Here is a 238,579-nt window from a genome sequence, read left to right as displayed (position 1 = left end):
TATAGTTTATCATATCTTTTAATAGTTAATTAAACATAAATTAGTGTTTCCCTGAGTTCTGTGAGCCGCTCTAGCAAATAATTGAACCAAGGGAGAGGAGGTCATGGGAATCTCTGATTAATTGCCAAGTCGAACAGAAGTTGTGGGTAACCTGAAAACCTATTATCTGTGATTGGCACCTGCAGTGGGGGAGCAGCCTGTGGGACTGAGTCTTTACCCTGTGGGATCTGACAGTCTCCAAGAAGACAGTGTCAGAATTGAGTTAAATTGTAGGACACATGGCTGTTGTTGTAGAGCTCCCTGATGTAGGAACCCCCCCATCCCCACCAACATTTGGTGACCAGAGAGTCCAAAGTACTGTGGGCTTAGTAGTGATGTGAGAGTAAAGGAAGACACAAGAGGAGAACTGGGTTGTATGTGTGTGTGTTTTGTTTTGTTTGTTTTATACAATGGCAGAGCCTATACTTCATTTAACTCTTGAACTCTCATTTCCCATTGCCTGGTATATCATTAAAATTTAAATATGCCCATAGCTTTGAACTGAAAGAAAATAGGTAATATCAAAATAGATCAGGCTGAGAACAGAAGACAACTTAAATCAGAAAGAAAACCATCTGAATACTGGGGATATTTGCCACCAACAGCATAATGATGTTGGTATAATTTATTGATACATTTAGGTAAATATCTATCTATTAGGACTTACTTTTATATAGTGGTTATAGTTAAATAACCGTGGCAACCACAGACCAGTTATTTAACTATAACCACTATATAGAACCAAACATGCTAATCAACCACTGGAATCAGAATGGCTGTCTTTTCCTGCCCTTGGTGTCCTGTAATAACATAATTCTCCAGGGACAATGGAAAAGTCAGACCCAAACTAGATAAGCCCCAAAGTAATTTATCCAAGATCCTCTAAGCTAACTCAATAGCTAATTGAGTCTGTGAGTATGCGTGCGTGTGTGTGCTGTTTAGAGTCCTGTACTAAGCACTTTGGGAGAGAAGGAAATTAAAAGAATTCAAGTGTTTATATTCCAGTTATTCAATATTCATCATTTATTGTGCTTGGCAAAATCATTTATAAGAAGACATTATCTTGGTACATAGAGTGAAAGAAACCTTATGTTCATTCAACATTCATATATCAAGTTCCTATCATATGTCTGGAACCAGGAGAGTTGTCTTTTAAATGTTTTAAATTAACCAGAAAAAAAGCGAAATTCTTGCTGAAATGAAGGAACAGAGTCAGATTTAGGAAGTAGCAGTGACTAAGACACCGGAAAGGTGTTTCTTTTTCCCTGCTTCATTCAGAGCTGTGTTAATGAGTCACATTTAATCAATTTGTAATGGACTAGAGAGAAAATTTCCTTAAGTGGCAACTGGAAAAATATTCATCCTCCCCAAATTGTCTACTGACTTTTAAATAGGTTGGGAAGAAAGGATGCCTATTCACATGTAGCCCAGAGTGGCATCTGATGGCCAGATTCTCATCACTTGCTGAGCAATGTTGAGTATAGGTGGACCCTGTTTTATGTGGCTGCCAAGTCTCTGAAAAGTGATGCATAGATCCACTTTTTGGTGACAGGGTGAATGTTTTTGTTAAATTCACCACCTCATTAATCTTTGTGAAGACAGATTTTTCTTTATTTATTTGGTTTAGAGGAATGTACCCTATAGACGGATTTCTACCAGTTTTGTGATCCTCCTTTCATAAAATATCACATGACAGTGATATGTTGTTCTGATGATACTTTCATCTAGGAATCCTGAAGTTTTGGAATATGCTTGCCTTGCATTCCTAAGAGACAATAAGAAGTTCACTGAGAAGGTGAGAGAAAATAATTTTATATTTACTGAGATAATTCCAGTACCTACAGTCAGCAGTTCAGCTCTTTTGGAGGATAGTAAATCCAATCCATTGCTTTTTTTTTTTTTTAATGAATTCCTACATGTTAAAATAAAAATGATACAATAATTATTTGTTGCAGTTTGCTACTATATTTCTAAGACTAGAAGACCATATTTCTGCCTAGCTTTCTCTTTAGTTGCATTTTCTTCTGGATAATAAAACTTCCTTGTAAACAATTATGACAACAGCATATGTTACAGTTTATGGAGCAGTTTGGCTTTTGGAAGGATGCAGCTAAGATACAGTGTACCAACTCCTGCCCTTCACATGTGGGCTTACATTCTCCATCTGCTTTTCCTGTCTATAATGGTTCTTGAATTGTTCCCAAACTGTATTCTTTGCTGCTTTTATTATAATAATAAAGCATGTGGTTTCTTGCTTCCATTTCTAAATTCAGATCTATTCATTCATTTATCCACTCAGAACCCATAAGTACTTATTGAATGAGTAAACAAGTATCTGTTGAGTGTCTACCCTGAGCAAGGCATTGGGTATATAGGCAGAATTGAGGATGAGATGTAAAACATGCTTTTAAGGAATTTACAATGCAAAAAAAAAAAAGATATATAGATATCCAACTGTGGGCCTCAGCTAATGTTTCATGAAAGAGTTGTCATTTGAGCTGTACTTAAATGGACGGGTGATATTATGAAGCTGAGGATGGAGCTGAAATTTTGAGCACAGAGTCCAACATGAGAGGCACAGACACAGGAAAGAGTAAGGCTTGGGTGGAGGATGGTAAAACATACCATGAAAAAAGAATAGATAAGGAGAGGTTGGAAAGGTGTGCCAGCTGGATCATGGGGAATATGAACTGTCAGCCTGAGGAATGTCTATGTTGTTTCATGAGTGAGAGAGATTTATGGGAAGTCAAGGAATGAAATGATGGAAACTGAGTGGAACAAAGATTTATATGGTGACAACGCAGAGTGGACCAAAAGAGACAAGACAGTAAAACCAATAAGGACACCAGAGCAGTAGTTGAGGTGAAAGATAAAGGCTGAAGGTTAGTAAGGCAAAGATTAAAAAAAAAAAAAAAAAAAAAGGAAAGGAACAAGGGGGCCAATATCAGGGAGTCTGAGAAAACACAAGACATTTAGTGATTGCTGCTTGGATGAGAAAGAGGATAGAGCTTGGGATGACACCAAGATTTTTCTTTTCTTTTCTTTTCTTTTTTTTTTTTTTTTTTAACACCAAGATTTTTCCAAGCCAGCCACTGACCACAGCAACTTCCCTCCTTTTCTCTTAACTCAAAAGGACTTCTACCTTCTTCAAAAGGCCACCTGTTAGAACTTACAGGAGGATATGGAAAAAAAAAAAGATCATTCCCTTGGTTTGGACTTTTCCCTGCCTCTGTTTTGTCCTATGTTCATTACCTAACATACCATCTTTAAAAAAATGGTTTCATTTTCTGTCTTGAAGAATTTAGATAGTAAGATAATATTAAAATATTAGCACATTTGGTAATACATTTAATTAGTTTAAAACCACCATGTGTTATTTTTAACACATGCCCTACTAAATGACTTGTGACTTGTTTCTTTTCTTTTTAAAAATAGTTACTTATTTTTTTTAAAGATTTATTTGAGAGAGAGAAAAGGGGAGTAGGTGCAGAGGGAAAAAAAGTCTCAAGCAGAGTCGAAGCTAAGTGTGGAGCCCTAATGAGGATCAATTTCATGATCCTGAGATCATGACCTAAGTTGAAACTAGGAGTTGGACACTCAATAGACTGCATCACTCAGGTGCCCCTTAATATTTATTTAAGTAATCTCTTCACCCAACGTGGGGCTCTAACTCACAGCCCTGAGATCAAGAGTTCCATGCTCCTCCAACTGAGCCAGCCAGGCACCCTTGTAACTTGTTTCTAATAATTAAATATTTATAAATTACTTTTTATTAAAGACAGCAATGAACCAAAGAACAATATTTGAAGTGTTAGTCTTAACAGTCGCTATCCTGTCATGATCAGAGAAAATATACCCCTTAGATTCCAAAAGATTCCCCATTTATGGAAGAAATGAAAATCCTCCTGTCTGGGCTGGAATTCATTCTTAGTCTTTTGTTTGGAATAGTTTACCTGCCCACCCTGGCAGTGTTAAACCTCTCTAAGAACTGGGGTAAGCCAAGTTATTTGTACTTTATGTGCTCAGAAATTACATGGAAGGAATGTCAGGAAGCATCAAGGAGATGAAAAGTTCAATTGTGCTCAGAGAAAAAAAGATGAGCTCTCAGAAATGAACTACTGAATATAAATATACCAGTTGTTTAAAATGTGTATTAGGTTTGATCCCTATTGAGGAGCAAGGAAAAGCAATTCAACAAAATAGCATGAAGCCACCTGACAGATGGATTTGTGATTGGATTTTAATGGCTTTTATCCCAAAGGTCTGAAATGTCTGCATCAGGTGATGAGCACTCTCTTGTACTATAGGTCATGATTCAGAAGACAGGCTTGGTTCTCATGAAACATGTTCACGCAAGAATTATGTTCATTAAGATGAAGACCACACCCTATTATCTGGTTTGTGGTTACCACTATTTTCCTTACGGGTATATCTCTAGTACACAGACTCACACTGAAAATCATGTCTTATTTTCTGACATGATCATCGACTCAACATTCTAGTGATTATAACAGTCATCTAAAAATTTCCAGACTATTCTTACATTAGTGGTTCCCAACTTGTGTTCTGGGGCCCCTGGTGTTTTAGCCATTTGCCAGAATCAGATGTAAATCATATAATTTAAATTCAGTAAAATTCACCCTTTTTAGTGTCCCATGAGTTTTGATAAATGCATATAGTTGTCTAACTACCACATTCAAGATCTAGAACAATTCTATCACATCCCGAATTCCACTGTGCTCCATTGTAATGCACCCTTATCTCCAGCCCCTGTCAACTACTAATCTGTTTTCTAGTCCTATGGTTTCCCTTTTCCAGGATATCATGTAATGGAATCATACAATACATAGCCTTTTGAACCTGGCTTTTTTGACTCACACCGAAGATTAATCTGTGTTGTGGACATCATTAGTTTGCCTCTTTTTATTACTAAGTAATATTCCATTGTTTGGGTAAAACAATTTTTATACATTCATATTTTGATGGCCATTTGGCTTGTGTCTCATTTTTGTCAATTATTAATAAAGTTGCTTTGGACATTATGTATAGATTTTAAAAAATATTTTATTTATTTATTTGACAGAAAGAGAGAGAGCACAGGGAGGGAGGCAGGCAGTGGGAGAGGGAGGAGCAGACTCCCAGCTGAGCAGGGAGCCAGATGTAGAGCTCCATCCCAGGACCCTGGGATCATGACCCCAGCCAACGGCAGATGCTTAACCAACTGAGCCACCCAGGTGCCCCCATTATGTACAGATTTTGTATGAACGTAAGTTTTTATTTTCTTTGGCAAATACCTATGAGTGGAATGTTGACCTAGATAAATGTAGAATTTGACTTAAGAAACTGACAAATTGTTTTTGAAAATATTTGTACCATTTTGCATTTCCACCAGTCATATATGAGAGTTCTTATTGTTCCACATCTTTGTCAGCTCTTAATATTGTTCATTTATTTGGTTTTAGTCATTTTGATAAATGTGGAGTGATATTGCATCATGCCTTTCTCTGTTGACTAAGATGTGGACCATCATTTCATGTGTTTATTTACCATTCATGTATTTTCTTCGGTGAAGTGTCTGTTCACATTTTTGCCCATTTTCAAATTGGGTTGGTTTCTTGTTACTGAATTTTGAAAATTCTCTACATATTCTTGGCATAAATTCTTTTTGAGATAGGTGTTTTTGCAAATATTTATTTCATCCCAATCTGTGGTTAGGCTTGCCATTTTCTCTTTTCTTTTCTTTTCTTTTCTTTTCTTTTCTTTTCTTTTCTTTTCTTTTCTTTTCTTTTCTTTCTTTCTTTCTTTCTTTCTTTCTTTCTTTCTTTCTTTCTTTCTTTTTTTAAGATTTTATTTATTTATTTGAGAGAGAGAGAGCATGAGTGGGAGGTGGGGGCAGAGTGAGAGACACAAACTCAAGCAGACTCGATGCTGAGCATGGAGCCCAAAGTGGAGCTCAGTCTCACCATCCTGACATTATGACCTGAGCCAAAATCAAGAGTTGGCCACTTAACCAATCGAGACACCCAGGCACCCCTGCTGTCTTTAATTTTACTTATATACAAGCGTACACTATATATATAAAGCATAACCATACATAATTGAATATGTTGTTGGTGTTAATATTTTGAACAAACTGTTGTCTGTTAGATCAATAGGTAATAAGAAAAATAGAGGTTTTAATTTCACGTTCATTTATTCCTTTTTGAATATTCTTCCTTACTTTATGTAGACCTTAATTTCTGACCTATATAATTTTCTTCTTCTGTACAAAACTTCTTTTAACATTTCTTGAAAGGGAAGTCTAGTGGTAATTCATTCTTTCAATTTTTGTTTGTCTGGGAAAGTCCATATTTCTCACTGACCCCTTTTGTTATCATGCTTATAGAAGAGTAGATTGCAGTAATGATATCCAGTCATAATTTCTGTGATCTCATTTGAGACTGGTTCATTGTGCAGATCTGTTTTTTCAGTAGTAACATTAAGTATTTTTTTTTTTTTTTAGCAACATTAAGTATTAAGCATGACATGTGTTCTTTGTTGCAGTATTTAAGCTTTATCTTCTAGGAAAGATGCACACACAGGGTGATTTGTTTTAGAACTATTAATTTCATCTTTCTAATCTACAAAAGAATGCAAATCATTAATAGGGTGGTGAGTGTTAACAGACTTTGGAACTACGAAGAGGATTTGATCAAGGATTTCCAGAGTATTTGGAAGGAGGAGTGGGCAGTACACGTCGACTTATTACCACGACTCTATGCACAGTGTTCTGTATATATAGACTGAGAATGTATTACCTGTTATGGTGGTCATGGTGGTAGCCTCCCAATTCTATTACCAAACTCTTCATCTTAACCCACTGCCCTTGTTAATGATGGATTTAGGAAGGAAATGTGACTCATTTGTGGTTGATTGTACATGAAGAAAGTCTATCTAGGGATTTTTGGGAAAGGCTTATTTCTTATAAGGAGACAAGTGATAACCTTTTCCTTTTTCAGGATGTTGTTATGTCTGGATATGATGTGGAACTGCTAAAACACTATAGCCACAAGAGCACCACAGTGAGGAGATGAGAAATGAAAACATCCTTGTTCCTCATGACAACACCGAGTGTCAGATTAAATAGTCATGGAGCCACCCTATCTCTGGACTCCTTGTATGTTGAGATTATAAACTTCCTTATCATTTAAGGCAATTCGAGTTGGTATTTTCAGCTATTGGAGTTGAAAGCATCCTCACTGATACATAATTGTAAATAATGGTATTCTCCAAACTTAGATGCATAATAAGTAATGATATTGTCTAAATATACACAGATGCTGTTGTGAATAATAAAATGTAAATTCATTTTAAGTGTTAATGAAGTCAAAGTATTCCTCTGGCATTGCCTAATTTTTTTTAAAATATTTTATTTATTTATTCATGAGAGAGAGAGAGAGAGAGAGAGGCAGAGACACAGGCAGAGGGAGAAGCAGGCTCCATGCACGGAGCCTGATCCTGATGTGGGACTCAATCCCAGATTCCGGGATCACGCTGTGGACTGAAAGCAGGCGGTAAACTGCTGAGCCACCCAGGGATCCCCCACATTACCTAATTTTTTAATCAATTGGTTCCAAAGGTACAAATATTATCATGTGGAACTCTGTGAAGTGCTTTGACCTTAAGAAGAGATATTCACATTTCAAAGGTTGAGAGTGAGTCACTCAAATGTAAAGATTCAACTATAGCTCTCTCCTTGTCAAGACCATAAGTACACAAGATTTACAAGTACCAATTCTCTAAAGATGCTAGAATATTTGAGATTAATTTTAGTAAAAATTGGCATACTTTTAATGTTAATACCATAAAATTTTGGAACTCAAGAGGTCTTAGAGATCACCTACAGATAATGAAAAAGAGAAAACTGAGACCCAAAGAAATGAAATATATTATTGAATGTCATTAATGGTAGAGTCAGGATTAAGATGTAGGTTTTTGTTTGCTTGTTTTGCTATGGCTTTTGGGGAAATGTTCAAGAGAGCTGTTTGGGGCTCTTAACCATCCTCACTACTGAGGAGCTTGAAGGATTACCAAACATTGTGGACTAGGCATGTGCCTCTAATATTCTGTGCAGGTTTTAGCAATTCTCAGTGATGAACCTAAGCAGAAAAACCCTGCTCTTCATGATTTTACCATCCATTCATTTGTCTTGGGGGAAAGAAGTAACCTCAGACATTCTACATTCTAACAAGATACTTGAAAGGGCAGGATAGTTAGTGTGGCATAAAATCAAATGTATTTTATAAGGTAATTTTTTGCTATGTACTTTATATTTATCAGACTATGGTTACTTCATCTATATTAAATAAAGCAGCCATAGCTGAAAGAATATGTGAAATGGGGTACTAACACGTAAAAGAAAATGTTATCATTTCTGATTTTCTCAAATCCTCCACCTCTTTGGCCTATAGAGGACTTAAAGTTTTATTTTTTTTAAGATTTTATTTATTCATGAGAAAGAGAGAGAGAGAAAAAGAGAGAGAGAGGCAGAGACATAGGCAGAGGTAGAAGCAGGTTCCATGGAGGGAGCCTGATGTGGGACTTGATCCTGGGACTCCAGGATCACACCCTGTGCTGAAGGCGGCGCTAAATCGCTGAGCCACCCAGGCTGCCCAGACTTGTTTTAAATGGCCAAAAAATGATAAAGATCCAACAACCCAATGCTAAGTATCACTGTTCATCGGGAAAATGAAATATCTATAATGATATATGACCTCACACAAAATAGCTAAAATCAGCAACAGAAAGATTCATTCAACAAAATGAATCTCACACAAAATAGCTAAAATCAGCAACAGAAAGATTCATTCAACAAGTGTTGGTGAGGATGTAGAGAAAGAGGAAACCTCTTGCACTGCTGGTGGGAATGCAAATTGGGGCAGCCAGTAGAAAACAGTGTGCGGGTTCCTCAAAAAGTTAAAAATAGAGCTACATAAGGTCCAGCAATTGCACTACCAGGTATTACCCAATGAATAAAAAAATTCTAGTTCAAAGGGACACATGCACCCCAATGTTTATAGCAGCATTATCTACAATAGCCAAATTATGGAAACAGCCCAAGTGTCTATTGCCTGATGAATGAATGAATAAAGATCTCTCTCTCTCTCTCTCTCTCTCTCTCTCACTCACACACACACACACACACACACACACAGGAATATTACTGAGCCATAAAAAAAGAATGAAAGATTGCCATTTGCAATTACATGGATGGAGCTAAAGAGTATAGTGCTAAGTGAAATAAGTCAGTCAAAGAAAGACAAATGTCATATGATTTCACTGACATATGGAATTTAAGAAACAAATGAGCCAAGGGGAAAAAGAGAGAGAGGGGGGAAGGCAAACCAAGAAACAGACTCTTAACTATATAGAACAAACTGATGGTGACCAGAGGGGAGGTGAGTGGGAGGATGAGAGAAACAGGAGATTGGGATTAAGTAGGGCACTTGATGTGATGAGCACCAGGTATTATATGGAATTGTTGAATCACTATATTATATATGTGAAACTAATACGACATTGCATACTAATTAACTGGAATTTAAATTTAAAAAAGAGAGAGAGGAAGAAAAGAAACATTGTTAAAAAAAATCCAATAGTCCTCTTTTCCCAGAACTGATAAGAAGCAACTTTAATTTCACTATAGTTATTTTATAATAATCTCATGTAACTTGGAAGAGTATCATAAATAAGGTTCAGGTCATCAATAATAATACATTACCATAATTGAAACAACATTTTAATAGGCAATTTTGGAGGGAAGTAGACAATCTAAACACAAAATCTGGAAAAACAATCCTAGACTGAGTAGAGAGATCTGAGTTGATTGCAGCCGTATTGACTTAACTATATATAGAACCTTATACCAACATTCAAGGCTTCCTGTGTTCTTAGCAGTAATCTGTGGCTAGAGAGCCGTGTTCTTGGCAAAGGAAAAACACAAAAGGGGACTTTTCCTTTAAAGGGATAAAAATGCCGCAGGTGTGTGATCTTTGGGTTTCCATTTTTGGTTTGTCTGAGTTAACTCAGACATCTGAGAAAGAGCTGGGAAAGTTAGGTTGTTTATGTAAACCTTAATTTACCTATCAGACTCAGGATTTTTTAGGTTAGAAGAGAGATACAAATGGGTGACTGATGAAAGACAGGAGAGTTTCCTCTGATTCTCAAACAAATGGGGTTGGGAGTTAGGGTAGTGTGGGAGGGAATTTCCATTAGTTCAAGATCTGATAAGTCAAAGGGGATTTTACCACAAAAGCTAGGGAGAGATTTTGAAATATAAAGTTAATTTTGTCAGATCTCACACGGCCAAGAATCCTCACAGCAATTATCTCCTTGTGCTCTCAGAAAAGCCCATCAGACTGCCAGCTTTATTAAAGTCTGCACACTATCCCAGAATACCATCAGGCTTGTTCTAGGAAATATAGGGGAAGAAATGCAGCAATCATTGGCTATTTAGCAAAATCAGCGTAGTGTTAAGCCTGACAATAAAGCTAAAAAGTTTAGGCTTCTTGTGACAACTTGGGCAGGAGGCCTTGCAGGTAGTCCCAGATTTTCTGTCCCCATGTAGAGATGGAGACTGTTTTGCTCCTGGACATCAGTGTCCAGTTAGAGAAAGAAGAATACAAGTCAGAAAAGCTAATCTTACCCTATGGGCAAGACTGGCTGGAACAATTTGGTATCAACAGATCTTCAAGGTCCAATTACAAATTGAATGCCTGTGGACACCATCCTGGTTAGTCTGTTTAATGAAACTGAGGAGCCAATCTTACCTCATTTCCCACATAGGACACTTGACTTGTCCTTTGGAACTCCTCAGCCCCTGCTCATACTCTTTCTGCATCACTAACACTTGAATGCACCTGTTTGTTTTCTTAAAGTCCTTGGAGAAATGGGCTGGGTTTTATCTTTTTTACTCCATTCCCAACACCAAACACAGTACCTATCATATAACAGGCATTCAAAAATCTTCCTGTTTTCCTAAACTCCTGATTTGTATTCCCAACTGGTACCATCTACCTCCATGCACATCCTGTGGGCACTTCAACCTCCACATGCTAAAACCCAGACCTGTCCTGCTACCCTCACCCTCCACCGCATCCCCTTCTCTCGGCCATGTCCCTGATGCTGTATTCATGTTTGTGTCTACAGCCCCTGGTCTGTATCAGGCTCACTGTAGTAGTGAGAAAAGATTCATTCCAAGTGGAATGAGAAATAAGGAAAAAGAGAACACAAGAAGTATGAGGAAGAAAAGTAAAATGCAGAAGGGAGTCATGAAGTAACACAGAAAACAAGAGGAGAAGCAGAGGGAAGAGGAGGATGATACGCAGGAAGGTGAGAAGGATAATTTAGATTGGTTTTCCCTAAATTGGGAGGGATAGGATGCATCTAGAGCCCTCAACAGAAGAGCTAGAACATTCTTCCAATTTCTTCCACTCCCTTCCAGTATTTTCTTAACTGCTTCCAATTTGGGTTAGACTCTCAATGTTTCATGAGCGATACGAGAGAAAGGACTTGTGGGCATGTTTCCACCTCCTCAGCCATTCCTGGATGCACAGATAATATCAGCAGCTGGGCTCTTTTCCACTGTGGAGCCTGATAACAGGTGAAAATAAAGTGTGATTAGACTCTTCATTCTTAACGTAGGAGTTCTTGAGATCAGGCTCTGAAATGAAGATTTGAAACAAAGTTAGGTTTCATTTGCTTTTCCCATGGGGGATGACTCTCTATTTTGCCTTAGGTGGGTTGAAAGGACAAGATCTTGCTTGCTTTTCTGGTCCTAGAGTTTTTACAGTCTTGTAAATTTTTGTATGTTTTCTTTTTGGGTTCTATTGCCAGCTTATTCTAAGTCTGATGCTCTAATCTCTTTGAGTGATGACATGTCATAACTGTAACCCCAAGACATTTTCAGGTAAAGGCAAGATGCAGGCACTCCTTAATTTTATTTGTGGGAGGTACATTCTAGCCCACAGGGAAATGCATAAGAAATATTCAGTCATTGTAAGGAGCTTGGTCAAATCGTGCTGACATTTGGTAGTTGCAAAGTGTGTTTAGATCGGTGAAAAAGAGCATTTTCCAGAGAAATTAAAAATTATCTTTTTTTTCAATGCTTGTTCCCAAAAGAGGTTTAAAGGATTCCTTTGATTTTTTTTTTTAAACCAGTGAAAGCACCTGGTATTCCTAAGGCAGCCATCCTTACATGCTGAGTATCAATCTATACACCCCAGATTCCTGGCATCCCTGGGAGAGGTTTTTCTATTGGAATGGAGAATTTTACTGAAATATAAATGGGAAAGAGTTTGTAAACTAACTCCCTCAGCACATGAGGCATGACGTGAAAACCAGCTACAGGAGGTCCCTTCCTGCTAAAAGTCCTGGCCCAGAGACTTAAAGGATATTCTTTCTTGCAATCTTTTAAACAAAACAGTACAAGTCCTCATAATAATAAATTATTTACATGACAGAAACTCTATTAAAATATTTTGGTATATTTCTGATATAAATGAATATTAAAAAAAAGAACCATTCAGCTTGTTGCCTTCAGGCATGGTGCTCGCAAAGAAATTAGGCAACAGTATAGTTAAGGCTCAGTGGAGTCCCATACAATGCACAGGATTGTCCAAAAAAATTGGAGTTCAGGGGTAAAAATCCTTTTCATGTAAGAAGAACAACACATTCTTTTTTTTTTTTTTTTTTTTTTTTCTTTTAAGTAGGCTCCATACACAGCATGGAGCCCAGTGTGAGGCTCAAACTCACAACCCCAAAATCAAGACCTGAGATGAAATCAACAGCCAGATGCTTAGCCAACTGAGCCACCCAGGTGCCCCAACACATTCATTTTTCTTTTTTTAAGATTGTATTTATTTAATCATGACAGATCCACAGAGAGAGAGGGAGAGAGGCACAGGCACAGGCAGAGGGAGAAGCAGGCTCCATGCAGGGAACCTGATGCGGGACTCGATTCCAGGTCTCCAGGATCTGGCCCTGGGCTAAAGGCGGCGCTAAACCGCTGAGCCACCAGGCTGCCCCATATTCATTTTTAATAAAACAAATGACATCCCCCATACAACAGAAAAAGTGAGTGCACAGTTCAATCTTACATAAGTTGGATATTCCACAAATCATTAACTGCGTGGATGGACACTGCATTCCGTTAACATTGTTTATAGTTGTGCAGCTCTGTTTACCTGAACACACCTGAGAACTTTGTACGTTAAAAGGCAGCTAACAGCATTTGACAGAAAACAGATGCAGCCTCAGGGGCAGAAGCCCTTTGGTATCTCACAGACCTTCTCAGCTACATCTGAACTCCAAGATCACAGTTTATCACTGGGTAAGAATATTTTCAGAAAAGGATAAGTCTATATATTTGCTATTTTATTTTTAAAGATTTTATTTATTTATTTATTTATTTATTTATTTATTTATTTATTTTTTACTAACTGGAATTTAAATAAAAATTTGAAACAACATCAAGAAGAAAGAAAAAGTGGTTTTCTTTTCTTACAGTTCTAAATAATTCCTCATGATCTTGTTGTTTTAATATTCTCCATGGAGAAAAAGCTCATTAAGCCTAGGATCATTAGATGTCAATCTAATCCTTTCCAATGTTTTGGTTTAGTAAAATTCGTATTATAATGAGACCACACGAGTGGTAATTTCTATATAATTTCACTTAAAATGTTGGTAAACTCATCCTGCCTCATGACAACTTTGAATTGCCTTTGATGTTTTTCTTGACTTTGGATTTCATTAGTTCTATTTACAGATTGTGTTTATATGACATGGTTTTTTTGGTTGTTTCTGAACACATTTGGTGTTTCTGCTTTCTCTTCTTCTAATATATAATCAACACTCCTGGTATGTTGTTCTTTTCAATGACTGAAAAGTGGGTTTATCTCTAATCTGGTGCTCATAATCACACATCCAACAAAGTTCACTCTAAGACCAAATTGCAGTCATTAGATTTTCCACATTAGTCCTGAATACTTACTAGCAGCCACCACTATTTGCTTCTTTATGAACGAAGGCAGTTGAGAACAGTTATCTTCCTTTCTAAGTCATTTCTAAGGTGCTACCCTGAGGAAAGCAGGGGGAGGAGCAGAGGGAAAATCTGCCATCCAGACCTCCAGGTTGAATACGGTTGATATTCACATATTAATACATATTAAGGTATATCAAGCCTTTTGAGATGACTGTACCAGGAGTAAGAACTTGCACATCCTGTCTTGAGTCTTGTGTTGATTCAGAGCATGACTCAGTGATCCTCAGTGTGGGGGCTGAGGGTTGATGGTTCATGGCAGGTCCTCCCTGAAACATAATAATAGAATATTGCGCTGGAATATTGACACATCTTCTAACTGGCATAGACAAATGCAAGGTAGGCTATCTCTGAAATTTCAGACCTAGGAAGCAATGTTTTTTGCCCAGTACTTGGCACTAAATCCTTAACTTGATGTTACTTAAACCACTGGCTGATAACATAAAAAGAAATTTATATCCTCTCTGGAAAATAGCTATAGTTATAAAAAAGACAAAATCAACCAGCAATGGGAAAAAATAATCATTATAGAAACTGTATGAAGCTAATAAACTAAATACCAATTTAAATTAAAAATAACATGTAAAATCCATTCTATTATAAAGGTAGATACATGTCATTATGCATTTGTCAAAACCCATAGAATGCACATCACAAAGAATGAACTGCAATGTAAACTATGCACTTCACTTAAGAATAAGTATCATTACTGGCTTACAATTATAACAAATGTATCACACTAATGATGCAAGATGCCAGTCATTGAGGAAACTGGTTGGTAGGGAGAGAAAACGGGGGATATATGGGAACTCTGTACTTCCTGCTCAATTTTTCTATAAACTTAGAAGCGTTCTAAATAATAAAGACTATTAATAAACAATTTTTCATATTCAATGAGTACATATAATATAGCTATGTAGAAATGCTTGTTGCTACCTCAAAACTTTGGAACTTGAAAAACGAATAAATCTTGAAGCATGAAGAGAAAGTTATTGATTCATGGGCTGCTTGTCTTTTGTTTTCATTGCTTTAAAAAAATACACACATACAGAAAGTTACACAAATTATAATAATACAGCTTAATGAATAATCACAAAGCGAACATACCTTCCTAACCACTATCTGGGGCAACAAATAGAACTTCACCAGCCCATAGCAATTCCACTTTTCAGGAACTTTTAGTACCATAAATTAATTCTGTGTGTTTTTGAAATGATTAAGATGGAATTACATGATAATAATCTTTTGTGTATGACTTCTTTGGCTCAACATAAGATCCATATTGTCATGTGTAATGCTGTGCAGCTTCCATTGTATTACATGTTATTTATATATTGACATTTGAATTGTTTCAGTATATGTGCCTCAGAAAGCCAGCACATTTGAATTGTTGCAGACTTTGACTATTATGAAAAATGCTACCACTTTGTTATACATATCTTTTGTTGCACATGTGCACAAAATTCCTCCTGGACCTATACCTTGAAGTGCACTTGCTAGGTTATAGGGTATGTACACATTTAATTTTAGTAACTAATGCTAGGTATTTCACAAGAGTTTACATTCCCACTAGCAGTGTGTAAGAGCTTCAGTTGGTCTGTATTTGATTCAGACTTCCTCTCCCTCTGCTCCCCTACTACACTGACTTCTCTCAAATAAATAAGTAAATCTTTAAAAATAAATAAATAAAAGATCCTTCTTTCTTAGCATATCTCCTTAGTGTTATCTTTATCATAAATCAAGTCTCTACTTCTACATGAGTATATTTTGGACTATGCTTCACTATTATCCATCTCTTTGCTTCGATTCCACAGCGCCTAGATATCAAGATATCTTTTTTTTTTAAAGATTTTATTTATTTATTTGACAGAGAGAAAGAGAAACTGCACGAGTAGGGGAAGCAGCAGGCAGAGGGAGAGGGAGAAGCAGACCTCCTGCTGAGCAGGGAGCACAACACAGGACTTGATTCCTGGGATCGTGACCTGAGCTGAAGGCAAATTCTTAACTAACTGAACTACCCAGGTGCTCTTCAAGATATCTTGATATCAATGAGGTTAATACCTTGTTCTCTTTCTTTAGTTCCTCTTTTTTTTTTTTTTTTTTCCCCAATGCCTCTTGGCCATTTTTGGGTCTTTGCATTTCCACTTAAACTTTACAATGAGCCTGCCATACACATACACAACATCTACTATGAATTTTTAAAAATGGAAATTGCACAAAATCCATATACCAATTTGAGGGAACTCAACATCTTTAAAATGTAGTCTTTCAATTCAGGAGCCTTTGTCTATGTCTCTACTTATTAAGCTCTATGAGTTCTTAGGATGATGTTATACAGCTGTATGTATTTTATAGTTTATATGCTTTACAAACATACTGTTAATATGTTTTAATGGTTATTGTTTATATGCTTATATGTTTTATAAATACAGACTTGATATGTTCCACAATTTTATTTAACATGAATTAGTATTTAACTTTCTCAAATGCTTTTTATTAACCATCTATTTAGATGGTCATATGAATTTTTTTTTCGATCAATACGGTGAACTATGTTGATTATCAAGTGCTAAAATAGCATTATACTCCTGTAATAAACCCATTTTGGTTGTTCTTATACATTTCATGATTTGATTTGTTTAGGAATAAAAAATATTAAGATTCTAATTCCTTAAGTTCAATGTTGATAGAGCATAGAAAAAGATTTTGTGGACTGAAGGATTTATTTCTGGTATGTTTAGCAATATCAGGGCTTATATATCTACAATAAGAAAAAGTTTTCCAGGAAATTCTTCAAAGGGGATTGTAAATTTACTTTGTTTAAAGCTAAGGCTAACCATCGAGCTTTTCTTATAAATCCAACTGTAGTCTGGGTACAGAAGCCTTAGGAAGAAAGATTGTTACTCCTAATTTTTGTTAGGGTGTCCGATTCACTTCATAACAATGAAGCCAGCACTTGAGATAAGAAATTAATAAAAATACAAACAATGAAACTGTTGTGCATGATCCTTCAATGTGAAGCATTACTTGCAAAAATGAAACTGAGTTAAACAGAAGTGTTCATCCAGGCCTTCAGCAGTATGAAGTATCTGGAGAAGCCTAGACTTGGGTCTCAGAATTCATGTCATGTTCTTTGAGCCATTTTATTTGTGTCTGGAGAATGAGATTTCCAAATCCTTTTCTTCCATGTCTCCAAATTAACATGGAAGACTTATTGAGTGGGTAAACATGGAAGAAGTAATACTGGGCCCTATTGTAGAGATGAGGACTGCCCAAGGCTATTCAACGGATGGGCTTTGTGCTGTACTCAGAAATCAGTCATACCAGCCAACACCTAGAAATGTGCTAGACTCACCTACTTATCAAGAACAAGCGTCGATAAGTTACTCTGAGCCTCAGAGAATTTATGAGAGGAAAATGAGTCAAGATTTAGTCATTCATTTTCCAAAGCTTGAGCAGCTACCTTGAACAGCACTGTTCTCTCTTCTTGGGGATGACTAGTACAGAGCATAGGCTAAAGCAGGATGTGTTTCCTCTATGTTCCCAATTCTTCTTACTCTCACTCTTTAGGACATCATCATATATAATGACTCTCAGAGATACAGATGTACTTATCCATTCACAGAGTGTAGCATAAGTGAAGAAGTGTCTAGCAACTTAGATTTCAGTTTTAAAAAAACAATTCTGTATTTTTTAATAAATTTATTTTTTATTGGTGTTCAATTTGCCAACATATAGAATAACACCCGGTGCTCATCCCATCAAGTGCCCCCCTCAGTACCTGTCACCCAGTCACCTCCACCCCTGCCCACCTCCCCTTCCCCCACCCCTAGTTCGTTTCCCAGAGTTAGGAGTCTCTCATGTTCTGTCTCCCTCCCTGATATTTCCCACTCATTTTTTCTTCTTTCCCCTTTATTCCCTTTCACTACCCTTTATATTCCCCAAATGAATGAGACCATACAATGTCCTTCTCCGATTGACTTATTTCACTCAGCATAATATCCTCCAGTTCCATCCACATCGAAGCAATGGTGGGTATTTGTCGTTTCTAATGGCTGAGAAATATTCCGTTGTATACATAAACCACATCTTTTGTATTTTTAAGGCAATATTCCTTCTAATATAATAGGGGATTAGGAGAGGAACACTGGGATTCTCCATGGATAGTTTAGTAAAGTCTAAAGGGTGCCCTAAAATCCAAGACACTAAAGCTTTAGACTATGGGATGCTGGTAATAGCAGACCATGTGCTTCTACTAGTGGTCAAGTATGGTGATGATATGGTGCTCTTGGCAGAACAGAAAAAATAAAGCCATTTTGTCATATGAAATAAGAGCAATAATACTAGCAAGAAAACTGACCAAAGTCTTTAACAAAACAAACAAAAAAAAGCCCCCAAAACTTTTAAAGTTGAATGTTGAATATTTGTTGAATGTTAAAATATTTGTTGAATGTTAAAAAAAAAACACTTAAATCAGTTTACTGATGTTTCTTTTTTTTAAAAAAATATGTTATTTATTTATTCATGAGAGACAGAGAGAGAGAGAGACAGAGACATAGACAGAGAGAAAAGCAGGTTCCATGCAGGGAGCCCGATGTGGGACTTGATCCCGGGACTGTGGGATCACGCCCTGAGCCAAAGGCAGATGCTCAACCACTGAGCCACCCATGAGTCCCACTGATGTTTCTTAATGTTCATTTGCTATGTAGTCCACTAGCAGACACAGAAGTGTTAAGAAGAGTATGTAGAAAAAATTGTAATTGGAACTATCCTATTTCTTTTCTTTTTTTTTTTTTTTTAAAGATTTAACTTATTTATTTGAAAGAGAGAGCATGAGAGTGAGAGAGAGAATGAGAGCACAGTGAGAGAGGGAGAAGCAGACTCCCCACAGAGAAAAGAACCTGATACAGGTCTTGATCTCAGGACCCTGGGATCATGCTCTGAGCTGAGGGCAGATGCTTAATCAACTGAGCCACCCAAGGGCCCTGGAAGCATACTATTTCTTATTTTAATTTTTTTCTGTAAATTTAGAAAAGATCACCTACTTTCAATTTTACTTGTAAAACACCTTGAACCAGCTCACAGAACACCATTGTTCTATTGGAGCACAATTGAGAAAATCTGGCTAAATGAAAGAGACTGAGAAAAGTTCTCTAATCAAGCAGCTCTATTATACTGCCCCTGCCACTTGTCTCCATCTTTAGTTTTAACATAATCACCACCCAGCACTACCATCTTCACCATTATGTGGAGAGTTACTATCCGGCAAGTTCCATATTAAACACCTTATCTGCATCATCATATTTAAGAGAGTAGATATTACCGCATTTGATAAATGAAGAAACACTTTTAGTGAGATTATCATTACTATCCCTCTAAAAGGCAGAGTTGAGATTTAGATCCAGGTATATCTGACTCCTCTGTCTATTCTTTTAACTGCTTCCCTATACTTCCTTCTTTATAACCTGGCATACAGCAACAGGAGTAGAATATAACAACCCATTATATTTTGTAAGCCTGTCAATGAGCTTACAATAAGAAATGTCCTCAGACTCTCTGGATCCCTGTAGACATAGCCATACAGCTAGCATCTGATGATTAAGCTTTTCCCCACATACAGATATTCCAGAATAACTGGATCAGATCAACTGGATCAGATCTAAGCAAGCCTACAAAGAGAACAGATGTTAACTAAACAATTCTATTTTCTAAAATATTTGTGTGATTTGATTCCTGACTCTTTCCAGCAGCTGGTAAATTCTCAAGACAGAAGTAACCTTCAGGTAGTTCATGCTTTTATCTTAGAGTAGTTGTCCCTCAAATATTTCTTGAATTAACAGTTCAGCTTCTCATATTAATTCTTGCCCTTCAAGCAGCTTGGCATGATAAATGAGCAAAGCATCTGGGAATAAATTAAAAGGTTTGGTTGAAGAAACAGGGTTTGGGAACCTAACCTGGGCAAATTGGTTACTCGGTAAATGCTAGAGTGTCTAGAACTACTTCTAAACACGAGTTATCCTCCATATTCTTGGCTTCAAGAATACCCAAGGCATATCTGTGTCCTATAATCAGGGTCATATACTTGTAGAATATATGACAGAATTAGTTGTAAAACAAAACAAAAAAAATGTTGTGGCAGCTGGGTGTCTCATTCAATTAAGTGTCTGATTTATAACTGAGAAATGCTAAACCTGATTAAAGTGTCCGACTCTTGATTTCAGCTCAGGTCATGATCGCAGAGTTCTGGGATTGAGCCCCAAGTCAGGCTTTGCATTCAGCAAGGAGTCTGCTTCTCCTTCTCCCTCTGCTAATGCTCCCTCTCTCAAATAAATAAATTAATTAATTAATAGATAAATAAATAAATAAATAAATAAATAAATAAATAAATAAAAAGATGTTGACTGAAAAGCAAAAAGAAAGATTCTGTCAAGATTGTTGTGAAAACAATGAAATACAGCTCAAATACCATCTTTTTCCCCATGAAACCTTCTTTGACTCAACCTTCTCAGAATTTCCTGAGGACTTTTCCTGTGCCCTTAGCACTTTATCTCCCAATTAAACCCCAAAAACCTGCTAAGCTTTTTGTGCAGATGCTGGGGATACAGAAATCAAAGATGTAGTTCCTATTCTCGAATAACTCATGGTAAAATATGTATTATTTCACAGCTACAGGGGACAGTGAAAGAAGAAGGGCATTTAACTAGCTAGCAGACTAGAGTGAGGAGGAGAATAAAAGGAGAATGTGGGCCACTGGGAAGGAGGTGAGAGCAGGTGGGGATTTTGACCCTTGATCCTAGTCTTGAGGTGGAAATAGGAATTAGGCCTCTGAAGGTGTATTTGTGTGTCTGCACATACACATATGTGCCTATGTCTTCCAGGCAGAAAAACCAAGCAAGATGATCAGGAGAGGAGTCTGGCCTGTTTTGGTAACCACAAGTACATAATTAGAGAAGGCTTGTGTGCAGGGTGTGTGCTGAAAAGTGGCACAGATGAAGCTGGAAAGGTGTGAGTGATTTGTGCCTGGCTTATTTCACTTAGCATAATATTTTAAGGTTGGATAATATTCCATTGTATCCATATACCACATTTTGTTAATCCATTCATCTGCTGATAGTTATTTGGGTCATTTCCACCTTTTGGTTATTATGAATAACATTGCTGTGAATATTGGTATATAAATATCTGTTTGAGTCCCTCCTTCCAATTCTTTGGGGTATATACCATGAAGCGGAATTGCTAGATAATATGTATGTTAGGAAAAAAACCGAACTTGTCTCCTGTGTGTCTCCTTTAGGCAAGTAGTCGGTCCCCAGGTTATCCACAACTTCTGTCCAACTTGGCTACAAATCAGAGGTACCTGTGACCTCCTCCCCCTTGGATTCAACTATCTGCTAGAGCAGCTCACAGAACTCAGGGAAACACTTGTGTTTACCAGTCCATTTATTATTATATATATTTTTAAGATTTTATTTATTTGAAAGAGACAGCATGAGCAGGGGGAGGGGCAAAAGGACAGAATCTCAAGCAGACTCTGAGCTGAGTGAAGAGCTCAACACAGGGCTCAATCTCATGACCCTGAGATCATGACCTGAGCTGACATCATGAGTCAGATGCTCAACCACTTGAGCCAGCCAACTGGTGATGCCCCACTTTACCAGTTTATTAAAGGATATGATATAGGATACAAATGAGATGAATATCCAGATGAAAAGATGCATAGGGCAAGGTCTGGGAGAGTCCTAAGCACAGGAGTTTCTGTTCCTGTGGAGTTGGGATGTGTCATCCTCCTGGTAACATGGTTGTGCTCACCAACCTGGAAACTCTTTGGGATTTTACCCAAACCATTGGGATTTTTACCCATACCATTGGGATTTTAGGGAGGCTTCCTCACATCGACATGATCAATTATTAACTCTGCTTCTAACCCCTCTCCCCTCTCTAGAGAAGTGGTTGGGGAGGAGGTGTCTGAACATTCCAAGCTTCTAGTCACGGCTTGGTCTTTCTGGTAACCACCCCAGTAGTAATTTAAAGGGCACAGTGAAAATTCTGCCTACTGTTAATATTTCCCCATCCCTTGCTCTATTAGGCTGCTACATTATAACTTTCTCTCCTCACTTTGGGATTTTCATTAAATCTTGAACTTTCATAACCTTTTGCATTATGGATTAAATAATCATTTATCCTTAAATTTAACCTTAATCACTTATCCTTATTTATCCTTAAATAATTAATCATTTATCCTTAAATCATTTATCCTTAAACATTCTTAAAATTAATCATTTGTCTTTAAATTTGAATTCATTCAAAACACACTTATTGAGCACCTATGGTAAGCAAGAAACATTAATAAAAGCAAGGGCATGGGTCCCAGAAGATGATAGTACAAGTAGGCAGACTAACCAGGAGTATGTTCTGCAATGGCAGTGGCAGGTAGTGGGAGTTAGCCTGAGGCCCAGGGCTTGGGAGATTGGGACTCTGATGATATGGGAAGGCTGCTGAGAGGAAGGAAAGGTCATTGAAGAAAAAAAATCCTCCACATAGCAAATTTTCTCAGGGCTCATACTGATTGAATCTATGTGATAAATGCTGATGTGCCTAATTTGTCTTTGTAAACTCCTAAAAAAATATATTTACTTTTCCATCTTTAGCACCTCGCACATCTTCCATAGTGTCAGTTTTAATGATTGTTTCTATTGGGAATTTTATCTGTAATTTTAATTTTCTGTGAACTGAGAAGTAGTGGGAACTGGTAATGTCAGGTGTACCAAAATGCACCCAAACTTGAATTAGAAAAACTCAGAGCTTGGAAAGATCACTCGTCTCTCCACAATTCATAGATGAGAAAACTGAGACCATAGAATTTAGTTGAATCTGCCAAAGTCACAAAGCACTTTAGTTGTTAGTAGTAGGGTCAGTAAAGAACTCAGCTGCTCTGATTCAGTCCTATCCCTTGCTACAGCCATACTTCCAGCAGAATGAATGAATCAGAGAAAAACAGTTGTAAACATCAATGTGTATCATTTGTATTCACCTAAATTTGTATTCAAACAAAAATCCTAAATGACTTTCCCATTTTCCCCAATTTAAACTGATAACCCATGATTATGTCATGTTTAAGCAACCTCACCTTCACAATTTGTGACCACAGCCCATTTAATCCCCAATTCACTGCACACAACAAAGAAACTCAACAAAGAAAAGGTTTGGAATGCTAAAGAAAACTGAAGTAAGGTCTGTGGCTTTACGGCCTTACTCATTTAAAATTTTACCTACTGTAAAATTGGGTTATCTAATTTACAAGATATAATCAGTTTTAACCCAATTATTATAATATTGCATCAGTCCTAAGAAAATATAGGCATATCTACAATGCATGTTTACATGTTTATTAATCATTAAATATTGAACTTTCATAACTCTTTTTATTCGATTGTATCAAAGATCTTAAAGAACATGAGGTATGCATTTCTCATTAAGGAAGAAATCAGGACTTTCTCAGAAGATAGCCCCAATCAATGTACCCAGGTTTCTTGGTATTTGATCTGCTATTTGAACCTCAAAACCCAGGTTAAATCATAAAATAACTTGTATTATGGCATAGGCAAGCCTAGTAATCAATAATCTGTTATAAAAAATAGTGTTTTGGGACACCTGGGTGGCTCAGCAGTTGAGCGTCTGCCTTCGGCTCAGGGCATGATCCCAGGATTCAGAATCGAGTCCCACATCGGGCTCCTTGCAGGAAGCCTGCTTTTCCCTCTGCCTGTGTCTCTGCCCGCCCCCCTCTCTGCTTCTCATGAATAAATAAATAAAATCTTTAAAAAAATAGTGTTTTAAATACAAGACTTTTATTCTTTCTTAGGGCAAGAAACATATAGTAAAGATGTCTTCCTCCTTCCTTTTCCTTCTCATTCTTTCCTCTCCTACAGAATTCTTGGCACTGAATTTTGAACTCTTGAGGATGGGTTCAGTTATGAAGGTAGTGATCCAGGAAAGCTTCCTATAATCTTAGCTTGAGCAGTTATTGATGGGTTTATAAAGCTTGCCTTCAGAGCTGCTAAATAGTATGCAAATACTCAATTTTAGCTTTTTAGTACAGACTTATGATGGTCCAACTTATGAATTCTCAACTTTACGATGGTGCAAAAGTGATACGCATTCAGTAGAAACCATGTCAAATTTTGAATTTTGATCTCTACTTTCTTGTGATGCTAAGCAGTGGTGGGGAGCCACAGCTCCTAGTCAGCCATGTAGTCACGAGGGTAAATAACCTATACACTTAAAACTGTTCTGTACTCATACAACCATTCTGTTTTTCCCTTTCAGTACACTATTCAATAAATTAGATGAGATATCCAACACTTTATAATGAAGTAAATGATTTTGGCCAACTGTAGGCTAATGTAAGTGTTCTGAGCACATTTAAGGTAGGCTAGGCTAAGGGAGATTTTTGGTAGGTTAGATGTATTAAATGTATTTTTGACTTAATGATATTTTCACATTACAATGGATTTATCAGGATGTAACTCCACCATAAGTAGAGAGAGATTTGTACTCTCATTAGTCCATATAACTCTAAGCTGTAGTCTTTCAAATCTGTAATAATATGCTATTTTCACTCCTTAAAATCAAGTCACTTCAGGTACTGGCTCACCACATCTACTGTTTGATATCTGTGAATTTCTTTTTCTGAAATGAATTCTCTTCCTGGGAGTTTATTTTGGGAACTTAATCCCATTCTCAGCACAGAAGAATTCTATTTAGGTTGAGGGGATCAGCAAGTCTGATTCTTTCAAATTATAAAAATGGAAATAGTCATGGCAGATTATATTGGTCGGTAAAATTGGTTTGGTTAGGATTGATTCATCCTGAAAATTTGTGACTGAAAATAAATTGCTATCCCTATAGACAGTTATTGGAATGAAACAAAGTCAGCTTCGCATACCTGCAAAACCTAAGGGAAACAGCTCTGGGTGAAGATAATATATACTGGCGAAGCTGCTTTTTTTTAAAAAAGAGGAAATCTTGCCAAAGATTCAAACTCATTCCTTTCAGGGCAACTTAATTGCACAAGCTTTATGTTAATTATTGTTATATTAAAGATTTGGCAGCTTTACAAAAATCTTAAACTTGTATATGCAGGTTTAAAATACCCTATTTCAATGGCTCAGAGTTAGGCTAGGAAAGCATTTCAGATAATGGCAACCTGTAGTAATGCTTTTTTTTTTAAACCTATGGGCAGCTTATAATCTATAGTTCATTGGAATTTGCTTAACAAATGTGGACGTGATTAGTTGCCTGCCTTCCAAAACCCAAACCTGTGTTCTTTGGTTTCATGGCATGCTATCTGCTCAGTGAGAGGCTTTCAAACATCTGAGAAGATCATGTTTGCTGGTGAGTATTATCCCTGCATTTGATCTGAATTCCACTCACAGTAGATCTTTGGTAACATAGAGGTTGAGTTTTCAATATCCAGCATTCATAGAAAGACATAGATTCACAAGTTATAACACAGGGTAAGGAAGAAAGTAAGCAGTGCAATGGAGGTAGATTAAGCCATTATTCCCAGGCATTGTGGAGTACCGGAAAACAACTGAGTGACCTACTCTTGGTTAAAAAAAAAAAAAAAAAAAAAAGATAAAAGGAAAGTTTGTAAATGACCCTAAGAAAAGGATAATTTTTTAAAAGATTTTATTTATTTATTCATGAGAGGCACAGAGAGAGAGAGAGGCAGAGACACAGGCAGAGGGAGAAGCAGGCCCCATGCAGGAGCCTGATGTGGAAATCGATCCTGGAACCCCAGAATTATGCCCTAGGCTGAAGGCAGGTGCTAAACTGCTGAGCCACCCAGGGATCCCCAGAAAAGGATAATTTGACTTAGACCCAGTCACTTACATGGAAAAGTGAAAAATAACTGAGATAACGTAGGTTCTTGATAGCTGCTATAATAATAACCAATGTGGCACATAAGGGGAAATTTGGGAGGTGGGAGGTTTGGGAAGAGTTTGAGTTAAAGGTGTACATTGTTGAAGGAAAAGTATCTGTCTTAATTTTATGTTAATGACATTTAAATAGCTGGGTGAAGTCTTGGAGGACTGGGTCAGGGTGAATGTAGCTATATTCTATGTTTCTTTTCCAGAATCCTATGCATGGGAAACACATATTTTCACTATAAAAAAATAGTGATATAATTTGTCAGTTGAGGGTCACTAGCATCATCACTAAGTTTCACACTTATTTTTTCGGTGGCCACACAGGTGTGATGGAGTGGAGAGCTGGGTAACATCGATGTCACTGACAAGTTAGGCACAGTGTGGGGAACATGGGCATGAGATGGTCTTGGAGCTGCAGGAGAGAGGATCAAGGAAGAGATGCCTTTGCTCAAGCCGTCTCCCCCATCTTTGATTATGCCTCTCCAATGGATCCTCCCTAGAGATTCAGATCTCTTGGTCAGGGGCTCTGCATTCAAGGGGGTTTGGTACTGCTCATGAGGCCCATGATGAAAACCTAAGACATTTCATGTTGCCTTTGAGAGTGGTGGGCAAGGGATGAAGTTTCAATTTAGCAGTCAGATCCTGAGCTAGACCAGAAAATTCCTGGTTATAGGCGGATTCACAGATATTCTCTACTACTATACTTATCATCAAAGTTTGCCAAAGGGTTAGAAGAACAGAAGAAAAAAATCAATAGTGTCCCAGAATATAGTAGAAAGTTACTTTAACTCCTTATTTTCCTGGTACCATTAGACATTCTTGCTTTTCTTTCTAAAAAAACATCACCAGGAAGAAAGCTTTTTGTACTCTCAAGACTGAAACAGTAATGAGAGGTAAGGGTAGAAAATTGCATTGACTTTTTTTTGCCAGCACTTCAAACAGATTTCAATACTGTGGAATTATCTTGGGAGTTGTTATCTCTCAAACTTCAGGTAGTTAAAGATGATTATAAGACATGTTCTGTTGCTTAAGGATTTGCTGACATCTAATGCTTTTTTCTCCAAATGAATGCAGCAGTGACATTTGAGTTAATAAAGGATCTGAGAAAGACGTGGCCTTCAGCTATACTTTTACCATTACCATTCCACAGTCTAACTCCTCTGCCACGACCCTCCCTCCCACATACACCCAGCCTCGTTCCTCACCATTATTAATCTAACCTGAATCACTCTATTCTTCTCCAAGGGAACACACCCCAGTAGCAGCAGTGAATCATAGACGCTCTTGCTTCTCTAGTCTCTAATGGACTTGTCAAAATGCCAGATCTAATATAATAAAAGGACAGGAACTTCATGTAAAAGGAACTTGTTAGGTTCTTGTTTAATATATTACCCTCAATATTAGTTATCATATAAGTTTTCTAGTTGTTTGGTGGTGGACAAGTTTTTATCACACTAATGCTATTGACCCTCCCCATATCTTCACACTCTAAGTAGCCATCCTACTCAGTAAGGCAACCTCTCAGGCATGCCTAGTAGCTAAGTCAAGGGCTCTTTCCTCTTGAGGTAGAAAATAAAAACTGTTCTTGCTTAATGTCACTAAAGAATACTAAGCAGTTTACCCACAAAGGTCATACCTTGATTTAAAAAAAAAGTCTTCAACAGTCTCTACAAGTCAATCAATTATACATTATAAAATTCCATGTGAGATCTTTAAGCAATAGAGAAAAGAAATAGAAATAGTTTGTCAGTTACTCAAAGGGAAATTTATAATATGACAGAGCACTAAAATATATCTTCTTTACCATGGATAGGTCTATGATAATTGAATTCATGGCAGAAGAAATATAGAGGAGACGATTTTCAACTTACATACAAATGTCAGAAGATATTGAAAGCCACTTAAGAGAATTTAGTAGATTTTTCTTGAATGTTATAAATTTGTATTAAGTTTTGTTCAACTTGCCCTAATGGACATTATAAATCAACTTATTCATATGGATTTTATACAATACCTCACCCAATGGGATTTTATTCCTGGTTTTTAAAATGTGTATTTAGGAGCTTACGGGTGGCTAGGTCAGTTAAGTGTCTGCCTTTGGCTCGGATCAAGATCCCAGAGTCCTGGGATTGAGCCCCACATAGGGCTCCCTGCTCCACAGAGAACCTGCTTCTCCCTCTCCCTTGCCTGCCACTCCCCTTGCCTGTCAAATAAATAAAATAGTTTTTAAAAAGTTAAATTTTAAAAAGTCTGTTTATATTTTTAATTGTTAAGCAATAATCTATGGATGCTAGCTCTATTTATATGATATAAAAAAATTGTGTTAATACAGAAAAGTTAATGGAATGGGAGTTAGGTCACCCTGAGATTACAGTTAAGATTTTTAAAATAATGCTACAGCCAAGAATTTTAAAAATAAGTAAATCCAGTGAGATGAACTTTTAAATTGTGGCTTAAACATGTGTGTGTGTTTGCATGGAGAAAGGAAGAGACAATTTTCTTCTTGCTATTAAAAAAATAATAAAAAAGCCTCATAAAGATTATTAGGCCTATGTCATCATTCCACTGACAATAATCACAGACAAGAAGGGAAGAAACATTTTACCACTCCCTAATGAATAACAAAGTAGCTAACAGTAGCCTTGGGTATTGGAGAAATTAAAAAACACACAGGGAAAGCCTGCCTTAGGTTAATATTAATTACTATTATCATTGACTTCTATTGTTCCAATTGTTCTGTATGGTAGAGTAAGGAGTCCTTGCCTTCTGGTTTTCTAGGGCAGTATTTTTCCCAGCCTGAAGTTTCAAGTACCATACAACGTCCAGTGTCACAAACAACAAACTCCTGATAAGCCAAGAGATTTCAGGTGCCTAATGTCATGGAAATAGTTGCTAGGCTTTATCTAAAGGTATAATGAAAACTGTTCTGGGGCTATATTCCAGATCCCTTACACTAAGTTGTGGGTGTAAGGTATGTTTCCACTTGGGTTTGTCTCTGGAGTAAGTGAAATACAAACTTAAATGTGGGAAGGTCATTCAGTTCTAACAACATTGGAGGTTAGAGATGTAGGTCAACAAACGCACATTTCTGGAACACAAATTTTTCTGAATACATATTCTGAAGTTCTTTGAAAATCAGGCCAACACGATCGCATTTAATATACCAGTTCACATAATAAGCAAGTCAGAACATTTCCAAGACAAGATGTTGTTTTCCTTTATGCAGCCAGCAAAAACACAGCTCTAAGCCTGGGCTATCATGATAAAAGGACTGTGGAGCAGCTGATTTTAGAGAATCATAAAAACAACCCAACCTTATGCCCCGAGGTATAGCGAATATGCAGAGTCTGCATTGTGCTTCTAGTGTCAGGACAAATCATTCTGCTCTCTTCAGTGTGAGTAACTGGTGCCAATGGATGAGGAAGGGGAGGAATAAACGTACAGACTGAGACCTGGGGCTTGGTGAGGTGAATAACGCTTGTATCAGAAAATCATGAGTTCTCTTTCATTTTGCAAATACCTTGAGACTGATCTATGTAATTTTTGAAAAACTTAGGAGAAGTGGACTATATATTATTAATTATATATGGAGGCACCAAGTTTTCTGCTGGTTACGGTTTAAATCATGTGGGGTTTTATGGAGTACAGCATCTTTTTTTAAAATCTGGGGAGATAAGTGCAAGGATGAAATAACTGTAGGATGCGTACCTTCCTATCAATTAGGGAATGGTGAATATCATGGTGTATATAAAATAACAACTATCGAGGGCTTCCTACATATCTTGTTTTCGGTGTCTGTGGCGAATGCTCATTTAACCCTCCAATTGCCAGGAGGTCAACGTACTATCACCCCCTATTTTACAGATGAGGAAGCCCAGGCATAGACACTACTTTACAAAGCATATAAAATAATGTCAGGATTTGGACCCAGGCAATTTGCCACCAAGCTTTACGTCCTTCCTCACTGCACTCGGTTGTCTTCAGGTTCCCGATTTCCGACTGCTCAGTCAATCCCTCAGGGCCCTGGCACTTCTGTGCTATGAGGGGTTTGTAGAGAGACCGTATCAACGTTTCCAAAGGCCATTTATGAGGGTTGAAAACACCAGCTCCTTAAAAATCCCCGACTTCCATGTGACTCAGAAATTACGAACCGTCTTTCCCCAAACCCAGGGCTCCGCCCAATTGACTTAACTTTGTTGTTGCACAGCAACAGACCATCGCCACCAGGAAGTGAGGATTATTTCTTTTTTTTCAAACCTTTTATTTATTTATTTTTAAAAGTAATCTCGGGCAGCCCCGGTGGCTCGGCGGTTAGCGCCGCCTTCGGCCCAGGGCGTGACCCTGGGGACGGACCCGGGATCGAGTCCCAAGTCGGGCTCCCTGCGTGGAGCCTGCTTCTCCCTCTGCCTGTGTCTCTGCGTCTCTCATGAATAAGTAAGTAAAATCTTAAAAAAAAAAAAAAAAAGTGTTCGCGGCAGCAAAGGCTGGAGAGGTGCGCAGCCGCACGGGCCTCCTGGAAAGGTCTGACACGTCGGAGTCTCCCCCCGCCTCAGCTGAGCGGACCGTGAACGCCAGCCACGGGCGGCTCCGCGGCTTCGGCCCCGCCGCGTGACACTGCGACGTTAGCTGCGGCGAGCGAGGCCCGAGGGGCCGCGGGGCACGCCCGGGCCTCCTCCCTCACACACAAACACAAAGAAGCCGGGAGGGGAAGGCGAGGCCTGGAACGTCGGCGAGGGAACCCGCCCCCCGCCCCCCCGCATTCCCTCAGAAGCCGCCGCCCCTCCGCCCCATTCCCTCAGCCGTTCCCTCAGAATCCGTCCGTCAGTCATTCAGAAACTCAGCCCGGCCCGCCCCCAACCCTGCGGAGGCTGGCGGCCGCGCGCGCCCTGTGCCGCCGCGCTCCGGCGTTGGGCGGGGCAGAGCGCCGAGCGACTGCCGACCGGGCCAATCACACGTCTCTGCGGGCCCCGCGTGACCCCGCCCGCTTCCGCCTCCTCGCCGCGCTGGAGACCGCGCACGCGCAGTCCGGCCGCTCCCGGGGCGCTGAGGCACGCGGCGCTGCGCGTCGGTCAATCGGACCAATCGCGCGTCTCTTCCGCCTCCCCTGCGGCCCCGCCCCCCGGGGCAGCGCGCGTTTTCCGCGCTCTGGGAGGTGGAGGAGGGAGGTGGAGCGCGGGCGGGCGAGAGGATGGGAGTGTGAGGGGTGGGCTGCTCCGGGGTCTGCGGGCGCGGCGAGCGGAGCTCCCTTTGTGCGGGCAGGGCGCCTCCCAACCCTTCCTCTGACCTGGGGGCTCCCGAGGGCTAGTGTGGGTTTTCTGCTGTGGTGGAAGGAGGAGGAAAATGCCCCCCTCCCCCCCCCCCAAAGTTGATGCCTTTGTTTGAGGAAACAAACTTGTGCCAACTCTCCTTTCCAGGGTCAGTTCGCTGCTCAAACGACACAGACGGGCGTACACTTACCTGCGCTCCTGTTCCTTGTTCCTCAGGCCCCGTGGTCATTGGTTCTAGTCACACAGCTTTATAGGGCTCAAGGTACTGTGACAGTTGTGATGATTTTTTCGGGTCAGGATTTGAGTTTGTATTTCCTTATAAATTAGAGTTCCTTAAGAATCCCAGAGTTAGGGGATCCCTGGGTGGCCCAGTGGTTTAGCATCGCCCTCAGCCCAGGGCGTGATCCTGGGGTCTTGGGATTGAGTCCCGCGTCGGGCTCCCTGCACGGGGCCTGCTTCTCCCTCTGCCTGTGTCTCTCATGAATAAATAAAATCTTAAAAAAAAAATGCCACAGTTAATTCTCCCACCCCGTACACGACAGATCTGAGGATATTCTAATGTAGATAAAACAAGTGGAGAGCGTTTCTATAGGGAGATGCCAGCTCGTTTGTCCTGGTAGTCACCACGTGGACCCACACGGTCGTAGGTAGGAAGGTAAATGGAAAACTGCAAAACGAGCAAGAATGGACCCCAACTAAGTGAAGTTGTGGCTGGCTTATTCGTGGAGGTGATATGTACAGCAGTAAAAAGTTCTTTTACAGAAACAGTATGTATTTACATTCTGATTGGTTATTTTTTGTTGTTGTTACTTTTCAATTTTGTAGAGGTAAGCCAAGATTGCGTTTTCAAGATGGAAAGCCCATCCGACCCAGCCGTGGTTTCACCTAGCACTCCGCAGGCCTGTGCCAGTCCACCATCTCCCCGCCCAAGTAGTTCAAGAAAACAAGTATGCATATCCGAGCTCTTGCATGGGAGCTATTCTTTATTTCTAGGTATTGTGCCAGCAGTGGGTTTAATTCTACTGAAGACTGTTAATCAACGTAATGTGTAGATCAATAAGTAGAGATTTTATTGACTATTAAGTAATTTTAGGCCTTTCTCCTATGATAATGAGTTTGAACTACCCCCACCATTTTCATCTGGTATCAATTATGTTCATTTAGTTTCAGATCAGGTTACTACAAAATTCCAAATTGAGCAAGTTTGAATCTGCAGTATTCTGAAGGTTTTTGGTGGCAGGGAGCTAGGTCTTCTCCTTAATTTGTAACTCTGAGGCACTCAGAAGTGTCAGGAGTGTGACAGTTGCTGAACAGATGTTTGGGATGACTGGGGTAAGTGTCTCAACACTGTTTTGGAAGGGTGCTGACTTTGCTAAAATAAAAAGAATAAAATTAATGGGGCTTGCAGGAATTGAAAGACATTTTGTGATGGTTACTTTAGATCCGTGGAAAGAGAAAGCCATCTAGTGGTGTCAACTATAGAAATGTTAAGGTCTTTACTTCACTATAGAAATGTTAAGGCCTTTATTTCTAGCAGATTTATTTACACAAGAATGTTTTTCTTGATTACTATTTTGTGCTCCTTTTCAGCCGATGAGTGCAACACTTAGAGAACGACTAAGGAAAACTAGATTTTCATTTAATTCCTGTTACAGTGCGGTAAAACGTCTTAAAGTAGAGAATGAAGAAAACGATCAGACTTTTCCTGAGGAACCTTCAATAGAGGAAAACTGTTTGGATTTTCAAGAAAATTTTAAACACATAGACAGTCCATTCAAAGAAAGTACATGTTTGAAAAATACCTTCAAGAGTATCAGTGCTTGTGAATCTAAGTCTCTTGATACTGAGTCACGCAGTGATCTCCAGAGTGACTTTGTGAATGAGGATCTTTCCAAACAAGGATTAAGTGAAGAAAGAGCAAAATTGGTGAAGCAGATTGAGGAGAAAGAAGATCTTCTTCGGAGGCTAAAACTGGTCAAAATGTATAGATCAAAGGTGAGAATAATTTCAGAACCACTTCTTATTTTTTAAAAAATAAATGATAGGAAAGTAATTTCAAAGAGAAAATAAGTTTATTTAAGCATAATAAACAATAAGCCAAATATTGAGAAAACTGTCTTCCACCAACTGTAACTCAAATGTAAGTCATAGATTTAGAGAAGAGGCCCCTAAACACCAGATTCAACTTTTAAAAAGTCCCAGCTATCATTTAATATGCAGTTGAAGTTTTTCTAATTTCCAGCCTGTAGCAATATTAGTTTCAAATGAGAGGCAAGCACAGTGAGACCGAAAGTGTGACAGCTGTCAGTGAATGATTTAAAAAGCTACAAACAGGCCACAAAGTATAATAATAAATATTTTTAGTAATAATCTTGTATTCTTCTAACTTATTAAAATGTTCCAGTATTTTGTTTGATAAGACAAAGAAGTTAAATTTTAGATTTCAACACAGATAGGTTGAATTAAATAGAGGTTGGGCACTTGGAAGAAGGTAACCTTTACTGACGTGGATCATTTATGTATATCTAGTGGCTCCTTCTTCCCCACCAATGTGGAATAGATGGTGGAATAGTTCATCTTTATTTGCTGTCTTGAATTTTTAGGATTTTTCTAAATATAACGATTTGGGTTTTATGAGAGAATGAAATGAATATTGAATATTGAATGAAAATGAATATTGAAAAATATTAAGTTGAATATTTTTATATTACATTGAATATATTCATTTTTTAAAAGTACAGCTGTAATAGAAAAAGCATGTTTTAACCCATATTGTTGCTTCTGAACATAGTTTTGCCCTATTTTATGATTTGATTTGTCCCTGAGGGTAAGAATGGTCCAAAGCTTGGACCAAATAAAATAGCCATAGAACTCAATTTCTGGGTCATTGTAACCATTCCACTTAAAACCATCCTACTTTTTCCTGGGTAGAAGTCCCAATCCTGACCGTGTGTTACCCTTTAAACCTACTCATTGATTAACAACTTTCATTAAGTATGTTAAAATAGGATGCCTCGCTAGTTATTGACTGATTTTTTTTTTTATTTATTTCAGAATGACCTGTCTCAGTTACAGTTGTTAATACAGAAGTGGAGAAGCTGTAGCCAGCTGTTGCTTTATGAGTTGCAGTCAGCTATGTCTGAGGAAAACAAGAAACTCAGCCTTACTCAGTTGATAGACCACTGTGGGTTAGATGATAAACTGCTACACTACAACAGAAATGAAGAAGAATTTATGGGTGTTTAATTCATAATTTTTTTCTCTGGAATATTTTTGAGAATGACAAATTTACTTAACACATCTTAAAAGGAAGGTAGAAACCATTAGGGCTTAGAGAAAGGTGTCTTGATGAATGTCAATTTAGGGCACTCTGCAATGTAAAGTAAGTTCTAAAATGAAAATTTAGTATTTTGAATAAATTTGCCAGAGAAAACTTGACATTTAAAGAAATGTGAAAAAAAATTAAATCATGTTTACAAAGTAATTGGGTCATTTCTGGAGGTCAATTTTAATACGTTTTGTTTATTGTGGTAAAAAAAGTTTGAGAGTTTTATTTTAAATGTTAAAAATTAGTTCAGTCTGGTGAATGTCTAAACCTAAAGTTGTCTAAAAATGCTGGCCTGTCTCCTCTAAGTTTATGACCCTTGTTTCTATCCATTTACCCCACATTTCCATCTGAATGGTGTAGCAGGTAATTAAACTTATTTATATGTCCAAAATTTCTATTCTTCCCTGTCTCTTCAAATTTATTGCATTCATTTCATTTAGTGAAATGGCCATCTCTCTCTTAAAAACAACATATCCTCATCCCCCACATTAAGGCTTACAAGGTCCTTCACATTCGTCTACCTTTCTAGCTTCATCTGTTCATTTCATAGTGACTCCTCAGCCAGAGACCCACCTTCATAGGGCTGCTTCTGCCTGCTGTATTATACACTGTTACCTGTCATTGTGGCTGCATACAGAAATATGACCCAAGCTGGCCCAGTGTGAGAATTGGAATTGTGCTTAGGAAAAGAAAGCCCATCTCTTTTTGTGGCTGAAGCTGTTGTAGGTAAATTTGGAAACAGAAAAGCTGGTGTGTTAAGAAGGACAGTATGTGCCCTTACCAAGAAAAGCAGAGGTGATAGATGGAAAGAACTTTGTGGATCAGTGTCTTCCTGGTTCTACCTGCCAGTCCTTCTGGAGGGCCTCCTCGGTTTCTGCTTTTGGACTCTTTTAAAGGGTAAACATCTTCACTTAGATTAAAAAAAAAAAAAAAATCCTGAAAGAAAGTATTTCCCTACTAGTAGGAAAATAGTCATTACCCTGAGGGCCCTCCCCCTCCAAGTGTTCCCTGTTTTTGGCCCAGTCCTGCCCCATATCTAACAAACCATTAATATTTGGCCTAGCAGGAGACCTTAGGACCCTGTTCTTATATCTATTCTCATTGTTAGTGTCCATGCTGGTATTACCCTTCCCCTCTTGCCACACACACAAATTCTTACCTTCTAGACACTGCCATTGTCTTTGTGATGAACCCAAGAGGACTGGCCCAGGCCTCAGATGGGCCTCTCCTGGCCCTGAGAGTCCCACACGGGTATCTCTAGGGAGCTGTCCTGTTGTGAGCTTATCAGCCTCCATTGCTGCTTACTGCACAGCTAGAAGGCCTAAATGTGGGAGAGTTGAGAGCAGATGGGGACATAGTAATCAGCATTTTCAAGGCACTGGCTGGGTGCCAGGGGCTCTAGCAGATATTCCTGCAACAGGAGGTGGGTCATGGAACATGGATTAGACTTCTGGGAGAGTTTGAAATAAAATGAGGGACTCTATTTTATAATTTGTTGAATTTCACCTCTATTTAATGGGATACATTTATTTTAAAAAATCACTGAGTACTATATTTTTATTCATAAAAATGAAAAATAATACTGTATTTTTATTCATAAAAACTTTATTCACTTAGCAATTGCTTTGTGCCAGTTTAAAAAGTATGTTAACTCATTTGAGTTTTAAAATTATAGGCATCCCAATTTTAAAGGCATCCCAAATTTAAGCTAAAGTAGTTATTTAAAAATTAAGTAGTTATTTAAAGCTGAAGTGGTAAACCCAGGATTTAAAACCAGCAACCCAGCAGGAGAGCCCTACTAAGTCCTATACTTAGAACTGTGCTATATTTGTCCCAATTAATTACCTTACTACTTGACAGCATAGGTAATTTAAAGAACTATAAAAATATAATTGCTGTTAGTTCACCAGAAGCTGAGAGGAATCAGTACCATAGACAATATCAAGAGTTGGGATGGATGACCCTGGTGCCCTTCCAATGCCAACCCCCAAAACCAGAAAATGTCTCTTGAATAGTGCTGCTAGTAGAATTTAGCTTGCAGGCAAGAGATTTCGGCTAACCTCCACTCTATCCATGCCTCAAAGCAAAAAGCTTGAATTGTCAGAATCACCCAGAGTAGCCACTAAGAAATAGAAATCACATAGGCTGTTAAGATCTAGGAATCTACAGTGAAATTTGTGGTATTGACAATGAGCAAATGGAGCCAAATTAGGCAACAGATTAATCTGGGTCACTGGAATTTGTATCACCATAAAAAAATGGAGAGAAAAAAAGCCTAGTAGAATGATGTTTGAATCAGGACAGAGACCAACAGGACAGAGAACTTTGGTGATCTCATAATAAGTACAAAGTATTTGTACCTTTCACACACTTTTCCACGGTTGGGTCCAGCCTCCCACCCCCACAATCACTTAGAGATAATTCTGAAGGATCCAAGATGTAGGAAATGTTACCAGTGGGCACTCCTCTGCTGAATCAGCCAAATTTAGTACTTGAGTCATTCTGGTACTAAGGAAGGCTATCATTAAAAATGATGTTGCGGGAAAAAAAAATGATGTTGGGCCTATTATTTCTCTTATGATTCCTACCCAGTATTGATTATATAGGTAATCAGATATGGTATAACTGGTCCTCTAAATAGGAGCTTTTAAATCTCTTAAAGAGTTTTTTAAAAGATTTTAAATTTATTTATTCATGATAGAGAGAGAGAAAGGCAGAGACACAGGCAGAGGGAGAAGCAGGCTGCATGCTGGGAGCCCAATGCGGGACTCCATCCCGGGTCTCCAGGATCATGCCCTGGGCCAAAGGCAGGCGCTGAACCACTGAGCCACCCAGGGATCCCCTCTTAAAGATTTTTTTTTATAAATGAGCTCTCTTGCTTTACCTACACCTGTGCACATTGGATATAGTGTTGCAGATTAAATTTAACATTTAATTGACAAATTTCAGAAGAATGAGACCATGACATTACTTGGAGATTATGGTAAATAATCCTAATGGTACCATCTTGGAATGCAGCAGTGGACAGGCTGTTGAAGGGTGAAGCAGATTTCTGACCACTTAATCTCATTATTATCTATTACATCATCTATTACAATGAATATGTAATGTAGAAGACTGTGCAGAAAAAAATGTACTTTTCAAATGATTTAAGGCTTGGTAAAAGGAAATAGTTCACTTAGTTCTCATTGCTAGAATTGGGAATAAACCTAAGTGTTCTGAGAAATTTTTTCTGATTATAGAAGAAATGTTTTCTGAAGAAAACTCTTAAGTTTTCTGGTAATTTTATAAAACTAGAAATGCCAGGAGTGGCTAAGAATCTTTTGTTTTTATGAATAACATCAAGACTAATGAGAAAATGAGTAAAATACATTTTGAATATTTTCAGTTCACTTGTGAATGAAAACAATTCATGATATTTTACACATTCATGTAAGACAAACATTTTTATAATGATTAAAGTTAAATAATTTGCTATTAAAAATGCAACTAAGAAGCTCTACTTAAATTTCCTGATATGAGAAAAATATCATTTTAATGAAATGAAATTATTTTTTAAATCATTGGTTGTCTTGTGTGTTCCACCAGCGTTTTTACATTTGAACAAGAGCAGGAAATGTTTTCATCCTTAATCGTTCAAGTTCAGTCTGCAGTATTAAAATTTGTTCAGCTTGTTGTTTTGCAATATTTGTTAACTTTTGTTGTTCCATCATGTTTTCATATCGTTCTTTGGCAATCTTTTCACAAGTCAGTTTAGATCCTACCCCAAAAATGAAGAAGAGAATTAGTTGGATTACTATCTAAGGCATTCAAATATAGAAACAGCACTCGGAATCAGTTAAACATGTGGAAGAAATGCTGGTAGCTTTGTAACTACTGACCAGATTTCAGGAATGGTAGTAACTTTTAAAGAAACCTACAGTTGAGTGAAGAAAAAAAATTCTTACCCACTGCATTACAGATCTCTTTCCTTTCGGAGACAGCAACCAGCTCTTCTCGTAAATTGCAGCTTAGAGTATAATTTGCTATATCTTTTTGATTGCTGTACCTTCCCAGTTTTTTTAGTAGTTTTTTGCAGTTTTCCACATTCTTTTTGTGGGTCTGAAATTTTTGTTTCCATGACACCCCAAAAAATAATTTTGAAAGAAAAGTATTTTATAAAGACACTATTTTTAAAATTTAAATTCATTATCATCAAGATATCATTTTATCACCATATCCCCACTGCCTAACATAATGCCTGCACACAGTAACTAAATTATTTAAAAGTAGCATGATATTTTAATACCTGAATTTTAAAAAAATTTAGAATTTTTTAGATTATTAAAAAAACACATAAAGCCTTGAGATTACTTCTTTTCCATCTTATATATGCTATACAACCTACACTGAGCATTTGTTAAGCAGTTATGAGAAAACAAAGGCATTACAACTCCAAGGAAAGACCATCAACATTCTGTTACATAAATCACAACTTAATGTGAAACTGGGAATTCACATACACTTAGATATCTCCCAAGGGGTTAATTCTAGTATTAAAATAAATGCTTCAGGGATCCCTGGGTGGCGCAGCGGTTTGGTGCCTGCCTTTGGCCCAGGGCGCGATCCTGGAGACCCGGGATCGAGTCCCACGTCGGGCTCCCGGTGCATGGAGCCTCCTTCTCCCTCTGCCTGTGTCTCTGCCTCTCTCTCTCTCTCTCTCTTTCTGATGACTATCATAAATTAAAAAAAAAAAGAAAGTGCTTCAGTCTACCACACTTTTTATGGTTGCAAAGACACCATTCAGGGGCCTCTAATTAGATCATGAATGTCAAAAAAGGACCATGATTTTATTAAGCTGTGTTTGAATTCATTATTTGGAACACTATTACTTTGTTTAAATAATTCACAACTGTTGGGATTATAAGGATCAATAACTTTGAGACCTACCTTCTCTAAAACAGCAATGGTTTGCTCCATTATTCCAATCTGAATGGCAATCAGAGTCTCATAGTTTGGTTCATTTAGGTACTTGGAGAAGAAAAAAACCCCAAAATATGTAAGAATATTTTTCTCTATTCTTTCAATAGGTAACTTTATAAAGCAGTCTTAGTTTTGAAAGTTACCAATTTCATAAAAGTTATCTAAGATTGATATGACTTTTGTGCCATAATATTTATTTATATTTGGCTATTGATAATTTACCTGTATATTAATAATTACAAATGCCTAGAGTTTATTTTCTCCTTTATTCAACTCACCAAATACTTACTGTCTATCTAATTTGAGTCATTAATTAAGAATGTTCGAGTTAAAGGTACTAAGGAAGATACAGAGATAGATAATATGACTATAGCTTTCAAAAAAAAAAAAAGTAGACATGATTAGTTGCCAGAAAATGTGTATAGTGACATGTAAACTCAAAGGTGGTTTGAGAAAGAATGTACTGGAGAAACCCAGAAGCTTTTTAGAGCAGGTAGCATTTAACTAGACTTTGAAAAATAGATTTGGGATGTGAAAAAAAAATAAGGAAAGATATTTCAAGTTAAAAAACTAATGAGCAAAGGCACAGAGTAAAATCCTAGAAAATATTAATGTTTGGTTTGATAATACTGATGTATATGAGGAACAGTGGGAATGAATTTGAAAAGTTAGGTTGAAGGGTGCAGAGCACCCACCTAAAAATTTCATAATTTGTTTGCCAGGAAGAAGTTGCAGTTTAAAATGTTTTAGGAGAGTAGTAATGTTATTAGAACTGAACAGCAATATTAATCTGACAGTAACATATAGTATCGATTGGATAAGAGAAAGCCCAAAGGTCAAGAGACCAGCTAGGAATTTTTTTTTAAGTTTATTTTTTTAAGTAATCTCTACACCCAACATGGGGCTTGAAATCCCTGCGGATCAAGAGTTGCATGCTATTCCAACTGAGCCAGCCAGGTGTCCCCCAGTTAGATCATTATACAATAGTCTAAATCATGGAAAAGAAAAACTGAGCCAGGCTAATGGCAGTGGAGATAAAGAATAAATAGGTAAACTAGGCAAGGCTTGAAAGACAGGGGAGAGGGAAATCAAAGATGACTGCAACTATAAGCCTGAGTAAGTGGTTGAAAAGAACAAAAATGAGCACATTAAGAAGGGTTGCTGTTGAGAGGTGGGAATGTCAAAATAGAGCTTGAGGGAGATCAGGAATAGAGAACTTGGATCAGTCTTTTAGAAGTGGTCACTGAAGTTAGAAAAATCGAGATTATCAAAGGAGAGGGCATAGAAGGAAGCAGAGCTAAAGGCAGGATTGTAAAGAATAGTCATATTTAAAATTTAGAGGGCGCCTGGGGAGCACAGCTGGTTGAGTGTCTGTTTCTGCTCAGGTTGTGATCTCTGGGTTATGAGATGGAACCCTGCAAGGGGCTTCCCGCTCAGCTCCGAGTCTGCTTGAGATTCTCTCTCACTCTGACCCTCCCACTTGTGCTCTCTGTCTCTAAAATAAATCAATCTTTAACAAAAAAAAAAAAAAAAGAGTTAGAAGCAAAAGAGAATTCAGTAAAAGAGGCAGAGTGGCCTGACATGCAAGAAAAATAGAAGAAAATAGAGTTGAAAACAGCCAGAGGAATGAGCAGTTAAGATGGTCAAATTGCTACTGACAGTTGAGGGATAGTGATAACTGGAGAACAGACCCCTGGATCTGACAATTAGGAAATCCTTGGAAGACAGAAGAATTCATAGACATATCCATGAAAAACAACTGGCTTAGAATGTGCTTAATATTACAGAGGCATCTTAGTAGATACTGTTTGAATGAATGAATACATTAGTGAATGAAATTAAAATTATACGGTGGGGCAGGGAGAACTTACCTTTTGACGATCTCTTGAAAAAAATAGCATCTGAATATCCCAAGCCTTCTGATTTAGATCTTCCATTTCCATCTCCATTTTCTTATGTTCCCACTCAATCTGAAATATTCCTTTGTGGACATCTTTACTTTCCATCATGCTAGCAACTTTCTTCTGTCCTTGAGTCTTGAAAAAAAGTACATTTTGATATTCATAGGACTCTGCATACAGAATATCTGAAGCTGAATGCTATTCTTAGAAAACACTTGGATCACAGAGGTAATTGCATCATCTTTTTAAGAAATTATTTTTATTTAGATTTTTGAGAGTAAAAGCACATGTGTGAGTTGGGGGAGCAGAGGGAGAGGGAGAGAGAGAGAATCTTAAGCATGCTTCATTGCCAGCATGGAGCCCCATGAAAGGCTTGATTTCACAACCTGAGCCGAAATTAAGAGTCAGATGTTTAACTGACTGGCCACCCAGGCACTCTTCTATCTTCTTTTAAAAAAATGTAGCAGATATTAAAAAAAAAATGACTGATCACTAAAAAGCTGATAGGTACTAAACAGAAAGGATTATCAAATACATTTGAATGGCATAGCTAATTTACTTTAATATGTCAATTATAAGGCAGGAACTCCTTTTGCCATCATCAATCTACCAGTCTGTATGCATTTGTACCCTGACTCTGCTCTACTTCCTGACACTATCAACAAAGGATTGATTGTAGGGATGCCTGGGTGGCTCAGTGGTTGAGCATCTGCCTTCAACTCAGGGTGTGGTCCTGGGGTCCTGGGATGGAGTCCTGCATCAGGATCCCTGCGGGGAGGGAGATTGCTTCTCCCTTTGCCTGTGTCTTTACCCCCCTCTTTCTGTGTCTCTCATGAATAATAAAATCTTAAAAAAAGAAAAAAACCCACAAAGGATTGTAGTTTAATGCTGCTAGGCACAATGATATCAGGTTTGTAGCTAGTGGAAAAGCAAAAAAATAAAAAAATAAATAAAATTGAGTGAGTTAAATACATTTAAACACCTAGATATTTTGCACTTACTTCAAATTGCCTACATGAAGTTGAGGAATATTCTTTTTTTAATTTTTATTTATTTATGATAGTCAGAGAGAGAGAGAGAGAGAGAGGCAGAGACATAGGCAGAGGGAGAAGCAGGCTTCATGCACCGGGAGCCCGATGTGGGATTCGATCCCGGGTCTGCAGGATCGCGCCCTGGGCCAAAGGCAGGCGCCAAACTGCTGCGCCACCCAGGGATCCCGAGGAATATTTTCATGAAGTTCTCCCAGACTGCTAATACTGAAACTCTAATGTCTCTAAAATAAATTTGTGTAAGAGTTCCATCGGTTAACATTTTACCTTTCCTCTCTTCCTCAAAATCTTAGCTTTTTGTAGTTCATGCCACTATATTATACCACACCACCTACTATTCTTTTTAAAAATTATTTTTATCTTATGATCACAGCTTTGCCTCTCAATTCCTTGAATTTCTCACTTTCAATGATCCCTTCTCCATCTAAAGACACCCAACTCCCACAATCATACCCTTGACCTTGTATATACCAGCTTCAAAATTTTCAGTTCAAGCATTTCTCTAGGGTAGCATTCCTCAAATATTAGAGATATTGCCCTACCATAGGAAATTAAGATTTTGTTTGCAGAAATTTTTGGCTGATACAACTGGAGGGAAGTATTGCTACTGGCATCTAGAGGATAGATGCCAGGGATGCTACTAAACTTTGTGATACACAGAATATCTCTCACAACAAATAATCATCTGGCCCAAAATGTCAATAGTGCCAAGGTTAAAAAACACTGTTGTAGAGCTACCACATCTCCTTTCTGCTCTCCTTTGGTCAACTTTTTGACCTCTTGCCCAAACTTTCCACTGTTCTTATCAAGTAACTGACATAGTGCACTAGTTCCTTATCGTTGGAGCCATTTCTCTCATGATTTTCAAGTTTCCTCTCTCACTGGCAACTCTTTCTCAGTTTTGCTACTGACTCCTTCTCTGTTATATCTATCAGAATTGGACTTTGGGCATCGGCCAACGTCCCATTCCTAGGTGGTCTCAAGCATTCTCATGGCTTAATCAATCTACCAGTCTGTATGCATTACCAGTCTGCATGTATGCAGATGTACTGCAATCTACCAGTCTTATGCATATGTAAATATCTATATGTGATAATTCATATGTATTTATTTGTATGTGATCTATATATAGAATACTTCTAAGTTTATATCTCAGTTCTAAATTCTGTCCAGTTGATATTTCCATTGGAATGGGTCTTTAAAAAATTTGTTGATTTGAGAGAGAGAGAGAGAGTATGTGCATGCTGGGGTGGGGGGGCGGGGTGGCAGAGGAAGAGAGTAAGAGAGAATCTCCAGCTGACTCCCTTCTGAGTGAGGAGCCAGATGCAGAGCTTGATCCCATGACCCTGAGATCATGACTTGAGCTGAAATCAAGAGTCAAATGCTCAAGCCACCCAGATGACCCTCCACTGGAATGTTTTATGTGTATTTCAAATTAACAAAGGCCCAAACTCTTTGTTTTATGTCCCAGCCCAAAACTACATGTTCCGTCTTTCTCATATCAGTTAATGACACTATCATCTACTCAGTTGCTCAAAAGCTAACATTTTTGGAATTTTTTTTTTAAGATTTTATTTATTTATTCATAGAGACAGAGAGAGAAAGAGAGAGGCAGAGAGAGAAGCAGGCTCCATGCAGGGAGCCCGATGCGGGACTCAACCCGGGTCTCCAGGATCACACCCCAGGCAGCAGGCGGCGCCAAACCGTGGCGCCACCGGGCCTGCCCAACATTTCAGGACTAATTCTTGATCTTTCTCTTTACCATTCACATTGTATCCATCAGCAGTTTTGATAATGATTTTTGCACCTACACTAACAACAAAATATGAAGGAGAATTTAAGATATTCTGAGGAAAAAAAAGATATTCTGAGAAAATAAAGCTGATGGAGTTCTTCATTAGTAGACCTCCTGTACCAGAAATCTAAAGGGAGTCCTTCAACCTGAAATTAGAAGGCACTAGACAGTAACTCAAAGTCATAAGAAGAAATTTTAAAAAATTAAATTAAAAATGCAACTACATAGGTAGATATAAAGTCAGTACTATTGTATTTTTGGTTTGTAAGTACTTTTTTTTCCTGTATGATATAAAGGAAAAAATGCACAAAACATTAGTTATAAATCTATGTTAATGGACACATAATGCATAAAGATGTTATCTGTGACAATAACAGAAAAGGTGAGGGACAGAATTGTATTGGAGTAGAGTTTTATATACTAGTGAAACTAAGTTGGTGCTAATTTGAATTAGTTTGCTATAAAACTAAACTGTCGGGCAGCCCCGGTGGCGCAGCGGTTTGCGCCGCCTGCAGCCTGGGGTGTGATCCTGGGGACCCGGGATCGAGTCCCGCATCAGCCTGCTTCTCCCTCTGCCTGTGTCTCTGCCTCTCTCTTCGCTCTCTCTGAATGAATGAATAAATAAATCTTAACAAAAACAAAAAAACCTAAACTGTCAGTTGTAATCCCCATGGTAACCACTAAGAAAATAACTAAAATGTATATAGCAAAGTAAAAGACAAGGGGATCAAAATGGTACTCTGCAAAAATATCAACCATATGCAAAAGAAGGCAATAATGGAGGGATTGAGGAACCAGAAAATATGATAGAAAACAAATAACAAAATAGTAAAGTCCTTTTTGTTTTTACTAGCAATTACTTTAAATATAAGTGGATTAAACTCTATAATTAAAAGGTAGAGAGAGGCACAATCAATTTAAAAAATGATCCAATAATACTCTGTCCAGAAGAGAACTTGAGATTCAGTGACACAAATAGGTTGAAAATGAAAGGATGGAAAGATATCATCTGGGCAAATTGTAATCAAAAGACAGCTGGGGTGCCTATACTAATATCAGACAAGCACATTATTTGCTGATAAGAGGCTAATGCTCTAGGAAGATATAGCAATTATAAACACATATATTTTAAGAAGAGAGCCCCAAAATATATGAAACAAAAGCCAATAGAATTGAAGAACTAGTTCCATAATAGAAAAAAAATTAGAGATTTCACCATCCCACTTTCAATAATGGATAGAACAAGTATATAGAAGATCAATAAGGGAATAGAGGATTTGAACACTATAAACTAATTAGACCTAAGAGACATACACAGAACACCACACTCAATAACAACAGAATACACATTCTTTGAAAGTGCAAATGGAACATTCTCAAATATAGACCATATGTTAGGTGATAAAATGAATCCTAATAGATTTTAGAAGAAATCTAGAAAATTTTGAAATAAGACAAAACATCTGTTCTGACCACAAGGGAATGGAACTAGAAATCAATAATAGAAGGAAAAGTGGAATATTCACAAATACATAGAAATTAAATAACACATTTTAAAATATAATAGGTCAAAGAAGAAATAACAGGGGATATTAGAAAATACTTCAACATGAATGAAAGTGAAAACATAACATGCCAAAACTTATGAGATGGATCAAAAGCAGTATTGAGAGGGAAATTTATAGCTGTAAGCATATATGTTAAAAAAGGAGAATGATCTCAAATCAATAATCTAACTTTATACCTTATAAGATTATTAAAAGAAGACCAAATTTAACTCAAAGCCATTAGAAGGAAATAGGAAGATTAGAAGAGATAAATGAAATAGAAAGTAGGAGATCAGAGAGAATAAATGAAACCAAAATCTTTTAAATCAAAATTGACGAATCTTTAGCTAGAATAAGGAAAAGGAGAAAAGACTCAATTTGCTAAAATCAGAAATGAAATTAAGGACATTGCTACTAACCTTACAAAATTCAATAAGAATATAAGAAAATACTGTGAACAATTGTATGCCAACAAATTAGATAAACCTAAATGAAATTGAAAAAGTCTAGAAACACGCAAACTATAAAATCTGACTCAAAGAGTAACAGAAAAATCTGAATAAACTATACTAACTAAAGACTGAAGCAGAATTTAAGAACCTCCCAACAAAATAAAAAGCCCAAGACCAGAAGACTCCATTGGTGAATTCTACCAAATATTCCAAGAAGAATTAATACCAATTCTTCTCAAACTCCTTGTAAAAATAGAAGAGGAGGGAAATACTTCCAAACTCATTTTACAAGACCAGCATTACTCCACAAGAAAAGAAAATTACAGGCCCATATCCCTGATGAACATAGATGCAGAAGTCCTCAATAAAATATTAGCAAACCAAAGCCAGCAGTATGTTAAAAGGACTGCATACAGATACACACACTCCTAGATATATGCTCAAATTGCTGAAAACTAAGACAAAGAGAAAATCTCAAAGGCAGACATATTACATTAAAAGGAACAAAGAGGGCAGCCCCGGTGGTGCAGCGCTTTAGCGCCGCCTGCAGGCCGGGGTGTGATCCTGGAGACCCAGGATCCAGTCCCATGTAGTCCCATGTCGGGCTTCCTGCATGGAGCCTGCTTCTCCCTCTGCCTGTGTCTCTGCCTCTCTCTTCGCTCTCTCTGAATGAATAAATAAATAAATCTTAAAAAAAAAAAGGAATAAAGATTTAAAAGTAGACAGTAGTCTGCTTGTTAGAAACTCTTAAGTCAGAAGAAAATGAACACCTTTAAAATGAAAGGGATGAAAGAAGAAGAAAAACCCTGCCAATCCAGGGAACCTGGCAAACAATCAACAATGAAGGTGAATCAAAGACAATTTCAGATAAAGATAAACTTAAGAGAATTCATTACAGGCAGACTTGCAATTCAGTTAAAGGTTCTTTAAGCAGAAGATTACAGTACAAGACACACCATTTAATCCACACAAAGAAAGATCTCTTGACATAGTGAAAATGGAAGGAAATAGAAAACGCTTTTTTCTTATTTTTCATCACTCTAAATGATAATTATTCTAAAGCAAAATGATGGCAATGTTTTGTGGGCGTAGAGCGTTTGCATAAAGTAAAATATATGACAACATTAGTATGTAATTCCCACATAGTAAAAAATCTCCAAATATTTGGAAATTAAATAACACACTTCTAAATAGCCCATGAATCAAAAAAGAAGTTACATGGGAAATTAGAAAATATTTTAAATGGAAAGAAAATGAAAACACAAAATGTCAAAATTTGCATAATACAGCTAAAATGGTGCTTAGAGAGAAATTTATAACATTAAATACTTATATTAGAAAATAAGCAAGGTCTGAAATCAATTATATAATCTTATCTAAAATTAGGTAAGTAGACTGAGCTTAACAAAATGATGGCATATTAGATTGAACATTTAACTTTGTAGTTCTGAACTTTTTATACCTTAGAATCATCTGGGAGCTTTAAAAAATACTATGCCTAGGGGTGGGGCCTGGACACATTCATAAAGTTCTTTAGGTGATTCTAATATACAGCCAGGGTTAGGAATCACTGGTTTAACTGAATGAAAATTATTTATCACAGAAATGGGAGAATAATGAACAAATTTGGTACAGCAGGTGGTATGTTGGCTTTCTTCTCCATTAAAAATGATAATTACCCGAATCACAGAATTCAAGTCTTCAATTATGCTCTTGTTGATGAGAATAGCATCAGGATACTCTAGTAATAACTGAAAATTTTCCAGCTCCACTTGTCCTTGTTTAAGGAGAATTTGGATTGTCAAATTCAACTGGAATCTCACTTTCTCCTCCTGCAATCTACATTGAAAAGACTTCAAAGTAAGTAGTTGTAATATATTTCAAATTTGACCTATTATCTGAGAACATAAAATTCAAACTTAATTTTCAGCTTAAATTTCAAACTTAAGCTGAAGGAAAACCTGCTGGAGATTAATGCAGAACATCTTTTCCTGATGATGAGCTTTCTTGGAGGTCTTTATGATACCTCCTCTTGTTGCTATGAATAACACTTGGGCTGCTCAAAGAATGGTATGGGCAAAAATACATTAGTAAAGTTTTTGCTTTATGATTAAGAAAAGATTCATATAATTTTGGTTGCAAGTGGAAAAAATTGAGATGCTACCAAATATCATATTTATTAAAGTTCTGACTTTATGTATTGACTTCTGATATTTTATTAACAATGTTTAACCTGCATGCTACTTCTATGTATTTCTTGCTAAGTCCCATTCCTCCTTATAGTCTAGATCTGAGGATGATGTATAATGATGAATTTGGGAGCATCAGAGAAGCATTTATCAAAGTGGTTGCAAATATGGAAGAAGTGAAGCAAGGACTTACAGCAGTATCCCAATCACTCAGCAAAATACAACAAAGCTCTCTTAAAAAAATATTAGCTGGTTCGTTGTCTACATGGGAACTTATTGGATGTCTGCTTAGTCTTCCACAGCATTTTCTTGTGTGCCTTGAGCCCCAAAGTGCTGACTAGCAGGAACAAGGTCTTTGTATTTTTATGGGGAAGGAGCAGGTTAAAAATAGTAAGATTTTCCCAACACTTGCCTGTTTCTAATAAGAGCAATGGAACCCGTAGGTAAGTTCCATTCTGAAGTAAGGTCTTCTGTAACAAAATGCACTTTTTCAAATAGAATTTATAAAGCTCAGCAAGAGAGACCAGCCCATACCAGCTGTAAACCAGCAAGTAGGCTTTCTGCCCCATGACAACACAATCTAACTTAGTCCTAGACTTAGTCCTTAGACTCTGTGTGAATGTACATGAATGAAAGTTTCGAATTACACCGTGAGTTCATGGAGCACTTTTTCAATTTCCTGTTGCAACTTCTCATCATCTTCTGTTCTCCTCTGGAGGAAAGCCATCATTTCCATTAAGCCAGCCGCTTTCTGTTTTACCTAAAGGAACCAAACCACAAACATCTCAGAGCATATGGGGCTTTAGAAATAAAAGCAAACTAATTTTAAAGAACTTTAGAAAGCATACATGTTTTAACTTAGATACAAAGCTTTAGAAAGCCCATTTTTCTAGGAGATTAATACGAATTTAAATCCCTGCCATTATGTAATATAAGATACCTAAAACTTACATGGCACATTCCATGAATAATTTGAAAAATATTATATTTGCTTCTCACTAAAAAACAAATATGCAAGAAACTGTAATTTTCCTTATATCTTATCTTAAAATTTGTTCTTGTCATCTTAGATAAAATGATAAAATCATAGATTCCTCAGCAAAAATATGCCATGCTGATGCTTGTGGCACTGAATTTAGGGAATTTTGCGGAGAGGAGGCAAAGGGAGGTCAAGAAATAGCAAGAAGAAGGAATCTTTTCCCAATTAATACATTCTCAAATTATTACCTTTGCCACATTAAAAAAAGTATTCTAGCAAATGTAAAGTAGGTTCTAGTGAAATATAATTCTAATCTATGCTAAAAGGGATGAGGACAACTCAAGACCAGGGCAGAGAGAAGGGAAGTTGTATCTACAACAGTGCTGCCCAAGAGAAACACAAGAGCCATAAATGCGAGCCATGTATTTAATTTTCAATTTTGCTGAAGCCACATTATAAAAAGTGAAAGGAAATGGTGAAATTAATTTCACTAATATATTTTATTTGATACAATATATCCCAAACATTATGACTTCAACTGTAATGAATATAAAAAATATTGAGACATTTTCCATTCCTTTTTCATACTAAGACTGCTAAATCCATATATATTTTCTACTTATAACGTGTCTTAATCTGGCCACATTATTTCAAATAAACAGAAACCACATGTGCCCAGGGGCCACCATTTTGGACAGCATGGACCTATAAGTATAGACCTATACTTAGCCCTCAATACCTCTAAGGTTAATAGTTTATCTCATCATTTTACTAACATTACTAACTACTATCCTAGCAGGAAAACCTAAATAATTAGAATTTCTGGAAGCATTGATCAACATAAACTATATATTTGATATTAGTACACTGAAATGAAATGAAATTGAATATAATAAAATGTTATTATATACCTTCTGTTCATTTTCCACTTTCGCTCGTCTGGTCATGCAGAAATGTTCCCAGACCGAAGGGTCCAAGCCTTCTGGCATGTTATTAATATTGTCCAAGTCATCCATGGCTTTCATCAACTGGGCAAATGTATCCTTACTCAATTTCCCAGATTCTGGTCTCTCTCCAAAAGGCACAATACTGGCTGTGTCTAAGTGAATTTTCTGTTTGTGAATCCTGGTATTAGCAATAAAAACCCATCAACCTTTCATATTCTCACACACAAGAAATCAATGTTAAATGATACAACTCTTAGCATCAGTACGACATTGCATGACACTTTCTTTTGGCAAGTGGAGGCTGGTAGGTGGATTATTCCAAAGAGAAAAGCATCCACTTTGACCTTCTTCCATACTTCTGGATGCTCAGAATGTGACCTTGGCTGGAGTATCGATGTCCTTAACTGTTGTCAGCACTGGCAGCTTTACCTGCACTAAAGAAGTCTCCCTTCCGTGTATTTTAAGAAGGCAAGTACATGCCCAAGAGGAGTGTGGATATTCCGTGGTTATGTCCCACATATCCTCTGCTAGTATCCTTGTTGCAGATGAGATTAGCCTGGAGTATTTCAGATATAAACTGAACTAGAGAAGCACCTTTAAAAATCTACATTAATAGAATAGTTTTGTTTCCCTGGGCTCTCGTTGGGAAGGAAAGAAATGTACAAAGATTTGTACTGGGCACTCACTATCAAGATGCTTTACAATATGCTGTGAGTTACTATTGTATCCTCTTTCTCTAGATGAGGGAAGTCTGGGAAGTCTGTTGATCCAAGACCCCAGGTCTGATAGATGATAGAGTTAGAAGCTAATTATGTTTGACAATGAAGCTTATAATTTTTCCACTGCTGCCTCCCAATATGTGGGAAGTGTTCCTTCTTTCTTCATTAAGACTTATTATGATTCACTCCTTTAAAAATAGGGAAACCAAGATATGAGGCATGTTCTAGATTGAATTTCCTGGATTGCATATAACCTGTTAAAGGTGAGAGAACGAGTTTGTATCTTAGACACAAATAAGCCTACACTTTTGTGACCAGTTCCATGATTTCTAGCTTACCTTTGATTGAGAATTATGGAAATCTGAGTTTGTAAAAATTTGGAAATATGTGAAATAAATTCTAATGCTACTCTCAGTATAAAATCCAGATATTTTAGGGGCAGCCCCAGTGGCTCAGTGATTTAGCACTGCCTTCAGCCCAGGGCCTGATCCTGGAGACCTGGGATTGAGTCCCGTGTCAGGCTTCCTGCATGGAGCCTGCTTCTCTCTCTGCCTCTCTGTATGTGTCTCTCATGAATAGATAAATAAAATCTTAAAAAAAAAAAAAAAAGCCCAGATATTTTAGAACCCTTTTTGATAATGATTATTTTCAGTCATTTATACTGGCATTTTCCAAACTTTGTCATGAACACAATCACTTGAGATGTCTAAGTGGTCAAATATGTTTGGAAAATACTGCTTACTCTATTTTTTTTTTTTTTTTAAGAGAGAGAGAGCATACACGTGCACAGGAGTGGGGCAGGGGAGGGGCAGCAGGAGAGAGAGAGGAAGAATTTAAGCAGGCTCCATGCTCAGCACTGAGCCTGACTAGGGGCTAGATCTTGTGACCCTGAGATCATGACCTGGGCAGAGATCAAGAGTCAGATGCTTAACTGATTGAGCCTCCTCTCTATTTTTTATACATGGAGATCCAAAGGCCAAAAACAAAGAGAAATTCTTCAGTAAACTGCTTAACTTTTTCTTTTAACCTAGTATTTCCCCAAACTTATTTGTTCTGGAAGCCTTTTACATGTAATTCTAATTTATACTACAAGAGCGTCATATTTGCTAGTACAAATCTTGGGAAAAATTATAGATCTGTATGCCATCTATGTCTTAAGAGGAACTACTTTCATAGCACTATGATAGTACAGTGCTTACCTAGATACTTAGTTTTCAGAAAAATGAAATTATTTTTCTTCATTGCTTACTTTAAGATGTAAGAATAATCTAAAAAAACCCCTGAGTCATGATAAAGACACTTGAACATTTTCACATAAAAGATGTTATACTGAATATTTCCATCTAGTTGGGACTGAAAAAGCCAAAATCTAATAACACTCCTCTTCATTTATGAACTTTTTTTCTCAAAAAATGATAGCAAAGAAGAAACAAACCTTGGTCGGCGTTTAAAAAGTTTGTAGAGTATATCCACCTGATGACTGGGAATTTCAGAAAATTCTTTTTTAAAGCTGCGATCCAGAACCTAAGAACAGACATATCATTGCTTGGATTGCAACTTTGTTCAGAAGCCCTTTCTTTAGAGATGTGTGGGAAATATCAGAAAGGGAGACAGAACATAAAGACTCCTAACTCGGGATCCCTGGGTGGCGCAGCGGTTTGGCGCCTGCCTTTGGCCCAGGGCGCGATCCTGGAGACCCGGGATCGAATCCTACGTGGGGCTTCCGGTGCATGGAGCCTGCTTCTCCCTCTGCCTATGCCTCTGCCTCTCTCACTTTCTCTCTCTGTGACTATCATAAATAAATAAAAATTAAAAAAAAAAAAAGACTCCTAACTCTGGGAAACGAACTAGGGGTGGTGGAAGGGGAGGAGGGCGGGGGGTGGGGGGCAATGGGTGACGGCACTGAGGGGGGCACTTGACGGGATGAGCACTGGGTGTTATTCTGTATGTTGGTAAATTGAACACCAATAAAAAATAAATTTATTAAAAAAAAAGAAGCCCTTTCTTTGTTGACAATACTCTTCAAAATATAGGGTTGAATGACTTTGTTTTAAAAAATCCATGAAAATTTGATTTATAAAGTAGACTTGTTTAAGGGTGATCACTCACTATACAAGGATTTATCAAAGATTCATTTTGAATAGGAAGTACCTCTGTGAATTATAAATATTATTTCATATAAGGTTCTAGAAATCATTCAGAACTAAAATTTATCAAAATAATACCCGTATGCAAAATATGCAAGGTATTCTATTCTATTCTATTCTATTCTATTCTATTATGTTTTTCTATCTTATTCTTTTACATTATAAAACTACTCATCATACATGTGATCCAGTAATTCAATTACTGGGTATTTACCTGAAGAATATGAAAACACTAATTCAAAAAGATACATGCACCCCTATGTTTACCACAGCATTATTTACAATAGCCAAATTTTGGAAGCAACACAAGTGCCCGTCGATAGATAGAAGGATAAAGACGATGTAATATGTGTATATTACATCATATATACGTGTGTGTGTGTGTATATATATATATATATGTAAATATATATGTTGGAATATTTACTCAGCCATAAAAAGAATGAAATCTTGCCATCTGCAAAAAACACAGATGACCCACAGAGTATAATGCTTAAGTGAAGTAAGTCAGTCAGAGAAAGGCAAATACCCCATGAATTTAAGAAACAAATGAACAAAGAAAAAAAGAGATACACAAAAAACCATACTCTTAAATATAGAGAATAAACTGATGGTTACCACAGGGGAAGTGAGAAGGGAGATTAGGTGAAATAGGTGATGGGGATTAAGAGTACACTTTATCATGTGTAATATATAGAACTAAGTAATACATAGAATTGTTGAATCATTACATTATACATCTGAAACTAATATAAGACTATACACTAATTATACTGGAATTAAATAAAAAAAATTCTGGTCATTGTCTACTAACTTGATTTCTTGACCAACTAGTGAGGACTGCAACTTAAAGTCTGAGAAGCCCTAAGGTCTTGGTGACTTCTCTCTCTCTTTTGTACAAGAGAAAATTTAAACCAGAGAAATTTATAAAAATTTATTTTCCACAGTGATTATCAGAAATAGCAATGGCTCAAAATGAAATTCACTGATAACTGAGAATTATAAGCGGGGGGCGGGGGGAATCTATGAGGAAATTAAATTATATCCCTGTGAATCTTCCCCAAATCTAAGCAGCATCTCTACTGCATTGGTAAGTGGGTAACATAATAGCTCTCACTTTATCTTCTGCCAATAAGTTGTCATAGTTTTCCTTGTACACTTCAAGGTCTTCTCTGGATTTCTGGATGGCCTCTGAAGACTGGTTCTATAATAACATCAAGAATAGGTCATTGGAACTGAGTTTTTCAGGATAAACAAAAATATTGGGGATGCTAAAAATTAGAAATTTCCTAGTACAAGATAAATATGTCAGTGTAATATCCATTATAGATAACATAGCAGAAAGTTAATCAATTGGAGACTTTGAAAGAACAAACATCTAATCACCTGTTTCTAAGTACAGCCCGCTATGTGAGTGTGTGACTATGGAGCAGGGAAGTATGATGATAAAACTGCAGTCTTGGGATTCATATGGGCCTGGCTTCTGACAGACTGAATATATAAACAGGCAATGGCCAGACCATATATACAAATAGAACTCTGACCCACAACCCATGTAGCAACTAGCCAGGAAACCAAACCATATCCTCAGCAGCAATCAGTCCCAGACTGTCAGGATTTGATTAATAACTTTCAACTTTCCTAATTTTTGCCACCATTTCCGGCTTAGGACCAAACAGAGAAAGCTGAATATGCTCCGCAAATTAATCACATAGGTTGCCTGTCTTCTAATTAACTTGCCCCTGACTTCCTTGTGCCAACAACTTATTATTTTTTTAAGACTTTATTTCACAGAGAGAGAGAGAGAGAGCAAGTGAACACCTGTCCGGGGCGGGGGGGGGGGGGTGTGCGGGGAAGGGGGCAGGGCAGTAGCAGAGGGACAGAGAGAAGCAGACTCCCTATTGAGCAGGGAGCCCCATGGAGCTTGATCGCAGGACCCCAGAATCACGACCTGAGTCGAGTGCCCTTTCATGCCAAGGATTTCTAATCAGGGTGCATCTGAAGCTCTCTCCTCATTCCATTATAAAGCTTTCCCAACCCCCTGCCTACCTTTGAGAGTCTGCCAAATACAAGTGATGGTGGCCGATTCCTTATTATATGTATCAAGCTCTGAATAAGCATTTCCAAGTCTTGCTGTTTCAGATTCTAATGGGTGACTTAGACATGTTAGTAGCCTCTCTAAGATGGTCTCCTCACTTCTGGAAGAACTCCAGTACCTTGCAAGGTTGCTATGAATAGGGCTGCATTCAGAAGGTGCTTTGCATATGCTATTTAATGGGCTTTTAGCAAAAACTAAGTTCATATGCCATATATATGATACTTTAAATCATTCATTTGTAAATATTCTTTATTAATACTACTAATAAAAAATGACATCTTTAAAAATTATGTGACAAGCATTTTGCATTCATTGTGTCTTTAATGAAACATATCTATTCGTGCTATTTACTAGAGTTTTCCAGAATATGACAGCTTTTCATTCTATAAGCTAACATGTTACTTACATGTTCAGCAAACCTTAGGGTTCCAAGTGATCCAGGGAGAACGATATCCCCAGAGAGGAGCTTACAAAGAGCTTAAAAGGTTATATGTTCTGTCCAAGGTCCCACAGTCCCACAGCCAGCCAGTGGTTAAAAGTACGTCCTTTCAACCATGAAGCTATATTGTCTCATTTTATAAAATCATATGTTATATGAAAGTCTCATGATTCTTTTGAGTAAATTATTACAGATGCAGAATCATATAACTTCCTGCATGAACAGATAAGAGAGGGTGCTTTCACCTGACCCTGGAGCCAAGTCCCTGACAGGGAGCCAAGGAACACATGCAGCTGAGAGGTATGTGAAAGGAAGGAAGGGTCTAGGTGTGTGAGCTCTTGTTTTTTAAAAAAATATTTACTTGAGAGAGCAAGTGAGCATGAGCAGGGGGAGGAGCAAAGGGAGAGGAACAAGATGACTCTGTGCTGAGTGCAGAGTCTGATTCAGGATCGATTCCAGGACCCCAAGATCATGACCCCAGCTGAAGGCAGGTGCTTTACCCATTGAGCCACCCAGGTGCCTCTGAGAGCTTGTTAAACAAGGAGCATGTCTATTAGAAAATACTTGTACTCAAGCTATCAAATACTATTCTTACTTTCTCCTCCTGCTTCCTTGCAAGGTAGTTGTTCAGAAATGCTTCTCTGGAGTTTATTTCTTCATCCAACAGTAAAGAATATACAAGATTATTTATTTTCAATTCCTCCTGTAGAAACATTTTAACAGGTGGAGAAAATGATCACTATGTCTATTTGAGAAGGGATTTTTTTAAAAAAGATTTTTATTTATTGTTTGACGAGGGAGAAGAAGCAGGAGGAGTGGCAGGCAGAAGGAGAAGGAGAAGCAGGCTCCTCCTGAGCAGGGAGCCTGATGCGGTGCTTGATCTCAGGACCCCGGGATCATGATCTGAGCCGAAGGCACATGTTCAACTGACTGAGCTACCCAGGTGCACTGAGAATGGATTTTCTACTGAGGGTCAGACTGGACTCTCATCAAACAGGTTTACAAATAAGAGAAATCCTTTTTTTTTTTTTTTTTTTTTTAAGAGAAATCCTTTTTAAGAAAAAGGAAATACAGACTGAGGCACCAACTACTCAGTTATTTTACCTTTTTCCTTATAAGATAAAACATATATACTGAAAGATACGTAAGACAATGTATAGTTTAATGAGTTATTGCAAAGGGAAACACCCTTGCATTTACTACACTGTTCGGGAAATAGAACCTTCCCATCCCAGAAGCCCCCTTATGTGTGTCCCCTTCACAATCTTAAGCCCAGTGATAACCACATTCCTGACATTCACAGTAATCACTCCCTTGTGTTTCTTTAAGGTTTTATCACCCAGGTATAGCTCTCTAGGCACAATAGCATAACCTGCCCATTAAAAAAATTGTCACATTTTGGGATCCCTGGGTGGCGCAGCGGTTTGGCGCCTGCCTTTGGCCCAGGGCGCGATCCTGGAGACCCGGGATCGAATCCCACGTCAGGCTCCTGGTGCATGGAGCCTGCTTCTCCCTCTGCCTGTGTCTCTGCCTCTCTCTCTCTCTGTGTGTGTGACTGTCATAAATAAATAAAAAAAAATAAAAAAAAATTGTCACATTTTAAAAATCTCTTATAATCCATTGGTTCCCTTCCACCTCTTTCCTCTCTTCACATTTATTTGTAGTTTTACCTTGTCTGGGTTTTGCTATCTGCATACATAATGGTGAGTTCCTCAGTATCCTTCATCTCATGTGCTTTCTGAAAACTGGCAGCTGATCAGAGGCTTGATCAGACCCATGTTTGATTCTTTTGGCAATACTGTAGGTGATACTATGTTCTTTGATCAGGACACAATAATATTAGGGTGTCTGCCTTTTTTGTTAGTAACTGTAGACACTCCATATCTAGGTCCATTATCTATGAAGAGTTGCAAAATGGTGGTATTCTATTTTTATTGTTCCCTTTTCACTTACTAAAATTCTTTTATAAATAAACAGATGCCTCTCCTTGTCTGCAGTATAGTTACCTAGTGGTACAGTTTATATAGGAAGGCAGAATCAATACATGATGCTTTCCCTTTATCAGTTTTTACATAATAAATTGGCTTTTATCCTCTGAAGGTGAACGATAGGCATTTTTCTTTTTAAAATATCACCAATTCACAAATTTAAACAACTTTGGTAGATTTTAGTTAGTTGCAATGATTATCATTTGTTGAATCTATTTTTTTTTTTTTTAATTCATAAGAGACACAGAAAGAGAGAGAGGCAGAGACCCAGGCAGAGGGAGAAGCAGGCTCCATGCAGGGAGCCCGATGTGAGACTCGATCCTGGGACCTCAGGCATTAAACCACTGAGCCACTCAGGGATCCTTCCCTCAGAATTTAAAGGCTTCCCTCTTTGGTTTTCTTGCTTCTAGTTACTGTACATTTCATTTATATTCCTACTGCTGAATCAGATTAAACCAGATTTTTCATTGGATTTTTTGGGGCAGGTAGATTATTCATGTATTTAAGACATAGTATGAGCCTAGCCCTTTGCTAGTTGCTGAAGATACAGGGATGAAAAAGACAGACTTCAAGGAACTTACAGTTTTGGGAGCATTAAAAAGTTATCTAATGTAAATTGAAATTCAGTTGCAGTAAGTAACAGAAAGTTAAAGAGTTGAGCATATACTGGGAAGCTCTAACCTAGTCTGAGGAACTGGCCTGTGAGCTGGGACTTGACAGATGAGTAGATGCAGGCCAGGAGGCAGAGCTGGGAGGAAGGGGCATACTGGTGTGGTCAGGGTACCAGAGGAAGAAGTGTGGCAGGTGAGGCTGAAGCAGGACCACGGTGCCAGAAAGGGTGTTGGTCTTTTTCCTAAGAACAAAGAGAAGCCCTGGAGGCTCCTTAAAAGAAAAGGTCGTGTAACTAAAGCTTTTATTTACCTGGTTAACAACCATTTCTGCCTTCACTCTTCTTTCAAAGAGTCTTTTCAAATGTTCATCAAAATTCTGTGTGCTTTCTTGAATGGAGTTTTGAAGTTTCTTCATTTCTGCTTCTAACGACTGAAAGGAAGCCAATCGCAAAGTTAACATTTAGGAAAATCAAATGGTCCAAGGAAGGGGTGTTCACATTTTGCTGCAAGGGAGGGGCTGGGGAAGAACAGGCCTTGTGAAGTGTCCTGGGCCCTCCACCCTCTTCAACCAGAGATGTTCCACTTGGATCTGTTTAATGTATTGTGAGTCTGAGATTTTTGCTTTAAAAAGATTATACTAGGAAAAAAAAAAAGGAAATAACTGGTCATGGCTAATGGTGCAGGCAGAGATAAGCCTAGTAAAACAAATCACAGCAGGGATCCCTGGGTGGCGCAGCGGTTTGGCGCCTGCCTTTGGCCCAGGGCGCGATCCTGGAGACCCGGGATCGAATCCCACATCAGGCTCCGGGTGCATAGAGCCTGCTTCTCCCTCTGCCTGTGTCTCTGCCTCTCTCTCTCTCTCTGTGACTATCATAAATAAATTAAAAAAAAAAAAAAACAAATCACAGCAAATCTTTCTAGAAAATTCTGACTTCCTCCTTAAGACAGAAATTTCCAGGTACACAATCTGGCTCTAAAAAATAATCTTGATTTTTTTTTTTTTAAGCCATGACCTATCTTAATGGAAGTTTTTAGATTTTAAGGAAAAAAAGACTGAGTATGTAGATATATAGGTAGAGACAGAGATAGAAACATACATTAGATATAGGCGGATACAGACATAACACATATACTTGTTCTTGTTTTCAGTATATGTTGTCTCCAAAATAACTGTATCAGGGGAAAAAAGTCCCACCCACTCTGTCTACCTGCCCCCCCTTTTCTGAGATTCCACCAAGATGCAGAGCTAAGCACACAGTAGGTAAGTAGAAAGCTATAAATTTATATTTATTTTTAAAAATATTTATTTATTTATTTAAGAGAGAGAGAGAGAGAGAGCCCCTATCCAAGTGGGGGGAGGGAACTAGAGTTTGCGCTGAGAAGGACCCAATAAAGACTAAGGTCATTAGAGGGAAAGCAGTCAGTGTATTTTCTCTCCCCACTGCATGGTGCAGGTGCAGAAAACGCTGACTAGGGCTTTAGTCAAGGCGGGCTTTTACCCACTGAGGACGACCAAGGAGCAGGGAGGTGAGAGTGTAGGCAGCAGACTATTTCACAACACAAGACCAAGGAACAAATGCCACCACCTAGACTCCCTAACTGCTTGAAATTTTTACTGCATTCAAGACTGATCATTTTGGCTTTTCTGCAAATACTATCTTTGGATGAAATGTTAGAGCACTGTTAGAGGTTTGCAGTGAATAAAAATGGGAACAGGGTAACAATAGGTTCAAAGAAGTTGCTCATGAGATATAGCTACTATAAAGCTGACGAAGTGTCCTGCCTCCAACGATGGCATGATTTTACCTTCTTCACAGAGTAATAGATATTTTTATCTGTACACCATCAGCTTTTATATCTCTATTATAATTGTAAGCAATTTTAATGTGGGAATGTTTCTTTGTGATGCAAAGAGATAACGGTAGGAGAACTACCTTGCAAATATCTCAAGTGAGAACTGTAAAGTATTTGCTATTGATTGTCCTTCTTCTGTCAAGTCCTCTCCTTGGGATTGAGAAGACATCAAGCAGGAGTTATTACTGAACTCAAACAGATATAGAAGACACAGAGTAGTGCCTAGAACATACTCTAAGGGATGTTCTTAAACATTTGAACAATGAATGGAGGACCAAATGAATTGTAACAATGTGGGAAATGTTGAAATCAACAAGAACTTAAAAAGAAAACAAAGTGACTGTTGCAATATATTCTTTTTGTTTCTTTTTTTCTTTTTGTTTCAAATTGTGCTAACTCTTCAAATTTATTTCTACCCACTTCCCCAAGTTCTCTTGAAAATTTAGGCTGAAACAGTATTCTTAAACTACTAATGACACTGAGGGAATCTTTTCACTTAATTTGAAAAGATATTGAAACAAAACCTTGGTAGGGTTTATTAATTCTTTGCTCCTCTGACCTTTCTATACTTATCTCTTTCTTCATTTAACTCTTTGACTTTCTTCTCATAGTCTTTGAATTGTTTCCTCTCCTCTTCAGACCACAGAGTATCAGCTTTTGCCATGAAAGGAGGTTGAGGAATCACCTGAAGATGAAATGGAAAGCATACTCTGTGGCTCAAACATAAATACAGCAGTATGGTAAAAGTTCAGAGTTATCATTACAGTTAAAAAAAGGAACCCTTTAAAAATAGTATATAGTTCTTTATAGATACAGTTTTTCACATTGGCAAGACAATAGCCTGACACTTTGATTAAAGGATATGAAAAAGTTACAACTATTTTTCTGTGACATAAGTGAGGATGGGTAATTTGGGATGTACAGAGACTCTTAGGTGACAGGTTCAGAGATGTGTGTTGAGATTTTCAAAACTAGAACTACACCTGAGCTCCAGAAACACTTATGACAGAAATCAAAGGGAATGTTTCTTGTTCAGAGAATTACAGATGCAACGTTATCACTGCTTTTTATAGAGACCAAAACCACTATGGTTGCTTGTTTTTGTTCTTTTATCTGCTTTATGTAAGATGGGGAAGCAAGCCTGGGGTTTCAAATTTCTTATTTGTCCAATGTGGTATGTTTATGAGGTCCTGGGAGGTTGTATATTTGTTGCTGTAGAATTTCTAAAACTTGGGTTAATATAGACAAAAACAATCAAATTTGAGTAGCTCTCTCTACCCTGTTCCACCTTCCATAAGAATGTCCAGAAATCTTACCATTTTCAAAATATCTTCCTTCTTGACTTCCAGGACTCCGCCCATCATGTCCATCAGGGCTCGGCGCCTTGTGTTGGGACCCTGGAAAAGAGCCAGGGTCAGGGAGGGCAGCTGAGACAGAGATCTGGCCCTCTGGTGGCACCAGAGGCAGACTCCTATCCAATGTTAGAATGACTGCATTTAGATTTGGGGAGGGTGGTGAGTGGTATGTAGAGAAGAGGAGAAGGAAGCCACTGAGATTCCAGGGACCTCTGACCATGACAAATGTCTTGATGTGTTTCTATAGTGGAGTAAAGTACAAGACTATTCTACCAAATTAGCAACAAGTATCCCTAAAGAAAGAGGGTCTTAGGTACATTTGAGCAAAACTGCATACCTGTGTCAGAAGCTGTTGCTCCATCTCATGGGTCATGGTCAATTCTGCTCTGCCTTTTAGCCACGGATTAAGAGTTTTCTGAGCTGCAATCTGAAAAAGAAAATGTAGTTTTCTGCTGTTATTTTTACAAAATTTAAACCAAACCTTCCTTCCACACAAACCAAGGAAGAGGTTAGAAAGTATGAAGAGAATAAAGGAACCATCCAGGTTTCCTATCTTGAAATAAAGATGAGATCTAAAGAGGATTGAAAAAAATCAATCATAACTTCTATATTAACTCTCACAGCTCTTCTCCATTACTAAAGAGATTATAGCAGGGATCTGATTTAGACTAGGGTGGCAAGAGAGGGGTTCAAAGGAGTGTCTTCTAAGCTAAATTCTGTTGGATGAGGGCCCTGAAAGGTCAATAGCTTGGAACATTCAAGCAATTATGGGAATGCAAATGTGGCCAGCCCAGAGCAAGTAGTGAGAGCAGCTGAAGAGGAAGGGGGCTGTGGTAGGCAGTCACAAAGGGACTTGCTATCTGAAGAGAAATGAGCAGCCGCTGCAGGGGTTTAAGCAGGGGAAAGATATCATAAGTTTAGCTTGTAACAAGATCACCCTCCTGATGTAGAGGAGATTACAGAAGAAGCAAGTGTAGTGAAGTTAAATTATGCACATACAAGAACTGTCCACAGCAGGATTATCAGTGAGAGCTGCAGAGTGAGGTCCTTGTTATTACTGTGCTCCAGAGTTTTAGGTTGGCAAGAGTCTGGTTCTGGAAGAAATTATTTCCTTAAGCAAGTACAGTAGACTGTAGAGATAAGGATGTACTCTGAAGGATAAAGGTTTGGGTTCAGATTCCAACTCTGTCACTTACTAACATTGTAACTGTGGTCAAGCTACTTAATCTCTCTGTGCCTCAGTTTCCTTATCTGTAAAATAGAGGTAATAGTAGTACCTATCTTATAAGGTCTTATAATGATAAATTAGTCTCCATCTACCTAGGGCACTTAGAACTGTATCTGGCTTTTAATAGGGACTGAATAAGTGTTTGCTATTATTTCTAAGCAATACTATTACCTTTTTTGTCCCAAAGCAGTCACACTTGTTTCATATGAGCAAGGACTTTTAAAAAATATTTTCTAGTATTTCTTATGTTTTAGAAGTAAAATATGGTTATATTTAAATTGTTTTATTTAAGCATTTACTTGTAACCACCTCTAGCCAAACACCTTTTAAGAAGGCTGACCAGTGGGGTACCTGGGTGGGGGCTGTTGGTTAAATGTCTCACTCTTGATTTCTGCTCCAGTCATGATGTCAGGTTGGTGAAACTGAGCTCCATGTTGGCCTTTGAGCTAGTCGTGAAGCCTGCTTTAGATTTTCTCTCTCCCTCTGCCCCTCCCCACCCCTCTTAAGAAAAAGAAAGGCTGACCATTGAACCCCCTTTCTCTGGGATCCATACTGCCTTAATGACCCAGATAATTACTGGAGTTTTGTTAGCCTCTCTCCCACAGTGTGACCCAAACTTTTTTGGCTCTGGACCTAACCGGGTCAGATGAGATATTGGGACCAAGAGATTCTAGCTTAGACCAGTTGTCCACTTGGGTGAGGAGAAGTAAAGTAGAAACTGCTAGAGGAAGGTAAAATGCAGAAATAAGTAAGCTAAGAGAAAAAGAAAGTGGACTTCTTGATTCCCCACAAGGTTCCAGTCTTTGGTCCCTGCTTCTTTCTAGGCTTGACATCCAAATCTTCCTTAGATTCCATAGGATTCCGAAAGAAATTCTCATTATTGCTGAAGCAATATCAACATTTTTGTTTCTTGTGACCGAGAATACCACCTGATACAGTCGCTTCCAGTAGTGCCCATGAGGAGATGAATATGAAAGAACTCGGGAGAATGTCCTGAGGGAAGAGGCAAGGGATGATGCAGCTAGCCAGTACCTCTTTGTTTTCCACAACGAGGGTTCTCTCTGGCTTCTCACAATCATCAAATTCTGGTTGCCAGACCACTTCTTCCAAGTCCAGATCTAAAATAATTTCTTGAATCCTTACATTTTTTTCCTTCACACGTGCAACTTCAAACTCTTTTTGTTTATATGCAGCATCAAACTCATGGTTGAAAGCTGTTTTTACTTTGTAAATGACATCCTAGAATATCAATGTGACACTGAGAACACATTGCATGTTATAGATCTTTACTGGTAACATGGTCTTACAGTTTTAATTTTCCTTCAAAATCACCTTATAAATCATCAAGAAGTTAATATTTCTAAAATACAGTTTATAGTAAGTCATTTATTGGATCAATAATCCACAGCCACATCCTATCATGGGTAAGATTAAGGCAATAGCCTTAATTGCAATCTACTTTCTGAAATGTAAACTATAACTCAATTTGCAGGTATGTTGATAAATGCTGAAGCAGGTGACGGATACCTGGAGATCTTTGGGCTATTCTCCCAACTTTTGTATATGTTCTAAAAAATCCATCATAGAATATTTAAAAAGCAATATGTGGTATTTAAATTGGGAAATGACTTTTCTTTGAAACTGTGTTTGGGGGAGATGTGGTAAGGAAAGGATGGCCTATAGAGATTGGACAATTTCCCAGAAAAGCACAACAACACAATATTTTTCCTCTATATAGTCAGGTCATTCTCAGGTAGGAAGGGGACCTAAGTGGGCTAGCCAGATCAACCAATTGCCCAGGTGGCAGTGGGTTCAATTGGATTGCTCCCACCTGTGCTACTGAGTGGACTGATGGTCAACTCAAAGTAGCCTTTATTTTACCATCAGTGTTCAGTCTATATATCTATCCTACTGAAGATGAAGCCATAAAAGTAGGTAGAAAAATGAACTTAACAGCTGACACCAGAATTTCTCTTAGGCTGAAATTTACCTTCTTGTAGGGAAATGCCTTAATTGAACAGCAGAAAGGTGAGACACCGAGGGCATGGGTCAGCAAAAGCTGAGCAACAAAAGTGATATAAATGCACAGGAATTTCAGGGCTTAGAGGAGGGGAAGAAAAGAGAAGAGAAGAGAAAAATAGGAAGAGAAAGCAGAGTATCAGGATAGGAGGTTGGAACTCAAATTGCAGATTTGGTTGGAGGACTTTTAGGAATAGGAACTGACAACATTAAATTTTGAACCATCCACATTGGTGCAATCTCAGTCACTGGATTTTTAAAAACTTTTGGTAGGTATATGTATTCTGAGACTGACTTGTTCAGTGGAGAGTAAGGAATAGTATCTTAGAGCTTGTAGGATGCTGTACCTTATTCCTGAGACCCACAAGAGAAGTTATGGAAATCTTAGAAAATGGTATTTCCTTGGATTAAGGGGATAGATAAGCAATTATATCTTGATCTTACAAGAGGTCCTAATGGACATCTGAGTTACCTAGAAGACGGCTTTCAAGGATCACATTTATCTTTAAGCTTACGGAAGATATAAGTAGATGAATGGTTTGTTTGTGGCAGAAAATGTTATCATAGAACCCAGGCCAAATAGATGAAAGCAACTCTTGTACACAAGTTCTGTTTGAATAACATGGACACTAGCCATCTGGATGTACCTTAACGACATCATTTGACTGGCATTAGATTTCAATTTGAACTTTTACAGGAAGCCTCATGGGGCATTTTAGAGATTTTAGAGGATAAAGAAGAAATTCACTTACTTTCAGTAATATAATTTGGTTGATTTTCTCCTCTCTGGAATGAAGTTCCAATTGGCTTGACAACAAAGAGGCATGTACCCCAAAATCAGTACTCAGACTGCCAAGCAGGTAATTGGGCAAGTTGGCATTTTTTACTGCTGTATCTTCTTCTTCCTCTTCTTCATCCTCTTCTTCATGATGCTTTTTAGCCAAGGTGATTGTAGACTGAACCTCTACAATTTCCTTCCGTAACTAAATATAGAAAAAGGTGAGACAAAAGTTATGCAATAACAAGAATTCTCTAAAGGGCGATTTTGCAATGACTTAATTATTTCAGTCATTTTAGATGTTAAATTATCTTGCCAACAACTGAATTCAAAGTGATGGATGGAACATGAAACTCATGCAGAAGAGTTAAGCTCTGGAAACTGAGAAACTGGATAAGTCAGAAGAGTGAAAATTGCCCTTGATACTATGTAATATTTATATTTCTGTCAGGATGACAGCTACTTGTAAATATTTTGAATCTTTCTTGGTACCTAAACATTTAAAAATATATCTTCTTTTCATGTTTACAAAGAAACTTATTCACATAGGACTGGTGAGTATCTGTTAAGAATTAAGTATCTTCACTTATGTTTCAGGAAAAGAATGGATGCAAGATTCTGGCGAAACTACATTGATGGGGCAGTGTTTCTCTAGCAGTCTGAAAGAGATTGTTGCTGCTTTGAAACAAACAAAAAGCTGGAATTGCTCCAGGAAAACCATAATTCTACCAAAACAGATACTTGTTCATCTTTGGTCAATTATTTAAAAATATAATTCCTCATGATAAAAGAAGATAAAAAGGTAGGGTAGATAAAGACAACTTCTGACCAGAACAAGAACAAAATCTCAAATCTCATTTTTTAAAAGTATGTCCTCCTACTTGAGGGCTAGTCAGTATTGTATAAGATTATAGGCTTCTTGATTTACCATGCAGATTTATCTCCTATATTTATTAAAATATATTCTACAAATGAACAAGGAATGAAAATATAAACAGTTTCTAAACTTAAATTGTATCCTAACTCAAATCTGTATGGAGATCCTAAAATAAAACACATTTCTTATATAAACACATATATATTTAAAAGTGTACTTTAAGACACTCTGTTTCAATCTTCTTTTGCCACAAAACTCTCTTTAATTCTTTCAATTCTTCATCTGTGCGTTCTTTCATCGGAAAGTTCTCAACCACGTAGGGCATGTGAAAGCACTTGGAAAAACAAAAGCAAGATGAGATAAATTCATTTGTAGTACAATTGTGTGTATCAGAGGTGGAGTGAGGGATATTATTGCCGATCAAAATTAATTCACAGGTCATCATGCATGAGTGAAATTGACAGTGGGAACTTTCTTTAAAATAAAATAATGTACATCATTAGCACCGGTGTAAACTTTAGGTAGAAATACTGTACTTTTGTAAGGGATTTATTTCTAGAGCAGTGGTTCTCAACTAGGAATGATTTTACTTGCCCTGTTCCCATCTTCCCCAGCCCTGCAGGGGCATTTGGCAATGTCTGGACATATGTCTGATTTTCACTAATGAGAGTTTTGGATGCTACTGAGGCCTAATAGATAGAGGCCAAATCCATAAGACAATCCATAAGACAGCCCCCACAGCAAAGAATTGACCAGCCCAAAATGTGCCTCTCTTATGAATAATACTTAATCACAAATACGTAGGGTGGCCATATATTTCATTATCCAAATGAGAGGGGCAGCATATTTAAAAGTGAGAAGAGTGCTCTTAATTATTATTCTAGGACCACAGGCATAGGCTGGGCCTTCTGGTCACCCTACACAAAGAGGGAAATTCTTTCACTGGGAGGAATCTCAGTGAAAAAGGATTAAAAAACAGACATATAGAGGATGCAGGTAGAACTGTAACCAGTATTGTGTCTAGTTTTTGATCTGTGTGGAATGCGAGTGAAATGGCCTTTTGGAAGAGATAGATTGGAAGAATGAATGCAGGTAGTTCATAGGGAAAGAGAAAATCTCAAGAGACTGCTGGTGTGGAAGCTTACAGGAACTGAGCAGAGAGGAAAAAAGGATAACAAGAGAAAGTTGTGCAACTAGTGGAATTCGGTACAAGGAGGGCAAAGCATGCTCTGTTTTTCCATGTATGCACTTTCTTAAAATTATTTAAAAAATTTTTTCTGCCATGAGACTTTCAATGAAAATTCTCATCAGCTAAGGTGCTAGGCCTGGAAATATGTCTGTTACCTTAAGAGCTCGACCTTTCACAGCCATCGAGTTCCAGCATTCTTCTTTAATAAGTTCAGCCAAATAGGCCTTGGCGAGGTTATGCATCTCTGCATCTTTTCTTATCTTGTAGAATGTCGATGAAGGGGAATAATAAACATGAATATGTGGCTTATGGCTGCACATTTTTTTTCAAAGATTGATTATTTATTTATTTATTTATTTATTTATTTATTTATTTATTTATGAGAGACACAGAGAGAAAGGCAGAGACATAGGCAGAGGGAGAACCAGGCTCTCCATGGGGAGCCTAATGCGGAACTCGATCCCAGGACTCTGGGATCACGACCTGAGCCAAAGGTAAGCGCTCAACCACGGAGCCACCCAGACGCCTTATGGCTGCACATTTAATGGCTATCTTCTTTCCCTAACACACGGAGCTGCCCTATGCTGAGATGCATTTTGGGGGAAATACTGTCTTATCTCAAGGACCTTTCCTAAAGTTTAGTCTGGTGGCTTGGGACTCCATTCCTTGGGCACTGGGGTGTCAATTCAAACACCTCTAATGGCAGGCAGGTCCTAAACATGAGCCAGGGTGGTGTGAGGACAGTTGCATGGCCATAGTGGGATGGATAGTTAAAATGCTCACTATCACAGATCTGGCAGGTTGGTGCAGGACTGGGGAATAAACCGCTGTGCCGGGTCTTCCTGATTTATTAGAGAAGTTCAGAAATGTGTATTTTTTTTTTTATAAATTTTTTTAAAATTTTTATTTATTTATGATAGTCACAGAGAGAGAGAGAGAGAGGCAGAGACATAGGCAGAGGGAGAAGCAGGCTCCATGCACCGGGAGCCCGATGTGGGATTCGATCCTGGGTCTCCAGAATCGCGCCCTGGGCCAAAGGCAGGCGCCAAACCGCTGCGCCACCCAGGGATCCCTGTGTATTTTTTTTTTAATGCAACTATCAGATATCTAAATGTTGGCTTAATTCTTGTCAATGCATACTTGAAGTGTCAGTTTGTGATCTCTGTCTTGGGGTCACTTAATTCATCTATTATTTATGTCCACTATAAATAATGCTCCATTACTCTTGGGGATCATATGCTTGACCTTTTAGAAACATATGTTACCTCAATTAGTTTTATCTGATTAAGTAAGCCAATTGTTTGACCTTTAAGTGATTAAGAATTGTTTTTTAAAAAATATTATTTATTTATTTGACACACAGAGAGACAGTGGGTGCACAAGCAGGCAAAAAGAGAGGGAGAAGCAAGCTCCCCACTGAGCAAGGAGCCCAACGTGGGGCTTAATCCCAGGACCCTCATATTAAGACCTGAGCCAAAGGCAAACACTTAACTGACCGAGCCACCCAAGCACCCGAAGAATTCTTGTTTTAATGGAGTTTGCTAAAGACCTAATATGAAAGTGAGGACCAACAATTTTTAGTCCTTAGGGTCCCCTTTAGAACCTCTTTAGCATTTCTCTTTGTTAGCAGAATTATCTACAAACTAGCTAAGAATAATATCCCCCGGATTAGAAAATGTCATAGTTGTTCATTCAATCATTCATGTTTGTTTTATTCATTGTCTGATCAAAGGCTTTGTCTAATTTGCATTTAATTTCTTTTTTAGCCATTGGGTTAATGGCTAATAAAGTTTTAAATTATTTTTTCTTAAATAAACAGCTGTTTTGGCTTGTCAGCTATCAGAACCTGCTTGATTCCCAGCCCACCAGCTTTTTCCTCTCTTCTGCTGAGGCTGTTTGATCAACCCCTCCGGTCCCTAATTCCATGTTGAGATTGTCATTACTGGGCTTTGGTCTTTTTGCTCTGGTTGAGATCCTGAACTAGGGCTAGCTAATAGCCTGGTCCCTTTAGGACTGGGCTCCCTGACTGGTGGGTACCACTAACTCTTCCCAGGGACTAGTGTCCTCTTCCCAAATGTGCCTGGGTTTGTGGTGTCCTCTGCTAACACTGTTCTATCCTGGACTGTCTGGTTCCACTATCACATCCAATCTGGGGCTAATATTTTTTCAAAGCCCAGAGCTCAAAAAAGGTAATAATATTGGGGAAACAAGCATGTCACGAGCCTTTCTCTGTACCAAAACCTGCTCAGAAGATTAAGAAGGCTTCTGGAAGAATATGCAGGAATCTGAAAAGCAGCGAAGAGTATCTGGAACAGAGGCATGGGGTGGGGGTAATCAGGGTGGCTTTATCAGTGGTCTGTAGGTCAGCAGGCCAGAGGAGCAGGTTTGTGAGGATGAGTGGTCACACATGAGCTTGGAGGCAGAAACAACACAAGTGAGGATGAGGTTAGGCACCCAACCCAAAGTTGGTACGGAGTGGTCAAGCTGAGCAGGCTAGGAAAGCCTCATGCCAGAATGGGAGGAGGCATTCCAGGCTTGGGTGAAGCCAAGGTCAAAGGGGAAAAGCACTGAGAGTGCTTCCTGGATCTTATCCAGTTTGTGAGACCTTAGCCAAGTGATTCTAGGTCCAAATCCTCAGTTTCCTCAAGTCAGGACAACAACCACCTACCTTTTTGGATGGTTGCAACTATCACGATAAATAATTCAAAATGGTCCTAAATTGATGCCTATTTGTTATAAGAAAATGGGATCATTTCTAATAGCTTTCTGTTGAGTGTAACAAAAGCCAAATTCTTCACCATGATTTCAAGGTCTTCAGAGCTGGCCTCTGCTCCTACCTCATTCCATGAAACTCTCTCCTGTCTACTGTGCTTCTGCCCTCCTGGCCTTTCTGTCCTGGAATTCTCTAAGCCATTTCTGCCTCAGGGCCTTCATTCATGCTGCTCCCTTCATCTGCCATTCTCTTCCCCTAACTTTGCATAGCCAACTCCCTTTCTCCTTTTCAATCTCAGCTGAAATGCTTTTAAAGTGGTCTTCTTTGACCACAGAAGTAGATGCCCCACATCTATCACAGAATTCAGTTTACTTTCATTATACTATATAGAGAGATTTGTTTAGGGTCTGTCTTCTCCGCCAGATCAGCCCCATGTGGGAAGGTTTCAGTTTAGGCTTTTCTCTAAACTGGACAGATAATAATTGGAGTTCTTGGATGCTATACCCAAATATAATGAAATCAGATGGAAAACGCATGATGATGAACCTATCAAAACTACATTATATGATGGCCATTGGAGCTGGGATCGCTAGCATAGATGAGAGAAGATACATAGGGAACATAGTAATTGCTAATCTTCTATATTTTCAGAGTGGCCATAGAGTAGATGATGCTCAAAGGGTGAGCAGTGAATAAAGGGAGAAAGATTTCAATTGTAATTAAGACAGGGCTATTGGCACCTGGGTGGCTCAGACAGTTAAGGGTCAGACTCTTGATCCTAGCTCAGGTTTTGATCTCAGGGTTGTGAGTTCAAACCCTGCATTGGGCTCCTTGTGGGTGTGGAGCTTACGAAAGAAGAAGAAAGAGAAGAAAGAGAAGAAAGAAAAGAAAGGAAAGAGAAAGAAAGAAAGAAAGAAAGAAAGAAAGAAAGAAAGAAAGAAAGGAAGGAAGGAAGGAAGGAAGGAAGGAAGAAAGAAAGAAAGAAAGAAAGAAAGAAAGAAAGAAAGAAAAGAAAGAAAGAAAGAAGCTCTTAAACCAGAAGGTCCAAAGTTGGCATAAGGTGACTGAGAGGATTTCTAAAAACTTTCAAACATATGGTGGAAAATGGTTGGAACAAATGTCATGAGGAAAGACAAACATCAGATGTGTGGCTGGCCTAGACACTCTTCTTTCTCCTAACTCCCAAATTTAATAATTTTTTAATTTATTCCATTTATATACACTAAGTTTGCTTTATTCATATTGTACTGGAGAAGTTTTTGTTTTATTCACATTATCCTAGAAAAATTCTTCCCATTTTCTTTTTTTTTTTATTTTTTTTATTTTTATTTATTTATTTTTATTTATTTATTTATTTTTCTTCCCATTTTCTTTTTACTTCTTTCAGTATATTTCTTTATGGTGCTTAAATTAGATTTTTCTATACCTTTGCCACTTCTTCCTCATTTTCATCATGAAGCCTTTCCAGTTCTTCAAGATCCAGGCCAAATTCTTTTTGGTCTAATTTTGCAATATTGTCTACTGTTTCATTTTCTTCCATCATAGTCAGAACCTGAATTTTCAAATAAGAAAGAATGACATCAAGTACAAAGAATTAATCTTTATTATAGACATGCTTTTCTGAGTCTCTTTAGACAGCAGTCAATAAAAAAAAAGAGATTTTATCTAAATGAAACTATCAAGTAAAAATTAGATTATGGGCTTATTGTGGTTGTTTAAGTTTTCAGATTTAACCCTTAAAACCTCATTCATCTAAAAACAACAACAAAAGTGTGTAAGTTCATTGCTTCATTGAAATAAATTAAGGAATTATTGATATTTGGGTGTGCTGATGGTATTGTGGTTATATGTTTTAAGAGTTCTTATTTTGGGGTGCTTGGGTGGCTCAGATCCAACCCTTGATCTCAGCCCAGGTCTTGATCTCAGTGTTGTGAGCTCAAGCCCCATGTTGAGCTCCATGCTACGTGTGGAACCTACTTAAAAAAAAAGAGAGAGAGAGTTCGAGAGAGTTCTTGTCTTTTAGAGGTACTTACTTAAATAGTTAAAGATGAAATGATCAGGAGAGGGGATAGTGAGTAAATGTATAGGATGAAACAATATTGGCCATTGGGTTTATTATCATTTTATTATTCTCTCTCCTTTTATATATATTTGAACATTTTAAAAATAAAAATTATCTTTAAAAGTTTATAACTTCAGAAAATTCAGGGCCAAAGGATACACATTGTAACATATATGACAAAGTATTAATATCTTTAGTATATAAAGAGCACTTATAAATCAACAAAAAATCAGAAAATATAATAGAAAAATTGAGCACTTCACTTTCAAAATGACTGACTGAGAATGGGCTTTAATATTATTCTTTCCTGCCTCAATCCATAAAATTAAGAGAAAAGAAGTGTATAATAAGTAGATAAATCTATTACTATAATTAAGAGGGAAAAAAGGATCCTTTAATACCATGGACACTGTAACATCTGAAAGATGAAAATCAGATGGATCTGAATGATACATGATGGTCCCAAGAACCCACGAGAAAATATTTAACAAAATGTAGAAGCTATACCAGATATGGGGTAACCTAGAAGTAGCTGGTAAAGTGATTAGTTGGAGGTCCTACATCAGAAACAGGCAGTTGACAGAACCTGCATGTATATGTACCACCACTTGATAAAACTCTTGGGGTCCCAGTAGTAATAACAGGGGTGTTTGCTGCCAGGTGAAGGGAAATGGAATAAATATTTGGGTGGGAGGTCAGCCTGGTGGCTCAGTGGTTTAGCGCCGCCTTTGGCCCCAGGTCGTGATCTTGGGGACCTGGAATCAAGTCCCGGTCGGGCTCCCTGCGTGGAGCCTGCTTCTCCCTCTGCCTGTGTCTCTGCCTCCCTCTCTCTCTCTGTCTCTCATAAATAAATAAATAAATAAAATCTAAAAAAAAAAATATCTGGGTGGGAGAGATAGGGCAATAACAAGAAGTGTGTCAGTGGCTAGAAGGAATTAGAGAACATCTCCCTCTGCCATAAGATAAGTGGCCAAGCCACTTCCCAACACTATCTACCCCTTCTCATTTTACTGAAAAACAGATCAGAATACCTGCTGACTTCAGAACTCCTACAAATCTTCCCAAGCAGGTTCAACTGGTGTAGTGGAATTATAATGGGGCATGTCAATTTTAAAGTTAAGTAGGCAATAATAAAAATAATAACAGACTACCAATATTTTGGGGAAAACAAAGCCACTGAAGAGAGACAACAAATTCAATAAACAGAAGGCTTGTTACACAGAGTTAATTAAACAAGAGTAGAATTTTACAGTAACTAGAGATGCAAAATACTGTATCTCATAAAAAGAATCACAAGATTATAGAACTTAAAAGTTTGATCTTTGAAACAAAGAAATTCTGTAGATGGGCTGAATAGCAAGATGGACAAAACTGAAGATAATTAGTGATCTGCAAGAATCAATTAAGAATTCTGCTGGGTATAACCAAAAAAATAGAGATCGAAAATGTGAAAGAAGAGTGAAGGCACTTATATGACACACCTAGAAGGACCTATAAATAATACACATCAGAAAAGAGAATAAAGAGAAAGGGGGGCCACAGGGTTGAAAGAAATAACATGGAAGAATTTCTAAAAACATAATACAGCATGAATACTCAAGACTGAAAAAGCATAACTAGTATGGTCCAGGCCCAGGTCTAGACACAGAAATGTCGTAAAATTTGGGGCCTGGCTGGCTCAGTTCGTTAAATGTCTGCCTTTGGCTCAGGTTATGATTCCAGGGTCCTGGGATCGAGTCTGCATCAAGCTTCCCACTTACTGGGAGTCTGCTCCTCTCTCTGCCCCTCTCCCAGCTCATGCTCTCTCTTGCTCTCTCTTTCTCCCTCTTTCTCTCAAATAAATAAGCTATTTTAAAAAAAAAGAAATGTAAAACTTCGGAACCAAATCTGAAACATTTTTAAAGAGGAAAAGAATATTGCAAAGTAGAAGAATCTAATAGAAGACCTACTTTAGCAACACTAGATGCAAGAATACAATGGGTCAATAACTTTGGATCAAATTTTGGAGTGAAAGAAAAACCTTGAATCTGTAATTCTATAGTCACCAAACCATTATTCAAGTGCAAGGTTAAACTAGAGTCATTTATAGATAGTCAGAGATTCAGAAAATTCACCAGTACCCATACCTCTGAAAGGATTATTAAGGATATACTAATGTCAGAGGAAGTTGGATAGAAAGACTTAAGTCTAAATAAGAGTTACATGTATTTAAGAGTCTTAAAAACTGGCGATTTAGAGCTATAATTCCAAATAATATCCACTGAGAGAAGGTGAAGGAAACAGAGAAAGCTGAAAAAGTAAAAACTAACAATAACACAATGATCTTGTCTTATTTGGAGGGTGGATATGGTATGATACACACTAAACCAGAGCTTCTCTAACTTTAATGTGCCAATGAATCACCAGGAGGTCTTGTTAAAGAACAGATTCTGACCAAGAGATTTAGGATGGGGTTAAGCTTCCACGTGATGTCAATGCTGCTGTGTTCTTCCATTGACTAGGAAGGTACCAGGTGATGTAGAAAAATAGAAAGTTAAGCATGTAGGTTGGAATTTTTATTTTATTTTTATTTTTTAAAGGTTGTATTTATTTATGCATGAGATACACACAGAGAGGGAGCAGAGACACAGGCAAAGGGAGAAGAAGACTCCGCAGGGAGCCCAATGTGGGACTTGTTCCAGGGACTCCAGGATCACACACTGAGCTGAAGGCAGATGCTCAACTGCCGAGCTACCCAGGCATCCCGGGTTAGAATTTTTAAAATAGAAATAGAATTATGAGTCCCAAAATAGTTTAAAAAAAAAGAACAATAATTTATAAATGTATGAGCAATCCAAGAAGACAGAAAGAGGGAAAAGAAAGGAGTTGAAAACATGTTAGATAGAACACCAAAAATAAAATGCAGGAATAATATTAAACATATCAATAATCACAATAAACATGGCTAAACTCACCTGTTAAAAAGTTTTGACAGGATTTACAAAGAAATAATCCAGCTGTATAATGATTAGCAGACAAAAGAAAGTTGTAAATAAAGGAATGGAGAAAGATATATAAGTACGTGAAATATATAACAAAAAGAAACAGCAAAAAACTTAATATAAAAACCAAAATGTAGATTAAGAACATTGAAAGTGATAAAGATAGATATTTCATAAGGATAAAGGAATAATTTATTGAGGAGATCTGTTGTGTACATTTTGGCATCTAACATAAATACTGATAGAAAGACAAGGATAAATTGACAAATTGCTAATCATATCCTAGAAGACAACAGTTCAAATAGCAAACACATAAATATGGATATAAAGTACCTGACACAATTAGATTGATCTAGTAGGAAATTAAAGAACATGGTACCTTCCCCTACTCATCCACTCCCCCCACCCCCCACCAAAACAACAACAACAAACCAACCCCAGAGAATAAAATATTATTTACAAACATACATGAGATAGTCGCAAAAAGTGACTGGATACAAGGCTACAAAGAATCTCAACAAGCTTTATTACTGACCGCAGTGAAATAAATTTCAAAGTTAGCAAAAGAAAGATATACAAAACAATCTATAATAATATACAAGGAAATTTGAAAACAGAAAAATGCATACACTTTCTTTTTTCTTTTTAAGATTTATTTATGATAGAGAGAGAGGCAGAGACACAGGAGGAGAGAGAAGCAGGCTTCATACCGGGAGCCCGACGTGGGACTTGATCCCGGGACTCCAGAATCGTGCCCTGGGCTGAAGGCAGGCGCCAAACCGCTGAGCCACCCAGGGATCCCTGCATACACTTTTCTAAGAAACCCTTTGGTTGTTGTGTTCAAAATGGAATTACAAATGTTTACAACTAAGGAAAGATGAGAAAATTACTTGTCAAAATCAATGCAATATAGTGAAAGTGGTACTCAGAGGTATATTTACAACCTTTCATACACTGGAAAACAATATGAAAGAAACCACTTTTCAATTCAAAAAACTAACAAAATGAGGACAAATAAACCTGAAGGAAGTAGGGAAGAACAAATAAAATTCTAAACTGATAAAACCCTAAAGTGGTCAAATGTATAGGTATAAAATTATATGTTCTTATCATAATAGAGTCATCAATAAAAACTGTACTATATTAATAAAATAGAAATACTGTTATAAAGTATATCAAGATAGGGATCCCTGGGTGGTGCAGCGGTTTGGCGCCTGCATTTGGCCCAGGGCGCGATCCTGGAGACCCAGGATCAAGTCCCACGTCGGGCTCCCGGTGCATGGAGCCTGCTTCTCCCTCTGCCTATGTCTCTGCCTCTCTCTCTCTCTCTCTGAGTGACTATCATAAATAAATAAAAATTAAAAAAAATAAAGTATGTCAAGATAAAAGATAAAAGGTATAAATATACAATTAGGAATAAAGAGAGAGCTATAACTAAAAAATCAGAAAGGACTTGAAATTAGAATATTATATAAATTTATATACTTTAAAACCTAGATGAGATAGAAAATTTTCTAAGAAACTGTAATTTATCAAATTTTTATTTGAAAAGAAACAAAACTTGACAAGACTGTAGATAAACTTGAAACAAAGAAAAGAATCAACTCCTGTAACAGAAATTAGGCACAGATGGTTTCATATGTGTGTGTGAATATTTTGGTTTGTTTTTTAACCAAATTAAAAGAAGAATTAGCACTTTATACATACTGATCCAAAGCATGGGGAAGAAAAGTAGAAAACTACTCAAATCATATGTTAAGGCTGGTATAACCCTGATACCATAATTAAACAAAGAAACCACAAGAAAACAATCTTACTTCTGGATAAAGATACATAAATCCTAAATAAAATATTAGCAAATGGAATCTGTTGTAAAATGACCAATGTCTATTGGAGGAACACAGGATATTTGAAAACTTCACAATAAAAACTCTTAGGTAACAAGAGATGGAAAGGAATCCAACTTGTGAAAGAATATCAAACAGATGCTGAGGCAAATATCACACTTAAAAGTTAGAAACTTTCCTGTTAAGGTCAGGAAGAAGACAAGCATGTCCACTCTTATGACTACTAGTATATTAGAAGCCCTTAGCATAAGACAAGAAAAAGAAAGTATAAAAATTGATAAGACACATGATTTTTCAGAAGATATGATACTTTACCTAGACAATCAAAAAGAACCAACTGACAAAATAGCAGAACTAAAAAGAGAATTCAGCAAGGTGATCAGATATAAAAGATAAAATCAGGGATCCCTGGGTGATGCAGCGGTTTAGCGCCTGCCTTTGGCCCAGGGCGCGATCCTGGAGACCCAGGATCGAATCCCATGTCAGGCTCCCGGTGCATGGAGCCTGCCTCTCTCTCTCTCTCTCTCTCTGTGTGTGACTATCATAAAAAAAAGATAAAATCAGTAACATTCATATATACTATTAATAACCAATTAGAAAATATAATAGAAAAATATTCCATTCACAAAAGCAAAAAACCCTATCAAATATCTAAAATAAACCTAATAAGAAAATTACACAAAGTCATTTTTAGACTATAAAACTTCACTGAAGAATTTTAATTGAATAAAGATATATATTTATTTACATATAAATATATTTATACAATATATATTATATATAAGATTCATATTATAGGGGGAGTGGTAAAATAGTGAAATAATAGGGCAACTCTAATCCTGCTTCCTCACTGGAACATAGGTAGATAAAGATAGGATCATTCTAAACTTCCATGAAATTGATTAAGAAGTCTTGCAGAAGAAAAAAAAAAAAAAAGAAGTCTTGCAGAAGGAAGCTGCACATCTGCAAGTCAGAAAAACGACTCATGGAAGATGGAGGAATTCACTCTAAATGAAAGAACAGGATGAAATGATGGCCAGAGATTTAATCAATGCAGATATAAGTAAAATGTCTGAACTAGAATTTAAAACAACAATATAAGGATACTAGCTGGGTTTGAAAAAAGCATAAAAGACACCAGAGAATCCCTTACTGCAGAGATAAAAGACTAAAATCTAGTCAGGCTGAAATTAAAAATGCTATGAACAAGATGCAGTCCCAAGTTGAGGTCATAAAAATGATGAATGAGAAGAGTGAATCAGTGACAGAAGATAAAATTATGGAAAATAATAAAGCTGAAAAGAAGAGGGAAAGAAAACCATTAGATCACAAAGGTAGACTTAGGGAACTCAGCGATTCCAAAAAATGAAATAATATCCATATTATAGGAGTCCCAGAAGATGAGGAGCAGGAAAAGGGAGCAGAAGGTTTATTTGAACAAATTATAGCTGAGAATTTCTCTAATCTGAAGGAGGAAACAGGCATTAAATCCAAGAAACACGGAGAACTCCCCTCAAAGTCAACAAAAATAGGCCAACACCTTAATATATTATAGTGAAGATTGCAATTTACAAAGATAAAGAGAAAATACTGAAAACAGCTCAGAACAAAGGGTCCTTAACCTATAAGGGTAGACATAGAAGGCTGACAGAAGACCTGTCCACACAGACCTGGAGGCCAAAAAGGACTGGCATGATATATTCAAGATGCTAAATGAGAAAACTATGCAGCCAAGAATACTTTATCCACCAAGGCTTTCATTTAGAATAGAAGGAGAGATAGTTTACAGGACAAACAAAGACTAAAGGAATTTTCAACACTAAAACAGTTCTGCAAGAAATATTAAAAGGGACCCTTTGAGCGGAGAGAGACCAAAGTCAAAAGAAAGCTAGAGTAGCCATCCTTATATAAGACAAACTAGATTTTAAACCAAAGACTGTATTAAGAGATGAAGAAGGATACTATATCATAATAAAGGGGTCTACCCAACAAGATCTAATAATTGTAAATTTTTATTTCCCTAAATTGGGAACAGCCAAATATATAAACCAATTAATAACAAAATTAAAGAAACTCATTGATGATAATACAATAATAGTAGGGAACTTTAATACCTCACTCACAGCAATGGACAGATCATTTATGCAGAAGGTCAACAAGGAAACAGGGGCTTTGAATGACACACTGGACCAGATGGGCTTAACAGATTTCTTCAGAGCATTTGATTCTAACCAGCAGAATACATTCTTCTTGAGTATACATGGAACATTCTCCAGAATAGATCACATAAATCAAGTCTCAACTGGTACAAAAAGACTAATTTCATACTATATGCATGTTTTTAGACCATACTGCTATGAAATTTGAAGTCAGCCACAAGAAGAAATTTGGAAGGACCACAAATACGTGGAAGTTAAAGAGTGTCCTATAAAGAATAAATGGGTCAACCAGGAAATTAAAGAAGAATTTAAAAAATATATGGAAGCAAATGAAAATGAAAACATGACAGTTCAAAACCTGCAGATACGGCAAAGGTGGACCTAAGAGGGTAGCATATAGCAATATGAGCCTTTTTCAAGAAGCAAGAAAAGTCTCAAATACACAATCTAAACTTACACCTAAGGGAGCTGGAAAAAGAATAGCAAATAATGCCTAAATCCAGCAGGAGAAGAGAAATAATAAATAATAGAGCAGAAATAAATGATGTAGAAATAAAAAAAAAAAAACAAGTAGAACAGATCAATGAAACTAGGAGCTGGTTCTTGTAAAGAATTAAGTAATAAGATTGATAAACCCCTAGCCAAACTTATCAAAAAGAAAAGAGAAAGGACCCAAATAAATAAAATCATAAATGAAAGAGGAGAGGTCACAACCAACAGTGAAGAAATATGAACAATTATAAGAGAATATTATGAGAAATTATACGCCAACAAATTAGGTAATCTAGAAGAAATGGATACATTCCTAGAAACGTAAACTACCAAAACTGAAACAGGAAGAAATAGAAAACCTGAACAGACCCATTATCAGCAAAGAAATTGAATCAGCAATCAAAAATCTCCCAACAAACAAAGAGTCCAGGGCTGGATGGCTTCTCAGGGGAATTATAACAAACATTTAAAGAAGAATTAATACCTATTCTTCTGAAACTGTTCCAAAAAATAGAAATGGAAGAAAATTTTCCAAACTCATTCTATGAAGCCAACATTACCTTGATCCCCAAAGACCCCGCTAAAAAAGATAATTACAGAACAATATCCTTGATGAACATGATTACAAAAATTCTCACCAAGATACTAGCTAATAGGGTCCAACAGTACATTAAGAGGATTATTTACTAAAACCAAGTGGGATTTATTCCTGCAGGAGTGGTTCAACATCTGAAAATAAACCAATGTGATATACCACGTTAATTTTAAAAATGGTAAGAATTGATAGATGCAGAAACATCATTTGACAAAATACAGCATCTTTTCTTTTCTTTTTTTTTTAAGATTTTATTTATTTATTCATGATAGACATAGAGAGAGAGAGGTAGAGACACAGGCAGAGGGAGAAGCAGGCTCCATGCCAGGAGCCTGACGCGGGACTCGATCCCGGGACTCCAGGATCGCTCCCTGGGCCAAAGGCAGGCACTAAACCACTGAGCCACCCAGGGACCCCCTAAAGCATCTTTTCCTGATAAAAACCCTCCACCATGAAGGAATAGAGAGATTATAGCTCAACATCATAAAAGCCATATACAAAAGACTCACAGTGAACATCATCCTTGATAAGGAAAAACTGAGAGCTTTTCCCCAAAGGTCAGGAACACAACAGGGATGTCCACTCTCACCATTGCTGTTCAACATAGTACTGGAAATCCTAGCCTCAGCAATCAGACAATAAATAAATAAATAAATAAATAAATAAATAAATAAATAGCATTGAAATCAGCAAAGAAGTCAAATTTTCACTCCTCACAGACAACATGATACTCTGCAGTAAACCCAAAATACTCCACCAAAAACTTGCTAGAACTGATACAGGAATTCAGCAAAGTTGCAGTCTATAAAATCAATGCACAGAAGCCAACTGTATTTCCATACACTAAAAATGAAGCAGCAGAAAGAGAAATCAAGGAGTCGATCCCATTTACAATTGCACCCAAACCTATAAGATATCTAGGAACAAACCTGACCAAAGAGGTAAAGGATCTGTACTCTGAAAACTATAGAGCACTTATGAAAGAAATTGAGGAAGATAAAAAGAAATGGAAAGATATTCCATGTTCATGGATTGGAAGAACAAATAGTGTTAAAATGTCTATGCTACCCAAAGCAATCTACACATTCGATGCAATTCCTATCAAAATTTTTCACAGAGCTGGAACAAACTATCCTAAAATTTGTATGGAACCATAAAAGACCTTGAATAGCCAAAGTAATGTTGAAAAAGAAAACCAAAGCTGGAGGCATCACAATTCTGGATTTTAAGCTGTATTACAAAGCTGTAATCATCAGGACAATATGTTACTGGCACAAAAACAGACACATAACTCAATGGAACAGAATAGAAAACCCAGAAATGGACGCTCAACTCTGTGGTCAACTAATCTTTGACAAACCAGGAAAGGCTATCCAATTGAAAAAAGATAGTCTCTTCAATGAATGGTGTTGGGAAAATTGAACAGCCACATGTAGAAGAATAAAACTGGACTATTTTCTTATACCATATACGAAAATAAACTCAAAATGGATGAAAGACCTAAATGTGAGACAGGAATCCATCAAAATCCTAGAGGAGAGCATGGGCAGTAACCTCTTTGACCTCAGGCATGGCAACTTCTTGCTAGACACATCTCCAAAGGCAAGGGAGCAAAATGAACTATTGGGACTTCATCAGGATAAAAGCTTTTGCACAGTAAAGGAAACAATCAATAAAACTAAAAGGCAACCTACAGAATGGGAGAAAATATTTGCAAACATCTCATCAGATAAAGGGCTAGTATCCAAAATCTATAAAGAACTTTTCAAATTCAACACCCAAAAAACAAATGTCAAAAAATGAGCAGAAGACATGAATAGACATTTCTCCAAAGATGACATACTAATGGTTAACAGACACATGAAAAAATGCTCAATATCACTCAGTGTCAGGGAAATACAAATCAAAACCACAATGAGATATTACCTCATACCAGTCAGAATGGCTAAAATTAACTCAGGAAAAACAGATGTTGGCAAGGATGTAGAGAAAAGGGGAACCCTCTTACACTGTTGGTAGGAATCCAAACTAGTGTAGCCACTCTGGAGAACAGTATGGAGGTTCCTCAAAAAGTTAAAAACAGAGCTACCCTATGACTCAGTAATTTCACTTCTAGATATTTATCTAAAGGATACAATAATCATGATCTGAAGGGGCACATGCACCTCAATGTTTGTAGCAGCAACATTAGCCAAAATATGGAAAGAGCCCAGATGTCCATCAACAGATGGTGGATAAAGAAGATGTGGAGATATCTCCAAAAATAGCAAATAAATTCTTACCCAAATCCAAGATAAGCAATGTATTCTCAATCAAAGTCAAAGCAGAGTTTTACATGGAACTTGACAAGCCAATTTTAAAATTCAAATAGAAAAATATGTGTGCATAAAAAGGTCAACAATTTTTTTTTTTTCAAAAGAAGAGTGGGGCACCTGGGTGGCTCAGTGGTTGAGCATCTGCCTTTGGCTCAGATTGTGCTCCCAGGGTCCTGAGATCAAGTCCCATATCAGACTCCCCACAGGGAGCCTATTTCTTTATGTCTCTGCCTCTCTCTGTGTCTCTCATGAATAAATAAATAAAATATTTTTTAAAAAGGAAAAGAAGAGTAAAAGGAGAATTACTTTCAAGGTGTAAAAATGTTTTATAAAGCTATAGCTATCAAAATAGTTTGGAATTAACTTGGGATCAATACTCAATTTCAGAATAGAGGGTCCAGGAATACTGTCTACATGAGAATCCAGGAACTGACAGAGGAAGCACTGCAAATCAGTAGAGAAAGGATGGTATATTCAATAAAAAGGACTGGCGAAATGGGCTATTTATTTGAAAAAATAAATTTAGATACATATCTCATACCATTCATGAAAATAAATTACAGGGATCCCTGGGTGGCGCAGCGGTTTGGCGCCTGCCTTTGGCCCAGGGCGTGATCCTGGAGACCCGGGATCGAATCCCACATCAGGCTCCCAGTGCATGGAGCCTGCTTCTCCCTCTGCCTGTGTCTCTGCCTCTCTCTCTCTCTCTGTGACTATCATAAATAAATAAATAAAAATTAAAAAAAAATAAACTATTTTATATGTGTAAGACTTGCCTCTACATTTAGTTATTAAACTCCTTTAAAAAAAAAAAAGAAAATAAATTACAGGTGAAATAAGGGAGTATTAGAAAAAAAAATATGTTGAGACTTTGGAAGTCCTTTTAAAGCCACACATACAAAACAAAAGTTCTAAAAAAAAACTATCAGTACATTTGGATCATAACTAGATCATAGCTCCAGATTTTCCCCTTGCATACTCTGTGCTCTTTCCCCCTCCCAGCTGATTGTGGTGAGCTCAAGCAAGGCAACTTACTTCAGAAGCTGGGAGCTGAAGACCCTCTGCCACCTGCATCTCTGAATGACTGTATGGAATAGAGCACCTAATGACCTGAAATAAACTTCCAATCCCTATGCCACTATATTTTTGGAGTTTAGTTATTATCACAGCTTAACTAGCCCTAATTATCATAAATATAAATTAAAATAAAAATAAAAAACTCTACTATCAAAAAGAAAAAGACCAACAACCCGATAGAAAAATAGGCAAAGGATATGAACAGAAGAGGGAATACAAGGTATTTTAGAGTTATAAAGAGATATTCAACCTAATTAGTAATACAGAAAATAAAACAAAGAGGAGGAAATTCCCGAAGAAAAATCTGAGGACATTTCCCAGAACTGAAAGACAAAGGTTTTTTTTATTGAAAGAGCTTACCAATGTCTGGCACATGAGGATGACAAAACAAGCAAACAAAGTAGGATCCTGGTACAAAATAGATGACACACAAATGGGATAACTATGGAGAGGGACTTTTACAAAAGTATTGTCAGGGTAACAGAAACCAGCAAGGCATGATAAAGCATCTGAGGCTAGCATCCACAGAAAATGATCACCACTCCTATGTGTGATGGACAAGGGTGGGGAGTGATTACTGGAACCTGAAGAGATCAGTAGCTGTAGGAAAGGGCTGACTGTTACTGCCAACTCATGATACCACAAAGAAGCCACTGGAGGAATAAAGACCCGGCTCTCTGATCTGCTAATACCACTCACTGGCTAAGTGCAACCAGAAACTAGAGGCAAGATAGCATGGTGACAATATCCACAGAGGGTAGCCTCTTGAGAACAAGGTGGAAAAGTGTGGGGAGTATATCTGCACCAGCAAACCAAGAACATCCATCAAACCTATCAAGGTGTATAATTATGAAGTCTCCTAAGAGCTGGGATAAAAAAAAAAAAAGGATCCTGTAAGTTTATAAAGACAAGAATCTGGTTACTTACAAAGAATTGGGAATCAGAAAGGTATTGGATTCTCTGAAGCAAACATTGAGAACTAGAAGATGATGGATCCAGCCTTCAAAATTCTGAGGGGATATCGAGGAACACCTAGGCAAGTTATCAAATGAGTGTGACAGTAGGATAAAGACATTTTAAGAAAAATAAAGTTTCAAAAATGTCTCTCCCACATGCCCTTTCCCAAGAACAGAGCCAAAGCATTGTACAACTTTAAGGGCCAGGCACCATTCACACTGTATTATATTTAAATGGCATGCCAGAAGCACAGCTAAATGATGTCCTCAAACATGGGACGACACAACAGTCCTGCTTAGAAGCCAGCAGAAGATGTCCATCAAAAAAACAAAGAAAAACTCATGGGGCCCTGGAAAGAGGGGCTCTAACTCAGAGGCAGGTGAGAGGATTTCCTAAGAAGATAGACAAGAGGAGTTCCTAGGACCAGGTACATCACCTAGGGAGCAGGGTGCTTAGACTGGACCTGGAAGATGGAAAAGGTCATAAAACCAACCAACCAACCAACCAACCAACCAACCAACCAACCAATTTGCCAAACAAACAAAACACTGACAGCTTGATTTCCTCAGGTATTTGTATAAAGAAGAGTTATTAGCATTTTGAGAGTCTGAATAGGTAATAGGTACATAAAAAGGCTTAATCTGAAACAAAGGCAATTATTAATTCCAGGAAAAATATGATTATAAAAATGGAAATGTAATATACCATGTGGCTCAGCTTTGAAGAACATTTATGTAACTATAATAGTGTGCATACTGAGTATGGATATATGTGTATGTTGTAGTGATGGGGGTGTAAAAGAACCTTATACCATCTTCTATACCAGAAAGCCCACAGTTAGTGTCAAAATAGAAATAACAGTATTAAAAATATGATTTAGAATGATAGAGGTAGATATCCAAACAAAAAAGCTGAAAGAGGGATCCCTGGGTGGCGCAGCGGTTTAGCGCCTGCCTTTGGCCCAGGGTGCGATCCTGGGGACCCGGGATCGAATCCCACGTCGGGCTCCCGGTGCATGGAGCCTGCTTCTCCCTCTGCCTGTGTCTCTGCCTCTCTCTCTCTGTGTGTGACTATCATTAAAAAAAAAAAAAAAAATGAAAGAACTGGAAACATTTACCTTGGGAGTACAGGAATCCTAGTGAAGAGAAGCAGGGCAGGTGCTGCTTTTAAAACATTATTCTTAATTATATAACTCATTATTTAATTTGTAAAAGTGTAAACATATAACTTTGATAAAAATAAGTACTAAAAAAACAAATAAGACCCAGTGTTTCAGGAAGACAGAGAAGAAAACCATTGTTTATATATAGTGTGGTATGGTTCAAATTCCACCATGGTACAGCACTGGTAAAAAAAACTGAACTTACTGGCAGAGGGGAAAAATGAGTACAGCTCCTCATGCTGTGTTGGAGAAAATAAAGCTTAGAAAGGAATTTTAGACTGAGGGCTAGCATGTAAGTTTATGAAATCATAATACTTAACAGTTTTAGCAAGTGCTTTGATTCTCGTTTTTATCTCTTTCCTTTTCTTGGAAAACAGTTTAACTTCATTTTTGATGGCCTGAAATGGAACAAGTATATCACTTAAACATGCAAGAGAAATGACAGTTATATGATAAATACGTTGATATATACAGAGGCACATAGATACATAGATAGCACTTCTCTAGAAACACAATTTTTTAAAAGACTAATGATACAATACAAATATTTATTACAATTACAAATAATAATACAAAGTGTACATGGAGTAACACCACTCCAATCCCTTGCTTAAAGTTCACTGCAACTATGTAAGTGACCGTCAAAGCAATTTGCAACTGATATCATTTTTAAGGTCAACGGAGAGAAGAAAACAAACAAACAAATAAATAGATGACAAAGGAAACCAGTCTGCTATTTTATTGGGGTCTTGAGTAAGATTAACAAGCTAAATCCAGACACGAGCTGCTGGCTTTGTCACCTTCCTGTACATCTGAAGCCACCATGTCCTTTTTCCTGTTCCTGGCTCACACCTTTTCTTTAAATCAACTTTGTGGCATCCCCCAACATTTGCCTCAAATGAGGTATCTGATTATTCCTCACTTTGGCTTCCCCTAGACACTTTTGTTCTGTCTCATATTAGCTTAAGTACTGTTCTTAAAGCTAATAACTTCATCTAAAGGTTGGCCTGGATGAGGGTGTTTGCTTTCAGCAAAGTTATACTCATATGATGTAATGCGCTGCCAAGTAGATCTTTTTTTTTTTTTTTTTAATTTTTATTTATTTATGATAGTCACAGAGAGAGAGGCGCAGAGACACAGGCAGAGGGAGAAGCAGGCTCCATGCACCGGGAGCCCGATGTGGGATTCGATCCCGGGTCTCCAGGATCACGCCCTGGGCCAAAGGCAGGCGCCAAACCGCTGCGCCACCCAGGGATCCCTGCCAAGTAGATCTTGTTCTATCTTCTAACTTTCCAGTGGGTTTTCAAAGGAAACTAATCTATTACTAACTTACAAAGCATTATTTCAAACCTCTTCCATGTTTTATAAATACCTCTTGGCTTTTTTGTTGTATCCAGGGAATCTCCTTTATACCATCAACTTGGACTAAGTCCTCTTGTGATGATGAATCAATGCTTGACTTCATATTCTCACTCATCTTAGAAGAAGACAGACATTTCTTAAAATTAAAATTCTTTGCCTCCCACCCTACTTCATATCATTGCTTTGGATCTTTTTGTACTTGTTGCATTTTTAAAATAATACCAAAAATTTCGCCTGCCTAAGATGTAATAACTTATTAATTTAATTCCTACCAGTCTGTCCTTATATCAGCCACACTTTTCTCTGAGAAGGCAGAAATGATCAGACAAGTTACACATTTACCAAATTACTCTTGGCCTCCTTCCTGTCATTACAGACTACATGCTCCTGCCTATCAAGCCCAGTCTTGCTATAGTACTTAGGAATTCAATCTTTTCCTCCTTTTTGAGGAAAAAAAAAGAAAAATCCCATTGCCTTTCTGCACCATCCATTTCTCCTTTCTACTGAATGTTTCCCAACAAATCTTTTCCAAACATGTTCTAGTATATGCTGTCCTAGGAAAGCTATTGACTGCCCCCTCTCTATGCTCCCCTTTACAGGAGAATGTCTAGAAAGTTTGGGATGTCACACTCTTCTGAGCCTTCTAGAACGTCACCAGCTGCCCCCTTCTCAGACTCCTTTGCTTCCCTGAACTCTTCTCATGGATCTCTAGAAGTTACTCTGTCTTGATCTCCTCTGTTTCTTGCCATCCCCTCCTCCACAATAACTGTACCTGGTTTTATGGCTTTAAATTCCTTGCATGTGCCCTTGACGCTCAAATCAACATCTTCAATCCTGACCTCTCCTCAGAACTCAAGTTCATCTGTCCAACAGTCTACCTGGTATCTCTCCTGGATGTCTAACAGGTTTCTCAAGCTCAGCATGGGTAATTGATTTCAGAATACCTTCTTCCTCCCCATAACAGCTCCCTTCTCCATAGTCTTCCTCCTCAACCTGCATGGTACCATCTTCTACAAAGTTATTTAAGTAAAAAAATCTAGGAGTCATCCTAGAGTCTTTTCTTTCCCTGTCCTATATCCAATCTATCAGTGATAAACTGTCAATTTTATTTATTTTTTAAAAGATTTTATTTATTTATTCATGAGAGACACACACACACACAGAGGCAAAGACACAGGCTCCATGCACGGAGCCTGATGTGGGACTCAATTCTGGGACCGTGGGATCATGCGCTGAGCCAAACGCAGACACCCAACTGCTGAGCCACCCAGGCATCCCAAACTGTCAACTTTAACTCTGAAATCTACCTGGAATCTATTACTTCTTCTCCATAATATTTCTCCTCCATTGTCGTAACCCAGACCTCTGCCATATCCTCTTAATTAATCTCCCTGCTTCCATTATTGTTCCCTACAAGAACCATTCTCTAGGCAGTGGCAAGTAACTATATATATATATATATATATATATATACATATATATATATATATATTTATATATAATGATCTTGTATATATATAATATATGTAAATGATTTTGTAAATCCTCTGCTCACAACACTTTAATAGGTTCTCATTACATGTAACATAAAATCCAAACTCCACCTGTGGGCAGCTCTGGTGGCTCAGCGGTTTAGCGCTGCCTTCAGCCTAGGGCCTGATCCTGGAGACCCAGGATTGAGTCCCACCTCAGGCTCCCTGCATGGAGCCTGCTTCTCCCTCTGCCTGTGTCTCTGCCCCTCTCTCTCTTTGTGTCTCTCATGAATAAATAAAATCTTCAAAACAAAACAAAACAAAAAACAAACTCCACCTGGTTTACAAAGCCTTTATCTACCTCTACAATCTCATCTCCTATTGTTTCCCTTGCTCACTTCAACTGCACAAACTTCTCGGGGCCTCAAGCATGCTGTTCTTTCCCCTTTTGCCCTATTCTTGCCTCTCTGCCCCCACCATTGCACCCTCTTTTAGTTCAGATCTCAGTTTACATGTCTGTTCATTGGAGAGATTATTCCAGCCAAACATTAGCATTTTTATTCACTAAATGGATCTTGTCACTATCTAATATTTTCTTGTTTGAGTACTTATCTATCTCTCCCTGCTCACTCACAACTCCTAATTAGAATGTAAGCTCCTTGAAAGCAGAAAATATTTCTGTCTTGTTCATGACTATCTCCCCTACAGCCTGGCACTTTGTAGGTACTTGATAAATATTTGTTAAATAATTGAATGAATGAATAAATGTTCTCTGGCTAGACACTTCCTAAATAAAGTATATGATGTAAAGGGAGAGAGAGACTGGTTTGATCAAGCACCAGAATTAGGAGTAAGATTTGTTTTTCAGGCAAGCCCAGATCTTATATTATGGTTTAAATAAGATCTAGGATATAATATTAGCTTTGAGAATATTGCTTTGAGAAAGGCTGAGTATTTTCTCACAGAGGTAGCTCATGCTCTTTTCAAAAACCACGGTATACCTGGATTAAGTATCTGCTAAAAGAAAACCACAAACTGAAAACTGATATCTGATTTAGTAAAGGAGAGGTGGTAGGTGGGGGGAAGAGGAGAAGGAAGGAAGGAAGGGAGGACAGAAGGACAAATGCTATGTTGGAACTCAACTGAGCATTCAGATTTTGATTCCAGATTCAAGGACTCTCCTTGTTGTATACTTAAATAATCATTTTCCTCATCCATGGTGTTGTGCAGAGAAATTAAAAGTTTCTCGTAATATTCGATAACTTCACTGGCTAAGTTTCCTCCAAACCGCCTATATTAATAAAAAAGAAATAAACAGGCTACAAAACCACAATTTTAAAAAGTCACATTAAGTAGCATTATTTCCAGATACCTAACTATTTCTACACAAAGAAATATGGTGTCAATTCTCCACAGTGCCCTGTAGTTATCAAGACTCTGCTTCTTAGAAGAGAGCCCTTTCATGGGCTCCTAGACATAATAATCCTCTTGACCTCTCTGAGGGGACCTCTCCTCACATTGTCCCTGTACTCCTCCAACAGGTGTTATGAAAGGGAGGACTGATCATCTCGTATGTACTAACTCTGTCTTGTTATTTTTTGTATTTTGATGCTCTAACAACTGGAGCCTTGCTGACCCTTGAGGCACCGCTCCTTCCAAGACCAGCCAATTGCTACAGGTAGGAAACCACTCACCATGGAGCCTCCTTTCAAATACAAACCAACCGATCCAGAGCCCACACCTCCAATTCAGGGCTACTATTTCTTTACCCTAATCACCCCAGGGCCAAGTATCAGACAATGGGGGCCATTATCCAAATTAGCCAATGCTAAACCTACCTGCTTCTTCCCATGGAAACCAAAATAAAGCTTTTGCCCACATTTCCTTTCTTCCCTCTGCCTCCTTACCCACCTAGGTGATTTCCCACACGGCCCTATCACATAGTTTGGCAAACGTCCTTCTCTCGGGATCTGTGAGTGTAATAATCTTCAATGGCAGTTGTCTCCTGTCATGGTGGCCTTGCTACATATAAATAATAACAAAATCTTTATTTTAAAACACTATAGACATGAAGTTGCTTTGTGTATACTGTACATACCTCCATCTCAGGTGAACAAGGGTGCCATCATCTTTCCCATTCACCAGAATGTTTTGTCCATCCATTGAAATCCTCACGGATTGAATCCCATGCCCCTGGTGAGAATGACTCCGACTTCGAGCAAATGTTTCCTCAATAGTTTTAAGAACAGAATGCAAGAATTACAAATGCAATTCTAGCAGACAGTTTTCCTAAGAGGGTCACATGCACTTTTGCTTGTGGATAAATCTTTTTCTGTTTGTTAACAGCATTTTATTTGGCATGGAAGTAGCCTCTCAGTAATACAGAGCATTGGAAATTGCTAGTACAAAACATGTTCACCAATACTGATTTATTTTCTCATTTGTGTAGGATAGGAGGAAAGGGATTATAATCACCAATTTGTAATAGGAAAACCAGACACAGAAGCAACTTGCTGAAGGCTACGCAGTTATGGGAGGGACCTCAAGCAAGCGGAGATGGCAAATACAGATGCTTTCAAGGGTCAGGTAGGTTTCATTTGTGTGTGATGAGTGGTTGAGAGAGGGGAAGAGGAACTCTGAAGAATGGAAGGTAACATGCCCCACATGGAGGATGCCAAACCAGTTCAAGTAGAACCCAAACAAAACACATCACTGATTTGTTACACAGGGCGACAATTTAACTAAAAACTGGGATTTCTGTGTCACACTGGTTCTCAACCATGATGTTTTTTAGTTTAACTTTTTAAATAGGCAATACATTCACATGGTTCAAGATTTAAAAACTATTAGAGTATGCAGGGAAATCTCCTTTCTGTTTCTATTCCCCAACTACCTCCCAAAGCCAATCAGTGTAATTAATACCTTTAATATCCTTTCAGAGGTTTTTAAAAAATGCATATGAACAAATTTTTATGCAGACATAATTTTTGACATAAATTATAGCATAATACACTGTATTATGCATCTTGCTTTTCCTCCCTAAAAATAGATTTTGAGGTTCTTTCCATATTGTGACATAAATATTTTCTCATCCTGGATAATATTCCATATACATTATTTATGCATTATTTATATACTGTTATTTATTTATTCAGTCCTCTGTTGATAGTCATTAGGTTGCTTTGACAAACAGTGCTGCCATAGAATCACCCAGGAGAACTTTGATGTCTTCCCACATCATGCCACCATCAGCTCGGCATACAGTATAAATCATTTGAATAAGACAATGTAGCAAAGTTTGCAAATTATGAACTTCAAAATAATCTCTAAAAGATTCAAGATTTCCCCCATATAATAATAGTATCACTTTTGCCCAGCTGTAGTTCAAATATGTTTTCTTATACAGATGAATAAGGACAGCCAGATGTGCCCACCAGGGCCCAGTTTATCTGTGAACCTGCAGAAGTATGTCATGTAGGTAGCTGCAAGGCTTCAGGTGTGTGGATAGAACCCTGGGTAAGAACCACTGACCTCATTAAAGTACACTGATAACCAGTACAACTTGTCTCAAAGCCTAGAAAAGGCTCCTCCACATTCTGGGGAGTCTATTTTCACTTTCTCAATGGAAATCAGAAATAGTAAGAGTATTGGAGCTGTTGAGGTCTGCAATTGAGGAGGAAGGACTTGGTAAGGGCCGCATCCTCTCCTTTATGCTCTTCCAGCATCTCTTGAAGAAATAAAGGGGAGTGGGAGGGTGGCAGTAGCAACCAGCCCAAAGTCGCTCCAGGACAGGGAGACAGGAGTAATAATCTCTAGATTTGCACAGTAATTCACTAATTCCAAAGCAGTTTTGCATATCCCCTCTCCCTGGCTCTCATCAGAATCCCACAGGCTGAGAGCACAGAAGATTCCCCCTAATATTCCAGATGAGTGTCTGTAGCGCAGTGAAGCTCAGTAAATCTCCGAGCCTCACAACTAAGTGGTGATGGAGCTGGGCTGCAATTTTCCTACAGTATCCCTGTCCCATGCTCTTACTGGTAGATCTCAGTCTACTGGTTGGTGTTTCCTTCCTTGGAAACTCAAACCTCAGTACATAAAAACACTTGTAAAATGTTAAAGTCATTACTACCATCAGTGGTAAGTTATGAATTAATTTACCTAAGAAAGAAGCCCAATTCCTTCCCTGAGGGCTTTTGTTCCTTATATGAGATTAAGATATACATCCCAATATTAAAAAAGCAGGAGGGAGAGGTGGTGGTAGCTTACCAAAGTCCGAACATCTCGGATACACAGAATTCCACCTTTAGCTATTGTTATGAGCCACAATCCATGTGGAGACAGAGAGAGCATCCCAGGTCCATAGTGTTTGCTTTGTACTTTTTGGTGTGGCTTAAGAATGCAAATACCACTGTGTTCCTGCCAATCAAAGAACATGGCCCCATTATAGAAAAGATCAGGGGAGCAATACCTTAGGGTTTGCACTTGTGCTGTACGATCAAATTCAAATCTACAAATATGCTGATGGAAATAAACCTATACACCATTTTTTAACCACATTTGCACCATATTTTCATCTCTGTTTGAAAACTAAAGTTTGTTCTAACCAACTAAGAGAAGTCTTTATACATTAGCTACTATTAAAGATCCCAGCCTACACTAACAATCTTTGTTTTGTTTTGTTTTTTTTTAATATTTTATCTATTTATTTGAGAGAGTGAGTACAGGAGCAGGGGGAAGGGGCAGAGGGAGAAGGAGACTCCCCACTGAGCAGGGGACCTGCCATGGGGCCCCATCCCAGGACCCCAAGATCATGACTTAAGCTGATGACAGACACTTAACCAACTGAATCACCCAGATAGATGCCTCTGACAATCTTTATCTATTACTACTTCTTTTCACATACCCCTATGCTTAAGTCAATTAAATGAGTCAGTATTCCCTCATGCACTCCCACCTCCAGTCCCTACACATGCCATAACTTTTGTTTGGAATGCCTTCTCCCCTTTTATTTCCACCAATCCTGTCCCTTCTCTACCTCAGCAAACTGCCCCTACCCCCACTAAGATTGTACACATATTTCTCCACATCTAAATCTGACCTATTTTTCAAAGGCCAGTTCAAGTATTACTTCCTTCATGAAGCTTTCCTTGAATTCTCTTTGCCACAAATATTTCTTCTTTCTTGGAATTTCTGTCTCATACCTTGCTGACATTGGCTACCCTGGGAGAGGAGGGTTTAGAAGGAAGGGTGGTAGATAATCTGGGCCTGTGTGTGTAGCAGGAGTGGTATGATACTGAGAGATTTTTGAAAAGAGTATGATACAAGGATGGCAGAGATGTAGTTTATCTATTTTGTGCAATTTTGCTTATGACTCAGATGCAAAGTTCCACCAAATCCATCCACCCTGTAGCGCCTGACACCTATGGAATAGATGTTCTAAGGCTACTTTGTTGTTAAAGGCACTAAAATAATTGTGTTACTTGCATTTTTGTTTATCTAACAAGTATGACATATGTAGCACAAGTATGGTACTCAAATGTGTTTAGTATTTATCATGGATTAACAAATAATGCTAATAATGTATCTAATTCAAGAGAATTATGTTACTATAATAAAGCCATTTGTTAACTGGACTATAATGTTAAAGCTTGGATCTTGTCTAATTAATACAGTGTGTGAATCTTGATTTCTAAGATATATAATAGCACACTTAAGTTTTGGCATACTTGTTGAGGAATAAGGTAGCTGCAGATGTATGGCACTTGGTTACAGAAGCCATATATTTGGTGACTTTGAAAGTCCAACACGGCAGAGGACAGGGTGTGTTCTATCTCATACCGGAACTTGTGAATGAGTTCATCTTTCAGCCTCCCTCTTTCATCTGTAAAGCTTGCAGAAACTATAAGATTTGGAGGAGAGGAAAGATCATTTGCACTGTATATTGATTTTATTTTTTAATCATTATGCATAACTATGAAAAATGAAGTAAAAATTTAAATGCTTGATTAATAATGCAGAAGCCATTTAGAGGATAAAAATGATCCAAAAACAACATAGCTCCATTAGAACTACTTAAGTATTAAATCACTGACAGCACATAAAATATCCTTTATAAGGCCTTGGTTAAATTAATCAATTAAGTAGAGACATATTAAAAGATACTCATGCTGGTCTAGAGATTCTTAATTAAGACACAAGAGTACTTGGAGATTTTCAGCTCTCTTATACTCTAATTATGTATTTGTAAACTAGCTCCTCAAATATATTTGTTATTTAAAACAAAGTGTCTATTTTATCAGATTGCTTTATCCAAAAAGCTTTCTTTACAATTTTATCAGTGAAAGTAACTGCACAGTAACCTGTCTGAAGTTAACTATGTATATTTGAAGCTACAAAACAAGAGATATCATGAAATGACAAATCAGTCTGACAAAAGTGCCAGTTGATCCTATTTCTCTTGTCTGGTAATAAAATAAGATGAATGACAAGGCCTAGAGGTAATAAGATAGGTTCATATGAATGACAAGACCTAGAGGTCCACATTGCATATTGGTTAGCAGCTACATCAGTTTCACTTTGTATATGTGCTGCTGAAGCGAGTACATATCAGTTTTACTTTGTAAGCACAAAAGATGGCCCTTTTACCTCTTCACATATTGAGGGGGAAAAAAATGCAATCACTAGGGGATAAAAAAGAAAGCAAGCTAAGTAACTACTCATCTGGGCCCAGCACAGAATTGGCTGCTTGATTTTTCTTTACCTTGTGGTAGTATTTTAGGCAGAGTAAATATGTCCAATCTGCTTCTTCCTGTTTCTGTAAGTGGGGAAAGCACCATCACTTCTACTATGTCTGTTTCCAAAAGAGACACTGTGGATATTTGTAAAATGTCTTTGCCCACCTCTGAAAGCAAATGGAAATCATTATAAATGGTCATTCACAAGTTTAAGGAATCTTTTATCTTCCCAAATAAGATACCACCTTATAGAATTGCCTTCACTAAATCTTTCAATTTCAATTTATTTATTGCATATTGAAAGTGACCTTTAAATATGAGTGATGGGGACATTTTTGATAAATGATGAGGGACTATTGTGATTAGGTATCTGGGTTGGCAGATGCAAGCCAGCTCATTTGGGCTCAGCTTCTTTCCCTGTTAGGGAAGCCTCTGGAATCTGCCATGTTCACCCCACTCAGGAGCACCTGCATGCTCCAGCCCCTTGATGCTCTGCTCTGGCTTGTTCATCCACTCCTGTTACTGGATAAACTCAGAAATCAGTGTTCTTTGAATCTGTAGTCAAGGTATTGCAGGGATGGTGGAAATGCCCATGACTTGATGAGTTTGCTCCTCTGGAAATCAGGCCTCTGAAACGTGCCATACCTTCACACACCTTTGGTTCTTTCCAGAGTCACTACTCCCCCTTTCCACAGGGGCTGCTCTGTATGTGTCCACTTTATCAGTCCCTCCCCTTAGGTGTTCAGCTGATCATTTATCCTCTGACATAACAAAGAAGACCAAAGACATCTGATACAAAGTGGACTCAATGTTCTTTTTCAGAAAACATTTTTGTATGAACAAAATGCAATCCTTTGTATCTCTGATTTTGAGTCCATACCACCAATCTCCTATTAGACCAGATGCTCTCAAGGACCTCATTTTATCTTCTTGTGTCTTTTATGGTTTCTTCTTTTCAGCACTCAAGACTCCCCAGTCTTCAAATTGAGACCTTGCTGCAACCCTGCTTCCCCAACACGGTTGCTATCGATGCCAATTCTCTTTTCTCTGCTGCAAACTTCTTAAAACAGGAATTGCTACTTATTGACTTCACTTCCTAACCGCCACCCCCTCCCTATCTCTTTGTCATTCTGCTCCAAGGAAGCAGCTCTCCCAAAAGTCACCTGCTAATGGGCACACGCATGAGGGCCTCATTCCAGCCCTCACTGTACTCACACTCAAGTTTGTGCCAGTCCACACACTTATCTTTCTGGAGTGGGTGACTCCACTCCAGTGCTCTCATTACCATGGCTTGTCCTGTTTGCTTTACTGCATCATCTTCCTCTGTCCATAACTTCAGTGGAAGTTGCTTTTCCCATCCCACACTATGACTGACCAGATATATTAAAAAATGGAATATTCAGGCAGGATGTGCATCCACTCTGAGATAAGCCATAGGTCCTACTATGCTCTATGCCTTCAAATTTCTATATTTAGCTTGCTTGTTTGGCCTCATTAAGCAATTAGATTTGCTTTTGCTCTGTATTCTTAAGCCATTTCATCAGCTTCCATAATTTCAAGATCAGAATTCTATCATTGACTTGAACTATAAATCTTCAAATATTACTTAGTATCCCCCAACTAAAGAGCATATTAGCTTCAATTCTACAGAGCTTATCAGCTCACACTATCCCTCAACTTCTTTAATTTCCTTTTGTCTTGAGTGTATCCTTCACTTGATGAAATTGTGAACTTTCACCATCTGGACTAGAAAATTTGGAGTCACTGCTGATCCTCACCTCTCACATCTAATGTAATACCAAGTCCTATCAATTCCATCATGCAGAGCTGTCCCCTCCTTCCTCTTTCTGGGGCTGCTGTATGGTGTGTACATTGTGGATAAGAGTATAAGCCTGAGGATAGACTTCCTGAGTTTGAGTCTTGGCTCCATCACTACCTAGCTACATGACTGGGAACCAGTATTTAATCTCACTGAGCCTCAACTACCTCATCTATAAATTGGGATAGTAATAGTCTCTACCTCATAAAATTTGTCTATGAGGGTTAAATGAATTAACACACACCAAATTCTTAGGACACTATCACATGGCAAGGAATCCCTCAATAAATATTGGCTGTTGCTATGATTAATATCATCTCTTGCCTGGGCTACTATAATTATTCCCTTACTCATCGTTTTTATTCCATACTCTTGCCTTTCAGCTCCATCCTTCACACTAATAGCAGAGTCGCCCTCTAAAATCCAAGTCAAGTCATACCTGTCTCATCTTGAAAACTTCTGATGGTGTCCCATTACCCACAGGAAAAAAGTCCAGACTCCTTGGAATTACATTCAAGACCCTCATCTTCTTTCAGACTTCATTGCCATTATCATCATCTAGTAAACTCTTCTGTTTACCTATTATACTGGACTTCCTGCCATTCTAAGTGCCTTTGCTCAGTCTTTTATCTTTTTTTTTATTTATAAATGTATTTTTTATTGGTGTTCAATTTGCCAACATATAGAATAACACTCAGTGCTCATTCCGTCAAGTGCCCACCTCAGTGCCCGTCACCCAGTCACCCCCACCCCCTGCCCACCTCCCCTTCCACCACCCCTAGTTCATTTCCCAGAGTTAGAAGTCTCTCATGTTCTGTCTCCCTTTCTGATATTTCCCACTCATTTTTTCTCCTTTCCCCTTTATTCCCTTTCACTATTTTTTATATTCCCCAAATGAATGAGACCACATAATGTTTGTCCTTCTCCGATTGTCAGTCTTTTATCTTGAGCTAGAATACTAATATGTCCCATCCTCCACTATTTACATCCTCAGAGAACTCTCTCACAATCCTCTGTACCTCCTTACCTGTGCCCTCTCTACCTCCGCTCCTTTCCTTGCATCTGGGAGAATTGCTTCTTCCTCTGAGACCACACAGCACTCTACTTATTCCTCCACCACTAAACTGTCTTTTTGAACTTTCTATTCAGCACTCACTGGCCTAGGTTCAGCATTTTACACCTAGTAGTCACTCACTAATTTTAAAAAGTCAATGAATAAATTTAAAAATATGTTTTGGGGAAAAATTTACATATATATTTGGTCCTTAAGCCAGTATTTAGTTCTTACTATTTATCACATAAGTGTTACTTCACCTTCCAGTTCTGTGGTTTACCTGGGCATGGGTATCGCATTACTGAAAAACCTGGATATCATTTTGTTTAAAAAGGAAATATTAAAGATACATGTAATAAAACTTTCTTTAGATATCTTTATTAAATAGAGATAAAATGTTTTTTAAAGATTTTTATTTATATATTCATGAGAGACACAGAGACAGGCAGAGACATAGGCAGAGGGGGAAGCAGGCTCCCTGTAGGGAGCCCGATGCAGGAATCAATCCCAAGACCCCAGGATCACGACCTGACCCGAAGGTAGATACTCAACCACTGAGCCACCCAAGTGCCCCAAGATAAAATATTTTAAAATATGTTTAAAGGATAAAACAACTGAATTTTTAGAAATATATAGCATTATATATAATATATACAATATGCACATAAATTATATAGTATATAATGTATATAATATGCATATATACACTATATACAATGTCTAACATTAGAAATATCTAAATTCATTAATTGAGTTAAGAAAGTTTATTTAACATCAACTATATACCAAGAAGGTGTACCAAAAACCCTTTAAATATGATGTAGGAATTCTCCTATGCAACTTACCGCAGTTATTTAAATGTCTCTCTTTTAGAAAGTAAACCACAAATTAGCCCCATTTCCACAACCTTAAATTCTTTAGGATGAAGTGACCAATATTTCATATTAATAAGCTTTCCATGTAGTACCTGTGAATCCAAGGACCTGAAACAAACTTGATGGACTGGCATTGATAATAAAGATGTAGCCTCCTGATGTTCCAACTAATAGATATATTCCTTGCTGGTCATAGCTAGAGAAGAAGAAATCTGAGAATCAGATTTTGCTTGTTTCACTAAGATGGTAAACAAATTTAATAAATTAATAAATGACAGTGTGGAGATGTACTCAAAACCAGTCATTCTTCTAGTTTGTAACATTTTTAAAAAAAGATTTTAGTTATTTTTTCATGAGAGATACAGAGAGAGAGGCAGAGACACAGGCAGAGGGAGAAGCACACTCCCTGTGGGCAGCCTGATGCAGTACTTGATCCCAGGACCTTGGAATCATGACCTGAGCCAAAGGCAGACACTCAACCACTGAGCCACCCAGGTGCCCCTAGTTGGTGACTTTTAATATTATCCTATCTTATAAAAAAGCCAAGTGATGACATAGCAATGCAATCATGACATTCTAGGTTAATGCTATTTTCAAATTGCAGCTTCTAAGTGCATAGTCAAGAAGATGCAGTAGCACTGGGTAAGTTCATCAGAAGTGAATGAACTATGACAGCAGAGCCTTCTTGGTATTTCCGGGGGAAGTAAATAATTCTCACACTAGTGATCAGTGCCACATCAAAGCACTCTTCAGTACTAGTGCCCCCCAGGACGAGGACGAATGCAGTGAAATTTTTCCGCACCTTCATCAAAGTAGGAAAATAGGAAGAAACAAATTAAAATAAGAGAAGAGGATCTGAGAAAGAGGAGGCAGTAAACATGTAGATGGAGGGAAGTGAGGGATCCTCTCCTCTTGTGCGGGGGCCACTTGCAGGAACAACACGATGGTGGAAACCTGGCTCCTCCAGGCATGAGCTGGGCAATCCTCCAAAGGCTTCTCTTAACTTCTCTGAACCTGAATTCTCTCATTTGTTGAACAGGGACAAGCATAATAACTTTCTGACCGGATAGTGAGGATCACATTCAATAAGCTACAATGTATGACAGCACCTCAAACTGGAAAGCAGGGCACAAATGTCAGTTCTGATAATGCTTACTATTATGATCAATTAACAAAAGAGAAAAATAATTGCAATATACAAGTATAAATCCAATGTCTTTATGCTGTCTTCTAAAAAGTATTATTTCAAAAGATTTGAAATCAGGAGAGGGGCAAGATGGCGGAAGAGGAGGGGTCCTCAACTCATCTGGTCCCACAAACTTACTTATATAATTTTCGAAACATCCTGAACACCTATGAATTTGACCTGAGATTTAAAGAAAGAACAGCTAGAATGCTACAGAGAGAAAAATTTTCACTTCTAACAAAGTAGGAAGGTGGAAAAAAAAAAAAAAAGAAGGTGGGGGAGGGGAACTGCCACTAGCAGGGCTAGAGCAGAGCCCCGAAAGCCTCCAGGGCACAAAAACCCAGCCACGGAGAAGCGGAGAAGCGGGAACTTTAAAAATCCGCTCCGGAGTTTTCTCTGATGGAAAAGTGCTTATCAGGGAAATTGGGCAGAATTGCAGGAGGGGCAGTGAAGCCTAAAGATTCCTAGAGTCACTATAAGAGGGGCCCCTGGGGGGGAAAAGTTCACTGCAAACCCTGATTTAATATCGGTAAAGGGCTGGAGTGCTGCAACCCTCTGGGGCATTTGCGAGAAGCCAGTGGGTTATGCGGCCCAGCTCTGAAGAGGCCTTTATACTAGAGGCCAGCAACAGATGGAGGTGGCTGTACTCCATTCCCTTCAGGAGAGGCGGCCCCTGGGAGCGCAGGTCCAGTGGCCCAGGGCCCGGGATCCCAGGGCACCCAAGGGGACAAAGCCAGTGATCCTCCATGCCCCCTGGGACAGGCAGAAGTGGGGAGGGCACAGGAAAGTGAGGATTCTCCTGCTGCTGGGCACCCCACAACCTGTGAAGATCAGTGCACCCATGCAAGCCTCAGGAGCATCTAGGTCAGTGCAGACTGGGAGACTGCAGTTAGTTACCACAGGGAGCTTGACTCCAGAGCTGGAAATCTGGCCATTGCCATTATTGTTTTTCTTCTTTGTTTCACTGTGTGCCTGGGAGAGGTGGGGCCTCTGTGGAACCGAGGCCTCATGGAGTAAACAGCTCCCACTGAGCCCAGCACCTGGTGAAGGAACAGGGCATCTCTGCCCAGGCACAGACACATGAGAATCAGCACAGCAGACTCCTCCCCAATAAGAACTGCTGGAAGTACAAGGGAAAAGCAAGTTTACTGAACAAGCAGCACTGGAAAGCACCAGGACTGAGGGAAAATAGTATATAGAACAAGAGGGTCCTTTTTTTTTCTTTTTCCATTACAACTCATTTTTATATCAGACTAAAAATTTCCAATATTTTTTTCTCTTTTCCCACCTTAACTACAATATTTTACCAACTCTTCAATTTTAAGTTTTTTCCTTTTTGACCTTCATATTTCTACAATTACATGTCTTAGATATATTATTCACTTCTATATTCCCTTCAACGTATTCAATTTAATTTTGGTAGATATACGAGATATGGGTTTGTTTGTTTGTTTGTTTTTTGCCTCGTTTTGTTTTACAATGGTGGAAGTTAGTACCTTCTAACACGCGACCAAAATATACACAGAACCAAATTGAATACCATGTTGGTTCATTCTGTGAGATTAAATTCTCTCTTCCTTCCCATTCTGCCCCCTTCTTTTATCTTGTTTATGTTTTTGTGGTTAGTGTTGGGGCTTTATATAAGTATTTGGTTTATATAAATTTGGGATTGAGCATCTTCTAACATACAGTACAAAATACACTCAGAACCAAGAGGATCACCCTCTAGGTCCCCTCAGGTAGACTACATTCTCTCTCCACTACCATTTCCTCACCACCACCATCCTCCCTCCCCCGTTTTTCTTTTTTCTCTTTTCTTTTTTTTTTATTCTTTGTTTTTGGCTTTTTATTTTTTACTCCTTTGTTTTGAAATTTGTTTTTCACTTTAGTGGTCCTTTTATTTTGTTCTGTTCTTTTTCTTTTATTTTCTGGTCTCTGACCTCTTCAGAATCATGTAGGGTGTATTTTACTTAGGTTGTGGTTGATTTTGTGTATGTGTGTGGTTGATATTTTTGACTCAGCCTGCTCATACGGCCAATCTGCACTGGACAAAATGACTAGAAGGAAGAATTTAGCACAAAAGAAAGAACTGGAAACAATACTCTCTGCCACAGAGTTACAGAATTTGGGTTTAAATACAATGTCAGAAATTCAATTCATAAATACAATTATAAAGCTACTGGGGGCTCTGGAAAAAAGTGTAAAGGAATCTAGAGACTTCGTTACTACAGAATTGAGATCTAATCAGGCTGAAATTAAAAATAGATTAAACGAAACACTATCCAAACTGTATGCTCTAACTGCTAGGGTTAATGAGGTGGAAGAGATACTGAGTAACATAGAAGACAAGTTGATGGTAAGGAAGGAAGCTGAGGAAAAAAGAGAAAAAACAATGAAGAGCCCATGAGGAAAGGCTTAAGGAAATAAATGATAGCTTGAAAAGGAAGAATATATGTCTAATTGGGATTCCAGAAGAGACAGAGAGAGGACCACAGTATATTTGAACAAATCATAGCTGATAACTTCCCAAATCTAGGGAAGGAAATAGGCATTCGTATCCAAGAGATAGAGAGGACCCCGCCCCCCCAAAAAATCAATAAAAGCCACTTAATTCCTCGACATTTAATAGTGAAACTTGCAAATTTCAAAGATAAAATGAAAATTCTTAAAGTAGCTCGAGACAAGAGATTCTTAACTTACATGGGGAGAAGTATCAGATTAACAGCAGATCTCTCCACAGAGACCTGGCAGGCCAGAAACGGCTGTCATGATATATTCTACATATATATAATATATACTAAATGAGAGGAACATGCAGCCAAGAATACTTTATCCTGCAAGGCTGTCATTCAGAATAGAAGGAGAGATAAAGAGCTTCCAGGATGGGCAGAAAATGAAGACTATGTGACCACCAAACTGGCTCTGCAAGAAATATTAAGGGAGACCCTGTAAAAGAAAGAGGGAGCCCAAAGAAACAATCCACAAAAACAGGGACTGAATAGGTAATACAATGAATGACACTAAATTCATATCTTTCAATGGTAACTCTGAATGTGAATGGGTTAAATGATCCCATCAAAAGATGCAGGGTATTGTACTGAATAAAAAAAGCAAGACTCATCTATATGCTGTCTACAAGAGATTCATTATAGACCTAAGGACACCTCCAGCCTGAAAATGAAGGGATGGAGAACCATTTACCATTTAAATGGTCCTCAAAAGAAAGCTGGGGTAGCAATCCTCATATCAGACAAATTAATTTATACCAAATACTGTAGTAAACCAAATACTGTAGTAAGAGATGAAGAGGGACACTATATCATGCTTAAAGGGTCTATCCAACAAGAAGACCTAACAATCATGAATATTTATATCCCTAATGTGGGAGCTTCCAAGTATATCAATCAATTAATGACCAAAGTAAAAAGATACTTAGATAATAATACACTAATAGTAGGAAAGTTCAACACAGCCCTTTCAGCAAATGACAGATACTCTAAGCAGAACATCACCAAAGAAACAAGGGCCCTAAATGATACACTGCACCAAATAGATTTCACAGATATGTACAGAACATTCCATCCGAATGCAACTGAATACACATTCTTCTCAAATGCACATGGAACTTTCTCCACAATAGACCACATACTGGGTCACAAATCAGGTCTCAACCGATACCAAAAGATTGGGATTGTCCCCTGAATATTTTCAGACCACAATACTTTGAAACTAGAAGTCAATCACAAGAAGAAATTTGGAAGAAACTCAAACAGATAGAGGTTAAAGAGCATCCTACTAGAGGATGAATGGGTCAACCAGGAAATTAGAGAAGAATTAAAATGATTCATGGAAACTAATGAAAATGAAGATAAAACTTCAAAATCTTTGGGATACAGCAAAAGTTGTCCTAAGAGGGAAATACATTGCAATACAAGCTTCCCTCAAAAAATCAGAAAAAAACTCAAACACACAAGCTAACCTTGCACTTAAAGGAATTGGAGAAAGAACAGCAAGTAAATCTTACACCAAGCATAAGAAGAGAGATAATAAAGATTTGAGCAGAACTCAATGAAATAGAGACCAGAGGAGCCGTAGATCAACAAAACCAGGAGTTGGTTCTTTAAAAGAATTAATAAGATAGAGAAACCCCTAGCCAACCTTATTAAAAAGAAAAAACCAATTTAATAAAATCACAAATGAAAGAGAGATCACAATCAATACCAAGGAAATACAACGATTTTAGAAACATATTATGAGCAGCTATATGCCAACAGATTAGACAATTTAGAAGAAATGGATGTATTTCTAGAAAACCACAAATTACCAAAACTGGAACAGGAAGAAATAGAAAACCTGAACAGGCCAGTAACCAGCGAGGAAATTGAAGCAGTCATCAAAAACCTCCCAATACACAAAAGTCCAGGGCAAGATGGCTTCTCAGGGGAGTTCTATCAAATGTTTAAAGAAGAAATAATACCTATTCTACTAAAGCTGTTTCAAAGGATAGAAAGGGAGGGAATACTTCCAAACTCGTTTTATGAGGCCAGCATTACCTTGATCCCAAAACCAGACAAAGACCCCACCAAAAAGGAGAATTATAGACCAATATCCCTGATGAACATGTATGCAAAATTTCTCACCAAGATACTAACTAATAGGATCCAACAGTACATTAAGAGAATTATTCACCATGACCAAGTGGGATTTATCCCTGGAATGCAAGGATGGTTCATCACTTGTAAAACGATCAACGTGATGGATCACATCAAGAAGAGAAAAAACAAGAACCATATGATCCTCTCAATAGATGCAGAGAAAGCATTTGACAAAATACACTATCCATTCCTGATTAAAAGTCTTCAAAGTGTAGGGATACAGGGAACATTCCTTAATATTTTAAAAGCCATTTATGAAAAGCCCACAGTGAATATCATTCTCAATGGGGAAAAACTGAGAGCCTTTCTCCTAAGATCAGGAACATGACAGGGATGTCCACTCTCATGGTTGTTATTCAACAAAGTACTAGAAGTCCTAGCCTCAGCAATCAGACAACAAAAAGAAATAGAAGGCATTCAAATTGGCAAAGAAGAAGTCAAATTCTCCCTCTTTGCAGATGACATGATACTCTACATAGAAAACCCAAAAGACTCCACCCCAAGATTGTTAGAACTCATACAGCAATTCAGCAATGTGGGAAAATACAAAACCAATGCACAGAAATCAGTAGCGTTTATATACACTAACAATGAGACTGAGGAAAGAGAAATTAAGGAATCAATCCCATTTACAATCACACCCAAAGGCATAAGATACCTAGAATTAACTTAACCAAAGAGGTAAAGGATCTATACCCTGAAAACTACAGAACACTTCTGAAAGAAGTTGAGGAAGATGCAAAGAGATGGGAAAACGTTCCATTCTCATGGATTGGAAGAATAAATATTGTGAAAATGTCTACGCTATCCAGGGCAATTTACACATTCAATGCAATCCCTATCAAAATACCATGGACTTTCTTCACAGACTTGGAACAAATAATCTTAAGATTTGTATGGAATCAGAAAAAACGCTGAATAGCCAGAGGAATATTGAAAAAGAAAGCCAAAGCTGGGGGCATCACAATGCTGTATTTCAAGCTGTATTACAAAGCAGTGATCATCAAGACAGTGTGGCACTGACACAAAAACAGACACGTAGATCAACGGAACAGAATAGAGAACCCAGAAATGGGCCCTCAACTCCATGGTCAACTAATATTCAACAAAGCAAGAAAGACTATCCATTGGGAAAAGGACAGTCTCAGGGGATCCCTGGGTGACTCAGCATTTTAGAGCCTGCCTTGGGCCCAGGGCGTGGTCCTGGAGTCCCGGGATCGAGTCCCACATTGGGCTCCCTGCATGGAGCCTGCTTCTCCCTCTACCTGTGTCTCTGCCTCTCTCTCTCTCTCTCTCTCTCATGAATAAATAAAGAAAATTTTAAAAAAGGACAGTCTCTTCAATAAATGGTGCTGGGAAAATTGGACAGCCACATGCAGAAGAATGAAACTAGACCATTCTCTTACACCATACACAAAAATAAACTCAAAATGGTTGAAAGATCTAAATGTGAGATAGGAATCCATCAAAATCCTAGAGGAGAACACAGCCAACACCCTTTTTGAACTTGGCCACAGCAACCTCTTGCAAGATACATCTCTGAAGGCAAGGGAAACAAAAGAAAAAATGAATTATTGAGACTTAATCAAGATAAAAAGCTTCTGCACAGCAAAAGAAACAGTCAACAAAAGACAAATACAGAATAGGGGAGAAGATATTTGCAAATGACGTATCAGATAAAGGACTAGTATCCAAGATCTATAAAGTACTTGTTAAACTCAACACCCAAGAAACAAAAAATCCAATTATGAAATGGGCATGAGACATGGGCAGAGATTTCTCCAAAGAAGACATAGACATGGCCAACAAGCACATGAGAAAATGCTCCGTATCACTGGCCATCAGGGAAATACAAATCAAAACCACAATGAGATACCACCTCACACAAGTGAGAATGGTGAAAATTAACAAGACAGGAAATAACAAATGTTGGAGAGGAAGAGGAGAAGGGGGAACCCTCTTGCACTGTTGGTGGGGATTCAAACTGGTACAGCCACTCTGAAAAACTGTGTGGAGTTTCCTCAAGAAGTTAAAAATAGAGCTGCCCTATGACCCAGCAATTGCACTACTGGGGATTTACCCCCAAAGATACAGATGAAGTGAAATGTCGAACACCTGCACCCCAATGTTCATAGCAGCAATGTCCACAATCGCCAAACTGTGGAAGGAACCATGATGTCCTTCAACAGGTGAATGGATAAAGAAGATTGGTATATATATACAATGGAATAGTATTCAGCCATCAGAAAGGACGAATACCCACCATTCACTTTGATGTTGGTGGAACTGGAGGGTATTATGCTGAGTGAAGTAAGTCAACCGGAGAAGGACAATCATCATATGGTTCCACTCATATGTGGAATATAGGAAATAGTGAAACGTATTATAAGGGAAAGGAGGGGGAATGAGTGAGAAAAAATGAGTGGAAGACAAACCATGAGAGACTCCTAACTCTGGGAAACAAACAAAGGGTTGCAGAAGGGTACGTGGGCGGGGAATAGGGTAACTCGGTGACGGGTACTGAGGAGGGCACTTGATGGGATGCACTGGGTGTTATACTATATGTTGGCAAATCGAACTTAAAAACAAACGTAAAAAAAAAAGAAATCGTCTAAATGCCCATCAATACAATCTTTTAAAAATGATGGTATATTGGGTATTTATCCCCAAAATACAAAAACACAAATTTAAAGGGATACAGGTATCCCTATGTTTATCGCAGGATTATCTACAATAAGTAAATTATGGAAGCAGCCCAAGTACCATCAACAGATGAGTGGATAAAGAAGATGTGGTATTTTTACATGCAATGGAATATCACTCAGTCATAAAAAAATGAAATCTTGCCATTTGCAAAAACATGGATGGAGCTGGGGGGTATAATACTAAGCAAAAGAAGACAATTATTGTATGATTCCACTTATATGTGGAATTTAAGAAACAAAGCAAATGAGCAAAGGAAAAAGAGAGACAGACAAATCAAGAAACACTCTTAACAATAGAGAATGAACTGATGGTGACCAGATGGGATGGGGATGGGGAATCAGGTGATGGGGATTAAAGAGCACAATTATCATGGTGAGCACCGACTAATGTATAATAGAATTATTGATCACTATATTGTACACCTGCAACTAATATAACACTATGTTAACAATATTGTAATTAAAATTTAAAAATTAAAAATGGTAGTATATTCATATAATGGAATACTATGTAGCCATAAAACAGAGTAAAAAAGGTCTTTATGTGTGAATAGAGAACAATGTCCAAGATATACCATTAGGTGAGAAAAAAATGAAACGTAGAACATTGTATGTGGTTTTCTATTTAAAAGCAAAGGGACGCCTGGGTGGCTCAGCAGCTGAGCATCTGCCTTTGGTGCAGGGTGTGATCCTGGGTCTAGGGATTGAGTCCCACATCAGGCTCCCTGCAAGGATCCTGCTTCTCCCTCTGCCTATGTCTCTGCCTCTCTCCCTCTCATGAATAAATAAATAAATCTTTAAAAATAAATAAAAGCAAAAGCATTTAAACAAAAACTTGAAAGAATAAAATAAAAGCAAAAGCAGTGACTCTGGACCAACTGCTTGGGTTCAGCTCCTGATATTGCCATTTACTACCATGTACTAACATGAGGAAAATTATTTAAATATTTTGTGCTTCATCTCCCTGTTCTGTAACAGAGACTATAAGAGCCTCCATCTCGAAGGTTAATACAACAAAGTAAAAAGCACATTCCAAGTGCTTGATAGTTATTTGTGAAGGTAAAAGAAAGGATTTACATCTTTGCTTATTTATGGATAGAATATCTCTGGAAAGAAGACATGACGAATCAATCGGGAACAGGCTGCCTCCAGAGAGGAGAACTGGGTGTTTGAGGACAAAAGTGGGAGACTTGTCACTATGCACCCCTTGACTCTGAACTGAGTCAACGTGTTGATTTTCAAAACAAAACATGTAAAATTTGAATTGAAAAAAAATTATGGCTAGGGGCATCTGGGTGGCACTATCGGTTGAGCATCTGACTCTTGAGTTTCAGCGCAGGTTGTGATCTTGGGGTTGTAGGATCGAGCCCCACGTTGGGCTCCATGCTCAGCACAGAATCTGCTTAAGACTTTCTCCCTCTCTCCCTCTGCCCCTCCACCCTCCTCTTTCTCCCTCTCTCTCAAGTGACTAAATAAATCTTTAAAAAAAAAAAAAAAGAAATTATGGCTTCACTGGAATTTTCAACAGACAGGCCTGACAATGTGGCTGCCAGAAGCAGAGAATACTTACAGGAGGTGCTGCACAGACCATTCAGATGGGAGGGCCTTGTAAATTGCTTTAGGGGCCTCAGCATCTCTGACATCAAGGAAGTGGATGGAGCCCCCCATGGTGCCCACAGCCGCAGAGAGGGAGGAAGGAGAGCAAGCCAGAACTGTTGCCTGTTTAAAACAACCCCAGATGCTTCACTGCACTGTGCCAGAACACAAAGCCTGCCCTACTATGTGTAAGAATCTACATTTTAGTTGAATAGCCCTCTGAATGTGGAGAGTGGCATGTGTTATGTAGTATTACAAATTAGACATGTGGCATTCCTGAGTTAATCGATTGCATGAGTCACAGGAATCAGTACTTGTTATTCTTTTATTCTAATGTTAGAATCATAAAAATATAAAGAGATTTCTTGAGCTTTAAACCATGGCTTCATTTTTGTCCCCAAATTATTATGAAATGATCATATACCAACAATAATTAAAAAATAAAATAAATTTAAAATACATCCCTAGCATCTTTTGGACATCTTTACAGAATGTTAGTGATTTTTAAAAATCAGCATTCATCTGTTGGATTATGGTAGATCCTGGGATGCTGGTACAATGGAGGAAGACAAGAAAATAATCATATTACCACACTGTGTATTCTGTAACCAAAGACATGCATCACAGATCCCTGCTTATCCCACAATCATTTATAGAATATGATATCTAGGAGAATAAATTTGCTTTCATGACACTTAAGTAATCAGATTCATTCTTCTATAATTGATTATTCTTTGTAGTTGTTTTGAATAAAATCATAGAACATTAGAAATAGAAAAGACCTTAGGAAATCATCATTTTGAGGAAAGAATAATGGAGGCCAAGAAAAAAATAGCAATTTGCCTCAGAATCCCATAGCCGGTGACGAAGCTGAGAGCTCAGGTGTCCTTCTTCATTAGAATGCATAGTTGCCCAACTGAGCAGGTTTTTACTTAATTTTTAAAGGTGAATTTTATTTATTTTATTTTTATTTTTGAGAGAGGGGAAGGGCAGAGGGAGAGAGAGAATCTCAAGCAGACTCCATGCTGAGCACAGAGCCAGACATGGGGCTTGATCTCATAACCCTGAGATCATGACCTGAGCTGAAATCATGAGTTAGATGCTTGACTGACTGAGCCACCCAGGTGCCCCTAAAGGTGAATTTTAAAGGTTGAGTCTTCAGTGTATCTCAGTGTGAAACTGGAAATGAAATGGCGAGGGTTTTTCTTTTTCTTTCTTTTATTTTTTTTGGCAGGAGTCTCTCTCAGTGTGTGTGTGTGTGTGTGTGTGTGTGTGTGTGTGTTCTCAAAATAATCTGTTGGAATCATTCTCTATTCCAGGATAATAGTAGCCTAGGCTAAACATAGATAGCAATATCTAGAGGGGTCTTATGTGCCTTAGCAAGTACCACCAAAGGAAGTTGTTAGTGTCCAGATCTGAGAGTTCTCTGAGGACCACTGCCTAAAATGTTTGTGGGGAACACAGTCCCATGCACAGGCAGGGAGATCTGGCCTCAGCATTGCTGGGTCAGTGCACTTATCAGTTCCCCACAAGGCTGCAGTGTTCTCCAGTGAGGAAAAATCACCAACCGCCCCCAACTCAGGTCGAACCACGAGTATACCATGCCTGGTTTGGAGCTCAGTGAAGGTTTGTCATTAACTGTGAAAGCTGTCTGAATCTCTCCCCTCTGTTCAGATGAGGGGAAGATCTCTCTGGCACAGAAAGTAGACCTTCTCACAGTGCCTATGTCTCTCCTTAGCCAAGAAGAGCAAGGTTAAATCCTGATTACAGAGACTCTTGGGTGGGTTGTTAATCCTTTGTATGTCTCCTGTCTGCAAAAGGAGATGGGATCAGATGAGCTTTAAGATCACTTCTAGCTCTAGTAGTTTTAATAGAAATGAACACATTGAGCTCTTGTCACCAGAGCATGTAGTCTACTCATATTTCAATTTTTCAGGTAAGAATGTTTATGTTTACTAGTTGGCTGAGTTTTATATAACCTACTGAGTTGTGTATCTTTTGTGTCTTGTAATTTTCTTCTATGAGTTATGACACTTCTTCCTATTTTATAATTGAGATTTTAATTTTATAAAGAGGAAGGATTGCAACTTCTATCTCTACTACCAAGATCCTTATCTCATCTAGAACTGTATAATACATCAAATGATGATAATGTAAGGGGGAAATAGAATTGCCATTGTTTCTTGGTCCTTTTTTAAAAATACTATTTAAAAAAATACGATTTTATGTAAAATGTACTATGAACATAGCAGAAATAATGGTATCACCTTGTGGTGAGTGTTGTGAACAGTTGTGGTTTGCCACCCAGCATCCATACAACTTTCTTCTGGAAAATCCCTTGAATATCCACTAAGAAACCATCTCTTTTATTTTGGGAGTTCAGTGAAACAGATCTGACTCCCATTTTCAAGGCTGAGCTGAAGCCAATTAGCATTTCTCATTTCCCTATCCACCGTGATTAGTTCAGGGATGTTATTAAGACATTTGGCTCTGTGGAAAGGAGAAACTTCTTTTCTCTTCCTCTTCCCACCAGAGGAAGAAAACCTTCCCTGATGGTCTGACATCTGTGAGGTTGACACCTGTGGCATTTGGGGACCACTAAAATAAGCCTAAGATGAAACTATAAACATAGAGATAAAAACAAGATCCTTGGTGATATCATTTGAGTTGCTGGACTGAACCACAGCTGAGGCCAGACAAGTCCTATACGTTAGAGTTGATTAAGCCAATAACCTCCACTTCTTAATTTTTGGCTCAAGCTGGTTAGAGTGACAGTTTTCTTTCATTTCTAACTAACCTCCTTGAGGTTAGAAGGGACCATTTAACTAATTATGGCCAAGGGGGTGATTCATTTCTGAGTAAAAGCACCTAGTTCAAGACTCTCTAGTAGTCCCATCCTGTACTGTGGCATTGAGGAACAATTCATTGGTGGAGACTCCTTCAGCCTGGCCCTGAGAAAGGGACTCTGTGGAGCAGAGACCCTGCCAATCCACAACAAACTTATAACATGAGTGAGACACAAACCACAAGAACTTCAGAAACAACTGCCATCACAGAAAAACTTTCCTATACACCGATTTAGTATGTTAGGTTCCACCCTCTGGGCTGTGAAATGTTTTATATACAAGGTAAAGATGCAATAGGCATCTGTAACAAGTATTTTCATAGACTATTGACATATAATTATGAAAACATGGATTGGATTAGAATTCAATATTTTAATCCATTTATAAGGCACACTTACTGGGGTATTCAGATAGATCTTGCCGGCACAAGTACCATCTTCTATACACCAAACGCAAACTTCCCCTGAATGTGTGAGTGTCTACAAAAAAAAAAAAAAGATAAAACTCTCAATAGAAAGTAGGACTCTGTTATGGAAGCACGTTCTAAATCTCCTTATAGTATATCAATAACTCTGATGATTTAATATAAATTTTCATTTTATCCATATGGGTTATAATGACAATGACAACTTCAGTACTTCTGATTTGAAAAAAAATTAACTATTACCTTTTATACAATTTAAATAACACATAATAAGTAATTAGGATTAGAAAAATTAAATAAAATTTTTTTCATGTAACATAACTGAGTTACTTGGAAATTCAACAGGATTATTGCTTAATGAATAAAGCTCAAAATAGGAAATTATATATATTTTTTTAACTAACAGACTTTACTTTTTCAAAAAAAGAAAAGCATGAGGCTTGAACTCAAGACCCTGAGATCAATACCCGAGCTGAGATCAAGAGTTGGACACTTAACTGACTGAGCCACCCAAGCATCCCTGACAGACTTTGCTTTTAAGAGCAGTTTTAGTATTACAGGAAGTTTGAGCAGAAAGTACAGAATTGCCCTTACCCTTCTCCCCTACACGTATTATTTCCTCTATTATTATCTTGCATTAGTGTGGTACATTTATTAGAATTGATGAGCCAATATTGATACATTATTATTGACTAAAGCCCATAGTTTACATTAGGGCTCATTTTTTGTGTTATACATTCTATAGGTTTTGACAAATGTATGATATGTATTCATCATCACAGTATCATAGCAAATAGTTTCACTGCCCTAAAAATTCTCTGTGCTCCATCCTTCCCCACTGAACCCCTGGCAACCCCTGATCTTTTTACTGTTAACATAGCTTTTCTTTTTCCAGAATGTTATATGGAGAAAATCATACAGATTTCTCAAATTGGCTTCTTTCATTTAAGGTTATTCATTTAAGGCTATTCTATGTCTTTTCATAGTTTAATAGATAGTTTATGCTTAGTGCTGAATAATATTCCATTGTATTGATATATCACGGTTTGTTTATCCATTTACCTATTGAAGGACATCGTGGTTACTTCCAACTTTTGGCAATTTTGAGTAAAGCTGCTATAAAAATTCATGTGCAGGTTTCTGTGTGAGGCATAGATTTTCAACTAATTTAAGTAAATACCAAGAAGCTCAATTGCTGAATCATAAGGTAAGAGTATATTTAGTTTGTGAGAAACTGCCAAACTTCCATAGTAGGCTGTACCACTTTGATTCTTATAGGCGCTGACTAAAGGTTTTGGTTGCTCCATATCAATGCTAGCACTTGATATTGCTAGTGTTTTAGATTTTAGGCATTCTAATATGTGTGTGGTGTCATATCATTGTTTTCATTTGCAATTCGCTAATGATGAATAATGTTGAACATTTTTTCATATATTTATTTGCCATCTGTATATTTTCTGTGGCAACATATTTGATCTTTCGCCCATTTTTATTTTTATTTATTTATTTATTTTACTGGGATTGGTTATTTTCTTATTGTTGAATTTTAAGGGTTGTTTTTCCATTTTGGAAACCAGTCCTTTATCAGATATATGTTTTGCAAAGATTTTTCTCCCAATCTGTGGCTTGTATTTTCTGTCTCTTAGTGGTGTCTTTCCCAGAGTACAAGTTTTTTATTTTAATGATGTCCTACTTACCAATTTTTCCTCTTGTAGATTATGTTTTTGTGTTGTCTCGAGAAAGTCATTGCCAAACCTGAGGCACTTAGATTTTTCTCCTGTGCCATTTTCTAGGAATTTTCTAGTTTTTCATTTTACATTTAGGTCTGTAATTCAATGTGAGCTAATTTTTTTATAAAGGTGTAAGGTCTGTGACTAAATGGTGATGATGGTGATGATGGTGATGCTGCTGCTGATGATGATTCTGCAGGTGGATGTCTAGTTGCTCCTGCAACCATTTGTTGAAAAGACTATCTCTTCTCAATTGAATTGCTTTTGCCTCTTTGACAAAGGTCAGTTAACTATATTTGTGTGGATCTACTTCTAGGTTCTCTATTCTGTTCCATTGTTCTATTTGTCCAGTCTTTTACCAATACCATGCTGTCTTCATTACTGTAGCTTTGTAATAAATTTTGAAATTGGGTAGTATTAGTCCTATACTTTGTTCTTCAATATTATATTTGCAATTCTGAGTGTTTTGCCACTCTGTATACACTTTAGAATCAGTTTATTGATACACACAAAATAACTTGCTAGGATTTTGACTGGAATTGCATTGAATCTATAGGTAAGGTTGGAAAGAACTAACACTTTTACATTATTGAGTCCTGTTTCCAATGTGCATGCAATACTTATTTATTTAGATCTTGTATTTCTTTCATTAGTTTTGTAAATTTCTCATATAGATCTTGTACATATTTTGCTAGGACTCCCAAAATCTTAATGGATTAGTTGATCAATCATATAAAAAAAATGAAATGTTTCTTGAGATCAATAAAGGTAAGCAATTAAACACCAGGAAAAAGTTTATTTTCTGAATATAGTAGGTGGGTTATTTTTCATAAGTAGATTGAATTTATGTTTTGAGTATGGCCAGTATTTCATTTTTATCCTCAGAGAGTCTGTACCACTCAGAAAGAGGGCAAGCACTAATTGTTTAATGAGTTTTGGTAACTCTTTAGCAATGAATGTTGAAAGATCTGGCTTGGAAAACTTGGATGGTGAATATAAACAGGATGGCTCCTAAGATTTCAGTTGCTTTGACTGTTTTCAAATGCTTACTACTATGAAGTTACAATACAATTATGTCATTCTAACTGGGGAGTAGATTTGATGATGGAAGGGATTGGCATTTCTCCCACATCCTCAAGAATACCCTCTGCCTCCTATTTGTGTAAGGTTGCACATGATCTTCCAAAATCTTTTCTTTAAATCCTACTGTGAGATAATAAGATATTCCTTACCATGCAGTATTCATTTCCGGGTGGGATAAAGTCAATTGCCTGAAATTTCCCATCACAAGCCTCTAGGACTTTATCAAAGGTTGGCTCCTCACCAAAAGTGTAAATATAAATAGATCCCTGTTAAATATACAAAAAGAAAGAAAGAAAGAAAGAAAGAAAGAAAGAAAGAAAAAAGAAATATAATGCAATTATTGTATATGCAGTTCAACAAATATTTATTAAACACCCACTGTGAGCAAGGCACTGTGTGGGAAGAGGTGATGGGAAATTAGAGATTAATTTACCTAAGGCCCTGACTTTGAGGAGCCTAAAATCTGGATGCTTAGTTTTTTTTGTTTATTAATTCATTCATTCATTCATAATTTAAAATAATAAATAGGACTTTCTTCTTCTCTCCAACTCCAATCCTTTGTTTTTTAAGTTATAAAACAGAACAAATATTTTTTCTGACCCCCAAAATAATGTCTATTTATACAAAAAATTAGGAAAATGTGGAAAATTGAAAATTGGTGAAGGTAAATTAAGGCTTACTACATACTAGACCATGGTGGGCACTGGTACAAACTTTTAAATAAGCCTTTGTGGAAATTGTGGAGATGTGGCTGCAGCTGTTACTTTATGACTTCTTTATCATTCTCAGCTGCCAATTCACCTCTCAAAAAAATGTATCCTTTTAGTTGTGACTCTGCCAAGTAACCATAATATGGTGTGGGCACTTAACTAGCAAAGAAGTCAGCTTTCAACTAACACAAGTTTTTCAGGTTTACTCAAGTTAAAAGTGAATATTTCTGTTCTTGTTTATCTGAAAAAAAAAAAAAAACAACTCTGTAGAGTCTAAATTTGATAGATATTTACTAATTTTACCTTTCATTCATTCCTTCAACAAATATTGAGTGGCTACACTGTGCCAGGCACTGCTCTGGATGCTGAACCTACATCGGAGGACAAAACAGACAACAATTCTCTGCCTTCATGGAGTTTACATTTTGCTGGGGGATTCAGACAATGGACAAGGTGTCTAAATAAGATATACTGTAAGTTAAACAGCAGTGCTTGTAAGAATTAAAAAATAAAGCAGGGAAAGAGGATATGACACGACAAAATAAGAATGTGAACTGAGTATCCAAAAAGGCTTTATGGAAGTGACCTGAAAGACTTGAAGGATGTGGAAGTAGCCCAGTGTCCATCGAAAGATGAATAGATAAAGAATTGTGGTCTATATATACAATGGAATATTCCTCAGCCATTAGAAACAACGAATACTCACCATTTGCTTCAACATGGATGGAACTGGAGGGTATTATGCTGAGTGAAGTAAGTCAATTGGAGAAGGACAAACATTATATAGTTTCATTCATTTGGGGAATATAAATAATAGTGAAAGGGATTAAAGGGGAAAGGAGAGAAAATGAGTGGGAAATATCAGAGAGGGTGATGAAACATGAGAGACACCTAACTCTGGGAAACGAACAAGGGGAAGTGGAAGGGGAGGTGGGTGGGGGGATGGGATGACTGGATGACGGGCACTGAGGGGGGCACTTGACAGGATGAACACTGGGTGTTATACTGTATGTTGGCAAATGAACTCCAATAAAAAAATATACCAAAAAAAGAATGATAAAAAAAATAAAAAAAGACTTAAAGGAAATGAGGAAAGAAAGGATTCCTGAAATTCTGTGGGAAGAACATTCCAGACAGAGAGAGCACCTAGTGCAAACACTGTGAGGGAGGAACATGCTCGGTGAGTTAAAGAATATGCCTGATGGCCAGTATGACTGGAGCAGCGCAAACAAGAAGCAGGGTAGGGGGAGATCAGGCCAAATGGTGAGGAGAATCCACATCATGAAGGGATAGTAAAGCATAGTGAGGATTTTGGCTCTTAGTCAGAATAACATGGGGAATCACTGGAAGGTTCTGAAGAGAAAATGGAAAAGTGTTTCTCACTTTGGCTGCTGTGTTGGGGATACAGTTTATTCTATCATGTACTGAGAAAAGTATATTAAAGGCTTCCATTGAGATAATGACTTTGTTTCTCCTTGTCATTTTGTCACATTTTGCTTTATATATTTTAGGACTGTTATTTAATACCTATATATTTTTAATTTTCATATATTACTAGTGAATTTAACCTTTTATTATTCTTGAAATAAAGTCATTTATCTTTAGTTGTGATTTTTGCCAGAACATTTATTTTGTCTAATATTAATATAGCACCACTGGCTTTCTTTTTTTTAAGGTTCATGTTAGAACTTTTTCTGTCTTTTTATTTACTTTTAATTTTTTAAAAATTTATTTATTAGAGAGAGAGAGGCAGAGACACAGGCAGAGGGAGAAGCAGGCTCCATGCAGGGAGCCCAACATGGGAATCGATACTGGTTCTCCAGGATCAGACCCTGGGCTGAAGGCGGCACTAAACTGCTGAGCCACCTGGGCTACCCTTTCTTTCAATTTTCAATTTACCTTCAGTGTTTCTGTATTTTGTATTTTTATTTGCTTTCAATCTTATTGTATACTTATACTTCAGCTGTGTCAGTTGTAAATAGTATATAATTGGGTTTTGCTTTTTTAAAAAAATCCAGTATTGCAACCTTTGCCTTTTAACTATATTTATTATTCTGTTTTACTTTTATTGTAATTACTAATATATTTGAGTTTAAATATTACATTTTAATTTATTCTTCTACTTTCTTGTTTTGTTTTTTTCTCTCTTTTCTAACTTTGTCTTGGATTGCTTTTTTTTAAACATTTCACTCTCCTCATCTACAGTGTAGAAATTTCATCTACTGTTTCAGTTCTTTTAGTGGTTACCTTAGAACTTATAATAGGCATACTTAATTTATAAACACTACAAGGTTACTTAAAACCTTTACTTTCTGTTTGGGAAAGTAAATAATGAACTTGAAACACTTTCTTCCATTTATTCCGTCCCTTCTAGTTCACATTATTGTTGTCTGGAATTTTAATTCAATGCTATTTTTAAACCCAACCTCACATTATTTTTACTGTTTTATATAGGCAGTGTTTATTTACACTTCTCCACACAGTTACTATTACTATTATTCATTCTTGCAACATAATCCTTCCATCTGGGATCATTTTCCTTCTGTCTGAAATACATTCTTTAGAATTTTCCTAGTAATGGTCTGGGAGCATCTAAAAATGCCTTTTTTCACTCTTATACTGAAAAGTGCTTTCATTGGGTACAGAATTCTATTAGGTGATAGTTACCTTATTTCACTACATCAAGGGTCAGCATACTTCTTCAACAAATGGACAAATAGTAAATATGTTAGGCTTTGGATGTGATCTCTTACAACTACTTAGTGTGAAAGCAGCCATAGATAATACATAAACAATGAGTATGATTGTGTTCCAGTAAAACTTGATTTATAAAAACTAGCAGCAGGCTGGTTGGGGCCTACGCAGCCATAGTTTGCTGATCCCTGCTCTACACAGAAGATAACACTTCACTATTTCTTACTTGCATTATTGCCACAGACAAGTCAGCTGTTAGTCTAATTGAAATTCTTTTGAAATAAACTGTTTTTCTTTCTGATTGCTTTTAAGATTTTCTGTTTTCAGTTTTCAACAGTTTCACTTTGTTAAGTCCAGGTATGGTCACGTTTTTAGTATTCTGCTTGAGAGTGAATAGACCTCTTGAATCTGTAAATTCATATCTTTAATCAGTTCTGGAAAATATCTCTTTAAATACTGTCTGTGCCCTACTCGCTCTCCTCTCTGGGATTCCAATCAAACATACACTGTATTATTCATGTCTCTTATTTTCCCTTCCATATACCCTCTGCTTTTGAATATCTGGGCTACATTCTATATAACTTCTTTTGAATTATCTCCATTCATTAACTTTCTCCTTGGCTTTGTCCAACCCCATGTCAGACATATTCATTTAATTTTTACTTTTTTAGTATAGTTTCTCTTATAGAAGTTCTATTTCAGTCTTTCTCCCTCCTGTTATGTTACATTTTTTTATTGTTTCCTGTCCTCCATAGATATTTTAGGATTGTCATTTATTTGTTATTTATTAAAACATAGTTAGAACAGTGGTTTTTGTTTTTATTTTTTAAGATTTTATTTACTCATTTATTTGACAGAGAGAGCAAAACTAGGCAGAGTGGCAGGCAGAAGGAGAAGGAGAAGGAGAAGGAGACTCTGAGCAGAGAGCCTGATATGGGGCTCAATCCCAGGACCCTAAGATCATGACCTGAACCAAAGGCAAATGCTTAACTGACTGAGTCATCCAGGTGCTCCAGCACAGTTAACTTTGGGTATTTACTTACCAGCAACTGAAATCTTTCTATATTTAAACTTAAGTTTCCTTTAGGCAAAAAATCATTGATCTTTCTTTATAATCCACCTAAAGTCATTGTCTCACAATATAAACTATTGCTAATACTGACTTTTGAGAATCATTCCATTAATTAGGAGTCTTTCTAACAGTATAATAATTGAGGTGGATATTTCATTTTACCTTGTATTTATTCCCCTGCCCTTCTTCTTTTACAGAACCCATATTTTCCTTAGAGAATCATCCATAACTCTAATATCAGTCCATGTTTGGTTGGGTTGACTCTACACAGGGTCCAAGGGTAGGCATGTGACTTAGGTCTTGCCAATGACAGCTTAGAATCCTCCTGGACATAGTAATTGCCACAGAGGTAGAGAGGTGACCCAAGTAAATACAATGAGTCTAAATTCAAGGACATTTTTTTGTGATGTCTTTCCACAATTGTCACCATGAGGGAAGAAATAAAAACTGGAGTTGCAGAAGGCTCTCTTGACACTTCTCAGATGGAGAATCTGCATGGGAAGAGTGATAGCAGAGAGGAAACAGAACCAAAATATGGTCACAAAACAAGGCCAGCAGCATCAGAGGAGCCCCTGGATTCAGATTAACTCCTTGCTCTTTTAGTTACATGCACAAAAACAAATAAATGAACAAACAAAACCCTCTTTGTTATTTAGGTCTATTAAATTAGGTATTTTTTTCATTTGTAACCTAAGGAGTTCTGACTTGTAGAGGATCACTTTGCAGCACTATGCCCTTCATTCCTGTAGTGCAATGATAATAATAATAATATTTGAAAATTGTCTATCAGGAAATTGTCATCTAGCATACCTTGTCTGTTTGAATCAGCAACATTTGGCAATTTGGAGAAAACCTCATATGTTCCACGGGCTCTTCAACATCAAGGAAAGTCTCTATTTTGTAAGTTGAATCTTTAATAATAAAAGAATACACAAAGCCATCCTAGAGACCAAAAACAATGATATAAACACAGAAAATCAGTCTCAATCAGTACAGAATATCCATGTCAAATGACTAAGACTTATTGACTATCAACCACAGTTTATTTTTGGAATCATCATCAATGTTTACATTATCTAGAATGCCCTGTCTTATCTTTATTTAAGCAACTTTTAACCACCCTTCCTGGTCAAGTTTCAATTTTATCTCTTTTGTGACACAAAATTTTGTGACCTAAAATTTTACTGATATCTCCTTTCTTTGAACTTCTCTAGCATCTATCTTTTTTTTTCAAGTAAGATCGTCTTTAATAAGGTTGGAATTTTGTTTTATTAGCTTCAAAGGTAGAATTTAGTGATTCATCAGTTGCATATAACACCCAGTGCTCAGCCCATCAAGTACCCTCCTTAATGCCCATCACCCAGTTATCCCTCCCCCCTACCCATCTCCCCTCCAGCAAGGGGACTTCATTTCCTAGACTTCAGGGTCTCTTACAATTTGCCTTCCTCTCAACTTTCATCCAATTTTATTTTTCCTTCCCTTCCCCTATGTTCACCTGTTTCATTTCTTAAATTCCACCAATGAATGAAATCATATGGTATTTGTCTTTCTCTGACTAATTTTGCTTAGCATAATACCCTCTAGTTCCATCCATCTAGCATCTATCTTTTTACCACTTTCTTCATTATTAGGAGATAGGGCAAATGAAGCAGTTCATTATGTGGTTTGCATATAGCAGTCTCCTTACTTCAAGGAACACTAGCCTTAATGTGTTAATCATTACTATGTGCGTTTCTTTAACCATTATTATGTGCATTTATTTTCTCCCTAAATACCCAAAGGTAGGAAGTGTGCTGTTTATTTCCTTTAATCTTCCTATCGCATTTCTCACCCTGCTAGAAACAGTAAAAATCAGTTGGTTGGTTGGTTGGCTGTAAACAGACTTAGGTTCATTTATTCTCAAGAGGAATTTGAGTTATATTCACAGTAGTGAGGAGGCTTTGGGCAAATTAATCCATCATTTCTAGATTAGATCCCACTATCAAGTATATACATTAGTGAGATGGCTGAGTTCACATATTTGGGAACTGAGGGACAAAACATGCAAGGTGCTTTCTCCAAACTCATCATCATTCTCCATCTCTCATGGAGTAGATGCTCCAACTATTCCTATAAACTATTTGTTTAGTTTTTTAAATTTTATTTTTAAAGTAATCTCCACACCCAATGTGGGGCTTGAACTCACAACACCAATAGCAAGAGTCACGTGCTTTACCAATTGAGTCAGCCAAGAGTCTCTAAACTGGGCTTTAAAAAATGCTAAAAAAAAAAAATGCCAAGGGTGAGGGGCGCCTATGGGGTCAATTGGTGAGGCATCGGACTTTTTATTTCAGCTCAGATCATGGTCTTGGAGTTATGGGATCAAGACCTGCATTGGGTTCTGCGCAGAGGATAGGGCCAGCTTAAGATTCTCTCTCCTCCCTCTGCCCCTCCCTGCTTGTGCTTTCTCTGAAAAAAATAAAAATAAAAGTAAAAAATGCCTAGGGTGGTTTTGAGAAGTACAAGAGTCATAAGAGGTCATTAATGCAGACTAAATGTAGGAAGTGGAGCACTGGGAGGGGGTGCAAGGATAATAGTCTGTTGCAAGTCTGCAGGGGAGGGGAATGGATCACCAGCTGAGTGTAGGTTTATGAGCTCAAGATTGCTTCTCATTGATGGAGCTACATCTCTTGTCATCACGGCCTAACTGCTCTCAGGGTCCTGGAAATGCGATCTGTGGCAATGGAAGAGACAAAGCTAATAGCGGTCTTGGGCCATCTACCAGTAGATCTCAGATTTTAGTGTAAGTCAGCTCTGAACTTTAGCACTGATTCCAACACTGTGAAAAGCACTGCAGTCTGACCCCTTTTCATACTTAACTGAGGCTGTATACTCTAATAAATGAGAGCAAAGTCTTTGGAGTTTGACACACCTAGGTTCAAGTCTCAGCAACTCCATTTACTGGCTACCAACGCTGTAAGGCTTGGCTCCTTCCTTTGTATAAGGAGGTTATTAATAGTTCCTACTTGATAGCATCATTATGAGAACCAATAGGATAATATAAGCAAAGGACGTAGCATGGTGCCTGGCACAAAGTAAGTGCCAAGTAAATGAAGGCCATTAATGCTAATTCTAATATGAACAATAATAGTATAATACATGTAAGCTAAATGACATGTACAAGAAGCTAGGCTGAAGCTTAGACAAAAGGTTCCATTTGTGTCTGACAACCTAATGTATTTAGTATACAAAAAGGCATGAAGTTGGGTGACAGATATTAGGTGTTCTAGGGGGCTTGTAGTTTTTATTTTTGTAATGATTTAATTTATTTATTTGAGAGAGAGAGAGAGAGCACAGAGGGAGAGGGAGAGGGAGAGGGAGAGGGAGAAGCAGATTCCTCACTGAGCAGAAAGCCTGATGTGAGACTCAATCCCAAGATCCTGAGATCATTACCTAAACTGAAGGCAGATGCTTAACTGACAGCCACCCGGGCACCCTAGGCCTGGAGTTTTTAATTCTATTTTTGATTATTTGCAATAGTCTAGATATATGGCAGCCCATTACACTGTTGTCTCTACTTTCATATACATTTGAAAAATTTTCATATAAAAAGTTTCTTAATAGCATCCAAAAAGGAAACAATTTTATTTTTTATTATTTATTTATTTTTTAAAAAGGAAACAATTTTAGTTAATAATCTGATAGAACCTGACATCCCAAATTATGACTCATAATAATAAGTAGCAGCAAGTGGAAATTGTATATATTCTTTTTTTTGAAATTGTATATATTCTTGACAACAATTAATTTTGAAGAAAAAAATAATTACAATTCCAGAAATCAGCACGCCTCCCTTCTGATATGCCATGGTGACTGGACTGATAAGGTTTCTTCTCTCTTTTGGAAAAGAAAAACAAGATAAAACAGGTGGCACATAACTAAAAGTGCAATATAAAGTAATTAATCTCATTTGCTTTCCTAGGACTATTCATTTTTTTGTAATCCTTTCTAAAAATCAACTTCCTATCAGAATATGTGGTATGATGCCTTCCAAACAATGAATAATAAAAGCTGCTCAGCATTGACTACTAATGTAAATCACATGAGTTTCTTTTTAAAGTTCTGTATCATCAGATCTGTGGAACTAACATTGTAGAATTATATAGCAAATATATTTTCTTATTTTAGAAAAGCATTGTCAGAGATTTTAAGATGACAGGAAAAAATAAATAAACCCAAACCTAATTTCTTATCCAGCTGCATACTTAAGATTTGTACATTTTATGGTATGTAAATTCAAACTTCAGTAAATAAAGTAGATTAAAAAAGTGAAAAGAAAAAATATTCTATAAGAATAATTGTTATGAATAAAACATTGTCCATGGGGGAAAAGAACAAAAGTAAATTACCTTTTATGTAGACAAACCATGAGAACTATACGATCAAAAACTAAGAGAGGATTCATCAAATTATTTGTTTACTATATACTACGTGCTTGGCATTTTGCCACATGATAAGAAGCATACTGTCCTTTCCTTCAAAGACTATTCACCTCCCAACAGTTCCTTCTTTTCCAATACAAATACCACTAGAGTCCAGGTTCTTATCACTCAAGGCCTAGTCTAGGTGCCTGATGCTTTTGGTACCTGCTTCTAGTATCATCCTTTTTTGGATGATGACTAAATTAATATCCCCATGCACAATTCCAGTTGGGGTACATCCCCATTCAGGAGTTTTTGATGTCTGTCCACTGTCAGCTGAATTAAGTAGAAGTACCTTAGCTGGACATTCAAGGTCAGACATGATATATATGTCCCTTTGTTCTCCACTAGCCCCATGTAACACTCAATGCTCCAGACAGACTGGTCCATTTCTTGTATCTCAATCCTCCCCAGTTTTTCTTGTCCACAGATATCATTGCCCAAAACTCCATCTACGCTTATCTATCTGTGAACCCATCCTGCAATGCCCATTTCAAATGCAACCTTCAAAATGACTTAACTTGGCCTGTTTCCCTCATTTGAATTCCCATAGCACTTTGTTAAGTTTCTCTTTAATGAAATTATCTAATCCACCTGGCTATAATTATCTACTTGTTTAATTCTCTTTAATAAAATATAAATCCCTCAAGGGTGGAAATTATAAGATCATATATTTGCCATTTATGTCACCTCTGAGGCACCTTGCTTAGTGTCTTCCACATTGTAGACATTAGACAAATATTTATATGAAAGTATATATACTATACTATGAAAATTATTAGGAATAGTATACAGGAAGGAAATAGTAAACAATATAAGATTATACATGATTAAGTCCTAAATTGTGTATAACATTACAGATGTGACAGAAGTTTGGACATGAGAAACATTGCTTTAGAATTCATTTTACAAAGACATACAGGTGTTAAACTTTGGAGCCAAATGATGAGTAAAACACAGTTCCTGACTTCAGAAAATTGATACCTGATGGGAAAGACAGACATGCACACAGGACATTGTAAAAGCACAGGATGAGTCTCTAACAAGGGAGTGAGTCTGATAGAATCCCTAAGGTTGTGGTGGAGACAGGGAAGGCTCCACAGAGGATGATCTCACTAGGTAAACAAGGAAGAGAAGGACAGCCTAGACAAAGATAACTACAAATGCCAGCAGGTAGAATTTGGAGACAGCACAGGAACAATGAGAACTTCTCTAAGGCTTGTGCGGGAGGAGCAGGAACTGGGAAGGCAGGCCACAAAAGAGGTTTACCTTTTAGAGAGCTTTGGGATGGTACTATGGATACTAGATTAGAGAAAACTTAACCTGGAGGGTAGAGGGACAGTAAAAGGAAGGCAGGGCTGGAGCAGGAAAAGTCAAACTTAATGGCCTCAATGATGTCTGAACCAGAGAAATAGGAGCAGGAATAGATGAGAGGCACTGCCCTGGGGGAAACTTGTAGGAGGTGGTATTTAGCTGGAAACTTAAGGATTCAGAGAGTATATTGGCAAAGGAGTGAGCTAGGAGACAGGTTTGTGAAATGACGAGAAGAAATGACTGGCTAGATCAGAAAACTCATCCTGGTGGGTAGAAGGAAATAATGTCAGTGGAGCAGGTAGGATCAGATCAGAAAGGGCTTGGAACCAAGGCAGAACAGTCCTTGAATTGCATGTTGAAGTGGTCTTTAAGAAGGACGGTTTGACAGGGATGAGACACCTGGTTTGGGTTAGCTGTTGGTTAAGGTCAATGAAGTGAGTGCTAAGGTTGCTGCAGAAATCAAGATGTGAAATACTAAGACAAACTGGAATGCAGAGTACATTGGACAGATTGGGGAGCTGGTGCTGGTGAGGCTCTCTTCTCAAAAGGTCTACACCTAGCCCCTAATGAGTGGACATTAGCTTCTGTGACTAAAGCCCAACCCTGGCCACAGTTGATGGGACCAGGAATGGACAGAAGATCTAAGAACAGATCACATTCTCTTAGAAATTCTATACAAGGAACACAAACGTAATTTTCAAGATGGCAGTTAAACTTAAAAGAGGTCAATGTGAAAGAAGGCCTTGAGAGAGTAGAGGGCAGGAAAGGGCATAATTTGCTTAAATTAAACAGAACAGGCATATATATAGGAAAGGATACAGCTAAGAACTTGGATCTGAAGTCCTATTGCCTGAGTTCAGGTGTCAACTCCACAATTTATTAGTTATGTGAGCTTGGGAATCAATGCTTCCATTTTTTCATCTGTCTCATGGCAATGAAAATGTATCTCTTTATAAAGTGTTTGAAGGGTTACAGGAAATATATCATGTGGAATATAGCAGAATGCCTAAAGCATAGACTAGTCAATAAACACTAGCTATGAGGAACACCCACGGGACCTGGGAACTATGGGATAAAAGAAAAGAATCAAAGATGTTCCCCAAAATAGGGAACAAACATCTATCTTCAAGTGTGAAACCATCACCAATGGCTATACTTCTGGGAATAATGAAATAAAGCAGTTTCTCACCCTTTGCTACTGTGTCTTCTATCTTAAGTACAGTCACTTTCAAGGTTTCTCCATTAATCATTAAAAGATGACCTTCTTCACAGCCAACATATAGGTCACTTGTTGGAGTCCAGCAATGTATAGATGGGTGAAGCGAAGGATATAGATCATCTTTAGGCTTTAGGGAAAGATGAAAAACTTTGTGTTAAGAGAGCATTAATGGCTTAAGAGCCAGAGAAATACCCAATAAATAACTTCCAGAAAGAGGGCGGCCCAGATGGCTCAGAGGTTTAGCACCGCTTTCTGCCCAGGGCGTGATCCTGGAGACCCGGGATCAAGTCCCACGTCGGGCTCCCTGCGTGGAGCCTGCTTCTCCCTCTGCCTGTGTCTCTGCCTATCTGTGTGTGTGTCTCTCATGAATAAATAAAATCTTTTAAAAAAAAACTTCCAGAAAGAAACATGAATATAGGCTTATTACATTCATTGGTCCTGCCATTTGCCAAGAGCTAAGTGAACTTATCCTTCCTTGCTCCATTTGTCTATATTTTAATTCAGTAAGAATATATAAGATGGTCTTGCCAACACATTTGGAGTTCTAGTGTTACAGGTTTTCATGAAAATTTTGAGTAGTAACTTCTACACTGTTCCTTGGTAGACTTCTTTGATATCTTGAATCTAAGAAAGTCATTATCTAGCTAAAAATCACTCTTTTTGAGGAAATCTTTCATCAACGTTCATCCTCCTGATTCTGCAGTGGAGGACGGGTATGATTTTCCTGGAGTGGCTAAGGAGAGGTTGGCCTAGATCTTTTGCTTAGTTAGCTTTTGTGGGAAATGAGAAGAGGACACTTGACTGGTTCTGGAGGCCTCTCTAATTTGGTTCATGAAATATCCTATGTGATTTTGATACCATGGAAAACTCAAAGAGAATTTACAAAATCTATGGAATGTACCTAAAGGAAAAGTTGGCTTTGGGGAGTAAAAATAACATGGACAAGGATATAAGGCAAACTTTTCTTGTAAAGGAAGAGACAGTGAATATTTAGGCTTTATGGACTCATAGGTCTCTGTCTCATATCCCTATTATTTTTTTAAACATCCCTTTAAAAAGTGTAAGAGAACATTTTTAGCTTGGAGCCAAACAAAACTTGTCATGGCTTGTTGATCTCTGCCTTAGATGGTAATACCTCAGTGGTATGGCCCTTGCAGCCTTAAATACTCATGTCTGGCAGGGGAGAGCTATCTTTATCAGCATGGGGCAGTTCTCCTTATAAGTATAGGCCTACCTGCTCTCCTTCCTGGGGGTCAAGGCAGCTGTGGCAGCTTTTTAGGGCATATGCTTCCCCTCAGCATTGATTAAAATGTGGCATTCAGGATACTGTCATAACAGTACTCCTTTTTTTCTATTTAAACAAATCAAACATACTAGTTTACACACTTATTTATTTGAGGACGTAACATTTAGTACTACCTGTGCTTTGTGTTATGCTATAGCATTAATTAGAATTGCATTAGTTATAACACAATACTTTTGTTTTCTTTAGGATTGTTACACCTATTGGAACAGAAAACATTTTTTTAATAAGCTATTGGCCAAATTAATAGGATTTTTAAATTCCTTGAGGACTCCATGTTTATTTCATTCTTTCATTCACCTTTTCATTCATCTAACAAATATTTATTGGATGCTTATTAAGACATTCCAGGTACCGTTCTAGGTATAGGGATGTAGCAGTGAACAAAATAGACAAAACAATCCCTGGCCTCACAGGGTTAACGTCCTGGTGAGGGGAAACAGAATAAAAATAAGTTAAGAAGTTAAATATCTAGAATATTATATGTTGAAAAGCACTGTGGAGAAAAAGAAAGCAGAATCTGGAAGAGGTTCCACAGTTGGGGAATACCATAAACCTATATAGTTATTTTTCCATTAAAACAGTAAATAGGGACTCCTGAGTGGCTCAATCAGTTGGGGATCTGCCTTTAGCTCAGGTCATGATCTCAGGGTCCTGAGAGAGAGGCCCACATTTGACTCCCTGTTCAGCTTGGAGCTTCCTTCTCCCTCTCCTCCTTTCTCACTATCTCTGTCTTTGTCTCTCAAATAAATAAAAATCTAAAAAACAAACAACAACAACAAAAAAACCTCCTCAATATATGTAAGCCACCCTTCTGATAATTACTCAATTATTTGAATAATGTATTATGTACTGTCCTTTTAATTAGGACTGGTTTGTTCAAGGTAAAGCAGGTGTGGTACTATCAAAGTAACTATTTCTACTAGATTCTCAACAGATCTAACTTTGTTATGTAATTGATGTTTAAACAAATATTTATCAGATGCTGGTTATATACCAGGTATTGTACCAGGTCCCAAGGGATCCCTCTTCTCAATAGGATGGTCATTTGTTGAGGGAAGAAGACTTATCAACCAATATCAGAATCAGAAAACATGGGAAGTTATAGCAGAGGGGTGTTTAAATATTATGGGAGCACTGATGATAAGAAAGCACTTGGTTCCTCTTGGTGGAATGAAGGAAGTGTGAAGAGAGAATTATCATTTAGAATGGACCAGGAAATATGATTAAGGCAAAAATCATACATAGCAAAAGTCACCATGATGATTCTTTAAAAGGACATATTGACTTTGGTCAATGATTGATCTATTTCAGGCCCTGGTAGCCTTGGATTGTTAGAAAATAAATACTTGATTAATAATCTGGCCACCCTATGGGCCAAAAGGTGGGGGCAAAACCACCTGAAAGGATTAAACTGCTGCTGATTGATGACATTTTTGTGCTATCTAATTGAGATTTGACTCACAGGGAAGAGTTTATTCACTGAATGCCATTATTTAATCACCATTATTTAAAAGTTTCTTGGGTTGTATTGATGACATCTAACCTTAGGCTATCTATCACAAAGGGACAGATTCTTATCTGTTATGGCAATGGGCTCAAAAATCTTAAAAAAAACACATACATCTGGTTCTCACACCAGCGGATCTATGTGTATGCAACAGATGGTGAAGATTTAAAACTTTAAATTTTCTGGCTTTATTATGTTAAACTAGTACTGTGTGTGACTTTTGTTACTTTAAGATAAACCTGGGCTTATTTTTCTATTACTCTCTTTCATCAATAAATATGTTTTGTGCCATTTAAAAATGAATTTAAGGGGACACCTAGGTGGCTCGGCAGTTTGGCGCCTGCCTTTGGCCCAGGGCCTGATCCTGGAGGCCCAGGATAGAGTCCCTCGTTGGGCTCCTTCCGTGGAGCCTGCTTCTCTCTCTCTCTGCTTCTCTCTCTGTCTGTGTCTCTGCCTCCCTCTTGGTATCTCTCATGAATAAATAAATAAAATCTTTGTAAAAAATTAAAAATAATAAAAATGAATGTAATACTATATGGATTATGTGAGCAGAAACCGTAATTTTTAATTCTAAAAATTCTAAAAATTTTAAATGAAAAACGTGCCAGTAGTGTTTAAAAACATTTGTTAGCACCACCTCATTGTTCATCTCTCTGGAGTCATAAATCAAACATTTTGATCACTTGAAGACTGAACATGAAAAACTGAACTTAATATTGCTTTAGAAAATGTAAGCATCTAAATATGTTTCAGCATAGTTCAGTTTACAAGCTGAATTCCTATTTAGTGACTTCTGTTTAAAAAAAAGGGGGGGTAGATGGAAAAAGAACATTGGACACTTGAGATAAAATTCATTATCTTGGATCCAATTTCTGCCCAGATAACATCTGCCTTTGATTGCTCCCCTTTGACTGCTGGATACTGTTTCTCAGGCCTAAAATAAGTTGTGTAATGTGATGCTGGCCTATTTAGAGGCCTATAATGTGTTTATAGTGTTAGCTATAAGAGACATAATGGGAGTATTTATTGTTTGTAATTTTATAAAAGTCCATAGCTTGTCAATTTATAAGACTCATATAGATCAGTTCATTACTAATTTCTTTGCCATTGGTTGGTACCCAGGTCACAAGAAATGTCATTCAAATGAAGGAATAGAATCAAGACCTTTGAGATCTATTTTTGGTTATGCTTTCACCCATTGTACAGACATAATTACTGTTTTAGTCATTTTTCTCACCTTACTTATCTATCAGATGAAAAATAAATATTGGAAAAATTAATTTCTAGTATAAATGTGAAGCATATGGCTTTATGAACATTCCCTATGTGACTTTTAAAATGTAGAACTTTAGTGTTAAATTTGTTTTCAGAAAAAGGTTAAAATGCACTGAGTACACAAGTCCTAAGAAGCAAAGATTTCTGTTTATTATGAGCATTTTAAAAAATGGTGACTCCACATTCAAGTAAAGAAGGCATTTCACAGCATTTTTGAATGACAAAGAGAGATGCCTGAATTTTATGTATTTTATGTAGGGTTCATCCTGTTGATGCAAAATGTGAAAGATGAGTGCTCCTACAGAAATTTGCTACAGAAGAAGATTCCAGATAGTTGAAAATACGGGTTCCTAGGCATCAAATACTAAACACAGAAACTTCTTTTCAAGCTGTAAAGCCTGATGGCTGATCTATTTGTATTTACTTTGCTGCCCCATTGTGGCTAAGTGTGGTTGTATTTCTCAGGTTAGGATTTGTGCTATTAAAAGGAATTGGTCATCTTCTGTATTTAAAAAATGAATAATCATCCTTTAGAGGAGATACTAAGAGCATACACATCCTTTTCTCTTGCTTCCCAGAGACTTTTAATAAACCAATTACCATATTAAATTATTTTTAACATCTATAGCTTAATTCTCTGGTCAAAAACATTTGGGAGCTACTACTTCCTTTATCCTTGGCCTAGAGCTTTAACACAAACATTAGCATAATATAAATTCCAGAGGCTTAGCAGAATCAAGCTCCTCATCTTCACTCATGTGCTGTCTCTGCTCCCTGCCTATCCCTTGACCTGCACCTGCACCCCAGTCTCCTCATTTACTGTGTTGCAGCCACCACAGATTTTCTTTCTTCAAAAACACTGATTTATCTTCTTTCCCCCAGGGCCTTTGCACATACAGCACCCTTGCCTGAACACTCCTGACCCTGTTTGTACCACTTGAGCCTCCTTGTCCTTCAAATCTCAGGATGAGTGTTGTCTTCCCAGTGGCCTTCCTTGACCAGCATATGTTAATCTCTTCCTCACTTCCATCCCCCTCCTATTTATCCCATTATAATAATTATTGCATTTTTCAATGATTTAATGTATTTCCCTACTTTTGTTGTTGTTGCTGTCTCCCTGATAGAATGTAAGCTCTAAGGGTAGGGATTATGCCTGGTTGGTGATCATATGATCCCACCACCTAAAACAGTGCCTGTTACATAGAAGGAGCTTGATAAATATGTGAATGAATGAGTGTGTAGCTGTTAACAAACTCCCTTTTGAAGTTTTCTTCCACTATTTTCCAGGGCCTTGATCTTCTCGCTTGGATTTGTTCCTACTTCTGTGTCCCTTGTCAGAGTCTTTTTCTAATTCCTGATTCTTGACAAATCAGTTTCCTCTCTGGCTCTCTTCCCTGATACCCTCTCTCCTCTATCATCCTTCCCCCACTCCAGTGCTCCACTAACCTCCCTGTGGTAATGACTCTGACATCAGTGTCTCCTGCTCTACCTTCTCTATCCTAGTAATAGTTCCGCTTGCCCAGCTTCCACCTGGTGTCTATTGCTGGATGTCTTCCCAGCACCCCAAATCCAATATGTCCAAAACTGAAATCAGGTCTGGGCTCCTTGTTCCTCTTATCAGTACCATCTTCCCAGTCAACCAAACTGGAAACTCCAGAGCCTTCATTTCTTGTAGTCTCCAAGGCCAATCTGTATTGAAAACAGGATGATCCTCTCTGTCCTGCATGTCTCATGGGATGACTATGAGAATCAAATAAGCAAACAGGAAGAGGTGCCAGGTAATTACCCTGAAAGTTTCTGCCTCCTCTCCTACTAGCCCAGCAATGGCTGACAGCGGGAGTATAGGTCCATAGATAAGATCCTTGGCCAATGAGGTGGGGAAAATGACATCTGTTTCATTAAAAAATGAGCCATCTTCCATAGGTAGTTTTACTGACCTTCAGAAAAAAAGAGAAGTCAGAATAATGAGATTAACAAAGACTGGTCACTGATATAACCACTATACATTGGTGATAAACAAGGTGAGGAGGTATTGTAACGTGTAAAAAACAAACAAGCAAACCAGATAAACACCAAGTAGTAGATTTAAGAATATATATCACAAAAGAAAAATAATGTAGTTATAAATTAATATACAGGAGTTTTCAAAAACTTTTCAAAGTTAATATCTAAAGTGGGAATTATATACATTTGAACATTGGTGGGACTGGGCAAATGAGCAGCAGCTGGGCAAATGAGCTGCAGCTGAGTCGCAGGGGACTGTGGCAAATGGGAAAGTGTGTTCCCTCCTAAAGGGAGTAGGTGTCATTCAATTCCAGCCAAGAGGGTTTGTTGAGAATTCTGGTTTCAAAATTTCAAGAGATTATCATAATCTGGATATTTATGAGAAATCTCTCAACGTATTAAATGTTGGCAATTAATTCAAATAAAAATCAATGTGATTCAAAATAAACATATAGATCTTCCTCAATTTATGATGGAGCTATGTTCCAATAAACCCATCATAAGTTGAAAATACCCTAAGTCAAAATGCATTTAATACTCCTAACCTACTGAACATCATAGCTTAGCCTCACCTACTGTAAGTATGCTCAGAACACTTACATTAGTTGGGCAAACTACATTAGTTGCCAACTTACAGTTGGCCCCAATCATCTAACACAAAGCCAATACATTTTAAAATAAAGTGGTGAATATCTCAAGTAGTTTATTGAATACTATAATGAAGGTAAAAAACAAGACTGGTTGTAAGGGTACAGAATGGTTGTCAGAGGATAGGCTGTTTATCCTCATGATCATGTGGCTGACTGGAAACTGCAGCTGCCACTGCTTAGCATCACAGGAGAGTATAGGACCACATATCTTTAGCCTGGGCAAAGGCCAAAACCCAAAGTTTGAAATACAGTTTCTACTAAATGTGTATCACTTTGGCATCATCCTAAAGTCGAAAAATCTCAAGTGGAACCAATCTAAGTCAAGGACCATCTGTATATGTAGCTACCTTTGCAATCTCTAATATCAAGAATTCATTTTCAAATCTACCCTATGTCTTTTTAACCCATAATATGGTTTATAAGGGGTGTGTGAAGAATTCATGGCTTTATGCATTAAATTCAAAATTTCCTTGGTTATGTTTTATGCATGATAAATAATTTTGAAAAATTATCATGTAAAAACAGTATCTACTAGTCAAATATAAGACTTGAGTGTTTTCTAATCCTGCTTGCTTTCTGAACCAGGACAATCCACTCACCTTGTCTCTCACTTTATTTGCTTATAGAAAAATCACAACTCAACATTCAGAACTAGAGGAGAATATTCAAAGCAAGCAAAAGGAGAATGCTGGGATAAATTACTGCCTACCTGGTAAGAATTTGATAGAGACATTACTCATTTATGAACATCTCTGCCTAGAGACAGATTTGACTATTCGGTTCTTATAAAAATGAAATCGAGACACAAGGAGTACTGAACAGAAAGAGGTATCTTTCTTTAGGGTTCTGCATTTAGACATTTTTCTTAAGAAGGCAACTTTTCAAAAATTTCAATTTCAAGGATACACATGTCCAATATCAACTTAGTCTTTGGCTTTGGGGAATATACTGAGAATAGTCCATTCAGATGCACCTTGAGCATTTGAACTCTCCTTAACAAAGGTACCATTATTATTAATCACCAGGACATTGGTCATAAAATTTCTTTTTGACCTAGTTCTATTTAAACAGGTAACTCATGACCTCACTATATGGACTGCCCTTCTGTTTGTAGATTATGTGTCTGAAGGCAAAATCTATGTTTTACATATCTAAAAGTTTCTTATTTTTTATGTTCTAGTTAGGCATCAAAGTAATAGGAGCAAAAATTCATAACCATCCTTTTTATAAATAAGCATGTTTTGGAATACTAAGAGCAAATCAAATTCGGTAAATTAGACCATGTTGGGAAAAGCTCAAGGAAGACTTGATATTTAAAAGAAACTCATTGAGAAATCAAGTCATAAAGAATCCTTTCAAAATGCAAGCAATCACTCCAAGGTAATTAGATATGTAGAAAGATGTTATAATTTAAGATGTTTAATATGTACATATAAAGCCAGTTAATTCATCAAATTGATGCAATCACATTACATGAATGCAAACTAAGACCACTACTTGGCTGTGTAGTCACTAAGTCTCTTACTTTGCTTTGAGATAATGCTCCTGGTTACTTCTTTCAATGGTCCATACAGTCACTGCACTTGGACTTGATAAGCACAGCTGGTGCCAGTTCATAGGGTTAAAGGTCATCTGGCTTACATCCGTACCAGGTTGTGACTTCTTGCACAAAATGACACTTGATTCCCAGTTCCTTAGAGGGTAGAGGGTAATTGTGTTTTGTAAAAAAATAATTCATTTGAATTTCACATCTTGAGAACATTTATCTAATTATTTGAAAACAATTCACATAAATTTGAGCCTTAATTCATGATACAATTTATTTAATCCATGATATTAATATCAAATTAATAACTATGCTTATCATTATACTGTACCCTTCTAAGCAAAATAACTATGTGTTTTGAAGAATTACTCTCTCATTTGCTATCGAGGCTATTTTGTCCTCCTTGTTAAATTTGAGTTTAACTCATCCAAACCTAGAAAGTGGAATATATCATCACACTTGCTGAAAAACAATTGTCTAAGTTTCAATATGCTAAATATGAATAATCCATATTAATCTGTATGTACTATACACATTGATACCAATTAATCATTTACTGAGTTCTAAAAATCATAGTACTAGTACTTTTTAATTTTATTTATTTATTTATTTATTTATTTATTTATTTATTTATTTATTTATTTATTTTTAGAGACAGGATGTGTGAACAAGGGCAGAGGAAGAGGGAGAATCACAGCAGACTCCATACTCTGTGCAGAGCCTGACATGGGGTTGAATCTCATGACCTGAGCTGAAACCAAGAGTCAGACTCCTAACCCAAGAGTCACCCAGGTGCCCTTAAAATCTAAGTACCAGTACTTTAAAATATTTCATTCATTTACCCATTTGAGAGAATATCCCGAATCCTTACCATGGGTAAAGTCTTTTGCTAGATGAAATGGGAGGAAAAAATAAATGAGCTAACTCCTCCAGGAGCCAGCATTCCATTCAGACTTGAGACTGGGAAACTGGAATTAGTATCTACCAAGCTCGCTCTGCCTTTTGGCACCCTTGTGCTCTCACTTCCTTCCACCTCTATCACAAATGTCCAGTCCTTCATGTCAGCCATTCTATTACTGGTATCATGGGTTCCCTGGATCTTTGGACTTTCTGCTTCAGATGCCTGGTCAAACCATCAACCCTGGATGGATACAACTGAAAGCCCAGGCTGCTACAGACATAGGGATAAAGATCATAGGACTATGTGTGTCCATGACATAATTTTGTGGTTACTACCCCACTGGACCCTCAATACAACCTCTAATCCTGCTGTGTTTCTCTGGTCTGTTCTCTCTCCATTCTCTAAAGCAGCCATTTTTAATATTTTCCCCTCTCCTGAAGCCTCTAACCACTCCAGCTCCTTCTTCCTCTCAGTGAAAAGACTTCCATGAAAAGATACCTGGGAATCCGCCCCCCACCCCCACTTCCCTCAATTTTCTGCTATCAAGCATAGCAACCTGTCTGGATCTGCATCATTCTTTTCTTCTCTCCTATTGCAGGGGAAGGCATGTCTTTCCTCTGACCTAAGGCTAATTTCACCATCTGTGCATTAGGTCATTAGTCTTGTCTCCTTAGAAACATTAGTTTAAAAAAAAAAAAAGAAACATTAGTTTATCCATTATTCCTTCTCTTCTATATCTTCAGACTCTTTGTTTCTCATGACTCCTTCCTTAAGTGTTCATCTCGGCCATCTTTAAAAAAGCCTTTCCTCAATCTCACTCTTCCATGTCTCTCCTCCTATCCCCTACTCTTTGAGGCAAACTCCTTGATTGAGTTGTTCTAAACTCACTGCCTCCTCTTTCTCACTCCCAATCTCATGCCTGGATACCTGCACCGTCAAAACCATTCCACTGACTCAGCTCTCTCCAAGACCCACGAATATCCACCTTCATCCTGTATCAAATAGGAAGTTCTCAGTTTTTGTATAACTTAACCTCTGCAGGATTTGACACTGCTAAATACCTACCTTCTGAAGTGACTCTTGGTATCTCTGTCACATGCCTCTTAGGGGACATCTCAGGCTTCCCAGCTTCCCCCTGTCTGGAGCTTGATCACCTGTTCTGACTAGCAGACTCAGTGGCTGTCCAACTGTGCAGGCTTTGACCAAACTTATGTAGGCACAACGCCCCCTGTGCCTCAGCTCACGCCTGCTCCACAGGCCCAGAGGCTCCCCTGGGCCCCTGGAGATGACATGCAGGAGGTCTAAATAAATCTGAAAATGTGGCAGTTAACACTTTGTGCAGTGAACCCTGATTGACGGGATAACAGGAATCAGTGGTTAAACTTTCATCTCTTCCTCTCCTCTTCTCAGCCCAGGGTCTGTCACTGCCCAAGGACTGTCCATGTTCAAAGTAGTTCATTCAGCCTCTCAAAAGACTACCTGTGAGACTGAGCAATCAGTCAATTGCAATTGGGACCAAGTGCTGGCTCATAAAGTAATGAGCCCTCATCCTGGCTCTCCTCTTTCTTTGTTCCTTCCCCTTTCCCACCTCCACCCACTTCCTTCCTGGGGTTGCACTCCCTTCCAAAGAAGTGGCTCAGGAGCTGTTACCTCAGGCTCTGGTTTCTAAGGAATCCCGGATGAAGTATATTCTGGAACCCTCCATGCCCAGTGTCCTTCCTCCTTCCATAACTGATCCTTCTGTGTTTCCTATGAGGTTTCTCTTTCTCTTTCAGATCCTTTTACTGGTGCTCCTCTAGGTTCTGCCCTAGGTTCCTCTTTAAGCATTCTTATCCACTTGCAGCATTTTGTTTGTTTGGATTTTTAAATTCTAGTATTTTGAATACCACTTTGATTTAGCAACTCCCAAATGTTTGTCTTCAGCTCTCTCCTGAGCTCCAGTCCTGTATATCTGTGGCAGAGGCATTGTGTCCTCCAACATCTCTTCTCCATTTCTTTCTCTGAGTAACAGAACTCCTGGTTTTTAGCCAGCCACATGGTCACCCACAATGATCACCGCATTTCCCAGCCTCCCTTGTAGCTCCACATGGCTTGTGACTAAATTGGTCCGTGGGATCTAAGTGGCAGTGATGTGTGCAACTTCTAAGAAAGGTTTGTGACCTTCCCTTCCCACTGGTTCCTCAAAATACATGGGCAGTAGTACTGCACTTTAGACTAGAGATGAGGGCAATGCTCCAAGAGCAACAAGATAGAGGCAGACTGGCCCACGACACCAGGGAACCACGATTCCAACCATTGGTGGCTCATAGCCAGACTCCTCTACATGAAAGAAACTTGTCTTCTCAGCTCCCTCAACTAGTTATCTCATTTACCTCAGGCACCTTCACCTCAGCTTATCCCAACTTGTCTTCCCCCATTGCCTCTTTTAATTTCCCTCCACCTATGCCCTCCACACCTTTCTGAGTTGTGCAATAATGACCACAAGTTGTTCAAGTCACAACTCTGGGTATAACCCTTGACTGTCTGTCTCCCTCAGCACCACACCCAATATTGTCAGTCACCCAGTGCCATGGTGCTGCCTCCTAAATACCTCCCCAATCTCTCCTTCCCTCTGTCCTTATTTCCACCATGTCACAGTCACCTCTCCTCTGGATCACTGAAGCCTGATTCATGTTCATGCCTATTTCCCTCCAATATACTTTCCATGATATGGATAGAAGGAGGCTTCTTGCATGCAGATCTGCTCATGTCGTCGCATCCCTGCTTATAACCCTTTAATAGCCTCCCATCACCTTTAGGATAAAGGATGTGCCTAATAGCATGGCTTAGGCATAAGGTGAGTATCTGTCTGAATTAATTATTAACAATATCCCCTCTCACTCTCAAAAGTGTCCTGACTTGGATGATAAACTACATGGTCACTTAGTCATAAGGCTGCTCATGAGCTGGCCTCAGACTGACCCCCTAGACTTGCCTCTCATGGCTAATCTCTGGTTGCCATTGTTATGATCTCTCCAACCCTCAAGCCTGCCATATTTTCTCTGATCTCATGGCCTTTGCACATGCCTTTCCTCTGCTTAGAATCCTCTTCCTTACCCTCTTCACAGATTGGTTTCTATTCATCCTTAGGTATTGTGTAGGTTGAACTTGTCTCCCTCAACTTCATATGTTGATGTCCTAACCCTCAGTACTTCAGAATGTGACTGTATTTGGAAATAGGGTCTTTACTAAGTTAAATGAGGTCATTTAGTGTGGTTCTACTCCTGTAGGATGAGTATCCTTATAAAAAGGAAAGGGGAAATTTGGAGACTGATCCATATACAAGGAGAATACCATGTGAACATGAATATAGTTATTCACAAGACAAGAAAGGCCTATAATAGATTCTCCCTCACAGCCCTTGGAAGAAACCAAGACTGCTTACACCTTGATCTTAGACTTCTAGCCTCCAGAATTGTGAGACAATAAATTTCTGTTGGTTTAGCCATTCAGTTTGTGGTACTTTGTTAACAGCAGCCCCAGCAAACTAATCTATCCAACAATAGGTGAGTGGATAAACAAACTGTGGTATATTCATTTCATGGAATAGAAAGGAATAACTATCGAAACATACAGCAGCAAAAGAGAATTTCAAAATAATTATGCTGCATGTAAAAAATAATTGTGCTGCATGAAAGACAGACCAAAAAATCCATAATGGATGACTCTCTGTACATAAAATTCTAGAAAATGCAAACAAATCCACAGTTATAGAAAACACATCAGTGGCTGCTTGGAGGCAGGGGCCAAGGGTTTGGACAGGGATGGTTTAAGGGTGGGTGTGGAAGGGCAATAAGGAAGGATCAGAAACGGGCACAAGGAAACTTTTGGAGTGACATCTATTTATTATCTTGATTATGGTTATGGTTTCATGGGTGTGTATACAAGTCAAAACTTATCAAACAATATTCTTTATATATGAGCAGTTCTTAATATGTCAATTATACTGCAATAAAGTTGTTTTCTGAAAAAGAAACTGCATAAACTATTTAAAAGAAAATAAGCTGCATGAACAGTTTGTACTTCCCCTTACAAGAAAAACTACCCCCTGAAGGAGTTTATATTATGCATGGAGGAGTCAGTACAGCTTTGAAGTTGGCCCCATGAAGTGACCTAGCAAAGACCACAATTGTTTCTTAGGAATATTTCTAAGGGAGTACCTTAGCCACAGGTATTTCCTATACAGCTGGCAAACGTGGTGCAATGTTCCACTCTCTGAACATGTAACTATTTTAATGTCTCCAAAAACAATTACTTCAAACTGAGCCCTAATATGCAGAACATCATAATTTATTCATTAATTAATGAATAATTAATTATTTATTCATTTATTGGAAATTTATTCATTACTGGAAAAGAAGCAAACAACTCAAAGCTACCATTTATTTGAAAAAAAGATGAAACTTTATCAAAGGAAATATTATAACACATTAACCAAAAGATGATAGTTTTGCTCTCATATAGCTTTTGCCCTGCCAAATTTTATGCCTAAAAATAGCAACTATATTAAACCTTATAATCAGGACTTCTATTCCTTCCATTTTTTTACCTTGTTTCAGATTTTTCACATTCATATCTTTTTTACAATCCAAAAGGACAAGATTAAAATGTAATCCGATGAAAGGAATTCTGCAGCATGCTGTAACTTACCAAATGGCCAGTTCAAATTCTGGGAGAGAGGAATAACTAGCCAGGTAGGTGCCACAGTAACTGAATGAAAGTAAAGTATAGTCCAGAAGAACATTGCCTAAAATATAAAATCCATTACAAGGATTTAATGATCATGTTCAGATTAACTAGTCTTAGAGTTTATTTCCCTTATCTAATGATTTTCACATAATTCAAAAGCATTTAGCTCTTGGTATAACAGATCTCCTAATTCTAAAACTGTGAACAGGGGATCCCTGGGTGGCACAGCGGTTTGGCGCCTGCCTTTGGCCCAGGGCGCGATCCTGGAGACCCGGGATCGAATCCCACATCGGGATCCCGGTGCATGGAACCTGCTTCTCCCTCTGCCTGTGTCTCTGCCTCTCTCTCTCTCTGTGACTATCATAAATAAATAAAAATTAAAAAAAAAAAAGAATCCTAAAACTGTGAACAGAAAGTTAGGAGCAAAGTTAAGATTCTTTTTTTAAAGACATTAGGGTTGGGGCCCTTCACTGGCTCAATCAGTAGAGCATGTGATTTTTTTTTTTTTTTAAAGATTTTATTTATTTATTCATGAGAGACACACAGGAAGAGGCAGAGACATCGCAGCGGGAGAAGTAGTTTCCCTGCAAGAAACCTAATGTGGGACTCAATCCCAGGATCCCGGGATTACAACCAGAGCCAAAGGCAGATGCTCAACCACTGAGCCACCCAGGCGCCCCCAGAGCATGTGATTCTTGACCTCTGGATTGTGGGTTTAAGTCCCATATTGGGCATAGAGATTACTTTAAAAAAAAAAAGAAAGTAAAGATATTAAGGTGAATTAAGAGCATTAGGTCACTGCCTCTAGACTTCAATCAAAACTAGGTGTACTGACTGGGTGCTTGGGTGGCTCAGTGGCTGAGCATCTGCCTTTGGCTCAAGTCATGATCTTGGAGTCCTGGGATCAAGTCTTGCATCGGGCTCTCAGTAGGGAGCCTGTTTTTCCCTCTGCCTGTATCTCTATCTCTCACGAATAAATAAGTAAAATCTTTAATACAAGCAACAACAACAACAAAAAAAAACTAAGTGTACTGGACCATGTATCTCCCAGTGCGATTTGAAATCACCTAAAAACTAACATATTCCATAAGTAGGTGAAATATTTTAATTAGAAAAGTTATTCAAACAACTTTAAATACTTTGGGGTGTTGTAATCATTTCAACTTATTCCAGATCTCTGTACCTTGGGCCACAGCTGGCCCTTTGTTTAATCTCTTCCAGTTCTTGGAACGACTATAAAATGTTCTATCTCATTTGTCCCTGTAGTTGAAGACATGAAATATGACTTTAAAAGTCTTAGTGGCAACGTGTTTAAGATGTGTGACATGAGGATGCTTTTGCCCTCCTACATATCAAGATCTGATTTTCCCCCCTCTATCTGCTGATCTTCAGTGTGGTTCCATAGGTACCAGCTCTGCCTTCTTCCCTGTTTGTCTTTTGACATCCATGTCTCTATTGCTAGTTCTCTGTCCTTTTAATGGTTGTTTCCTGCTTTTATTGCTCTTCTCACTGTAACTGACCATAATATAATGCTAACTTCTCCATTTGTTGAATTCATTTAGCACAGTCTGATCAACAAAGAAAACTTGTATTCTTTGAGCATTCAATGCAAAAATAATTTTTTTTCCTATGGGATAGAGGCCTCAATACAATAATTTTCTATCCTTCCTAGATATTTCCTCTCATAGCTGTAGATTATTGATTTTATATTTTACTACTATAAGTTTTAAAAATTACATGGTATTTGAATACAAAAAAAAAAAAAAGAAAGAAAAGAAAAGAAACCTTTACAAGAAAATATATCTGGGGTTCCTGGATGGCTCAGTTGGTTGGGCACCTGCCTTTGGCTTAGGTCATGGTCTTGGGGTCCTGGAATTGAACCCCTGAGTCAGGATCCCTGCTCAGCAGGAAGTCTGCTTCTCCTTCTCCCTCTTTCCCTCTCCCTGCTCATGCTCTCTCTTGCTCGCTCTCTCAAGTAAAATCTTTTAAAAAAGAGAGAATATATCCTCTGTAATCTCACTACCAAATTTGGTCAATTTCTGGTATTTTCTTTTGTGCTTACTTGTAAACATACATTTTAAAAATATAACTGAAAAAAATAAAAATATAAATATAACTGAGAAAATATGTTGCTTTTTATAGCTGTAACAGTCATGGTCATACAGTGTTACTCCTATTGTTTATATTATATTGAGCATTTTATCATTTATAATTCTTCAAAATGTGATTTTTAATGTTTATATAATACTCCTTTATGGGATGTTTTAACTTATTTAACCATATTCATATTACTGGAGATGTAGGCAGTTTCAGTCTTTTGCTATTATGATAGTGCTTTTAACTCCTGCACATACAAATCTTTGACTATATTTCTGATTCACTTAAAATTGAATTCTGGTCCCTCAACTGAGTTTAACTGGGTCAAATATGGTAATATTTACTTCCCAGAAGTTTGTATCAATTACTCCCACCTTGGAGGGATGGGCTAAATGGGTGATGGGCATTAAAGAGCACTGGGTGTTATATGTAAGTGATGAATCACTGAATTCTACTCCTGAAACCACTACTACACTGTATACAAGTTAAATTAAAGTTTATTAACTTGACTTTAAATAAGAACTTGGAAGAAAAAGAATTTACACTTTTAGCAAGAAAGTGTGCTCCAATTTCATTTCACTCTGCCTGGCAGTTATCAGCTTTAAAAAATTGTGACCTTGATAAGCAGAAAAACCTCATCTTGGTTCAAACATCGTTTTTTTTTTTTTAAAGATTTTATTTGTTTACACATGAGAAACAGAGAGAGAGAGAGGTAGAGAGATAGGCCAGAGAGAGAAGCAGCTTCCATGGAGGGAGTCTGATGTGGGACTCGATCCCAGGACCCCAGGATCACGCCCTGGGCCAAAGGCACACACTCAACGGCTGAGCTACCCAGGCATCCCTTGAGCATTCTTTTATTAGTCCTAGTAGACTGTTGCATTACCCATAATCTCCTTTTCCATAGCTATACGTTTTGTGTTTCATATTTTATTGCATTGGCTAGAAATTTCAGGTTTATATTAAATAATTGTGGTAACAAGTATCCTTGATGACTTATCAAGGATATCATTTTATTGTGAATGCCTTTAGAGTTTCATTATTTAATATAAATATTGGTTACCAGTTTAAATTAATTTTTAATTGCTTGGACAGGGCTTTAGTCAAATAAACAGGCTGGGGAAATTTTAAAGATGAAGAGTAATTATAGCCCATATGGACAGTAACAAGTGTATGAATGGGTAATGCTTTAAAAGTTGTTTTAATTTGTTGAGAACACAAATTTCCCCACAAATAAATGTTATAAATCATAGTCAAACTCCCTGGCTTAACCCAAAGACGTATTTGACCCACAAGGCTAAGACCAGTCTCAAGCTCTTCTGAGCTTTCTATCCATGATGTGTTAAATGAAGGAATCCTTAGATGGAAACTCCAAATGTACAGTAGCCCATTGTTGGTCAGCTGTATCTATGAGTAAGTCAATAATAATAAATGGTGGGTAACACTGATTGACATATTATGTATGTGTATGTGTGTGTGTCATATTGATATATCAATTATATATGTCCTGCTGCTACATATATAATTGATATAATATGTACATATAATTTCATTTATTATCACTACAGCCTTAACAGTACCTACTATCATCTCCCCACACCTAAGGAAATTGAGGCTCAGAGACTTTAGAACTTGTATGACATCAATTTACTTGAATTTTCAATAAATCATCAGAAAAGAAAAAAAAATGTTTTGAAAAAGGTTTCAAACTGCATTTAGTGCTACAATAGTGTTCTAGCCTAGTGCTTCCCAAATTTAATGTACTTATGAATCACCTGGGGAATCTTGTTAAAATGCAGATTCTGATCAGTAGGTCTGGGATGGGAGGCACTTCTGCATATATAACAGACATCCTAGGTGAGGCCAATGTTGAAGGTAAACAGACCACACACTTGGAGTAGCAAGGCTGTACCCACTTAATTAAATTCTCTTTGATCAGACTAATTCCTTCTTTTAAAATGTGTATTATGAAAAGCAAACAAAAAAATCCTTCATTTATAAGAACTAGATTTGGTCACATAAAAAAACCTTCAGTTACGGCAAAGAATCTTGCAGGTTACCTTTTAATTTGGTCCTTCTGATCAATCCAGGAAAGTTGTAAATGTAGATGAGAGGTCTTAGCCTCCGATCAGAGAAAGCCACAACTTCACAAGGAATGTTAGTTGCCACGACGCCCACAACTCCATTCATACACTGGAGTACAGTCTTTTTCTTGGTTTCAATATTAATAAATATTACAAAATTCCCACAAGGGTAGCAAATGGTGCTGTCGTTGATAAAATGAACATTCTGCTTAGGGTATCCTTGGACCCATCTTGGGGAAAAAATATGTCATCATCAATATAACACATTTCAATTTTTTTAAAAAAACAAAGCAAATAAAAAGGCATCAAAAGGCAAACAAAAAATATATTTGAAACATATCAATTCTATTTTCACCCCCTTTCTGCCCAAAACAATCTCTAAGATAAAATAACTCCTATGCTGGCTACAAGACTACTTTTTGTCTTAGGTCTTTTTTTTTTTTTTTTAAGATTTTATTTGTTTATTCATGAGAGACACAGCGAGAGAGGTAGACATGGGCAGAGGGAGAAGCAGGCTCCATGCAGGAAGCCTGATGTGGGACTCAATCCCGGGACTCCAGGATCACACCAGGAGCCGAAGGCAGCGCTAAACCGCTGAGCCACCCAGGCGTCCCTAGTCTCAGGTCTTAAAAGCCTATTTCAGAGAACTTTTTCAGTGAAGCAAATCCTCTGATCAAACCTGAGAATGTCTCAGAAGGATTTCTGGGGTCTTGAATACTTGGGAAAGTAAAAACAACAGAGGGAGAAAAGAGCTTGACCTAACAGAAAACAGGGTGTATCCTGGGCCGTTCTATTATCTTTAGTTTTGATTTTAAAAATAAGCTTTAACTTCTTCTTTGCCAATTTGAATGCCTTTAATGTCTTTTTGTTGTCTGATTGCTGAGGCTAGGACTTCCAGTACTATGTTGAACAGCAGTGGTGAGAGTGGACATCCCTGTCTTGTTCCTGATCTTAGGGGAAAGGCTCCCAGTCCTTCCCCATTGAGAATGATATTTGCTGTGGGCTTTTCATAGATGGCTTTTAAGATGTCGAGGAATGTTCCCTCTATCCCTACACTCTGAAGAGTTTTGATCAGGAATGGATGCTGTATTTTGTCAAATGCTTTCTCTGCATCTAATGAGAGGATCATATGGTTCTTGGTTTTTCTCTTGCTGATATGATGAATCACATTGATTGTTTTACGGGTGTTGAACCAGCCTTGTGTCCCAGGGATAAATCCTACTTGGTCATGGTGAATAATTTTCTTAATGTATTGTTGGATCCTATTGGCCAGTACCTTGTTGAGAATTTTTGCATCCATGTTCATCAGGGATATTGGTCTGTAATTCTCCTTTTTGGTGGGGTCTTTGTCTGGTTTTGGAATTAAGGTGATGCTGGCCTCATAGAATGAATTTGGAAGTACTCCATCTCTTTCTATCTTTCCAAACAGCTTTAGGAGAATAGAAGTCAAACTCTCCCTCTTCGCCGATGACATGATACTCTACATAGAAAGCCCAAAAGTCTCCACCCCAAGATTGCTAGAACTCATACAGCAATTTGGTAGCGTGGCAGGATACAAAATCAATGCCCAGAAATCAGTGGCATTTCTATACACTAACAATGAGACTGAAGAAAGAGAAATTAAGGAGTCAATCCCATTTACAATTACACCCAAAAGCATAAGATACCTAGGAATAAACCTAACCAAAGATGTAAAGGATCTATACCCTCAAAACTATAGAACACTTCTGAAAGAAATTGAGGAAGACACAAAGAGATGGAAAAATACTCCATGCTCATGGATTGGCAGAATTAATATTGTGAAAATGTCAATGTTACCCAGGGCAATATACACGTTTAATGCAATCCCTATCAAAATACCATGGACTTTCTTCAGAGAGTTAGAACAAATTATTTTAAGATTTGTGTGGAATCAGAAAAGACCCCGAATAGCCAGGGGAATTTTAAAAAAGAAAACCATATCTGGGGGCATCACAATGCCAGATTTCAGGCTGTACTACAAAGCTGTGGTCATCAAGACAGTGTGGTACTGGCACAAAAACAGACACATAGATCAGTGGAACAGAATAGAGAATCCAGAAGTGGACCCTGAACTCTATGGTCAACTAATATTCGATAAAGGAGGAAAGACTATCCATTGGAAGAAAGACAGTCTCTTCAACAAATGGTGCTGGGAAAATTGGACATCCACATGCAGAAGAATGAAACTAGACCACTCTCTTTCACTATACACAAAGATAAACTCAAAATGGATGAAACATCTAAATGTGAGAAAAGATTCCATCAAAATCCTAGAGAAGAACACAGGCAACACCCTTTTTGAACTCGGCCATAGTAACTTCTTGCAAGATACATCCACGAAGGCAAAAGAAACAAAAGCAAAAATGAACTATTGGGACTTCATCAAGATAAGAAGCTTTTGCACAGCAAAGGATACAGTCAACAAAACTAAAAGACAACCTACAGAATGGGAGAAGATATTTGCAAATGACATGTCAGATAAAGGGCTAGTTTCCAAGATCTATAAAGAACTTATTAAACTCAACACCAAAGAAAAAAACAATCCAATCATGAAATGGGCAAAAGACATGAACAGAAATCTCACAGAGGAAGACATAGACATGGCCAACATGCATATGAGAAAATGCTCTGCATCACTTGCCATCAGGGAAATACAAATCAAAACCACAATGAGATACCACCTCACACCAGTGAGAATGGGGCAAATTAACAAGGCAGGAAACAACAAATGTTGGAGAGGATGCGGAGAAAAGGGAACCCTCTTACACTGTTGGTGGGAATGTGAACTGGTGCAGCCACTCTGGAAAACTGTGTGGAGGTTCCTCAAACAGTTAAAAATATACCTGCCCTACAACCCAGCAATTGCACTGTTGGGGATTTACCCCAAAGATACAAATGCAATGAAACGCCGGGACACCTGCACCCCGATGTTTATAGCAGCAATGTCCACAATAGCCACACTGTGGAAGGAGCCTCGGGGTCCATCGAAAGATGGATAAAGAAGATGTGGTTTATGTATACAATGGAATATTACTCAGCTATTAGAAATGACAAATACCCACCATTTGCTTCAACGTGGATGGAACTGGAGGGTATTATGCTGAGTGAAGTAAGTCAGTCGGAGAAGGACAAACGTTATATGTTCTCATTCATTTGGGGAATATAATAGTGAAAGGGAATATAAGGGAAGGGAGAAGAAATGTGTGGGAAATATCAGAAAGGGAGACAGAACGTAAAGACTGCTAACTCTGGGAAACGAACCAGGGGTGGTAGAAGGGGAGGAGGGTGAGGGGTGGGAGTGAATGGGTGACGGGCACTGGGGGTTATTCTGTATGTTAGTAAATTGAACACCAATAAAAAAATAAATTAAAAAAAATAAATAAAAATAAGCTTTAAAAACAACTTCAAATTGGGCAGCCTGCTTTGTGGTTGTGAGCCAAGTAGGAAAACTGTTTATCAAGATGAAGTGTGTATAGCTGTACTTTAGATCTAAAAATACAGATAAACGCAGAAAATAAATGGAATTGAGGCACCTGCGTGGCTCAGTGGTTGAGCATCTGCCTTTGGCTCAGGTTGTGATCCCTGGGTCCTGGCATGGAGCTCCCTGCAGGGAGCCAGCTTCTCCCTCTGCCTATGTCTCTACCTCTCTCTGTGTGTCTCTCATGAATAAATAAATAAAAATCTTTAAAAAATAAAAAATAATAAAAGAATAAATGGAATTAAATTGACATGAATGAAAAGGTTAGAACACAAAAGAAACATTTTTTTAAGAAAAGAATGTGAGGTGGGTATATGCTTCGGAAGGAGAGTCTGATTCTACTTTAAATATTAAATATGGGGGATCCCTGGGTGGCGCAGTGGTTTGGCGCCTGCCTTTGGCCCAGGGCGCGATCCTGGAAACCCCGGATCGAATCCCACGTCAGGCTCCCGGTGCATGGAGCCTGCTTCTCCCTCTGCCTATGTCTTTGCCTCTCTCTCTCTCTCTCTCTATGTGACTATCATAAATAAATAAAATTAAAAAAAAAAATTAAAAAAAAAAATTAAATATGGGATCCCTGGGTGGCACAGCGGTTTGGCGCCTGCCTTTGGCCCAGGGCGCAATCCTGGAGACCCGGGATCGAATCCCACATCAGTCTCCCGGTGCATGGAGCCTGCTTCTCCCTCTGCCTATGTCTCTGCCTCTCTCTCTCTCTCTCTCGCTCTGTGACTATCATAAATAAATAAAAATTAAAAAAATATTAAATATATGCTTAAAGATGGTGAGGAAGGCAAGAGAAGGACATTAGTTTGGTGAAAGAATTTTAAGAGACTGGAGAGCACAGCTGGGGCGAGTGGAAGATACTGTATGAAACTCTAAAATGTGGAAGCAAAGAAATACCACCTTGTGTCTGTGCAGCTCTTTATGCTCATCAAAGACTAGTAAAAATGCAAAGAACTCCAAAGTTGGTGGGTAGTAGTTAGAAGGAAGAGACTGACGGCCCTAACTTAGAGGGGAAAAAAAATCACCAAAGATGACAAGGCCAGGATGGCAGGGTGGGGGTGGGGTATGTACGAAAGGGCAGGGGAGAACGGAATACTGAGCCAGAAAGAGAAGGCAGAAATGAAGAGAGGAGGGCAGCCCAGGTGGCTCAGCGGCTTAGCGCCTGCCTGCAGCCCAGGATCCTGGAGACCTGGGATCCAGTCCCACGTCAGGCTCCCTGCAGGGAGCCTACTTCTTTCTCTCCCTCTCACTCTGTGTCTCTGGTGAATAAATAAATAAAAATCTTTTAAAAAGAGAGAGAGAGAGGGCAGCCCAGGTGGCTCAGCGGTTTAGCGCCGCCTTCAGCCCAGGGCGTGATCCTGGAGTCCTGAGATCGAGTCCCACGTCAGGCTCCCTGCATGGAGCCTGCTTCTCTGTGTCTCTGCCTTTCTCTGTGTGTGTGTCTCTCATAAATAAATAAATAAATAAATAAATAAATAAATAAATAAATAAAAAATTTTAAAAATTAAAAAAATAAAGAGAGAGAGAGAGAGAGAGAGAGAGAGGAGGCGAGCAACCCTTGATGAGCGAGAGTGGGTGGGGCCCCAGAAATGGGGGGGAGGAGGTAGGGGGAGGAGGGGTGTGGAGGGGGAGGGGTGGGATGGGGCGGAAACAGCTGGAGATGTGGTCCCTGAATAAGGGGACGGGGAACGGAGACCGGTCACACAGAGAGGGGGTTTGCGGGACCGCTGGTTGGGGTAGAGGAGAAGAGGTTCACGTTTCCGGGAGAGCGGGGCTAAAGAATAGGAGGAGATGCGGTCAGAAGGAACTTTCTGGGAGATTCAAGTGAGTGGCCGGGCGCTAGCCGCCGCACCTCACGGACAGGGAAGCGCCGACGGTGGCGTAGATGTTCTCCTCTCGCTCCGGGCCCTGCGCCATGGGCTGTGCTTCTCCCCGCCGCGCCCCGCGTCCGCAGCAGTTAGCGCCGGGTCCCGGGCCGCGGGCCCCGCAAAGCGTCCGTGGTTACCACCGTATCCAGGAGACTGTAACCCCCGCTCCCATTGGCTCCGTCCTGTCGGCCTGCTCATCTGGAACCTGATTGGCGGAAGCGCTGCCGAGTCTCAGCCAATGGGAGAGCGGAGAGCGAAGTGAGCGGCGGGCCCCTCGGAGCGGGGGCTGGACAGGCCTAGCCTGGAGCAAATAATTGTAATATTAATAAGTGTCAATAGCAGAGGTTAATATTGTGTGCTGACCACCGCCAGACGTTCCAAAGGCCACGCAGCCATTATTTCATTTAAGCTTCGAATAACCCATCAGCCCCATTTTGCAGATAGGCAAAGTGAAGTGGAGAGAAGTAACTTGCCTCAGGCTGCAAAGTTGAGTGGTTCTCAAAGCCAGGTGTCAGGGGCTCCTGGGTGGCTCAGTCGTTAAGCATTTGCCTTCCGCTCAGGTGACGACCCCAGGGTCCTGGGATGGGCCGCATCCGGCTCACTGCTCATGGGGAGACTGCTTCTCCCTCTGCTTCTGCTGTTCCTCTGCTAGTGCTTGATCTGTCAAATAAATAAATAAAATCTAAAAAAAAAAGTCAAGTGTCATCTAAATCTAGAGCTCCAAATCTTTAATTACGATATTACTCTCAAATATAGCTACTTCAAGGAGGTGGACAGCTTCAGGAAGTAACCTGAGACAAGGCCAACATCTTGTACTGTTTCTTCCCTTCCCTCATACCCTCTCTCCCTTTCCTTCTTTCCTCCTTTCAATTCCTCCCCTCTTCCCTGCCCTACCCTTCTCCACCGTAGGTCTCTCTCCTCTGTCTTACCACTTTCTCTCTTTCCCTTCCTTCACAAATGTTTACTATCTCCTGGGCATTGAGCTAGTCACTTGAAAGTCACTTGAAACAAACAAATAGTCACTATTATCAAATCAAATATGTCTCCCTTCTTGGAACTTGGAGAGTGGCAGGGTCCAGGAAGGGGACAATTGACATCCACTTCATTATATAGATACAGAATTATAGATTGAATTAAGAAGAGGAACATGATACTGTGAGTGCTTATGTTGAGGGCCTTGATGTGGGAAACTAAGGCAAAATCTTAGCACAACCTCCAGGATCCTGTAAGTCTACTTTAACATATAAAAATTCCTTTGGAAACTTCCTTTATCTCTACCCCCTCAGATACAAGTTGGCAATCATCCCCCAAGCATATGACCCACCAATATACATCTGCAGGGTCTCATGACTAAGGTTTTATTGGACAGGAATAAATTACCATTTCCTAACAATAGCTAGCTCCCTCAAGGTCCTAGAAAACTTCCTTCCAAAATTCCTTAGAGACTTTCACTATCCCTAACCCTTTCCCAATTTGAAAGTATATAATCAGTCATTCCTTATGACCCCAGTGCAGCTCTTTCTGCCCACAGGTTCAGTCCATGTGTTTTAATAAAACCACCTTTTGCACCAAAGATGTCTTAAGAATTCTTTCTTGGCTATCAGCTCTGAACTCCCAACATCTTTCTATCAGTCCTCACCTAGTTGATGATTTCTGTGTGCATGTGCCATTTTTGCTGAGAGCAGAAGGATGAAGAGCAGTTGCTTGGGCTGGCAGGGGGGATGAAGGACTGGGAGGATGGGCAGTAGAATGGGCAGAGGAGAGTTTTTGTAAAGGTGTTAAGACAGTACAACAGATTGGATGAATTGGGAAGGAGTGTGATTGGAACAGAAAGAGATTAAGACAAAAATACTGAAGATGAGGCTAGAGATGGAGCCAAGGGTGAGGTAAAGGCCAATCTGAGAATTCTGGTTTTCTCCTAAGGGCCAATGCAAACACATTAAATAACTAAGCAGGAAAGTGACATGATCAAATTTATGTCTACAAAAGATTTTGGCTGCAGAATAATTATAAACTGGCTAGGAGAGTAGGGAAAATACAAGTAGGAAGATCTGTTAGGAGCCCATTTCATGGTCCTAACAAGGGAAGCAAAACAGGGTTTTCAAACTCACCACTACTGGCATTTGGATCTGGATTGGAGGGTTGGTGGGGAGTCCCATTCAGGATATTTTAGCAGCATCCCTGCCAGTAGCACCTTCACAGTTGGGACAATAAAAAATGTCTATGGACATCGTCAAATGTCCATAGGGGGCAAAATCACCCCTAGTGGAAAACCACTGATCAGTCAATGTATTAGAAATTATTTTACCTTTTTTTTTTTTTTTACCTTTTGGCTCCCAGAGCAGCACCATGGCAGTTAGCAAGAACAAGCACCTTACGAAAGGTGGCAAAAAGGGAGCCAAGAAGAAAGTGGTTGATCTATTTTCTAAGAAAGTTTGGTATGATGTGAAAGCACCAGCTATTTTCGATATAAGAAAAATTGGAAAAACACTAGTCACAAGAACTCAAGGAACCAAAATTGCATCTGATGGTCTCAAGGATTACGTTTTTGAAGTTAGCCTTGCTGATCTGCACAATGATGAAGTTGCATTTAGAAAATTCAAGCTAATTACTGAGGATGTGCTGGGCAAAAACTGCCTGACAAATTTCCATGACCCATGACAAAATGTGCTCCATGGTCAAAAAATGGCAGACCATGATTAAAGCTCATGTTGATGTAAAGACTACCAATGGTTATTTGCTTCATCTATTTTGTGTTGGTTTTACTAAAAAATGCAATAATCAGATTTGGAAGACCTCTTATGCTCAGCACCAACAGGTCTACCAAATCCGGAAAATGATGATGGAAATCATGACCTGAGAGGGCAGACAAATGACTTGAAAGAAGTGGTCAATAAATTGATTCCAGACAGCATCAGAAAGGATATAGAGAAAGCTTGGCAGTCTATTTATCCACTCCATGATGTCTTCATTAGAAAAGTAAAAATGCTGAAGAAGCCCAAGCTTGAATTGGGAAGACTCATGGAGCTTCATGGCGAAGGTAGTAGTTCTGGAAAAGCTACTGGGGATGAGACCAGTGCTAAAGTTGAATGAGCTGATGGATATGAACCACCGCTCCAAGAATCTGTTTAAAATTCAGACATTTAATGGTGACAAATAAAAACATATTTGTGATGTTTTTTTAAAAAATAAATTATTTTAGAAGGTAAAAATCAAAAGGATTTGGTGGTGGGTTAATAAAGAGAGGTAAAAGAGAAGGAAGAATCAAGGATGTTCCTGAATTTCTTACTATAGTTAGAGATAGTGGTGCCCTTCACTGACATGAGTGAAGAAAGAATGGAAACGTGTTTCTGCTCTAATGATTTTTTTCCCTGAAATGTAAATGCCCAACACACACAGTGCTTAGTGCTAAAAAAAACTGCACAGAATTGTCTGACAAAATCCCATACTTCTGAGTCACGGGGAGAAGTGGCATGAAGAAAAGTCAAGCTCTCCTCTCTGGTACTTCCTAAACCCTGGGCAATTTCTATTGCCACTCCGTCACTAATTAGCTCATTTGTGTTTTGAACAAGCCCTCCCTCTAAACATACATTTAACCACAACCTGAGCATTTTAAAACTAACACCAGAGAAGAATGTGATGAGGCAAATCCTGCCACTGCTCCCAGGGTAAATGATAGATAGAAGGTATAAGGTAGACAGGAAGTGTATACTCTGGAAAAGAGATACTGGCCAGGCTGCACCAGCCATGATCCAAAAAACCTGAACTTGCCCAGTGCTAGAGCAAAAGAGGAACTGAATGGAATCAAATTGAAAAAAAAGCCATCTTACTTCATGAAACCCTGACTGAGGTTTAGATGAAAAGATCTCCAGCTGGGTTTCTGGGATATCTGTTGTTGATATTCAGGAGGAGATGCCCTGTTCTCTGGAGATGCCAGTTACAGGAAAATGAACAGCCTATCTTAGTCTAGAGGTGGAAATATAGATCATCCCAGAAAATGGACTGGTAGGGGCAAATCAGGAAAATCTGTTCTAGTGCTCACTCCGAAAGATTTACAGATGGTAGAAACAAAAGCTTCCTCTAGAAACTAGTTTTCTCTAATCAGTGACCTGAAGGAGCAGCCCTAAGCATTCTGTGATGATAACCAGTATGTTCCACCATTTTTGAGAAGCACCCAAACCCCCTAAACACAACCTATCCCTCTCAACTCCCTTTCTCCTTGCAAATCTCCACCCTACCACCTTAGACCAGTCCTGGACAGAATAAGCATAAACCTAAGCATTAGGTTTTATAGCTTTGTAGGAGAATTCAGCTTAATGCTCCCCCCCAAAAAAAAGTAATGGTCAATTTAAGTCTACTGAACCCTAAGACCAAAATCTGTCCACAACCAGCCACAGAATAAAAAATTGCTTATTTCCCACTAAGAGATTATTTCACTCCTGGCTTCTCTTGAGTCCCAGCCTAACTCCATGATATCTGAAAGATGAATTTTCACTAAATTTTTCATCAAGCCCGGGGCCAAAGGCAGGAGCTAAACCACTGAGCCACCCAGGGATCCCCTAATGAATAGTTTTAAAGTAAAGGAAAACGATTTGCAATAGGCATTACCTCCTTATTCTTTGGAAACTGGACCATTTTACAGTAGTGTTGATAATAAACCACAATTTATTGAGCTCCTACTATGTATTGAGAATTTAATATGATCTGAATCCTCCCAACAACCACAGTACAGAAGAAACTGGTGCTTAGAGAGTTGAAGTATGTAACTTAAGTTTGCACATTAATTCTGCACAGATTTCCTCTCTGCTCAGTTATAATAGCAGCTGACTCATGCTGCTACTCTGTCTGCTACACATTTATTAAATGTGTATGATTTTATCCCTACTGAATAGACAGGGAAATGGAATCTCAGAAAAGTTAAGAATTTTGTACTGGATATCACAACCTCAAATGGATTTGAACCCAGATAGTTTTAATTGTCTTAAAGGGCCCTTCTTTCCAGAGATGTGCAGACTTGAAATTTTAGAACAAACTGAGCATTTAATTTGAATCGACCACTTTTTTTCTGGAAGAGGAAAAATGGGGAATCCTTCATAATTCCCACAAGTTTTAGAATACAAAATATGGGACCAGGTTACATTTTTATGGAAATTCTGGGCTAATTAGTAAAAATGGCTGAATGTTATTTCCTGCATTTAATCTAACATTTTCAGGCTTAACTTTCACATTTCAAATATTTTATAGTGTATGTAGAACAGACTTTTATGATCACATTTCTTGTCCCAGTTGCTTCCTTGATCATGATACTGAAATAACTACACTTGGTTGAAACATGGAAAGGATTTGCAAACAATATCCAAGTAAATAATACACTGGATCTACAGTGTTAGGGAATGCTTTAAAGGAGATGACTGAGAAATTTAGTTATATTAAGGGGAGAGGGGAGATTATCACATCAGGCCCACCCTGAATTCCAAGGCAAGAATATAAATATATACCTTTAAGCCATTTATCCAAGTATTTTAAATGATTTATTTAAATTTAAAAGTCAAAATATAAATTACAAAAATGAAAATTAAAAATTCAAATAATAATTTTTAAATAAAGCCAAAATTGTTTCCTTTTTTATTTTAATTAAATCTTTCATAATATTTTATATCAAAAATTAGGGGCAACCCGGGTGGCTTAGCAGTTTAGCACCACCTCCCAGCCCAGGGTGTGATCCTGGAGACCCAGGATCGAGTCCCACATAGGGTTCCCTGCATGAAGCCTGCTTCTCTTTCTGCCTCTCTCTCTCTCTCTCTCTCTCTCTCTCTGTGCCTCTCATGAATAAATAAATAAAGTCTTAAAATAATAATAATAATAATAATATTTTATATCAAAAATTGTAATTCTAATCTTCAATATCCACCTAGTCAAAGGAAAGATTGGTGTCAGGCTCCAACATGTTTCATCTTGACCTACATACATAAATAAATGTAGACATAATAAGATTTGTATCATATTGTAAAACACTCGTCAGTCTCGTGTTAAAATTGCCAATGCCACACTAATTCACGAGAACTCCTGGAACCACAAATTGGAGCCCAAAGAGAAGTAAGAAAATAGTTACTTGATTCTTGATTCTACTGGGGAAGTGTACTATGAGAGCAGTGATGCATTCATACTCTCAGAAACAAAGGGCTAGACAAATTAATACATTAATACACCATGCTGTTGGGGAGGAAAATTTTTCTCTAGACAAATATATTAATTTGTCTTTTCTCTTATCCAAGCATTTCTGCTAATCAGTATTTCCCTACACTCCCTAAGTAGTTTCCACCTCTGATGTCAGTAGAAGAAGTTCATTATACAAACCTTGAAGTGGTCAAACACAGTAAGTAGTCTGGTTTTGAGGAAACCAGCCACAGCGGGGGAATCCGGGGCAAGAAGAGGGTTAGTTACTGCGGTAGATCATTAGGGTCACCAGGTCCTTGGGGAATGTTGAGCACTATATCCTACACCACAGAAGTGTGGGCCCTTTAAAGCATGGGGTCCCTGGTATGGGCACTCCATGTGGCAACTGTGGATGGTACTGTCACATATGTTTGACAAACTATTTAGTGAAAGATAAAATAACGTGGGAGAAAAACTTTGTAGGAGATAATGAAAGAGGAAAACAGTGAAATTTATAAGAAATATGATTTAAAAAAATTACAGTGTAACAAAAAGTCAGAAGTTAACTCCTGCTGAAGGTACCTGGTAGTAGAGTGCATTGAGATGGGCCGGGCGAGGCTTCTGAAGTTGCCCGGGGTCTTGGATCCCCTGCAATTTCACAGAATACTGGTATCTATGAATTCTAATATGGACTTTATTTAAAGAAACCCAAGGACCATTAATAGACCAAAACAACTCAATTTGCATTGTACCATAAATATCACTTAAAATAGCGCTTTAGGAGAGCATTAAGTATCAAGTTTTTGAAGACTGTGGTTTACTATCATTACATATTCAAAATTTGAGTTTGAATGTCCTCTTAAGAAGCTTCAAGATTGGGGATCCCTGGTTGGTGCAGCGGTTTGGCGCCTGCCTTTGGCCCAGGGTGCAATCCTGGAGACCCGGGATCAAGTCCCATGTCGGGCTCCCAGTGCATGGAGCTTGCTTCTCTCTCTGCCTCCCCCGCCCCCCGTGACTATCATAAATAAATAAAAACTAAAAAAAAAGAAGCTTCAAGGTTCATCTGCATTAAATTCTTCACTGAAACTTCTTACAAAAGTAAAAGCTAAAAGCACTAAAATCCAATAATACATGCTGTTTTATATACTTTTATCTGACTTCCCTTCCATTTCCTTTGCCCATAGGGTCTTTCATACTTGTGTTCCCTTAAACTGGAAGCAAGGCAACAGTGCTTTGCAAAAAATACATGTTCTGCAGCCATATGTTTTTACAGGTAGAAACCTGGCGTGACAAATTTAGGATCAGATGCTTCATTGTATTCTATGACAAATCTTGAGTCTACAATAAGAAAGTGAGGATGAAGTGGTGAAAATACACATTTGAGTTCAGATTATACTGTAGAGGCTATGTGATTTAGAGAAAAGAGCCTCCAGGTTAAAAGTTCATGTTCTTATTCTTACTTATTACTGGATATGTGATAGCTGGAAGAGCTGAAACTTTCTGAAATACACTTTTGAAAATTGGGCTATATCTTAAAATCACTATAGGGTGGGTCTAGTCCTGACATGAATGTTATTGTTTGTGCTTGAACTTGCAAGATGGATTGTCAATGGCTTGAAAGAAAATCCCAGAGACAATAAGAGAGCATCCTTGTTCCATTATCAAATGAAATGCTCCTGTTGGCACAGAGGACAATGCAGGGGGAGAGGGTTGGCAAGTGAGGTAGGTGTAAATGAACACCTATGACTCTGACTTGAGAAATTATTCAAAAGAGCTGGATTGTAAAAGTGAACAGGTTGTAAAAAAAAAACTTAATTCAATCACTTACTTTTTGTTTTTGTTTTTTATACTTCCACAAGAGTAATATAGGATAAAATATATATTGATGAAATACGGTAGTAGTTAAGAGATCAGACTCTGATCTCAGTTCATAATTGAAAAACCAGCTCCACCATTCAGAAATATGTTGCTTTTGGAAAGTCATTTAATTTCTGTCTCTGAGTTTCCTCATCCATGAGATGGTAATATTAAATATTAATTTAATTTAATTTTATGTAATTCTTCGGATTGTGAGAATTAGAATTTTTTCATGTAGAACACTTAGCAGACACCTAGCAGGCAGTGTGCATTCACCAGATTGAAATGATCTCTACATCCTGTTTAACAATATTTTCATTTAATAGTATATCTTGAACACATTCCTGCATCAGTATATATAGACCTACATCATGCTGTTGGGGAGGAAAATTTTTCTCTACCCTTCCAGATTCTTTTCACTGGTCTAAGAATTAAGTTGACATGGGAAGGATTAATAGGAGAAAATCAAATTTCATTGCATATGTTTGGGAATCCACATAAACATGAGAGATTCCAAAGATAGGCAAAATGAAGTATATATTGTTGTGCCCAAGATCGCGATTCCGAGAAACCACCAAGGAGCCGACACCGATGCAAGCACACTAGGGTTTATTTACAAGCTCGAGCTTAGATCCAAGTATACTCCACACAGCGGAGCAGGGATTTGGACCCTGAAGTGGGTTACAGCTGGGTTTTTTATGGGCTGGCCTAGGGGATTTTCAGAAGGTGTGGAGGAATTTTTTCCATTCCAATATGGGGGAAAGGGTGGGGGAGTTTCTTAAGATCTGATATGGGATTCTCTGCCGAGGGCATTCTGAGCTTTATTGTCTTTCCGATATGGGATTCCCTACCTAGGACATTCTTAGCTTTATTGTCTTTCCTATATGAGAGTCCCTGCCTAGGACATTCTGCAGTTTTTCCTGTAAAGTTCAGCTCTTATTCCCAGGGGCTTAAGATAACTGTACTTGTGCTAATGCTAAACTTGAGGTGGAATGGCCTTAATTTTTCTCGGCCTCCACATATATGTCATCCTAAACTTGAGGAGAAGGGTATAGGAATCTGGGGCTTCAAAGAGGAGGACAATTTACAGAAAGGTGAAAAAGAGCAAGTGCTTGGTAAACAAATGTTTGCCGGGCCATATAGAAAGAGTGTGACATAGGGGGGAATCTTAACAAACAGATTTTTCCAAGTTTCCTCCTGTCTACTACACCTAGTTTATATTCTATTGTCATTTATGGTGATAGCTCCTTCCTCGGACAGGTCCTTGATCTAAATTCTTTTAGGTAGTTAGGGGGAAAGTCAAAGGTTCTTCTTGAGGCTTCTGTTTCTTTAAAATAATCAGCCTAAAATCCACATGCCAAAGAAACACATTTTGGAGTGGCGAATTTTTCTTCTCTACAATCCCTTTTAATACTAGTTACATTGTGTTTTTGTTTTTTATGTTTTTTTCAAAATCAATTTCTTAAACTAAAATTTTTTTTAAACTAAAATTTTTTGAGATATAGCATATTGTAATAACTCAGACTATATAGAAAAGTTTTCAAATGAAGACAGTCTATTTCATTTCTTCTCATCTTATCCTTCCCTACCTCAATTCCATTGTCCAGAAGCCACCTTCCAGCATAAGAAATGGAACATAACCAATACTCTGGAAGGGTCCCACCATGCCATTTCTTCCTTGCCCTGGAGGTATTCACTCTCCTAAATTCTGTTTATTGCTCCTTGTTTTTCAATTCTACCCCATATACATGGGCCATAACTGACATGGTTTCATTTTGCATGGTTTTTTTTTCTGTTTTTCTAGTTTGTTTGTTTTTTTTCCAATGCAGGGCTTGAACTCACAACCTTGAGATCAACACTTGAGCTGAGATCAAGAGTTGGACACTTAACTGACTGAGCCATCCAGGCACCTCTCATTTTGCATGTTTTCAAAGTTAATATACATAGTCATATATATACCATTTTGTGACTCACTTTTATGATTCAATTGTGTGTTTTTGAGATACATTTATGTTAATAGCTGCAGCTATAGTGTATTAGTTTTCATTGCTGGATAGTTTGTCATTATATAAATATACCACAGATTATTTACCCATTGTACTCTCCATGAACTTTTACCACCCTGTTTTCCTTTTTCTTTTTTGTTTTGTTTTGTTTTGTTTGCTTTTCAAGCTCCTTTCTTTATGGACTGTTTATTCCTGTATGGCATCTTATTTATGAGGATTATAATGATTTTTTTTTCCTACTTGACCTCATTCTGGGCCCTACTAAATTTTTCAGTCATTCAGCCTGTATTCGTCTATGGAATCTTTTTGATGAAGGCAGCTATGGACTGTCATAGAATGTTAATTCTTTAAGAAGGCAAGGGCTCCTAATTTTCAAAGAAATTTTAAATATGGTTAGTTAAAACAATAACAAGTGAAGCATTTCATGTAACTTTTAATATTCCTAACTCACTCTGTAAAAATAGCTTATTAATTTTAATTGATCACATACTAAAAAGTATAAAATTATTCAAATTACATTTCTGATGTTTATATCAGCATTATGAACAATTGACAAATTATAGAAAGAGCCCAAATGTCCATCAACTGATGAATGAATAAAGAAGATGTGGTATATGTATATACAATGGAATATTACTCAGCCATCAAAAAGAATAAAATCTTGCCATTTGCAATGTGAATGGAGCTAGAGTGTATGATGCTAAGTGAAATAAGTCAGAGAATGACAAATACCATATGATTTCACTCATATGTGGAATTTAATAAACAAAACAGTTGAACATAGGGGAGAGGGGAAAAGACAAAAGAGGGAAGCAAACCATAAGAGATTCTTAACTATAGTGAACAAACTGAGGGTTGACAGAGGGAGGTGGATGGGGGATGGACTAAATGAGGGATGGGTATTACAGAGTGCACTTGCTGTGATGAACACTGGGTATTATATGTAAGTGATGAATCACTTAATTCCACTCCGGAAACCAATATTACATTATATGTTAACTACCTATAATTTAAATAAAAACTTGAAACAAAACAAAAAGAAAACTCAAGCAAAAAACACCAAGTTACATTCCTGAAAAGTCCTAAAAGAATTTTGTATCAGGTGGTTGTATATGGTCAGAAAAGACAGGTGGTACTTGTAAGGTTGAAAACTGTTTCTTGGGCAGCCGTGGTGGCGCAGCCGTTTAGCGCCGCCTGCAGCCCAGGGCGTGATCCTGGGTACCCTGGATCGAGTCCCACGTCAGGCTCTCTGTATGGAGCCTGCTTCTCCCTCTGCCTCTTTCTCTGCATCTCTATGAATAAATAAAATCTTAAAAAAAAAGAAAATTGTTTCTTATCACCAGGACCTCCAAGTCTTGATTTTCAACCAGTAGAAGTAATTCAAGTTAGCCCCCTCAAGTTAATTATTGACAATTACAGCTGTAAAAAGTGAAATACTGTGCCCTTTCACCTGTGACTAACAGCTGTGTGAATCTAGATGGTTACATTATGTACACAAACACAAAAGGCTTGGAGATGATCCACTATAAATCACAGCAGTACTTCAGGACAGTAGTTTCCTGGGACAATATAGTTTCTTTTCAATTTCTTCCTTTGAGCAATTAACATTTTAATTGGATTTTTCAAATCATTACAGCAAAATGTTACTCTGTTCAGGCTAATTAGGGGACAAGCCATTAAAGAAAAAAGTGTTCAAATAATGTCCTGACCTGCAATTATTAGGTTGGCCAATCAGAGATTTAAATTTAGAGTTAATTTGCATGACATCATAAATGTGCTAAAAGACATCAAAAGTTAGTGTTCTAAAAAAGAGTTAAATAGGACACATGGTTTAGCAAAAAAATGGGCTTTAATTTTTTTCATTTATTATCTGTAACAATAAGCATCTATTTAACATTTCTTTTGTGCCAAGAACTGTTCTAAGTGCTTTCTATATATTTATTAATTTAATGCTTCTTCAAATTCTATAAAGGAGGCAAAAAGTTTTTAGCACTGCATTTACAGATGAGGGAATTAAATCACAAAGGAAGGGGCACCTGGGTGGCTCAGTCAGTTAAGCATCTGCCTTTGGCTCAGGTCATGATCCCAGTGTCCTGGGATCAAGCCTCCTGCCGGGCTCCCTGCTCAGCAAGGAGTCTGCTTCTTGTTCTTCCTTTCCCCCTACTCATGTTCTCTCTCTCTCTCTCTCTCTGTCTCAAATAAATACAATAAAAAAAAAAAACACACACACAAAGGGAATTTGCCCACATTCACACAGTTAATAAGGGGTTATTCTAATTCATATGGTTTCATAATAAATTCATATGTTGAATTATTAATTCATAAATCCATATGCTGAAACCCCAACCACCAGTACCTCAGAATGTGACTTTATTTGGAAATAGGTTCATTACAGCCGTAATCAGTTAAAATAAGATGAGGTCATACTAGAGCAGGGTGGGCCTCTGATCCAATATGACTAGTATCCTTCTAAAGAGGGGCAATTTGGGCATAGACACGCACACAGGGAGGATGCCATGTGAAGGTGAAGCAGAAATGGGGTGATGCTTCCATAAGCCAAGGATGCCAAAGATTGCCAGGGAAGCCACCAGAAGCGAAGGGAGAGGCATGAAACAGTTTCTCCCTCACGGTCTTCAAAAGGAAGCAACAACACTGCTGACACTTTGATCTCAGACTTCTGGCCTCCAGAACTGCAAAAATAAATGTCTGTTGCTTAAGCCACTGAGTTTGTGGTACTTTGTTAACCTAAGCCTTGCAAAGTAATACAGGGGTGGAGTCAGGATCATACCCAAGCAGGAAGGCTGCAAGATTGGTGTGCTTATCACCTCACTCTCTGCCTCTCTCATAACAGAACAAATCAAAATAAAAACAGACACCAACACGGAGCAAATAAATGGCACAGGAGTTACCAGCTTTCAAATCTAGGCAGAGGAGCAAAACACTGACTACTCTTTTCCTGTGTCCCTACCATGTACTCTGGACCTCTTCTTCTCTACCCTTTAAGTTAAGGGGTTGTTTTAGCAGTGGCTCCAGCCAGATATTTTTCCCAGATCTACAAGTCTAAATCTACTCAGCCCACCTGTGGGACTTTGAGCCCGTGTCCCCCTACTTGGCTTCAAAATCCAAAGTTTTAATAGATTTCTGAAAGCAGCACCATCATTTTGTTAGTAATATCCACATATGTGCTATTTCCTTTGGATTAAAATTAAAAAGATTTTAAGGGGTGCCTGGGTGGCTCAGCGGTCGAGCCTCTGCCTTTGGCTCAGTTCGTGATCCTGGGGTCCTGGGGTCGAGTCCTGCATTGGGCTCCCTCTGCCTGTGTCTCTGCATGTCTCTCTGTGTCACTCATGAATAAATAAACAAAATCTTAAAAAAATAATAAAAAAGATGTGTCCTACAGGTGACAGTCGCAACAGTGGCCGTCCTAGTAGTCATATTAAGCTAATAGTGACAAGGAAAGGAAAAGGCTGTACAGATGGCTGGGCGACCTGGCACCGGGCCATGGCCAGGTATCTTTGCAGAGTAAATTCTGAACTGTGAGCGAACTCTGGGCCCGGGGCCACGAGCCCTGAAATCAGGAAAATCAGGAGAGTTCTGGGGCTGAGGGGGAACTTCAACCAGACCCGTGCCTCCTGCGAGCAGCCGGGGGCGGGGTGGGGGCGGTCAGGGTCAGGGGGAGGCATGCACCTGCGTGGAGGCAGGACTGGGGACCACTCTGCTTCTGCGGGGGGTGGCTCTGAGGGTGTCGAGCCGCTTCTGCGCCTCTGGCCGGGGGCGCCTGGCGGCCAGCACAGTGCTCCTGGGCACAAGGAGGGCGCGTCAGGTGGGCTCCCGGCTGCGGTTTCCTGCGGCCCACCTAGGCCACGGGGGCGGCGCATCCCTCCCCGCGGAGAGCGGGAAAGGGAGCCGGGGCGCCCGCGGGGCGGGACCGCACGGCCCCCAGCTAGCGGCGGGCCTAGGCCTGCGCTCCGGAGAGGAGGGGGAGGAGGAAGCTCCGAGGGAGGGGCGGCCACTTCCTGACTCGCCTGCCAAGCGGAGGCCCGAGCTCCGAGCTCCGTCCGCGCCGCGCCGCGATGTCCGCAGGGTCAGCCAGGAGCCTGGCGAAGGGTGAGGCGCGTGGCCTGGAGTGGCTGCTCCGGAGCCGCCTGGGGTCCCCCACGGGGCGGGGGGGGGGGGGCCGGGCCGCAGCGCGCGGGACCTCCGGGCGGCCCTGGGCGGCGGGGGGTGGGGTGGCCGCCGCTCTCGCTCTCGGGAGCTCACGGCCTCCGCGTCTGCCCCGCAGGAAGCGCGCCCCCGGGGCCGGTCCCCGAGGGCCTCATCCGCGTCTACAGCATGAGGTTTTGCCCGTTCGCCCAGAGGACACTCTTGGTCCTGAAGGCCAAGGGGATCAGGTAAGGGCTCGGGTGGGAGCTGTTCCCCCAGCGGCCTGGCAGCAGCTGCTGGGGTAGGGGGCGGCCGGGTGGGCAATCTCAGGGCCCCGGGGTCTTCCCTTCCTGCAAAATAAACTATTCTCGGACTTTTGGAGGACAAAGCAAATTATGAACCCACTTCCCAGGTGAGGGGTGGGAGGACTGCCACAGATTACACCAGTCTGGGATACCCCATTTCCATCAACCTAACCATTTTGTGGATCTGAAAAGCTGAGGTTCTCATGAAGTTGGTGGTAGGCCGAGATCCCTTGACAGGTAATGACCAGCGGCCGCTCTTTTAGCTCTGGTAGATCACTGATTCCTGGTTCACTGACCTTTTGCTTTCACTACACTTGTACATGCATGCCCATCTTACATGATACTGTTTGCTGCTATTCTGATTATATAGTCCCTTCCCTAATAGCTGGCAGTTTACCCCAGTGCAGAGTCCAAGCCTTGACCTGGTGCTGAGTCACTATACTGTACATATTTCTGTAGCTTGGGTTGTTGAGTCAAAGTGTATATGCTTAAAAATTCAATCTTTTGTGAAGCCTCTTTGCAATTAAAGTTTTTAAAAAGATTGATTTATTTATTCATGAGAGACAGAGAGAGGCAGAGACACAGAAGGAGAAGCAGGCTGCTCACAGGGAGCCTGACATGGGACTGGATCGGATCACATCCTTTGTTTTTTTTTTTTTTTTAAGATTTTTTTTAAAAAATATTTATTCATGAGAGGCAAAGAGAGAGAGAGAGAGAGAGAGGCACAGGCACAGGCAGAGGGAGAAGCAGGCTCCATGCAGGGAGCCCAACATGGGACTTGATCCCGGGACTCCAGGATCAGCCCTGGGCTGAAGGCAGCGCTAAACCGCTGAACCACCCGGGCTTCCCAAAACCAAATGGTTTTTGAGTATTGGTTATCCATGGGGAATATACAACAGTCACATGGCTCCTGACACCAATATCCATTGGAGTTGCTTTCCTTCCAATGATCTTTGGAATCTGTTGAGCAGACATTAGGTACCTGTGGTAAAGAAGTTTAAAACATAGTCCTCATTCTTAAGAAATTTTCTATCCATGTGCTTAGGGTTTATAAACTAATTTTAGTCTTCTAGGGAAAGAATTAGGCAGACAATAATTTTCCCCAAAAGAATGTAAGATACGTTCCAAAGAAAAAAATATATTTTCAGATTAGCCATCACTTCACTAAGATTTGCATCTTATTCGGATGAAATTGATCCTGAACACATAGCAAAATATTCAACATTTAGTAACATTTATCCAGAATGTTATGTTTTATCCAAATACTACAATATTTTCCATATTAGAATTTCTTGTAATAAGAAATTAAGAGTAATCTTATTCAAATAGGATTGAAAAAAGATATATCTTGTGCTCATGTAATTGAAAAGTACAGGAGCAAAGAACAGCTGGATTGGGAAACATAAAGTCCTGATTCATGTGCCCCTCTGGAACTCTAGGTTGAAAACAACCCTACCTTATTTACTGGGATAGTTTTCTAAAGGAAAAATTGAACTGATTTATAGTGTGTGTATGGGGGTGGAGAAAACAGTTGGCAGGTAGTGCAAACAACAGAGGTCTTCTACATTCATGGACCAGTCTTTAGTTTGATGCCCAGAAGACTTTTGTTAGAGAGGTGCTAGATTTTTGCTACATGGTATCACCTAACAAAGCGTGGTTTTCTCTAAAGTGCATATTCCAACTTGTTACGGCAGGTGTGTTGACTTGTGGGCTCATAATGTCAGGTTACCAAATGCATGTGTGTTCTAAGAACTTTCTTTATCACAAAAGCCAGGCTCTACCTTTTGTTTTCATGGTATAAGATTTCAGAAATGTTAATTCCTTGGCAGGGATTGGCCTTGGATTTCTTTTGATGACTCATAATCTGTCAGCACATGAACCTCTATATACACAAATGTATACTAGTGTTCAATCCAGCCCTTCTTGTTTCCATGGGGGATTACATATTTAAATCCTCAAACTAAACACTGTTCTAACGACTGAGGTGGATGGGGAAATAGGAAACAAAAGGTGTTGGAGTATATTATTTTTTAGTAACTAACTTGTTCTATTGAACAGTTACCCAGCTTGGACAATTACACGGACCTGGCTTTAACAATTATATGAAACTTTCCTTTCTCTCATTTCCTCTATAATCTCTCAGGCAGGAAACAAGTTAGATCTAGTTACAATCTGAATACAGCTTGGATTTCATCTGGTTTCTTCCCTTTTGGTTTGCTTAGTGTGATTTACCCATGTGACATTTAAAGATTTTATTTATTTATTCATGAGAGACACACAGAGGCAGAGATATAGGCAGAGGGAGAAGCAGGCTCCTTGAGGGGAGCCTGATGTGGGACTCGATCCCAGGACTCCCGGACCATGACCTGAGCCAAAGGCAGATGCTCAACCACTGAGCCACCCAGGCATCCCTACCCATGTAACATTTTAAAAAATATCAGTGCATGGACATTTAATCTGAAACTTTATATTGTGGGTGGATTTTTTGGATTCCTTAATAACCTTCTTTTCAGTTTAGCAAAAGGAATTGAATTTTATCATATTGATTCTCATATAGTAATTAGTGAATACAATTTGGCTAGTTACCTTATATAATTTACGATTAGAATACTGCTTAGTCCAAAATGGGGTATGTTATTGACAATCTTGAAGCATTTCCACTTATTCATTCATTCATTCAACAAATATTTGCTCAACCCTATCCGACAATCTTGAAGCATTTCCACTTATTCATTCATTCAACAAATATTTACTCAACCCTATCTGAAACCATTTTTGTTTTCATAGGATTTAAATGTATTTGAAATTTTATTCCTGTACATGTTTATTAATATGAACAAGGTGTTGTGTCCAAGATTGCGAATCCGCGAAACCACCAAGGAGCCGACACCGATGCAAACACACGAGGGTTTATTTACAAGCTCGAGCTTGGGTCCAAGTGTACCTGACACAGTGGAGCAGGGACTTGGACCCCGAGACTAAGAGGCGTAGCAGCTTTACAGGGGCCAGTGGCCAATGAGATTGTAACGTACGCAGAAAGTTGCAGTCCACACACAGGTGGCCGATTGAATTACATTTTACCCTATAGTATCCATTTGAGCTGGCCTATTACTTTGGTCAGAATTGGCACTCAGTTTTGGTGGGCACAAGGCAGAGTTACATGGTTATGAGCCGATTTCCGATTAGGGTGTGCCCAGCGGCTGGACTAGGGTGGGGCAGCGCCTTCAGCAATAAGCAGGTCATGTGGGGGTGATACAGGAGGTGGCAGGTGCAGCACAAAATGGGAGTTAATCCTGCTCTGCTTGTCAAGGGGTAGGGGATTTTTGTTAAATTTCCTGGGTCCAAAAAAAAAAAATTTTCCTGGGTCCCACACAAGGTACATAAAATCCCTGCTTTCATGGAGCTTGCATTATCGAGAGGTGACATAAGCATGTAAATAAATGGGCAAAGTAATTTCAGGTATATGTCATCGGTTCAACGAAGAAAGTGAAACAAAATGATCATGTAGTAGAGGCTCTCAGCAGCTTCAGAGACAGTAGTCAGGGAGGGCCTGAAGACAGGCCGAGATAGCAGAGGAACACAATGTAAATGCTCTAAGGTGAGAACATGTTTGGCAAATTCAAGGGACATAAAAAAGGCCAGTGTGGCCAGATTGTAATGACCGGCGGCCAATTCCTAGGAAACAGGGATGACAGGAAAGAAGGGGCCAGAGCACATGCCACAGAGGGGTTTAGTTTTTTTATCCTCATTGCAATGAGAATCAATCAATGGGTTGCAAACAGGAGGGTGACCTGATCCAATTTACTTTTGTGTGTGGAAAATGGACTGTGGGGAGGACACAGTGGAAGCAGAGAGGCTGGGAGGAGAATACAGTAGAGGTCCAGCTGGCAAATAATGTTTTGGACAAGGAGGCAGGCAGTGGTCAAACTGAGATGTTGATATGATTTGGAGGTCTAACTGACAAGTCTTGATGATCCATTTGACTTGAGGAAGAGGGAGCAAGGGAAAAGGGATCCAGACTGAGTTGAATCCTAAATTTGGGGTCTGATGAGCTGAGTGGATGGTAGGACCAGTGAGGATTTACTCAGAAGTACAAAAAAAAGTGCCACTCTCTTCATTGCTTTCCATGTCTCTTTCAGGCATGAAATCATCAACATCAACCTGAAAAATAAGCCTGAGTGGTTCTTTAAGAAGAATCCCTTTGGCCTAGTGCCAGTTCTGGAAAACAGTCAGGGTCAATTGATCTATGAATCTCCTATCACTTGTGAGTATCTGGATGAAGCATATCCAGGGAAGAAGCTGTTGCCGGATGATCCCTATGAGAAAGCTTGCCAAAAGATGGTGTTTGAGTTATTTTCCAAGGTGTGTATATAAGAAACTTCAGCTCCTCTCTGAAGAAACTTTGCTTTTCAAGCTAAGTCAGTGTTGTCATTTGTGATTCAGTGATGTAGGAAAGGAAAACAAAGCAGTGCTCCCGTCTGCTCTGACATGTCCTGCAAACCTGCTTGCCTCTCCAGAGTTAGCCCTCTTCACTCTTCAGACCCTGTGTTCTAGCCACACCGAAGGTTTTGTTTTCCCAGACTCCCTACCTCCTCCTAAACTTTTGCTGGGTGGTTCTTCCCCCTTCTCACTTTGCCTGATTATCTCCAAGTTCTCTTTCATATGTCTGCTCAGGTTCTGCTGCCTTCCAGAAGCGTGTCCGGGCTGGGTTGGTGCCCAGCCCTAGGGTCTGACATGTGCTAACTCCTGTCAGTGACTGCCTTCTTGCCTGTGTTGCACCGGGGCTGTGAGCTCCTTTCGGCAGAGGCCGCGTTCCCATCACTGTTGGCTCCCTGCCTCAGTCTCCGACCAGCTCTGCCACTCCCTAGCTGTGTGACTCTGAGCAAGTTACTTATTTACTTCTGTGCCTCAGCTTCTCACTTGTAAAAGGAGTATAGTAATTGCTCTGTTCTTCTGGATAAAAATCAGTTTCTATAAAACAGGGAGCCTGCTTCTCAGCTCTGACTCGGGGCTTGATCCCAGGACCCTGAGACCATGACCTGAGCTAAAGGCAGTTGCTTAACCAACTGAGCTACGTTGGCACCCCTCCCCCCACCAAAAAAATAAAATTTTTAAGGAAGCAGAAATTAAGAGTATCGTTGAGGGACTTGATAATATATGAAGCAGACATTTAAGGAAAAGCAGGGATAAAAAACCAGGTAGGCCCAGTTGGAACTGTGGACAGAAGTGCTGCCTACAAACCTTCAGTTCAATGAGGGCAAGCTGTACTGACCTGGATGGGATTTCAGACATTCTCCTATATTTTTTACAAGCACCTGTTGACTTAAACTGGGAAATGATATCAAAGACTGAAGTATTAAAAGATATAAACACCTCCAGCACGACCACCACGCGTCTGACGCTACACCTGGTGAACATCCTTCTCACGTCCTCCCCGAGGTAGAAAGCAGAAAGATTCTCTTCCCCAGTGCCCTTTGCAACTGGGGTGAAGGCCTGGGACCGAGGCTCTTCTGTCAGAAACGGACGAGGTAGAGCTGGATTCAGAAATGAGCAATGTGAGGAGACAGGCTTGGTGTGGGGCACCGGTTCTGCTGGCGAGAGTGCTGTGGGGCAGAGCTGCAGGCTTTGGGGAGCCGTAGTCGTGGTTGCAAGATGAAATTCTGGAGCAGAAGCAGCGGCAGGGCTAAGGCATTAGTTACCCCAGAACCCATCCTCTGGCAGGGCACGAACTAGTGCACCTACTGCTCAACTCCCTGGCAGCATGGGGTGCTTCCCATCAGGTCAGTTCTGAGCATGACTTTCAGAATGTTCCAGCTTAGTTCCCAGCCTATCTTTTCAGACTCTCAATAATTCTATGAGTTACTCAGTGTCTAATTAAGACATTTTTTGGCTCAAACTCACCAAAGTGGGTTCTATTATTTGCAACGTATAAAATCCTGACTGGGGAATTTCTGACTGGGTAGCTCAGTAGTTGGGCATCTGACTTCGGCTCAAGTCATGATCCTGAGGTCCTGGGATCGAGCCCTGCATCGGGCTTCTTGCTCAGCAGAGAACTTGATTTTCTCTTCCCTTCACACTTGTGCTATTGGTCACTATCTCTGTCTCTCCCTCTCATGTAAATAAATAAATAAAATCTTAAAGTAAAATCCTGACCAAACAGCACCTCACTCCCCAAAACTGTTTCTAAGATCAGTATCCAACCTCTGGGAACACAGAAATTAGTGCAGCTTTAAGGTGTCTCCAACACCCTGACCTGGGACTCGAGGGTTCCATCATGCTTTTCTGTGAGGAAGTTGGTATAGTTTACATCACACCGATAACTACAAAATTATTCTCTGTCTAGGTTCCATCTTTGGTAACAGGCTTTCTGAGAAGACAAAATAAGGAAGATGGCTCTGGCCTAAAAGAAGAATTACGGAAGGAATTCAGCAAGCTAGAGGAGGTAATCTCTTCTCCTGGGTTTTGTCAGAGTAAATGAAACATTGTATCCTCTGTCTTCTTTCTTCCTTCTTCTTTTTTTTTTTTTCAAAGATTTTATTTATTATTCATGAGAGACACAGAGAGAGTGGTAGAGACACAGGCAGAGAGAGAAGCAGGCTCCATGCAGGGAGCCTGACGTGGGACTCGATCCCGGGTCTCCAGGATCATGCGCTGGGCTAAAGGCAGTGCTAAACCACTGAGCCACCCAAGCTGCCCTGTCTTCTTCCTTCTATACTGTCCTTTATACTCCCTTTCCCCAAATCACTTTGTGGCAATTAGTAATAACATCAAAAGGAATTTGAGGTTATGACAGATTGCTATGAGCTGTTGTGTTAAACATACAAGCCAAAACACCATTATAAAATAAAGCTTAACACCTTAATAAGCTAAAGTTTATCAAAATGAACAGTCATGGAACCAGCACCCATATCAAGAAACGTTAGTTTTGGGTGTTTTAATACTTTCTACACATGGAATCATATGATATGCACTCTTTTGGGTCTGGCTTCTTTCATACAGTATTAGATTTGTGAGATTCATCTATGTTGTATGTAGTTCATTCCTATCTTTTGTGTACTGTTTCAACATATGATAGCAGTTTGTTTCTCCATTTTACTCCTGATGGACAGTAACATTTCCACTTTGGGGCTATTACAAATTGTGCTGCAATAACATTTTTCGACCTTTCTTTTGGTGAACATATGTTCATATTTCCAAACAGTAGAATTACTGGGTTAGAGTATGCACGCACTCAGCTTTAGTTCATACTGTCAAAACACAGTTGCACCAGTTTATACTCCTACCAGCAGTGGTTCCACACCCTTGTTGACTTTGCCTTGTTAATTTTAGTCATTATGATGGATATGTAGTGGTATTACATTTTGGCTCTAATTTGCATTTCCCTGATGTCTAATGTAATTTAATACCTTTTCAAATGGTTTTTGGCCATTTGAATATCCTCTTTTGTGAAGTTCAAGTCTGACCCAATTTTCTAATGAGTTGTTGTTTTTATTATTGCCAGTAGTTCTCTCTATATTCTGAATACCAGTCCTTTGTTGGGTATATGTATTACAAAGATCCTGTACTCTGTTGCTTTTTTTTTTTTTTTCTCTATTTTCCAGTTCATTTTATCAGTTGCTGGTTTCATCCCAAACCAGGAGATTCTAAAGTTCAAACAAAAAGCAGCTTGAATACGTCAGTAAAAGCTGCTGCTCTCACTTGCTGTACTTAACTTGCCTTACTCATTTCTAATGATGAATCTTACTAAGTGCACAAATAACAAGTACTCTTATGCTGTTTATGTCCAGGTTCTGACCAATAAGAAGACAACTTTCTTTGGTGGTAATTCTCTTTCTATGATTGATTACCTCATCTGGCCCTGGTTTGAACGGCTGGAAGCTCTGGAGTTAAATGAGTAAGACATTTGAATATTTTATGCATAATTTAAGATAATGATAACTGGAAGAGTATATATTGACCTTTTTTTCCGAACAAAAATTAAAATATTTTATATAATTGGTATGAATGGGAACAAGCAACAGGAGGAGCATCTCAGACCATCCAGGGCATATACTCACCATCCTTCTCCATTCCTGGAGTGTGTAGGGGAGGGGTGGGCAGAGAGTTCTATGACATGTAGTAAAATGTTTTAAAAGTAACTTACTCCCTTCTCTCCAATTAAAAATCCGTAAGGATGGACATTTTTATAAGCATGTGATGCAGGATTATATGACCAATACTACCTCCCATTTACCAGAAGGATTCCCACACTATTTTCCAAATTCCATGTTTTGAAGTTTGGCAGCCACCTTGGCTTACTCCCAATTCTTAGAGCTTAGAGGTATTCAAGTTTACTTTTAGTCACAGTCTGGCTGTAGAATAATAAATATATGACATTCATTGTGTCTTTCATGTTCTCCTTCTAAAAAGTTATTAGTCTAGGGGATCCCTGGGTGGCTTAGTGGTTTAGTGCCTGCCTTTGGCCCAGGGCGTGATCCTGGGGTCCCGGGATCGAGTCCCACATCAGGCTCCCAGCATGGAGCCTGCTTCTCCCTCTGCCTGTGTCTCTGCCTCTCTCTCTCTCTCTCTCTCCCCCCCCACCCCCGTGTCTCTCATGAACAAATAAATAAAATCTTAAAAAAAAAAAAAGTTATTAGTCTACCTGGACAAATTCTCATGCTGACTGAGCAGGTCACTTCACTCTAAGATTCCTTTTCCATGAAACAAGGACCTCTACAATATCTATCAAATCTACTATTCTGATTATATGCATTTTTAAAAAAGATTTTATTTATTTTTCTTTCAAAGATTTTCTTTATTCATGAGAGGCACAGAGAGAGGCAGAGACATAGGTAGAGGGTGCAGGCTCCCCTTCGGGAGCCCAATGTGGAACTCCATCCCAGGACTCTGGGATCACTACCTGAGCCACCCAGACATCCCCTGATTATGTGCATTTTAAAGAAATATTTTAAAAGATTAGAGGAAAACAAAAGGAAACTGCAGAGTGATACCGATACAGGAGGCTTTGCAAGGCTTTCCTAATTAATCTAGCTCACATCTTCATCCTTTTCCCTCCCCACAGTTGTGTAGACCACACTCCAAAACTTAAGCTCTGGATGGCAGCCATGAGAGAAGATCCTGCCGTATCAGCCCTCCTCAATGAGGCCAACACCCTTCGAGGATTCCTCAATCTCTACTTGCAGAACAGCCCCGAGGCCTGTGACTATGGGCTCTGATGGGGGCAAGAGTCAGCAATGAAATGTCTGATATTTTCTTTCACTAAATGTCTGATATTTTCTTTCACTAATATGAGTAAAAATGCGCTTTCATTTTACCTCTCTCTCATCTCACATTTTTACACTCTCACGTCTCATTGGATCACCGTCTCTGATTTGACATCATGGCTTAACTGTGGGGTTTCCTTGAGGCTCTCCTGTAGAAAAGTAAGCACATTTCCTGTCTCACGATGCTCACAGGATTCTAAGGGTTTTATCAGTGTGTGCTGCAAACCTCTAAGTCATCGTCTCTGGTAAGAACTGGACTTCAATCTAGATTTCTTACTGCCCACAGGACATTTCCACTTGGATACCCTGTCGTTTCAAGAGCTGCCCTCTCTCTCAAGTCTTCAATCCTCATTCTTTCCTTTCCATCAACTCCACTACCTTTCTTATTCCCATTGTCACCACTGAAGACTAGACTCATAGCACCTCAAAGTCAGGTAACTAGGAGTCCTATTTGGTCTCCCAGTCCCCAATCTCAATCCCCTTCAGATTTTTCCTGCCAACTCCCGTGTTGGGTAGGATACCCCAGCAGGGGTCCCATAAATGTAATTATATACTGTGAAGACAGCCTCCATCAATTCGGTATAAATCTAAATGAGTAATTCAAAAACATTCACGCCACCTTGCATATACTTCCACAGCCCACTAGGCTTCTATTTCATTTCTAACATCCCATCACCTCCATGAGAAGGCAGGTCGGAGAGCATCATTTCATTGTACAGATGATTTCACCCAGATCCCGAGGTTGAGTCCGCAAGATGCTGGCAGAGAGATCCGGAGAGCACAGCCAGCACACGACTCTTCCCATCAAAATCAGGGAGCTGTCCACCCGCCCCCATCGGTTTCCCCTAGTTATTTTTGTTTTTTAAAGATTTATTTATTCATGAGAGACACAGGCAGAGGAGAAGCAGGCTCCATGCAGGAGCCCGAGGCGGGACTCGATCCCGGGTCCCAGGATCACGCCCGGGGCTGCAGGCGGGTGCTGCACCGCTGGGCCCGGCTGCCCGCCCCTGCTTATTCTGAAACGTAAGAGCGCATAACAATCAGCCGAGGCTCGCCGCCGGGTTCCCCACTCGGTGGGTCCAGGGAGCGCCGCCAAGTCCACATTGGAGATGAGCCCCCCGCGCCCCGTGATGCAGGCGATCCGGGGGCCGCGCCCCGAGAGGCAGTGAGAACCGGTTGACTTCACAAAAGGCTTCCCGCAGCCCACCCTCGGCCGCCCCCAGCGCCCAGGCCCCGGGCGGACCCACCTCTGCCGCCGGCCGCCTGCCCCGCCCTCCAGGACGGGTCGGATGCAGACCCCCGCGCCGAGGCGCCACCGCCAGCCACTAGCGGGCTTCCACGGCGGCCAGCCACGGACACGGCGAGGCCTCGCGACTCCGGGGTCCAGCAGCCTGTAACGCGGCCGCCCATTGGCTCGGCTGCGTACTGCTCGGCCGCGGAGCTTCCAAAGGCCTTAAGGATTGGCTGGAGCTCCGGGCGCCGCGGCCAGTTGGCGGGTAGGATCGCGGTCTAGGGGGCGGGTTCGCCTGGGGCCCCGCCTCCCTCCGCCCCCGCCCCCGCCCCGCCCCCGCCCCGCGCTGCCGCCGCCGCTCCCGGTCCGGTGTCGGGTCCCCCAGCCCGGCGCGGAGGTCCCTGGCGGGAGGGGGGGTGGTCTGTCCGGTCTGCGAGGCATTGGAAGGGAGAAGGGGCTTGAGGTCAATTCTGGATTTGGGGGTTTTTCAGGAATTTCGGGTTTGCCTAACCCTTCTAAAAGAAAAATCCGACGACTTAACCTCATCAAAGTTTCATCAAAGATTTTAACATCAAGAAAGGCACAAGGTCTATGACTTAAAGAATAGGTCGTTAAAGCGAATCCCTTTAGCGTAAAAAGGAAGAAAAAAAAAAAAAACCTCACTGAATTGTTCTTATTGTTCTGATTTGGCTGGAGACAGGTAAAGGGGACCTCAGATCAGGATTCCCAGTCCTGCACTGGGCACCCCTGGGTTAGCTACATTACAGGACACTGGGAGGTGCGGCATTTGGTCCCCGGGAATGTCTTCACTTTATGAATACTTATGGGACTTCCCTGCTGTGTTCCAATACTAATAAAAATAATAGCTGATGTTAGATGCTTACTAGATATGAAATGCCTCTCAACCAGTATCTGAATTAATCCTCCCCAAGCCCTAGAATATATTGGTACTATTGCCTCCAAATTATGGATGGGATCAAAAGGGCATAGAAAGAAAAATGTGTGTTTCTCAAGGTCACCAACCTAGGTAATGCTGAAAAAGGTGATTCAAATCCAGCCTGAGCTCTTAGAGTCCTTGAGAGAGAAGAACTCACATATGCTTCCACCTGGGTCTGTCTTTAGTCACTAGCATTTAGAGGTTAAGCCAGGAGAGGATAGTATCCACTTTATGACACATCATATGTCTGGGACTTAACAGGAAGTGTTGAGGTTCCTTTTCCAAACTTAGTGTTTTGTTTGATTTTACGGTGTTTAACTTTGGCTGTTTTCGGGATCTTGAAAATCTGCCTTTGCTCCTTCAAATGTTATCATGTTAAAATGTTTTAATTTTTTTTTCTGTGATCCCCCAAGCTGTAAAGAGAAATAGGAATAGGAAAGCAGAATCTAGTACTTAAAAAGTCTCCTTTGACTCAGGTTTACCTAATGGGGAGGTGAAGTTCCGCTTCTGATAACTTTAGTAATTTTATTTGATATGTCCCAGATGTGTGTGTGTGTGTGTGTTTCGTGGAGGAGGGATGTAGGATCTGATAAAGGTGGTCAAAAGGTACACAGTTTCAGTTATAAGATAAGTAAGTCCTGGGGATGTACTGTGCAATGAGATGAGTGTACTTAACATTGCTGTTTGATATATTTGAAATTTGCTAAGAAAGTAGATCTTAAAAGATCTCATGGGGAGAATTTTTTTATATACCTGTATGAGGAGATGGATGTTAACAAAACCTATTGTGGTAATTATACCAGTTAGGTAAATCAAGTCATTGTGTTGTGTATCTTAAACTCATACAGAGCTGTGTCAATTATATCTCAATAAAAATGAAACAAAAACGTTCCAAGGGCATTAGAACATAGGATTCCTTATGATCCTAACTTTCTGGAAATAGTCCTGAGTTTAGACCTATTTGAAAATAGAGCTTTTTCCCTTACTTATCTCACTCTTTGAACTTGGTGAACAATTTTTGAACACCCAGTAACAGAATTTTTCATGTAAATTAGGCTTCTGAAATATTAAGAGAATGTCCTCCAGTTCCTGCCACTGCCAGAGACTGATGTGGAAAAAAAAAAAAAAGATTTTAAGAACTACAAAACGCAAACTCCACTTTCCTTTCCTTAAAACAGAGACTTGTGTAATGAGTAAAGAAACTATTTCTGGGATCCCTGGGTGGCTTGGCGGTTTGGCGCCTGCCTTTGGCCCAGGGTGTGATCCTGGAGTCCCAGGATCAAGTCCCACCTCGGGCTCCCAACATGGAGCCTGCTTCTCCCTCTGCCTGTGTCTCTGCCTCTCTTTCTCTCTCTCTCTCTCTCTAGGTCTATCATGAATAAATAAATAAATCTTAAAAAAAAAAAAAGAAAGAAACTATTTCTGTGGTGGCATTCTTTTCCTAGAAGGCTTGAGTCATTATTACCCATGACTGAAGTTTCCCACATTTTCAAAACAGATCTGATTATATTTCAGGTGGCTAGAAATATTTTAGAGTAGGTTTCATATGGCCATATTTCTATTTGTTTTTTGCTTGAGTTAATCAGTATAATAGAGGTCTAGACATGATACAATAACATAAGAAAGAAAGTTTGCGTAGAGGATTTCAAAGAGGTACGTATCAGTTCTTAGAAAGGAAGTGGGGAGGGCAGCCCGGTGGCTCAGCGGTTTGGTGCTGCCTTCAGCCCAGGGCCTGATCCTGGAGACCCAGGATCCAGTCCCACGTCAGGCTCCCTGCATGGAGCCTGCTTCTCCCTCTGCCTGTGTCTCTGCCTCTCTCTGTCTGTGTCTCTCATGAATAAATAAATAAAATCTTAAAAAAAAAAAAAAAGGAAGTGGGGATAAGTTTAAAGGTCATTTTTTTTTTTAATTTTTTTTAAATTTAAAAAATTTTTCCAGGGAAACCATAGCATTCAGTGGTAAGATTAAAAACCACACTACTGAAATGTAGCCTGCAACATTCAACCCATTCAACTGGCATTAAATTGGTAACTGGTGAAAGAAGTATTCTGAGTTGAATTTCCATCCTAATGCACTTGACAAAACAGAATTGCAGTGCATTTCATCTTTCTAGGTACAAAATTGGAGTGCACTATGCTATTAAACATGTGTTCTTATTCACTATTATTAGTTATTAATTTTCAAGTGCACACACTGAGCTTTTACTATACTGAGAATGTGCACGATTACATTCAATATTCAAAACCTATCAAGTAGGTACTGTGTTCTCTTTTTATAGATGAGGACGATGAAGATCCAAGAAGTTAGAGAGCTTGCCTAAGTGCCAAAGCCAGGGTTTAAATACAGTGCCAAGTGAGAATCTTGACATTACATTGCTTCCCTTCAGAGGAAGAAGTGTTTCCATTGTTCTCCCTATTCTTTTCTAACTACACTAAATATACTCCCAATTTAGAATGTGGCTTCCCATACACAGGTATACTTTTAATAAATAATATCCTCCAACTCTTAGAGTTGGTTTCCCTTAAAAGATGGGAATAAGGAGAAGAAAGCTGGAAATACATTCTCTTTTGGCATAGTAAAAAGGTGATCCAGTAACTTAACTTTACAAATGGAATTCTCAGTTTGTCCATTGCTAATTAAATCATTGTCAATATAGAGCAGGGATGGGGAAACTAAGGCAAGCAGGCTAAATCCAGTCCACTGCTGGTTTTTGTACAGCCCAAGAACAAAGAGTGGTTTTTACATTTTTAAATGGTTAAAAAAAAAAAAAAAAACAAGAGAAGAACCATAATTTGTGCCACAGAAAAATTATATGAAATTCGCCAAGAGTGAGCCCTAATGAAAACTATGGACTTTGGGCAATAATGTATAGATGCAGGTTCAGTAATTGTAAAAATGTACCTCTCTGATGGGGACTATTGATGGTGGAGGAGGTTGTGTTTGTGTAGGGGTAGTGAGTATATGGGAAATTTCTATGTATTCTCAGTTTTGTGGTGAACCTACAACTACTCTAAGAATAAAGTATATATATGTATATATATATATATATAACTTATTGTATTATATTATATATATAATTTAAATTCAGTGTTCATAAATAATGTCTTATTGGAAGACAGCCATACCCATTCATTTATATATTGTCTATGGCTGTTTACATAGAGGTAAGTAGTTGAGATAAGATGGATGTTAATCCATTGACAAGCAATTCTCTGTCTCGAATAAATAAAAAAATTTAAAAAATGAAATTATAGAATTCTTTTTCTTTTTAAAAGATTTTATTTATTCATGAGAGAGAGAGAGAGAGAGAGAGAGGCAGAGACACAGGCAGAGGGAGGAGCAGGCTCCATGTAGGGAGCCCGACGTGGGACTCCATCCTGGGTCTCCAAAATCAAACCCTGGGCTGAAGGCAGCACTAAACCGCTCAGCCACCGGGGCTGCCCCAAAATTATAGAATTCTTATAGGACTGTTTTAAAAATTAAATGAGTGAATACACATAAAGCACCAAATACATGTAAATAATAATTTATTTTTATTTTGTCAATTTCACATTACTCTTGTGATCCTCTCCCTTTAGAATTTGGATACATTTTCTCTTAACTCTTTGAAAGCTGCTTTATTTATATTTGTTTGCCTAGGAGTCATCTCCTTGTCTACCCAGAAGCTCTCCCATGACATGGTTATGTTTGTTGCTTTCATTTTACCACCCAATTTTTTCTTCTTGATCAAAATTAGCTCCAGAATAATAGTTATTCTATTACTTAATTTGTCTTTCAAAATGCAAAATTATTAGCATAGCAAGTCAATTTATCTTTTCCAATCCCAGATGTCTTGCTGACATATATGCATTTTCCTTTCAGAGAACATTTATTCAAACATTTTTGCCATTCTCCAATTCTTATAAAGTGACAACTATTCAAAATCATATGAAGTCACTCTGACTTAGCAAAAACTGTAACTGAGTCACACTCTGAAGATTTTAAAAGATTCTTATTCATTAGAAAAAACATAGTTAACGTACTAACCAACAATTTCTGGATAGATTGGAATTCTGAAGGCCAGAAGTTATCCATTCATAAGTTACATCATTAGGTTCTGTCATTTTAATAAAGATATTTAGATTCAGCTAACATTTGAGCAGCTATTATGTGCTATATTTTTTCCAGGGCTTATATTTCCTCTTCATACTGTGACCACTTTTAGAGGTCAAGACAATTAGTCGGGCTTTGGACTTTTAAAGTACTTTGACCCCACTAGCTGGTCATGTTGAGCAAATAATTTCATTTTTCTGAGGCTGTTTTTTTATTTTGTAAAATAGGAACAATATTAGATACCTAAATGAGTAATCATGAGAATCAAATAAGGTAGTCGCTGGAAATCATTTAGTGTGACTGGGACATATATTTTTCTTTCCTTCTTTACCTATCAATCTTATACAATCCATTGACAAGCAATTCCTACTTCAACTAAGTCCTGCAAAACTAAAGGAATTATTTTAGCACCTGCTGAATTTCAGGATCTCAGCCTATCAGGGTCAAAGCAAAGACCAGCTATCTTTTCTACTTAAGGTAGATGGAAGAGCTATCCAAGTGGTCCCACATGGCTGGGCTGTTGGCATGTTTTCCATAGCAGTCAGAAAGGGTTTCCTCTGAAATGCATGCTGGGGGTGGAAAGAGCTCATACATTTGTTTCTGCCTCTAGGTAAAGAATGTTTCTATTCATCACCTGTTTTCCACAGCAGGGTAAAATCTCATAAATAGGGCCAGAACTAGGGTGAACCAAGAGCTATGTCCAGGGCACAAATTTTAAGGAGGCGCTCACTCTTAGGGTTATGCAAGATCTCAACACTACCAAGTTTTTCTTCCTTACTTGCTCTATACTGAGGGAATGCGGCTTTATATAAAATAAGCAAACAAATCTTACTTGTTATAGGGAGGTTGTGTCCAGTTGTCTTCCAGATGCGGAGGGAGGGCTTAGGATGGGAAAGAAAATATATCATCACTCTGGTCAAGTTTTATTAAACTCCCTTGAAAGACTTGCTGGAGCTTAAATACCCATTCTTCAGGGGGTTTTTTGATGTGGAAGAGAGACCCCAGTGAATACACTACTCACGAGTTCAAGGCAAGGGGTACTTTTCAGGGGTTTCTTGCCCAGCCCGACACTTAGGCCTCCAAATCTGGGGGTGTGGCTCTCTTGGTTAAGTTATCCTAGCTCCCGTCCCAGATCACTTCTCCTCTGTCCCCCTTTGCCACCCCACAGGCCCTCCCCGCCCCCACTCCCGCCCCGAGCTCAGTCGCTCAAAAATTGAATTTGGGGCAGGAGGGGCGTGCTGGAGCGCAGCTGTCCCGGGAGCCTGCGGCCGCGGCGACCACTGCACGCTGCGCAAGAGCCGAGAGACCATGGAGGATGCGAGCAGGACCTTCGGGAAAGGTGAGCCCCCTCGACAGCGCTCCCCGGCCTGGGGCTGGGGGCGCCGCGTGGCTGGGGAGGCTGGCTCTGGAGACCGGGTCGGGGTGGGGGGGGGGGCGGTGCTGCTCGGCCTTGGCCCCCAGACCAACGCGGCGGGGAGGAACCTCAAGGGATCCTCTGCACAAAAGTCGTACAGGTGTGTCGGGAGGCGTGGCGTGCACGGTCCCCTCGGGGTCCCGGGGAGGCGAGTGACCCCCTCTCCGCGCGGGCTCACGGGCCTCTGCATCCCCGCTCCCTGCACAGGAAGCCTCCCCCCGGGGCCGGTCCCAGAGGGCCTGATCCGCATCTACAGCATGAGGTTCTGCCCCTACGCGCACAGGACGCGCCTTGTCCTCCGGGCCAAAGGCATCAGGTGAGACGCGGGAGGCGGGGACCCGATGCGCGCGCGGAGGGCTCCACCTGCGGGGCGCCCCTCGCTTCAGAGGGCTCCTGGTGGCTCTTTCTAACGAGGCAAATCAGCAAATGGGGCAGCCCGGGTGGCTCAGCAGCCCAGGGCCTGATCCTGGAGACCCGGGATCGAGTCCCACGTCGGGCTCCCTGCATGGAGCCTGCTTCTCCCTCTGCCTGTGTCTCTGTGTCATAAATAAATATCTTAAAAAATATATATCAGTAAACGGTTAGCCGAGGGTGGCATGCAGCCTGCTTCTCCCTCTGCCTGTGTCTCTGTCATAAATCAATCAATCAATGGCTCAGCAGTTTAGCACCTGCCTTCAGCCCAGGGCCTGATCCTGGAGACCAGGGATCGAGTCTTACATCAGGCTTCCTGCATGGAGCCTGCTTCTCCCTCTGCCCGAGTCTCTGTATCATAAATAAGTAAGTAAGTAAGTAAGTAAATAAATCTTTAAAAAATTATATCAGTAAACGGTTAGCCGAGGGTGAGTTCTGCAGTGGGCATGGAGCCTGCTTCTCCCTCTGCCTGTGTCTCTGTGTCATCAATCAATCAATCAATCTTAAAACATATAGATCAGTAAACGGTTAGCCGAGGGTGGGTTCTGCAGTGGGCGGTCCTGAACTGCAGAGCTTTCTTTGGAGCCCTGTCCCTGGTGAGAGTCTTGGGACAACTCCCTGGTCTGCAAGGCCGCTGCAGGCGGGGCGCTGCGGAGGCTCAGGGCCTTCTCCGACCGCTCCAGCCGCGCCCCGCCCCTGCCCCAGGCAACTGCGCCCCCCCCCCCCCCAGCCCCCAAGCACCTACGGCTCTCCTCCTCCACTGCGCTTCCTGCGCCCAGCCTTTTACCCGTTTATTCCTCTTTCCTCCACGCTGCCCAGCCCCACTTCCACCGCTGCCCCAGCTTCACCTCCTCCCCACTCAACCCCCCACACCCCCACCGGGACTAAATGTAAGTTCTTCTAGGTAGGGCTTTTGCCTCTCTTATTCCTGAGCTAGAAGAAAGCCTGGTGCCAGATAGGTATTTAAAAATACTTTCTGAATGACTGAACAAATAGTTCCAAACAATGAAAACAGAAAGAACTTCAGTCGAGAGGTGTCTTGAAGGTTCTGACATACTGAGAAATAGGTACATTTTCTTCCAGAAGGAATTTTGTAAAACTAGCACCTGCAAAGGAGGTCTGGAATAGGGACTGCCAAATGCAGCTGGCCTCAAAGCCAAAATGTTAAGATTGTGTTATTCCAGGCTTTTGACTCTTGGAGAGCCCATCCTTTAAGGGACAATTTCAGAATTTCAGAATCATGCCAGAGACATACTAATATAGAGACTATATTATAACCTATACTAATATAGAGATTTTTACAAAAAGATTGTATTTATTTATTTATTCATAAGACACATGGAGAGAGAGGCAGAGACATAGGCAGAGGGAGAAGCAGACTTCTTGCAGAGAACTCAATGTGGGACCTGATTCCTAGACCCCGGGATCATGCCCTGAGCTGAAGGCAGATGCTTAACTGCTGAGCCACCCAGGCATCCCTATAGAGATATCTTTAAACAAAATAATGTAATTCTGCTTTGTCGAATGTATATGACATGCATTTCCAGATTTTTCCTTATTGCTCAAGTCTAGTCGGCCCTAAAGTTACCTATTTAAAAAAACAATAGCCTGATGTTTTACCCTTAGTGAAAAATTGGTAGCTTAGGAACTAAGGTAAATATTTCTTTAGGGCAGGTTTCTCAGCCTTGGCACTATTGACATTTTGGGCCAGGTAGTTGTTGTGTGTGTATGTGTGTTCAGGTTGGGGTGGAGTGCTGTTGTGTGCATTGTTGGACATTTAGCAGCATCCCTTGCCTTCTACCCATTAGATATAACAACCAAAAAATGTCTCCAGACATTAACATGTGTCCCCAAATGGGGCAAGATCACTCTCTGTTGAAAACCACTGCTTTAGGATTCAAGACAATCTCCTTGATTGAGCAAAGAATATACTCATTTGTTTCCTTTAATCTTTTAAACATAGGTGAGTACTTCTGGTAACTTTATAGGCTTGAGCCTCTAATAATAATTAATAATGAGAAGAATAAGAAGGTTATTGATGCTTATGTACCTAGGCACTATCCTGAGCACTGTAGACATACTCACTTATTCAGTCCTCACAACAATGCCAAGAGGTGGGTACAATTATTACTCCCGTTTTACAATTAAGGACTAAGCACAGAGAGATAGAGGAATTTGGCCAATATCACAAGGTAGACCATCCAGACCCCAGTCAGTCTGAAGCTAGAATGGGAGCTCATAACTGCTAACCTGTACCATATTCGGTTGTGACCTGTTAATATCAGATTTGTATTTGCAAGCTCTATAGTGTATAAAACTCTGTAATGCTATGGTTAAGTGAATGAGCTCTGAGTCAGACTTCCGGGCTCTCCTTGGCTCTACTATGTCCTTGCAGCAATGATAATGGGCAGGAGGTTCAACCTCCTGGAGCCAGGAATCCCAAGGAGTGCATGAGACAAGGCAGAGAAAACATTTAGCACATCTTAACTATTGGGATGAAGACAGTGATGTTGCTATGTAATTTTCTTTGTAAACACCTAAAGTTTGAGAAACTTAACTACAAACTTAAATTTTATAAATTGATTCCTTCTACCTTCCCAATGAGGTTCTGTCTGCGTAAGCCTCTCATTTTTGTTGTCTTGTTTTCCCTTTGCTTTTTAAGACATGAAGTTATCAACATTAACCTGAGAAACAAGCCTGAATGGTACTATACGAAGCACCCTTTTGGCCAAATTCCTGTCCTGGAGAACAGCAAATGTCAGTTGATCTACGAATCTGTCATCGCTTGCGAATACCTGGATGATGCTTATCCTGGAAGAAAGCTGTATCCATATGATCCTTATGAGCGGGCTCGCCAAAAGATGTTATTGGAGTTATTCTATAAGGTATATGCAGTTTTTTAAAAAGTCACTTACAGCATATTTTACTTTGTATGTCTTTCTCAAACTTCAGTTCATTTTTTAGGCTATATCATTGGTCAAATTGTTGTGTTGTAATATTACACATATCTTAGGAGGATAACTAGTATGGAATAATAGTAGGGCCGTCACCTCTAATATTAAAGATTAAAGGCCTAAAGCAATTTTCTATTTCGACAAGCAGTCTCAAGGGGTATGGTTATGGCATGGTTATGACCGTGTGACCCAAGGGAGGAATGTTGAAAGAGCTGAAAACTGGTAGGGCTTTAAAGGGAGTATTTCTCAAGTTTCAGGCATAAAAATATTGGGGTGTGAAGAAGGTAATAGATGAAAGGGAATTGCCCTTTATGTGGAACAACAGTGCCAACTGTCCAGGAAATGCTAAGGAGAGAGAAAAGAGGTCGGTACCTGTTGATAATACAAGAAAAAGTGATGGGGAAATTTTTTGATGGTTCTCTTTGAAAAGAGATAAAAGGAAGTCAAGGACATTAAGGGTTGACGTGGCTTGACCATTTATGCTGTACCAAGCACTATCCTACCTGCTTTATAAAGATTAACTCATTTAATGCTCACTAGTACACTTTAGGGTAGGTACTGTTATTGTATCCATTTTTCAGATGACAAAACTGAGGCTTAGAGAGGTTAGGTGTCCTGCCTAAGTTTGTAGAGTGTGGAGTAGGTGAACAAGGATGGAGCACTGGAGAACCCCCTTTAAAGCACCCTGTTTTACCAGGGTGCTGGACAGTGGATTCCTGGAACCACAGAGAGGACCCTCTGAGGAGGTGCAGAGCCCAGATGTGGGTGTTAGCCTGTTAAGTTGGAGTGATAAAGCTCTGGCTGCATTTTTAGGCAGAGCAGGAGCACAGTGTTTCCTGACTTCTCCACTAAGAACCTGTGTTCTCTGATTAGGTCCCACATTTGACCAAGGAGTGTCTGGTAGCATTGAGATGCGGGAGAGAATGCACTGATCTGAAGCTAGCCCTGCGTCAGGAATTCTGCAACCTTGAAGAGGTACAAAAAGGGGCCCTTCTCCTGGTTAGATACAGGGAAAAAAGCAATGCAAGATCCCTAGCCTGGTCACTCTGACAGCCCCTGCATTCACAGACTTATTCTTTTTGCCAGACTTTGGTTAAGTTCAGCTACTACTCATCTAATTTTAACTTGTGGGTACTTGCCCTCCACTCACTTGCTATAGAATTATTCTTGAAAATCTGGCAAGGAAGGGGGAAGGGGCTGTGATAAGTTTCTTCCTTTCCCTGAGTCACCACATTCCTTAAGTAGCTCTGCATGGCTTCTGTACCTTCTGCCAATGAGGTTAAGATTTATATTCGTTAGGGATTTTGCTTGGCTACTAGTAAAAGGAATCTACTGACTGTAAATTTATTTTATAAGGGTTTATTCTCTTACATAAAAAAGCCAGAAGTAGTGCAGTTCAGGGCTAGTTTGATGGCCTTTTTTTAATAGTTCCTAATAGTTCCTAGAGACTTCATCTATTCTGTCATCTTTACTACAAGTCTTTCATCCTCAAAATGACAATATAGCTGCTGGAACTTCAGCCATCACATCCAAGCTCCAGGTTGCAGGAAGGAGAACAGAAGGGAAAAAATGGCAAAAGGCCATGCCCCTTTATTCAAAGGCTTTCCCAGAATTCTTGCTCAATGACTACTTAAATCTCACTTAAATCTCTTCTGATCTACTTAAATCAGAACTTAGTTGTAGGGTCATAACTATGTGCAAGGGAAGCTAGGAAATGTAGTCTTTTTGCTGGGGACACCCTGGATAAAATCAGGGTTCTGTGGTTAAGAAAGAGGGGAAAGTGGCTATGGGTAGGCAAGGAGCAATCTCTGCCAGGAGACCCTTCCCTAACCTGGCAGTAATACAGCTGCTTACCCCTTACCTCTAGAATAATCTAGAAGGTGGTTCTACAATGTCCTTTATCTTTGTTCTAGAAACTGATACATTCCCTTTATGGGTGGGTTGTAACTCTGTTGACAGCTATTGGAATGCTGTTTTTTCCCCTTAAAGGAAGGCTCATTATTAATACTCTTCCATTTGACCTTTGTCAAGTGGAAGCAGATTAAATTTATTTACACTTCCAGCTGCCTATCTTAGATTTGTACATTTGCAGTATTTATGAATGATGAATAATCATCTGTAAGAAATGACTCTCTGAAAGAGGAAAAAGCAGCTCTGATTTATAGCATTTTCTGATTTCAGTGAAGAAAATATTCCCACCAAAAGCTGATTCTGACCTACCAATGTTTTGTCTCTAATCTCAGGGTTGAGAAGAGATGTGATTGGTGATTGGTCAGCTCCGCACATCACTGAATAACACATTTCCACTTTATCTTCAGTAGCTGAGTCCTAGAAATAACCTGTTAACTAGTCCATGTGTAGGTAGCTTTCAATGATGGGATTTAAGGACCTCTGAGTAAGTATTCAGCATTGTTGTAGCAGATTTTTTTTAAAAAGATTTTATTTATCCATTCATGAGAGACACACAGAGAGAGAAAGAGGCAGAGACACAGGCAGAGGGAGAAGCAGGCTCCATGCAGGAAGCCTGATGTGGGACTTGATCCCAGGTCTCCAGGATCAGGCCCTGGGCTGAAGGCGGCGCTAAATCGCTGAGCCACTCGGGCTGCCCTGTTCTAGCAGATTTGAATGTGGTTTTGTTCCATCATTAGCAAGAATTATAAATACAGTGTAGGCAATATCAGAATCTGAAACATGCCCAGTTAGCTTGAATTATTTGATTCAATCCTCTAAATACCAATATACTGACTCTAGGAGATTCTAATGAAACAGAAACTTATCAGAGTCATTTTGATAGAGAATGTTCCCTGACTTGTGCAACTCTTTTGCATGGTTTTTATAATCAGGATCTTGTGTGGGCTAAAAGCGTATTAAATATACATGGTCCTTCTGAGGAATAAGCAAGTCAAGGTCCTGATTCATAAGTTTCTGCCATGTTCTCCTCAAGCAAAAGGCTCAGTTTACCTTTTACAGCTTTGAACTTTGACAGTTTTTTCTTTTGAAGTCAATACCCTGAATTTTAATTTTTTCAGAAAACCAGTTCCATCAAAATTAAAGATTCATTGTGCTTGTTCTATAACCATATTTTCCTGTAATATGTTCACAATTCTATGAGATGCCTTACTGCTGTTTTATGATCAAACCAGCAGCCTCCCCACGTGCTTTCCTGTTCTGAACATTATTGTGAGTTTTAAAACAATGGGGATGTCATTTTGTAACTAGATTTTCTGTTTTGAAACCAACTTCCTAGCCTTTACTGAATCAGTCTCAGCGGCACTCATTTTTTTTAGCTTTATTCTTTTTTTAATGTTTGTGGTTGACTTTGCCATATCAGAATAACACTTGAGCCCACCTTCATTTTATCTTTGTGGGTTTGAATGTGCCAGACCTTTCAGCGCTGCTGTTCCTGCTTCTTCTCCGTGTGTGTGTGTATGTGTGTGTGTGTGTGTGTGTGTGTGTGTGTGTATTTGCCATTCTGAATGTTTTCATTCAGCAGTCAACTTACGTACAAGGGCAGTGAAAGACAAAATTTGGCCAGATTTCTCTGATGCTTCGGAATTTTGCTCTAATTCAGTTTCTGTGCTTATGAATTCTGTATTCTGACTGTTGCTTGATCTGCAGCTAGTCATCAGCAGAACTCAATAAAAGGGAACGGGAAGGGTGATAATGTAGATAACTCTGGAAAAACCCTGGGGGAGTGAGAACCTGGCTAATAACTTGAGGCCTTCAACTTCTAGGCCCACAGGACACTTGATGTTTTTAATTCTTGGCATTCTCAACCTGCCTTGTGGTATCTCCATGCAGTTTCCCATGTTGCCAAATTTGATTACATGCCTTGTGTGTGTAGCTGAGGTCAAACTTGTATAAGTTGTATTTATATCACTCAGAAGCATCTCTAGTTAAATATTTTCTTGCTTCAAAATTTCTTCCATAACCTTAATCTTTAATCTGTCTATTCTCCAATAGATAAGACAATATTGTCTTGGTTATGTTTTGCTATTTTTCTTTCTTAATTTTTATTAATTTCGATAATGAAATTATCTGTTGCTTAGTTGGTTCTCTTTTGATGTCACTAGAACATGAAGGAAAGAGAGTTTGTATCTGGCTAATTGTTTACCAAAAATAACTCTCTGTAGCCTTTTGAGTATGGCAAACTATAAGCTAAATTCATTTTATTATCAACTAACTTATTGTGTCTACAAACTAAATTCATTGTTACTAGCTATTTTTTATAACAGCTTTATTGACATAATTCACATACCATAAATTCACCCTTTTCAAGTGTATAGTTCAGTGGTTCTTAGTATATTTACAGAGTTGTGCAACCATCACCACTTGTTAATTCTAGCACACTTCGTCATCATAAAAAGAAATCTCTTAGTCATTAGCATTGGCTTCCCATTTCTTCAAAACTTTTCTAACCATAGGCAACTACTAATTTACTTTTTGTCTTTACCTGTTCTGGAAATTTCATATAAATGGAAATATACAATGTTAACCTTTCACGAGCTTTCCTTACTTAGCATAGCATTTTCAAGGTTCACTTTTTTATTCCTTTTTATTCCTGAATAGTATTGCCTTGTATGGATAGATATACCATATTTTGTTTATCTATAATTTGTTGGACACTTAGGTTGTTTCCACTTTTTGGCTACTACAAATAATCATACTGTGAGCATTTGTATACAAGTTTTTGTGTTGGATATATGTTGTCAGTTCTCTTGAGTTTGTCAGCTGATTTAGCATGTCTACTAATTAATATGCCATTTTTAATTGCAACCACCATCCTTTCTCACCAGAGAACTGATTATCCTCTGTTCACAATGGCTAATTTAGTGGTGTTAGTGCTGTTGCTACTTTGGCAACTTCATCCATTGTCCAGTTCTGATAGCTGCTTTCTCAGGAAACTAATATTTGCTGTATTTCTGTTAGTAGCCTTCTGCTATACCATCTACCACCATGTAAATAATAGAATAATGCTTATCCCAATTATTTAGAGATTACTTTTACTCTTCTCCAATTGTAAAGAAGTACTTGTTCATTAGAATTTGGGAAATATAGAAAAATATAGAAACCAAGGCAAAGAATCCATAATCCCACTACTTAGAAACAACTACTGGTATCATTTTGGACTTTTTGTTTTCTGTCCTTTTTTGCTGTGTATATTTTTATGCAGTTAAAATTGTACTGCATATAGAACTGGATTACCATTATGATGTAAAGATCTTTCTATATTTTTATAAACTCTGTAAAATGCTTGTTTATATGTATAAGAGCTTTTATTAGAGAAGCATTGTTTATGAGGGTGAAAAATTATAAACCTTAATGTACATTAGACAGAGAATGGTTAGATAAATTATGTTCGTCTTGGGGAACTCTATACAGCAGTTTAAAATGAATGAAGTAGATCCATGTGTACTGATGTGAAAAGACTGCCTGGAAATATTTAAATGAATTACACAGTAATAGAGATAAAATGATCTCATTAGAAGATATAGAAGATATACATGTAAAGATATAGAAGATATACATATAAATAGATGTTTAGAAAAATGCCTAGAGAGATACACATCACATTCCCAGTCCCAGTAGAGGCTGCTACTGGGAGAGTGACTAGTACTGGGTTAGGAAAGAAAAGTGGATAAAAGCAAGAATGAGCAAGGGCAGATCTTTGCCATTTATGCTGCTTTTTATCATTTGAATTTTTTTAAATAATGAGAATGTATTTCTGGGGGTATGTGGGTGGCTCAGTCAGTTGGGTGTTTGCCTTCAGCTCAGGTCATGATCTCCAGGTCCTGGGATGGAGCCTGATAGTGGGCTTCCTGCTCAGCAGGGAGTCTGTGATTCTCTCTCTCTCTGTCTACCCTTCTCCACTGCTCATTCTGTCTCTCTCAAATAAATAAAATCTTTTTTTTAAAAAAAAGAATGTATTTCTGTATTACATATGTAATCTTTAAAAATAGAAAAAAATCACTTTCATTTTACATAATTTGCCATGTGTATAAATGAATTATTTATCCAGCACCCCCATTAGGAGTATGTAGATTGTTTCTAGTCATTTACTATTGTGAATGAATGGTGCTGCAAGAAACAGCAGCTTTTTTTTTTGCATAAAAAACATTTTCTCTATTTGAGAATATGTCCTTGGGCCAGACTTCCAGGAACAAAATTACCAGATCAAAGGGGATGAACATTTAGAGACTTGAGCTCTGTGTTGCTGAATTGCTTCCCCAAAGACTTGTGGTGTTTGCCCCCACCAGCAGCAGTATATAAAAATTCTCTTTGCACTTCCCCTTTTCACTGTTGGGAGATTTCAATAAAGAAGATATTTGCCTGCTTCGGAGAGAAGCAGTAGTTTTTCATTGTTGACTTAATTTGTATTTCTTTGATTGCTAGTGAAATAGAAGATTTTCCCCCAAAGTATGCCATCTCTTTGAATTTTGTTTGTGAAAATAGTCTGTTACCCATCTGTCTATTAAGATCTTCGTGATTTTCCTTGTTTATTTGTAAAGGTTCCTTTTAAAGAGTTCTTTATATTTAAACGATATTTGCCTGTTTTTCAAAAATGTGTGTTTGTGTGTGTTTGTTTTAACTTTTAGTTTGGCTTATCTTTTTTGTACGTAACAGAAATATAACATTTAACAATATTGTGCTATAGGTCTTCCCAGTGATTTCTTCCACAGCTTTTATGAGTAAGAAGTCATCTTCCCCTCTAGGGGAAATTAAAAACATTCATTTATATTTTCATCCACCATCCATTACTTTAAAGGTATTTGACTTGTCAGGTGTTGGTCTACTAGCTTCCCCCACTACTATTGTACACATATATGTTGACAAAAGAAGTAAGCCTGTTAAATGGATTCCAGTATAGAATTTTTTTAAAGGTTTTATTTATTTATTTGGCAGAGATAAAGAGAGAGCACAAGCAGGGGGAGCAGCAGAGGGAGAAGGAGACAGGCTCCCAATGGAGAAGGGAGCCCAATATGGGGCTTGATCCCAGGACCCTGGGATCATGACCTGAGCCAAAGGCAGGTGCTTAACCAATTGAGCCACCCATTAGCTCTCCAGCATAGAATTTTCAGGATGGTTCTTTAATCCCTAAATATTGACAAATTGCATTCTGAATCTTCATAGGGGATTCCAGGTCATAATTGATGAGCAGCAGGAGGGGCATGTTCTGTCCCAGACTCTGCCTCTAAGGCTTCTTTCCAGAGGAGAAATGGTTTTATATGCATTCAAAGTTTGTTTCTATACCTTTGGTTCATTTTACAGGGAATTGGTTCATTCTCATTAGCTCAACCTCAGCTGCACTTCAGTGCAACAGGGATCCAAACTTTGAATCTTGAGAACCTTATCTTATCTTTTATGGACTCAGTGATTTCTGCCCTGGAGTTGAGTACTTTGCTGCTGCTTCTTGAGAAGGGCCTGCTTTGTCTTGGCCTGCATGTATTGGCAGGCGGTTTTGTGTCCTTTGGGTGGGTGGGTGGGGGGTGGATTCTGCTTCTTAGGAACTATTTCCATCAAGAAAAAAAAAAAGCTTTCTTTGTTCTCCAGCAAGGAGGGCATCACCTCTGCAAGCCACCGCGTTGTGTCCTCCTTAGAGGCAATGACAGTGGTGCAAGGCAGCGACCTCTTCAAGGTTAAGCACAGTTAGTGAAGCTGATCCCAAGTTTCACTACCCGAGACCGTAGATGGAAGCTTTTTAGAATGCCTGGCGTGAGGAAGTCTGGGATTTGCTTCTCTTTGTGATCTTGCTTCTCTCCCCAAAACCTTAAAAAATTTCTTTCACCTCCTTGGTGAACTTACTGGGAAAGCCACGGCCAGGGAGCCTCACATCGATGGCCACAAGGGGGAGCCCCACACACTTCTTCCTTCCACCTGCTCTCTGGCGCCAGCCTCTTTTGGGTCCTCCTGGGGGAGCCCGAGAGGCCTTTGCAGAAGAGAAGGAGCCTTTCCATCCGAGCTTTTCCATGTTCAAGGGGTGGAAATACTGTACCTTTCTCATGCCCAACAGTCCCTCCTGCTTCATCTGCATGCTCACTCCTTATCTCTTTTGACATTCAAAAGCAAGAGAAGGCTATCTAATCATTTTTCAGTGAGCTGGAGAACAGAAGATTTTAAAAGTAGATTTAAAAAAATATATTGCAGGATATAAAATGGCTTTCCCCCCAAATATCCTACTTCTTAAGCCTGGATTGGAGATGTGTTAATACTTTTAGGAAAGTGGAGAGCTAGAAGCTGGAGCCTTACCTCCCTCTGCTGGCTGTGTGTGGCCTGGGGTAGATGTCTGGAACGTTGAAAGAAAAGCATCTTTTCTAAGCAGGTTATTTTATCTTGCTTGGCATACCGAGGACAGTAGTTCTGAAAGTGAGGGATTCTATTGTGGGAGAAGCTATTCAACAATAAGAATGGCCAGTATCAATTATGTGGTAGGTGGGTGACAAAAAGAACTCAAAGTAGAGTTTTGAAAATGATGTTGGATATTAGTATAACCACTGCTGAGTGGGTTGAGCTATAGCACAGCTTCCTCTTCCATTAGTGATGATACAACACTTAAGGAGGATAAGCCACTGAAGAGAAAGACTATTAGTTTACTGACTATCCCACTATCCTATTTCACTGTTTATCCTAAAGCCTGTCAGAGTTGCTAACTGGCTGTAAGCAGAGGACTAAGGTTAAACAGAACACAGGACAACTATTTTAATAAAGTTTCCTAAGCACCTTCTTATCAATGGAATGGAACAGGAAAGAGAGAATTTTGTAAAGATTTTAGTTTTAGGAATCACCATACAACGTGGGGCTTGAACTCACAACCGGGAGATCGAGAGTCACGTGCTCTACAGACTGAGCCAGCTAGGCGCCCTGGGAGAGAATTTCCATCAGGTTTTTCTACTGTGATTGTGTCTCGTCTCTCAGCGGGGTAGGTACTCTGGCCAGGCCCTTGTTTGAGGAGAGAAAATAGGACTGGGAAGTACTTCTCACAGGGAAGCTCATCGCTGGGCAAGCCTTGGCTGTAGAGGCTTACAGAGTTTGCTGATTCTAAGCTTTTTGCTGATACTTAAATTGAAAGAACAAAGAATTCAGAAGAGACTTGGCAAAGCTGCTGTGCTTAGGATCCTCATACTTACATATTTAAAGTTCGGTGACACAAGGGCTGGCTCTCATCTGGGAATAAGGAGAAAGCTGTTTTTGTCTTAGCTCTGCACTGCCCAAGAGCTCCTTGACCTCCCTGGGACTGTTTCATCCCCTGAAAAGCGAGAGGCCCTTTGTGCTTCCCCGTGAGAGGCAAGAATCAATCCTCTCCCCTTTGGCTGCCAGGAAACTCAAGTCAAATTCAAAGCTTTCTTTAAGGAACTCTGTGGGACCCCGGGCTTGATATCTTGATGTCCTTTCCTTCCTTGTTTTGACCTCCTCTTTAGACTTTTGTTTTCTCTGATCTTAGTGTTTTCTTATTTTTCATATATAATATTTTATGGTACACATATTTTTTTTAACATTGCATCTCCAATCCCTTGTGTAATGAGCATGGTGTAGATAAATGGTAGAATGGGAGGGGAGTCCCATAGCAGAATTCCAGTGACCCTTCCAGTCCTGATGTTCTTTGATTCTCAAGGGAAAGGCCACTGCACGTGTTTGGAAGGTTATCAGGTTCGCATGGAAGGGAGCTCTCCCACTGAGGGTCTTAAAGATTTCAAGAGACCTCTAAGGAGGCCTGGCCAGGATGTTTTACATCACTGGCATGTTTTACATCACTCTGAAAAGAAGCCAGCACTTTGTGCTACTTTACAGCAAGATGGCTTTTTTTTTTTTTTTTTTTTAAGATTTTATTTATTTGACAGAGAGGGGGAGAGAGAGAGCGCGCGCACCCAAGCGCATGAGCACAAGCAGGGGGAGCAGCAGAGGGAGAGGCAGAAGCAGACTCCCCCTGAGCAGGGAACCCGACTCAGGAGCTCCATTCCTGGACCCTGGGATCATGAGCTTAGCTGAAGGCCGATGCTTAACCAACTGAACCTCCCAGGCACCCCAGAAGATGGCTTTTCCTATTGGGACTTTTAGACTTGCCTTATGAGAAACCCAGTAGAGAAATGCCCGTCTGAGGCAAGACTCAAGAATCGGCAGCTGTATCAAGAATTCTAAGGAATTTTGATATTAAACTTGGATTTGGGGCACCTGGGTGGCTCAGTGGTAGAGCACCTGCCTTTGGCTCAGGTCATGATCCCAGGGTCCTAGGGTGGAGTGCTGTATCAAGCTCCCTGCGGGAAGCCTGCTTCTCCCTCTGCCTGTGTCTCTGCCTCTCTCTGTCTTTTATGAATAAATAAATAAAATCTTAAAAAAACCACTTGGATTTAAGAAAGTCTGAGGCAGGGTACCTGGGTGGCTCAGTTGGTTTAGCATGTGTCTTCGGCTGTGGTCGTAATCCCTGGGTCCGGATCGAGTCCCATGTCAGGCTCCCTGCTCAGCAGCAAGTCTGCTTCGCCCTCTGCCTCTGCCTCTCTCCCTCCGCTCATGCTCTGTCTCTTGCTTTCTCTCTCTCTCTCTCTCTCTCTCTCAAGTAAATAAATAAAATCTTAAAAAAAAAAAGTTGGAGGGAATGTGAATATGTATTTTGGGGGTGGGAGAGGCTGGCAAAGTGATGCCACATCTTTTCCATCCATATGTTCATCTTTTTATTGTACCATGTACTTTGATTGGACTTGAATTATTGAGCGTTTATATAAGAATTGATTGTATTTATAACATCATGTGTATTAAGGACATACTTCTATTTTAAGTAAATAAAAAGCTTAAAAAATATATACTAAATAAATATCAATGACTAAGCAGTTATTCATTTTCAAAATATCACTTTACCAAAGGACCTGTCACAGGTTCCAATAAATGCCCATGTGTGATTTGTTCTGACAAGGACTTTCCCAAGAGCACCCCTGCTCTGTAAAGAGAAGAGCTATACAGATGTTCCAAGGTTGATCGATTTAGATTTTGTTCTGATTTGCGCCATGAAGGCCAATAATAAGCTGGAAAAGTATGTTTCCAAGCCAGTGATAAAAGTTTGGGTAATCACTATCCATTCCTGAACATAAAAGAGATTTGATGCTCTCTGGAATCCATGAAAACTGAGCAATTTCTTCCTTTCTGTTGTAAGTCCGATGTTTTCCTTATGCCTTAAAATAGCCTCTGTTTTCAGTTTTCATTGGCCAGACTCTGCTGGTTTAGTACCATCCTGTTAGTTTTCTTGAACAAAGTGGTGCTACCTCACATTTTTTCAGACTTCCAGCACACGTAATGGGAACTCCTCCATGCCATATTGAGGGATTATGAAAACTTGGACTTCAGGGCAATAAGATTTGCTTTCTTCTGTGGGGAAGGGTGGCAGGTGGGAGATCGCATTGATCTTTTCTGTCAGAGATGCATCTGCTCTCTGTAGAGGTACACTTTGGTTGTCTTTGTGCTTTCTCATCGTAAAAGCTTATGTTAATTCATGCATGGTGACGGCACTCTTCACCATAACCTCTGAGGTGGGCACTAACTTACCACTATTTTACACTGAGTCTTGGAGGAGAGGTAGGTACGTTGTCCAGGATTCCATATTGAATAGGAGGTAGAGCCCAGGATAGGACCAGGTCAGCCTGCTCCTGGGCTGACCTTCTTAACAACAACCCTAGACTATATCAGAGAGTCTAAAAGCTGGTCTGGAGTACGAAGAGTCAAGCTTGAATGATAGAGATAGGAATACAAAATCCAGATAAAGGATAGAGGAATCTGGCTCTATAGCTATAGAGAAGTATGTAGTTGTCTATGAGTTATATGGGTCAGAAAAGTTATTTATTTGATTTAATTACATAATTGGCACCATCTTTTCTCTTTACAACGACCTGGTCCAACAATAACCTCTAGTAAGCATTTTTGCTTTTAAAATTTTCAACTATTTTTTTTAACCATTTTTTAGTTATCTGCTGAGAGTTTATCTGTTGCAGTATATCTATCTGGGCAAATTTGGGCTAATGAGAAATTCTATTTTTTTCAAGGTTTTATTTATTTATTCATGAGAGACAGAGAGGGAGAGAGAGAGAGAGAGAGAGATAGGCAGAGACACAGGCAGAGGGAGAAGCAGGCTCCACACAGGGAGCCCTATGTGGGACTCGATCCCAGGTCCCCAGGATCACACCCTGGGCTGCAGATGGCACTAAACCGCTGAGCCACCCAGGCTGCCCAAGAAATTCTATATTAATGTAAAAAGTTGATAGTGTTGAGTGGCCAAAAAGTCTGAAGTTCAAAGAGCTCAAAAAAAGAAGAAAAAGAAAGAAAGAAGAAGAAAGAAAGAAAGAAAGAAAGAAAGAAAGAAAGAGAGAAAGAAAGAAAAGAAAGAAAATATTATATAAAGGCAATGTTAGAATTTGAAGGAGTCCACTAAAATAGCATTTGCTCTTTCTTGCCTTAGTTTTTTTCTTTTAAGTTTTATTTAATTTAGAGAGAGACAGAGCATGTGTGTGTGAGAAGGAGGAAAGGCAGAGGGAGAGGGAGAGAATCTCAAGCAGACTCCTCACCTAGCATGGAGCCTGATGCAGAGCTCGATCTCATTATCCAGAGATCATGACCTGAGCCAAAACTAAAAGTCAGATGCTTAACTGACTCAGCCACCCAGGCACCCCTTTCCTGCCTTAGTTTTGAGTCAACTGAGAAATAAGTCTAAAGGGGGAGACATATAGACTAGTGTATCCCCTTAATTATGGATAAGGTGGATCCTGGAGAACAGGTTTCCTAATGTGGTCCCCTCCTTCTCAGTAACGGGCAGTGTGGGGCAGGCCCCTGCCTCCAGGGACTGAGCTCCTCCATAGAAAACTTAGCATTCAGAGGAACCTCGTTTCGGCTAAGAGGGAGGGGTTAGGCTCCTTCTGCCTAGGTTTTCCTCCAAATTCCCTAGGTCACCCTGTTGCTCCAGTGTTGAAAGGGGGGAAAGGCTGAGTGTGGCTGGGAGTTTGACCTTAAAGGAAGTGGAAGAAACCTTAGGAGAAGAGAAGACACGTTGTCTAACAAATTGGAAGGAGAATCAGAGCCTTGGCTCTCCCCCTTTGGGAATCCATTTGATACTTGTATTTAGCATCTGTAAATACGTAAGCAGGTAGGTAAATTAACTTGCTTTTGTTCTGTTTAAACTTATAGATTCTTGGCTATCAGAACACCGTCTTCTTTGGTGGAGACTGTATATCCATGATTGATTACCTCTTTTGGCCCTGGTTTGAGCGGCTGGAAGTGTATGGAATCGCCGAGTAAGACCTTTGACTGTGGGGTTGCACTGGGTAACAAACAGAGTAGCCAGCCATTCACCATGGAGATGTAGGGGTGTTTAAAGTAGAAGACTTTAGTAGAAGTGGACTCAGGAGACCGTGTCGGGTCCCCAGGTAGAACAAGTGCTTTGTTCCCATGATGCTGAGACGTTGAACTTGAGTTGGCACCTGCTCTACTCCCAGCCAGTCACAGGGTGGGTGCTGGACAATTCTGGCATTGGGGAACCGGGTCCTGCTGAGGCAGAACTGTATCTGTACCCTCACAATATGTGGATGTGAATCCACCCAGCAGTGCTCTCCTACACCTCCGAAGGAAGGTCAGATAGAACATATTTAGATATTTTATTTTATTTTTAAATAATTAATTTATTTATTTATTCATGAGAGACATAGAGAGGTAGAGACACAGGAGGAGAAGCAGACTCCCTGCCAGGGCTCGATGCAGGACTCGATCCTAGGCCCTGGGGGATCACGACCTGAGCCAAAGGCAGATCCTCAACCACTGAGCCATCCAGATGCCCCCATATTTAGATATTTTAAACATATTAGATATTTTAGATATGTCTCAACATAAACATTACCAAAACCTGTGTCCCCTAGGGACAGAGTACTGAACCATGGCTCAAACCCTCACCTTCTAGATTTCCCACTGACCAGTTGTACTGTCTTGAGCAAGCCACTTGTATATCCTAGACCTCAGTCTCCTGATCCATCTTTGAAAGGGCTCAGTCAGCTCCATTATTTCAAGGTTTGATGTTGGTTTTGCTGACTTTTAAAAAGTGTTTTTGGGAACTACTTGTCTTCATTCTTTTCAGACTTCGGTTGGTAAGCAGCAAAGCACAGACACTTTCTTTCCCCAGAGCAGTCGGTCCACAAGTATTATAACTCTTGCTAAAACCAACAACAGCTTCTGTCATTCAAAACATACACAGCTGTGCCCAAAATAAGATTTTTTCCTGCAGTATATGATCATGGTCAGTTTCATAATAAGATAACTAAGATAAGTTTATTGCCCATGTAAACCAGTCTTTTGTATCTTGTAAATCTAAAACGCAGTGCACGCCATGTCTCCCGATGGCCTCCCTTTCAGACGAGCTAACAGTTCTTTCCTGTCCTGCAGCTGTTTGAACCACACGCCAGCACTTCGGCTCTGGACAGCAGCCATGAAGCAGGACCCCACAGTGTGCGCTCTTCTCATAGATAAGAGCGTTTTCTCGGGCTTCTTGAATCTTTATTTTCAGAACAACCCTGATGCCTTTGACTATGGGCTAATTTGCTGAGCCTCAATCCACTCCTTCACCATCCAGAGTTCCCAAGCATGTCGTGCCTCTGCATCAGGAATTGTTTTGGTGGTCAGTCAATCTCTGTTCATTTTCTTTGAGATTCCCAATAAACATGGAGACAGAAAATGTATTCTTTCTGATAATCCATTTGTTTTTTTTTTTAATTTTTTAAAATTTTTATTTATTTATTTATGATAGTCACAGAGAGAGAGAGAGGCAGAGACACAGGCAGAGGAAGAAGCAGGCTCCATGCACCGGAAGCCCGATGTGGGATTCGATCCCGGGTCTCCAGGATCGCGCCCTGGGCCAAAGGCAGGCGCCAAACCGCTGCGCCACCCAGGGATCCCCTGATGTGGGATTTGATCCCGGGTCTCCAGGATCGCGCCCTGGGCCAAAGGCAGGCGCCAAACCGCTGCGCCACCCAGGGATCCCTCTGATAATCCATTTGTATGACTCTTCTGGCCCCTACCTTCTAGTGATTGTCTAGAAATTTCTAGGGCCTGGTGCTCATGTCCAAGCTCATTTGGGAGCCTGTGTGCCTCCTGGCTCCTCGACCTTTGGTCCAGTTTGACCTCCAGATGTGGAGGTTCAAGGCCTGCCCATCTGTGATGATCATCACTCCCGATTGGCACCATCCACAACCTTCCTGGTGAGAGGAGAGCTAGAGAAGAGGAGGAAGAAGAAAAACACTTCAGGTCCAAATACTTTCCATTTGGCACGCAAAAGCTGCTGTCCGCATGGGCATGTGAGTGTCATTCGGCTTCCCACTTTGGCATGGGCCTAGGAGACACCAAGGGTCTCATGACTAAAGGAATTCCAAAGCAGGAAATGAAACACCCGTTGTCTCCGCCGAACTAACTACGTCAGAATTTCACCGGTGCTGACAGGGCTCAGAATGGCTCACAAAATGTTCTATAGCTGACATCCTGCCTTAAAAAAAATAAACACGCCCCAAACCCAGTCACAGGCAAAGGTCACTTTGTTGGATTTGCGTCACACACACTTTCAAATCCCAACAGATGCCTCTGGTTGCCTGTTGTGTACCAAGCCCTGGGCCATGTGGGGGCTAAAGATGACAAAAACACAGGAGCCCTTGGTCCTTCCACTCATCTTGGTTGAGATTTTAAACTTAGTGCTTTGGAGCTGCTTGTCTGGCAGTCGGAATGCTTGTCTTGGCCTCGTGTGGCACCTCTGCTGACTCTGCCCCGCATTGCTCAGCACTGAAGGTGACTAAGATCCCCGGAGGGTGGCCAGGGGTGCTGGTGGGTATCCGAGGCTGGGAGCTTCCATCACTCACCCCATAGGAGTGGGACGGGATTGTCCAATACCATTTTATCTCATGGTCTAGGGATCAGCCTGTGATCATTTCAGCTGTGTTCATGCCCAATCTTTTCTCAGCCTCCCGGCCATGTGAAAGGCCAGGCAGTAGTGGGAGTGATGTTTTGACTTGTCAGTGCCCACTGATGGGCTGTCTACAGCCCCTGCCTCTGACTCAGTCCAACTAGCCCAGTTTCTCCCCACGTCTCAACCCGGCCTGGCCATCTGCTGCCTCTGGGTGGATTTTGACTCATGTAAATAGTTACCAGTGTGACTTCGAGCCAGTTGGACAGAAGCAAGCCTGTTTGGTGAGGTAGCCTGGGCTGCCAGAACAGGCGCCGCGTGACAGGGGCAGTCTGCTGTGGCATCTGCTCAGGATGGGCCTTGTTGTCATGGCACCTGAGCCAATGCAGAGTACAGTCTGCGAGTCACATTTTCCTGGGATCTTTGCTCGGCCCCTGTAGCCTCTCCTAGGACTTGGGGTCGGATCAGTCTCTTTGGGAGTAAATCCTGTGTGCTGGCGAGTATTTGGCATGAGACCAAAATTGCTGTTGACACAACAGATAATGGCATGTCTTTGGATGACCAAAACCAAAGATGTTCTGTTTGGGGCTCTACATACTAATTTAGAAAGCTTGAAAAACCAGGAAACACAGGATGAGAAACGTGCTCGTGGGGAGAGGTTGCAGGCTGGTGGCTCGCAGCCCAGTTGAGGATGTGGATGCCTTTCGGCCAGGCGTGCTCTCTGCAGTTTGCCATGGTCACCTGCACTGCCTTCCACGTCTCCCTTCTCGTTCCTTTATGTTACCTGTCTGCCCCACAGAGGACTCAGTTGTCAACCTCTGGATAAAATTAACGAGGATTTAGCCTGGAGACAAGAGGCAATTAAATAATGCTCCGTGAGGAGCTTTTGAAATACCATGTCTTTTACTGCGGGAGAGGGCAAGAAATAATATATCAGGGTTTTAAAAGAAATGCAACAATGCAAAAAAAAAAAAAAAAAAAAAAAAAAGGAATCCTTCCACCATCTCGTGTCACAGAGATAACCACTTTTAACAGTTGGTATCTATCTTATAAAAGCATGTTAAACCTACAGATTTAAGGTGAAAGCTCTTCTCTATGTCCTGCAGAGCAAAAAAAGAGAAAAATAGTTTGAACCACCGCATTTGAAAGAGCCTCATCGCACACGAGGTTAACATCCAAGTCCACGACCAGAGGAGGTCCTGTGAAGCTCCCTTCCTTAGAGGTTCTGGACTGGAGTGAGTCCAGTGACATCCTGATGCGGTCTAGGGGTCGGTGGAGTGACTAGGACAGCTGGGCTGGCAGTGGTGGTGGGGCGGGAAGGGTTGGGGGGCAGATGGTGACTCAGTGTTACGTGGAATTGCTTCTAGCTCTCAATTTCTCTCATCTTTGACAACACAGTCACTAACTGTTCAGGTGGATTAAATCTGAATTATAAGGTAGAAGCTGGAATGTTTATTCTGCATGTGCCTCCACATTGCTCTCTGGAGCTTTGGTGGCATGTGGCAGTGGCAGAGTGTGCGTGGGGTGTCTCTCCACCTGATTCCTTACTCTCATGTCTTGCCTGGTCCGCATTTCCTTTGTCAAAGTCAATGGCCATCTTGATGCAGGGGTTCTGTTCTGCTCTGCCTTCAGAACCAAGCTTAACTCTCATGGTTTATGTCGATCTGGTTCCATTTATCTAAAATCTTCACAAACAACCAAATATCCTGCTCGAGGGGGTAGGGGGCTTTCTTGTTTTCTTTTTCTTTTTTTTTTTTTTTAAGATTTTATTTATTTATTCATGAGAATACACAGAGAGGAGAGAGAGAGGCGGAGACACAGGCAGAGGGAGAAGCAGGCTCCATGCAGGGAGCCAGACGTGGGACTTGATCCTGGGACTCCAGGATCACGCTCTGGGCTGAAGGCGGCGCTAAACCGCTGAGCCACCCAGGCTGCCTGGGGCTTTCTTGTTGACTAAGCTTCAGTCCCTTTCTCCCTCCCCCTGCCACAAACTGGACAGTGTGCCCACCTTAGAGGCTCATTTCCCACTACCTTCCTCTGTGAATCCCTGGAAGGCTGGACATTGTTTTTTTTCAAACATTTTGCTCACCTCTGGCTACTCAGAGCTCTTTAGCCTTTTGCAAATGCTATTTCCTCCACTCTACAGTCTTCCTCAGAATAGCGTCTGGTTGTTTCATTTTTATTTTTCAACCAGCCTTTTCTCTTGCAAAGTTCAGATGAAAATTCTTTGTGCAAAGAGGTAGTGTACCAGCATGGGTAAGAATAGAGCTGTTTGGTCAGGCACACTGCGCTCACATCCTAGCTCGGCCACTCATTAAATTCTGTTGCTTAGGGGATCCCTGGGTGGCTTAGCGGTTTAGAGCCTGCCTTTGGCCCAGGGCATGATCCTGGAGTCCTGGGATCGAGTCCCACATTGGGCTTCTTGCATGGAGCCTGCTTCTCCCTCTGCCTGTGTCTGTCTCTCTCTCTCTCTTGTGAATAAAATCTTAAAAAAAAAAATAAATTCTGTTGCTTAGCCTCTCTGAGCATCAGTTTATCTGTAAAATGGGACCATGAAGTGTCTATTTCATAGGGTTGTTGAAGAATAATGAGACCATCCATGAAAGGGCTCAGCACCTGCCGGGTAAATGCCCAGTGAGTGGCAGGCAACCCTGTTATCATGGTGAGACTTCTGCAAAAGATCAAACTTGACCTGTGTCCATTCTCCCATCACTTTGTGGAACAAAGTGATTCATGGTTCGGAGTGTTTTCTGGTTCTGTGCAGGTGGGTTTAATTTCAAATGACCTGTGAGCCCTTGGAAGTCGGGACTTTTGTCTCCTCCTCCCTTTCCTAGCCCTCCAAGCCTAGATGATCACCGAGTCCCCGGATCTTGCTACACTGTTGAGGAACGTAAAATAAATACCGTTTCCCGTGTTGTGGAGAAGTACTCAGAATCCGGCTACTCTGTCTCTTGAAGTGTGTTTAAGTAGGAGGGATTTGAAATGACCGAAGGCCTGCACAATTGTTAGGTAGCTTGAGTGCTGCGGGGAACATACAGGCGCCCCAGGAGCAATACTGTGTCTTGTCACCTCTTCCCAAGGACCCAGCACTGCAAGAATCCCCTTGTAGATAGGGGCCCCTGGCTGGCCTGCTTCCTTGTCGGTAGCAGAGGGCCTCACTCAAGGGTGTGGCTGAAAAATCAAGTCAGCTAGCTCCCTAGCATCGAGGCAGGATGGAAAGAGCATTTGTAAACCTGTCAGGCCCAGGACAAAGCCATCGAGGCAGGCTCTGACGTGTAGCCCACCCCAGGTAGCCTGAGCCGACTGTCTCCTAGGAGCCAAAGTTGGGTTTCAGAACCTAGGATGGTGATCTGTTAGCAGGAGCAGCTTTTGATGAATCTGGGATTATGGTTGTGGAATTTTTGGGTTATGCTCAGGGATTTAGTTAAGTCTTTGTGTGTGTGTGTGTGTGTGTGTGTGTGTGTATTTGCATGCTTCTGTGCATTTCTGTCATAGAAGGAAGGTACTAGGATAAATAATTAGAAACTGTATAGATGGTAAGGGCAGGAATTATTTTTAAAATTCCATCCTAAAATAAGTGGCAATTGGTCATTCACTTGATAAAGAGAAAGGTCCCCTTTGGGGACTTTATCTGAGACAGTCTGATGGTAGCAGGTGTGGGGTGGGGGGTGGACATCCCAGATGTAGTGGCAGCAAGAGCTGCTTAACCTGGAAGCCAGAGGAAGAGCTCACTGGGGCTCTGTGAAGCCCTAGCCTAAAGCCAGGCTTCAGGAGTGCAGAGGAAGGAACCAAGGTAGAGTCAGAATAGAAAACCTCCTGTTTATGTTTTTTTTTGTTGTTGTTGTTGTTCTGCTTGTTTTGGTTTTATTGTCCAAGTCCCAAGCTAAGCGCTTCATTTGTGACCATTTTACTTAATCTTCTCAATGGCTCTATGAAGTGGACAGTACCCCTGTCTTCTAGAAGAAACTGAAGCAAAATCTAGGCTCATAGAAATTATGAGACTTGCTGAGCTAGGACATGGCACAGCTGGGATCTGAACACAGAGCCCAGGCTCTTAGCACCTGTGGTACTTATACGGTCTGGAATCTGACTCTGCTCTTTGTATCGTTTTGTCATGGGAGAAATTGGGTATCTAGTGGGCAGTGCCTCACACATGGGGCTCCATTTTGAGTGGGTACATGGAGATAGGGCAGAGGTCCACACTTCCTTGTCTCTTCCTGGATCATGGAATGTTGAGGCTGAGCGATAGTGCTGCTTGAAGTCTGGTACTGGATGGGTGGGGCTTCAGTAGCTCCCTTGGCTAGTCAGATTATAAAATGTTGCAAGGAAGACAAAAATGTGCGGAGAGGGCTTCTAGGAATTGGCCTGGACAAAGCTTGGGATATCAAGAGGGCAGATTGCCACCAACCTCCTTGGCCCTGCATCTGGCTCTAGTTAAGGTCTCTGCTGTCATCTTGGTTAGCCCAGATTCCTGGGGTGAGGGGGTATGTATAGGCTGACTCATTGTCCTTGGCTGATTCAACACTAGCCATGATTTTTTGGAGGAGACCCAACACAACCATCAGCCACTGGGGGTCCAACCACCATCCCGAGAGACTGGTCCAACATAATCCAGTCTACTCTTCAGAAATAATAGTGAGGCCTTGGGGGCTGTGTGAGTCATCTCTGGCCAGGTGGGAAGACAGGCCCAAGGGAGGCTTGTGAGAAGTGGTGGGAAGTGGGTCTTAGCTTTGTTTCTATTTTAAATAAAGTTACCTTAAGAGAGACCTACAAGATCACTCATCAGTGGGTTTTAAAGTAACAGATGGGAGCACATTCTTCCCAACCTCCGACCCCACCCCTGTCCTGCAAATTTCATTTGGCACTTTTAAGACCTACCTTTTCCCAGCAAGAAAAGAAGAAAGGCCTTCGAACATCTCTGAGGTTTATGCACTTCCATCTTGCTGGAAGAGAGTTTGTTGTTGACAGTTTTATTTTCTGGTTTCTTTGTGGGGCTGCAGAGGAACATTAAAGGAATAGAAATGCCACTTATACTAGGAAAGCAGGGGCCCCACATTGTCCAGGAGGAAACAAAGTAGCCCTGAGCACAAATGAACAGAACACATGCATCTGGGGACAGGAAAACAATCAAGTTGATCTGATTTTCTTTGGGAGGCTCCTCACCTTTTCCTGAGAGCTGAGACTGTTTACAGCCCAAACTCAAAGCTGACCTGGGGGTCCTCGAATTCTCTCTTGCCATGCAGGCCTTAAGAGCCACATCATTTCACTTTCAATGACTTAACACTCTCTACTGTTCTCTGGCTTATTTTTGGGCCATCAGTTTTGCCTTTCCCAAAAGACTCATGTCCTTGGGGACAGATCCCTCGTCTTACACTTCTATTCCCCACATAGCCCCTGACCCAGGGTGGAACACAAGCTGGGTGGTTCAATACTTGGCTAAAAATGCCTTTTCCTCGCTTTGGAGTCATAATGATGGAATAAATATGGTAAGATACTTGGTGGTGAATCCGTATGTACCAAGTTGGTGAGTACATATTATAGCAATGACCAGGAGGGAGGATCACTTCAAAGCAGACTTTATGCCCTGAGATGTTCACTGGTGTGTTGTTTGTAATAGCAAAAAAACTGGAGACATGTCACTGTCCCTCAGTAGGAGAGGCTGGGTCAATTAGGGTATGTCTGCGCATACAGGGAGATAGTAAGCAGCTATTTTGAAAAATAGGGTAGAACCAAATGTTGAAAAATGGTATCTAAGAAAAGTTAGATGGTAGGATGCAATTTATATAAAAGGGAAAGGGATGCATGCACACATGTGATACATACACAGAACAATTTTGGAAGGATACACAAGAGACTTCATCTTGGTTCCGGCTGGGTAATGACTGGAAAAGTAAGGGGTGGGTGCTTTTGTCTGTTACTTAATTTTTCTGTCATTGGTTGAATTTTTTTATTATGAGTCTACTGTTTTTATATAGAGAGAAAGTAACTAATTAGAAAAACAAGCTATTTTTGGATGGCAATGAGAAAAGTTAACTCAAAAAGATGTCCTTCCCAGGGTGGGGGTCCCGGGGCAAGGCAAGAGGAGGGTGAAGTAGGGTGGGGACAAGGCAGGTGGTCATTGGCGCTCTCTGCTCCCGGTCTGCTGGCCAAAACAAACAACCTTCCAGCTCTATCCCATGAGATGGAGACCACGTGGAGCATGAGAATGTTCTGAATCACAGCCTATGGGGTGATTTCAGTTAGAACTTCCGGGACATTCACTGACCCTGCCACAGATGCCACCGACCCCACCCTGGATGCGGGCCATAAATCCCTGCAGCACCTGACACAGCACTGATCACATAGTTAGGGGCTTTGAGGTTTGGGGTAAATCTAGTTACTGTCTCACTCAAAAATCAACAATGGTTCACCACGGCTTGTTGTATGAAGTGCAAATTTACCTTGGCTCTGCCTTGAAGGCTCTTCTGTGATCAGCCCCAACATCTTCAAACTCATGTGCTAAAACTTCTCATTATCTGTCCACATATACACCAGCCCTGTGTGGGTTCAGCCCTGGCTTTGCTGCTTACCCTTCTGTGCCTCAGCGTCCTCCTCTGGAAAATGGGAGGATTTTAACAGCACCCACATCATAGGGTTGACATGGGAATGAAATGATACGTAAGTGCACATAGAAGGGCGGCTGGCACAAAGTAGGTGCTACTTCAATGTTGCCTGCACCTATCATGCTCTCCCACCCTCACTCCATGGTTCTGGCTGGAACACTTTTCCTGCTCAGGTCCTATCCATATTTCAGAAGCTGTCTCAGGCAGGGCCTAATCCTTAACATCCCCGCCCAGGTAGCAGCGGTTCTTGGGCTTTCAGAATCACCTGGGGGACTTGGCAAAATGCAGATTCTTGTGCTGGACTCTTAGAGACTCACTCAAGTCTGCAGCGTGGCCAGAAGCCTTCACCCGTGTGATACCCAGGCACGGAGTGCGGGGCCACAGCTGGAGAAGCAGGCTCTAAGCTGGCTTCTCCTTTGGACCAGTGAGCAGTGTGTTTCCATCCTTCTTTGGCCCATCCCAACCTACTCGATGTCTTGGCCTCGTAGCTGTACTCCTTTCAGTGCTGTCAAGAGGTGCAGCAAGCAGTGAGCGGATGCCCAGAGAGGTCAAGCATGCTTGGGAAAGGAGAGAACTTCTTCAGAGAAAGAGGCCTGGGTGTCCTCTGTGGGAAAGCCTATTAAATGCCCTCATGTACTAAAGCCTCCACTTAAAAGATAATCTCTTTCCTCAAAAACCACAAGCTGCGTGTTCCTTGTAGGTCCCCATGTGTTTGCACACTGAGCTCTGTGAAATCGGGTCTGGTGCAGGCAGCTACCACATTCCCCTTCTGGAACTCTGCAGGCTGCTTCAGAGATGGGCTAGAAATGTTCTATTTTGTTATTTTTTTTTTTTTAAGTTTCCTGAAAGCCCAAGAATCAGAAGGGAGTGAAAGCTTCCGCTGGTCAACAGGAAACCCTCCCTGCTCCCCAACTCTGCCCTGGGAATCTCACAGACTTCCTGAAGTTAAAACAAACACTGTGACCAGTTTCTACTCCTTGCAAGAATTTAATTCTTCCTTTAATATAAATAAGGCAGCACGAAACACTGAGAGCCCTGCTGCTTTCTGCTTCAGAAGCAGCTTTGGTACAAAAAAGATCCCCCCACCCCCGTCCCGCTAAGTTGTTATCTCTGCATAAACAAGGGGCCAGAAGGTAGTTTTTCAGTGAACTTTCCCCTGGAAGCCAAGGGGAAGCCGAGGGAGGTTCAGGTTCGGTCTTAGCTTCTGGAGGCTGGTTCCTGGCTGGGGGTCTCCTCTAAGCACAACGAGATAAGGATGAAAGGGGAAAGGCAAGGCACGGGCAATAATAAATACGGAAATTCCCCCCCCCCCCCCCGATTCTGGAAACACATCACAACTGAATGGGGGTGTGGGCTGCTGTTGAGGGCCATGTGAGCTTAATCCTTCCTGGCAGCACCGGGCCACTGTGGTGCTGGGGACACACAGACCCAAGTCTGCACAGTCTGGCTGCAGCTCACGCGGAATGGTTCCTACAGGCTTCAGCACCCCATCACAGCCGAGCCTCCTGCTGCCAGTAAACCCTGTCAGGCAAACCGTCCATCTTCCGGAACCCTGGGGCCAGGTGAGAGCACCCTTAGGGAAGGGACAGGATCCTCACGGAGAGCCTGACACCCCTGTGGAACTGGGTATGCTGTCTGGCAGGCATGGCCAGCTTGAACCCCAGAGCAGATCCCAAGTGCTGGTTCAGGCGTTCTTGGCTTGCTGCAAGGGTAATGAGGCAGTGTCATGAGAGAAAGTCCCAAAGGGCCAGTGAAGCCACAGGTGGGGTTGGAGTGGCTTCCCAACCCCCCTACACAGGCCCGGAGATAGGCTCGCTCCCACTGCTGGCTCTGGTGCCTGCTCAGTGACCAGGTAACCTCTGTGGGGCTCAGGGGCTGGGTTGGCAGCGCTGTCCTTGCACGTTCCCAGGCAGCCAAGTATCTCTGGGTCTTGGTCATCTGTGTGGCTGCCAAGGCTCATCCAGAAAGGGGGGTTCTTGTGCGGTGGGAGCGCCCCACTGGAACAAACAGGTCTTGGGGCCCAGAGATGGAGCTGGGTATCCTCTTGCCTCCAGGCGTGCTCAGCTCTAGGACTGGGATCTTGCTGAGGAAAACTCAGGTCTATGGTATCCCTCATTTCTCAGCTCTGCTGTTTTCTCTGAACTGGGCATCAGAGGCAGAGCCCAGCACCCCTGGGCACAAGGTTCCACCCTTTGCCCCAGTCACCCTGTGTCTCTTGCAGCTTCCATCTTCAGTATCTGCCCTCCCCCACCACACAGATAGATGATCAGAGACCAGCTGTTGGAGCTTGTCCCTAGCATGGTATGTGGCACCAATGCCACTCAGGGCACAGCACCCTGGGGGAAGGGGTGGGGAGAAGGGGGCGCACCTTGAGCGAGACACATAGCTAAAAAAGCAGCCGATCGAAACTTCTCTCTGCCACCACGTACCCACTTCTGTGCAACAAAGACATCGGCCCCTCTGGGCCTTGGACTTCTCCTATGTCTTTTCTCCAAATAGTCTAAAAAATGGCAGCCACAGGTGGGCCCCTCCTGTGCAGGCTGGAGATGGAAGGTTGCAAACTCCCAAAACTGTCCCATCCTGTCAGGGTGCAGGGTCTCAACACGGGTCCCCATCAGCACTCCTGTAGACCCTCTGTTGATATTCAAGTAAATGTAAAAGTCACACCCAAGGCGATGTTTGTGCTGTCTTTACCTCAGTGACCAGAGAGTATCGCTGTTGTCACCTTGGCCATATGGGGTGATCCAAAAGTAAGCTGCAAAGGATCAACCAGACGCAGACAATAGCCTCATCGGTAGGCCCCGGTGGCACGAGGGCAAACCAGCTCCCGGCTCGGGGTTCCGTTTCCTCCGTGCCGCGGGGCCTGGCTTCCTTGGCGGGCTGGGCCATGGCGCCCGGCAGGGCCCGCCTTCGTCCTGGGCCAGGGCCTGCAGATGCCCCCGGAGGTGTGGACGCGTGGGTGCCCCGCGCCCTGGCCCTCTGGGTGCTGGACGCTCTACAAGGCCGCAGCTTTGTGGGGCAGGCCGGGGTCTGAGGGGACGTGCAGGGAATACTCGCTGATGAGCACCGGCGCGTTCTTCAGCATCTCGTAGAAGGCGTCCACCGTCTTGCGGTAGAGACTTCGCTGCAGGACGAAGGGCCTGAAGAGGTTGAGAGGCTCGGCCCGGCGAACGGCCTCCGGGAGCCCCATGCCGTCGGGCACCTCGCGGTTGCCGATGAAGAAGTGATGGAGCTTCTTCTCCAGCAGGCTCTTCTCCAGGAAGCGGAGCAGCTCCCGCAGGCGAGCGTCCAGCTGCCCGGCCCTCCAGTCGGCCGGCCGGCGGCGGAGCAGGAGGTGCAGCAGGGCCGTCTTCAGGTGGTAGTTGCCGAGCCCGCTGCGGCCGGTCAGGCGGCTCTGCTTGGAGAGCAGGAAGGAGGCGATCTGCAGGCAGCTGAGGTGGCAGGCGCCCTCCGGCAGGGCCTTCGAGGTCACCCTGAGGAAGTGCCGCTCGTACACAGCGAAGGACAGGAGCCAGTCGCTGCTGGACGCCGGGGCCTCCCCCGAGGGCTCCCTGGGAAGGTGGGAGACAAAGTACAGGTCCGAGTCGTCACACTGGATCACCGGAATCAGGTGGAAGGGCATAAACTTCCCCGAGCGGAACTTGATCTTGAGGGAGCCGGGCCGGTCCAGCTGACCGAAGGCCAGGTCGAACTCGTACTTGTGGGCGATGCGGTGCCAGGCCCGGGTCAGGGCCATCTGGAACCACTTCATGACCCGCACGGTGTCCAGGTACGGGGAGTCTCGGGCGCACAGCAGGCTCTCCAGCTCGCCGCCGGGCCGCGCCACGCTGCTCCTGCCGTGGAGGAGACACAGCATGTCGTCCCCGAGCGTGGTCTTGCCGCAGGCGCAGCCCAGCGCACCCTCATCGGCCCTGACCACCCTGATCTGGCCGTAGCCCTGGCGGCCCAAGGGCACCGAGCGGCGGGAGCAGCAGAGCTCCGGGCGGAAGTGGTAGGGCTCGGGGGGCACGAAGGGCACAAAGAGCTCGCACAGCAGCGGCCTGTCCACCTGCCAGTTCTCGTACATGCTGTCCACGCCGATGAAGTCCTCCAGCTCCATGTCCGTGTCCCGGTTGCAGAGGCTCCTCAGGGCTTCCAGCAAGTCATCCACGAAGCCTTCCACGAACTCCCGGGTGCGGGCCGCGTCGGCCGTGGCGCCCCGGATGCAATGCTCATAAAAGTGGTGGAGGGTGGCCTTGTTGGGCAGGGTGAGGCCCCGGAGCGGGGCGCCGTCCAGGCCGGGCAGCTCGTCCTCGTCCCCGCCCAGGCACTCCGGGGAAGGCCCGTCCTGGTGGTCCTGCCGCCACACCTCGATCACCAGGAAGAGGATCATGCAGAGGGTGCTCCACAGGTCCCAGGCTGTGCGATTCTCATTCTGCTGCTGCCCTTCCTCTGCCACGTGCTCCAGGGCCTCCTTCTCAGCTGCCAGCCGGGCCACCTCCTCCTCCAGGCGGAGCTGCTCCAGCTGCAGCTTCTCCTGGTGCGCCTGCATCTTGCGGATGATCTCCTCCTCGTTCTCGGGCACTGTGGCATTCTCCCGGGGGAACAGCAGTGGGTGGTTGATGATGGCTGTCACCACCACCAGACACACCCGGAAGAGCCCCAGAGCCATGGCTGGAACTTTCCTGCCACACAGAGAGACAGATCAGTGGTCACACCGAGCTTCCCTCCGTGCCACTTCCTCCCCGGACCGTCACACCAAGCTCTGTCCCACTGCGTCGGTGACTGTCTTGCAGGTCTTCTCCCGCTCAGCCTGCAGTCCTACCTCCTCCCCCACTGCTGTGTCTCAGTGCAGCCTTGGAAGAGGGAACTACAAAGTCACACACCAGCAATCCCGGCTGAGCAACCCATGGAAGCTGTCCTGTTTCTGGAAGCACAACCCACTTTGGCCAGTAGCCAACCCTTTTCAGTGGTCCCCGTCCATGATCGGGTGGGGATAACTCCAACTCCAGCTACAGGGGTGAACATATAACCCAGGCCCAAACTATTCCACACCCCTGTCTCCACAGTGTGGATTCAGAGAGGAGCATAGGACCTCACTCCGGCCAATGTGAGAGACACAGAGAGATAGGATGTGCTGGGGCCGATGGGGAGAAAGACGGCCCTGGGGCCTAGGTTTGCCAGGGAGCAGGATCTTCGCTGCCCATGGCTCTCCAGCTCCCGCAAAGGGGGGTCTGCTTGAGAGGGATGCCAACGTAGATACACGCAGACTCCTTGGATACAGCTATGCCTGAAGCTGTTGCCTCTGGACTCATAAAGTCATGTAAGTCCATAGTTGCTTTGCTTTAAGTCAGTTTGAGCTGTTTTCCTATCACTTCAACCCACCTCCCCCCGGTTAATGCCGTGTAGCGAATGTGACTTTGCTCGAGGCAATAAAACCTAGTGGTTAAGAATAAGAAGGCTGAGTTCCAAGGCCAGCTCTGTCACTGATTAGCTGTGTGCCCTTGGACATGTTAACACACCTCTCTGAGACCCATTTTCCTTAATGGACAGGAGGAAAGCTATATGTAGTAACCACAGGGCGCAGTATTGAGGGATGTGGTGACCCATGCAAACTGCGTACACAGCACCGTGGATGGTGCACAGCATACATTTGTTGAATGGCAAGTGTTTTTGAACCAGTTTTGGGTCCTTGTCTTCCCCCACTGCACACCTCTCCTTCTGATCTGTAAGGCCTCATCCAAATTCAGACACTGACCTCCTCGACTTTTCCCAGGTCTCTCCCCAGGGCAATCTTGGATATAACCAGAGTGACTGAGTCATTGGATTTCCTTTCCTCTCATGAGTCGTCTAAACTTAAATCTCACTTCTTAAAATTGTGTCTCCACATGCCATTCCTCCAGGACAAATGGATTTTTAGATCTCAAGCCACCCCTTATAATTCTGGGAGTTTTTTAGATACGCTGAACCTGGGGCCCCATCCTGGGTCTGTTGAACCGGAATCTGCATTTTAATATCATCCCCATTAAAGTTTGAGAGTCACAGTCTTATGGGGTAAGCCTCACATTATACCCTCTCCTCTCCCAGAGGGGAAACTTGCCAAGTAACAATGAGCCTTTCCCATGCTTTGCCCTGCCCCCTTTCTGCCTGGGACCTCCGCTAGGAGAGCAAATGGCCAAATGAGGTTGTTGTTGGACTACAAAAGACACAGAAGGTTCCCCTGGCCACCCCCCAGCCTCGTATGCCAACACGCGCTTCTCCACATTGCTTGAGCCCCATTCCCTAACCTTGCATTTACACCCTTCCAACCACTTGTGCTGGTTCTTACCCTAATGGTGCCAAGAACAGGTGTGTGTCATCAGGTGAAGACAGCTCTGCAGGTTCTAGCCAGCAGTGCCAGGATGTACACGACTCGGGTTGCCACAGGTGGGTAAAGCCTGCTTCTCAGATGTGATTCTATCCCACACATAGCTGGACAACGAGCAGGAACCAAAAGCGGGATCCAGCGGTAGCAGAATTCAGCGTGCACACATATTCAGGCCCCAGAGGTGGACTTGGGGAGGAGAGGGAGGACAGGAGAAAGTGCAGGAAGTCAGATCGGAAGGGGTGTGGGGTGAGGAAAAAGTCCAGGGGGAAGCTAGCCAGCTTTTCTTCCCTAAGACAAGGAGTGGCTTGCTGGATAATTGCAGAAACAGGTCAGCCCTGGTTTCCACACAAGAGAAACATCAATGGAAAGTTTTGCCAGGGTGGTCCAAGGCAAAGCCACGAGGCAGGCTTACGAACGTGGATCAGGGTTTTAAGATAAAGGTGTGCAGTGCTAATAAGCACAGCACCAGGCAGCAGCCAGCTGGGAGAGAATTTGGAGGTTTTGAGGCCCTTGAGGGTCCCTGTACTATAGGCAGTCCCCTTTGGGCATAGCAGACCCTGACAGGTCACAGTAATAGTCCTGGGTGGCCCCTGACCCAGGAGGTTGGTCTCCACGCCAATTCAGGGTAGGATGCCAGCAACTGGGGAATAGTGCCATCGTCAAGCCTCCTCTTTCCCCAACAGCTTCCACGGGGCTACCTGTGTGCATCCTCGTGCCTTGTTCAAGGGCTGTAATGGCCTCCTTGTACTGGGACAGGCAAGGTTCAGAGCTCCAGACCAAATGGAGCCATCGACTCTGTATGGAAGGGGTTAGGAGGATGGATTTTGGATTCCAGAACCCAGCATGGGCACGTACTAGCTCTGTGACCTTGGACAAACCACCTAACTTCTTAGACTCTCAGTCTATTCATCTGTGAAATGGAAAGAATAATACCTGATGTTGGAAAGCTTGAACAAGATCATGCATATAAAGCCCTTAGCGAAATCCTTGCCCCTGAGCAAGTTTATAAAAGGGTCTCAGAGATGGGATGGGGAAATGCAAGGGCCCTGCCTGTACAGTTTCCTGATGGGCCATGCAGATGCCCCTACCAGGTACCCTGGCAGGAGGCAAGCAGCCCACAGTAACACTGACAGGAGTAGGGTTACAAGACTCACCCGAGCATGAGGGAGATGAGGTAGCAAAGTGGAAGGAGCCTGAGCTATAGAAACAGACAGGCCTGGGTTTGAAACGTGACTCTATCCTTGCCGAGTGGTCTTGCTTCATGGCACCACTGCTTTACCTTTGAGATGGAGCTAAGAGAAGTTCCTCCTTCCCAGGAAGGCTGAGTTAAGGGAGATAATCCAGTTCAGGTGCTTGGCACAGTGCCTAGCACAGAGTGGATGCCCTACATTAGCTCCTTCCCCCTAGGCTTCCACGGGCCTCTGTTTTCTCACCTGCTAAGCACCCCAGCCCTGCCAAGTGCTAAGGGGTGCGGAGGAAAGCACGCTCAAAAGTGCTTTGAAAGCACAAAATGCTCCTCTAGCATTGCTGTCCCTTGGCATGTCACTCTGCCCACCCTGCCCCCCAGCAAAGGGGAGAAGCCTTTGGAGCCTTGGATCCTCTTGGAGGTAGAGTCTGACTCACGTCAACTCCCTCCCAGGGATCAGATGAGATCCCAGTTGTCATTTTGCTCCTTTTAACGTCTGGGCAGGCAGGCTCTGCCTACGGCACCCTAAGGGGTGGGGAACAGGCTGTGGTTGCTCAGTGCTCACTAGATGGGGCAAAGTTGGAACCTCTGCTTCCCCTCCCCAAACCAAGCCATAGGGAACACTCCTCTGGGGGCCACAGGGCCAGAAGAATAAGGAGAAGGAACCAGAGTGGTGTGACTTTTATTGGAGACCACAGGGACAGGCAGGTATCTGGGAGCCTCTCCCCAAACTGTGGATACACATGCATGTATACACACACACACCCCTTCCCAAAGAGCCCCTTTCCTCTCAATTTCAAATTGTCCACTTCTCTCACCCCATGAGGCTGCCCCATACACGTGGCCTGAGCATCCAGTTGGGTTTGGCTTGAAAATTAACTTGGGTTACTCCTCGGGCTTTTGTCTGTCTGCTTGCCAGGAAGGCAGCAGGAAACCTGCTGAGTTCCTCTCCACCCCCCCCCCGCTCCTGCCCGCAGAGTGTGGTGGCCCATGCAGGTCACAGCTAAACTTAGCCTGGCAAAGAGCCAGGGTCACGAGGCAGCAGGGGCTGGGGCAGAGGGCTGCAGATGGTCAGGTCAGCCTGGACCATTGGTTTTCTCAGACCCTTATTCTGTGCCTGGCCAGAAGCCTCAGACCCTCCCTATCCCCTGGGGTCGATCACTCCTGCATCCCCCAGAGCCCTCCAGCACCCCAATCAGAGCTTAATCCAGTGAATTCCACTAGGAGTTGTCTAGTAGAGATTTGTTTCTGTTTATCAAACCCTCACTAGGCTGTGCTGGGTGCACTGTGACCCCCTTCCAAGTGGTAGGTGGTATCCCTGTTTCACAAACCTGTTAACCAAACCCAAGAGACGAAGCAATTCTCTAGCACACGACTAGAAAAGGCACAGCTGGGTTGAGATACCTTCTGTTCTGTTTCCACCCCGAAAGTCCACGTTCTTTCCACCCTGCTGTGTTTTCAGAGCACCTACTATGCACAAGGACCACGAGCCCAGCCTGATCCCAGGCACGGAGAGCACCACAACCCACATGTGGAGGCAGACAGCCACCAAGGCCTCACAGGACTTGAATGGGCTGGGGAGCGTTAATGGCACATGAGCAGTAGGCTATGAAAATGCAGAGGGAATTTCATTTCTGTTCTTTGGGGACCCCTCCTTGTCTGTGGACCTTCCCTGTGTCCCCCCTGCTGCAGAGACGTGGCTGTGCTAGCTTTTGGCTCCATATTGGTGAGAGCAGTGAGAGCCTGTTGTCCAGCCCCGCGTGTTCATCAACATCCCTTCTGACCTGTCACCCACCTACCCCCACTCGGGGCTGGGTGGCTGTGGCCTCAGCAGCAGAGGCACCCAGGACCCATTTCTCAGCAGCCAGCAGTCCCCTGGGACAGTGGTTCTCAAAATGTAGCACCGTGATCATCTGGGAACTTAGACATGCAAATGCTCAGATGCAATCCCAGTCCTGCTGATCAGAAATCCCAGGGCTGGGGCCCAGCACCTATGTCGCAAGGAGCCCTGTGGGTAGTTCCAGCACCCACTCAAGTCTGAGAACCAGCCCTGCCCAAGCCAGGCAGGCCTCCAGGAGGAGGAGGGTGCGGCTCCTGCGGTGCCCCTGCAGCCCAGAATCCTGCAGCTCGCCAGAGCTCTGCCCCACGCCCAGCTTGTCAGATGCAATTAGCTCAAGCGGCCCTAGCGTCATCGTCAGAGCTAAAAGGAACAGCTGAGTGGTTTCCTTATAAATAGAATAAAGTAAGGTGGGTTGATGGCAGGGGAAGCCACCTGTAGCCCAGATCCTGGGGGGTTTCTTGGGTCCCTCTCCCACTGCTGAGACTCTGCACCCTCTGAGGAAGAAGAGGCCAAAGAAGACAGAGCTGTCATTAATTTTGGGCTGTGTGCCTGGTCTTGAGCTGGACTTTCTCAGTGCCAGCTGGCAAAGTACAGGACTGTTTGGGGGAAATCAAGCCACAAATTTAAGAAAGTCAGAATTTAGTGTATGCTCGTCTAAGCCCCATTTTACAGATGAGGAAACTAAAGAGACCTAAAGAGGAGACTCCTCTGAGCAGGAGTGGGGCGGGGAGGGTGTGGTTCAGGCTGGTGGGGTGAATCCCACATGGAGAGACAGGCCAGAGAAGTGGCGGCAGGTGCCCTGCAACAGCCGGTATGCATGAAGCTAAGCACTTTGAGTATATTTTGTCATTCGATTCTCGGAACATTAGTTCCATAGTCGCAACATCCTACCTTGTGAAGAGACTGACGGTCAGAAAGACCCACTGTGTGGCTTCTCAGATTCCCTGTCTGCAGGGAGCCTGTCCCCCTCCCTCAGTGCTCCTTCCATCCTCCCAGGGATGAGTGAGCCCTGCCACCTCCCAGGTATCACGGCAACCACTCAGATCATGGGGAAACTACTGTAGAGTCTGACCCTGCGTCTGTCTTGGGGGTGGAGTTTGGGCCCCGGAGAGCAAGAGAGCAAGCAGTCTGTCTGAAGCCCTGGTGAGGCTCTCCTGGGGTCTGGCTTGTCTGATCCCTGATTCCATGTCTCTTTCTAGCCCAGCCCATGCTGCGCCCCGGCGTCAAACAAGCTTCCCTGCCCAGCCCAGGGGCCCCTCCTCAGGGAGGACAAAATACATGCAGAGTAAGGAAGGGGTTTGTGGCTCTCACCGGCAGGCCTCCCTCGCCCATCTCAGAACTCCTGCAGCTCAGGCCACCTTCCCGCTCCCCCTTGTGTCACTTTGCCCACCAGTCCCTGCCTTCCTGGCTACAGTTCTAGCAAGTTCCCAAAGCTGAATGTCCTCTCACCTCCTCCAGGGCACCAGGCTTCGGGCAGCGCATGCAGCAGGCGCCCAGTATGCCAGTCAGAGCTGACTTATCATGCATTGGGGAGGAGATGGCCACTGCGGGGATTACATGTCTCCACAAACTCCTTTTTCTTCCCCTCAAGGCTGGGGGTGGGGTGTAAACGGACTCATCCTAGATGGCTCCCGCCCTTTCAAGACAGGAGTCTCCTACAGGAGAGGAGAAAGGCCTTGCAGCCTGGCCCACACCCCAGTGAGGGCATCTCTTGCTGAGGTTCCTCTTTGCCTGCACCCCAAATGGAGGAGGTGGGGTAGGGGAAAGGCTGAGCAGCACTGGGGAGGGGGCTGGGGCCTGGGGCCTCAAGCCTGACTGAGTAGGAGATGGAGGGCAGGCAAAGAAAGGAAGTGAGGAAAGAGGAAGGAAGAGAACCAACAAAGCATAATTGAGAAATGGGTTGAAGGGTGAGGTTCTGAGCCCCCAGTGTCTCTTCTCCATGTCCTTACAGCCACCCCCATTACCTTTCACCTCACTCCTCCCACTCAGCAGAACTTCTGTCTTGGCCGCCAGCCAAGTTCACCTTCCTCAGACCTGCCACCCTCACAGCCACTGAGGTCCTTCCCTTACCTGCTTTCAGTCACCCTTCCTGAAGGCAGGGGTTATAAGACCAAATGTGGGGGAGAGGGGTGGGGAAGGGGAGAGGTGACCATAGTAAATGGTCAAGGCTGCAGATGCTACAGATCCAAGTGATGCGCATGGGGTCAAATGGGGCCCACGTGCTTTCCCTAAAGGGGAGAGCCACCACATGGCATGTGCTGTGTGTGGAGAATGGCATGATCTATTTTTTCCCCCCAAGAGAAGCCAGAAATCTGGATTTTATCAACATCCCTCAATTTTACAATGTTGGGTGCTATTTCAAAAATTCTTTGAAAACCATGGAAGCCACACAAAGTATGTCAGTGGGCCACCTAAAGTCCATGGGCCCTGGTCCACAAGCCCCCTTTATGTGCCTTCTTTCTCCTATTCACCGGAACTCCCCACTTCCTCAGCATCCTCAAGGCTGCCCTTGACCTTGGGACTCTCCTCACTCTTCCTCCTTGGCAATACGACCATCTACTATTTCCTCCGTGAATAGGACTCCCTGGAATAGCCCCCTTGGCTCGACCTTTCTCCCCAAACCCAGTCCTGACTGTATTCCAGCGTCTCCCAGTCATCCCAGCAGCCGCCCCCAGAATAATCATAACCGGCATTTATGAGGGCTGGCTATGTGCCAGGCCTTCTCCACAGCCAGGCCTTCTCCACAGCCTCTCCAGGGACTAGAAGAAAGCAAACTGTGGCCTAATGGGTGTGCACTAAGGAGCACTTGGTATTACTGTCTAAGGTCTACGGTCCCCAGGACTGGAGAACTGGACCCCCACTGCCCCTCCCTAACCCAGGGGACCTGAGTGAGCAGGGGCCTGGGCTCAGAAGAAGCAGGGGTCAAGACTGTACCCCAGTAGGGGTGCAGGAGAGAACAGGGAGGAGAGAAAACTCCCCTCCCTGCCATGCCCAGTAGAAGAGAGCCCATGGCAAAGTTTAGGCTGGGAAAGGAACAGCCTTCTCACCAAGGTGAGCTCTGCTGTCATCGCCCCGTGTCCCCACTGGCCAGACTCACAGGGGGTGCCCAGTCACACCAGCCAAAGTCACATCGGCCAAAGCACTAAGTTTCCTCAAGGCCCACTTTCAGAGGGGAGAGGTTCAAAAAGTCACCAGGAAGCCAGCCCCCTCCTCTGGTCTGGGGTGAGGCAGCTGACCAGCCCGAGCTCAGGAAGGACAGGGGCCTGGATTCGGCTGCCGTGGGTGGGAGAGCCCACATCCTTCCTGTTCCCGCTCTTCCATCAGCAGCCCATACATATCCCTTGGCAAGCAACAGATGGAGAAGGCAGGGAAGCCATCAATCTCCCAGGAAGGACACGGTGTCTGACATCCCCACAGCACGTCATGGGAAATCACCGTGTCCTGGGACAGATGGACTCCGGGGAGTCTCAGAGGCTTAGGCCCGGCAGACCCCAGAGACAGCAAGGGGCTCCCCCTGGCAGCCTTTCGTCCAGGCCCACATCCAGCTTTCTTTCACCTGTTCCCCCAGGGAACTTTGAATCCAACAGTTCCCGTGGTGGGTTGGATGGTGACCCTCCAAAAGTTAGGTAGGTCCACATGCTGACACCCAGGCCCTGTGAATGTGACTTTACTTGGAAGGAAGGGTCTCTACAGATGTAATTAAATTAAGGATCTTGAGATGAGCTCAGCCTGCATTACCTGGGTGGGCCCTAAATCCGGTGACAAGTGTCCTTTTTTTTTTTTTTTTTTTTCAAGTGTCCTTATAAAGAGACGGAAAAGGAGCAAACAGACACAGAGGAGAAGGTGATGGAAGCCAGAGGCAGAGGCTGAAGCAAAGCTGCCACAGCCTGGAAGGCCTACAGCCACGGCACGCTGGACAGGACAAGGGAGTAGCCCCCCTGGAACATTCAGAGGCAGTGTGGCCCTGAGGGTAATCTGATTTCAGATCGGGCTTCCAGAATTTTGAGAGGGTCCTTTCTGTTGTTTCACGACCCAGTTTATGGCGTTTTGTCAAAGCAGCCCTCAGAGAACAACACAGTCTCGAAGCCCAACGCAGCCTCCTCGCCCCACTCTGATCCCCAGCTACCTCTGAGGCAGCCTTTCCTCTGCACCGAAGCCGGGGGCTCCCCATCCTGGCTGGCATGAGCCTTTAGAATCGGCTCCTTTGAGCCCTCCCTAACGCCCAGCCACCCCAGGTGGCCTCCTCCTCCCTGGAATTCTCCTTTCTCCATCTCACTGGTTTCTAATTTCCATGTGACACAGGTCAGAGCTTTAAGACTGATGTTCAGGGCCTGGTCCCACCAAGCCTTGGGGGTCCCCTCCGTTCCCTTCCCACCTGCCCTGGCTACTTCAGATTACTGACTGCCCCCAAACACCTCCTACACGGCCCCAAATTCCCTGCACCGTGTCCACACCACACAACCCAAACCCTACTCAATGGTCCTCACAGCAAGCACACCTCAGAAACTGCCTCCAAGGGCCTTCCCCATCTCTCTCCACCCCTAACTCCTGAGACAGATCCTTCTTTCTTGAAAGGGAGGAGACCAAGCCGGAGTTGGGGTGGGGGGCGGGCTGGAGCAGATGGCATCTGTATTAAGCCCTTCTGAGTACAGCTAAGCCTGGTGCCTTGTGCAGATGGCATCGCCAGAGAGGTCCCATAGCAGGAACTCCCCCCCCCCCTCCCCGCCCTGCTGCCCGCTGCCCGCCTCCCTCTGTAGTTAGCTCAGCTCAGCAGTACAGCGGTCCCTGGAGCTGAGAGGTGGAAAAATCACTCAAGGTCTCACAGGAAAAGAACAGGGGAGCCAGAGGCCATGCTAGGCCCACAGCTCCAGACCCTGCCCTCCACCTGGTTCACCCCATCCTGCTCTTTTATCACAGTGAGTTGCTTGAGCTCTGTTACCCCATGACTCCCGGGGCCAGGAAGGCTTGTCCTGACATCCCCCGAAGTGGCCGGCAGAGACCAAACAGGTGGCCTGCTCCATGCTCCATGGACCCATGCATCCTGGGGACCCACCAGTGCGCTCACATCCTGTGCTCTGGAGACACACCCGCTTTCAAAAGAAGGTATCGCACAAGTCCTCCGTTCTAGGGAAGGATGCGTTTCCTACAGCGAGCGTGCACCAAAGCGTCTCCCTTGGTCCCCAGATTCCCACCTGGCGTTTCTGGACCTGAAATCACATGTGAACAGCGGAAACACAGAGGTGACCATTTCCCACAGTGAAGCAGCCCTCATCTACCACCACACGCTGGCTAGGCTCGAGCTAGTATTTCCCTGAATCTCCCTCCACCTCTGGGCCCCATCTCGCCCACAGGAGCACCAGCTGGGAAGGAACATGAACACCCACGTCAGGCGGGGGGATGCCGAGGCTCCCCAGGCTTGTACCCCCTCTCTCCCTCCACCCTGTGTCCTCTACACCCCCGGCCTCCCAGCAGAGTAGTGGATGCGCAGCATGGGCAGGCTCCAACAGCAGCAAACATGCTGCCTCGATGGGGAGGGTATCTGAGGGGATGAGCAGGAACCAGAAAGAAAATATGAAGGCAAACAAAGTGGAGACAAAGCCGTGCTTCCGCCACCACCCTGCTTCCCCTCTCACACATGAGCTGGGGATGGATGGAATGAAACAGGCTGCTGGGCGCCACCTTCCTGGTGATCCCCTGGAGAACAGACTAGCTCATAAAGATGACCTGGCTTCTCCGGGGAGGGCAAGGGCGCCTAGGGCTTTCTATGGCCACAGAAAGGCCAGCTCCCTACCTCCTCAGTCCCCATTGGGCTCCCTCTCACTCACATCCTGGCTTGAGGGCTTCTGGCCCCCACACATTGAAATCCCAGGCTGTCTCCCACCCTGGTCCCCTGTGGCTGGGGCGGTACTGGACACAATGCCTCGGCCCCAGCTGGGCAGGGCTGGGGGGGGAGGCGTTGGGGAAGGGAAGAGCTCTGGGCCTCCTGCATGTACACATACACACACACACACACACACACAGACACACACAGCCTGCAAAGATCTAAAACCCCTTTCATCTTTATAAAGAGACACAAAGGCAAGATGGGGGCCAACCCAGTAGTTAAACACTTCAGAGCTTGTGGCGGGCCTCTCTGCTTGCGCTCTCTGCTGCAGGCACCTGGGCTGAACCACAGGCCCAGAGCCGCCTCCGTCAGGGCAAACCCGTTCTCCCCGTCCGGGAAAGCAGAGGGCCTAGACTGTAGGCCAGGAACAGAGGGCAAAATTACCCCCAGAATCGTCTATGGCTGCACAGAGTCCCCTTCCCCTGAATTAGATAAAACACCGACAACCACAGGAGGCAGCCACAGGGGACGAGGGTGACGCCTGTGCTCTGCCCTGGCTTCTGCCCGAGGCTGCGCGGGGCACGCGGTGGGTGGGCCCGAACCACGGGCAGGTACCAGCGGGTCAGGCCGGGGCGGGCAGCCGCTGCCACTGCCAACGTCCCGGGGACATACTCCGCCCCAAGGCCACCCAGAAACAAACAGCCCAAGGCGCTTCAGCTCAGGAGAGCTTAACACTTGGCCGAGGCTTAGTGTACAGCAGCGAAGGGGCCAGACTCCGGAATCAGAGGGCCCGGGTTTGAACCCCAAGTCTCTCACGGGCGGTAACGACGGGCATGGTGGTCACATACATGGTCGTGCTCCCTAAAGGACATGCTTATCTGCGTTGGTATGGGTCATAAGGCCAGGGCTCCCCTTTGCTCCTGCATCTTAGGGACTCTGACTCATCTTAGGTGACCCACATCCCTGTGGCACTCTAGATGCCTGGGGACTTGGCCTGGTTGTCTCCTCCGCCTCCCTGTTTCTCCAAAGGCCCCAGGGGCTGCCACAGAGGGAGACAGGAAGCTTGGCACCTGGGGACCTCATAGCCTGCCACCACCCCCACCCCCCAATCTGGCAGCATCAACACTGACCCTCCTCCAGGACCTTCGGAGCAGCTAGAAGGAGAAACCACTGTTGGTGCCTGATGTCCGGTATTACAGTGCAGGCACCCTGTGATGCTTGCTGAGTGAATGAATGATGTCAGGACTGGGGGGAAAACCTCACTGCTTTTACTCCCAGGAGCACGAATTTGAAATGGGGGTGTAGTGGGAGATCCCTCACTAAGTAACTTCTAAGTTTTTTCTTCCTGGGAACGCTCTGCAGTCAGAAAAGCAAAGTGCTGACAGTGGTGGGTGCCTTGGGGAATGTGAGCAAAAACTCTTTCAGATGCAGGCCCCCAGAGACAGACCTCAGCCACTTCAGGTCTGGACAGCCTTCGCTGAACCATAGGCTGACTCACCACTCGAGTTTACCAAGAACACAGCCCAGGAATGAACCCCAACACAAGTTTATCTGACCGCCAGCTGCCTCTCCCTTTGACGCTCACTTCCTTGCTTGAGAGTCTTACAGAAATGTAAGATAAATGGAGGATATGGGATTTGAAGCAAATTCAGGAAAAGAAGCAGAGAAGCACCGCTTGATGGAATGGCAAGCAGTTTTCCCTTTCTGGAAAAGAACAGACTGGCCCTATGGCCCTATGCCCCATGGGAGAGTTTAAACAGTAGCAGCCCAAGTGTGACATTTACTAAGATTTAGGCATTCTGCAAAATGCTTTGAGTCTCATCTGCACAATAAGCCTCTACGAGAGGCAATATCTTCATTTTACAGATAAGGAAACTGAGGCAAAGACTGGAGGGATCCCTGGGTGGCTCAGCGGTTTAGCACCTGCCTTTGGCCCAGGGCGTGATCCTGGAGTCCTGGGATGGAGTCCCACATCGGGCTCCCTGCATGGAGCCTGCTTCTCCTTCTGCCTGTGTCTCTGCCTCTCTCTGTGTGTATCTCATGAATAAATAAAATCTTTAAGAAAAAAGACTGGAGAGGCTACTTGCTCATTATCAGCATTGGAATTTGAACTCAGGACTGACTTTCAAGTCTCTGATTTTCCCATGATGCTGTGTGACCTGATTATCTGTGAAATATTACACGCACCTCTGGGCTTCCCTGTACCATTTAAGGCAAGGCAGGTGACAATTTAAGTGAAATCTGGATATGAAGCAGGGAATCAGTCTTAATGAGCTTTCAAGGTACTTCCCACCCAGAGATTCTGGGTGTGCGACCTGGGATGTCTGAGACCGCTTTTCAGCCAAAAGGGCAGTGTATCAGGAAAAGGGAGGGAGGACCCTTTGGACACTGGACAGTGTGTTTTATGGGGAGGCCTCAGGAAGAAAGTGGCATTTTGGGAGGGGGGGGCACTCAGGGGTAAGACCTCGGCATCCCGTCTCGTGCCCACCAGCCCAGGCTCACTGCGGTCCCACACTCCTCCGCCTCCTGCCTCTTCACTTGACTGGGAACAAAGTCTCAGCAAACAAAGGACCTTTTCATGAACTTGAGGCGGGTCCTCTGACTGCTACTGAGAAGGCTATTGAAACAGGCTCCCAGGAGAACAGTTTGTTATGAGCACATGGTTTTGTACCAACAAGCAGGGCTAGAATTATGACAACGCCCTCCCTATGGTTTGGTGCAGGTTAGTTAGAAGGAAACTCTCCTGTTACCCACTTAAGGCAAATGACCTGGGGGTGAAAGTAGGAGTAGCCCAGGACAGCTCCAAAGCTGAGCCCTCCTCCCGGGCAGCGAGTGCTCCACTCTGCCATTCACCTGGAAGAGAGTCATTTGAAAATTATGGGCTTTCTATTTTTTCCCAGGACTTCTGAGGATTTTATTTTTTAATTTATTTTTAAATTTTATTTATTGGGCAGCCCTGGTGGCGCAGCGGTTTAGCGCCGCCTGCAGCCCAGGGCGTGATCCTGGAGACCCTGGATCGAGTCCCACGTCGGGCTCTCTGTATGATGCCTGCTTCTCCCTCTGTCTGTGTCTCTGCCTCTCTCTCTCTGTATCTATGAATAAATAAATAAAAAAAATCTTAAAAAAAAAATAAAATAAAAAATATTTATTCATGAGAGACAGAGAGAGAGAGGCAGAGACACAGACAGAGGGAGAAGCAGGCTCCATGCAGGAAGCCCGAGGCAGGCTCGCTCCCAGGTCCCCAGGATCACACCCTGGGCTGAAGGTGGTGCTAAACCACTGGGCCACCTGGGTTTAGGTTTAAAAGGTTTAAAATCCTTATCTGAGGATTTTAAAGTGCTCTGTATATTCATTCTCTGGTACTGGCTGCTATTATCCCTATTAACAGGTTGAGAAACTGAGCCCTAACTGCTAATACCAGAGTGAGTCACAGCAGAAGACCTGGGTAGGTGGTTGGCCTGGTGTCTTCTCACCTCTTGACACTCAGACTTTGTGGGATTCTGCTCTTTGGCAGGACGCAGTTGATACCTGTGCCCATCCTCTCTAATGCCACTCTCCAAATCCTGGGATGTATCTCAACCACTTCCGAACCCCTGTATGAACTACTGGGGAGGAAGGGATTCTGTAGCTTTAGTTTAAGCCAAGTTGAAACTGTGGCGTGCTAGAGCTGGCGAGAGGTGAGCTGTGCGACCTTGCTTCTGTTCCCAGCTGTACCAGCTCTTGGAGCTGCAGATCCCAGATATTCCTCTTCTCTGCGTGCATTTGATTATAAAGCTCCATGAGGTCAATGAATCCCTAGCACACTCATTGCCTTGCACATTGCAGGAGCACAAGAAATACTCGAGCAATGAATGGACGGTCTCTCTTAAGTCAGTTCCTGTAGCCAGGACGTGGGCATCCTTGTTTCCCACTTTCCTTTGGGGGTGAGGGTGGAGAAAATGGGAAAGCCACTCTTCTGATCACCCTATCACTGCTCCCCTACCTACCACTCTCCCCCACCAGATCAGGCTGTGAAACCCAAGGCCATGGAAGCTGCCAGAAGCTACTGTAAGATGTCATACTCTTTGCTTCAAGTCACAACTCAGAGAACTACACAAAACTGCTGGTCTCAGCACTGAGCTCTATTCCCTTGGGCCAAGCCCAAGGCCCAGAGGCCTACCACCAACTGGCTCACAGCCCAGACCTCTGAAAATGCAGCCCCTACCTGCCCCCCTTGCCCAGCCCCTGAGAAACACACCTGGGATGTCACACCTTCTATGCTCCCTCCCTTCAACATCAGTCCTACAGTTGGAGTGGTTCTTATTCCTCTCAGTTGCCTTAAGGTGGAGGTGTTGCCGTGGGCAACAGTGATGTCACCTTCCAGGTGCTTCCATTCTGCTGATGTCAGGGGGTGGGCCACTCGGATAGAAGGGCAGTACGCTTTCTACAAGAAAATATCACAGGTCTCAAACTCCTGAGGAGGGCCCTATAGACCTCTGAGGCACCCCCAAATGACCCTCTTCCTCTCCCAGAAGACCTCACCTTTCTTTCCCCTCTGGATGCCTGTTCAGGCCAAGCCTCAAACCTGGCTGTCCCTCCCCCAGAGCTGGCGGAAAGGTGAGGACTAGCAGCTGTGTCCTCACCTCTGAACAAACCACAGCAAGGGCACGGATGAGCAACTTTCTTCTAAGCCTCTGAGACAGTCTGGGTCCCTACAGCCTTGTCCTTTGGCCAGACATCAGTGGCAGTAATGGGGAAGCCAGAGGCCCAATTCGGCAGAGAATGTGGATCCTTGACTGAACTCAACCTGTCTTTAAGAGCTCATACTAGCCAGATAAGAAGTTGATGCCAGGTACAGGGCTTGGTGTTTTCTACACATGTCCTGTGAGTGGTTATCCCCAATTTACCAATGATGAAACTGAGGCTTGAAATAGTCAAAGTGCTTGCCCAAATACAGAGAACATCGATCTACTGGGTGGTGGAGCCAGGACTCAACCCAAGTCCACGCTACTCCAAAGCCCATGAGGGTCACAGCTCCTTGGCACCGGGTCACCTAGAGACTGTAGCTTACTAAAGATGAACCGTGAGGGAGGCTGACCAGAGATCACAGAGAGCCCTTTAATTCCAAAGAGGCCATTTGGGCAGGCCAACTGATCCGAGACAGCCAAGGCAAGCAGTGCCTTAGTACAGCTTCATGCCTATGCTCACAAAGGGGCTGCCATAAGTGGCCAATCTGGGGTCTTTCACTTCCCCAAGCATCTGTGATTAGCGATCTTGTTTCTTCGCTAAATCCTCTTAATTTACATACAGCATTTATCCCTGTGGCCTGGCCTTCAACCCTGAAACTGTATAGTGGTTAACTTTTACAAATAAAACTACGTAGCTGGGAGCTAAGTAAAATAGAAATAAGCTAGGGGCACCTGGGTGGCTCAGTGATTGAGTGTCTGCCTTTGGCTTGGGTCACGATCCCAGGGTCCTGGGATCAAGTCCTGCATCAGGGTTCCCCACAGGGAGCCTGCTTTTCCCTTTGCCTGTGTCTCTGCCTCTCTGTGTGTGTCTCTCATGAATAAGTAAAAAATTTAAAAAATAGAAATAAGCAAAATGATGCAAGAGGAAATGGAGAAATCCTATCAGGTAGACACTGCCCCCAAGGCACTGGCCAAAAAGATCTAGACAGCCAGGCTGACTGGAGTACTGGTCTATCTGGCAAGTATCTCTCCACTGATGAGAGGGCCATAGAGTCAAGAGAACCCCATTATATTAGACACCCCACTCCATGCCCCGCTTTGCCAAGCATGAGCTGCCTGGATCTTTGTATTCCTATGTGGCTCGGCCAGGATACAGTCTGCATGATGGTGACGGTCACAAGTCTTCCCAATTAATAAACTAGCATTCTAATTTGCAATTAATAAACTAGCATTTTAATTTCCCACTTCTGGGAGCTTCTCGAGGTGACTCAGTACTCCAAGTCCAAAATACTCTGAAAATTGTGGAGATGAGGTTTCTGAATAAGCATAGCTAACTAAGAGCTAGGCTTGGGACAGGTGACAAGATGTACATAAACAGCACCCTTTATGGGAAATCTGCTGGGTATCAGCTGGTCCTTCCCAGGAGACTTCGAAGCATCCTCATGGCCCAGCAGCTAGTTTATTTAAAATACTGTCTATAGATAGTATGTAGTAAAATGCTTCATTCCAGCTAATTAAATGCTAAAATGTATAGTGTGGAAAATAAATGATCATTTAGATGTAGCTATAAGATGGAATTTTGGGAAAGATTCCCTGAACGAGTTTGGGAAGGGCATTTACAGGTGAACAGGGCCTAGACAGGGAAGGGAAGAGGGGACAGATGGGGCCCAGGAGGTGGGAAGAGCTGGGACAGCATGTTTGGACACTCGCCAACTTGTTCCACCCCTGAGGGCATTTCCTGCCTTGGTCAGGGGCCCCACGTAGCTCTGGCCTTCTCTTTCTGTACAACGCCCAGGTGGCACTTACTCATCACTCTCACGTCAGGCCCCAAACTGGATTTGCCGCCTCACACTGTCCAGCAATTAAAGACGAAAGTCAATTGATACTTGGGCCTGGCCTCCATGAGCCATCAAGGCTGACTGAGCATGCTCTTTTCCCCTTATCTTTCTGCAGCCAGATGAGTTTTCTATCTTTCCTCCCTCTGAGCAGTTTTCTGTCTTCCTCTGATAAAGAAAAGACCAAATCATACAAGAGGCTTGCTCTTCCCTTCTTCCCACTAGGGCTCCCAACCAAACAAGTTTATTTTTTTAAGATTTATTCACTTATGAGAGAGAATGAGACAGAGCATGCAAGTGGTGGGAGAGAGAGGGAGAGGACCCCAAGTTCCAGAGGACCCCAAGTTCCTAAGCAGACTTCTTGCTGAGCATGGAGCCTGCCCCTGCATGGATCCTATGACTCCCGAGATGATGACCTGAGTGGAAACCAAGAGACGCATGCTCAACCAATTGAGCCACCCAGGCACCTGGCAAACTAGCTTTTTAAAATTAACCGACTTCTTACTCTAGGTTCAGTGATTGGGACTCAGCTTCCAGGCTCCTAAACACTTCACTGCTCTGTGTCTTAGCTTCCTCATCTATACAGGGGTAACAACACCTACCTCATTGGACTACTATGAAGATTAAATGACTTAATGAAAGTGGTTTTGGGAAAAAAAAAAATCCTGGCAAATAAATGTTAGGCCTTCAATAATTGTTGGTCATCTGGGCTGCTGCGTATGGTTGCACAGGTGATATACTGCTCAAGAACACTTGGCCTGAGTATGGTTAAGGATGGATCCAGCTCACAAGCACTTGCCCAGCTATGCGCCTGGGCCATATCCATCAAGATGAGACCCCAACATGGCATCCTAAATGTCACCAAGGTGCCACCCTCTTGCAGAAAGATGCATCTTACTCTAATTCACACAAGGGACGGAACTGGCTAGCAATAGCCTTGGCGATTATTAACAACCCTTGGCATTCTCAGATATATCCCTCTCCCCAGCAAGACTGGATTAGAGGGGGATTGGTCTGAGATGGACTGGTCTCAGCCATAAGTAAGGTCCTAGCACTCTTGGTAGGACATTTCTCTGTCAAAACCCCACAGGCTGCATTGCGACCTCGTCCCTACTGAGGGGACTTGTCTGCCCCAAACGTGGAGCCACAGTTTTGTGCTCTCTCCTTCCTGACTGCTAGTGGCCACCTGCCTCTGCTAGCAGGGATGGCAGTGCACTACTAACTTCTAGTTGTTGCCAAGTTACTCCTTACTTCTGAGTGAAAGCTATCTCCCTGCTTCTAATTGGTGCGTCTCTGAGCAAACCTTTGTGTCTGTGAGCAAACTTTTCCTCAAGTGACAGTGCTGGAGATTCCTGAGGGCCATGGCCTCATCCCCCTGGGCTTCTCATCCTGGAGACAAATGCGGGTGGTTCACTCCCTTCTCCCTCACAAGATGCGCTTTGCTGACCCCCCATTGCCATGCCAGCCCCTCTCCCCTGGACCACTTCCCTTTGGCAGTGCCATCCTTTGCTGGAGGGGGCCTGGAGGACTGAGCTCACCGTAGGGGCTCTGCTGGTCACTGCCTCCCAACTGAGATGTGTACCTCCTCCATCAGACAGAATCCCCCACCTTCTTTCTCTTTATTGACTCCAGGGCGTTTGAGAAGGGACAAATACAAAACCAGCTTTCTCCCAGGTAGTACTTTCTCGGGTGGGCACTTTTGCCAGAAGCCCCTGCTAGATGTTCTTCCCTGTTCTTGCCCTCAGATAAAAAGTTCACCCCCACACCCTGGTCTTTGTTTCACTTTGAATCCTGCAGGAGCTGGGAACCACTCCTGGTAAGGTGACAACTTCTGGGATGATGGCATCGGGTTAAAAGTTCAGATCCTTGCCCCCTGAAATCCAGAGCTTGAAATTGCTGCATCTTTGCAAATTACGGAGCTAGGGGATGGCATCTGAACAAAAGCCATCCACCCAGGGAGAGCAGAGAGTCAGTATAACCACTTTATGGTTACCCACAAGTGGAAAATATGAGGGCAGAATGGCCTGGAGCAGCAGCAGGCACAGGGAATTAGCAAACAATGAAAGCCACTTAGGCACGTAGGCTGGAAGGAGGGCTCCATAGCACAGCCCATTATGTTAATAATAAAGAGGTGAACAGCAGCAACTCCACCTGGGTGTGCGGTGCCATGTTCACAGCTAACCTGGACCTGTGACTGCAGCGGGCTCAGATCAGCTTTACCTGGCAGCCTCTCCGGGGTACAACTGGCTTGTAAAAGGCAGGAAGGGCTCTGGGTCAAATCCAAAAGAGTAACAAGAAAACAGAACAGGATTCTCAAACTGATTCAGATCCCCCAGGCCGGGGTCCAGGATCTGCCCGGCATCTGGAGCTCTTGTAGTTTTGAAGGCGGTTCCTTCTCACACCAGGCAGGGGATGTGTGATCCCTGAGTGGCTCCGTAAAATATGTTCCCCTTCTTGGTTGGCAGCATTTTGATTTCTAAAGAGGAGCATTTGGGATGGGAAGCCCGGCCCTGGGGCTTCTGAGTCCCATCACCTGGAAGCCAGAAAGCTGGAGACACAGGGGGGAGAGGTGGGGATTGGGTTAAGGGTCAGGCGATTTGCAGCCGCAAGAGGAAAGTCCTGCACTGCGCGGGGTCTCTAACACTCGCAGTCCCGAAAGAGGAAGCTGCGGAGGCTCCCTCGGGCCCCCGTAACCCCATAACTTCACTACCTTAAACCGAGAGAGAAAACAGGCAGCCCTCCTACTGCCTCCTTGCAGGAGGGGAAGAGCCGGGGACCGGCCCGTCTGTCTGTCCGCGCACGCACGCTGCACTCAGAAGTAACGGACCGCGGGGCGGGAGCGACCGTCGCCGCGCGGGGTTGCAGCCAGGAGGCCCGGGGGCCCCGGCCCGGGCTGCAGCGGAGACGCCGGGGGCGCGGAAGGGCACGCAGCCGGCCGCCCCGCGCCCCCAGCCCCGGCGCCCTCCGCCGCGCCCCCAGCCCCCACTCCCTCCACCGCGCGCCCCCGGAGCCCTCCGCCGCGCCCCCAGCCCCGGCGCCCTCCGCCGCGCCCCCAGCCCCCGCGCCCTCCACCGCGCCCCCGCTCCCTCCGCCGCGCGCCCCTTCCCCCCCGCGCGAGGCGGGCGCCCTCGGGACTCACGCCGGCCTTCGTCCCCTCCCGGCCTCCGCGGGGACCGCGCCAGCCCCGCAGCGCGCGCGGGGCCCCAGGGCCCGGAGGCCGCGGTTCGCGTCCCGCCGGGCGCTTAGAAGGACGGGGGCGGCGGCTCCACGGCCGGCTCCCGCCCTCGCGCCTCCATCCGCGCGGCCCCCAGGGCGGCGGAGTTACTCATTTCCTGGATGTCACAGAAACTTTTTCCTCCTTATAAGAACAAAACACCCGCCTCTGCCACGGGCCGCCGCAGCTCCTTAAGGAGGACCGCGCGAGTTGCGGTGAGGCGGCCCCAAGAGGTCGGCCCCCGCCCCCCACAGGAACCCCCGAGAGGCCAGCAGACCCGGAGGGCGACCCTGCGAGTCGGGCTCCGGCCTCCCGAGTCGGCCGGCGCGGGGGGCCGCGGGGCGAGCAGGACGCCCTTAAAAGGCAGCGCGGGCGGGCGGGGGGCGGGGGTTAAGGCGCGGCCCTGGGCTGCGAGCTCTCCGCGGCGCGTTTTACAAGCGGCGGGATCCCAGCCCCACCCCCCCCCCCCGCTTTTGTCCTGGGAGGGAACTGTACGTCCAGACACGACGCCGGCCCCTTTCTTTTTCCGCGGCTCGAGTGCACGAACAAGGAGCCACGGGCCCCCGTGCCTTGCTCCGGGCTGAGGCTGCACAAAGGATGGGCACCGCCCGCCTCCCTGCAGAGGGCGCTGTCGGGCCCCGAGCCGGCCGCCGTAGTGCAGTTAGACCCCGTGGGTGAAGTTAGGGTCCCGGGAATCGGGTGCCCAGGTGCCCCCCCCGCCCCCGGGTGCGAAATCCGTAGCCTCTCCTCCTTGTGACCCGCCGGCTGTCCCGGCCAGGGGGAGTGGCGGCCGCGGCTGGAACAAATCCTGCATTAAGTGGCTTTGGGGGAGTCCAGCACGACGGAGGGCGGCCTGGGGGGAATGAGGAGAACACGCTGTCCAAGGGGTTGTCACCAGGGCCGCTGCGGTGGGGCCTCTTAGGTCACCTATGCCCTTCCCTCTTGGAGCCAGCCCAGTAACGTGAACACTCGCCTGCAAGACATTAGGCTGAGGCTCGAAGATAAACAGGCAGTGAGACAAAGCGCTAAAAATAGACCCCCTGGCCCTTGGCCCAGGTTACTCTTGTTTTCAAGCTTCTGCTTTGCTCCTAGCGCTTTCCTTACATCAGGGACAGTTAGGCGGAGTTGGGGGGGCACTGATGGGGAGGATGGGGGAACGGGCTTGCAGGGGTCAAGGGGCAGGCTGCTCTGAGATGGGCCCCTTTGGCCTGAACATTATTTTGAGTTAAAAGCAATGGAACCCTGCCTGGGCAGATTCTGGAAAAGCTCTTTACCTCCCCCTCCCGGGGGCCAGCCAGCGCTAGGAAGAGAGCTATTAGGAATTCCTCTTTACCTAAGAAGCGTAATGAGGCAAGCTTTGTTTTCCAAACTCCTCCTTTCACCATCCTCCCAATAGTCTTTCTCCCTTTGTAACCTCAGAGCCCACCCCCTCTCCTGGGCTCACCTTAGCTATCACTGTCTTTGGAATTTCCCTGTCTGGGTGGGATCCCCCTTGCAGAGGCACCTAAATGTGATTTTCTCCTGTTAAAAAAAATCTGCTTCATGTCAGTTTGATTCTTAGTCTTGCTAGAAGGATCTTGAGGGGCAGAAGAAATTCTTCCTCGTTGACTCCAGGAATCTAGGGAAACGTTTGCGAAAGGGCTATGTATTGCCAAAATGTCTGTCAAGTTGGATGGGTGGGGTACTCCTTCTCCCCAAAGCAGGCAAAAGGAATTCTTGGAGGGTAGGGACACTGACCTGAGCACCTCTACACTGCCTTATAATCCTTGGGGTAAGAGTTCAGGGTTCTGTATGCTGGAACATGAAGGTTAGTACTCGAATGCCCTCTGGGATTGTCATCCTGTGTGCAAAGTCCTTCTATCAATTTCTAACCGGCTGTGTATATTTATTTATATAAGGAATATTTATTAGATTTGTCTTTCTTTCAAACCTGCATTGGCTCCCCTCTGCTTTCAGCACAGAATCCACCATCCTAACCTGGCACACAGGCTGTTCATGAATTAGCCTCTACTTATTTTGATGCAGAAAAAGGATGTTAGGGTTCGAAGCCAAGGGCCAAGAAAGAATTCTTGAGACATCTCTGGTGCGAAAAGGTGGTTTTGTTAAATGTGGGGACAAGACTTGTGGGCAGAAAGAGTTGCACTGAGGTCACTGAGGAGTGGCCCATTATATATCTTCAAGCTGGGAGGGGATTAGAGAGAGCCTTAGCCTCCCAAGTATTTTGGAAACAAAGTTTCCAGGATCCTGAGGGGGATAGCTATTGTTAGGTAAAGGTCATTTATTATTATTTAGTAAAAACTCAGGAGACCCTTCAGATGTATGTATGTTATCGGGTCATATGCTTGGGGATGATTGCCAACAAGTATCTTGGGGGCGAGGGGTGGAGGGTAGAGACAAAGGTTTCCAAAGGAATTTTTATATGGTAAAGTAGACTTACAGGGTTCTGGGGGTCAGGCTAAGATTGCCTTTTGCCCTTAGCAAAGTACCAACATCGACATCAAGGCAGTTGAGTCCCTAGAGGAATGTCACTCTGCCTGTTTCAAGGACTTGTCCATGGGCTGTAGGTAGTAAGGGAATTTAACAAGTTTTCTTCTGCCTTTGTTTCCACATCAGTTTCACCAACCTCATATCTCACTACACGTTCCACACTGAACTCCTTGTAGTTCTTGGAATTCATGCTTCTCAGAATGTGATATGGGATCTGTTCCCCGCCCCTACCCTTAGATATTCACAAGTGCTCTATCTTCTCTGCAACCGTCACCCACCTCTTTCTCCAACCTGTCACTCCTTGCACACACACACTTTTTTTTTTCCTAGCTAAAGGGGACTGGGTCTTCAAAATTGGCAGTTTCTCTTCCAGGAACTCTTCCTTGAACCACCACGCCGTGGTTAGAATCCTCCTCCCCATCATGTAGATTCCATAGCACCTTGTGCTTACTCTAGAAAGGGTTTTTAAAAGACAGGAAAGTACAAAGATTCAACTTCTGGGAACAGTAGTGATCAAAGAGTTCATGACCCTCGGCTTTAAACACAGAACAGCTGAAAAAAAGATAGTAATGATTGAAAGGAAGAAAGGGGGAGCCCTAGGGTTGATGCAAGAAAAGAGAACTCAGAAACACCTCGGGAGAGTTGACTTATTTTAAATAAACCCAAATGGCTGACCGGAGTTCAGGACTCATTCAGGCCTTGGGTTCTAAAAAGGTAGGGATCTGCCCACAGTTGGGACCCTGCAGAGGATCTTAGGGACTAGAAGATGGAGAGAAAAAATTCTCCACTCATCCAGGGGCCCAGCAAGGAAGTTTGTCGTTTGTCTGGGGCTTTGGATGAACTGAAGTTGTCTGCTGTAGAAATGGAAACCACTATGCACAGATGTGAGGCCCTAATCTACACAACGGGTGTGGGGAGGGAATCCTGAAGTCAACACAAAATATCAAAGCTGGTTCCAGAGTGATGACTTGGTCCTGTCAGAAGTGAATGCAAAACCTAGCTGTTTCTTCTGATCTCTCACAGCACAAACAACCCTCATTGAAGATGAGCTTATAATGAGAAATTATAAACTAGGAAATGAACTGCATGAGGAATGGGATCGGTAGGTGTAATAAACACGAGAATTAGACTCTTAAGAACTTGATACAATAGAACAATTTTTTTAAAGATTTTATTTATTTATTAATGAGAGAGAAAGGCGAACAATTTGAAGAATACTATAAAATAGTTCTGTTCAAAATAATTACAAAGATAAAATTATAAGAAAGATAAAAAACAGTAGAACATAGCACTATGAAAAAAGAATAGGCAAATTTGAAAAGCATAAATGCAATATGTAGAAATAAAAAGTTTAGTCATTTACACTCAAAAAATCTTAATGGTTGGAATTCTTAGGCAGTAATAATGTATCAGTCAAAAAGCCAGGAACAATAACTCATTGAAAAGGGGAACGGGTGTCTGGGTGGCTGTCTACTAAATGCCCAACTCTTGGTTTCAGCTCAGGTCATGATCTCAGGGGCCTGAGATGGAGCCCTACATTGTTGGGCTCTGCCCCTAACCCCTGGTCCAATAAATAAATAAATAAATAATAAATAAATAAATAAATAAATAAATAAATAAATAAATAAAATATTTATTTTTAAAAAGATTTTATTTATTTATTCATGAGACACACACACGGAGAAGCAGGCACCCTGTGGGGAACCCGATGCAGGACTTGATCCTTGACCCCAGGATCACAATCTGAGCCAAATACTGAGCCACTCAGGTGTCCCAGTAAATAAAATTGTTAAAGGGGGGATAAAGAAAAGTGACATACTAATCTCATTTACAAATACTCCTTCAGAAATCCTAACTAAAATATTGACACAGAATTTCAGCAGTATATCAAAATGTAATTCAACACTTCTGGGCACCTTGGTGGCTCAGTGGTTGAGTGTCTGTCATAGGCTCAGGTCGTGATCCTGGGGTTTTGGGATTGAGGCCCACATCAGACTCCCTCTGCCTATGTCTCTGCCTCTGATTGTATTTATTTATTGTAAATAAATACAATCTTTAAAAAGAGAAACAACTTCTGTAGCATGATAAAAATAAAAGGTGACATTTGGCCTCCAAACCAGTGTCCTGCTTAATGAAGAAATACTAGAAACGTCATGTTCAAGTTAGTGCAGGATAAGGATGTCTTCTTTCATCTTTTTTTTTTTTTTTTTGTCAATTTGGAGTGTGATTGGTTGCAAGTAATAGAATACCTGACTATAATTTCATATGTGTTTGAGACTACTAGAGAATTAAAGAAATAAGGGATTTATTTTTCTTAAATGAGAAGTCTGTATAGAGGTGGCTGCTTTGGTTGAATCCTTTGATAGTTTTGGGTCTGGTCAAATGTGATGTACATATTGCAAAACCCGTCCTCCAAGGCTGTTTTCAGTTTAGACTGCCATTGATAAGGTATGTGAACAATGTTTCCCCACATCCTTTCCAGCACAGGCTATTTCCTTACTTCAACTAATGTGCTTCTTTTTTTATTTCTTCTTCTTCTTCTTCTCCTTCTTCTTCTTCTTCTCCTTCTCCTTCTCCTCCTCCTCCTTCTTGTTCTTCTTCTTTCTTCTTCTTCTTCTTCTTCTTCTCCTTCTCCTTCTCCTCCTTCTTCTCCTTCTTCTCCTTCTTCTTCCTTCTTCTTCCTTCTTCTTCCTTCTCCTTCTCCTGCTCCTTCTTTTGGAAATAAACTTTTATTAACTTATTTATTTTAGAGAAAGGGAACACAAGAGCGGGGGAGCAAAGAGAGAGGGAGAGAATCTCAAGCAGATTCCATGCTGAGCTTGGAGCTCTATGCAGGGCTCCCTCTTACAACCTGAGGTCATAATCTGAGCTGAAATCCAGAGTCAGATGGTTAACCAATGGGGCCACCTAGGTACTCCTAGTGTGCTTCTTTTATAAGTAAAAAAAGATATCTCAATGTGTTGATGTGTATTTCTTTAATTATAAGTGAGGTTAAATGGAACATGATTGTTGGCCATTTTTATTTCTTCATTTGGAGATAGTTGATTATAACTTTACTCATTTTTCTGTTGGCTTGGTTCTCGTGTGTGTGCGTGCATGTGTGTGTGCATGTGTGTGTGTGTGTGTGTGTGTGAAGGTAAATGGAACTCTTTTCATAATCTCAGGTGTTAGCTGTGACTTCAAATTTTACAGTGAAAGGTGACTTGTGACCAACACCAGACCAATTGCAGGGCAGCCTCACACTGTGCTTCACAGTCAAGAACATTTAAAAAAACCAACCCAAATGTGAGGACAGATTTCCTG

At 41.1% G+C, this 238,579-nt stretch overlaps 5 protein-coding genes, 3 long non-coding RNA genes and 1 pseudogene across 29 annotated transcripts; 5 read left to right on the top strand and 4 right to left on the bottom strand.

The window, feature by feature from the left end:
• Nucleotides 1-9,639: 9,639 nt before the first annotated feature.
• LOC144301159 (uncharacterized) lies at nucleotides 9,640-31,036 on the bottom strand. Of its 5 annotated transcripts, none has more exons than XR_013367959.1 (4): nucleotides 27,267-31,027; nucleotides 15,053-15,143; nucleotides 14,069-14,385; nucleotides 9,640-11,740 (listed from the first exon to the last, which is right to left on the bottom strand). It is a non-coding gene; the product is annotated as an uncharacterized LOC144301159 (long non-coding RNA). The 5 variants fall into 5 exon arrangements; XR_013367961.1 differs by having other exon boundaries at nucleotides 9,640-11,670; XR_013367958.1 differs by lacking the exon at nucleotides 9,640-11,740 and having other exon boundaries at nucleotides 11,769-14,385; nucleotides 27,267-27,371; nucleotides 27,683-31,036.
• A 27-nt stretch (nucleotides 31,037-31,063) lies between these two features.
• On the top strand, nucleotides 31,064-35,032 carry SFR1 (SWI5 dependent homologous recombination repair protein 1). Of its 4 annotated transcripts, none has more exons than XM_077877744.1 (5): nucleotides 31,064-31,211; nucleotides 31,461-31,575; nucleotides 32,139-32,260; nucleotides 32,904-33,308; nucleotides 34,368-35,032. In XM_077877744.1, exons 3-5 carry the CDS (start codon nucleotides 32,165-32,167, stop codon nucleotides 34,557-34,559), a joined length of 693 nt encoding a protein of 230 aa, XP_077733870.1. In that variant the 5' UTR covers nucleotides 31,064-31,211; nucleotides 31,461-31,575; nucleotides 32,139-32,164; the 3' UTR covers nucleotides 34,560-35,032. The 4 variants fall into 4 exon arrangements, with proteins under 4 accessions (XP_077733870.1, XP_077733871.1, XP_077733873.1 ...); XM_077877745.1 differs by lacking the exon at nucleotides 31,064-31,211 and adding an exon at nucleotides 31,225-31,249; XM_077877747.1 differs by lacking the exon at nucleotides 31,064-31,211 and adding an exon at nucleotides 31,245-31,295.
• Nucleotides 35,033-38,149: 3,117 nt separating this feature from the next.
• Nucleotides 38,150-150,742, bottom strand: CFAP43 (cilia and flagella associated protein 43). 3 transcript variants are annotated; one of them, XM_077877741.1, is made up of 38 exons: nucleotides 150,584-150,742; nucleotides 145,206-145,459; nucleotides 141,013-141,109; nucleotides 135,402-135,569; nucleotides 133,009-133,159; nucleotides 127,105-127,261; nucleotides 123,950-124,017; nucleotides 120,952-121,083; nucleotides 115,815-115,931; nucleotides 112,827-112,907; nucleotides 109,557-109,705; nucleotides 99,533-99,636; nucleotides 95,719-95,859; nucleotides 94,685-94,857; nucleotides 93,225-93,374; nucleotides 91,057-91,187; nucleotides 90,102-90,249; nucleotides 87,497-87,601; nucleotides 86,445-86,522; nucleotides 71,904-72,029; nucleotides 67,920-68,024; nucleotides 66,793-66,909; nucleotides 65,673-65,903; nucleotides 63,934-64,140; nucleotides 62,011-62,100; nucleotides 61,635-61,715; nucleotides 60,878-61,003; nucleotides 58,775-58,894; nucleotides 56,461-56,568; nucleotides 54,446-54,532; nucleotides 52,617-52,705; nucleotides 50,427-50,640; nucleotides 49,184-49,296; nucleotides 48,027-48,186; nucleotides 41,475-41,639; nucleotides 39,571-39,651; nucleotides 38,589-38,742; nucleotides 38,150-38,401 (listed from the first exon to the last, which is right to left on the bottom strand). In XM_077877741.1, exons 1-38 carry the CDS (start codon nucleotides 150,646-150,648, stop codon nucleotides 38,235-38,237), a joined length of 5,010 nt encoding a protein of 1,669 aa, XP_077733867.1. In that variant the 5' UTR covers nucleotides 150,649-150,742; the 3' UTR covers nucleotides 38,150-38,234. The 3 variants fall into 3 exon arrangements, with proteins under 3 accessions (XP_077733867.1, XP_077733869.1, XP_077733868.1); XM_077877743.1 differs by lacking the exon at nucleotides 63,934-64,140; XM_077877742.1 differs by lacking the exon at nucleotides 115,815-115,931.
• On the top strand, nucleotides 116,434-136,600 carry LOC144301160 (uncharacterized). The gene is made up of 3 exons (XR_013367962.1): nucleotides 116,434-117,128; nucleotides 134,503-134,588; nucleotides 136,075-136,600. It is a non-coding gene; the product is annotated as an uncharacterized LOC144301160 (long non-coding RNA).
• A 2,203-nt stretch (nucleotides 150,743-152,945) lies between the features above and the next one.
• On the top strand, nucleotides 152,946-153,747 carry LOC144300807 (small ribosomal subunit protein eS1 pseudogene; annotated as a pseudogene).
• Nucleotides 153,748-164,565: 10,818 nt separating this feature from the next.
• Nucleotides 164,566-174,379, top strand: GSTO1 (glutathione S-transferase omega 1). The gene is made up of 6 exons (XM_077877740.1): nucleotides 164,566-164,725; nucleotides 164,901-165,009; nucleotides 169,206-169,428; nucleotides 171,410-171,508; nucleotides 172,854-172,960; nucleotides 174,128-174,379. The coding sequence occupies exons 1-6, from the start codon at nucleotides 164,692-164,694 to the stop codon at nucleotides 174,279-174,281; spliced, it is 726 nt and encodes a 241-aa protein (XP_077733866.1). The 5' UTR covers nucleotides 164,566-164,691; the 3' UTR covers nucleotides 174,282-174,379.
• Nucleotides 174,380-174,609: 230 nt separating this feature from the next.
• Nucleotides 174,610-175,831, bottom strand: LOC144301156 (uncharacterized). The gene is made up of 2 exons (XR_013367956.1): nucleotides 175,577-175,831; nucleotides 174,610-175,345 (listed from the first exon to the last, which is right to left on the bottom strand). It is a non-coding gene; the product is annotated as an uncharacterized LOC144301156 (long non-coding RNA).
• Nucleotides 175,405-200,064, top strand: LOC144301154 (glutathione S-transferase omega-2). 3 transcript variants are annotated; one of them, XM_077877737.1, is made up of 7 exons: nucleotides 175,409-175,825; nucleotides 181,818-181,928; nucleotides 182,211-182,319; nucleotides 185,077-185,299; nucleotides 186,242-186,343; nucleotides 198,527-198,633; nucleotides 199,772-200,064. In XM_077877737.1, the coding sequence occupies exons 2-7, from the start codon at nucleotides 181,898-181,900 to the stop codon at nucleotides 199,929-199,931; spliced, it is 732 nt and encodes a 243-aa protein (XP_077733863.1). In that variant the 5' UTR covers nucleotides 175,409-175,825; nucleotides 181,818-181,897; the 3' UTR covers nucleotides 199,932-200,064. The 3 variants fall into 3 exon arrangements, with proteins under 3 accessions (XP_077733864.1, XP_077733863.1, XP_077733862.1); XM_077877736.1 differs by having other exon boundaries at nucleotides 181,758-181,928; XM_077877738.1 differs by lacking the exon at nucleotides 186,242-186,343 and having other exon boundaries at nucleotides 175,405-175,825; nucleotides 181,758-181,928.
• On the bottom strand, nucleotides 198,992-233,101 carry ITPRIP (inositol 1,4,5-trisphosphate receptor interacting protein). Of its 11 annotated transcripts, XR_013367955.1 has the most exons (5): nucleotides 227,311-227,486; nucleotides 214,185-214,409; nucleotides 210,246-212,541; nucleotides 206,154-206,269; nucleotides 198,992-200,595 (listed from the first exon to the last, which is right to left on the bottom strand). XR_013367955.1 is itself a non-coding variant. In XM_077877728.1 (4 exons), the coding sequence occupies exon 4, from the start codon at nucleotides 212,526-212,528 to the stop codon at nucleotides 210,873-210,875; it is 1,656 nt and encodes a 551-aa protein (XP_077733854.1). In that variant the 5' UTR covers nucleotides 212,529-212,541; nucleotides 214,185-214,409; nucleotides 231,796-232,123; nucleotides 232,715-233,100; the 3' UTR covers nucleotides 208,845-210,872. The 11 variants fall into 11 exon arrangements, 10 of the variants coding, with proteins under 10 accessions (XP_077733854.1, XP_077733851.1, XP_077733857.1 ...); XM_077877728.1 differs by lacking the exons at nucleotides 198,992-200,595; nucleotides 206,154-206,269; nucleotides 227,311-227,486 and adding exons at nucleotides 231,796-232,123; nucleotides 232,715-233,100 and having other exon boundaries at nucleotides 208,845-212,541; XM_077877725.1 differs by lacking the exons at nucleotides 198,992-200,595; nucleotides 206,154-206,269 and adding an exon at nucleotides 232,715-233,100 and having other exon boundaries at nucleotides 208,845-212,541; nucleotides 227,311-227,496.
• Between the last annotated feature and the right edge of the window lie 5,478 nt (nucleotides 233,102-238,579).

Source organism: Canis aureus, chromosome 29 (genome assembly GCF_053574225.1).
Source record: "Canis aureus isolate CA01 chromosome 29, VMU_Caureus_v.1.0, whole genome shotgun sequence".
Lineage (NCBI taxonomy): Eukaryota > Metazoa > Chordata > Mammalia > Carnivora > Canidae > Canis > Canis aureus.
This window is presented reverse-complemented; position numbering and strand designations above follow the sequence as displayed.

Coding starts and splice junctions, on each gene's coding strand:
- SFR1 (XM_077877744.1), top strand. CDS start 32,165: ATGGAAAGCCCATCCGACCCAGCCGTGGTTTCACCTAGCACTCCGCAG. Junction 32,261..32,903: donor CAAGTAGTTCAAGAAAACAA/GTATGCATATCC, acceptor GCTCCTTTTCAG/CCGATGAGTGCAACACTTAG. Junction 33,309..34,367: donor TCAAAATGTATAGATCAAAG/GTGAGAATAATT, acceptor TATTTATTTCAG/AATGACCTGTCTCAGTTACA.
- CFAP43 (XM_077877741.1), bottom strand. CDS start 150,648: ATGGCGCAGGGCCCGGAGCGAGAGGAGAACATCTACGCCACCGTCGGC. Junction 124,018..127,104: donor AGAAGACACAGTAGCAAAGG/GTGAGAAACTGC, acceptor CTTTTCCAAAAG/AGAGAAGAAACCTTATCAGT. Junction 54,533..56,460: donor CAAGGAAGCAGGAGGAGAAA/GTAAGAATAGTA, acceptor ATGTTATTATAG/AACCAGTCTTCAGAGGCCAT.
- GSTO1 (XM_077877740.1), top strand. CDS start 164,692: ATGTCCGCAGGGTCAGCCAGGAGCCTGGCGAAGG. Junction 165,010..169,205: donor CTGAAGGCCAAGGGGATCAG/GTAAGGGCTCGG, acceptor TGTCTCTTTCAG/GCATGAAATCATCAACATCA. Junction 171,509..172,853: donor AATTCAGCAAGCTAGAGGAG/GTAATCTCTTCT, acceptor GTTTATGTCCAG/GTTCTGACCAATAAGAAGAC.
- LOC144301154 (XM_077877737.1), top strand. CDS start 181,898: ATGGAGGATGCGAGCAGGACCTTCGGGAAAG. Junction 182,320..185,076: donor CTCCGGGCCAAAGGCATCAG/GTGAGACGCGGG, acceptor TTGCTTTTTAAG/ACATGAAGTTATCAACATTA. Junction 186,344..198,526: donor AATTCTGCAACCTTGAAGAG/GTACAAAAAGGG, acceptor TTAAACTTATAG/ATTCTTGGCTATCAGAACAC.
- ITPRIP (XM_077877734.1), bottom strand. CDS start 212,528: ATGGCTCTGGGGCTCTTCCGGGTGTGTCTGGTGGTGGTGACAGCCATC.